This window comes from Chlorocebus sabaeus, chromosome 13 (assembly GCF_047675955.1).
Source record: "Chlorocebus sabaeus isolate Y175 chromosome 13, mChlSab1.0.hap1, whole genome shotgun sequence".
In the NCBI taxonomy this organism is placed as follows: Eukaryota; Metazoa; Chordata; class Mammalia; order Primates; family Cercopithecidae; genus Chlorocebus; species Chlorocebus sabaeus.
Window position 1 is genome coordinate 96669979 of NC_132916.1, and position 288358 is coordinate 96958336.

The window sequence follows — 288358 nt, forward strand, 5'->3', positions numbered from 1 at the left end:
AGAAAACTTTTATAGAGACACGGAAAAAACTGAAAATGCAGGAATATCAGGGAAAGATGGAATTCTTACACATGTACTTACCAAAAAGCCCAAAACACTGCATGACAAAAACAAGTGTAAAGTGTAACATGTACAAACTATAATAAGACAAAAAGACAATATATTTCTTCCTTCTTACATGATGCCACTTACTCAACATTTTTAAGAAAGATTTTCCCTAATGATGTCTTAGAGGCATTACTTCTGATACCTGTTAAGGGGAAATACCACATATATTCTTACGAAAATATTCTATTTAAAGGCTATCATAGTTTGTCTATAAATCATTATCAGTTGGTAAATTTTGATGAGCATTTAAAAATCCACTCCAGCCATTTCATCTGCACCTGTATTTTTAGGCACTCAAGTGTAAACATGAAAATTGTTAGTTGTTAGTGCAACAAGAATTGTAGGTGTAATCTCAAAATCAAATTATAAGCTTTTCTTAAATTTTAGCACACACATCTTGGTTGAAAGATCTACTTGGTATCAATATTATTTTAAATGTTTAACTATGATAGAACTAATTTTTTTTGTAATAGTCAGCTAGTCATTGTTTCAATAAACATGTACAAGAATATCTGTGAAAGAGAATAAAGCAACAGAGGCATAAGTCAGGGAGAGCTTTGCCAAGTACACACACATCCTCATATATGAAGAAAAACAAAAATAAAATACAAATTAGATTGTATAATTAGGTTTCTTATAGGAATTCAGAAAATAGAGTATTTTGGTTACAGTCAGTTAAATCGAAGTTGGCTTTATTCTTAATTTTGAATTAGAACTTATATATGAGTCTCAAGTCAGACTTGTGGGTGCTCTGACGTTCTTCTTCATCATCAGTAGTGTCTACTTTGGTGTCCTTGATATCCATTATTTTTATTCGGTAGAGATTCCTCACTATTTGTCAGATAAAACTTTCCCTTCCTTTTCTGTAACTAAAATCCCTTTTCTTTGGGATTCCTGAAGTTTATGGTTTTAGGCACATATAAACGCAAGTGACCATGTAACTGTTTTTCTCAAATGCCATCTTAACATCACATAGATAATCGTGTACTACCAGAGCCTCTGCACCCATTCTCTCCTCCCCTCCCCCCACTTTACCTTCTCTTCTTTCACTGTTCTCTGTTCAACCCAGCCCACTCCCAGTCCATCAGACATCTTCCTATGATAGAACATGCCTACAGACTTCTCCTTTATGTTTCCTGCCATCTGGAACAGCTTTTTCTGCTTCATCCACTGTGTTGCTCCAAATCTTAGGGGAATATGTTCTAAAATTGTTTTTCTCCTTTAATCTTTGTAATTGTACTGTTAAACTCATGAAGTGATCATTTAAAAAAAAACTATATAAATAAACCCATGAAGATGTGTGTTTCTTGTGCAAATTAAGACTTATAAAAATATAAACTACTAGAATTATTTAACTTGGAGAAAAAAGATTGAGTGAATTACTAACATTTAAATACATAAGGGATAACATGATTGTCGAGGACTAGCTAATACTTGTTACACATTAAAAGGAAACGTGCTCTAATTTAAGTAAAAAGATTCCTCAGTGAGATGTAAGGGAGAATTGTTAATGTTAAATAACAAAAACATTGTTAAATAATGAAATGACTCACTTAAGTTGGTTATCTCTATTCTTTTTGTAGCAGCCAAATAGTATATCTGTTCATGTGCTTTAAATCTGATAAATATTCATGCTTTATGAAGGAAGAAGGGTGTGTGTGTGTGTGTGTGTGTGTGTGTGTGTGTGTCTGTGTAAGGGAGAGAGAAAGTTAGACAAGCATGGACAGAAACATACAATATTGGGGAGCAAGTCACAAGGAGGAGTGTGGCTTGTTAAATGAGATCCTTGACAGTTGTATTCTGTTCTTGGGGCTGATGAGTATTTTTTTAAAGTATTTTTGAGAGAACAGTGTTTTCTACTTTTACATTTCTATATTTCACAGGATAAAGCTTCTGCTATAGAAAAAACATAACATCGAAACAAAAACAAGATTTAACATGAAATTTAAAAGTTGTATTCGTAGAGATTTTTTGAGTTATGTATTATTCACCATACTACTGGAGAGTAAATTTCATAAATGTATAATTTTTGTACTTATAAATACCATCCCATCTTGTTCCCGAAAGAACTGAAATGATAGCATTTGATTATTTTATTGGAATAATAGCTTACAAGATCAAGACAAAATTTTTGTTAAATGTTTATTTTGTTTCACGTGTTGCCAAGTGAAAAGTGATGAATTTCACATAAACTTTTATATTTCAAGAAAAGTTTCTATTTCTCCTAGAGAGACTATATTATGTAAAAATGTTGGCTCTTGGCTTTCCAAACTTTTACTATTATTTGTTAACCTTGTTATTTAAACTGCATGGAGATCTTTTTAAAGGGATATTTTATTTTTGAACTCATAAAAATGTTAAAATAAACAAACAGGAAAGGATATAGATGGAATCTGAACTATTCTTATATGCAAAAGAGTTGGCTGAACAAAAAATAGCAAGGGTCATTGCTTCGGGAACTAAAATCTAGAACTTCCAAATAAGACTTTTCTTTCTATTTGCTATGTACAGACTTTGTGCATAAATAAATAAAATAAACAACTTAATAAATCTTATAGTTAACTGTCAATGCTAGAATTCAGAATTTTTTTTTATGTTTAAGGAAATTAAAAGGGCTATTTGGAGTATTTGTTACATTTAAAGGACTTGGTAAAATTCAATTTAATATCCACTGTTAAATACAAATACAAATTTGGCTGAAGAGAAGTTTTAATTTTTAGCAGGTAATGTATATTTTCTTATAACAGACAATAGTTCAAAGGGAAGGTTACTACTATCCATATTGGACATTTGAAAAAGAAATATAAACACTGTCAAAAGTCAATCAAAATGACAGGAACATCATGTTTGGAAAACTTGGAGGGGGATTTTCTCAAAATTTTTTAAGGAGTTAAGTACTAGTAGCATACTTAGGTGAAAGCTTTGTGGCTTCTAAATGAAAAGAATATATGAGATAATCATGCAGGTAGTTTTCTGTGTTTACATAACACACACAAGATATATATGGCAAACTTTACCCAGAGTATTATTATATTCCATGTTATAATTTGGTTTATTTTCAATCACAAGGATAAAACATCTATTAGTAAGAATCACACATTTCAAGCCTTCAAAACCAGAAAATCCCACTATAATTTGTAGTTTCTAAAATCTGTTTATTTGAAGAACTTCATGATCATGTAAAATATTACAATTATTTGAAGAACACTTTTTTAAAAGTTAAGCTAAAACAGCATCGGTCTTAAAAGTAAATACAATTGCAAAAAGGCATACAAAATGTCCTATCTTTTCAGTCTATCTTTTCAAGCTTAACCACCTAGAAACAGGCTACTTTACCTATAATAGAAGAGAATTAAGTGTCTTTAAATATGCAAATATTTTCAGTATTTGAGAATAGCCATATTAAAAAAAAATAAGTTATTTTGATAACCAGGTTGCAATAGGGCAAGTCATGGTAACCTTCCATTTTTAAGATTCAGTTCCAAAAGGCAATTTTATATCCTATTATTCCAAAGGGTTTGATGCTTTATTTCTTCTTCCTCACATGTATGATGATTTCTGGATGTTTTAGTGTGGGGCATCACACCGGTGCAGCACACTTGGGCTTGCAGTGCAGCCCAAGGCATTTGCAGCAACTATTTCCCACTAGGAATGTAAGGAGCTAGGAGGTTACAAGGCTTGAGGAAACAATCTAGAAAACCACAACACAGCTTGTTGGTCTTTTCCCCGCAAATAACCTTTTTAAACCAGATCCATAAAATGCAGTTTATTATCTAACATTTTTAAGGATAATCTTTTGTTAAATGTTAACAAAAGAACGACTATCCAAATTCCCTTTAAAATGCAATCCTCAAAAAATATTGAACTCTCAAGTCTTTTTGGAAAGTGCTTAAATCATCTGGAGATAAATATCATTTGGTGTCCTTGTTTTCTAACAAATGGCTTTTTCCATTGTTTCCATTAATTTCACCCATATTCGTTTTTTAAAAAACAAGGCCCTTATCCTCATCAGCAAAACACAGATGTATGATTTAGCATATAAAACCGGTAATTACATAGTAATTTATGAAAGATTATTTTTTTTTCTCTTTTCGTCAGTTTTCAAGAAGTCTTCCCGTGATTAACTGTAAACAGGAATGGTTTACATCTCAAATTAGAAGCCATTAATTAGCATGACGAAGTCAACTGCAAGATACAGATTATTTAAATTATTTAATCACTATTCACCTTGGCTAAACTGTAGTATACTCTTTCAACATCCTTCGGTAGGTTATCGATCTGTCACTAAATTACCTCCAGATTAGTTAGAGATAAATATTAGCTTCCTCTCCTTTCCCTCAGGTTTACATTCTCCCTTCTCGTAAACACTTAAAAAAGCTTTAAGGTTCTTTAATTCCAAATACCTAATTAGCCATCACTAGCGTTTTTGTAAAAAGGAAAAAGAGTATCTGAAGTACAAATCAAGAGTTCGCTTTGCCCGTTTAACAATAAAAAACATTTTAAAAACGTACGCCAAAGGCAATGGCAGTAATAAAAGAAATATGCAGAGGTGGCTTCAGCAAATAACGGGTCTGCAAAACGCAAGTGCTTAACAAAAAGCAGCCCAAACCTCTATTGCAATATACAGCACTCCAATAAATTACACAACACTTGCACAGGCTGCAGAAATAACGCAGGACAAGACTTACACAGATGCCAATCCGCAGCATTTATACACATGCACATGGCAAGAGACAGAAACCAAACACTATCATTCAACTCGGGCAGGGTAGCGCGATCCCGAGCTTGCCCAGCGTGAGTGCTCTCTGCGTGTGTGTCTGTGTACGCGCGTGAGTGAGACCCATCCTTGGGGCATTTCCCCTCTTTGGGCAGTTTTGCTTCATTTGTTTCCTATTTCTGCTACATAGAAACTAACTTCCATCTCAGCTCCAGCCAGCGCCGCTGAATAGAGCCTGTGCTGCGGCTCCGTGTGCGTCAGATCCCTCCGCGGAGCCGTCCCCGGCCCCCTCCCTGCCACTATCGGCCTCCACAGAGAAAGCGCCTTCCAGCCAACCGGCGGCTTCGGCTCCGACATCTTCTCCGGCTGGAAATAAATAAATAAATCGCACGCCCTGCGGGGAGGAGCGGGTGGGGGTCGCGCCGTGCCGGGTGCGGAGCACTGGGGACGAAGGGTCGGAGGCACTCCTTTTTTAGCGCCGGGGGGCGGGTGCGCGGCCCGGTGCCGGGGCCGAGCCCGGGGCCGCGAAGGCGGCGGACTCCTTTCTGCGGCGGAGGGATCCGCGGCGGAGGCGGCCACGGCCGTAGCCGCTGCCTGAGAGTTGTTGTTTCCTCCTCCTCCTCCTCCGCCTCCGCCGCCGTTGCTTGAATGGTGGAGCCGAGGCTCGGCTCGTGAACACACACTGACAGCTATAGGGCAGGCGGCGGCACCGTCCCCGCTTCCCCTCGGCGGCGGGGTGTCCCGTCGGTGGCCCTGAAGTGACCCATAAACATGTCTTGTGAGAGGAAAGGCCTCTCGGAGCTGCGATCGGGTAAGTCGGGGGGCTGCCGGGGCCGCTGGCACCGGGCGATTCCGCCCGCGGTCCCCCGCCCCCCGCCGCCCGGCCGCTCAGCCTGTGTGTCTCCCCGTCCCTCTCTCCCGCGCAGAGCTCTACTTCCTCATCGCCCGGTTCCTGGAAGATGGACCCTGTCAGCAGGCGGCTCAGGTACGGCGGCGCGCGGCGCGGGCCGGGCCGGCGCTCGCTGCTCGCGGGCGTGGGGGAGGGAGGCGGCGGCTGCGGGGCCGCGGCCCGGGGCGCGGGGCTCAGCTCTCCCCGCTTTGTTGTTGCAGGTGCTGATCCGGGAGGTGGCCGAGAAGGAGGTAAGGGCGGCGGCGGCCCGGCGCGTCCCGCCGCCGCGCGGCCGCCCCTGGGCCGCTGCGCCGTCGCTGCCGCCGCCGCCAGGGCGCGGGGCGCGGGGCTCGGGGGTCCCCGCCGGGGCGCGGGGCGGGCGGGGGAGGGGAGCGGGCGGGCAGGGGCCGGGGGCCGAGCTCACGGGGTGTCCTCTCCCCGCAGCTGCTGCCCCGGCGTACAGACTGGACCGGGAAGGAGCATCCCAGGACCTACCAGAATCTGGTGAGACATTCACGTCGCAGAGCAAAGAAACTTTTCCCTGAGTCGAATAAAAATTGAATTTCCCGCAATTTTTTACAGAGACAAAAACTTGGCCCTAGAACGTGAAAGCTCCAAAGGCCACGGGGAGGGTTGGGAGGCCGGCGAGGGGACTGCGGGGGCCAGTGGCCGGGGGTGCTCGTACTCCGGGGCCGCAGGGGCTGCGGACAATTTATTTGTGATATTTTGTTAATGTGCTAGAAATAAAGATACGTCATGAGTGTTGTGCAGTGCAAGGCCGGAGGAGGAGGGGCCGGCGCGCGCGTCCGTGCGGGCGCGGGGGCGCGCGCGAGTCGGCGGCGGCGGGAGCGGCGCGAAGGGAGGGAGCGCGCTCGCTCGTTCGCTTGCTTGCTCTGCACGCGCGGCCGGCTCGGCTTTCTCCTGCCCTACACAATAGCTGGTGACTAACTGCTCCGAAGTGGCATTAGCATTTCACAAGCAGGCTATCCAGCGGCTGCGGTACCGTGGCAAGACATGATTTTTTTTCCTCCTCTGTCGTTTATTTTGTTTTCACTAAATTCAGTCCTAGGTTTTTTGTTGGAAGGGTTCTGATGTGTGATGATAGTCGGTCGGTGATTCGTCTTGCATTTACTAAAACACATCTTTGCAGGATTGTAAAGCCTCTAATTCCCTAAAACCAGAAGTTTAGTAGGCTTTTTCTAATTCTTATGGTATGCCGCTCGTTTAACTAAAAACGATTATTGGAGTACACTGAAGAGTTTTGATTTTTGTCCACATATTTACATTTACTGTGGGATGGAACTCGGCCAGTAAAAGTTGTTGTGCTTACATTGGGACGTATTTTGTTTAATAGCTTAAAAAAGACCTTTTTCTTAATTTTGTGGGTTGTCAAAATGAGTATGTTAGGAATCTTTAAAAATTGCTTTTCAGAAGTGGACCTATCACTTCAGTAATGTGATTGGAAGTTACCTTAAAGGAGCTATGTTATCTATAACATTTTCTCCTATGCTGATAGAGGTTCGTTGTGTGAGTTTGTGTGTGGGGGGCAGTTAAAGCAGTCGCACCGGGCACACCAAGCCTTTGAAATTTATGTAGTGCGTTGATTTTTATGAGGCTTTTGTAACTGTTTCGAGATAGTCATAATTACTAATGTTACTTCATCAGAACTTCTCTAATGACTAGGAAGTTTCAGCGAGCTTAGAATGAATGTCTTTTGTGAGGTGAGGGCAGGACATGATTATAATGGCCTTTTTTTAAATGTAGTGTATTTCCTAACTTTTGTGTATAAATCTCTTGTGATTTAATCTAAGTTGTTGATAACCACTCATGGCTGTTGAAATAAGCAAGGGTACTGAGGTTTAATACATCTAATGGAGATTTAACAGTGTAATTTTCACACTGAACGTATGTTAGTTTTCAAGGAGTGATTTGGGATACTTTCATTCAATTCTTGGCCAAAGTGAATGGAACTGGAAGTAAACTCCAAGATTTACTAATTTGAAATTAATTTTTAGGTTTATAAATATTTGATAGAAGTCTTCAGTGAATTTACATATCTTCCTTGCTATTTGAAAAAATTATCACAAAAGTTATAATACTCCATTTTTAAGATGGGGCAGGTTTTACAAAACGTCTTTGCATCTGCTTTTACATCTGTGCATCTCTTAAAAACCCACAAACCTTCAGTCACGGAGGATTGCTGCGTTTTCTTGAAATCTTTTGGTAATGTTATATTTTTTAAATGAAGCAGCTTAATGGTATCTGGCTAAATTATGGTAATGGCTAATCCTCGTAGGAATATCTTTTTTTTTTTTTTTTCCAGTAAAAATGAGCTATCAATTTTGATTTTGAGTTAATTTAATTTTGGGGGAGAGTGTGGGGGGGGGAGGAAATATTGGTAAAGTGAATTTCTATCCCTAGTCTGCATCTCAGAGTTAAGATACAATAAGCATTCTTTTTATCTGTGTATTATTCTCAAAATCCACCTATTTTGAATGGAAGTGGTTTTTCTTGCTTGGAGTTTTCTCTTTACTAGAACAGTCATGTTGGCGTACTCATCAATCAGTTTAGAAATCTTATTAGAACTTGGAGTTCTTTGACCCTTTTCATTCATTCAGCATATTGCTTACTCTCTACTGGATGCAAGGTACCATTTGAGGTGCTTTCTCATCCATCAAACTGTGTATCTAGGTGTGTGAATTAACTTTATTTCACCTTTTTAGTTGAGATTTAGGTCTAAAAACATTAGGAACACTGGATTTTTTTGTTCAATAGTAGATCTTGCTGTTTTATATCTAAGTCAGGACACGTAAAGTATCTTGTACAGTATTTTCTATTCTTGTGACTTAAAAAAGTTTTATATTGTTGTGTATCGAATTGAATTTATTTAACATTGGTTTGAAAATTACTTGGTGAGTGAAACTGTAGTTTCTTTAGTTTCTACTCTTCCTGGAAATGATTTGTTATATTAAATAATAAACTGAGCAATATTTTAAATGAGAAAACTCATATATCACATCACATTGAAATTTCTAGAAAACCTCAAATTATAGCTGTTTAAAATGGGGTGTAATATTTGTACATGTGAATTTAAAAATAGGCACTGATCATCTGTAGTCAGTCTAGTTATAATCGCAATGGTTGAATTTTACTCAAGAGGAAAGTAGAATTTTAAGAGCAGTTTTAAAAGTTTACAGGTTAAAATTGATGGATTCATTTCAAGTGTGATTGAGAAAGGAAATGCTCATATCTTATGGTTGTTTCTGTCTCTGGTTTAAAACATGACTGTAATTATCACCATCTACCTTAAGATTTAAAACGTTTTTAACAAAGTAAATGGATAGGAAGCTAAAAATTGTTTTTGGTGCTATGGTATACGTTTAATTAGATTTTACATTTTTAAAAATATGAGATATGTTTTAAAGAACAGGAGCACTTTTTCCAAATATTAGAATTCTTAAACTGTAGAATAAAAAAACTTTTTTTGGACAGAAGGAAAGCTTTGTCATTTGTTTGTTTATTTCTTAGTTTGAATAGTGAATCTAGTTAGTTTATTAAGTCTGCTTTCTAGTTGTCACTTAATGATGATTGCGTATATATGAGATACAGAGGCAGAGTTTTCAAGCATTTTACCAGATTTGGGACTCTCTTGATTACATTTTTTCTTAGAAGACTTCTCTTTTTTCCCACCAAGAGCTAGTTCATGTTTAGCCAGGCTGTTAAAATGATTTATTTTTTGCCTTGTAAAATAGTGATATTTGCCTTTCTTAAAATTATGCCACTTTATTAGAAATCTTTTTTCTTTTTTTTCATTTTTTAGTGAAAGGATTGGGAGTCAGGAGATATGGATTGTGGTTTTAAGCTCTGCTGACAGTTAACCTGTAGGTAATCTTGGGCAAGTCATGGAATTTCTCTTTGTCCCAGTTATCTCATTTGAAAAATAAGTGGATTGAAATTTTTTCAATCTGAAAATCTGTGATTTTGAACTAGAAATAGCAGTACATTGTATTTAAGAACTAAGCTTTATTTCATTTGTAGAGCTTAATTTTCTAAAACACAGAAAAGTAGAAATCACGTAGGTTACAAAATTATATAAATGCTTTTCATAGTGCCATTCTTTGGTGGTAAATTCATTTCTTGTTGCAAAGATGATTTGAGACACTCACTATGTTGTAAAATGCCCCAAAATTACCATGATTTCCATCATAATTTAAGCACTGGTTTTCATTATTGGTGGTCTCAAATTCAGAGATGAATAGGAACCGTGGATAGGATTTAATTATGTATGTATCTTAGGTATACATTTATTTAGTGTGTGTTGATTAATGTGAAAGTTAAGGTATAAAACCTAGAGACAACTTTCAGGGGAAAAAAGATACCATATTAAATGCTTTAGAATTAGGGATTCCCATTCTATATTGAAGATAGCATAGTTCTTTCAACACTTATTATAATTTTTTGGGGTTGGGGGAACATGTAATAAAGTAAATGTGTGTAGTAGAGTTACTATTTCCTTTTTTAGTAGAGTATCAATGAAATGGAAGCTTTGCATGGTAGTCTCTAAAACAGCGTTAATCTCTCAAGGTTGTTATAGTGATGAATAAAATATGTTAGTTGTGAAGGGTTGTATGATGAATAAAATGTTCGGTGTGAATATGTTGCTGAGAGGCTGAAGGAGCATTCTTCATTCTTTCTTACAAATAGAATTATTCTGTTGATACTTATACCATTTTTTAAAATTTGAGGCATTTATAAACATTTTTAATTGCAGTGCTTACTGTATTGTTAATATTCTTCACTGTAAAGCGGTGTGAACATAAAGCGGGAGCTGGAGTGTGCCTTTCACAAATTATAATGGTTTTTATTTGTTGTGAGGCAGAATCGTATTGAGGGAGTCTGTTTTCCATTTGGTAAAATGGGCTAATAATAGCTTCTACTTTGTGATCTGTGAGTAATAACTGGCATGAATCAAGTACTATTAAGGCTTTGGGTTTGCTATTATCAGAACTTTAGTAGTGCTATTATCAGAACTTTAGTAGTGTTCCACTTAGATCTTTATAATATTTTAAAAGAAGAACATTTACATTTTTATTTCAAAAACAAGTATGTATGTACTTTCTAAACATAGAATCTGCAGTATAAAAAGACTGCATTAAAACTTCAGAAGAGTCCGGGTGTGGTGGCTCACACCTGTAATCCCAGTACTTTGGGAGGCCATGAGTTGGAGAACAGCCTGTATAAAATGGAAAACCCCATCTCTACAAAAACAAAAAAAAAATTAGCTAGTAGTAGTGGCACATGCCTGTAATCCCAATTACCCGAAAGGCTGAGGTGAGAGGATCGCCTGAGCCCGGGGAGGTTGAAGCTGCAGTAAGCTCTGTCCCATGCCGCTGCCCTCCAGCCTGGGCGACACAGTGATACCCTGTCTCAAGAAAAGAAAAAAAACAAAAAACAACTTCAGAAGATACTATTAATATAATTACTTTATAGACTTAAGGATGAAACAGGCCTAAAAAATAAAGGAAAAATGTTTAGTAAATACCAAAAATAAATCATGGTTAAGGCATTGTGGATAGACCTCTGGAAAAATATTGCTACTGATTTCTACTGTGACTTGTTTTTATGGAACACTGAACATTAAGAAATAATTTGGGTGGTTGACGTAATCCTGAATTGATTAGAGAATATGCAAAGCTTTTTCTCTTTGGGTAATCATCAAATGACATTTAGGAATATATGAAGAGAACTTGGCTATTGCATCTGCCTCCTATACAGTTATTTGTGAGATTTACAACCATCACAACAGTTCATATTCTTTTTGGAAACTGTCGGAGAAGAGATGTCTTGACTTCTATTTTGTCAATCTGTTTATATATATTTTAAACAGAATTTAAGAAAGACTTTAGCTTTAGGTTAAATAAATCCTAATCAATTTCAGTTTTTTAGTTGATTTAGAATTTCTTTGTTAGTTTTTGGTTTTCTTTTTTTTTTCATAATCTGGAAACGTGGATGAATAATAAGAAAATAATAATAACAGTCTAATGCAGCTTCTACTAAAGTTAAAACCAATTGACATTCTTCCCTTTCGCAAATTTTGTGGGTATTTACCATGTCACTACAGAATTGTACCAAAATTGTATCTTGTACAACTACTCTGAACAAGTAATACTAAACAGATTAGTTTCATTCTTACTAGTAGTTTCCTTGTATAAATTTCAGAATTCGTAGAAAAATATCTGTAATACTAAGCTTTAGTTGGCATAGAATACCAAACATACTTATTTAAAATAACTTTCTATTTTAATGCACTTTTACTTAGAAAAAAATTTTTAACAGCTAATTTTAGGATATTTAAGTTGCTTTTGTGGTTATATCTAAAAGTGGCAAAGGCTATTATAGGAATCAAATTTAAAGTTTGCGAAAGGCATTTTAAATGTGAACATTCTCAGTTTCTATTTTGTTTTTGAGAAGCTATGTCGATGAAATTATGAGGAAATTGTGAGTGTTAATAAATTACTTTGCAATGAATAATGTTATTGGACCTATGGAATATAGAGGAGTGTAAGTATTTTATAACAAATTGGTGAAAATGATAACATGTTTTTTCTTGATGGAATTTGATAAAGCAGGGTACTGAAAAATCACAAACTTGTTATTGTATTGAATAGTGATGAATGTAAGTTGAGAAGTTACCACAGAGAAGGCAATCATCAGCTGTGAGACAAGTCCTCCTTTAGTTATTTACCTTACACACTCAAAAACAGCCATATTTGAGCTTAGGCATCACAGGTAAGAAAAGGATGGTTGAATGAGAAGTTTTTGATAAGAAAATTTAGGTGGCAACATAGTCAAATGCAACTTCTGCTTATGTTAAAACTAAATTGTAAGGAGAATGAGATGTGTGGTATAGGTAACTCCTAGGTTATCCATGGCACTACAGATGGGTATGGCAGGTTTTTTTGCAGCAGAGACACAGGAAGAATTCATGTACAGCAGGCCTGCCTTATCTGCAGGTGTCACATCTGTGAATTCAACTGTAGATCAAAATAGTTTAGAAAACAGAATACAAAAAATTTTAAAAATACAGTTTAACAATTATTTATGTAACATTTCATTGTATTAGGTATTGTAAGTAATCTAGAGATGATTTAAAGTGTGCAGGAGGAGTGTATAGGTTATATGAAAACACTGTGCCCTTTTATATGAGGAATTTGAGCATCCTGGATTTTGATTTTGGTGTGGGGTTCTGGAACCATTCCCCCATGAATGTTGGAGGATGACTGTGTTCTGGACTGCAGCTGACCTGTGGTCATATGTCATGGTCTATTTGGTCTCTGTCATGAATAGAAAAAGGCATGTAACTTGTCTTGGCAAAGGTTATAGTGTAATGCAAGAAATATGTATCTCGTGTTTGACTCTGGTTTAGTTTTTGGGTGTAGAGACACTACATTCTAGGCAACTTAGTGAAACATCGTTGTCTGAAACAACTTTGCTGTCGTTGCATAAGAATTATGTTATTTTGAGTACTGTGCTTGAAACTGATACATTAAAAATGAAACTGATCTTTGAAGATTATTTACGTTGGCGTTAGTATAAGCAGTTAAAGGATTTTTCATCTTTAAATTAATACACAGTAGCTTTTCAGCAGATTCCTAGATTTGAATTTAATGTTTTGCTAGTAATGTTTTAAAGGAATTTTAAAAGTACGCAAATTAGCACATATGACGACTTAAAAATCAAAACTTGAAAATTTGTTATTTTAAGCAATTAAATGTTGTCATTTTGTTGTGTTTTAAATTATTTTTTATGAAGCATCCCTGCTTTGGTTTATGGAAACCTCAATTCTGAATAGAGTCTCTTTTTTGGGGGGGGGGAAGATTTTATTGGTTTATGATGAATAAAATTTGGAAGAGTAGTATTGCATTTTCTTTGTTTGTTTTTCTTTTAGTATTGCATTTTCTTTAAATGACAAATTTGTATTGGTAATTGTATTGATAATGTAAACTGAACTATTATCTAAATGAATTCTTAACAGTTGACTAAATTCTGAATATGACACATTCTTTGAAGTTTGTTTATTCACAATTACTTGAGCAAATAGACCACCAAGATTAATTTTGACACTTAATAAGGTTCTATATTTTATTATAATTACAAAGAAATAATAGGCATCTAAGGGGCCTTCTAAGAATAGTTACCCAGCTTAGAGGACTTAACTTGAACTGACTTATATGGGTTCTTTTAAGTTTTTAGTCAAATCTGTGTGTCAGTGGGGAGAAAACTAAAGTTCTAATAAGGAAGCTGTAACATGATAAAAATAACAGTAAACTTGGAATCAAGAGACCTGGGTTTGATTACTATTTCTCCTGTTCTCCAAATGTGTGCCCTCAGACAAACTGCTGCCTTCGAACTTCAGTTTTCTTTATGTATGAAATAGGGAGAATACTTAAGTTTATGTGCTTATGAAGATAAATAAATTTTTAGAACACTCAGCACAAAGTAAGTACTCTGTTTTTCTGTGGAGAAGCTATTACAGTTAACAAATCAGAAAATGCATTCTTGCTTTAAAGATTATAATTTAACTCACACTGTTAGTAACAGATTTGTAATTATAAGATTGGATGTTTTTAGAATTTTAGAGGCTGGAATTTTAATAACAGGCCTTACACAGTAATTAATTATCACATAGTGTTTCTATAAATTTATATTTATATATTGTATATTATATATGTTTTATATAAATAATATATTTATACAATATATTGTATTTCTATAATTTTGTTTATATGCTACAATAGTATACAAATAACTGTATTCCAATAAACTCGCCTTTTAGAACTCAAAAACGTAATAGCAGAAGTGTAACTAGCCTCTTATATCTGACAAAACTGTGAGAGAATAGATGTGAGAAGATCTGAAAAAGTGACTTTTTAGAACCAATTAGATGTTCAGAACCTAAAGATGAAGTGAAAGCCTAGTTAGACAGATGATACTGGTGCCAAACAGCAGGGTCTTATTTTCATAATAATTATATGCTACAGGAGAGAAAGGCACTTCTAGGTCTTCACAGCTAAATCAAATAATTGGAATGAATGTATTGATCTAACATCACTTTGAAAAGGTTGTTAAAAAGATGCTCAAATTTTTTTCCTATTTAGGTTTACAAAGATTTTGTTTAAGATGAAAAGTCATTATGTAGATGTAATATGTAATATAGAATGTAATTAAAGTAACAGCCAACTTTTAGGTACAGTATTAACTGCTTTATATGGTTTAATTTAGTAATTTTTGACTACTTTCCAGGGTGGTGACTGTTGTGATACCAGTCATACAGATGAGGACACTGAGGCTTAGAAAGAGTAAATGTTTTTCTCATCCTCAGCCTTAGCAACTTTAAACCCAGGCTGTGTGACTTGAGATTTCTTGGGGATTTTTTGTTGTTGTTGTTGTTGTTGTTTTGAGACAGAGTCTTGCTCTGTCACTCAGACTGGAGTGCAGTGGCGTGATCTCGGCTCACTGCAACCTCTGTCTCCAGGATTCAAACAATTCTCATGCTTCAGCCTCCCAAGTATCTGGGACTACAGGTGTGTGCCACCACGTCTGGCTAATTTTTGTATTTTTGGTAGAGGGTTTCACCATGCTGGCAGGGCTGCTCTTGAACTCCTGACCTCAAGTGATCCACCTACCTCAGCCTCCCAAAGTGCTGGGATTACAGGCATGAGCTACCATGACCGGTAAGATTTCGCATTTTAAATTACTGACTGTTTCTTTACAAACTGAGTAGAGTTCTTAGTGACAGTATGTCTGGTAGAATGCAGCGGCTTCTAGATCTGTTATATTTTCTTCCCACTAATGACACTTGCCTTTTAACAATACCTTTCACTGAGATAATGGCAAATTTTTTTTGGCTGAGAAGGATGTCTGTTTATATGAAGTAGCATACTGTCAGAAAATGTTGGTTTAGCCAAAAATGCAGGATAATAAACGTCTCAAATAGCTCAGTTTCTTTTCTTGTTTCTTCCATACTATAATTCACATTCTCAGAAGATGACCCTTTTGTTCAAATTGCAATGGATAATTTTAGAAATATTTTATATATGTGATCTGAAAAATGGATGATACAGATTTATAACTTGGGCCAAGATGGATAAGTAATGAACAGAGTTGCTGCTGTTTCACAGAATTCTTTTGTTCTTGCTGATGGAAACATTGCTAGAACCATGAATCATTCTTTCAATCAGGGAGTGGTAAACTAATGGCTGCTGTGGGTAAATTGTGCAGGAGATCTGTTTTTGGAAGGCCATCAAGCTAAGCATGGTTATTGCATTTTTAAAGAATTGTTTTAAAAAAAATAAGAACATGCAATGGAGGTATTATGTTATTCTTAAAGCCTCAAATATTTACCATATGATGGTTACAAATGTTCGCTGACTTCTACTCTAAATAATATAACATATTTTACCAAAAGGATACCTTTGGCTAATTCAGATTTTAACCATGAAAAAGGATTAAAATGGACGGACGGTTAACCAAAGATTGTTGTTCCCATAGCAAGCAACTCCATTGAGAATGGAGGTGGAAGGGACATAAGTTTGAAAAAGCTCTGACTAGCCCCCTGGTTTAGACAGTAGAAGTGTGAATCTCAATGGAATGGCATCAGGATTTACATCCATAAGGCCCGTTCTTGCATCTTATTGGAGGAGAGAAAATGTTTTGTTCATCGAAAAGGGATGAGAGCTAGGCATGGTGGCTCATAACCTGTAATCCTAGCTACTTGAGAGGCTGAGGCAGGAGGATCACTTGAAGCCAGGAGTTCCAGACCAGTCTGGGCAACATAGAGAGATGCTGTCTCTAAAAAAAATAAAGTAAAAATTAGAAGTGATGTAATGCATCTGTAGTCTCAGCTGTTCTGGAGACTGAGGTGGGAGGATCGTTTGAACCCAGGTATTTGAGGCTGCAGTGAGCTGTGACTGTACCACTGTCCCCTAGTCTTGGTGACAGAGCGAGACCCCCCCCCCCGCCCCCTTAAAAAACAAATGAAAACAAAATGGGGGTGGATGAGTTTAAAAAGTTTTGAGCGCTAGTGATACATGGGCATTCTTGGGGGAATTTTTAAAATAGTAATAATAAATTTGTTATTAACTCTTTAATCTGTTTTTACTTTCTAATTTTAAATTAAGGGTATAGCAGCATAATCTTATAAATATTTTAGTTTTATCTTCTACTTTTACCCTTAGAATTTTTAAAAGTGTTCCCTTTTACCTATAGAAATTTATGCTTTTATGTTAGTTTCCTTAGTAGTGAAAGTGAACCGTGAAATGTTTCTCTTTTTCTGGTTCCCTTTAATGTCTGTGTTGAAAACTATTCAAAATGTCTGTTGTATGACTTGCTTATATCTTGCACATTGATATATACACATATTTGAGGTAATAGGTCATTTGTGTGATAGTATGAATTGTAGAGTCCAGTGTTAGATTGCAATGATTTGACTCTCTCATCTGCTCACTGTGTGTGAACTTGGGAAGGTTGCAATATCTTTTTAAATAAATTCTATAATTTTTTTATAGAATGGGAATAATGATAGTGTATACCTCTCAGAGTTGTGAGTAGTTCCATGTAAAACTTACACACTTACCATAGGGCCTGGCATTCAGTGTGCAGCCAATATGTGTTAGCTATATTAGTATTATTTATCACATTGACTTTATAATCTGGTCATACTTTTTATGTGTTGAATGTTAAGAATTTGAAAGCACCTAGGGTCACAGAAAGTAACTCGTATATCAGAATTTGGGATTCTTGAGGGGTTGTTTTTCGTATGATAATAATATCGTATGATATCGTATGATAATAATATCGTATGATAGATTGCTGAGAAACTACATACAATATAGATAAGAGATTTTATTATATTATTTTAAATGTTTCTTTTAATTATTTACTAGTGAAATAAAAGCTAATTTAAATTAAAAGCTTAAGTTTATATTAAAGATATGGGATTCTTACTAGAAAATTGAAAATCACATCTGTATATCTGTAAATAATGTATTCATATTTATGAATAGGAATGTGATTAATATGTTTATGAAGAATGTTTAGAAAAAGGTAATAGAAAAGATTGTTTTATTTTAAAAAATATTTTTGTTTATTCTGTGTGTTTGTGTGTGTGTGACAGAGAGAGAGAGAGACAGATAGTTGAGAGCAAAAAAGATTCACGGCCCCTGCTCTTTTGTATTTAATGGTGCAATAGAAAAACATTAAATTGTACTTTTAAATGTATAATCGCAAGCTGATATATGAGTTAATAAAGGAAAGTCACAGGAAGTGTGCAATCAAGAAAACAGATTGTGTAGAGTATAGAAAAACAAAGGAAGTTACATTAGAGGGAACATCTGAGACACATAGAAGAGTTGTCTGGGCAAGGAAGTGTGGGGAAATGCAGAGTGTATGCTATATGATAAAGTCTGACAGGAGAGAGAGATTGTGCGTGAATAACCTGGAAGAAGGCCACGTGGTTGAAATGTGAAAACTGAGAGTTGGGGAAAGGGACTGGGAATGTGCCAGGTGAAGCTAGAAAATTAAGAAGTGACCATACATGCATTTCTGGACTGGTAGACCACGTTAAGGATTTGGATCTTTACCCAAAGAGGGAGGAAAGCCTCAGAAGTGTTTTAAATAGGGGTGACTTGATCCGATATGTATTTTGGAAAGAACATTCTAATTGCAGTATAGAGAATAGATGGGGTGTGAATGCATTTGGGAAAGGTAGGCGTTTATTGCAAAGATGATTTCAACTTGGATTATTATGGAGATACAGGTAGATGGATTTAAAAATAGGAAGGAAAAATTAAGTTGAACTTGGTGACTGTTTGGATATTGGGAATATGATGGGAAGGAGGAAGGAATGGGCTGTGTAAAAAATGCAGCTCCTTGGTTTCCGTCTTCTAAGATTGGATAAATGGGGTTGACATCCACCAAGGTAGGGAACACTTTAGTGGGGAATGTTTTCATGAGGATCCATCAATTCACTTTTGCATGTGTTGAGTGTCAGATGCTTTGGGGCTCTAGAGAGCTGTTTTAAGAAACTTTGATATGCAAGTCTATGCTATAAATAGAAGTTTGGAAGTCATTGTTACAACAGTTGTCCAAGGAGAGAGTATATAGTGAGAAGAAAAGAGGATCGGAACTGGACTCTGGTACCCAGGATCTTAAGGAACTTCACTATTTAATGGCTGTATAGAGGGGGATAAACCTAAAAGAAAAATGAGAAGGAATGGTTGGAGAGGAAGAAAGCAAGCCAAGGAGTGTCACAAAAGTTAAGAGAAGATAGTTTGCAAATGAGGAAGTGTTCAACACTTAGGTGAAATATTATGGGACATTAAATAAGATACAGATTTTAAAATGCTTATTGGAGTTATTGATCATTGAAGGTGAACTTTTGATAAGAGCTGTTTTTTGTAAGTTCATGAGTGTGGGAGCTAGTATGGAGTAGGTTGAGGAGAGGACAGGATATGAAATGAGATGGACTATGGACCATTATTTTAAAAACATGTTTCCGGAGAGGAAGAGAATGGGAAAGGGGTAGCCAGGATATTTGGGCACGGGGAGGTGTTGGATAAGAGCAGTTAGGTAGGGTTTTTGTTTTTTCCTAAAGTGAATGCAAAATGAGCATGTTTACACGTAGGTGTAGATGGGAAGGAGTTGGTTGAGAGGAAGTTAGTGTACATACTAGAATGTGGAGGTCTAATTTATAGTGTAGGATTTCCGTGCAGTCAGAGAAGTTAGGATTCAAAGCATAGGTAGAAGGACTGGATCTTAAATATTAAGAGGGACAGTTGTGTTACTAAGAGACAGAATTGGTACAGGTGTAGCTAGGTTTACAGGTTTGATAGGGAAGAAACAGAAAGTTTCAGCTTTAAAGGTTCTCCTGTAAAGTAGGTTAGGTCATCTGCTGAGAAAATGAGGGGTGGGGAAGAGGACTCTTGGGAAAGAGAGGATAACAGCATTGTTTGTTAGTCTGTTTCCACTGTTCTTTCCAGAGACCCTTTCATGGTGGTACCTCAGGGACTGCTAAGAGGAAGCAAGTAGAGAGTCAAGCATTGACATATGTGTTCCCTGATGCCACTTAAGTAAGAATACTTTCTGAGCACCTTTCATCTGTTTCGTCTAAAATTTTGTTTGAAGACATGTTCTATGGCTTTCCTTAAAAAGTGTTTTAAAACTATTAGAACTGCTGTGAGATAATTGCAATTAGATAAGAGCTATTGTCTAATAGCTGTGGCCCATGCCTGGAATCCCAGCACTTGGGAGGCCTGGAGGGGGGCGCGAATTACTTGAGGTCAGGAGTTTGAGACCAGCCTGGTCAACGTGGCGAAACCCCGTCTTTACTAAAAATACAAAAATTAGCCAGGTTAGGTAGTGGGCGCCTGTAATTCCAGCTACTTGGGAGGCTGAGGCGGGAAAATCACTTGAACCTGGGAGGCGGAGGTTGCAGTGAGCTGAGATCCCACCAAGGGCGACTCTGTCTCAAACAAACAAACAAAAAACAACCACCCCAAAACTATTAGAATAAAGAATTATACCATGTAAAGAAATTTTACTGCATCTATTTTTATGTGCTGGGATAGGCGCTAACAAAATGTTTTGAGGTTTTTGAGAATGGGGAAGTCAGTAGCTTCTGCATATTCTTAAATCTTCGTTTATCCAACTAGAACTTTATTAAGCACTTAACTGTAAGTACTGCCTTAGGTATTGGGTAGACAGAGGTCAACATGGCCTAATCTCTCCTTATGCAGGACACAGACAAGTAAACTGGCAATTTTAGTATAGTGCATGAGTCTTATGAACCCCCAAAACAGGGCAGATAATGGTAGGGCTTATGTATTTTTGGGGTGAAGAAGATCATAACTCTCATTAGATTCTTAAAAGTCTAAGTATCAAAATATATTAAAAACAATTAATGTGGTAAGTACCACACAGTGCTAGAGGGATGAATGGACATTTGAGGAGTATAATGTGCTGTGGACACGAAGTGTCCAAAAAGGGGCACAGGTGGTGTAAATAGGTCATGGAAGGCAGTGAGCGAGACATAGACTGAGACATGAAGGAGTATGAGGTGTAGAGATGAGCGGGTAAGACAAGATTGCCAGCAGAGGGATCAGCTTGTATAAAGTCTCAAAAGCCAGAGAAAGCACAAGGAATTTAAGAACTGAAAGTATCTCTTCTAACTTTAAAATGAAAGTTGATTTTGAAAAATTCAAACATTCTAAATCACTGAAGAAAGCTTGAGTCAGAGTGGATTCATAATTTATTGAAAGATAGAATATTACAGTAAGGATGTTCAGTTTCGTGACCTGAAAATATATTTTGCCAGAGGATACTAAAACAGCATCATCACACATCTGAAGTTAATAAGTAATGAACTTCTATCTTCTTTAAAGTTTTTAAAAGGAATTTTGATCAATTAAGTCACATTAAAATAATCATTTGCAATCTTAGAACTGTAAGCAACCTTACAAGTATTCTAGACTTCTAAATTTTATTTTTAAATAAATTATTTTGGGGACGATTAAAGAAAAGTATATGATTTTAAAAACTCATTTTGGTAAGTTTTCTTCTAAATGCTTTTTTATTTAGCTGATCATACTAGTGTTTCCTAAACTATGTTCTGGATGAATATGATAGATATTATTAGGGAGAAAAGGGATTCTGTAGCTAAATGAGTTTGGGAAATTATCTCAGGATTTCTCAGAGACTTCAATGTCAGTGTGCTTTTTGACTGTAAAACAAGGAGGTAGTATGTATAATTCATAGGATACATACTCTATTAGAACTCCTTTTTACAAAAATACTCATTTTACTGACTTATCACCTACTGTATGCCAAACTCTGGTGTTTTAAATAATCTTTCCAAAGTGTGGCAGTATGGCTCCACGTTATCTTTGTGAAAGAAGGAGTGTATTTTGATAAAGAGCAAGGTAGGTTTCTCCTATTGGCTTCAGTTTAGATGGATGAGTATTAGCTACCTTTAAAAACATATCGTTCATGGATTTCTGCAGTTAGAGTATAGCAGATATTGCAAGATGGAATGAAATGATTTAAATCTCACCTCCCCCCACATCAGTCTTATCTAAAGGAATTCATGTTAAAGTTGCCATTACTTGGTAAACTTGAGGAACAGTTTTCAAATTTCTTGGTCTTAGGACCCCTTTATGCTTACTAAAATGTATTGAAGTTCCTTTATTTGTGTAGGTTATAATCTATTGGTATTTACCACATTAGAAACTTAGCATATAACATGTTAGAGACCTATTAAATAATACTAATAAACTAATTTCATGTTAATATAAGTAACATTTTTATAATAATTATTCCCAAACAAAACAAATCTGTGAGGAGCATGGCATTGTTTTACATTTGTGTGAATCTTTAATATCTGGCTTGATAGAAGGGACATTTTCCTATCTGCCTCTGCATTCAGTCTGTTAAGACATCACATGTTATGTGTCCTGTGGAAACCTCCACCATGCATTCATGAGAAAAAGTGAAAAACAACTAATGTGGTATTATTCATAAGTTTTATCTGAGGGACCTCCAGGGGTGCCCAAAACCTACTTTGAGAACAGCTGAACTAGATACTACTGTGGACCTTTTTTTCTAACTTGATAGCTAATTATAAAGTAATACAATAATATTTTTTCCAATATAATTTTATTTAGATTGTGAATATTGTTTATTTACTGAAAGACTAATAAAAATATTAGCACTTCATATCATGGTTTCAAATGCCGGTATAAATTAAGTAGTATTTTGAAGTTGTTCCAAAAGTGCTCACACTTTTTATAGTGGGTAGCTTTATTTTATGGTTGAAAGGTATTTAAAGCAGCAGTTGGAATTTTGTCTTTCTCTCTGTGAGGTTTTTAGTAAATTATGAAATTCAGTATAGATGTTAAGTGTTCTTAAATTTTTTAATAACCAACTATCAGTTGTTTTTAATTCTTAATTATTCTGGAGTTTTGATTTACATCAGATATGCAAAACATTTTATACTTGGATGAATTTTTTTATTGTGCTCAAAGATTTTGAAAATTAAAATGATAAACTGAAACATACTATATTTGTCTTTTACATAATAGGTGAAGTATTACAGACACTTAGCACCTGATCACTTGCTGCAAATATGTCATCGACTAGGACCTCTTCTTGAACAAGAAATTCCTCAAAGTGTTCCTGGAGTACAAACTTTATTAGGAGCTGGAAGACAGTCTTTACTACGCACAAATAAAAGTATGAAAATTTTCTCATAGGATTCAGACATTCTTTATCTCACTTTTGTTTTTGTGTTCTTTGTATGCATAAAAATACATGTGTTTAATAGGCTGCAAGCATGTTGTATGGAAAGGATCTGCTCTGGCTGCGTTGCACTGTGGAAGACCACCTGAGTCACCAGTTAATTATGGTAGCCCACCCAGCATTGGTGAGTTGTTTGAGTTCACTGCTAGTAAATAGCATCTTGGTAAAGAGCTTTTGAAAATAAAAAAGTTTTTTGGTTACTGTGGTGTTAGAGAACTTCGTATTATGTACATCTGCATTCAAAAAGGAAAAAAATAGATTTTTTTTCTTATTAGTAGTTTTAATAGTGAAAAAGTCATATATAATTAGGGATTGTGCACATTGCACGTTATGTAGGCCAGTTAGCTCATTGGTATTTTATTTTTACAAAAGTTCCATATTAAGGTATATATTATTAGGTCGAGTTAGTAGAATCAATATATAATTCAGATTAGTTATAATGGTAGGAGACAAAAATAGTTATCTTTTTAAAAGCACAGTACTTTTTTTTTTGGCTAAAGTTTCAAAGAGGGAGTACTGATGTAAATATGTCTTCTTGAGATGCCTCCTAGCTTCATCCCTTTCCCATCTGCTACTACCAGGCCCTTGCCTTACCTGGATTAATACAGCATCATCCAAACTAATCTTGCCTGGGGTGTCATCTCTCTCTCTCTCCCTTCCAGTATGGTGTGTAACACTGTAATAGTAACCTTATTCAGGTCTACCTTTGTTGTGTCACTCTTCTGCTCAAGATAGTATAAAGAGGTCAAGATATTTTAATAGTGTTATACTTTCTCTAAGTGTACTCCTAATTTTCAGAGACCTTCAAAGTTCAATCATAGCTTCTTTTCCACTCTCATGTTCCTACCTAGCCAGGAATGTTATTCTTTTTTCTTCCGCCTGCTGAAATCTTACTTCATTCTTTCTTTTCTGGATACTTCTTATACAGATAGTAAGTTTTATATGACTTTGGTTTTTCATTTATATATATATGTGCATCTCTTTTTCTATCATTTTACTTGCAACTTTCTGTTTCCTTTTATTTCTTTTAAAAATATAAAAGGGGCTTTTAAAAATACAATATGACAATCTTTGTGTTTTATCTAGAACATTTAGTTATTTATATATAATCATTGATGTACTTGGGTTTAAATCTACTATCTAACTTGCTGCTTTGAAGGCAATTCCTTTTTCTCTAATTGCTTTTAAGATTTTTTCTCTTTCTGATTTTCTGCAGTTTGAGTATGATATGTCTTGACGTTAACTTTTTGAAAATTTGTCTTGTTTAAGTTCTGGAAATGTCTTTTATTGACATTGAAAAATTATCAATCATTATCTTTTAACCTCTCTGTTCCATTCTCTCTCCTTTCCTATGAGACTTAAACACTTTATCTGCTTTGTTATCCTTTCTTCTATGTTTTACATGTTTTTGACTCTCTGATGTATTCTGGATTGCTTCCTCTAACTTACTTTTCGGAGATAACCTATGTGATATCTGCATGGTGGGTAATCATGTATTTTTTTAAAAAAACAAAAGATTGTCTTGTTTAAATAATTTTAATATGTTATCTTGCTGTAATGAACAAACATTAACAAAAGATTTTGAGAGACGAGGGTATATTTGTACTTAGAAAATTATTCTAAGGTGGTATAATAGGTTTCCTGAAAGAAGGGAAAAATAAAATATTATAGGAGTTTTCCCGTTTAGGAAAAGTTTATTCTGTCTTTTAAAAACTATAGATCCATATAATAAGGAGAACATGTTATGCTTGGTCTTTCAATACATTGTCAGATCTGTGGTAGGTAATGAAAGTGTAAGAATGATTGATGGTAAATAACATTTGCTCTGTGTGTAATTCCTATATGCCAGACACTGTTCTAAGAATTTTCTATTTATTTACTCTTTTAAAACCTTAAATGTTCTTTAGGTAGGAGCTATTATGCTTATTTTACAGAGGAGACTGAAGCATGGAAAGATTTTGGTAACTTGACCGAGTTCACACATGCAGTGAGAAGTGAAGCCAGGATTCAACCCAGACTGTTTGACTCCATTATGCTATGCTTTATTCCCAGTGAACTAAATTTATTAATAATAATGCTTAACTACTCAAGAAAATTGGTGTTCGTCATTTTTTGGAAAAGGGTACCAAATATTTATAAAAGTCAAATAAAATATTTTAGGTCACATTATTGATGGTCATATTAGTAAATACTGCTGACAGGGAGAGAGGGACATTTGTCTTCCCTTATTCACAGGAGATACATTCTGAGATGCGTAGTGGATGCCGGAAACAACAGATGGTACAGAACACTATATATCCGTATGGCAAAAATACCTTGGGTTTTGCATCCAAGCATAGAAATGTAATTGATTCATTTAGGTAACAGAATTAATTGCCAAGCAGGTAATTGATGTACCTTTCTGAAAGACTATTTTATTTTTAGGGTTTAAGATAAATTTTTTTCTTTCCTGTTGTGATTTTCAGGAAAATCTTTGCTTTATGTTAAGAAACACCTGTAATGAATTGCCCATTTTGCCTACTTTAAAAAAGTGTATTTACATATATGTTTTGAAAGCACTACAGAGAAGCTAGACTGATCAAAATGGTTCAACTTGCTTAGTCATAGTTTAGTGTCTGTGTTTTGCTAGAGTTCACCATGGTATATATTTTGTTTTATTGTCGCTATAAAGTTATGAACAGGATGGTGATGGGAAGAAATAATTCATCAGTCTTCTTGCCAGAATAGTTGCCTGCGTAGTGGTACAATATATTATTTCAAGCTGTTACAGTATGGTTCAGAAGATTTAAAAAAATACATACGAATGTTTGTAGTACTGACTTATTTCTTCTTTTGTTGAGTCTTTGCCATTTTCTGTCTGGCTGCCTTTAAAAGTTTTCTTTGCTCTTTCCTTGGTCAGTGTGGTATTACCAAGTATCAGTGGAGGTAAGAAGAAATTCTTGACATTTTAGCTTTTCTTAAGATACATATGTAGATTTAAACGTTTACTATAGATCCCAAATATTGAAATTTTGACACATTTGGGGTAGTAGTTGTTTTTCTTTAAATAAACTTTTAATATTGGAGTAAGAAATTATTTACTGAGAAGTTACACAGATGGTTTAAAGAGCTCCTGTATACCCGTCATGCAGTTTCCCCAAATGTTATACTTTTGCATTACCTGGTCTGTTCCTCAGAACTACTAAACCAACGGTGCCCTCCTGTTAACTATACAGCAGACCTAATTCATATCTCACTAAGTTTTCATACTAATTACATTTTCTTATTCCAGGATCTAGTCCAGGATACCATACTGGACATAGGGTTTGTTAATTTTTTATTGGACTTCTTACTGTAGTTCAGAGGATAATTTTAGGTTAAGCTGGTGGCAAAATTGGATTTTCTTAGATATTTCAAACCGTGTGGAAACTATTGGACCTCTTGAATATCTCACATTCATCTCAAACTTAAAAATACCTAAGTAATTTTTGACGCTCTCTGAACCTTGTTATTCCAAACCAGAAGCTTGGAGATAATTTTATTTTAGATTTACTGTTCATTTCTTATGTCTATTTAATAAATAATACCTGTTTATTCTACTTTCTTGAACCTGTTCTCCATTATCATTGCCACAGCCACATTTCAGGCCTTGGTACTTCTTGCCTGGAGTCCTACATTATTCATTCACTCGCTAAGTAAATATTGTATATCCCTAATTATAGCTGGCACTGGGCTAGGGTCTGGAGTTGCAGATAAGCAAGAACAAGGCCTCTGCTATCTCAGAACTTAAGCGCTGCTTAAGCCCCTGCCCCTAGTCTATTCAGGAGTCAGGTTCTAACGAGGGTTTCTTAACCTTGGCACTGTTGAGACATTTTGGGCCGGATAATTCCTGGGTGTAGGCAGCTTCCCTATGCATTGTTGGATGTTTATTAGCATCCCTGGCCTCTGCTTGCTAATTGCCAGTAGCATCCCTGCTGCCCTCTTGTCACAATTTAACAAGTCTCCGGACATTGCCAGATATCTCCTGGGCAAAATTATCACTGCTCTAAACTTTTTGAAATGCACATATCATCATGTCATGCCTTCTCCTTTCCCCCATTGAGAGTGACTGAATGATAATGTCAACCATTTTAATGTGACACTATCACACAAGACTGACCTTTTCACACTTTTCCTACCGTGTCCTCACCTGCACTTTGTGCTCTAGCTTAGTACAACTCTTTGGCAGTTCTTAGAATCAGCTATGTTGGTTTTCATTCTTTTGTCTCCTCACATGTTTTATTTCTCTCTGGAATGCCGCTCTGTTTTCTGTACATTCTGCAAGTATCTGTTTATTCTTTAAAACTCAGATGTTAAACTGGGAAGAATTAAGTGATTTTACGTATTTCTACTATTATTTTATCACAGATTATGGCTATTTACCTTTGTTTCCTTAATATACTTTAGGTCCTGGAGGACAGGCATTATGTTTTATCGCTCTTTAGAGACCCAACTCTTCAGCATTAGTAAATATTAAATGAAAAGTAGTAGGTAGTTGATGAAATTGATAAACTGGGATGTGACAAGTAAAGTTCAAAGGTGGGTAAGGCATTACAAAAATGGAATGAAGGTTGGTAGAAAGAAGAAGAGAAACTTGATCCAAGAATGGTAAGAGAAGATAAAATCACCAAACCAGAAACTGATTTTTAAGAATTAAGGTTTATGAGTAGACTAGGTTATCAGTTCATTACACTTGGAATGTAAAATACATACCTGTACAATTTGAGAACCCACTTGAACTTGCCTCAGTGTTTTCTTATCCTGTTTTATTTTATTATGTGCTTATAATTCCCAACTACTTTGAACCCTTTAGTCTTTGATGTAAGTTGTGAAAATTGAACTAGAACTCAGTCTCAGCAAGAGACCCAAAGTGGTCCGCTGCCTTCCAGTGCTCTAGAACCTCCTTTAATACTGTTTTCAAAAGCAAAGACCAAAGATCCCACTGATCTGTTATTATTACTAGCTTGTGATTCTCTTATTGTGGGAGAGAGATGTGAGTGTGTACTTGGCATAGCAGCATTTACTTCCGAAGGTATTAGTGAATCTTTGGTATTGTCCTTTCTCTTACCTCCATACCCACATTATGCCTGTTTTCAGATATAGTTTATTCTATATTTGCTTATACTTCAGTAATAAATGTGCATGGGTAAGGGGAGATAGGAAAGAAGAGACCTAAATACATTAAAGGGATTTTTAAGGTTAAATTTAGAAATTGTTTTAATACATGTTTATCTTGTGAAAAAGATTGTAATACATTAAATTAAAGCAGTTTTTGCTGATTGCTTTGTTTGCATTTTTCTTACATTTGACATGTTAGCAAAGTAAACTTCTTACCTCTAGGTCTTTCATTTGTCATCTTTTTTTGGTGTTTTGCCTAGGTATTTCCATTATTTTATTTTACTTGTTTGTGGAGGGTTGCTATTAAGTTCCGCAGTTTTGGGTGAGGATAAGGAGTTTTGAGAATCCTGATTCTTAGACATATTTGAGTGTAAGGAAAAAACTTTGCCTTGAAAAATAGCTTTACTACCCAGATATCCAATTAATGCTAAGAAGCCTTTGCATTTAAAAAAAAGAAAAAAAAAAAGTCTTAAATCTTGTCTACATTTACAATTTGTGATTCTCTGAGAAAACTAGTTTGAATAAAGATAGCAAACAGTCACTTAAAGCTAGATGCAAATCTTTGTAGAGAAGACTCTTCTTTCTCACCTTGTGCTGTATTTTGCCATATTTCCAATATTGTGTTTGAATTACTCTGTAGCTGGTAATTTCTTAAATTTATTCAATCACAGTTTTTTTTTTTTTTCTTAGACTCTTAGGTTTATATTTTTCCTCCTATTTCTTACATAATTATTGCAATGATTTTTATATTACAAATATGTGAGATTACATAATTTTAATATGTAAGTTAACAGTTACATATAATTCAGCAAATTATAGGATATAATATGTGGTGTTTTTTCCTGTTCATTTATCTTTTTCTAATATGTTGTATTCAGTGTTTTTTCTTTCCATTTTCTTACTCAATCCATACTTTATTCCTAGTTAGGTATCTACTCATCACTTACTTAAATATGTTTATTTTAACCTCGTTTCTCAGTAACCATTTTTACTTTTAGAGCTCATGTTCTTATGTTTTTCTAGTCATAATTTTAGTCTTATAAAGGTTTTATACTTTTTTTTTGTTTAATGATCGTTGACTCAGTTATATTCTTTTTTGTCTTGGTCTTTGTTTTTTAGTGTTTTCCCTGAATGATCTTCATATTTCTATTTGACACAGTTTTTGTTGTTTTATTAACTATTTTCTCCCTAGCCCCCTCCCTTGCTTTTCTATTTCCTCCCTTTTTTTGCCTCTTAAAAACAGGTTAGCTGTGAGAGACTGTCAAGGTGTATTGGCTTTTTTTTTTAGGGAAATAATGTTCATTATGCCAAAATATCAAATGTATAAAATATATATATATATTTTTCTTCTGCTTAAATTTCTTTTCAAATTAATGGTTGACAAAAAAAGGGGGCGGAACTTTGAAGAAATGAAACTCCCTTAGGTGAGTTTAAATTGTTGCTTTTGTAGCTAGCTGTGTTTTAATTTCTTCTGTAACTAATAGGATAACATTTGGTTTTAGGTTATAGATGTGATGAGGGATATCCCCTCCACTTTGTATAAAACATCTGGCAAGCAATTCCAGTAGTAATTAGGAATCACTAGCCATTTTCTCTTTTAGTTTGTATCACCTATTTTTCCAGAGTGATTATTGGGTTTGATTTTGTTAAATATTCATATCTGTGTACGTGAAGCAAATTATGATATTATTTTCTCATAAGGTCATGACTATTTTGAATTTCTTCAGGGATCCTTTGAAGTTACATATTTCAGTGTTTTCCCAGACATCTTTTGGACCTGGGAAGTCCATGATCAGATTGGGCTGAATAGATATTTTTATAAACAAAGGAATAATTTGTTCAGCTCCATAAAGAAGCCTCAGGGGGAAAATTGGTCTCCAACAAAAGTCTTTTAAAAAGTAAACAAAAACTGTTGAGTTAAATTAACTTTTATGACACATGAAGATTTGATTATTTAGGGACAGTCCATATCGATGTTAGTATAAAACACCTTTGAGTTTGCAAAACATTTTGTCTCATCTGCTTTGTATAGCAACTCTTTAAGATAACCCTACATTTTTAATTAAATTAAATTTAATTTTTTTGGAGATTGAGTCTTGCTCTGTCGCCTAAGCTGAAGTGCAGTGGCGCAATCTCGGCTCACTCCATCCTCCTCCTCCCAGGTTCAAGCCATTCTCCTGCCTCAACCTCTCAAGTAGCTGGGACTGCAGGCATGCGCCAGCACATCCGGCTAATTTTTGTATTGTTTAATAGAGACTGTGTTTCACCATGTTGGCTAGGCTGGTCTCGAACTCCTGACCTCAAGTGATCCACCTACCTCGGTCTCTCAAAGTACTGGGATTACAGGTGTGAGCCACCATACTCAGCTGATCCTACTTTATTAATGAGGAAACTGAAGCTTAGGAAAGCAGTAACCAATGACATTATATCTCTGTTTTTGTGTGTGTATGTATGCATGTACCTCAGATCTTATGCTTTTAACTTTATGTCACATTTATATAGCACCTTTTTAGTTGAAATTATGTGTTAATATGTCAGCTCTGTCCATTTGTTGATTTGGGAATAGCAGTTGTTTGAATTTTGCCTCTGTATTTGAACTCTAGACCCAATGAAACGTGGTGTGTTCTTTCAATTTTTATGTAGTGTCAGATAGATACTTATGAGATCAGGTATTTAATTCTTTGAGAAAGTGTTGATAATTTTGGTGTCAAGCTGGTTAATTTTTTTCTAAAATGAAATTTTGTTTTCAGAGCCCTTTGATTTCTTTTGCAAAGTTAGCTTTTGCTTTTAGTTATATCCTTTCCAATTCATTCTCATTGCGGTTAAGAGAAAACTGCAATGAATTATCCCAAAATAAATCTTACTATGTATGTTACAGCACTCTTTTCTCCCTCAAAACTTCAACTCATAATTGCTGGAATTTAGTCCAAAATACCTAACATAGCTTAGAAAGCGTTCTATATAGTCCGCCCCCCTACCTTCTCGTCTCTTCTCTTGACACTTGCCCTTTCTGTGCTCTGTGTGCAAGTCAATCCTGACTTCTTTATGTTGCTCTAATGCTATGCTTTTTCCAGCCTCAAACTATTGCACATGCTGTTTCCTCAACCTGGAATATGCTCTGCTCCCATCAGCATTCTGTGGCTGTTCATTTTTCAGGTCTTAATTTAAATGTCAGTTTTTCAGAGAAGTTTTCCCAGACTCCCAGATATCCACCCCCCACCACCAATGTGATTAGAACCCTTTGCTATAGATTTCAAGATTCCCCTATACCTTCTATTTGATAACACTTAACATTGTTGTAAGTCCTTGTTTCATGTCTTTCTTCCTTGCTAGACTGCAATCTCCATGAGGGTAAGTACCATGTCTTCTCTTTTTCCCTCTTATATCCTCTAGCCCATATTTGGCTCATATAGGTGCTCTATAAATGTTTGTTGACTCAAAATTGAGTGATTAAAATGTTTGACATTAAAAAGACCCACCTAACTTAAAAAATGTTTATTTAAAGGAAAAATTGTTATTAAAATAACTATAAACATTTAAAAATATTTAAAACTGAAAACATTAGGTCATTGTGTGTTTTCTACTTGAAGTAGCATCAGACTGGTTTCCAGGAAATAAAATAGGAGGAAGATTAAATACTATTCCTAATAATTATCATATCTACCCTTTTTATTAGTGCTCTTTATGTCCTTGGTTCATGAAATTTTTTGTTTAACTCTTGGAATCATCTTTTCATTTTCTGTGTTTTATTTTAGTTTAGTATTTGGGTTTTCCTTTTCAGACATTATTCATCTTTATGGTATCTGCTAAATTTTAAAAACATAATATGTTTCAAACAGGAGGTGCAGCTAAACACCAAAATTGAATATCTAGAGATCTGGAAAGTAGCTGCTGTGCATACTGATTATTTTAGTTATAGTATTAAAGCAAAGAGAGAAGCTCTCGTGGGTGCTATGTTGCTCAGGTGACTATTTCCCCTTACTCTTCTATTCCCAGTTACCTGCCCTCCTTTTTTTGTAGACAAAAAGGTGACTACAGAATTACCTTTTTATGTTGCAGCCTGGTTCTTTGTACTTTAACTGAAATTGGGACTGTCATTCATTATAGTTACTATTATGATGATTTATTTGTCCTGTTTTGATGTTGGTTGGTTGCTACTTGCTGGTACAGTGTGATGTAGAGACCAGATGGTACTGTAGAAGTAAACCAACGTGTATTGAATAATTCCACAGAATTATCTCTGGCCCTCGATTTATGAGTGTTTGGTTGTCATTACTTCCTTGATACCTGTGTTAGTAACGGGTCTTTCCGTTGTGGCTCTATAGTGAATTAAACATTCCTCCTTATACGAGTCCCTCCTAAATAAAATGGAACCTAAACTATCTTTGACATGTTTCTCTTTTAGTTTAAAAATTCAATGGAAAAGATTACACAAACAAAACTTACAAACAAAATTGATGGCCTGCTTTGTAATACTATCTTACAACTTGCAAATCAAAACTGATGTGAATTCTTCCTTTATAGCATACCGTTTTTTCAGTCCATTTTCAAATACGCAATTGTCATTCTCTGTAGCATAATGTGCATTCATATACTGTAATATGCTTAGGCATTAGTGTTTCTTTTTTATGATTAAATAAATTTAAATTCCTTGCATCTTTATCTCTAGGTTTATTTTTGTCAGTCTTTGAATTTAAGCTAATCTCTTTAGATATTTTAGAGTTTTCATATTGCTTTTTTGAATTCCTTGAGGTAGATTGAGTTATAAAAAATTAGAATGAACGTATGCTCAATGGAGAAAGTTTAGAAAACAGAACAGCTCAAAAATTAATCAGTCTCACTCCTTATCTGCTATACATACTTTGGCATGTTTTCTTTCAGTCTTTCTTTTCTAATATTGCTCTACATAGGCAGCATGTAATAGTTAAGGGTATAGTCTTTGGCACCAGACTGCCTGAGTGTAAACCTGGGCTCCACCTCTAGTAAATTACATTTTATCCTTTGGTTTCCTTATTGGTAAGGAATATCTGCTTATTGGGGATAATGGAAGTACCCACTTCAAAGGATTGGTGAGGATTAAATGAGAATATATGTAAAATACTTTGAATAGTGCCTGGTATGTAGTAAAACACTCAGTAAATACTAGCTGTTATTCTCTAAACTTGCTACATAAGAGTGTTCTGTAGCGTTTTTCCTCTCCTTGTTGTGTACTGTATTGTGACATTTATACCCACATTATTAATTGCAGCAGATAAGACTTTTTTTTATCATCAGATTCTTGAAGTCCTAGTAAAAACCTCTCATAACTCTAACCCTTCGTTGCTGTCCTCTTCCTTTGTAGCCATTTTCTCGAGTGTTTGATGCCTGGCTTTAGCATAACTTCTGTTAGAAAGTTATGATTAGCAATTTTTTTTGTGACCCTCACTCATATTTCCTTTTCATTAGAACATTTTCATGGATCTCTAAAATGAATAACATTTCAAGTAATTTTATGCCTTATTACTTTATGCCACAGAATACATTTATCTGATAGAAATTCTGAAATCACCAACACCATATATAAACAACTATTTGGACTTTTAATGGACTGATGAACTTGGAAGGTCACTTTTATAGACATTGCTCTCTCATGTCTAGTCATGAATATAGCATTATTTTCTTGGAAAATCTAATTATCATCTAAAATTGGAGATGGCATGTATGAGGGGTAAATCAGTTTGGAATTTGTTTTCATGTACTTTTAAGTTTTTATCAACATTTTTATAGTTCACTCAAGTTTAGTGTCAGAATTCCAAACTCTTGTTTTACAGTGATAGTTCTTAATTGTATATGTAGAAAGCCAAAGCCTTTATTAATACAGGTTGTGGAGATTAAAATGAAACCTGGTACTGATTATTTAGAATTTACTCCCTTTTATTAATTTAGGAATCATTTCTGTAGATGTTAATTAGAAATTTTAATTACTTTTGCATTTTATTTACAGAAAACCTGGGAGCTTTCCTTCCAAGTGTTTTCTTTAATTAGAATCACAGTATAAAACTAGTCAAGACCAGCCATGGTGGCTTATGCCTGTAATGCCAACACTTTGGGAAGTTAAGGCGGGCAGATCACTTGAGGCTGGGAGGTCGAGACCAGCCTGACCAACGTGGCAAAACCCTGTCTCTACTAAAAATAGAAAAAATACTAGGCATAGTGGTGCACACCTGTGCACCCAGCTACTCAGGAGGCTGAGGCATGAGAATTGCTTGAACCCAGGAGGTGGAGGCTGCAGAGATTGTGCTGGTGTACTCCAGCCTATGTGACAGAGTCAGACTCTGTCTCAAAAAAAAAAAAAAAAGTAAAACTAGTCAACAGAGGATAAAAAAATGAATTAAGTAAAATTAATGAAAACCTTCTCTTAAAATACTCATGCTTCTTGTCTGAGTACCCCCCGATTCTGCTTCAGAAAAGGCCCAAATTTTACTAAGATACCTTCCAAGTTACATATTCTTGTGCCTCCTCACTTAATTCTTCTACTGTACAAAAATTGGTTCTCCAGGTTTTAGAATCTACAGCTACATGCTTTTCCTTGCATTTCATTAGGCTGCCAGCAGGGCTCTGCTTTCATGAGTTGGCAGAAGTTGTAAGCACTGTTTTTGTGGTCCTCCATTTCTGATTAGGAGGGAACAGCTTTCCTATACTGGAGTAGGTATTATATAGCATGTTATATTGTTATTAACAGTTAGAAAACAATAATAACAAAAAACACCTTTGTATTTTGTTAATTCATAGTCATTTTCATTTTTTTCCAAGTCATCTTTTTTAACCATGGTTTATTTTGATCTTGGGTAATTTATTGCAGCTTTATCATGTGTACGTGTTCATTTTACAAAGATCTTTGCAAAAGGAGAAAAAAGCCTAAACATTTTGTAGGGAGCTAATGGTATTTCTGCTATAGTACTTATTTGCAGGGATTTTTTTTTTTTATCGTGTATTTTTCTAGTGCCCTCAAAAATGTAGTTATTAAGGTTATTGCAGATACTCGTTTATGGCAGCTACCTTTTTCTTTCTTTATGAACTTAGTTCAAATGATACAGTGAGAGAAAATGAGGTAACTTCATTATGTTTATCTTGTTAAAAAATCATCTGCATTGAAAACTTGGGCCCAACAACAGGAAGAAAGCACCATGTTTTAGATAGAAAGGTATCGGTGTGGTAGTAAAGTTAAATTTACATTTCCAACAAAAATTTTTTAACTTTCTGTTTAATTTCAGAATTAACAAATAATCAATATACAACATTTTTAAGTGGACTTATGAGAGGAATACACAAATAAATATTAAAACATAATTGAATGTAATATTAAAATTTTGGTATTGGCATATAGACTGTCAGTTATGTCAGTGGCCCAGCACAGAAAAAAAGATATATATATATAACCGTATATATGATAATGTAATCAGAATTTAATAGAAAATAATTATTTAGTAAATGGAAAGACTGGAACAAATGGTCAGTTACTTGAGGAAGAAAAACATAATCTTTAGAGACCTCATAATGAGTATTATAATTGTAGATGGATTAAAGAGTTAAGTGAGAAATCTAAACCACAAAAAACTAGAAGAAAAGTAAGTAGATGTTTATTGTTCTGTTGGGCTGAGTAGGAGGACTTCATATTAAAGCAGTAGAAGATATTAATAGAATTGACTATGTAAAATTTGTGAAATTGTGGGATGTCAAAGAACAGCGTAATATGAAAGCCAAGTATATTGTGGTATAGGGAAATGTTTGTCTAATAATGTAACTGGAGAAATTAAAATTTAGAAAGAGTAACTTGCTCTTAAAGTCTCCATAGTGACAAATTTGAACACAGGTCTGTCAGACTTAAAACCTCTTATTTCGTTAAGGAATACAACATAGCTGTTAAAATGCTGTTTATGAGATAAACCTTTGCAAAATTTTAAAATTGATTGCTATAGGCAATAGAATTATGGTTTTTCTTCTCTCATTTATGTTCTTAAATTGAATATGCATTTGTATTATGATTGGATAAGTAAATCAATTCTTGAAAAATAGGTGCGAAGTAAGAAATGACTTGTGGGGGAATTTGACTTGTTATCCTAGCACCTAAAGAAGTAATGGATGAGAACCCAAGGGCTGAATATGCACGTAGTTACAGCTGATGTTCAAGAAGTAGTGGGCCTTTTGTTGATCTCTACTAATTAGTTTTGTAGACTTGAGCACCTATACTTTATTTCAAAGACTGTTCTGAATGATTTGCTGTAAATGACACTTTTCAGTATTTGCTCCTTTTTAACTTCAGACTTCATTCAAATGGATAACAGTGATTTCTGGAATTTTTATTTCATCTATGCTCTATATTCAGAAAATTAAGTGAATACATTCCCCCCTTATTTCCCAATTAAATTCATTTAGCAGGCAGTTAAAATGAAGCACTATTTAGAGATATTTCAAATCCTTTAAATCTGTGAGCTAAATCTTCCTTTTTTTTTTTTTTTTAAATTCTTAAACCTAATTTGTTGTTGTTATTTTTGTTGTTTTGAGACAGAGTCTTGCTCTGTTGCCCAGGCTGGAGTGCAGTAGCATGATCTCACCTCACAGTAACCTCTGTCTCCCGGGTTCAAGCTGTTCTGCTGCCTCAGCCTCCCATGTAGCTAGGATTACAGGCGCCTACCACCTTGGCAGCTAATTTTTGTATTTTTAGTAGAGATGAGGTTTCACCATGTTAGCCAGGCTGATCTGGAACTCCTGACCTCCAGTAATCTGCCCACCTCAGCCTCCCAAAGTGCTGGGATTACAGGTGTGGGTCACTGTACCCACCAAACTAATTATTTTTATTAATATGTAATTTATTTGTTAATTCACCAACCTGTGTCAGTCATCTACTAATTGCTAGCCATCATTGTCAGCTCTTAGACTAATCAGATAACAAAATAAAATCCTGCCCATGCGAAGTTTATTATGTTGTAGTAGGAGGAAGCAGGAAATAAGCAATGAATATAGTAAATAATTAAATATGTCTGGTAATAAGTGATAGATGAAGAGTAAATATAAAGCTGAATAAAAGGGGATCAGGAGTTATGGGTGATGGCAGGGGCTCTATTGCTATTTTCAGTGGTCTGGTTAGGTTAGGCTTTATTCAGAAGGTAGCAGACATCTGAGAAAAGACTTGAAAAGGGATAAGGGAATTAGCCATATGTGGAGAAAGACTGCATGAAGAGGGAACAGCCAGTGCAAACCTAAGTTTGGAGCATGTCTGGTGTGTTGGAAGAACAGGAGATTGGGGTGGCTGAAGCAGGTCAAGGCGAGAAGTAGTAGGTAAGGTCAGAGATAATAGGAGACAAGTTTCTGCAGGGCTGTCTTAGGCTGATGTATCAGGAAGTTGGTGTTTATTCTGAATGAAATGAAGAGCATTGCAGTTTTGAACAGAGGAGCAGTGTTGTAGGGTAACCAGTTAGGATGCTTTTGAAATCTTCCTAGAAGAGGTTGCATTTGAACTGATCCTAGAGGATAAAAAAGAATTTGCCAAGTGAAAAAAGAGTAGAGATTTGCTTCGGTAAGCTTTATTTAAGAGTAATTTCTATCACTATATGTACAAAAATAAATGTACTTTAAAATGAAAGTCATATATGCTTCTTGATTTTAGGTTGAATTATAATGTCCTATAAAGAATTTATCCCTTTGTGTCCCCTTATCTGTTTAACCATGCTCATTTTAAAAATTGATGTTCTAGTTTAATAAAATTTAAGGACTTCCAATAATCGAAGAGTCATTTCCTTTTTACTCAAAAATTTAGTTGGTCTCTTACTAATTTCTTTAGAAAGTGAATAATTACCATTTGCCATTCTGCCATAAAACTATAAATTAAATTGAACCATCTTGTATATCTTATTATTAAGGAAGATTTATTTATATACTTTTTAAATTTAAAAGGCGCTATACTCAGGTTTGAGAAACATAAGAGAGTTTTTGTCTTTAAGGTACTTAAGATCTGATAGGAGAGAGAGACATTTTCCAAATGATATTATAAAAGAAAATGTGAGTTCATCGAATGTGAGTCCTAGCTCATCCTCCTATCTTTATAAAAATTATCTACCTATTTGATATGGTCACGCCTTCCCCAAATTCATTCAGTTGTGCAACTACTGAACTATACTTACATTTTCTCCTCTAAATCCTATGGTTAGAAAGTTTGAACCACCACCTTATTACCTGGGAATCTACATATGTTCTTTCTGTATGTCACATCTTTTAGTGCTGTTACACAAGTTTGTAAATGTTTGAGAGCCAGGACTCTGCTAAGTACCTTTTCTTTCAGAATATAGTCATAGTATAGATAGCCAATAGTTAATTGGTAGCTAAGCATTACAAATGATACTGTGGAATATAGTGTTAGCTATAAATATATTTCACCTAATTCTGGAAAATGTTGCTTAAAAATTTGACTGTAAAGTAACTTTGAAAAGGTTATTCTTATTTTTTTCTTTTTCAGTTGGCTTCCAAAATGAAAATGGATTTAATCCCAGTCTAGGTCAAGGATTCAGTAAAACCTGTGTTTAAGAAGCAGTAACATTTTCTTTTAAGAGAAGTAGTTTTTGCTTATAAAATACTTCATCATCTCTGATTTTTAGATGGTCTTTATAACAAATTTATCTTAAAAATTCTGACCTATATACTAATGCTCAATCATCATTAAGAAACGTGTCTTGATGTATTATTTCCAACAGTCATATTTTCACACCTGAACACTGTTAGTATCCTAAAATTCGACATTTTGATTTGGTGAGAGTTAAAGTACATCTTGGTAATACTGTCAATGTTTATGTGGCATGTCATCACTTATTTTCTTACAACGGACAGGTGAATCTGAGATGTGAGTGATCCTTGGTGTTTGGATAAGATGATTTTAGTTCTTATTTGGCAGGAAAATTGATGTCTGTCGTTTTTGTGTGATTCTTGCATTAAATACATTTGGAGACAAAGCATTGGAGGATGTCTTTTACCAGGCCATTCATGGGCATGAATAAAATTGTATCAGGGGGCAAGGCTGTGATTGAAACTTACTGAGTGTCTGCTAAATTGTTATATAACCAACTTAAGCCTAAATATGCTAATTCACGACTGTCCTACCTTGTCTTAGAAATTCCCAAGTGTTGTGGTAGATTGTTGCATAGAACTTACATGCTAACAGCAAGAGAAATACTGTATCAGAATATAAAATTATTGCTGTGATAAAAGAACATACAAGCATAGTGTAATTATTCTTTGAAATATTATTGCTTAGGAACCTGTAAAGGCTGTATATCTCCTACCAGGCCCAAAGATTCTTTAGGGGTTTGGGGTGGGGGCAGTGGGGTGCACAGTGGCTGGAAATATAGTATGAGCCAAACATTTATTGGACGTGAATAATATAAGCAATACTGAGATTCTTTATAATACAACCAACATATTTATGTTTTACCAACTTTAGGGCATAATTACTGGGCTCTATACCTTGGTTAAGTAGTAGTTTGTATATATATTTAGTTTTCTTTAAGGCTAAATTCAAGTGAGAAACCTAGTGCTAATTACCCAATGTAGATGGCAGTCACTGTTAGAAAAAAAAAAAAGCCTGTATTAGAAGATCATCTGTAGGTTAATAATGTGCCTGCAGATCAGTCAACATATATTTATTGAGCACCTTCTTTGTCCATAAGTTACCAGTATAGAAAATAAGTATAGTAGTAATTTAGATGGAAGAGGACATTTTCGGCTGGAGTCAATGTATCAAGCTTTGGGACAGAAGATAAACTTCAGTGAAATCTTGAATGATGATTAGAATGAATGAGTTGAAAGGGAAAGCTAATGGATGCTAAATAAGGAATCATTATACAGGTGTTTGGCAAGATTCCAGGTTTAATTATTATTTTTTAATGCAAATGATGTATTCCTTTGTCTTCACTTGTTACAAAGATATTTTTAAATATCATTCTGCCTGTCAGATTTAGAGTGTTCAAGTGTTACTGGTTAACGAAAAGTACACCGGGTTCCAGTTTTAAGTGCCTTTGAAGAGCACTAGCCAGAGAGTAAAGAAATCTGAGCTTTAATCCTAGCTTCATGCCTTACTTTGTGATTTTTGGACGGGTCATTTAACTCCATTTGCCTACTTACAAAGTGAGAATGATAGTGCCTGACTTATTTTAGGTGAAACAATGTTTTTATTCAGTACTTTAAAGACTTTTAACTAGAAGCCATGTATATCAGAAAGCATCTTTATTTTTACCAGCACATGACAAATTGGAATATATGAATTCTTAAAAGGTGATAATTTAAGAAAATTAATTTCCAGATTACATTTATTTTCCTTCTTTTTCTTGGTAGCGGATACTCTGTTTTCAAGGAAGCTGAATGGGAAATACAGACTTGAGCGACTTGTTCCAACTGCAGTATATCAGCACATGAAAATGCATAAACGAATTCTTGGACACTTGTCATCTGTGTACTGTGTAACTTTTGATCGAACTGGCAGACGGATATTTACTGTAAGTAATTTTTAAAGTATTATTTATATTCATATATGTAATTGAGGAAATTTTGCTTATAGGTGAACTTGAAGTAAAATCTTGGTTTTTTCTTTTAATAGAAAACCGGAAATTCAGGTGGTTTCACTTACTCTAACAGAAGAGTTTAGTTAAATTTGGACTTTATCCATATTCAGAAAGTTTCTAAATGACATGTTGCAGCACAAAGTTATAATATGCTTGTGCATCGTGAATAAGTATAGTTCTCAACATATATCAAATACACAGTTTGACATTTTGCAAAATGTCATAAAATAATTTTAATTTTAAACCAAGGACATTTCCTAAGTATGTTGAGAGATTATTAAATGTGCCTTTTTATAATTGTATGAGATTATTAAATATACCTTTTTATATTATCTGTAAAAAACCACTTGCTTGTCTATGAGAAATTTCCCTTAAAATAGTGATTTAAAAAAAGCTAAAAAATTCTGAGCATATCTAATACTCTTATTACCTGTTATTCTTAACACTTCATTCTTCAAAATATCTGATGTTGTGTTTAAAGAACCTCTTTAGGTTTATTTATTTGTTATCGTTTCTTGTAACCTGTAGAATGGAGAAAAGCAAAGCTTTTGAGCTTTATTGTAAGTGAGAAAATTACTTTTGGAAATATTTTATTTTCAGGTGCCTTAACATCTACATTCATTAAGCATAATACTACACTATTGTGATGATATTTATTATTAAACACTACCCTGTGGGCTGAAGGTATGCATTTGTTCAGAAGGTTTTTAATTTCTTTTGAAATAAGAAAATTTGAAATGGAAGTTAAATGGAAATTTTCCTATCTGTCTTTGAAGAGAACAGCTGTGAATTTTACGTAGTTATGACAATTATAGATTCCTCTTTTTAGTGAATTTGCTTGTAAACTGAGACCTATTTATACCTACTACTTCTCCTCTATCCATACACCCAGTCATCTGTAAAACAGCTAAATAGCAGGATGTAGCAATGCATTTTTATACTTTTCTTTTCCCTTGACTCTAATCTACCTCAGGCATTTGCAGATCACTTCTTACATCAGTATTTTCCCCCTTTACCTTCTCTTGTATCAAGTATTATTTTCAGAGTGGAAAATAGGCATCTCTATATTTGCTGAAGTGCCTACCAACAGTAGTAATTTGCTCTCAAATAGTAATTGAAAATTAATTTAGCCATTCAAGTTTAATATGGTTATATTCAAATTCACCTCTAAAAACCTAAAGTAAATTTGGTTTTTCTTATGTTTGAAAGAATTCTTTCAAAAACAATAATAAATTTAAATAATGAAAAAGGAGCATTACATTGTGTTTTTGTATTACATTTTGGTCAATATAAAGTTATGCCATTGTAAAGAACCTTGCGGGAAGTCTTTCTTTAAAAGTGATAGGGATTGTAAGCATTTGTTTGTCATATTTTATGAAGCATTTTACATGTTTTGATATTAATTAGACATATAATTTCCTGAAATTTCTTTAGGGAGAATACAGTGAAATAGTGTGCTTTTTGCTCTCTGATGAGTCTGGTAGGTACGGACTGGAAGAGCTTTTTGAACCAGGGTTCAGCATGCTACTGCCTGTGTGTCAAACCTAGTTTATTTGTTCTTATAAATGCAATTTTATTGAAACACAGGCATATTCAGTTGTTTATATATTGTCTATGGTTGCCTGTGCACTACAACGGCAGAGTTGAGTAGTTTTGACTGAGAACATATGGCCTGCAAAGCCTAAAATATTTATTCGGCTCTGTACAGAAAAAAAATGCTATCCTTTTCTAGACATTTGATTATTTCTTTTAAGGGCATGTGATTTAGAGAACAGGAATAATATGTGAAGAGGAAGCTGTTTTTTGGTTATTTCTTTAGTTGAAAGCACATCAATTAAGGGAAGAAAAGTAGTGCTGTGCTATTTTATATGGTCTTACCAAAAGTCTAAAGATGTTTATTTTTTAAGAATGTGATAGAATTTGTTAATTGTGCCAAATTCAGTCTCATCTGTAATTTTTTACTGGTGATTTGTAGTTGCAGATTTCAGAATGTTACCTTATAATAAGAGATACAAAGATATGAGGGCACTGTGTTTTAAAAAAATTCTTGTATTTTTATTATTTTCACTTCAAGTGGTGGTAGGTTACACATATGTCCACTATTCATATTATTCTTTAATAAAGTGGGCACTGAGTGTGTTTTTCATTTCACTAGGCACACACTAGACACTAGTCCTTTGGAAATCAGTCTTGAAAATACATAGAATCAGCCTTTAAGATAGTAGATCATGATTGACCAGTGAAACACTCCTGTGAGAGAACATACTGTTATTATTTTTGGAAATAACAATTTGGTAATGGACCAATCAATATTTCCTTTTTATATAATTGGTATTTTAAGACCTTGCAGATTTATTTCTAAGATATTTGTATATATATATTTGAAAACTTTTTCCAAGGGATTAATTCTCTTGAGTCCTTTCTGAACAGGACAGCTGAAGGCATAGAGTACTGTGGTTAAAAGCATCAACTTTGACATCAGAGCTTTTAGTCACAGCTTTACGACTTCTGCTAGTGAAACTGACAGATTACGTCACCTCTTTAATCTCCAGTTTTCTCATCTCCTAAAGAGAGAGGGGAGTAGATAATAATAGCACCAACCACATAGGATTTTTGTGGGATTACGTGAATTAATGCATATAATTAGTACTGAACAAAATACACAGTAAGCAGTCATTAGATTTTCCCTGCTGCTACTTACAGATTTTAGTAAATTTTATCTTTGATTTTTTATCCAAATAAAATCTTATTTATAAATAGTATACAAGAATTAAAAAGGAAATCATTGTAATTGATAATTGATATTCTGTATTAGGAAAATGTATCATTATTTTGTACTATAGTATTTTAAGAATGGGTGCTTTCCCAATTATATTAATGAGAAAAACCCAAGGAGGGAAATAGCATAATTGCCAAGTCAAATTTTGTTCCCTAATTCTCTCTTAGCCTTTTAATGTTTTTTTACTTGGTTTTAAAATCATTTCCTTAAGTAACATTTACCAGAGAAAAGTAGAGTTAATGAATTTTCACAACTAAGGCACTCAAAAGTACATGGAACACCATATAAAAAGCAGAGTTTTCCCCCCTTTTCAGAAACATAAAATGTCTCTCTGATTCTAATTAATATTGTATAATAAAGAAAATGAGTTTATGCATTCCTTTAATGAACTTCAGAGTTTTATGAACCAGCTACTGTTCTAAGCCGTTGGGATATAGAATTGAAAGTAGTATTTGTTCTTCGAGAGTTCAAGGATGGTAAACAAACAATATTGATATAATGTGATAAAACCTTGACAGGAGGTATACGAGGTGCTGAGATAGCATAGGAGATAGGTATCTAATCCAACCTTGTGGTAGGAGATGGTAAGGGAAATTTACTAGAGTAGTAACAGCTTGGTAAATTTAGGAGTTGAATTGGATATTGCACACTTAGGGAAAGGCATTTACAGACTTGGGGAGAATGTAACATGCAATTGTGTATTAATGGATATGGCATAGAATAAATATGGCTCATCATAAGGAGCTAGAGATATTGGTGTGGTACAAAATCAAGATACTTTTGTGACCTGCTAAATAGTGGATTTCTTTTCTGAAGGCAATGGAGAGCTAATGATTGATTTGGTTAGAAGAGTGAGTAGAATTTCTCTTTTCATTGAACCCTTTGGCATTGTTGTAGAAGATGGATTCAAACTAACTCTATATACAGAGAAATTGGCAAAAAGATTCTGGCAGTGATCTATAAAAGAAGTCAGGGATTAAACAGTCACAGTGGGATGGAATTGACAGATTAAAAATAGGATTTGTAAGACTCGAGAGACTGATTTGTATGTTGGGAGAGAGATGGAAGAGTATAGGATGACATATTTTTAACTTCTGTGATTTAGAAAGTCCTGTAATTTACTGTGGTAGGAGTTTAAGGGGAGAAATTTGTGAAGGTGAAACATGTTGACTTGGAGATACCTATGTGGAAAGCCACATAGAAATGCCCAGTAGGCAGTGGGAACTCAGATTTAGGTTAGAAGATTTAGCTTAGGAATCATTCACCTTGGAACATGGAATACATTATCTCGTATGTATCTAACATGAGAAGGCTGAAACTTCAGCTTTTAAAGCAGATAAAAGAAGAGTCAATAATTGAGACCGCGAAGCTGCCTGAGAGGCTAGGGAAAAAAAAAAAAAAAAAAGTGTGATATCTTAGAAGCCAGGAGACGATAATTTCATGAAAGGCAGAAACCTAAAGTGAGATTAGTACTCTAAAACATTCTTAGGATTTGTCAAGGTAATTGATGACTGCTATGGTCTGAATGTTTCTGTCGCCTCAAAATTATTGTGTTGAAACCTAATCCTCATTAAGAGGTGAGGGCTTTAGGAGATAAGGTCTCAAAAATGGTGCCCTAGGGTGGGTGGTGCGGTGGCTCAAGCCTGTAATCCCAGCACTTTGGGAGGCTGAGACGGGTGGATCACGAGATAAGGAGATCGAGACCATCCTGGCTAACCCGGTGAAACCCTGTCCCCACTAAAAAATACAAAAAACTAGCCGGGTGAGGTGGCAGACACCTGTAGTCCCAGCTACTCGGGATGCTGAGGTGGGAGAATGGTGTGAACCCGGGGAGGCGGAGCTTGCGGTAAGCTGAGATCCGGCCACTGCACTCCAGCCTGGGCGACAGAGCGAGACTCCTTCTCAAAAAAAAAAAAAAAAAAAAAAAAAAAAAATGGAGCCCTTGTGAATGGGATTAGTGCCCTTACAAAAGAGGCTCAAGGGAACCATGTGAAGACACAGCTAGAAGGCACTATCTTTGAAGCACAAAGAGATCCTTTACCAAACATCACATCTACTGGCACTTTGGCCTTGGCCGTCCCAGCCTCCAGAACTGCGAGTAATAAATTTCTGTTTACAAATTAACAAGTGTCTAAGGTATTTTGTTATAGCAGCTCCAACAGACTAAGACCAAAAACTGTTCAGGTTTAGCATTAGAGATAGGAATGAGATTGCAGTACACTGAAGAGGGAATGGGAATTGAAAAATTGAATACACTTAATAGAAACTAAACTGTTGAAACTTGACAGTTAAAAGATATGATAGTCTGTCTTCTGAATGTGGAGTACTGCCACTTAACTTTGTGCTTCTATTACACTGTATTTTCCTATTACATTCCAATGACAGATTTCTGTTTTCCTGTTAAGTTGTGAGCTTTGTCTTTGTCCTTGTTATTGTTATTTTTTAGATCTGTAGTGCCTTGCAGAGTATCTGATGTATACAGGATGCATATACGACAAATGATGAATGAATCAAGCAATTTGAGATATAAAAATGACTAATGTCCCTTCTTGCAAAACATTTACCATCTGATAGGGGAAATACATACACATATCTGTAAGATAAGTTCCTCTCTGCTACTGTACTTCAGTACACTGATCCCTTGTACTTCAGACTTGTGAAGCCCATTTGTGACTTAAACTCTTACATTAGGACGTTGCCTGGGATTCCCTTCTCCAAAGTATTCATTCATGTGGGTGATTTTTTTTTTTTTTTTAAATTAACGGGTAGAGACTAGTAGAAGATCTTAGTTTGAAGATCTTGCAATATGTCCCCAAAAAATGCTAATCAATTAAAGAGCAAACTTTGCAAATTTACAGGAGAAAAACCTTGGGAATACTAATGTAACCATGTTAACTTCACTAGCTCTGGGATGCGTTGACATTGTGTGTTCTCTGAAGTGGTGCACTGAGAAAAACACAGCTTCTTGTTTGTGGAATTACTGCAAAAGATAATATGACCTGGATCTGGTCATGAAGAAACATTGACAGACCTAGGTTTTGGGTCATCCTGCAGATTGTAAGGCCTGTATTCTTTATAACCTGCTGAGGACATGAAAGAGAAAGCCTGAGAAAGTATTCCAAATTGAAGGAGCCTGATGAGACATGCCAATTAAATATAATGTATATGGGTTTGTGGACCAAAAAGGAAAAGAGAACATTGTTGACAAAATTTGAATGGGGCCTGTAGATTTGGTTGTTACCAGTATTGTTATTGGTAGTGTTATTAGTATTGATTTCCCAACTTATGTAGGGAAATATGTTTTAGAAAAATACACACTGTGATATTTAGAGGTAATAGGGTATCAAGTCAGCAGCCTTGCTTTTCAGTGGTTCAGAATAAAGATGAATGGTCATGGAGTTATGTGTGTATGTTATATGGAGAGAGGGAGGGAAGAAAAGTGACGATGGAGATACGGGAAACATTTGTACTGTTCTTGAAACTTTTGTACGTTTGAAATTCACAGTTATTTTAAGTGCATAGGAGGTGGTATAGAAGTAATAGTGAGCATTTAGCGTGTTTAATAATGGAAAAGAAGCAGAGTATGGTAATTTAGAGGACAATAAAGTATAGGAAAACTGGGTTGAGAGGAAGAAATTCCTAAGATAGCAAATTTGAAGATACGAGAGGAGATTATTGATATGTAATGATTTTTAAGGAGGTGGGATGTATAAAATTGCAGTGTGGACTTTTTAGAAAGGTAGTTATTAGGTCCGCAATTAACAGGTTCTACTTTTCAATATGAAATATTCTATCTGATGAGAGTCTTGATTATGAAATGGAACTGGATTCTAGAAATTAGTGATAAAGCTTGGCAATAGAAGAGTATTGAAAAGAGACAGAAAAAATGATTGCTGATTATGCTTAGCCTACCAAGTAAATAGGAGATTCATGAATTTGTAGTGTTGTGGAATTAGTATGCTTACATTCCTTACCGTAATGCTTCTTGGCATCCTGATAGCAGTATCAGAGCAAGTGATGGTTAGATTGGTGCCGGATTGGTCATTGGTGGTATAGATGAATAAGGGTCAAGAATGAAATAAGGCATGTGTTGAAGTTTGACCCTGAGGTTTAGGCTGATTTGTAAGGGAAATGAAACACAGGTCTGATACATTGGTAAGAAAGAAAATAAATCACCTAGAAAAGAATTGAACTAAATTTAAATTGTACACAATTTTTAGTTTTACTAGAAAAGCAGGTTACTTTTTAGCTTGAATAGGTAAATGAAATTGTAGTAAATATGACAATATAGACATTTTTGGCATTCATTTCTGCTGCTTGTTCTAATGGCAATAAGAGATGAGATCTCTGACTCATAAAGCTGTAAAGTAGCCTCAAGAGAAATTAAAATTCTCCTTGTTGCTCTGCCAGATAACAGTAGATTTTCAAGGAATGCCAAATTCTCTAAGATATTTTTAGTTTAAAAATCACATAATTTCTTTTATTTTCATGTCAACGTAGTAATCTTTGTATGATTGATGCCTCTCTTTTAGGTACACAGGTGAATATTTTAATTTTAAGATTTCTCAGGTTATCTGAACCAGAAGTAAACTGTTTCCCAATGTATACGGTTTTCTGCTTGTGTTACTGAGCAAAGGGGGCTTGCTGCCCAGTGTGCTAGAAGCCAATACTATGATGCTGGGTTTTTGAGAAAAGAAAAGCTTTATATTGAAAGTCAACTCCCAAGAAGACTCAGGGGTCATGCTCAAATCTGTCTCCTCATGCTGGTTTCAAGGCAATATTTTTATTAGAGGTTCAGTAGGGGTGAATTCTGAGATTAGTAGGTGTTTGTGGAAGGAAAGGGGAGGTCTGGAATGTCCTTGGATATGCACAGTTATCTCATTATGCTACCTCACGGGTCACATGAGCAAATTCTAGGGTAGTTAGTGTGAAAAGTGGTAGATAGTCAGGCTCTGATGTCAGCAAGCTGGTTCTGTGTAGATTCCATTGGCCATCTTGGTTCCAGCTGATTTCAGCCAGTTCTTCTATCTCTTAAGTGGAGGGAGTTTCAGTGTTTGGACAAGTTGTTTCTTAGTTGCCATCCTGCACACTCAAGAATGTTAGTCATTCAGTTAATCAATGTTAGTCATTGATTTCTTTAACTCTTTGGGGCATGATTTCACTTAGAGAAAATTCAACCATTCCTTGTCATTTATGCTGCTTCCTGCAAATGACTTTATTACTGAACAGAATTGTCCTCTCTAATTGTCTGCCTCATAGTTTTGCAACATCTGGGCCTAAATTGACTTCTTGGCCTTGCATAGAAAGGCCTGTAGTTCATTTGTATAGTCAGAGTATCTGTAAATAAGCCATATCAAAAAGAGCTCTATCAAGTTGTTCTGAAACTTAGCTTTTCTTTAAATAAATAAGTAGTTCAGTTAGGCCTTTTGAAGCTTAACCTCTGGAAACTCATTAAATTATTAAAATTTGGGGGCATGGACTTTAGGTGCTGTTTGGTTTCTGCATCGAATTGAAATGATTCATGGCCCTGTGTCTGAAGTTGTTTGAAGTTTTCATGGCAGTACATAGGCCATTTTTTTCTGGATTTTGAGGAGAATTTTGATACCAAAGTGCATAACAGTAGACAACCACGTCACAAAGACCTGTGGAACTTTTCTTCATGAGAACATTAAAGTCAAATGTGTTACTAGACATTGCCTAGGCTTTATGAAAAATGCCAATACAGACATACCCTGTTTCACTGTCCCTTTCTTTATTGCATTTTGCAAATACTTTATTTTTTACAAATTGTATGTTTGTGATAACCCTGAGTAAAGCAAGTCTGTCAGCACCGTTTTTCTAACAACATATGCTCAAGTCTTGTCTCTTTCACATTTCTGTACTTCTCACAATATTTCAGACTTTTTCATTATTATTATAACTGTTATGGTGATCTGTGATCTCTGATGTTCCTATTGTAAGTCTTTTAGGGTGCCATGAACTGTGCCCTTATAAGATGGTGAACTTAAAATCAATGAATGTTGCATGTGTTCTGATTGCTCCAGCACCTGGCCCTTCCCCATTTTTCTCTCCTTGGGCCTACCTATTGAAATTAATCCAATTAATAACCCTACAATGGCCTCTTAGAGTTCAAGCGAGAGGAATAGTCTCAGGTCTCTCACTTTAATTCAAAAGCTAGAAAAGCTAGAAAAGATTAAGGCAAGTGAGGAATGCATGTTCAAAGAGTTAGCCCAAGTTGTGAATGTAAAAGAAAAGTTCTTGAAGGAAATTAAATGTGCTACTCCAGTGAGCACACAAATCATGAGGAAGTTAAAGAGCTCATTGTTGATAGAGAGAAAGTTTAAGTGGTCTGTATAGGAGATCAAAACTAGCCACAATACTCTTTTAAGCCAAAGGCTAATACAGAGCAAGACCCTAACTAATTCTGTGAAGGCTGAGAGATGAGGAAGCTACAGAAGAAAAGTTGGAGCTAGTAGAGGTTGGCTCATGAGGTTTAAGGAAAGAAGCTATCTCCGTAACATAAAAGTGCAAGGTGAAGCAGCAAGTGCTGATGAAGTAGTTGCCACAAATTATCCAAAAGATCTAGCTAAGATCATTGAAGAAAGTTGCTCCACTAAACAATAGATTCTCCATTACAGGTGAAACAGCCGTATATTGGAAAAATATGTCATCTGGACTTTCATAATTAGAGAGAAGTCAATGTCTGGCTTCAAAGCTTCAAAAAGCAGGCTGACTCTTTTGTTCCAGGCTAATGCAGCTAGTGACTTGAAGTTAAAACCAGTGTCCATTTACTATTTTGTAAATTCTGGGGCCATAAGAATTATTCTAAATCTGCTTTGCTTGTGCTCTGTAAAGGGAACAACAAAGCCTGGATGACAGCATATCTTTTTATATGGTTTACTAAATATTTTAAGCCCACTGTTGATACCTACTGCTCAGAAAAAAAAAAAAAAAAAAGATTCCTTTCTAGATGTTACTGATCATTAACAAGATGCCTGATCACCCAAGAACTCTGATGGAAATGTACAAGGTGATTAGAGTTGTTTTTATGCTTGCTGACAATACCTTTATTCTGCAGCCTGTGGATCAAGGAGTAATTCTGATTTTCAAGTCTTATTTAAGAAATACATTTCATGTGGCTATAGCTGTCATGGATAGTAATTCATTTGATGGATCTGGGCAAAGTACATCAAAAACCTCCTGTTTCACCTGTAATTGAGAATCAATTATTATCGCCATTCTAGATGCCACTAAGAACATTCGTGATTCTTGGGAGGAGGTCAAAATGTCAGCATTAACAGGAGTTTGGAAGAAGTTGATTGCATCCCCCGTGGATGACTTTGAGAGGTTCAAGACTTGAGTGGAGGAAGTAACTGCAATAGCTAGAGAACTAAAATTAGTAGTGGAGCCTGAAGGTCTGACTGAATTGCTGCAATCTCATGATTAAACTTAAATGGGGGAGGAGTTACTGCTTATGGATGAGCAAAGAAAGTAGTTTCTTAGGATGGAATTTACTCCTGGTCAAGATGCTGTGAACACTGTTGAAATGAAAACAAAGGATGTGGAATATTACATGAACTCAGTTGATAAACCAGTGGCTTGATTTGAGAGGGCTGAGTCCAATTTTGAAATAAGTTCTACTGTGGGTAAAATGCTGTCAGATAGCATTCCATGCTGCAGAGAAATCTCTTATGAAAGGAAGAGTCCAATGGATGCAGCAGACTTCATTGTTGTCTTATTTTAAGAAGTTGTCACAGCTTCCCCAACCTTCCGCAACTCCACCTTGATCAGCCAACAGCTGTCAACATCAAGGCAAAGCCCTCCACCAGCAAAAATATTACTACTCGCTGAAGTTTCAGTTCATTAGCATTTTTTAGCAATAAAGTATTTTTAAATTAATGTGTGCCCTTTTTTTAGACATAATGACATTGCACACTTAATACACTACAGCATAATGTAAATGTAACTCTTACAACTCTTGGAAACCAAAAAATGTGTGTGATTTGCTTTGTTGGAATACTTGCTTAATTGCGGTGGTCTGGAACTGAGCCTGCAGTATCTAGGAGGTACGACTATTTGTTTTTATTTGAGTCTTGCCTCTCAAACTTTTTATTTTGAAGAATGTTGAAGTTTTTAAAGGTATTTACAAAATCAGAACTGTTTTTGGATATACAGAAAAAAATACTAATTGCTTATAGTAAGAAATGCAGCTGCATGCTGAAGGGAAAAGTAATAGGTACCATTACCTCCATACTGTAAAAGTACTGGAAGAAATAACAGTGGTTACAGAGTAAATGTCTGATGCTGTTTTCCTCCTTCGTCCTAAAGTGCAGAAGCGTGTTGACTGTTTTTTAGGCACATTTCTTTATCATAATATGTGTGGTTTTTTCAGGTGTGGCAGTAGGCTAAGCTAATTTTTAGAGTACTTGAAGCCAAATTCTTAGGATTGGAAAAATGTAAATTTTGTTTAATTCCCACCCTTTCTCAACACACGTTCTCATAAATAATATCTATGCTGTTGTGTTTTCAAGTATAGAGATGTACTCTTTTGGCTTCCTTGGCTTCATCCTTTGATGACAAGATTGTCTTGACTTAAAAAAAACCTATAAATTTGGTGTCTCATTGTTTTGGGATTTAAATAAGCTAAAGGCTATACAGATTTTCTTGAGATTTTTCCAGCTTATGCTAAGTTTGATATAAATAAATGATAATATTAATGAGCACTCTTTCACAGTAATTATACCATTTTACATTATTGAAAAATGAGGCTGGGTGTGGTGGCTCATGCCTATAATCCCAGCAATTTGGGAGGCTGAGACAGACAGATCACTTGAGGTCAGGAGTTTGAGACCAGCCTGACCAACATGGCAAAATCCTGTCTCTACTAAAAATATAAAAATTAGCTGGTTGTGGTGGCGGGCACCTGTAATTCCAGCTATTCGGGAGGCTGAGGCAGGAGAATCTCTTGAACCTGGGATACAGAGGTTGCAGTGAGGCGAGATTGCACTATAGTATTCCAGCCTGGGCGACAGAGCAAGACTTAGTCTCAAAAAAAAAAAAAAAACAAGAAAAATGAAACAAGTGATTTACCACTCTCTTATCTTTGTGATTAAACACTAGCTTAATAATTTGATTTTAAAATGAATTATAAAAAAGAATTTTAAATTTTGTGCCCACCCCATGGATTTCTTAAAACCTGTTCATAGTTTTCCAGATAAAAATCTACACTAAGTGGTCTCTCTTGACAATCTCGTCTGCTATCATTGTTTTGACTACTGTGGTATAAACTGATAACACCCAGATCTCTTATCTCTAATCTAAACCTCTTCTTGTAGCTTCAGATCTATTACTCACATAGACACTAGCAGGATCTGGCTAAAATACTATAGTGACCATGTCTTGCCTGCTAACAAATTGCCTAGTGACTACCTGAGCAGGTTAAATACAAACTCTTAAACAGGCATTTAAAACTCAATTGTCATTCTTAGGTAAAACATTTCCAGCTTAATCACTTATTTTCACTTATACTTTGGACTTTTAAGTTTTCTTAATTTGCCAATTCCCAGCCCGAGCAGCAATCCCCAGCAGCATTGAGATGTTACTGAAAAGAGATGACTACTTTGTTTTCCCCTGGGTATTGGAGCTTTGCTGAAAAAAAACTATGTCAGTTGAGGTATTTCTAACATCATACTGTTTCAATTTAGCAGATCTTTAATTGTTGCTTGCAGAATTTTTCCACCTTTCTTACTGCTTTTATTTCACTGCATTTCCAAACTTTCTTCACTTTTTTAGTTCATTCTGTTGTTCTCTCCCTCTCCCTTTTAATCGTCTGATTTTTTTTGTTTTGTTTTTGCTGAGGTTACATGATCTCTCGCTACTTCTTTTTCCTTCGTACACCTTAGAAGAGGTGTATCTTATGTCATGGCCCCTTTTCACCATTTACATACTGTTGTTTTTAATATCCGTAACTTGGCTTTAACATTTTATTTTTCTTTGGCTGAAAGACTATAATATCTTACTTTTTGGCTTGTTGACCTTAGTGACATTTGTGGAACTAGAGGTAGGCTTACGGAAAAGAGAGTGTATCTGTTCAAATTATGTTAGACGTTTTGGTCTTTTTAAAAATAATGATATTTATCAATTTTTAATTCATTCTTCCTCATTTACTTAAAACACATTTATAGCCTGTAATCCCAGCCCTTTGGGAGGCCAAGGTGGGTGGATTACTTGAGGCCAGGAGTTCGAGACCAGACTGGTCACCAGGGCGAAACCTCATCTCTAGTAAAGATACAGAAATTAACTGGGTGTAGTGGTGCACATCTGTAATCCCAGCTACTCAGAAGGCTGAGGCATGAGAACCACTTGAACCTGGGAGGTGGAGGTTACAGTGAGCCATGATCATGCCACTGTACTCCAGCCAGGGTAAGAGTAAGACTGTCTCAAACTAAACAAAGAAGTGTATAAATAATAAAATAAAACACATTTATAGTACTTTAAACATTTTTTCCCAATACATTTAATTTTTCCTCTACAGTTCTTTTAGTCAATTATTTTTGAGTACTTGTATATTGTATAGTCATCTTAAAAGAGCTTTATTGAATTTGTGCTCAGATTATCTTTTGTTTCAAATTTCCATAAAGGTGAATTAATTATCACAAGTGATGATATATAAGATAGAAATTGCTTAAGAATGCTGAGAATTCTGTTTGAAAATCTTCCAGCAGTCCTGGGGGGTGGAATTAGGGGTAGGGGCAGCAAACTTCTGTGGGTCATGGAAGAGGATAATGGAGAGAGATTTTTGTGAAAGGATGATCAAAAATTTCTTTCTGGCAATTTGATGGAAGAAAAGAAAGGTTAATTGAGATAATACACACTCAGAGGGAAGAATATGCATTTTTGTTTGTTTCAGCACTTGTCTAAAAAGAGCAAATTTAATCAAGCAATACTAAATTGGTAAGATAACTAAATGATAAACCCAGTAGGAATATAGTGGGACTTCTTGTTACATTTTAATTGATGAAAGTCACTGGAGGTTAATTTTAGGTCACAGATTGCCATTGTTCCTTTCATTAAAACTGACATTTTGGTCAAAAGACTGGTGTTTTTATTTGTTAACACGAAAAATACGTGAAGCACCTTTATAGTGGAATGTAAAACACATTCAAAGATTCATAAGAATGATATGAATTGTATCGGTATTTGAAGATAACATGATGTCATGATTTTACTTTTGTTATATAGTCCACCTTCTGTAGTGTACTTAAAATTCTTTCTGTACCGAATGCAGTTGAGAACCAAATATTGCTTCAGTTTTGGGAAGATAATCAAATGTAGTGAACACATTGATTCAGTTTGTGAAATTTAGAGAATTTAATTTGAATGAGTGCCCTAAAGCATTTTTTTACTCAGCAAATCCCTAATGTGTTTCCCATGTGCCAGGTGGTGGTATAGACCAGCTTTCTGGGAGTCATAGTCTGCTGCAGCTCTTCCTTCACTTTCAACAGATAATCAGTGATATGCTCCTTATCCCTTTTATTCCCCGAACAGCTGTTATAATCACGTCTTTGATTATTCTTTTTTGCTATAATAATTTGTGTTACCACTCATTCTCTCCTGACCATGCTCTTTTAACAACTTTCAACTGGTCTCCTGCTTTCTAGCCTAATTCACACTGATGCCAGGATGATTTTTAGAAAACACAAATATGACGGATACTCACCTGTTTGATATCTTCAGTGACCCTCATTACACACGACTTTTCTTAGTAAGCCGTAAAAGGCCTTTCACAAATTTTTCTTACTTTTTCATCCGTATGCCTTCACCTCACACTGTAAATAACCTTGCAGGCTGCTTGCAATTCTATGAACTACTCACATTGTTTCACATTTTCATGCTTTTGACCATAGTTTATAGTCGCATTATGGAATGCTCTTTTTAAAGTAATAAGAATATGAATACTGTCAGCAGCAAGAGTAGTGTTAGAAGATAAAGCCGTAACCATGTGTCAGACACTGTCTTATCTCTTCACTCTCATTTAGTTTTGTGACAATCCTATGAGGTAGGCATAGATGAGAAATCTGAGGCACAAGAAGTATATGTAACATGTCCAAAGTCATACATTTGACCCTGGAGGCTGTCCTCTAAGCTGCTACATTACATTGCCTCTTCTTGCATGAGACTCTATTCAAGCATCACCGCTTCTGGGTTCCTTTCCACACCGTACCTCTCCATCTTCTCAGGAAAAGTAGACTGTTTCCTTGTTTGAATCTTTGCTGATTAACAGTGGTTAAACACTTAGGACATATAAGTGTTTATGTGTCCGATATAATATATAGTACATTATTACATTTACATTCTTCTGTCTTGCTTCACAAGGACAAGAATACTGTGTCTTTATATCTCATTCTTATGTCTTTAGTGGTTGTCACATAATCACAAGGCAAAGGGATAAATGAATGCATGAATCACTTAATTTTAGAGGTATAGGGAACTTTAAAGACAATTCAATTTAGCCTCCTTATTTTGTAGATGAAGAACTCAGTCAGAAGAACTCGTTTTATAGTTAATTGGGGGGTGTTTTAGGTAGCATTGGCTGATTTAAGTCTGATTTAAGATACAGCATTTAACATATTCTGTTGATACAGTGTTTGGAAACATTTGTATGTTATATTTATTGTCAGTATGATGCAGAAAGTTGTCTGAATTATATGCCTCTGTAGGTCCTTTTGAGTTCTTTCTAATGTCAGATATGAAGGTGTTTCTTTAAGAATTAGATTGGAAGGTCGTTACGCATTCTAACATGAATCCTTAGTAAAACTGTATCCTGTAAAATATTCAGTAATTTTGCAAGAGTGTGTGTTTTCTCTTTTAACCTTGTGTTAAAGACTAGAAAATGTGGCATAAAATTAAGTTTTGAATCTGGGAAGTAGATAAATGGTGATTAATGACGCTATTCTTTCTACTTTCTTATATATTTAAAATTTTTATAATAAAAAATAAAGTCTGAATGTTCTATCTCTATTTTGGCTATATAAAATCGGAATGTTCATTTGTCAATATAGGTATTCATAGGAAACTCCATATCCTTTACAATTTCTTTCTGGACTTACACTACTATGGCAGAATAAATAAGTAATTTATGTATTTTTATTGACTTCATACAGATAAGGTTAATTTTTTTTCTGATAGATGATGTCATGTTTTCAGCTGAAGATCGGTGATAGGAAACTCATAGCTTCCTGAGAGAAAAAGCTCCAAACAAGCTTACTTTTAGTTTTGTATTACAAAACAAAATAGAGAATATTAGTCACCATTGTATCTTGCATTTGTTTTGCAACTATAATTTTTTTTTTTTTTTTTAACTTCAGAATTTCAAATTCTTTTACAGAAATCCACATTGAGGGTACTTTGATAGTAGATAGGGAACCAAAGGTAAATATTAATTATCGTCAGTATTCCACTTCTCTTATTTGCTGGTGAGTACACAAGTGCTCTTTTTCAGTGATTTAATTTAATAAAGAGCTTTGTGTAGAGGAAAATTCCTAACACAAATATTTAACACTTTTTGGTATTTAAAAATATACTTGTTCAGAAGTGGATATAACAGATATGATTTATTAGTGTTAAGATTTTGAATTAAAATGTATAGGGTTAATTCTATTAATATCTGTTCTTACTTTAAGGGTTCTGATGACTGTCTTGTGAAAATATGGGCAACAGATGATGGGAGGTTATTAGCTACCTTAAGAGGACATGCTGCTGAAATATCAGACATGGCTGTAAACTATGAGAATACCATGATAGCAGCTGGAAGTTGTGATAAAATGATCCGAGTCTGGTGTCTTCGAACCTGTGCACCTTTGGCTGTTCTTCAGGGCCATAGTGCATCTATTACATCACTACAGGTAATTGTCTTAATCCCTATACATTTTTGTTGTTGTTGTTATAATGTAAAGTAAATTTAATGAAGTCGCTTTTGGTTATTAAATTTTAAGAAGTTACTTTTATAATCACTTTTATAATCCAGTATATAAGGCCAACTAAAATGAAGACTGCTTTCTTTATAAATGTATGTACTTTAAATAACATAACCTTGGTAAATTCTTGCCATTTTCTAACTGTTACTGTTAGTTGCTATTTGTATGGCAAAAAGTAGATTTTATTTGGACTATGTCACTCTTGTAAAGATATTTTTTCTGTGATTGTCTTTTCAGTTCTCACCATTGTGCAGTGGCTCAAAGAGATATCTATCTTCTACTGGGGCAGATGGCACTATTTGTTTTTGGCTCTGGGATGCTGGAACCCTTAAAATAAAGTCAGTTTCTATTTTATTTCATAGAATAAATGTGTTTAATTTAATGAGTGGAATTGCGAAAGTATGAAGTAGTCGACAATGGGAATACATTTACTTTTTCTCCTTGACTAAATAATAGAAATCCTCTTTTGGCTGTTTACTAACCTGTTTTGTTTTTATACCTCCCTCTTTTTCTATGTTTCAAATAAAGTTTTCTCATGTTCACATTTTTTTTTTCTCTTTATCCTAATCATAGCTCTTTCCTTCAGAATTTACCTATTTTATTACCACTCCTTTCTATGTGCTGTATATTTTAATAGCTGCTTTTGATGCTGAGAACATAATCTTAAGAATTGGTAATGCTGTTCTTTAAAATAATTTTAATAATTGATGCTACTGAACCTATAAACTTGAGATTTTATTTTAGATCTAGGAAAACAAAGGGAGACAGAATCATTGAGGTTTCACTAAACTGCATCAAGGTAGATAGATGTATTCCCCTCCCTCCCCATAATAGCATTTTGTGTTTGTGCAGTCTCCCATGTTAATACTTTGGTTTATCAAAACAAGTTGGTTGGATAGTATCTTTTGATTAAGGGCACTGAAAAGGTTGAAAGACTTTCCCATAGTTAAAACAATGCTTAAAAATTGGCAAGGCCAGGACTAGAGCACTTTTCTGCCCTTTGATACTTTCTATACCATATCTTTTGTTTGTGTGTTTATTTATTTATTTTTGAGGTGGAGTCTCACTCTGTCTCAGCTCACTGCAAGCTCCGCCTCCCGGGTTCACTCCATTCTCCTGCCTTAGCCTCCCAAGTAGATGGGACTACAGGCGCCCGCCACCACGCCCGGCTAAGTTTTTTGTATTATTAGTAGAGATGGAGTTTCGTGAGCCACCGTGCCTGGCCTCTATACCATATCTTTTAAGTAGATGTAGTGGGGAGAGGAAATAGTGTATTTGCTCCATGGGTAGTCTTTGAACAAGGAAGTAGTGTATTCAGTTGATTTCACAGTGTTGAAATGGCCATTTCTGCCACTCGAGGTAGAAAGTCATTCAGATTAGAAAGTATATCTCAATAATTATCTCTGACTTCTATGTATAAATTGCCAACCCAAGTTATTTAATAAAATATGCATGCCTTTATTATTTTAAAAACAGTAGCGTTTAGATGATTGTAATGCAATGCCTGCTGCTTTAATTTCATGTGTATGGACATTCTTGTAGAGTGGTTTTTATGGCAGCTTGGGGGCCATGGTAGCTCGAGTAACATAATAAAACTACTTCGTTTGAAAAAAGATTGTGATTTAAAACATGGTTCTTTGGACAAAGCAAGTTGACTTCACTTCAGTTGCATCCCTCGTATTTAAAGTCTTTATCAATAGATAAAAGTTGAAATATTTTACTGATGTATATGGACAATAGCAATAGTTAATTGTTAATTGTTGTTTTCTTGTATATATTTTTAACCTCCTTGTGGACCTGATTGGGATACCTTTCTCTCTTCCTATCTTATTGTTTTAGAGAAGAAAAAGTGATTAGCAATGTTCAAATTGGGATAGGAACAGAAAATGTTTTACAGAATTAAGCTCACACCTTATTTATGCTTCTTGAGGATTATATTGCTAAGTACAATAACATATCATGTTTCTGGATGCTTGAGAAGTGCGCTTTTCCATATAAGTGATTTTTTTCAGAACCTTTATGTAGAATCACATATAAACCCTTAATACAGTATTTTTTCTCCGTGAATGTTTTTATATAGATACAATTAGGAAAATATATATAATTTTGTTTTTTTCTTAATATTTTACCATAGATATTTATATTTATTTTAATAGCTTGCATTGTGTTCCATAGAGCTGTTGTATACAGCTTAGCAATTTTTTTTATTTTTGGACTTTAAAGTTTTTTCTGGTTATTTATAAGTAATATTCTTTCCTATTTGGTATTAAAATTGTCCCTTAAAATTTTTAAATTCAGAGTTCAGGCGTAAGAATGAGTAATGTGGCTGGGCACGGTGGCTCATACCTGTAATTCCAGGACTTTGGGAGGTCAAGGAAGGAGGATCACTTGAGTTCAGAACTTTGAAACCAGCCTAAGTAACAGAGCAAGATCTTGTCTCTACAAAAATTCAAACAAACAAACAAACAACAGCAACAACAAACACCAGACATGGTGGTGCACACTTACAGTCCCAGCTACTCAGGGGACTGAGGTGAGAGGCTTGCTTGAGCCCAGGAGTTGGAGGCTGAAATGAGCTGTGATCACACCACTATACTGTAGCCTCGGCGACAGGGCCAAGATCCTGTCTCATTAAAAATATAAAAATAAGAACAATCCATTGCTCTTTAGATATAAGCCTTGAAACATCTATTCTCTTTATGTATTTACACATAGTTGAAAACTGCCAAAAATTTGACAGGATATAGATTTCTACTGTGTTTATGTCACATAGGATTTAATTAATAAAGGCAAAAACTGTATTTAGCTATAATGCTTTTGTATAATCTGGGGGAAATGACTTTAGAAACCCAGCATCTGCATTAGTTGAATGAATCAGTTCAACTTTGGGAACTCAAATATCTTTATATATTCACTTGTATGTGTATATTACCAACTCTCCAGTAAAGATGCTGTTTCTTAAATGGGTAGTCGAAGTGGCTAATTGAACCATAAGCCAGCCCCAGAGGTCTCTGGGTAGGGGGAAGCTGTCCAAGTATATTTAGACTTATGTGTAAAGAGACTAGGAATCCTAAAATAGGCGTATAATATGATAATTACGAATTTTTATTGGTGATTATTAGGCACTTAGTCTGCCACGCTAGTACTAAGCATTTCATATTTGTTATCTCAATCCCTATAAATAACCCTTTGAGAAAGGTACAGTTATTATCTCTGGGGCAGACAAGGGAAAAAACTGGGGCACAGCAGGTTACATTGTTAGCAGGTGGTACTGGAGCCAGGATTTAAATACTACTAGAGGTATAATATGAGAAACCCCTTTTAACCACTGTGCCAAACTAAATGGCAGTTAGTCATTGAAGGATTGGCTAGAACTTGTTGAACCTCATAAAAATACTAATATTTATTGAGCATATTGGACACTGTACTAAGCACTTTACATGAATCACACTTACTTAATTCTCCCAGCAACTCTGAGATAGGTTCTGTTAATTACCCCTGTTTTACACATGAGGAGACTGAGGTACAGAAATGGTAACTTGGCCTAAGGTCACACACTTGATAAGTGATAGACCTAGAAACTGAACTCGGCCCAAGGCCCTTTTAAAAAATGTTTCCTCAAATAATGCATCTAAAAACAAATTATGGGTACCCACTTGTTTTTTCTCTTTAAAAATATAAAATCTTTATTTTTCAGTTTTAGTTTTTGTGGGTACATAGATGTATATATTTATGGGGTACATGAGATCTTTTGATACAGACATGCAATGCATAATAATCACATGGTGTTAAAGAGGGTATCCATCCCTTCAAGCATTTATCCTTTGTTTTACAGACTATCCAATTATACTCCTTTAGTCATTTAAAAATGTATAACTATTGTTGATTATAGTCACCTGCTGTGCTATCAAATACTAGGCCTTATTCATTCATTCTATTAGTTTTGTACTCATTAACCATCCCCACCTCCCTCCTCTTTCTCCCACTACCTTTCCCAGCCTATAATAGCCATCCTCTACTATCTCATGAATTCAACTGTTTTGATTTGTAGATCCCAAAAATAAGTGAGAACATGTGATGTTTGTCTTTCTGTGCCTGCCTTATTTCACTTAGCATAATAACCTTCAGTTCCATCTGTGTTGTTACAGATGACAGGATTTCATTCTTTTTTATGGCTGAATAGTGTACCCCATTGTGTATAAGTACCACATTTTCTTTATTCATTCATCTGTTGTTGGACCCTGTGGTTGCTTCCAAATCTTCGCTCTTGTGGCTGGGAGTGTTGGCTCATGCCTGTAATCCCAGCACTTTGGGAGGCCAAGGCGGGCAGATGATCTGAGGTCAGGAGTTTGAGACCAGCCTGGCCAACATGGTAAAACTCCTGTCTCTACTAAAAATATAAGAATTAGCCGGGCATGGTGGTGCATACCTGTAATCCCAGCTACTTGGGAGGCTGAGGCATGAGAATCACTTGAACCTGGGAGGCAGAGGTTGTAGTGAGTTGAGATAGTGTCACCGCACTTCGTCCTGGGTGACAGAATGAGACTCTGTCTCCAATAACAAACAAAGTAACTTGTAGTGCTTTATTAAATTTATTGGTTAATCAAAATAATTCACCAGTGTGTAAAGAGAAGTGTCTAAAAAAAGTATCTAAAAATAAGTAACATTAACAATGACAAAGACTCAGATGGTGGTCCATCAAGTTCCAAATCGTCTATGTGTGCATATTTTCCATTAAACTAACCTTACTGATTTGCTGTAAACCTAAACAAGTAAACAAATTAAACACATAATTACTTACATTGTCACACTAATTTAATATTTTAAAATATAATTTCATTGCTGTTGTCATTTGGCTGTAATTTAACTTAAAAAATTTTAAGTTGAGGCAGGAGAATCATTTGAACCTGGGAGGCAGAGGTTGCAATGAGCTGAGATTGTGCCACTGCACTCCAGCCTGGGCCACAGAGTGAGACTCTATCTAACAAAACAAAAAAAACACAAATCTTCTCTATTGTGAACAGTGTTACAGCAAACATGGGAGTGCAGATATCTCTTCGATATACTGATTTCCTTTCTAAAATAAAAATCTTTTAAAAAATGGTAATCTCTAAGACTATTTGCATATTTTTGTAATGAGTTTCAGGTAAATGGTTGCTTGGAGCTTATGTGAGCAGATGTACCAAAAATTAGCAAAAATCTAGAGCTACAATCCTTAAGATAGTAATGAAAGCAATGTATTTAGTTGCCTTCATAATTCAGATTAATTTACTTAAATTACAATTAATTTTGCTCTGAATAAACGTTTAGGTTTTAAGAATGTTCTAATATCTGTCTCTCTAAATGATATTTGTTTTGCTCAGCTGTTAGAGCCTGTGAATATTAATAGAAGTTGTTGTAAATACTAATGTAAAACTATTTACAAACTTATTTTTTAAATTCTTAACATTTTGTTGCATTCTGTGTCAGTAAAAAAAGGTAATTCTCATTGCTCAGAATATATATTAGATTGGTACAAAAATAACTGCAGTTTTTGCCATTATTTTCATGGTAAAAAACTTTTTTAAACATGGCAAAAATTGCAGTTATTTTTGCACCAACCTATAGCTCAGAAATGTTTCATGTATATACTTTTTTCCAGTAAATGATCACAAAACTAAAACTGCTAAATTTGTTATAGATTCTGAAAGTTATATAGGCTTAAGGCTCTAATTATTTTTGCATTTCCCCAAATAGTGTAGAAGAACTATGCCAAAATGTACAGTAAGTAGGGCTTCAAATATAATCAGTATATTGGAACATTACATACACATTGTTAAATGTATTAGAGCAATCTTCATTTTCTCTAACTGGTTGGCTGTAACATTAAACATTTAATATCAGTAGTACTGATATAAAATGTAATCTAATACAGTTATGTAATTTATATAAATACAGTTGATGTAACTTATTTTCTGTAGACTGCTATTTTGAATGAGTGTTCATTATAGTTGATGTAAGAGTCACATTATCTTCAGATTTTCACTAGGATAAATGTAATATTCCTACTTTTTGGGGTCCTAAAGGACATGTTTTATCACATTAGTAGGTCAAAGAAGGGAGAAGTTTAATTAAAAATGTAAAATACTGAAAAAGTTTAGTTATTGATGATATACATAAGGCACAGACAGCACCTATTTTGCTACTGTATTCATGTTTGCGAATAGCTTTGTTCCTTACATGTTTGTACGTTGCTATTCTGTATGAAAAACTGAGAACATGTTAAATTTGATTAGAAGTAAGTGTAACTAGTAACTGCATGTCTGGTATGACAGTGACTTTGGGATTGTTCCATGTACGTATTGTTGTATAATCAGGAGGTCCTACAAAATCTGTATCTCGAATTTCTACAAGATCTGCTGATTTATGACACATAATGATTTCTAAGTTGTTTTTAGGAAGGGAGCCATCTGTTGCTTCTTACTTAATTTTGCCCTTCTGGGATTATTTTTTGAAACAGATTATTTCTGGTGCTACTGGTTCCTTTAGGATTTTTTTAATTGTTTATTTTTTGTATTACAGCCCAAGACCTGCAAAATTTACAGAGCGCCCTCGGCCTGGAGTTCAAATGATCTGTTCTTCTTTTAGTGCTGGTAAGTTTCCCCCATTCTAATTTTCCACTTAAAGTTGTTCATTTAGAAACCTTCTAGTGGAGCGCATAATATTTAGGAAAATATTTACTGTTGTATTATAAATCATGTTCTTATACATATGCCAGAGCTAGTGAATAACCAAGAATCATATAAACTAGCTTAGAAGTATTTCAGTTATGCAAGAGTTTAGTTTATAGAATCACATGACTAATGTTTTTCTTTAAGAAGACTATAATGTTCTAGTAGGAGAGAATAAATAGTTTCAAAATCGACCCTGTTAAAGAATGAATGTTTAAATACTTGTTTCATTGGAAGAACAGTATTTTAAATCAGGTTTATGTTTTCATGGATTTTGAAGGTATTCTATAGTTAAGTAAAATACATTTGATTCATATTTGTACATCTTTATCAGTTCATTCGCTGCATATTATTGTTATTTGCACTTTAAAAAATGATTGTATAGCAGTGCTAAGTTTCCAATTCAGATTTGTGTTTATGCAGCAGCATTTTGAATGGATGTTAGGTTGTTTTTAAACAAGTTATTAAAAAAAACCTGGTTATTTGTAGTAAATTGACAAGAAAATTAAATGAAACATGAGTAGATCCAAATTGTGTCTAATACCTGTTCCTCCTACCTTTATTTTCAGTTTTACTTTTTCTGCTTATTTTGTAATTGTGGATAGGAGTATTACCTGAGATAAGGGATAGCAAACTGGTGAAGTGAGTCTGTTTTTGCCATACTAATATCCCAAACATGTTCATTTTCTAATTTCTAGATGTCCAGTGCCACTGCCATGGATTCAGTGTTCCGTGTAGTAATCACACAAATATAGGCATCATACATGCATCCAGAATACTCTGAATTTTTACTCCTTTTTCAAAGACAATTTGATGTTTTTAAGAAGTTAGTGGGTAGATCATTTAGCAAAAGTACTTAAATATTTTATTATATACAAGTATTATTTTCAATACTGTGGAAGAGTGTTACTCTTAGAGTACACTGCACATACAAGTAACTGTAATGCAAGATAGAATGAATATGCTACAAAACAAAGTCCTAGGGGAGTTCTAAAGAGACCAGCCTCCTTTGATTGCAAACTTTGTAAAGAAAAGTTACTGAGGGAGTTGACCTTAAAAGTTTGGTAAGATTTTGACACATGGGAAATAAGACAAGAGAAAAATTTCAACAGAATTGCAAGAGAAATATTTTCTAGTGAAGATGACAGATAATTTTAACATGGTATGGTTATATAATCACTTAGTGAAATTATTTTTTGAGCAAAGCTTTACTTCTGGAAATATTGAAAAATTCATTCTAGTTAAAGATATATTCATAAACTTCTTTCTTAAATTCCAGTTAGATGTGTTATATATTTAGGATAAATGTGAATGGTTTTGGAGTAAAATATTAATTCGGTATATATTGTAATTTTGCTTACATTTTATTTTCTAATTTTCAGAGATTTTGAAGTTATGTTTTACTTCTAAATAATTGCTGCTATTCTTCATAGGTGGAATGTTTCTGGCGACGGGAAGCACAGATCATATTATTCGGGTTTATTTTTTTGGATCAGGTCAGCCAGAGAAAATATCAGAATTGGAGTTTCATACTGTAAGTATTGGTGAAAAGAATTAGATGAGTATAATTTATGTGAGTCTAAGAGTTTATATTCAGCACCCACTTTTTTATTTGTTTATATATAGGACAAAGTTGACAGTATCCAGTTTTCCAACACTAGTAACAGGTAAAATATTTGTCTAATTTAATTCTAATTTTAAAATTATGAAATAAAGACAATTTTAGTCATCAGATTTTCTTTGAAGTTGTATAGGAAATGATCACCTACCTAAAATAAAGATCTTGACCAGTTATACTTAAAAGTGAATAAAGCCTTCACGTGCATAGGCACATGTCTATATCTTATTTGTAATAATGTTAGTATCCTTGGACCCTTTAAGTAATAACTGCTTTTTAAATTACCCTGTATATTCCATATATGTTTCAAAATGTAGAGAAGCTTTTGGTATAGATTGAAAATATGTCACAGTATAATATTTGAGGCAGACCTGTTTATTGATGATGTATAAATTTTCCCATGTTCTTGTTATAAAAGGAAATAAAGCTACTTCTAATACCTTGAGTAGAATAAGTCAGATTCTTTAATATTGAGAAGAAAATCGTCGTTTTTTTTCCTTGGAAAATGTCGATTTTATTTCTAGGGTAGTACATAGTGACCTTGAATCACTTTTGCAAATGTTATTTTTGTGACCTAGCCATGAAAATTGGAACGTTTGCATATAAAATTCTAAAAAGCCCATAAAGTTTCAGAAGTTACTAGAATGCTGCATAAGTAAAGATGAATGCTGTCTTTTTAAATGAGATCTCAGGAAAAAGTGCATTTTGGTAAAACATGTATGATTTCTCTTTGGGGGATTGATTCCTTTTAATATAGGTTTGTAAGTGGGAGCCGTGATGGGACAGCACGTATTTGGCAATTTAAACGAAGAGAATGGAAGAGCATTTTGTTGGATATGGCTACTCGTCCAGCAGGGTAAGAGGTCAAATTTGAAATATTCTGTAGATATTGATTATTTAAAGTACATTATAGTGCAGGTTGGTGACTCTCAGCCTATAAAATTATATATCATGTTAAAATTACTACTTTTCTGCAATAACTAGAGGTACAATTGGAGATGAGCAGTGTAGATTTTTATGAAATGATTCATTGGCATATTTGAGGACATTTACTGAATTAATTTTTTTAAGGGGATGATAAAAGTACTGTAATAATAGTTTTAACTCTAAATATTTTTTTCAGAAACCAGAACATATTATGTTTCATTTGTCACAGAGGGACAATATTTTATGTCCAATGGTTTCTTCAGCCAAGATAAATTATACTGCGTGTTGTAACTGTTATTTTGCTTTTAATGTTTTTCTCCACTTGTGTTTGTGTGTAGTCATCTCAGATGGATGGGAAAGCAGAACAGTCAGCAGGGGATGACAGCAACAGTAAAAGGTGGAGAGTGAGCAGCATGGCACAGAATTCCTGGATCTAGATAGTGTTATAGCAGTGATATTTATGCAAGATCATCTGTTACTAATGGCTTCGAAGTGCTAGAATTCTGGAAATCATGGATTTCCTGACTTGGTGCAGGGATTTTTACCCTCATTCCATGTTGATTCAGACTTCTCAGTTACTGTTAAGTGACAATTATTATGTTAGTGAATATAAATACAAATTATAGATTATATGTTTTGGTTTTTGTTGTGTCAGTATTTTAATAGTCAGTGTAAAATACTTCCTCGCTTTCAGCCAAAACCTTCAAGGAATAGAAGATAAAATCACAAAAATGAAGGTTACTATGGTAGCTTGGGATCGACATGACAATACAGTTATAACTGCAGTTAATAACATGACTCTGAAAGTTTGGAATTCTTACACTGGTCAACTAATTCATGTCCTGATGGTGAGAAAAAATTCTAATCTTTATTTGATATAACTGAAGCTGACTACAGAATGAAACATTCTCATTGAGGAATAAAGTCTTTTATGTTAACTAAAATCTCTTGCTTGCTGGGGTAACTGCTTTGTGAGTGACTGTGAATAATTTTAATAATGCAGTTAAACAGGTTTGGCTTGGAAATATATAGTAGATATTTGCTGTTTTTTTTTTAATATGAAAAGATCCATCCACCAAGCCCTGGACAATGATATTAGCTCAGTTTCATTATTATTTATATATGACAAATTTGAATATTTTTGCCAATTTAATACTTCTTAAAACTCCATTTCTGGAAATAGTGCCATATTGGTATTTCATTATGTTTGTTTTTCTTTCTTTTTTAATATCTATGATTCCTTGACACTTCAAAAATATTCCAGGGTCATGAAGATGAGGTATTTGTTCTTGAACCACACCCGTTCGATCCTAGAGTTCTCTTTTCTGCTGGTCATGATGGGAATGTGATAGTGTGGGATCTGGCAAGAGGAGTCAAAATACGATCTTATTTCAATATGGTAATTATCATTCTCTTCATTTTATACCTGCTAAAGATTTGGGAACTTTTTGACAAAGGTACTCTGCATATCACAAAGGAAATCCATTTAAAAATTGGTTCATTATTTTGACTTTAAGTTCCCATCAATAAAGAATGATTTATTTCACACCTTTATTGACATGCTGAATTTAAAAGAAAATTAATTGTGCATATTACAGTGCCTGTATATTGTGATAACTGATACAGTTTTAGCAGTGAAACTTTGGAAATTCACAAGTATGAAGATACAATGTAGAGAAGAAAAAATATTTGGAAAACCATATGAAGAAATTATAAATATATTGTATTATTGTACTTCTTTAATAGTGTTCTAGCACAATAGAATTTGACTCAAGTACACTGATTTTAAAATTAAAGCCAAAGAATCAGGCATTTCTTGCTTTTAATCAAGTGGTAGTATATTAAATATTTGAGTTTATACCCCTTTCTCTCCACATTTTGTTTCTTAGATTTTAACATAATTTGCTGAGTATTTGAATTACAGTGTTTTAATATGTCGCATACAACTTACTGAGCAGTGTTTCCACTTACTGTATGAAGTATAAAGGTCTCCTCAACTACTGTAGTTTGTGTAGTCATATTTTTTTTATGTCTACTTTCTGTATATTAGAGATACCTTTCAACAAAGAACAGAGGAAAAAAAACTCTTTCCACTATTTCAGCATGTTTAAATTTTTTTAAAAAACCAATTATAGAAACCTTTAGTAATGAACCATAAAACAATACAATTAGTACATGTGGTCAGAATTATTTTGCCAAATAAATTATTTTACAAAACAGTTATTTGTGAAATATGGTTTGTGAAGAAACTGGATGTGATGCTATGCTTGATTGAGAATCAGAGTAAAGTTATTTCTCTGTCGTGAGTAAGCAGATATAATAGCAGATTTTTTAGTGAGGGAAATAACTTTAGCTATTTTTAAGGCTGTGCCTTAGTGTACGTTAGGTAAGAAATAAGGTTTGTGAAACCCTCTATTTCTGGGAAACAGTGTTAATTATTTGGTGTGCACTTGTTAGCGATTGATGGATTTCCTTTGTGATTATATTGAGATTTTTTTTTAAAAACCACCGGTAAATATGCTACTAAAAAATATTTTCTTCTTTTCTATCCTTGTGTTTCTAATTTGCTCCTTTTTGGAGTATCTGTTGAATAAGGAAATTAGTCATTTCTCAATTTGTCTTTATAGCTTAAAAAAAATAATATGTGGGCTATGCATATACTAGTGGCTTCATTTTAGTAGTTTTGCATTTCCAAAGGGCATTATTGTATTGGTAGACTGTTTGGAGGGAAACTTTTCTCTCATAATTGAATACTGCTTTAACTTTTCAGTTATAAAGGTGAATTTTCTCTTATCGGGTAAGTTGGTCACACTAATATTCTACCTTTTCAGTAGATATAAAAACTGCAGTACCTTGAGAGTTAAGTGATTTGCCCTTAGACCATTAAAAATTAGTAATGTAACCAGGAGTAGAAGTCAACCGTAATATATTGATATTTTTGAAAATTAGCTGAGGGATTGGTTACATTACTGCCTTAGAAATTGTTTATTGTTAAATAAGAGTATTAGATGAGGATAATTTTCTGGTTCTTTTTATGGATAAGAGATAGGAAAACCTCTAAAGAGGGCAGAAGAAACAAATATATGTAATAAATTGAATTGGATAGTATTCATAGAATTGCAGAGAGTGAGCAGAACATAAACCAGAAGTCTAAAAAATATATCCTGCATTTGAAAAAACAGAAAGTGAGCCACCGTTAATCTCATTAAAATAAAGATACTACCTTTAATTTTTTGTATGATGTTTAATGGTTTCCAAAATGCTCCCACATATTTTACCTCCTTTGGGTCCCATGAAAACCTTGTAAGATGGTCAAGATAGATTTTATTACTCTTGGTCTTAGGAATGGAGAAACTGTACATTATAGAGATGAAGTGCTTTGCCCAAATTTACTGAGTTCACACAGCTATTATGCGGACCGTTGGAGCATAAACCCATGATTCTGGCTGTACTCAAATCTAGTCATGTTTGGCTTTTTGAGCTTTTGTCAATGTTATTGCATAGCTAACTTTTAACTATACTCAGCTAGTTATATGTCCATGAAGAAATGTTTTCATAATGGTAATAAATCTGAGTGGATCTTTTGACATCTTACTCTTTAACTTGATTTTTTTCCTGTCTGTCTTTTATGAGTTATCTAATTGCCCTAATTCTTTTTGCTCTTCACTCTTTTGTTATTTTCATTGCTTGTTTTATTTATGGACAAATGGAAGATAAAGCATCCAGCATTGCTATTAAGAAAATAAAAAACAATTCGAGGGAGGGCCTGTGTTCTCACTGCTTGCTATCATGAATGTTGAGTTTTGGCTATAATTATAGCTGTTTGGCTCTATGTAGCTAATCAATAAGTTTTTCAGTTACTAAAATACCACGATACTTGATTGCATACAAATTTAATCCCTGATGTTAAGTTGTAGTAGTAATCACAAGTTCAGTTTAGTAAATGTTTTTTGAGTACCATGTGAAGGGTCTAGTCATATATAGTGCTTTGGTCTATTAGAGGATGAATAATTCTGGTGGAATACTCCTTTTTTGACTAGAAATGGTGAAAGTTATGTGAAGTATTGTTAAGATCAATTAATATTTCATGTGACCGTTAAAACTGAAGTTTATAAAACAGATAAGTAAACTCACCATTCCACCTATAGCTGGAAAATAAGGAATGTAGACTATACCTTTAGAATAACAGTTTTATGTATACATTTCTTAAATACTGGTTTTTATCAAGTACATTTTAAGAATACTTTAATATTTCTCCTGCTTTTTGAATAATAATTGAATTTTCCATTGGAAATTTATAGTATCTTTGCAAAAGATAATAGAAATCATGTAACATATAATTTAGTATTTTGTATTCATCAGCATTTTACTGCATTTTCTTGTGCAATTATGGAAATGTAAATTCTTTTTTTGAAATTTTAGAAATAGCCAAAAATCCTGTAATGTTAAAAAACCTTTCAAGTGAAAAGGTGAACTTTCAAATGCCTGATGCATAGTAATTAAATTTAATAATTTTTAAATATGATAAGATTATAAAACATTAACATTTAATATTGCACTGATCATCATCATTCTAATAAATATTCTGTTTTTTTCTGTTTCAAGCCATGCCTTATACTTTTAAAAATTTCTTGTGCTTTCTTTTGGGACCATCTAAATTTTTCAGCAAATTAAAGAGTTTGAGATTGGGAATTTAGATAAAGATATTTAGTTCTTTTATGTTTAAATGATTTACTTCATTCTGAAATCTTGAAATGGATTCTCAACTTTCAAAGTGGTATTCTCCAGAAAAACTGATGAGTTTATTTTTCTTATTTTTACTGCTAACTTTCCTCCTAATAGAGGATCTCAGTGATAAAAGCAGTTGGGGAGTGGGTGCTGGGTTTGTTTTTGCTGCTTATAAGTAGTATATGACACGTGAGATCATGTTTTAAAAGAGGCTAACATAGGGCATGAAATGGAATACACACGGTACATGTAGCTTGTACTCCCCCTACCGTTTCTGTTGTCTCATCTTTAACTAAAAACTTATAAAAACCCTTATTGGAAAAGCCTTTGTAGTTCTTTTTGTTGCTGTTGGTTTTCTTTTTTAAATGAATAGGAGAAGAAGCCAAAGAGAATTTTGTAGAGAAAATTATGAGACAACTTTATTCTTTAAAAACAAACAAACTAAATTCTAGGCCCTCAGTAAGTACTTTTATCAGTTATTTCTTTACGAATCAACTGAACAGTCCTTACATAACTTGAGTATTCAGAGGAAATGTAGTATATATTTGGATATTTTCCTGAAGCAAGTAGTGTATATTAAGAATATTCCAAACTATAATACTTGGGTATAACTTAGCCCACATTTGTTTGGCATTGGCAGGAGGTAAACATCAGAATAGTTTTGTTTTGATGAGAGTTGTTCTAGACTCTAAAGTCTCTACTCCCATTAAATGCTAAAAGGCAGATAAATAATTCCCAGAAATAGCTTGAAAATGTGTGCAACTCTCAGGACTGAAGCTGAGGACCTTGTATGAAAGAGGTCGCCAGGTTTAGAAGTTAATTATAACCTTAAATGTTCCTAAATATAAATTGTTTTATGGTCTTTTTTTCCCCATTAAATTATCACAGGACAGCTAAGTTTTAACTATGAGTTTAAATGAATATTAAATTAATTTGAAAAGATAAAGAGACTTTTCACATTTCTTACTACGAGGCCATTTGAATATTAAATAGTAAATAAAAGATGCTTGGAGTTGAATTTGTAGACCCCATGTTTTTAGTAGCTTTTCTTATGTTTCTCGCGGTTTTGCTTTATTTCTCTTACTCTTTCTTTTCTCTGTAACCCTAGCTGTGTCTCTCTCTTTCCATATCTTTCTATTTCTGTCATGTTACTCAAAGCTGTAGTTTGTTGCCTCCTGTCTGGTTTTGATTTTAATCAAAGAGTACAGTATGTCTCTTGATAGAAAGCAGTTTTACTGAATTTGATTTTTGCTTTACTTTTGTTGTTTCATGGGTAAATTCCAAAAACGTTTTTATTTGATTAAAGTTTTCCTTATTTTTATAATTGTTCTCTTAACCTTTCTTTTACTTAAGAGATTTTTTTAAAAAAAAGTTCCAGTGTCCACTAATCCAGAACAATATATTTCTCCTTGCAACGTTCCAAACGAGCAGAGGCTGCCAATCTACCACCCAGAATTTTTGTACATGCATACTTCTTCTGATGTTAACATGTTCTCAGTGTGACCTGTACTTTATAGTTTTAGGTAATTGTAGCTGTATATCTCTAGGAAAGGGAGAAAGAGAAGCTCAAAATAGATACATCTCATATTGTGTTATCTCTTATGAATCAGGAGAAGAGTCTCTCTCTTTCTCTTTCTTTCTTTTCTTTTCTCCCTCTCCCATCCCTCCCTCCCTCCCTTCCTCCCTCCCTTCTTTCCTTCCTTCTTTCTTCCTATCATCATCTAACAAGATATAATGTCTTATATTTATACTCTCTGTGTTAAAGGGACTCTCTGATGCTTCCAGTCTATGTTTCAGCTTCTTTGGGTAAGGAAGTACCTTCGGTCTTCTTATACACTAGTTATTATCACTTTCTTTCAGGTTTTAGGATTCTTTTGATTATATCTCTTAGATATATATATATATATATATATATATCTTGGTACCAAAGGCATGTTAATCTGTTACCATGAATGTGACTTTGTCTCTCCAGCTTCTTGTACTGCATTATATTTGGTGAATTACTTTTATGTAGTAATTCTTTGACATAGTCGATGACTTACTATCACAAGGGTATTTGAGATTTGATAGTTATAAGAGAAAGTATATGAAATTATATAGAATATAAACATGCAGATGAAAATATTTTAACAAATATTTGAGTATTTTATTATTGGAGTGTTTTATTTTGTGTTAAGCACAAAATATGAGGACCACAAGGGAGAAATAAGACATGGTCTTTATTTTTAGTCAGACTACAGTTAAGTTGGGGAGATAAAATATACAAAATATACCTTGAGATAAATACTGATAAATAATTTCAAATGGTAGCATGACAAATGAGAAAAGACAATTTTCTTTTGTCTTTTCTCGTCAGGGTGGACGATCATGTCAGGGTGGACGATCGGAGACATTTTGTTGAGGAGGAGGAATTGAAACTATTCCTTGAAAGATAAATAGGAATCGAGTCAGTAAGAAAGAGAATGAATTTTATGAACAGGAGGAATATTATAAAAAGCTGAATGTGAAGACATGTTCATAGTTATTTAGAAAGCTTTATTGCAATAGATTTTGAAAATAATGACGAAAAACAAATTGAGAAGAACTGTCAGTGACTTCAAATGATCTCATAGGCATAAATACCTATGAACCTTGTGGGGACTTTGGTAAATTATTTTATAGGATGGTCAAGAAGCTAAGAGAAAAATAATTTGGTTGCCAGTAGTACTATTTCAGGTATGAAATTGAATAAATGTGAGGAAAACTACTTTAATTAGTCATGAAAAATTATAGGGTAGGTGGTAGGAAATTTGTAAAGAAAATGCATAAATGACTTGGTGTTTTGTGACTATATGGGGATTTGGGCTATAGGGTGACAAGGAGGAAAGATTTAATAAATGGGTTTATAGAGTGTTAAGTCCGGGTGACCTTGAGAACAATGGTTTTATTAATGGAAATATGAAAGACATAAGGGAGACCTGACTTCTTCTTTAAGTTCATTTGTAATAATGTTTATTATGTTGAACTACCTATGTGGAAATGGCCAGCTGGCACTTGGAGATAGACTACTTAGAGGGACTAGGAGTAAAAAGAAGAAAATATTGAAGTGTTTCCTATAGAATATAGTTTACTTCCTCATGGAGACAGGACAAGGAAGTGCAGAAGGCTTAGAAGTAAACTTTGGGAAATACTCATATATTTAGCAGAATGGAAAAGGGGTCACAATCCCTAGAGAGTGTGTCAAGGAAGACACACCATGCTAATATGCCAAAAAGACCAAAAGAAAATAAACCACAAGGAAGGCTTGATCAATAGTACTGATCTCCCCAGACAAATCAGAATATTGGTACAAAATGCAGTTAAATTTGAAGATACTTATTTTGGTAATATTTTTCTTTTGATGAAAATCTAGAGCTGATTTTTAGAATCACTTTTATATAATATATATATTTTTCATTTTATATAATAATCTGATCTGATTTTATCAAGTCAGGTCCAGCAGTTTTCTTTTTTATTTTGGCGTAAGTTAAAGAGCTTTCAGTATTAAAATAGCCATGCAGTAACAATATTTTAAAGTAATTTGATAACACCTGAACTGTTGGAATTTGGATAGTTTCTTTTAAGGTCGTCTTTGTTTATATAATGACTGTAGTAATGATGAGAAGATAGCCAATGCTTTATTTATTTATTTATTTTTTTGAGACGGAGTCTCGCCCTGTCACCAGGCTGGAGTGCAGTGGCACAATCTCGACTCGCTGCTACCTCCGCCTCCCGGGTTCAGGCAATTCCCCTGCCTGCCTCAGCCTCCCAAGTAGCTGGATCTACAGGCGAGCACCACCACACCCAGCTAGTTTTTGTATTTGTAGTAGAGACAGGGTTTCACTATGTTGGCCAGGATCCAACACTTACTTCAGATATACATCTGAGTCTCTTCTGTATCTAGTGTACATATTTTTCCCTATGTTAGCAAGCTCTAATCTAAAAGTTTTTTTAATAGATAAGGAAGGACTTCTTAAGGGTTATTCTTAGCATAAATTCCATTTATCAGCTCTTTTCATTCTTGGTATATGAGTCCATTTCATAAAATTAGGATATTTTAAAAGATGCATAATTTTAAATTTTGGAGTGTTTCCTAGGTAAGATGCTTTTAATCAGTGATATGTTAAAAAAAAAAAAAAAAAAAAAAAAGAACAAGATAAACTGACCCTGCTAATAGAATTGAAATAACTCTAGAAGAGGATGGTTCTGCCTAAGATAGCCCATAGTTTTTAACCTTCCTACTTTGTGTTAAGGTTTTTTGTCTAGAAGCGTATACTTCTCATATTCACTCTCTATATATTCTTCATGATTGATATAATTTAGACCCTGAATTTTAGTATGCATTCTGCTTTTAATATACTTCATCTCTGGATTTGTCCAGTTTTTTCCAACATACCTTTCCGAACCTCAGATGGTAGGATTTTAGAACTGGACTCTAGTGATCATTTATCTCCATCATTCCACAGAGAGTAGGTGATTTACCTATTACTGATGGAGAGATGTCTTGGGTCTTCAATCTCATTCCTCTGTCTAATCATTCATCTCTCTGCTTCACGAAAATTACGTTACTTGTATATAGTACCCTCCCTCAGAAAAGGCATTAGTATTCTTTCCTTAATGAGTCTGTCCTCATCAGAGCTCTTAGCTCATAAATTTTTGTATCATTTAATTTCTTTAAAGTTCAGTATAAATCTCTAAATGCCTAACAAGTTTATACTACTCATGTATTGGTAGTATTTACAGAATTCTTTAGTCAGTATGAGAATTTTCTAATAAGAGAGTCACTATTTTAACACATCCGATTCTCCCATCTCCTTTTAAAAATAAAACAAAATACAATAATTGCTGAATATGCCTTTATTTCTTTTCTTTTTAGTCCTCTTATTCTTTTTGAAGCTTTCACAGTTATTGGTAAATACTGTCTCATAGATTATCTCGACTAAACCTTATTGATATTTAGTGTGTATGAGCTTTATGTGGTCTTTATATATGTCCAAAATAATGCATAACAAGCATACTTGATTTTATTAGAGGAATACTTCATCCAAAATGCACTTATTTTGGTAATTTGTCATTACTTATTAATTTCACTCTGTTTTGTAATTATTTTACTACAACTGCAGTAAGTGCTAGCTAGCATAAGCTATATGTAGTATTAAATTTCATGTTGACACATTTTCTTGCTATGCAGGGCATTTAATTTTATGATAGTCTCATATACCTTTCATTTGGTTAGAGAGGGTATTTTCTTTTCATTTTTGAAGATAAGCCTCATTGCTTTCTAGTAGATGTGAATATTCAAATAGTGCTTTCATTTAAAATTTTGTCTTTGAGAGTTCTTACTCATAAATACTTTGGCCCTTGTTTAAAAAGATAAAATTCTTTTCTTTTGACTGGCTTAGTTAATCATACCATACATTTTAAAACCAGCTAGGATATTTTTAGTTAATGTAGAGAAAGTAAAATATTTTCCTGTTTTATATCATCAACTGTTTGGAAGCCTGGTCTTGGAAAACCTAGTCTGCAGTTTATAGGTATGGGTGTTTATTGTCTGAGCATCCATTAATAGAGAATTGCCTTTTAATTGATGAGGTTAGAGGCACCTTTTCTAACCGGTTCATGAGTAAAGCGGATTCTTTTAATGCCTCCTTTCGTAAACAAATGGTTAATACAAATAATATCGTTTTCTTTTTTTTGATATGATTGAAATGTACTTTCATTTTCTCCATATAAAAGTCACTTTGGAGTTAAACAGATGCCTTATACCAAGAAAATTAATATTGTCTTGCCATATTCACAATGGAATGTGTTATATAGGACACACAGGCATCCTAAATATGATTGCTATTTTTTCTTTGGTATTTCAGAGCTTTATAAGCTTCAGCTGTCCCCAAAGATTATTTTAGAGATCTACTAACTGTAAATGTGGCAACATTGATAAATAATAGGGTCAAGGGTTGATCAGTCCTATTTGCCCCCAGCCCCACCCCCGGAAAGAAAAAAATGTCTGTTTAAACAGCACATGAAGGATACCAGGCTTAGGAGCCTTTGTTATATTTCCTGTGAAATTGCTACATCGGACTCTACTACTTTCGAGTCTCCGCTCCACTGTCTACTTAAAATTGTGATCTTAGGCTTGTAATTGCACTTCTGGAAATATTTGTTAGAGTAGATTTACAAAGTAGTTGCTTTTTGTTCTCTCTCTTGCCTTCTGTGAAATTTTCAGTGAACGGAGTTAAAAAAAAAATCATTTAACAACATATGGCTAAGGCAGTTTCAATCCCCTGATTTTTACTTTTTGATATAAAAGTCTATTTAGAGGTATACTTTGTTCATGTGGTTGCTTATTTATAACAGTTCATGTAACTTTTTTTTTATTTGCCTAGGAAAACACTGAAAAATAAAGACTTGAATCCTGAATTTCTACTTATAGTCTTTCATTTTTGGCAAATGCCTAGCTGTATGGCTACTGGTACCCTTGTGGTAATCTGGAGAAATAGTTATATTCTTTCTTGTTTTTGAATTGTTTTAAAGTAGACTTGGAATCAGTTACCTTCCTCTCCTATCTTACCATCCTCCAACTTTCTTCACACTCGAGATATAATCCTGTTTCACTTATGATTCATTTTCTTTCTTTTACAAGTTTTTGTATGTATTAAACATTAGATAATTTTACTAGGTTTATCTAATATGGTTACATTTTTAAAAAAGTTATTCTTTCTTTTCTATTATTGTAACCATCCAAAAGAGCATTAATAAGCACTGTTGCACACATTTCTTCTTTTTAGCAAGCCAAAGGAAAAAGCTAGTTTTCTTTTTCAGGCAATCCCATTTGTGGTATTGTATTAACTTCTTAGGTAAAGTCCTTTCTTTTATAGAAATGAGTTTTCTCTTTTTACCAAAATGCAAACCTTCCTTGAGAAATCCGTTGTTCTTCTTCTGAATTTTAACTTCTGCATTTGGTGAACTGTACATCCATCCTTATGCCGCATTTTTAATACTAAAGAAAGAAACCACTTTTCTCTTTTCCAAACATTTCCTGGGATATTACTAATAAAACTCCATTAGTTCTAGATCAGTGGATACCGGAACAGAAAGGAGGTATTTCTTACCTGATAATGTGTGTGTGTTCCGATTCTGCTAATCCAGAAATCCAACAGCATTTGTTGAAAATCATCCTTAGTTGTTATTTGTTAGGGAGTCAACTCCCTATTTTAGTTGTTTCTGAAATTCAGTCCCTAGATGTGCTTTAGATAGGGTAGAATTTTTACCTCTTTCAGAACACTGCTAAAGAAGTTTTCAACTGGAACATAGTCTGAAGAAGCACTGAGAGCAAAAAATTCAGAGTGGTGATTGGCCACCTCTGTTTGATTGACAGGTTGCAGGGAGGAAACCCATTCGTTCTGGATTAATGGAACTGGAAAACAGAAAACAATTATCAGGTAAAAAAAACCTTTTCTTTAACCTTTGAAATTCACCATTTAAAAGACGAGTCAGACTACCAGGGAATTTATTACCAAAAATAATAAAATCTAGTGTCATTTGAGCAGTGATCTCTGGCTACTACTTCCAAGAGTTACCAAAAAATCGGTACAGTTGCTACATGTCAGCTTTTGCAGAAAGGGCATGATTGAACAGAGATAGATGGAGTTTAAGACGTAATTATGTGTTAAATCTGAGTTTAAAACATGAAGCAGAATTCTATGGGTGGGGGAGATTGGTATTCTTTTATTTCCTGAATTGTGTTTGGTCTGTGGATAAATACTTTATTTTTGAAGGCTATTAATCTGGCACTTTACATGAATATTCATAAATTTTATTACCATACCATGCTTGTTTTGCTTAATCTTCACTTCATTAGGATGTATACTTCTTTTATCATAAAATTATTTTAATAATAGTGACCAATTATTTACATTTTAATGGTAGTTTTCTTACTGTTGGTTAAATATATTTCAGATTGAAGGCCAAGGACATGGCGCAGTATTTGACTGCAAATGCTCTCCTGATGGTCAGCATTTTGCTTGCACCGACTCTCATGGACATCTTTTAATTTTTGGCTTTGGGTCCAGTAGCAAATATGATAAGGTAGAGTATGATGACTATTTATCATGTCCTTATATTTTTTTAATGCATGTTTAGGGGTTGCATGTTTTTGGAGTGGGTGAGAATCAGCGTCTTTACATTCAGGATAAAATTGGAAGAATCTTATGTTAAGTAGTCTGGAGACTTAGTTTTGGAAAGGAAGGTGAAGACAGCAGTTAAATCTCACTTTATTAGGGCTTATTATTTAAAAATCTACATATTTCAGGAAAAAAATTACTCTTAGCCTGCTGGAGCAATCTAGATTGGAATTCTTAACATGGGGTATATAAACTGGAGATGGAAGATGTTATCCATAGTGGGACTCTGAAATTATGTAAAATGTTTTATTTATATAGATAATATGTACTTATCTAGGGTACAAATCTGTGGCTTTCATAAGGTTCTTAAAAGTGTATTGTATTACCTGATTGTAATGTTTTTTATTAAAGATCTTGTCCAGTTTTGGGGAGCTTTTTTTTACAGGGTGGGTGTGAAATGTCTCATTATGTTGCCTAGACTGGCTTTGAATTCTTGGGCTCAAACAGTCCTCTTATTTCAGCCTACTAAATAATTAGCTGGCACTGCAGGCATATGCCCTGCCACTGTGCTCAGCATTTAAAGACCTCAACTTTAAGATCAGTGACTAAAAGAAGTAAATTGATTACTTGTGGTGGAATGGTATAAAAGATTATGATAGTAAATATTGAGTAGTTTATAATTTAGTTTAAAAAACTGCAAATTAACCAGTGAAATTTTATATAATAAAATTTATGTCCTGGTTGAATTTATATTAATAATTTGATATCATCTCAAAACATTTAGAGAAAATGCTTATTAACCCTTAGAAAATCTTATGTTGATTTTATAGTAATATTACACAAATCATACTTACTGTATACCTAAGGATTTAAAATAAAACACGGTAGCTGTGTGGAAGTAAAAAGACTGTTGAATGATTTATGACTAGATTTGATGTTACCTTTTTAATTTAAAATTGAATATTGAATAGCTTATTTTTAGTAGTAGCTTTTCTACACAGTAACCTCCCCTTATCCACAGGGAATATGTTCTAAGACTGCAAATGGATGCCTAAAACCTTGGAGAGTACCAAACCCTATGCACACTGTGTTTTTCCTATACAGTAATGGGTGGGTAGCATATCTAGGCAATGTGGATATGCTGGACAAAGGGATGATTTGTGTCCCAAGTGAGATGGCATGTGATTTCATTATGCTTTTTGGAAAAGTGCACAGTTTAAAACTTACAAGTTGGTTATTTCTGGAGTTTTCTGTTTAGCATTTTTGGAGTCAGGTTGACCACAGGTAACTGAAACCGTAGAAAGCAAAATTGCAAATAAGAGGGGACTCCTGTGTGTAATCTCTTCCTTGTTTCAGAGAAAATTTAAAGCAGCTACTTTTCTGATCATAATACTTAAAGTAGAAAATTAAAAGACCTATTTACAATTAATTCAGGAAAATAATATTTTGAAAATTGTTGCTTAATACCATTATTTGTATTCAGATGTTTGCTTTCTATTAGAAATGTCGTAGACTTTTTTCTATAATTATACATTTTTATTTTTCCAGTCTTTTATGAACTTTTCTTTTTACAGATAGCAGATCAGATGTTCTTTCATAGTGATTATCGGCCACTTATTCGTGATGCCAACAATTTTGTGTTAGATGAACAGACTCAGCAAGCACCTCACCTTATGCCTCCCCCTTTTTTGGTTGATGTTGATGGTAACCCTCATCCATCAAGATATCAAAGATTAGTTCCTGGCCGTGAAAATTGCAGGGAGGAGCAACTCATCCCTCAGATGGGAGTAACTTCCTCAGGTAGGTGCTCTTTTTCTTAGACAGTCAAATTTTCTTCTTCCCACTGAACTGTTAAAATTGCTAATTGAGTAAAACTTTGTTTTCATTTGTTAAGTGGATAAGAAGTAAAAGTATTGTTTTATACTTTTATATAGGTCTTTGATCATGCTTAAGGATTACAAGTTAATTATGGAACGCTGTCGATTTACAGCAATAATTTTGATTTACTATCCGTTTGTAACACCTAGGGATCAATAAGGTAGTTGCTGTATTTGGTGTGAAACAAGTCAATTCATGTACTTACTCAGCAACATTTATTGATAATCTCTTCTGTCTCTGACACCTGCTAAGCCATGGCTATTCAGTAGTGAATTAAACAAACATGATCCTGGCTTTCACGGAATGGGTTAGTAGATTAATAAACACAGTTTATTAGAATAAACAAATACATAGTTCAAATTGTGATGAATATTACTAAAGGGAATAATAGCATGATGTGAGAGAGATTGGAGATGGCCTGTTCACATTGAAGATGTTTTAAGAAGTTGTCAACTTTTAAAGGTTTATAAGAGGATTGACATGGAAAGTGTTGAGAACTGTTTTAGTGAAGTAATGGAGTGTTGAAGAATTAAGTGAGAGTTAAAATGGAGTCAAAGTCTACAAACTGCTTTCCCTCTTTTGACAAGAAATGTAGCACTAGTGTATTAAGTAAAAATAATGGAAATGTTCTGTAAAGAAGGTTAAACCAGTTTTGTCATTATGAATACTTCTATATTTTTAGACTAGAAGATATTTATGAAAATATTTTAAGTTCTAGACTTTAATTGACAAAAGCTTCTAAGTAGCTTTTGCGTGGAGTGACTTTTAAATAATGAAAAAAATCAACTTCAAACCTGCATCTTATTTTTCTCAAAAGATTTAGCATGAAGTTGCAGTAAAGATGGACATACTGGATAGAAAGGGCTGCTCTTGGAATTAGACATGTCCACTTAGAATGGAGGGTGAGAAGAAGCATTAGAGGAATCATTCCTGCTGCTACTGATAGAGTAGTGCAGTCCAGCGGACTTGAATATCTGGAGTTTGTGAGATTCATGTGTCTCATTACATGGACACAGCATGAACTCAGAGAATAAATAGTATTTGAGAAGTATGGGCAGATATTCAGGTTAGGTAAGCTTCAGTATTAGAGAAGTTTTGGTCATAGAACTGAAATTAAGAGAAATGTCTTTAGTCTCTTGGAGAGGAATTGGCAAAATCAGATTGTGCCCAAGCCTCAAAATTGATAGCTACTTTAGGGTTTCAGACATAAGGAAATAAGGAAAAGACTCATTTATTAAAGTATCAGTGCTACCTAATTACTTTTTAAGTCCATTTACCAATTTATTAAGGGCTCTCATAAACAATATTTAATCCTGTAACTATGATATTCCAGTCCTGAAAGTTGAGAGAATTCAAAATTTAGTGGTATTGTATCATAGAATCACAGGGACTATAACCGCAGCTCTGATTCTCATTTGTTCTTTCTTCCATGTAAAGTAGGCATAATCTTAAAAATGAAATACTTACCAGTTATTGGTATCCATAAGAATCCATAGCAATAATATTGGCTTTGTAATGAGTCACAAAATTTTTCAGTGTTCTAATTCTCAGAATTCAGGGTAAAAATCTTTTTTTGTCATGTTTTAGAGTTACTGAGTCTAAAAATGGTTAATACAAAAATAGAACAAAAGCAAAATGCTTTTCAAAAAAACCTTAGTGTTTTATGTGCAAATCCAGATAATAAAATTTATTGTGGGAAATCTCTGAGAGTTAGGGAAAAACAGATTTGAGTTATTGTAACAATAAATTATCTTGTTATATTGACACCATACAATATACTTTAAATGTGTTCTTTTTCAGTTGTAAACTTGAGCTATATCAGATTATTCGTCAGAATTCCAACATGTTTTTCCAACAGCAAACTGGGAAAGAAGTATAAGACATTTGAACTTTTACTTCTGTCTACTTTGCCACTTCTACCTTGGTGACCTTAAACAAGTTATTTTATCCTATTGAATTTTAGTTTAATGTTATGCATTTAATACATGTAATTTCTTTTTCCGTTTACCCTTCTTACTACTACTTCATTTCAGAATATCCTCTCTATCTTTTCTTACCATTTAAGCCCACCCTAAAATTCTGAGCTGATCAGATCTTCTCATATACTTGTATGGCTGATACTAATTGCTCCCTTCTTTATACTCACGGCAATATTTTTCATATATTTTATAATATACCTTTTAAAAATTTATTCAGCAAGAGAATATTTTTTAATGCCTAGCATTGTACTAGATTTAGATAATATTAAGATAAATGAGACAGTTCATGCTTTTAAGTTACGAACTGGTTTGGGCTTCATTTATGTTTTATATTGGTTTGAATACTTAGATATGTATGGATTGTTTAAGGAAGTGAAAGAGGGTAGCAGCTAATTCTTTCAGAAGTAGTTGGAAAGATTTCACAGAGGAAATATCATGGAGGTGCCATTTTAGTTGGTGCTGGAATGGTAAGTTAGAGATTATCATGTTTATCTTTATAGTGGGAATATTGTGTTCAGAAGTTTCAATGCATGAAGGTGTTTTCTTGTTAGAAGGGCAGAAGTCAAGTGGTCCTGTATGAGTGGTACAAGTAAGAATTAATGCTGGAAAAGTTGGATGGGTTAAAATACAAGTTTCTCCCTGCTTCACAGCCTTTGTACCTCTTGCCTTCTACCTGAAGTGTTCCTTACCTAGCTCTTTATGTGGCTAAGTAATTTAAATCTCAGCTCAAATGCTACCTTGTCCGAGAGGGCTTCTCTGAGTTTTCTGACCCACCATCACCTTCTTTATTTCAACACCTTTCTTTCATACTGTGCATTAACTCCTAGGTTATTGTTTACTTTCCCCATCAGTATGTTAGCTCCTTAAAGGACAAGGATCTTCATGTCCCTTATTTACCACTAGATCTCAGTACCTGGCGTAGTTCCTAATGTATAGTAGAAAGTCAATAATTTATTGAATAAACAAGGCAGTAAACTTTTTTTTTAAGAAAGTGAGTAATCAGATGTGTCATTTTAAAAGAAACTATGATCTAAGTGGAAAACCTTACTATTGCCACTTATTAGATGTGTGACTTCGAACAGTATTTTGGTTTTCTCATCTATAAAGTGGAGTTGTTTATATATACCTAATGGAGTTACCATAAGGATTATGAATATCTAAATCATGATAAACACTTAGTAAAAGTTAGCAACCATCCTCGTCATTATTTTTGATAAACTAAGATGGACAGATGCTTTCTTTTTTTTTTTTTCAACTGCCATCATTTACAGTTGATCATTTAAGTCTTTTACCCAAACAACATTTATGTTAGATTCTGAACTCATAAGTGAGGTTGGTGAGTAAAGTGGTTTAAATAGTAACTAAAGTATTCATAATATTTTGTGTGGTATTGCATAGGACTGAATCAAGTTTTAAGTCAGCAAGCAAACCAGGAGATCAGCCCACTAGACAGCATGATTCAAAGACTACAACAGGAGCAAGACCTGAGACGTTCTGGTGAAGCAGCTATCAGTAATACCAACCGTTTAAGTAGAGGTAAGCAGGTATTCCATTTTAAGTGCAATATTTAAAAATTTGAAACAGCCTAAACCTCCCACAGTGTTAAGTGATTTAAAAAATTATGGTACATCCATAAAATGAAATACTAGGCTGCCAAAATGATCAGGGTTTTGAAGAATATTTAATGACCTAAGAAAATGGTTCATAACGAGATTTCAAGTTAGAGATAATGAGTTTTTAAATGTGTATATTCTTCTACATTTTCTATAGGAAACATGTAGAGTAGTCCAAGCCACATTCTTGAACATCTCATCACCCTTGTTGTTGTATATTATTAAACTTGAAGAGTCAAAACAAATTTATGAACCATAAATACTCTTGGGTTTGTCTATTTTGCTTCTTACGAAGTTTTCCCAAAAATATTCAGCATTTTTTTAAGGTAATGATTTTATATCCTTGGGGCTTAATAGTCTATAGTTAATGATTCATTGATTTATCTAATCAACTGAATAACGATGTTTTGTTTTCATTAAACCACTTTTGCCTGTGGTTTAGTTCCTGATAGGTTAATTTAATTATTTTGCCACAGTAAGTAGTTTCATGTGGAAGGTAGTGTTTTGTCTCTTTTTTCTGTTATAAACTAATGGAGAAATATTTCTAAGTAGAACTTAATATACTAACTTTTTCACTTAGGCTCTGTAACTTCTACCTCAGAGGTTCATTCACCACCAAACGTAGGACTGAGACGTAGTGGACAAATTGAAGGTGTACGGCAAATGCACAGCAATGCACCAAGAAGTGAAATAGCCACAGAGCGGGATCTTGTGGCTTGGAGTCGGAGGGTGGTAGTACCCGAGCTATCAGCTGGTATAGCCAGGTAAGGGAAGTTGTGAATTTTTATGTACCATAGTTCCTTGTGTTCATTTTGAATTAACAGCATTCACAGCATAATACCTTTTCAGCTCTGTAATTCCTCTGAAATTTATCTGATAGTATAAACTATTTCATGACTGTAGAAAAATTAAGTTTCTAAAATATGTTTATTTCTAGAATGATTTATGTAAATGATAAGAATGATATGTGTTAAGGTCAACAGGAAAATCATAAATTTGGATTGACCAAATGGAAGGTTTTATTGAGTAGCATATTTCAGTCTTGGTTTGTCCTGTTTAACTATATCTTAAAATACATTTTATAAAGTTTGTTATAATTATTTAATTTTTTTAATGGCTATATCCAGTCATTCACATGATATTCAGATGCAAAAAAAAAATTAATTGGAAAATACAAAAGATTTTATATTTATTAAAATATGTATATTTAAAAGTATACATTTATGACTTTAAAAGTGTTGATTTAATAAAATTCTATTCTATTAGACCATGCCGTGAGGGAACTTTATATCCAGTTCCTTTTGATCTTCACTGATGAAATACTCTTGAATGAGGCCTATATGAACCTAATTAATGCTGATTGCTGTGTATGAAATATGTTCTAAGTATGAAGGTCAAAATGTGAATTTGAATTTAAGATTGTCTAGTTTTTCAACTTAGAAGATAGTAGTAATTATATAATTAAAATTTTGGTCTTAATGTTCATATAGATTATGCTTTTTGATTGGACATACTTTGAATTTACTTTAGGATTTAGAATTAAATACACACCAAAGGTATACATTTATACTTTCTTATGACATATGTGCCCAGTTATCCATCATAAATTAATTAACTCACATGGTATATTTTTAGTTAGATCCTTGTTTACTTTTTAATTCTAATGTTAAGGTTTGAAAGAGGTCAAGTAAATAATGCCCATTTTTTCAACACCAATTCTGAAATAATTGAAAAATAACGTGGAAAATAAGACATATAGTAAATCAGACTATCACTGTTTGTTACTATCACTTTTTATTTCATGAAATAAAAACCATATCAGTAACAAAAAGTAATATTCCACAAAAACCATAACAGTAACAAAGTGATATTCCCCAGACACAGATAGCAGTGGGCCACAGTTATTCTCCCCTTCTGGGACATGTGGTTTGCTTCTTTAAGATGCAGGACAAAATGTATAATTGCACACAATGGCATAAGGCTGGGCTGTGCTAAGCTGGGTTTTTCTTCCAGAGCATGTCAGTTGACTAATTTACTCCTCCTCTGGAGAGGAATGAGTCAGGAGATGTGGTCGCTAGTTGTTGCTTGAGGCTCCTGCACATGGAAGGGAACCTGAGGAGTGAGGAAGATTAGTGTCTCTTCAAATATTCTTCATCCTTTTATTCCTTTATCATTGGGCTTAACTATTCATTGGCCTATGGTAAAGCAAGACTGTGGCCATAACTTTAACAGATATTCTTTCTTTGGGCTTCCTAGAGCTTTGTCTCTAAAACTTTGTACTCATCCTATGGGAATCTTCCTGAGAATCTCTACAATGGGTAGTCTAAAGTTTCCTTTTAAAAGGCTCTCTGAAATGGGTCAGCCTCGTCCATTAATTAAAATGGAATCCAATGACATACCCAACACAGGGCTAAGTGACTTAGAAATAATTCTCATAACTCAATAGTAAACATAATCCATCCAGAGAATGGGCAAAAGACATGAACAGACATTTACCAAAAAGGATCTATAGATGACAAATAAGCACATGAAAAGATAATCAATGTCATTAACCATTAGGGAAATACAAGTTGAAACCACAATGAAGTATCACTGCATTCTTCTCAGAATGGTTAAAATGAAAAATAAGTGACAGCACCAAATGCTAGAGAGGATGGAGAGAAAACTGAATTACTCATGCATTGCTAGTGGGAATGTAAAACGATAGAACCATTTTGGGAAACAGTTTTGCACTTCCCTAAAATCCTAACAGTTTTGCACTTCCCTAAAATCTTAAACATGCAACTGCCTGTCATATGACCCAGCAGTTGCACTGTTGGGAATTTAACCTAAAGAAATGAAAACTCATGTTGACACAAAAACCTGAACATAAATGTATAGCAGCTTTATTTGTAATACCCAAAGGCCAGAAAGATACCCAGATGTTATTTCAGTGGGTAGATGGTTAAACAATGGTATATTCACACCATGGACTACTGCTGTGCAGTAAAAAGGAACAACATATTGATACAATGGGTATGAATCTTGAGGGAATTATGCTGAGTGGAGAAAAATAATTTCAACGTATATTCTATATGATTTTATTTATGAAATATTCTTGAAATGACAAGGGTATAGGAATGGAGAACAGATTTAGGTTGCTAAGATACAGGCATACTTTGGGGATATTGCAGGTTTGGTTCCAGACCAGTGCAATAAAGTAGCTCACATGATTTTTTTTTTTTTTTTTTTTTGTTACCCAGTGCATATAAAAGTTATAGTTATACTATTCTATAATCTGTTAATTGTACAATATGATTATGTCTGAAAAAAACTACATACCTAATTTGAAAATTCTTTACCACTGAAAACTGCTAACAACCATCTGAACGTTCAATGATTATACTCTTCTTGCTGGTGAAGGGTCTTGCCTCGATGTTGATGGCTGCTGGCTGATCAGAGTGGAGGTTGCTGAAGGTTGAAATGGCTGTGACAGTTTCTTAAAATAAGACAATAATAAAGTTTGCCACATTGATTTGACTACACATGAAGTATTTCTGTGTAGAACTTATTTCAAAACTGGGGTCAGTCCCCTCAAACCCTACCATTGTTTTATTAAGTTCATGTAATTTTCTTTTCCTTTTTTTTTTTTTGAGACGGAGTCTCACTCTATTGCCCACACTGGAGTGCAGTGGCATGATCTTGGCTCACCGCAACCTCCACTTCCCAGGTTCAAGCAATTCCCCTGCCTCAGCCTCACCAGTAGCTGGGACTACAAGCGCATGCCACCACGTCTGGATAATTTTTTGTAGTTTTAGTAGAGACAGGGTTTCACCATGTTAGCCAGAATGGTCTTGATCTCCTGACCTTGTGATCTACCCGCTTCGGCCTCCCAAAGTGCCAGGATTACAGGCATGAGCCACTGCGCATAGCCAAGTTTGTATAATTTTCTACATCCTTTGTTAACATTTCAGCAGTGTTCAAAGCATATTCACTAGAGTAGCCTCCCTCAAGAAACCTCTTTGTTCATCCATGAGCCGCTCCTCATTCGTTTAAAGTTTTATTATGCAACTTCAGCAATTCAGTCACATCTTTAGTTGCCACATCTAATTCTAGTTCTCCTGTTTCCATTACATCTACAGTAACTTCTTCCACTGATGTCTTCAGCCTTCAGAATCATCTGTGAGGGTGGGAATCAACTTCTTTCAAACTCCTATTAATGGTGATAGCTTTCCTCTTCCCATGAATCATAAATGTTCTTAACGGCATCTAGAATGGTGAATCCTTTCCAAAAGGTTTTCAATGTACTTTGCCCAGATCTGTTAGCAGAGTAACTATCTAGTGCAGCTATAGCCTTATGAAATGTAATTTCTTAAATAAAAAGACTTGAAAATCAAAATTACTCCTTGACCCATAGGCTGCAGAATGGATGTTCGGTTAACAGGCATGAAAATAACACTAATCACCTTGTATATCTTCATCATAGCTCTTGGGTGAGTAGGTGCATTGTCAGTGAACAGTAATGTTATGAAAGCAATCATGCTTTCCAAGTAGTAGGTCTTAACAGTGGGCTGAAAATATTCAGTAAACCATGCTATAAACAGATGTGCTGCCATCTAGACTTTGTTGTTTCATTTATGGAGCACAAGATGAGTGTATTTATCATAATTATTAAGTGCCCTAGGATTTTTGGAATGATAAATGAGCATTAGCTTCAAGTTGAAGTCACTAGCTTCATTAGCCCCTAACAAGAGATTTAGACTCTCCTTTGAAGTTTTGAAGCCAAGCCTTTACTTCTCTCTAGCTGTGAAAGTCCAGATGATATCTTCTTCCATTTAGATGGCTGTTTGATCTGTTACTACATTGAAAATCTGTTGTTTAGTGTAGCTAAACAGTAGCAGTGATCTTAGCTAGATATTCTGGATAAATTGCTGCAGCTACTTCATCAGCACTTGCTGCTTCACCCTGCACTTTTATGTTACACAGGTAGTTCTTCCTTAAGCCTCATAAACCAACCTCTGCTAGCTTCCAGCTTTTCTTCTGCAGCTTTTTCCCCCTTCCAACCTTCATAGAAGAGAAGAGAGTTAGGGTCTTGCTCTGGATTAGGCTTTGGCTTAAGAGGATGTTGTAACTGGTTTGATCTTCTCTCCAGACCACAAAAAACGATTTCTGTATCAGCAACAAGTCTGCTTCACTTTCATATCATTCCTATGTTCGCTGGAGTAGCATATTTAACTTCCTTCAAGAACTTTTCCTTTTCGTTCAAAACATGGTTGTTTGGCACAAGAGCCATAGCTTTCAGCCTGTCTCAGCTTTTGACACGCTTTCGTCACAGAGTTTAATCATTTCTACCTTTGATTTAACGTGAGAGATGATTTCACTGAATCAGTTAGGGTTTTTAATTGGCCTAACTTTAATATTGTTCTGTCTCAGGGAATAGTGAGGCCTGAGGAGAGGGAGGAGACGGGGCAATGGCTAGTTGGCGGAGCAGCCGGAACACACGGAACACTTGTCAGCTAAGTTCATTGTCCTATATAGGTGAGGTTCATGGCGCTTCAGAACAACTACAATAGAAGCATAAAAAATTACTGACAACACATCTCTGTAATAGATACGGTAGTGAAAATGCTTGAAATATTTTAAGAATTACCAAAATGTGACACAGAGACACGAAGTTAGCACATGTGGTTGAAAAATGGAGCTTGCTCACTGCAGGGTTGTCACAGACTTTCAACTTGTAAAAAAAAAAAATACACTATCTGCAAAGCACAGTAAAACAATGTATGCCTGTGTACACACACACAAGCTAATAGAAACTAATAGAAGTAAAACTGGGGAAGTCTGAGTAAGATCAATGGGTTGTGTAAATGTCAGCATCCTCCTTGTGGTGTTGTACCATGTTTTGCAAAATGTTACCATTTGGGGGAACTGACAAAGGGTACAAAGTTTTGTAAAATGTTGCTGTTTGGGGAAACTGGATAAAGGATACAAATAATCGCTCTGTTATTTCTTGCAACTATATGTTAGTATATAATTATTGCAGTAAAAACTTTAATTTTTTTTTATAAAAAACTAAGAACAAAAAATTAAATCCAAACCTCTTCTTTTCACAAGATTTAAATTTGCTCATTTTATTTTCCGTTCAGAATTATGGCCAGCCACAATGGAGATTGTGCAGTTCAGTAACATGATAACATTAATATCCTCTAGTAAAGAAATATCAACAGTATATAGTTGCACTGTGTTTTAGTATTAACTCCCTTCTTATTATGAAATGTTAAGGGAGAATTAAAGTTCAGATACCCTTGCATTTCAAAAACTTTAAAGTTGTAAGATATTGAAGTAAAAAATAAAATTATCTTCTCATGAGTTCATTTTTTTTTTTTATTAAAGTTTAAAATTAGTGTTCCTCAACTTGTGTTGTTCAGTTTCACCTTGATGTTTGAGTTTTTTCAGTAGATGAAACCTGACCTCCCTGTCTCTGGAAAGAGTGTAGTTCTTTCAGGACTTTCAGTGTAACCTCAGGCTCTGTTGTATTGAATTTTTAAAGAGATTCCAGCTATCTATATGGAACAGATGATGATCAAAGCATAGGCCCTATCCTAAAAAAAAAAAAAAAAATCCAATTTCTCACTCTTGGAAAAGTTACCATAGGAATCACCATGTTCCCAGAATCTAATACTTGGTTTGCCAAAGACCATAGCAGGAACCAGTAGTATCAACTTGAAGTAGACAGAGTTTGTCTTTCCATTATTTCAGTCATTTAATGCTGCATATCCTGAGCCCACAACCTATGAAATTTAACTCAGAAATCTTTATCATGTGCTTCCATCTTAAAATAAAACATCAGGAGTAGCATTCCTTTCCTGATACCTAACATTCCTTTTGGAGGAAAGTTATGTGTAAAATTCTAGATGAATGCATATGGCTTTTGTCTTTCAGTAGGCAAGAAGAATGGAGAACTGCAAAGGGAGAAGAAGAAATAAAGACTTACAGGTCAGAAGAGAAAAGAAAACACTTAACTGTTCCAAAAGAGAATAAAACACCCACTGTCTCAAAGGTACATATTAATTATTTTGATGTTTAATATTTGCTTCTTAAGTATTGTGACCATTTTAAGGCTCCATTTTGTAATTTAAAATGTTAATATTATAAACAGGTTAATTAATGATTAAAAATTAACATAGTAATTCTTGGTTATCTCTGGATTATCTATTGTTTCCTATTTAAAATTTTTAATTCCATTTCTGCTTTCTAGCATACCCTTTCCCAAAGTGCCAATTCTTATATACTCATGAAATTCTAATGAATTACAGTAAAGCCTCATCAAGAGCTTTCTTTAGCTCTTCATAATCTTGTGTGCCATCTTTGTACAGTCTAAAAATAGCGTTTTGCTATGTTTTTCTGTGTTCTTGTGGTGTCTTGGCATCTCTTCATTATTCTAGATAATGAAGTCAGCTAATGCTGCTATAGATAATATTTCTCATTTTCTCCATTAAGAGAGGTAGATTGTCCCTAATAGTTTTGCCTTATTGGCTTTTGTGTCATCCTACTCTGGAAAAATTTTTGCACCCAGTAGATTTCGGTTGGTCATGGCCTAATTGGAGAGAGATACGTACTTCGCTGAGTGTGAAGGAATCACAAGTATCCCTTTTTCCTTTCTTTCTTTCTTTTTTTTTTTTTTTTTATTTTGGAGAAAAACATCTTAGCTTGAAAGCTTCAGAGCCTTAGAGTCTGAAATTGAGGAAGTCTATGTGAAACTTCTTTTTAGGTCCAAGTCACTATCTAAAGCAATAATTGAAACAAAGGAAAAATAAATAACCGGCCTTCTTCACCAGCTTCGTGCTCCTTCCTTTTTTCATTTGAGTTTTTTAAACCTCCTAAAGCAGTCTTCTTTTCTAGAATTCACTTTTCTGTTTTATTACTCATCTTTTCAAAATACTCAAGTAGTCCTTTTTTCTTTACTAAGTGTATCGTACCCTGGGATCAGTAGGACCTCAGAGTGCTAGAATTCCTATTGGTGTAATAAAGGAAAATTTCTTTCTGAAATAATCTTGTTTTTTGGTTGGTTGAGTGGTTGGCTTTTTCATGGTAAGTAGAAAGCATACCTTTTTTTTGCATCCTTTGCTGAGATAAACTTATATAATGATGATGAGCGTTTGTATTGCTTGCTACTGCTTTTATGGATGGAATATGTTAATATCGATTAAAATCAAAAGATGTGCTTATCTCTTAATTCAATCGTACTTCAAAGACTTTTTAAGAAATCAGAGGAATGATATGTATGTGTATACGTAGATGTATGTGTGTGCATGCACACTCGCATATTTTTAGTGTCTCTCGTCACAAAAACTGGAATAACTTCAGTTATTATTTATGTGGTCAGCTGGCTATCATTTATTTTTCCCAAATTTAAATGGTTATATCCAATTTCAAGGATGTCTCATTGATTCTTTGGTTTTTTTCTAAGACAAGACCCTGCATTTATTTCATGGATGTGATTCTCTTTTTTGTTTGGTTGGTGGGGAGATAGAGTCTCATTGTGTTACCCAGGCCGGAGTGCAATGGGACAGTCCTAACTGACTGAAGCCTTGGACTGCCTCAAGTGATCCTCTTGCCTCATCATCCCAAATAGCTGGGACTATAGGTTTGTACCACTGTGCCTGGCTAACTTTAAATTTTATTTTTTAACTTTGTAGAGACAGGGTCTTGCCATTGCACTGGCTAGTCTTGAACTCCTGACCCCAAAGCACGATTCTCCCACATTGGCCTCCCAAAGTGCTGGGATTACAGGCATGAGCTACCATGGCTGGCCTTTGTATTCACTTTTGAGATAGCTTTATTAAGTTTTTTTGGTGTGTTTTAGGTATAAATTTTAATGTTTATTGAGTTTGTCTTCATCACTGTGTTGGACTTTGTCAGTTTTTTAGTGCTTATTGGTTGTATTCTTATCTGCAGAAGACTTCTCACATTTATTCCAGTAGAAGAAAAACAGCCTAGCCACATGGCGTCTTGTCTTCATTGTGGCACAGTAGCTTTATGATCCCCAGTTTGGTTTCCAATTTGCCTCTGCCTATTACATATGCCTCACAGCCCATTATCCTTTTTCTTACGTCATTTCTGTAGGTTTGCTGTAGATACAGAAGAGTTCAGTGTTTGGTTTAGTCTTTTATCATTAATCATTGTCTGTCATTAATTAGAAAAAAAACCAGCGTTTTTATAACTAATCAATCAGCAAGTAAATTTCAACATAACCTTGATAAGCCTTTGATTTAACTTGATGAATGTTAAAATATTTGAGTTGGTACTATAACCTCGTCCAATTAAGTGATATCTTAAATATGAACAAATGTTTTCATTGTTGTATGTTAGGATAAATTGTCTCACTTTGTCACCCAGGCTGTAGTGCAGTGGTGCAATCATCCCTCACTACAGCCTTGAACTCCTAGACTCAAGCAATCTTCCTGAGTAGCTTCGACTACAGGCATGTGCCACCATGCCCAGCTTGAATTTTTTTGATTACAAAAATTTAACTTTTAAACTAAAAATCCTGCTCTTTAAACATACTGTAAATAAATTTAATTTACTTTTTTCTAGAATCATGCTCATGAGCATTTCCTGGATCTTGGAGAATCCAAAAAGCAACAGACAAATCAACACAATTATCGTACGAGATCTGCATTGGAGGAGACTCCTAGACCCTCAGAAGAGATAGAAAATGGCACTAGTTCTTCAGATGTAAGATATCAGCACATTCATAAATTAGATGTCATTTTTACTTATTTTTTTAAATATGAGTTTCATTCTTTGCATTTATTGATACGTTTGTGGATGTAGTTTAAATATGGCATTTTGGGGTATTATGATACAGCTTTTATTTTCTAAAAATCTATTTCTAGGCATGGCACACATACACATAATTTCAAATCCACAAAATAAACTCATGTGAATTAATTATTCTTATTTTATAGATAAGGATGCTGAGGCTCCAAGATATTTAGATTATACAATCACCTATTAAGAGGTAGAACAGGGATTAAATGCAAGTTTGTTTTACCTTAAAGCCAAGCTTTTTAAGTGGTACCATGAAGCTGTAGTATAGTGTAAGTATAACAGCAAATCAGTAAGTATTTGGCAGTCTTTGTTAGTTTTTAATCTCTGTGCCAGTTTATAGCTTTCTCAGTGTAATTTTTAAATACTCTTCATGCGTCATTATTTCAGTAAATATTACTGTCCTTACTAAATTATGTATTGTTTCAGTGAAGGCAATCAGTTTGCAGTCATAAACCAATCTTATTAAGCAGTTAAACCATGTCCGTTCCTCTTTTCTTCTTAGCCCTCCCCATCACCTTCCTTCTTTACAGGTTAGAGATGTAATCATTTTAGATATTGACTACTATACACTTTTGAAGCCATGTTGTGCTTTGAAATGCTAGGCGTTTATGAGAATTATCTAAATAAATTCTCTTTGGCCAGGGCAACATTAACTCAAACTGAGAGTATTCTAACCACAATTTAAGTTAGTCTCCAGTGGCTTTGGGTCCTCATATGGCCAGGTCAAAATGATATATTCATTCTGGCAAAAAAAGAGAAATATACTGATTATATAAACTTCACTCATGGTAATTTGAATAGACATACAAAACATAAAATACATGTGGGCTAATTATCTTACAAAATGTCTCTTTATTTTTGAAAGAGTTTCCTCTAAATATTGTTTCTATATAATATTTGAAGTACTCTGTTTATTAGAAACTTAAGAACTGTATTTCCAGAAACACATCTGTTATAAGAAGTCCTTCAAGTGTCTTCAAAACTAATTTATTTATGCTTTAACATCCTTTTAGAAATTTAGAATATATTTCTAGAGGAGCCCATTGAGAACAAAGTATCACTTTGGGCACAGTATACTAATTAATTGGAAGGAACTCTGGTTTTTTCGTTGAAATGTTTTGTACTGTAGTATTTCATACTTGTAATGTAGGAATAATTCTGTTTATTTTTTCCCCCCTTTAAGGAAGTAACACATGAAATGTGGAAAAAGTCGTATCACTTGCTTAGATTTATTTGTTATATCGAGCAGTGATTAAATTTGTTAATAAAATATGCTTTTTGTTAATAAAATATGCAAATGTGATTTTTTTCATTTTTGCTTAGTTTTCATAACTGTGGAATAGACATATAATTCACATTCTTCATTAAAACATCAAAATAGGAAAACTTTTGTCCCAAATATATTATTTTATTTAAATATTAAAATAATCCACCCCATTGTCGTCTTTAAAAGTTACCTGAATATGCCCAGCAAGTAAGTAACACCATTCTTGTGGAATGTTGTCCAGGGTTTGGACTTAAGTGAGCTGGGCTTAAATCAATTTTGTTGCTTATTAGTTGTGCTGCCTTGGGCAAAGTTCTCAACTTTTTAAAGCTTTAGTTTGTTTTATTTAAATAACTCTCTCTATCACCAATAGTGCGTTGTCAAGCCCAAATGGGGTGATACATACAAAGTGCTTAGAATAGTTTGTAACATACAGTAAAAGCTTAATAAATATGAGGTGTTATTGTTATTGGAGCATGAAGTTTATTTAAGCGAGGAAGACATGCAGTATTTTTGCCATCAAAAAACCCAACTTTATGAAGAAAATGCTCTCACAGATAATATTCTTTGTTGACTCATGAATATTTACTAAAGAGAAACAGAGTGTTTGAGTATTTTTTAGTCCTTTACCATTTGGATAAAATAAGACCAGAAGTGGAACATCCTTTTGTATATGGGAAAGCTGTTTTAATAAGTAAAACATAGATGTGCCTATAATAAATAAACAGAAATGTGCCTTCTCAAAGCACCTATAGAAAAGAAAGCTTTGTATTTTGAAAAGGCTCAAGAAGTAATAATTTCAAATGTAAATATGGAATTTGATATAATTTTATCTAGAAGATACGTTGTGGGGCTTTTAAAATGGTAATCTGTAGGATTGCTCTGAATCCAATATTAGTAAGTATTATGTCTTTATATACATTTAAGTATTCTCATTTATTTGTTAAAAAAAAAAAAAGGTAAGAGCTGTATTTTGCAACTAATTTTTTAAAGAGAAGCAGCTAACTCTTTTATTATTTTATTATTATTGGTTATTTTTGAGACAGTGTCTTTCTGGAGTGTAGCAGTGCAATCTCAGCTCACGGCAACCTCTGCCTCCTGGGTTCAAGCGATTCCGTGCCTCAGTCTCCCAAGTAGCTGGGATTACAGGCATCCGCCACCATTCCCAGCTAATTTTTTTTTGTATTTTAGTAGAGACAGGGTGTCGCCACGTTGGCCAGGCTGGTCTCGAACCCCTGACCTTAAGTGATCCGCCCACCTCAACCTCTCAAAGTGTTGGAATTACAGGCATGAGCCACGACACCCTTTGCAACTAATTTAAATCAAATTTTAAATATCCCAATATGACTGATACTATAAGATATCACTGATATTTTCTGTAATCATAAAATGTTATTTTATAAAATTATGCAATAAGACATGTATTCAACATATCTTAGGAAGGTGAAGTAGTTGCTGTCAGTGGTGGAACATCTGAAGAAGAAGAGAGAGCATGGCACAGTGATGGCAGTTCTAGGTAAATGAATGATTTTTATTTCTCCAAATGTTATATAAAATCTTTAGAAAGGTGATTTTTTTTTTTAAACCAGCAATACATTTCAGGTTCTTCAGAGAGTTTTTGAAGTTATATGAAATGTAGATTTTCTGATATATGTTCTCTATAGAAAATAATTTTTTGGTGATTACAACTGGATCTGCAAAATGATGCTTTTAACTTTATCTTCTTATTTAGTATTTTTTCTTATGAATACTGTTATAATGTTGAATTGCAAGCCAGTTTCATTACTGGTTTTGAAAAGTGTGAAGTTAAGGAAGTAATGCAAGCCTCCTGAGTTAACTATCTTAAATGTAGTGGAATTTATGGAATACTAATGATAAGAGGAATAAGCTCTCCTTTTTCTTGTTATCCCTACCTTATTTGACCAGGCCAGTGAGGATTCCAACTCCTTATACTGGCGATTCACATTGTTGCAGGGCTTATGACCTTGGCTAACTTTTCAAGGTCTTAGTAGCAAGAAGAGAGTATAGCCTTTGGGGATGGCAGTTATGATTAGCTGCTAAACTTATCCCCCACCTTAGTGGCTCTTAAAATAGAAGAGACAAAGTATGAAGTAGAGGCTGTAAGAGTTCCTCAGTTCTACAACCAAGGGCTCTCCTATTCTCACAGTAGTGATTTCTGGTAATGATGTGCAAATGTGTGTGGTTATATCTAGTAGTTTTCTGTATTCAGAACAGGTCAGTGAAGGAAACATTGAAGTTCTTTTGGCTCAACAATGGAATCAGAGTATTTCAAACCCTGAGATGACATAGGGGTTCCTGTATTAAAAGAGTAGTGGTGGTTTTAGCAGTTGAGGACAGTTGTAAAGAATGCTGGGCTCTGGAGTTTGTAATTATGTTTATGCTGACAGCAGAAGATCTTCTGTAAGAGCCAAGTACTCTAGAGAGTGATAACTGTGTGATTTGGCAGGTACCATTTACAGTGGCCTTGGCTGGAGCTAGTATAAATAAAATGCTCATAAGTTGAAGACAACCTGTTTTAGAATAGCATATCTGAAAATAGTTTAAGTTGTTAAAAATCATTTTAAATTTCATAGTGAAATGACTAAATCGTGTTAGAAAACATCTGAATTATTTTATTCTTATCTGGGATGATTAGAATAATCAGAGATTTAGGTACGTGCTTATAAAGAACATTAGGACAGTGGAGAGGGGTAGTGGGGAGGGTTAGTGACAATGGAATAAAGCTCCAGTAAAATCTGCTTTTTCCGCGTTAATGTTAACAGCAGTATTTTTAGAGGCATGAGGTTATACATCATTAAATCTAGGCAAGCTAATTATTGCTTTTAACATAGTACAACTTAGATTCCTTTAAGACATGTATGTTCATAAAATTGTCAAAATAAGTAAATATGCTCACATACTAAAATTACTATAGAAGATAATACAACTAGATTCTTTATTTTACAACATGATTGGTTCAGTAAATCGTTTGTCAATGAAGGTAAACTAAAAAGAAATGACAAACATGATTGGAAGCAGTATACAAAATACAGTAAGGCCTGTATTTTTCTGAATCATGGCATGCTTTGAAGCATAAGATACACCTAAGGTGTAGGTAGGTAGAATAATTTTATCTAAATGAAATTTCATTACTTTACATGCAGAGTAACGTTTGCAAACACAGTCTTTCCCCTGGGCAGGAACACTTCTGACTCTGCCAGTTCAATATCCAGCTACCTTGAGAGCACTAGTGCTGGACCGTAAGAGTTCCCTCTGTCTGGAACTCCCACTTCCTCTTAAAAAAGGAATCCCCATATCTCCTCAATGTTGACACCTTCTGTGCTCTCCAGGGTTATCTTTACGCTGTTACTAGAACTGAGAAGAGTGACCCCCTCTTCCTTATTTTTATATACCCACAGAATTTGTAACATATGCAACACTCAGAAGTCAATATTTTTCTTAAAATCTTGAAAGGTACTTAAATTTGTTTTTTCACTTAAAGTTGTGTCTTTATGTATCTTCAGGTTTTGGGGGAGGTTTTTTTTCTTTTGCAATATTTAAGTAAAGCCTGTAGAATTTTAAGAAACTTTTGAAGATAAGTTGAAAATTAGGGAAGTATTTTTTTTGTTAGTTTAAGTATTTGTTTTGTTATTTCTCTTTATTATAATCTTTCTTTTCATTTTTATAAAACAAGTCTTAAAATTTTATCTTGTGTGTTACCTAAAAATCCCTTCTGTCCTTCTAGTGACTACTCCAGTGATTACTCTGACTGGACAGCAGATGCAGGAATTAATCTGCAGCCACCAAAGAAAGTTCCTAAGAATAAAACCAAGAAAGCAGAAAGCAGTTCAGATGAAGAAGAAGAATCTGAAAAACAGAAGCAAAAACAGATTAAAAAGGAAAAGAAAAAAGTAAATGAAGAAAAAGATGGACCAATATCACCAAAGAAAAAGAAACCCAAAGAAAGAAAACAAAAGGTTTGGTTTTTAAAATTACAAATTTGGTGTTTTCTAGGGAAACAGTTTAAAGCACACATCACATGTTGAAGTACAATTGATCACAAACATTGTTGAAGTGTATCAGCAAATAATAATAGAAAAAACTCAGAAGTACACAGTAGTAAAAAAGTATACCTAAATATATTTAGTTTATTCGAGTTTTTAGATATTTAGCATGTAAAAGTATTTACTTACAAAATTGCCATATTCTAAATATTGAAATTTAATCTTAAAAAGATCAGATTTTTCTTGACAGTCTGGTGGAATTTATTTATGTGAAATACGTAATGATACAAAACATATAGTATATTAGTCTATGAATTGCCTTTATGTTTAACTATCCTTATTAATTGTTATTGCTGAAAATAAACAAAGTCTTTGAGGGAGGCACATCACACAGAGTAGAAATGACACAGCTTGTCACAATTGATCCCAAGGCAGATATGAAGCTAAAGTGGGGTAAGATTAATCTAAAGTGTGTGAGCCATAAGTTTTCAGTCCTTTGGTCAGTAGCAGTATTGATTTGATTACCACAGTTAAGTCTGGACAATTTGAGAAAAAACAGAGAATGTAAGAAATATTATAGGAAGAATATCTGTCAGCTCGTATGGAGTTGAAATTCTTCAACATAGGAATGAAAGTGAGAGCTGTTTAATTTTTGTTCTAAAGTAAATACAACACGAGGGGCATGTTTTCTGCTTCCCTAAAGACTGTAAATGGGAAGCAGTATTTGATTAAAAGGAAGATTTGTTTGTAACCTCTGCCATTTAAGTATAAGTTGTCATTTGTAGAATTAAATAGTGGGAGACCATAGGGTCTTTATTCCCACAGAGCTTTCAAAATGTATAAGAATATAATATATCTGTTTTGTTTTAAGTGTTTATTTTATCTACATTTGTTGAGTTATTGTTTCAGCTTTATAATTATGAGTTACTTTAATTTAGATTCCACAGCTGCTATTTTTCTTGTTGCCTCTTTTGCTTTTGTTTGGGGAAGCTTTACCAAAGAGAATGCCACATAGTTACCACAGTTTTTCTTTTCTACCTTGTCAGTGATGATAAATGTAGTCTGATTTGTTATTTTATATATGTAGTAGACAGATTGGTTAAAGAAAACTGATTTAGCCATGTGTCTGGCTAATAAGGTAAATATTCTTTTTCATCTCAGGACAGTTTTGGTGAACTTTTGAGGTTTGCAGTGATAAGTCACTGTGAGAACAGTTCTTTCATCCCAAGAGTACAGTTTGCTTCATCTGGTCCCCTTAATTTGATAATTTTCCTCACACTAATACCATGGGCTTCTTCGTGCACTGGCACATGTAGATCTGTTGTTAACATTTGGCATGTTTTAATTTCACTGTGTTGTTGTGACAAAGTATTGTGATGGGATGACTCTGCCAATAGAATTATGTGGGTCACTTTAAATATGGTAAGGTTAGGATACTGGAGGGTATTCCCTTTAGTTTAAATTTTGTTCACATGCCTAGCAGTGATGTAACAGTAGATGGACTTGTTCTTATTCCCTAGTCCTCTAGTTATCTTGAATAAACATACAAGTATTTCCCTTCTTAAACAGGGTCTTCTTATGTTGGAATTTCAGATGAGATTTCCTAGAGGAAATAAGATTTGAGCTGTGCCTAGAAGCATTCCCATGGTTGGAAAGGAAAGAAATTATTTATGCTTTCCATATTTAAAAAAAAACCCAAATCATGGAGCTGGAAATCTTAAAGAATACTCAATGCATTCTTAACCCCTTAATGGTTGTAATTAATAAGTCACAGAAATCTTCCTCAACCAAACATTCTAAGTTCCTCAGGAATTATTGGGCTGTAAGATTTGTCCTCATAATGATTTTTGGTGATGCCAAAGTCTTTCAGTCATACATACGATTATTCTTATTTAATATACAACTTACCTGTCTTGGTGTAAAAGTTGTTAGCTTCCCCATTGAACATAGATAATTCCTTATAGGGAGAAATACTTGCTTAGCAATTAATAGTCCGTATTGAGGCTAGAATTATGATTTTCAAGCTTTTCTGTCTTTTCCTTTTTATTAGTCAAAGGAAACCCTTTTCAAACAAACTTAGCTCCTCAGTATACAAAACTGATAAAATCAGAACTGCTCTGAATAAAACACAGTGGAAGTTCCTGGGTTGTGGGATCTCTCTGATATACTCAGTGCATAACATAATTGCTACTTTATTTGATAACTGTGCATATATCAAATTACTGTTTGGATATCAATTTACTCCTCACATCTAACACCGACAAAACTTACTTACCAAGCTTTTTTCTCAAACCCGCTGTACCCCACCCCTCTTTATCTCAGTAATGTGATGACTCTCTTAGTAGTTTATACCAGAAACCCTGGAGATATCTTTGATTCCTCTTTTTCTCTCATAGTCCACATCTAGTCCATCAGGGAATTAATTATCTAATGAATTGTAAATATATTCAGCACTTTACTGTTTTTCACCACTCCACTGCTATCACATTGGTGTGAATCACCCTGAACTCTCATTTATATTACGGTGGTAGCATCCTATGTATCTTCCTGTTTCTCCCTTTTTCTCCCTAGGGTCTATTCTTTAAAGCATAGGTTGACAGATTTTTTTCTACAGAAGGCCAGCTACTCTGCCATAATAGCATTTATAGATAATACACAAATGGGTATGGCTGTGTTCCAGTAAAAATTTATGAAAATTGTGGCAGGCTGGACTTGCCCTTGAGGGTCATGATTTGCCAATCCTTGTTCTGATGCATCCAGAGTGATCCTTTTAAAATGTAAGTGAGATCGTACTATGCTTCTACCTAAAATTCTGTAATGAACCCATCTCATGTATAGTAAATATCAAAGACCTTTACCCTAACTCTTCAGGGTAGTGCTCTTGATGTGTTTGACTGAGAAACAGTATGGTGTGGCTAATAGGAAAAAGAGGAAAATGATAACTACTACAGTTGGGAAGCAGTAGTAGTACCTATTGCAAGTAATGTTCTCTGATACCATGTTATGGCATTACTTCTTTTAGTAAACAAGTATTATTTTATAGTGATAATTACAGTACCTTGTTTTTTTAAAAAACATGAGTAAAATGTAGCAGTCTTAGTGTACAGTCATCTTTAATGTTTTACATGTGATTCACAAAAGACTTTAATCAGTTGCATAACATTTTTTTACTTATAAAAATACTAGGTTTCAAATAGTCTTAGAAAGTTCATTTTTTTCTGCGTCTAAGGTAACAACATCAAGACCATTGTGGCCACTTGCGGGTGACCAGCAAAGTTAAGGAACTTTCTCAGAGGCATAGTTTCTCATGCTGTGTAGAAGTATAATGTCCAGCTTATGGAAATAATTAGCCTTCTATATCTTGCACTACTCAGCTCCTATGAGAATATCTTATTTAGTTCTAACTTACTAGAACTAGGATAAAAAAAAAAAAAGACTCTAGGGTATCTTGGTTTGTTATCTGGAATGTTTATAAAATTGATAGCATTTTGAAAGGAAAGGAGAATACACAGAGCTTGTACTTTGGGGTTTCTGGGGATATCTTGTTACCTTGTTGTGAGTGTTGGCTGTGGATTTTTGGGTTTTGCTTCCAGTTAGTTCTCTTTGTAGACAGTGATTTGGAGAGATTGAATAACTCTGTTGCCACTGCTGCCATTTTTTTCCAGGGTAAGTGTTTTGTTGCTTAAAGGATCATCATCTCTCAGTAGTCATGGAAGATTGGTCCCAGGACCCCGTAGATAACAAAATCCAGGGATGTTCAAGTCTCTTATAAAAAATGGCATAGTATTTGCATGTGACCTACACACAGTCTCCTATATATACTTTAAATCATCTCTAGATTATTTATAATACCTAATACAGTGCCTACACATCATTTTATTTGTGTGGGTTCAGCATAGTATTTAGAATGTAGCAAATTCAAGTTTTGCCTATTGGAACTTTGTGGACTGTTTTTCCCAAATATTTTCAGTCAAGTTTGGTTGAATGCATGGATGCGGAACCCATGGATACACAGGGCCAACTGTATATAATATTGTACAGTGGTGCCCTTCCCGTTTTAGCCAATTATCTTTATAGTTATTTTAAAGAGTAGATTGGTGGATTAATGCTTTTCTGATGATTACTTAACAATGTTCTAAATTTTGTCAGAGATTGGCTGTGGGAGAACTAACTGAAAACGGTTTGACATTAGAAGAATGGTTGCCGTCAACATGGATTACCGATACTATTCCCCGGAGATGTCCATTTGTGCCACAGATGGGCGATGAGGTACTCTAAAAGTTTTAAATTATCCTTTTTTTCCTCACATAGTTTTAAACATTTTTAATAGCTCTTGAAATAGACTTCTAGAAAATTGAATCAGTTTCATAAAGTATCTCATTCTAGATGTTTGTATCTATGTATGGAGAAAGTACAATTAGGAGGGAAAATCTGATGATAATCCTCTTTGAAGCTGCTGTAAATCTAAATATCATAAGAATGAAAATTTTGTTAGTGTTTTAAAAAAGGAATGTATGTTTTAATAAGAGGAGTTTTATTGTCAGCTTTCTTTATCTTTTTAAATTAAAATATATTCATTTGTCTTAAGGCTTAATGTATAACATATTAAAGGAAAAATGAAATTTAGCACCTTATTTTCATTTAATTTTATTTCAAAAAGTGTTGTGTTTTGTTTACCCACAATGTTCATAGTTTATTAGATCTTTAAAAAATCTTTAATCTTAGAATAAGAAATACTATTTAATTTTTAAGAAACTGAGGATGAGACCATTGTTTTAGAATATGTACTTGTGAATTTAGAATGAAAATGTAAGAACTGGTCTCAACATTTCTTACTCAAGGTTAATGTCTCCTTATTTTGTACACAAATTTTAATAGGAGTGTTATCTGGTGTCCAACAGATTGACCATAAATAAATTGGGACTTAAAATAGAAGCTTCTTTAGCAAAGCATACGAATTAACAGTATAAGTGGTAATTGACACTTTAAGAAAACAAAGAAAACAAAAACTTTTTAATGCTAGAGTGATTCTAAAGAACAGTCCAAATGAATTTATTTAGAAATCCTACTTGCCTCATAAGACTTGAAGAGCACAGAGCATTACCACGTTGTTGTAGTATAGTACAGTGATAGATCTTAACATCCTGTAGCATTAAGATGTAAAATTATATTTTAATACATTATTTCAATGTGGCCAGAAAAGTTTGTAATTCCTTGTTGAATGATTTCCTTTCAAAGTGGTTAGGTTGTCTTTTTAACTGCTGGCGCTTGAAGGTGCTTGAAGGTCTTCATTATTCAGCACTATTCCGTCATTTAAAGTTCCAGCCAACTGGAACAATAATGGTATTAATGAATAGAATGAAAGTATGGGATAGTGGCTATCCCAAAATGTTACTGAAAACTTAGCGTTTTTAAGCACGCTCTTCTACTAGTGGGTGTCACACTGCTGTCTCAAGTACTAGTTCTCCAAGACAGTAGTCAGGAGTCACTTAAATATGATCTTTATGAAATGGGGGTAAATGTATGCCCTGCTGTCTTACCAGGATTTGTGTAAGGATAAAAATACATGTGAAAGTACATTTTTCATTTTAATGTTTTCTGCATATGTACAAACCACTTGCTAAAAATGTTAAGGACAGGGTTTCACCGTGTAAACATACAAAAATTAGCCAGGGGTGGTGGTGGGCACCTGTAGTCCCAGCTATTCGGGAGGCCAAGGTAGGAGAATGGCGTGAACCTGGGAGGCAGAGCTTGCAGTGAGCCGAGATCGTGCCACTGCACTCCAGCCTGGGGGACAGAGTGAGACTCCGTCTCAAAAAAAAAAAAAAAAAAAAGGAAAAAAGTGGACAATAAACTTATTAGTTACTCAACGTTATTATGCAATATAGATTAACTTATTTTGAATTTAAGAATAAAATGGTGAAACCAGAAAATAACTTTTCATCTTGACTTGTGTGTATTCAAAGTAATGTTATTTGGAACACTTTGGTTATGATTTAGTGATGTTAAGACAACTTGAGATAAAGCAGGAGGGAGAAAATGTTATAATTTCTGTTAGCTCAAAAGACATTAGATTTTCTCTTTGCAATTTCAGCTGATACCCTGTATATTGGATTAAAGGAAACACATCCAGGTTTTAATATGACTTTATTTTTTAGGTTTATTATTTCCGACAAGGACATGAAGCCTATGTTGAAATGGCCCGAAAAAATAAAATATATAGTATCAATCCCAAAAAACAACCATGGCATAAAATGGAACTACGGGTATGACTTTGATTTATTATTTAATAGCCCCAAAAATACAATTATGGATTTTGGAGAAAATTGTATCAAAGGTTACTATTAATACTATGAGAAACTGCATCATGAAGATACCTTGTTTAATTGAAGCAGTCCTAGAGAGTAGCAGGTGTTTGATTTTCATCCAGAGAAACACATGATTTGAGTGAATTTATATACTCCAATGCAGTTTATGGGTTGGGTACAAAATTTAGTTATAGTGAAAATTAGGGAATAAGTCTTAGGTAAGCTTTGTATTCATAAATTTGATGTGTATTTCTAGATTTGTCAGCAGTAGTTCAAAGTTACCAATAGGTCTTTGGAATGGTAATAGAAAACTTACTTTAGTAAAGTTCTCCATATTTTTCTTCCCTTTCTTACTTATTAAAAATTTCATTGTAACTTGCATACTATAAAGTGCACAGATCTTAAGTATAGAGCTAAGTAAATTTTTACATGTACTCAGTCATCACCATCCAAATCAAGATTTAAACCAAGAAATTTTTTCTCAACCATGTTTAGCAGTCTGTTTTGTGGTTTGTTTTGTAAAGATAGTTTCTCATATTCTCTGTCTCTCTCAGGAACAAGAACTTATGAAAATAGTTGGCATAAAGTATGAAGTGGGATTACCTACCCTTTGCTGCCTTAAACTTGCTTTTCTAGATCCTGATACCGGTAAACTGACTGGCGGATCATTTACCATGAAGTAAGGACTGTTGAAAGAGGCAATGGTTTTCTTAGTATTGTAGATTTTTTTTCAAGATTCAGATACATTTGAACATCTTTTAGGTATTTTTAGGTATGTGACCTAATCAGTTTGTTTCTGTTTGTAATTAGATACCATGATATGCCTGACGTTATAGATTTCCTAGTCTTGAGACAACAATTTGATGATGCAAAATATAGGCGATGGAATATAGGTGGGTAATTTATTTAGAAGCTATAGATGTTTGATGTGTTTTTTTTCTTAGTGATTTACTATTTTTCATAATTGAGAAAAAGATTATCAGAGAAATCTTTTTGCTATTTGTAGGAATGTTAATAACAAAGTAAGGTACTGTGTCAGAGGTATTGTTCAGTTTTGTTTAGAAGTGAAAATACTTTAGTTGATGCTTAAATTTCAAACATGTTTTTCTGTTACATTTGATTTTTTCTTTGCATGTTGTACATGTTAAATTTTTATATAAAAATATTAATAATAGAATTTATATTTGAAGCCAAAAGAAGCTTAACAAGATGTGTAAGTTTGTACTAAAGCTAAACTGACATTTTTCTTTTATTGGTTAATCCTGTTATAATCTTTAAAATTAGTATCATAAGTCTCAAAGAAGCTAAAATCCTTAAAAGTTTTCAGGCACTTAAGGTGCATTAATTTACATATAGATGATGTGCCACTTAGGAGTGCAGTTCTCTTAAAAATTTCATATAGGACCAATGTGTGTCATGGTGTGATGTGTATATGGTATGTATGGTTTGAAAAAGGACATCAATTGACATACTAGTCTATCCTTCAGTGCCATTGGAATGCATTGGCATGGTGGTTTGTCCTTTTTTGAAAACTTGTATGTGCTCTATAAAGAGAAATTAAGAAAATGCAAGTTATCGAAATCATGGACATAGAAGTTAGAAAGAAAATTTACATCTCATGTACCATTTCCCTAGAAGTTTTGAAAGATGTGTTTCATCAAATAAGGGAGTAAACCAAGAAAAGGAAAAGTATGGAATCCCCTCAAGAAACAGGAAGTCCAGAGCAGGAAAAGTTAAAAGGAATCCCAAGTAATATTCAGTAGAAGCCTCAGGATAGCAGCTACCTAGCAAGTCCAAATCTCCCTCAAGAGGAAAATCTTCAGGGGGAAAAAATTGGAACACATAACTTATCTAGGAAGTTTGTCTTCGTGCAAAATAACATTGAAGAATGTCTTTTACAGCTTGAGCTGTTAGAGATTGTGGAAAGATTTAATTGTAAATTCACTGAAAACCAAGCGTTAAAAAAATAATTATTAATTTTAGGGAAAACAAAATTATATAAGAAAGGCATTATATGCGCTTTTGCTTAGGAGCAAGCAGTATTTACATAGTCATTATTAAAAATTGAATATGGATTAAATATAATACACATGCTTTTTATGTACAGTTGTATTAAGGTTATAGTTGTCCCTTAGTATCCACAGGGAATTACTTCCAGGACCCCCATGGATACCAAAATCTTTGCATACATAGGTCCCAGAGTTGATCCTATGGAACCCCCCATTGTGAAAAGTTGACCCTTCCGTATTCATGGATTTCACATCCCACTAATACTGTATTTTCAATCTGCATTTGGTTGCTGATGTAGAATCTGCCAATACAGAGGGACAAATCTGTTTATTGGAAAAATCTGTGTGTAAGTAGACCTGGTCAGTTAAAACCCATGTCTTCAAGAATCAACTCTGATATTTACTGTCAAAAATTGATGAGTGAAGAAATCTGTAAGTCAAGAAGTAGTAGTTAAAATAGATGTAAACATTTTTCTTGGTTTTGGCTATCAGCCTTTGGTACATCTGATTTTTAAAATTTTTCACATACATTACTTGATATGATAAATTTTATTTTTTAAGGACTTGAATTTGCCAACAAATTGCAGAACAAATAATAGAGATCAAAGTTCAGGAATATTCCAGAAGTGAGCTCATAACTTCGGCAAAGTTATATGGCTGACATTGGACAAATCAGAGAGAGTTAAAATGGATGAATGTCATAATTTTCTCATTTGAATATTATGATTTTATTCTAATTTATGGGTTAATATTTTTATATCTGAGGATATATGCATTCACCTATCGACTGCCATTTAAAATTACATTAGTAATTTTTACTTCAGCCCCTCCTTAGAAATGTTTTAAGGCTTACTCTCGATGGTGGACTTCACTAGTAGTCCAGGTTCTTTGCTTAACTTTCTTGTTACTCTGCAGATACTGTTCATTATGATTAGGCACACATTATTCAGTTCTTCCTCTTTAGCATGATGATCAGTCTGTATAGGGTCATAAGATACAGCTTTTTGAAGCTCTTCATGTTTAGTGTGAAGTTGTGGTGGTGTCAAGAATGCTTCTTATTAAACTATATAGTAGCTTCTTAAGTGTCACTAGTATGCATCTGAGGAACAACTGTCAACAACTTGCAGTTGTGTCCTGTGAACTTTCTCCTGGCTCCAATTTTCTTTTTTATCATATTCTTTTACCTTGTTTTTCAAATTTTTAACTAATTTCATGCTGTATGTTTTTATAAACTTTTAAATCCTTTTTGGTAAGAAAAGGAGAACATAGATACTTTTCTCTTTATGAGTTTAAAAATAAAACTGATTCAGATTAATTGCTAACTTAATTCATTTTAACTTAACTGTGTGTCAAAAATGTAGAGTACTTTAATAGAATGCATTATTCAAAACTTACCGGGAGGTAGACCTCACCATTTCTATTTTATAGACAAGGAAAACGAAGGTCAAAAATAATTAATATATTCAAAGTTACACAGATACATTATTTGAACCCAAGTCTTTCAGACTCTAGCCTATGCTAGCCACGAGAAAACTCAAGTACTCTGATAGCTGAGGAACAGGAAAGCATTGCATAAAGGAAGTAAGTGACTTACAGTTTTCTTATGACACGGAAGGAACATGAGAAGATTTAGATAAGAAAAAGCCATAGCATTTATAGCTTGTTCAGGTCTTTGGGAAAAAGCAGGTTAAGTAATACGATGACAGCAGTCGGATAAGGAAATAGACACAAGGAGTGTCCTCTGCTTTAAAAAGACTAGTTGTTTTATTTTTGTTTCTTTTTTTGTTTCCTTTTACAGGAAAGGGAGAGTGAGTGAGTATTAAGAGTGATTGAGATGAAGGAAGACAGGTTGGATTTTATGTTGTTTTTTTTAGGACGGAGTCTTGATTGATTGTTGGTTGGGAAAACTTGCTTACAGAAAGTAAGAAATTAAAAATAGACTAAGTAATTGTTGAGTAGAATTTACCTAAATTATAATCTTCTTTGAGTGAAAAGTTTGGGTATAGTGTTAATGATGAATTTAAAATGCTAGATGGTAAAAATGCCTAAAGCAAGCGAATTTCTATATACCTTAATGAAATATAAAAAGTAGAATTGAAAACTGTTAAGTCACACTTCAAGTATGCTTACTAAATACCTTTTTTCTCTTGGTATTGCTGATTGTACTTACTTATTTTTGGAGTGTGTGTTTCACTTTTTGTCTTCTGAAGTCATACAGGCAGTTTAGGTACTTAAAGGTTTACGTTAGGAAAAAGCAGTGACAGCAGCCATGCATTTCAGAATAATGAGATAGTTTTTGTTCTTGGCCAGGTGACCGCTTCAGGTCTGTCATAGATGATGCCTGGTGGTTTGGAACAATTGAAAGCCAGGAACCTCTTCAACTTGAGTATCCTGATAGTCTGTTTCAATGCTACAATGTTTGGTAAGGAAACATTTGTTGTATTTTAGTTCACCTAGGCTTGCTGTGAATTTTTTTTCCCATCTATTAAGAGATAAAGAGACTTCTTTTAAACACAGAAGCAATTATTTTGATAATTGATTTTATTAAAATTGTGATACAATAATTTAGATTTTTTAATATAATGATTTTTCTTTCTTTAAGCTGGGACAATGGAGATACAGAAAAGATGAGTCCTTGGGATATGGAGCTTATACCTAATAATGGTAAGTGTGTGTTGGGCTTTTTGTGTCTGCATTATGGAGTTAATTTCTTAAGAAATTATTTAAGATTTGCTAACATGCTATCACTTACAGTTGCTGTGAGTATCAAATAGAAAACATTCATTCAGCAAATATTTGTTGTACACCTTGAAGTAGGGGAGATTCAGCAGCAAAGAATATAGATATAACTCTTGCCTACTTGGAATTTATGGTCTCACAGGGAAGATTGAAATTAATTTATTACAACAAAATATGAAATTTTTTTATTAATTATTATTCAAGAAAGTATGCATTTGGGAGGCAGAGACATTTTTGTAACTTTAGCAGAGTGCTTAAAGTGTAACATGACAGTTAAGAGGTTATGCTTTTGAGAGAGACGGACATCAGTTCATATCCTGACTTGTCATTTTTTATGTGATCTTGGCAAGTTCCATAAAGCCTCACTCCCCAACTTTTTAGGACTCGGCCTTTGAAACCATCTAAGCTAATACCTTCCTTATAGGGCTGCTTTAAGGATTAAATAGCATCATGTGTGTAAAGTGCTTATTGTAGAGTCTGACACACACAAGAGCTCAACGAAGATATAATTAATAATGACAATATAACTGTCATTGTGCATATGGCCTGACACATTCAGGATTTAATAATTAGCCTTAGGCAGTGAGTACGACGTCTTCCTTGTACTGAGAAAAGGTCATTGGGACCAAAGCCTGGAGTTTATATATTCTTTCCACTTCATTGCCCATTTTTGTTTGTTTGTAAAAAATACAACACACATACACAATTGCATAAGCCAAAAAGGGATTAAAAGGATATAGTCCAGATTTTAATAATGATTATTTATAGAGTAGGATTATAAAGACTTCATAAATTATTTTCTGTTATTCTATATTGTTTGATTTTTTTAACAATAATATATTACAGGGCGGGCATGGTGGCTCACACCTGTAATCCCAGCACTTTGGGAGGCTGAGGCAGGTGGATCACGAGGTCAGGTGTTCGAGAGCAGCCTGACCAACATGGTGAAACCCCATCTCAACTAAAAATACAAAAATCAGCCTGGTGTGGTGGCATGTGCCTGTAATCCCAGCTACTCAGGAGGCTGAGGCAGGAAAATCACTTGAACCTGGGAGGCAGAGGTTGCACTGAGCCGAGATTGCACCACTGCACTCCAGCCTGGGCAACAGAGTGAGACTCCATCTCAAAAACAACAACAATAATAATAATAACATCTGTTAGCAGATAAAAATAAGATCTTTAAAATACAAAGAGGTAAACATCTAATTTCTAACGTAGTAGAAATCATGTTTTATTAATTGAGTTACTCAGTAGTTATTGTATTCCAAAGTCAGAGAAAAAATAACTGTTGGAGAAAATAACCCAATTTCATAGACCTCAGAAATGAGAAGATGGTCATGCTGGTAAGCTAAGATTAGTTCTTTGCAGGAATTATCACTTTGAAAATTTAATGCCAATATTATGTGTTTTTATCTCACTGCTAAATTAGAGCTGTTAAAATTATAAAATATCTTAATTTGTAACCATGTTACATGGCTTATCTTTTTGTTTCTCTCGTTTATTAAAAAAAAAAGTTTAAATTTGAACTCACATTGAACTGTTGTGAATACGATAGCAGTGAAGCCAGTTGGTGTTAGAATGCCTTGGATATTTTTTAATGAATAAGTGATACTGATTCACTATTTCGTTTCCTACCTAAGTATATTGAAGGGTGGTTACTGTTGTTGTTCTATTTGGATATACATTCATACGAACCTATAGAGTTTAATTGTAGTTTGTGATGAGAATTTTGATTGTACACAAACAGTGGCATATTTTTAGTGTGTATCTGCCAAAACCTAGTCTAAAGGAAAAATTACCTAACACGTTTCTAGATTTTGAGTTACCGTAACCCTCTAGTGATTCTGTCAGCTAAAACTGTTAAAGATTCAAGCATGCAGAAAGCATACCTTCATAATTTATGAGTAATAAGCATAAGCATCATTTATGCATTTTCATAATTCTCTGTTCCTACATTCAAAAATTGAAGCTTCGATTGAAGTATTTCTAGAAAATGTCACTTTAGTTCAGTTTTACCTTGTGTATAGTTTATCAAAAGTAAACATGGCAATTATGAAGTGATTCAGAAAACTTTGAGATTTGCATATTTTATAGAAATGATTTCTGCACATGTAGCTTGATTACAGAGCAGATTTTCAGGTATAATTTTGGAGAAGTAATTATTTAGAGAATCATTTACAGTATCATTTAAAAATTAACTTAAATTTTCGTGACCCTTGAAACGTACTTTCCTGTGTTAAAATAAAGAGTATATTTACCAAATCTATACAAAATATACTTTAATTTTGTGACTATATTATCTTTACATTCTAAAGCTAACCTAAATACTAATAAGTTACCACATATTTGCAATGATCTGCTTTTCTATTTCAGCTGTATTTCCTGAAGAACTAGGTACTAGTGTTCCTTTAACTGATGGTGAGTGCAGATCACTAATCTATAAACCTCTTGATGGAGAATGGGGTACCAATCCCAGGGATGAAGAATGTGAAAGAATTGTGGCAGGAATAAACCAGTTGATGACATTAGGTAAGTAAAGGAACACATGAGTATAGAAAAAACTGGCAGAATGCAAAGTAATGGAAAAATACTGTTATTCTCCAACTAAAAATTTTTTTCACAATATCCTAAGTCAATGGTTTCAAACATTTTAAGTGGAATCTGTTTTTGAATGTGATCTTAACACGGGACTTAACTATTTAAAACAGTTATAAATTAGGTTATGTTAGCTGAATTTTAGAATAAGGGCCTCCTAGAAGTGCCAGAGGCATCTCTGAAAAATCTTTGTCCTCCACAACCCAATTTAAAACACTTGACATATTCAGACTGACATGATAGGAATTGGTGGAGGAGGGTTGAAAGCTCAATTATAATTATATGGATAGCTTGTACTGGTCTCCCCCAACTTTATATACACACACAAAATAGCTTCTTTTTAAGGGGAAAGGAGAGGGTATATTAATTGCTTTGCCTTGTTAAAAGGAAAGAAAACAATGACCACAAAACTTGATTATCTGAATTCTGGGCTTCTGAAGTAACTCTAGACTATGTGGTGGTTGGTTTGTAGCAACCGTCTCTCTCAGTAAGGAATCAGCTGCAAAGAGTCCAGAGAGAAATTAACATGAGTAAGAAGAGCTGGATGGATACACACAGTGAGGAATATTCAAATCTGAAGTATTTTATAAAATGCCATCACTTTATAGGAATAGCCATATAAATACTACCTTAAATAATTTTAGCAATATTTTAGGATATTAAGTATTATATGTGAATTAGCAAAAAAGTGGGAGTAATCCTAACTAGTTACAGTTTTTGCTGTACAACTTTACAGTGTGTATTGGATCAGTAGTATCACTGAATCAAAACTTCTGGGTCTGTTTCCTTTTCTCTACTTGTCTGATATTTCTCAGAATAATGTAAAGTTGAGATAAGGGAATAAGTTTTGAGAAAGTCAAAGGTTAGATTTGAAGGCAGTATGTTACAGTGTTAATAATAGAATGGTTTTGTCAAATATAGATTCAGGAATGGCCAACTGTCAATTATGGCAATGTGTGTGTACTTAGAAGGTCTGATATATGTATATATAATTTGTTTCTTTCTCCCAGTGAACCTATGAATACCCCTAGAATTTGGCAATATATATGTAGACATAAGAAAAAGTGAGATTCTTCATGTCAGCTAAACTATATTGTTTGTGAAAAGACAGTGGCAGACTAATGATTATGTAGATAAGGACTTTTTAAGTCTTAATTCAAGTAGAATTCTTCTTGAATTATTTTAAGCATACAAAAATAAATTTACAAACTTATCTCTTTATTTTAGATATTGCCTCAGCATTTGTGGCCCCCGTGGATCTGCAAGCCTATCCCATGTATTGCACAGTAGTGGCATATCCAACGGATCTAAGTACAATTAAACAAAGACTGGAAAACAGGTTTTACAGGTTAGAACCATTTGATGTAGCTACTATCAAAGGAAAGCTGGTGATCTTTCCACCCATTTACTGATCTTTAGCAGTGTTTCTCAACTTTTTGTATATATGAATGCACATAAGAATCACCTGGGGATTATGTTAAAATGTAGAATCTTATTCAGTAGATTTGGAGTGGGACTGGAGATTCTGCGTTTCTAACAAGTACCAGTAATGCCAATGCTGCTGGTCTTTAGACACTTAAAATACAATTCCTAGGTACAGTTATTCCTAGAGGCTGGAATGATTTTATGCTCACTGTCTTTATATTGTATTCTATAAAGCAAGGCAAGTTATTTCATGTTCTCCTAGATAACATTAAAATATTTATTTGTTCGTTGATTTTTAATAGAATATATAATAAAAATTATGTATTTGTATTATGTATTTTGTTCTTATTTTGCCTATATTCAGCTTATCATTACTTATAACACTGAAATTTGAAAATACTCAGTTTTTCATAGTTGTAGTTTAGCATGAAAAAGAATTAGAATTAAATGGCCCAGGCATAATTTCAATTAATTTTCATTATCTAGGTAATTTTGTTAAATGTCTTTAATCTTCAATAGGCTTTATAGGTTTATTACCTAAAATGTTTTGTCAAAAATATGTTTATAGCTTTTAAATAATAGAATCCTATTTTTAGTTTTAATGTTTCTCATATAACCTTTGCTTAGCAGTCCAACAATTTAATTTGTGTAACATTGCATTAAAACTTTTTGTGACCAGTTATTTATTACTGAAGTCCTTTCCATTATTCTTCTTTTTTAACTTACAGAAGTTTTATTCATATTTTGTACTAATATTTTTCTGTATAAAATGTGCCTTTGGTTCTTTTTATGACTTAAATTTTATTTCCGTATCTCATTGTGAGGGGCTATCCTGTGCCTGTACCCACTAGATGCCAGTAGCAGCCCCCTAGTTGTGAAAACCAAAAATGTAATCAGACATTGTCACATGTCTTCTGGGGAGCATAATTACCCTTGATTGAGAACCACTGGAATAAAGAAAACAAATATATTAAACTTGAGTTTCTAAAGATTTTTCTGATCTTCTTAGGTGTTTTTGCTGTTGCTTCCTTGATATTTGTCAAAAAGCGTAGAGATAGGGAGAAAATCCTCTATGCTATGTGGTTCCCAACCATCCCACCCTCAAAGCATTCTTCAAGTCTTTTTCAGTATCAGTTGTTGGAAGTTTAAGAGAAAAAAAAAATGACGGAATTCCTAACTATATTCCTACCTTGACCCCTAAATTGCTAAAGATTGGAAGTTAAACCTAGTGCTTCAGAGATGAAACAAGACATGGGTGGGTGAGAAGGAAAGAACTGTTTGTATACATACACTAATTGTACTATAACTAGAAAGATAAGCTGCTGATATCTTCCATTATTGTTGTAAATATCTCACACATTACTCAACATGATAATTGCTAACAGATACTATACATAAGGTTTGACTTACAGTGGTTTGACTTAGATTTTTCAGCTTTACAGTGATATGAAAGGGATATGCATTCAGTAGAAACCATACTTCAAATTTTGAATTCTGATCTTTTTCTGGGCTTGTGATGTACTCTTTCATGATGCTGAGCAATGGCAGTGAGCTACAGCTCCCAGTAGCTCCCAGTCACCCATATGATCATGAAGTTAAGCCGATACTGTACAGTGTATTGTGTTGCCGTATGATTTTGCCCAACCATAGGCTAATGTAAGTGTTCTGAGCACATTTGAGGTAGGCTTGGCTGAGGTAAAATGTTTGCTAGGTTAACTATATCACATGCATTTTTGACTTAATGGTATTTTGAATTTACAGTGGGTTTATCAGGGTGTAACCCCATCATTAGTTGAGGAACATCTGTATTTCAAGATACCTTATATTTTAAATAGGCTTTTGGCATTACCCTAGTTTTGTAGCCAATTTAGGAAAAAAAAACTTTTGGAACACAATACTTACATGAATTAGAAATTGCCTGTTTTCCAACCTGATAATAAACTCAGTTATAAACCTGAGTTATGTTCTTATTCAATACAATGATGACTTCCAGTACTATTTCACTGTTTAAAAGTTTTTGCTTCTTCCTTCACTTATTGGTGTTAGACTTCTTATAGTTTGTTTCTCTTTCGTGATACTTCTAGTTCAGTCTCTTGTTAAACTATTACTGTCAGTTTGCCCTGCTGGTATTAATCTCACACTTATTTTACACACAGTTTTCTATATGATACACTGAAGATATCTGTGATTCTGTTATTAGATAGAGTGTTGTGAATCTTTTTGAAATGCACAGTTTTTCTTTGTTTCTATGTCCACAATTACATACAGTGTTTTTTTATTCCATGTAATTGTATTTCTGTTCACAATCAGTAAGATTTTCTAAGTGTTTTCTTCTTTATTATTTTAAGTCAGGCCACATATTAGATAATATTCTCAAAAGTTGTCCTTGGATTTTTATTTACTTTCAGAAATAAAATTATAAAACTCCAGATTTTATTTTAGCATTATCAGTTAAGTGTTCAGAAAATAATTCTCATTTAGTTAGGTTTCTTGGTAAACGAACATGCAATATTTTTATAGTTTTGTATCTCATAAGGTGGCTGTCAGTTAACTTTTCATTTGTATATGTCATTTGATTACCAATAATATAATTAGATTAAAATTACTTGTTTCCTTTTTTGTTCAGAAGTCAGGGGTCTTTATTACCAAAAAATGATAGCATACATGACAAAAATATATAAAGCCAAAACTTAAAAACTCTCCCCTTTCTACTCTCCTGCCACTCCCCATATAGATGTTCTCCCTCCCAAAAAGAGGGCATTGTTAATAGTCTGGTGTGTTCCATTCCAAGCATCTTGTATGCAAATACATAGTTATGGTTGCCCCTCTTTTTTTCCCCTAACACAAATGCAGTTATGCTTCTTTGAAAATGACTTTATAAGACCAATGGTTTTTACGATTGGTTTAGACTGAAATTGAAAAGTTGGAATGTCTTGGTTTTAAATGATGTACACATATTTCTAAATATAAGGAAGTTAAAACTTCTATATTTTGTTTTTTTAAGGCGGGTTTCTTCCCTAATGTGGGAAGTTCGATATATAGAGCATAATACACGAACATTTAATGAGCCTGGAAGCCCTATTGTGAAATCTGCTAAATTCGTGACTGATCTTCTTCTACATTTTATAAAGTAAGTTATATTTTCATATGTAATTATGATAGTTTTAATAATTAATGGCACTATAGTTCCTCTTAAAATAGAAAACATACTGTTTGTAAAGAGGAAACGTTTACGAGTAGCCAAAATAGCTCAGTTGGGAGAGCGTTAGACTGAAGATCTAAAGGTCCCTGGTTTGATCCTGGGTTTTGGAAGAAACAGGTCATTGGGTAGTAATAAGAATGAAATCATAAAAGCTGCATTACCATTGTGTTTTAAGGTTAAAATTTTTTTTAAAAGATTCTTTTCTCAATCTAACTGTTAGACAATAATAACAGTAAAGATTTATTTAACATGTAATGTTTTACCTACTTTAACTTTTCTAACCCAAGTAACAATCTTACAGGTGGAAGAGATTTATTATCTGGAATTTTGAATTGAGGAAAGTATGGCCTATAGTGGTTAACATGTATAAGGTTTCACAGTAAATGAGTGTCTGCCATCTGATTTGAGAATTTTTCATCCTAGCAGTATATTGGCCCTGTCAAGTATATTAACAAGTATTTAAGTAGTCCAGCAGGAGACTAAATTTAACTTTCATGATTCTAGTTCAAAGTCAAGATTAGTTCCTCATTGATCCCATAACAAGAGTGATAACCACTATTTACTAAGGCAGAAGTACTTTCCCTTCCTTATCTTAAGGATTTTATGCAGTCATACAATGAACTGAGCCTCCTAAGTTGAAGGCAGAGAAATGAATTCTATACTTTGTACAAAGACTGCTGTGATTCCATGTTGTTATTTTGAATTTTTTTTTTTCCTGGTTGAGAAGTAGTAACAGCATTTTAAAAGCTTACTTAGCTGTTATCAGCTTTCATTTTTACATAATGAAAACTTCAGGATTATTCAGGTTTTTTTTTTTTTTAAATAAACGTCCCTGCTTCATTCTTGTTAATGGACATAATCTTTGAGTTCCTTTTTGATTAATGTTTTTTAACTGAGAAATGCAGGTCATTTCAGTATAAGAAAACACCAAACATAATTAGTAAGGTCAATTTTGTGCCCTTTCTCTACCTTATTCTCTAAGATATCTATTGCTTTCCAATGGTTTGGAGGCCATTATTGCTATGCTTTTGTTTTCCTTATTGAAATTAGTAAGTAAGCATTATCCTCTGAAGACTCTTATGTCTGTAATTTTTTGTGTTATAACTATGTGTAGGTATATCTGTTTTTTCAAAGAGAATCAGTAGAACTACATGAGATACCATATTCATATTTCAGTGAAATAATTTAGATGAAAATTGTTAATACATTTGAAATAGTCTATGAAATGTATCTTTCAAACAGCTACTTTGAAATGTCTTTGAAATCAGATTCATGAAACACTTAAAGCATTTGTATTGTATATTCCTAAAAATAAATCCGTGGCATTTTTTTGGATGTGTATAGTTTGTTTAGAAATACTTTTTTTAGCAGATAGTTTTCAAGATATTAAGTATTCCTTGAAATTTTAATTATACTTTTTAATTGAGTTATTTGGCAAAATTTCAAGCAATTGATACATACAAAGTAATATAATGGATGCTTGGAGGTAGTATTTTTATCCTCTTAATACAGTTTCATAGGATAGATAAATCTGTAAGAAACTATAATATAAGGAAAACTGTGACAAGTAATAAGAGAATTGTATAGAAGTTTAGATGAGTGTAGGATCACTTTTAGTTGTGATGATGGGGATTCAGATACAGGGGAGGAGAAGTATGTTAAGAAGACGTTGTATTCAAGGTAGATATTGATAGATTAAGGAAACGTTAGATGAAAAGAAAGCCATTCCAGGGATAAGGAGCAGCATGAGGTAGGGAGGTTTAATTAAGGGTAATATAAAATGGGTGAGGTAGACAGTAATGAGTAGAAGTCATAGTAGAGATACAGTGCTATAAATTTGAGTTGGGGCCACATCATGGGTGGCCTTGAATGCCAATCTAAGGTTTTAGACTTTTAAAATATGAGCTCTGAGAGCAAGGGGATGTTGAAAGTATTTTGACATGAGAATAACATGTTTTACACTATGCCTTAAAAATGTTAATTTGACTGCAGTGTCTAATTTAATTGATAGAGAAGAGACAAGAAGCATAAATAGCAGATTGACTGCTATATTTGACCAACTAAGAGTTGATGAGGGCTTAATTTATGGAAGTGAGAAAGGGACAGATGCCCAGACATACTTGGGGATAGAGTTCACAGCACTGACCACTAATTGGATTTATAAGGAGGAGGAAAGGGAAAGAATAATGAAAAACCAAGATTCCCATTACTGTAAGAATGGTATGTTGTTTAAGAAAAAATAGAGAAAGGAACAAGGATATCTGGGGAGCCACTATTAAGTTTAAACATACGTGGAATTTTAGGTTATGGTAGAATGCTCAGGAGAAGGGTTAGGACAGATTGCAGGAATTTTGGAATTCATTTACACAGATAAACCACCAGTATGTAAAGTTATCAAAGCAAAAGGTACAGTGTCAAGAGAAGATGCGTAAGAACAAAGTTTTAGGAAATACATTTAAGAATAAAAGAAAGAAAGTTGGAAGACAAGAAATATATTAGCTGTTTGAAGACTGAGGAATGGAAGAAGCACAGCAGATACCTAAACAAAGACTGGGAGATGAGACTTGGGTTTGGTGTAATGATATAGTCAGGCCACACTGAAAACTCTACATAGAGTGGAGGGGTCAGGGTTAAATGTGTGTGCATATATTATTGGAGTAAGCCAATGGAGAAGAAAGCAAGCCTTCAGCTTCTACTTTTATCTTAAAATATGGTTTTAGGAACAAATTTTTAAGGAAAAAAATTATCATGGCTGTAGTCTTACATTTTAACATTTCCTTGTTATATAGGGATCAGACTTGTTATAACATAATTCCACTTTATAATTCAATGAAGAAGAAAGTGTTGTCTGATTCTGAGGTATGTAATATTTCATTATGATTACTATATTGATATTCTCTGTATAAAAATAAATTTACATATTGTAGGTAAAAGCTGTTGTGAAGATTATTTCTTGTCTAGTGTAGTTTAAAACAAAAACTGGCAGTAGAATATTATTCTTAGAGTTACAAAAAAATTTTTAATGGGAAACTTTTTAATGAGTCAGTAAAGTGCCCCAGCGTATACATTACAGTGTTCCAGTGTGTAAAGGAAATAATTGCTAATTAATCAACTATAAAGTATAATGACATTTAAAATGTTTTATGAATCTGATAAATTCTTGCCTCAAAGGAAGAAGAGAAAGATGCAGATGTGCCAGGAACTTCTACTCGAAAAAGGAAGGTAATATAGTTTTAGTTTTAGCAAGAGTACTTTATATGAATTAAAATGTATTAAGAGCTTTCTTTCTTTTTTTACTCTTAGCATTTTAGAAGACATTAAGTATGTTCAAATTAGTTTCAGTTACAAAATGTATGTTTTTTAGAACTTCGTATTTTCTTTTGTTTGAATTCTTGTGTATTACCCAATTATCTAAGACTGCATTAAAAGTACAAATTTTATTGTATAAGTGCTCTTTTATTAATATATTTGAACACTTATCGCAGGACCATCAGCCTAGACGAAGATTACGTAATAGAGCCCAGTCTTACGATATTCAAGCATGGAAGAAACAGTGTGAAGAATTGTTAAATCTCATATTTCAATGTGAAGATTCAGAGCCTTTCCGTCAGCCAGTAGATCTCCTTGAATATCCAGTAAGTGTTTTTGAAAATATTTTCTTTACCTGTCAGTTTGCTACATATCTTTTATATGACAGTTGGCTATTTTAGTTACTTTTTATGATTATTGTTCATTTCTTTATTATTTTATACATGTTCTCATTATCCATTTTACTACATAGAGAATCTAAATTTTGAATAGTGTGGTAAAATGGAAGGAGCCCTGAACCAAGACACTGTAAGAAATGGGTTATTCTGTTCCTACCAGTTGTGCAGCTTTGAGCTAGTCCCTTAGTTTTCTCATCTGAATTTTTTTTTCTTTTTGTCTTCCCTACACTGATTCTATGAATTTATTGCGGCAGTTATCTAGGGAAAAAAGAAAAATAATGCCTACGTCCTTACAGGATTATGGAGATGTAAAGAGAATATATAAAAATAATTTTTAGACCGGGCGCGGTGGCTCACGCCTGTAATCCTAGCACTTTGGGAGGCTGAGGCAGGCAGATCACAAAGTCAGGAGATCGAGACCATGCTGGCTAACATGGTGAAACCCCATCTCTACTAAAAATACAAAAAAAAAAAAATTAGCCAAGTGTGGTGGCGGGCGCCTGTAGTCCCAGCTACTCGGGAGGCTGAGGCAAGAGAATGGCGTGAACCTGGGAGGTGGAGCTTGCAGTGAGCTGAGATCCCGCTGCCTGGGCGACAGAGCGAGAGACTCGGTCTCAAAAACAAAAACAAACAAAAAAATAGTTTTTAAATGTGAAGCACTGTGTACAAATGTAAGGTGATATTGTATATATTTAGGTATGCCAATGTATAATCTTTATGGAATACATGGTAAAAAGAGCTAAGTAAACATGATCCAAGTATTTATTTTGGCATGCAATCATAGCAATCTAAATTTAGTGTAGAGTGATTTCTCATCCCTTTAAAAAGTAATTAAATGCTATATAGTTCAGGGGCCAGGTGCAGTATCTCACACCTGTAATCCCTGCACTTTGGGTGACCAAGGCGGGTGGATAACTTGAGGCCAGGAGTTTGAGACCAGCCTGACCAACATGGTGAAATCCCGTCTCTACTAAAAATGCAAAAATTACCCGGGCGTGGTGGTGGGCACCTGTAATCCGAACTATTCAGTAGGCTGAGGCAGGACAATCGCTTGAACGTGGGAGGGGGCGGTTGCAGTGAGCCGAGATGGCGCCATTGCACTCCAGCTTGGGTGACAGAGCGAGACTCTTGTCTCAAAAAAGAAAAAAGTTATGCTGTTCAGATAGCATTCATGATTTGAAATGAAAATAAAAAATGTTTTATAAGACATCATGACCTAGATGTGGTATCATTGGACATCATTATCTTATCCCTTTAAAAAGTAATTAAATGTTATATAGTTCAAGGGCTGGGCGCAGTGGCTTACACCTGTAATCCCAGCACTTTGGGAGGGTGACGCGGGCAGATCACCCGAGGTCAGGAGTTCAAGACCAGCCTGACCAACATGGTAAAATCCTGTCTCTACTAAAAATACAAAAATTAGCCAGGCTTATTTTTGTTCTAACTTACAATGATGAAAATAGAGAAACTTCATCAACAGATAAATATCAGAAAATGACTTTTTTCGTGTCATTTAAAATACCAGAAACAGAGAATGTTAAACGTGGAAGAGAAATCTTTAATTCCAGTGACGTGATAAATTGAGCTAATTAGAACCTCACCTTTGGGAAAACCTAGGACTGAGCTGATGCATGAATGTTCTGGCTTTCATTTCTCTCTGTTTTCACAACTTACGAATTTCACTTTGGTTCTTGCAAGCTTAGCTATGTATTCTTTTGAAAAATAAATTGCTGTTTATTCATTGTTTTAGGCATTTGTATTCTGGGCTTTATACAGAAAAGAAGGGATAGAAATAAGACAATGTTTTTATTCTAGAGGCACAGGTATTAACACTATAGAGAGATAATTGAGTCCTTGGGCAGTGGTGAAAAAGGAATTTGGAGCTGAAACCCAACCCTAAACCAGAAGTATTGAAGAACTGCACCCTGAATGAAAATAAGAATTGAATAATTCCTTTCACAACAAAGAATGTTTTCCCCAGTGGTTCTAATGTCAGAGAGGAGAAATTTTCCTAAACGTACACTATACATGGACTTAGAATTCAAATTTGCACTACCCTTGTGTAGAAATCCATTATGGAAAAAAAGTTAATCCTTAACTGAATGAACTAATGATTTAAAAAAAAAAAAAAAAACACACACACCTATATAAGGGACTGATCTACCATAATAAGATGACAGAAACAACCAATGGAAATATTAGTAACCTCTCCCTGAAAATTTGAGTAATAGATTATTCTGAATTACTATACTTCATTAAAAAAAAGAGAGATGACATTCATTGTAAGATTATTGTTGTTATATGTACCACCAAGAAAAAAGAAATGCTGTGAATTAAACTTTGATAGATAATTTTGGTTAAAGGAATAAATGAAAGAATAAGAAACATGGGGGGAAAGCATGTTATTTGAGAGGAAAAGAGGGAAGACATATTAAAACTAATTAAATAGAATCCTGGAAAGGAAATGTATAATTACTGAAATTAAACTTACCGGACAGTTTTAAAAACAGATTAAAGAGATAGTAAATGTAAAGATCTAAGCAAATTCTATAGAATCCCACACAGAATGGTAAAGAGATTGAGTGTGAAGGAGAGGGTAAGAGGTAATGGTAGATAGAAAGAGAAGGTCCAAAGTATGTCTAACAAAAATTTCAGTGGAAGAGAATAGACAGAATGGGAGAGGAGAAATATTTGAGGAGCTAATGGCCAAGAACTTTTTTTTTTTTTTTTTTTTGAGACAGAGTCTCACTCTGTGACGAGGCTGCAGTGCAGTGGCTCAATCTCGGATCACTACAAACTCTGCCTCGTGGGTTCAAGCAATTCTCCTGGCTCAGCCTCCCGAGTAGCTGGGATTACAGGCGCATGCTACCACGCCCAGCTAATTTTTGTTTTTTTAGTAGAGATGGGGTTTCACCATGTTGGCCAGGATGGTCTCGATCTCTTGACCTCGTGATCTGCCTGCCTTAGCCTCCCAAAGGGCTGGGATTACAGGCGTGAGCCACCATGCCCCATGGCCAGGAATTTTCTGGAATTGGTAAACATTTGACAAACTATGATTCCTGATCGGGATATACAAGAAAAAAATCTTTACCTAGAATAAGAGTGAAAAAAACTCAACAATTGAAAGTCAAAAAGAAAATATTAAAACAGACAGAAAAAATGGAGGAGACCTGAGATTCCTCCAAGCCACTCACTTTACTGATGTTGAACTGAGACTCACCTTGCTAAGATTTATAGACAAAGCTGTTTCTTGCTATTTATTTGTGGCTATTTATAGACAAAGCCACAATGGGAACCCATGTCCTTTATATCCAGCGCACCAGTTATATGTGATATTCTGACAGTAGGCAAATGAATTTTTGTATAAAGAAAGTTCACTTTTTAAACTTAAGAGGGAAATATATAAGAATGCAGTCATCTTTTACATATTCAAAATAATGAGAACAATATTTAGCAAATATTTAGAACCTGTCCCACCAGCTAAACGTTGTTAGCCGACAAAAAGTAGTAGAAATAAGAAAAATGTAATCTCTTGCCTCTTGCGGTACTCCATGATGGAGGTCTGTTTTGTTAATTACTGTCACAGAAGAGAAAAAGAAAACTTTGGATACCAATCTACTTTTTATAATTCAGAATTAATTGTATCATCCTTACTTTAGTGGAATATTTAAGGCAGATCACGCACTTCATATTTCACCTTTTATATGAAAATATTAGTTCACATTTTGAGTGTAATCAAATATTCAAAGCAAGATGTTAAAAATTAAATTTTTGATGGAAATAAATGGGCTTAATCTACAGCTTTCATGTATTCAATAGAATTGTATTGAGCAGTTATCATGTACTATACTGCATGGTGGAAGGCCAAGATGTGAGCCAAGAAAAATTAAGTATTCTACATAAATTTTACATTACCCAAAATATTGCAAAACATTTTAAAAAATAATTTTTATATTTTGCCCAAATCTACAAAGTTTGTAACGCCAATAATGTAAAATCTCTAAGAACTTGTTAACTAAAGAGCCCACCTCTAAATAATCTATGGATTAAACAAATCTCATGGGGATTAAAAAAATGTATTGAACTCAAAATAAATTCAGTGTATCAAAATTTGTAGGACGCAGTTAAAGCAATGCAGGAAAATTTCTAATACTAAAGTGTACTAAAGAGTACAGCAGAAAAGAAGTTTCAAATCAGTAATCGAAGATCACTCCTCAAGAACCTAGAGAAAGAAGAGTAAAATCAACCAAAAGTAAGCCAACAAAAGGAAATAATAAAGAGCTGAAATCAGTGAAACTCAAAAAAGAAAAACAATAGAGAAAATCTATAAAATTGGAAGCTGGTTATTTGAGAACATCAACAAGATTGACAAGCCTCTGTTAAGATTTACAAAGCTATAAAGAGAGAAGACAGATTGTTAATATCAGGGATGATATAGAGCATATCACTATAGACCCTGCCAATACCGGAAGGATGATAAAGTAAAAATAAATAATACTACAAAGAATTATACATACATAAATTTGGTAACTTATATGAAATAGACCGATACTCAAAGTATAAACTACCACAACTCACCCAATATGAAGCAGGTAACTCAGTAACCCTATTAGGGAAATTTAATTTGTGATTATAAGTTTTCAAAAAAGAAATGTCTAGTCCCGGATGGCTTCACTGGAGAATTCAACCAAATATTTAAAGCATTAACACAAATTCTACACAGTCTCTTCCAGAAGATAGAAAAACTCAAATTCCCAACTCATTCTATGAAGGCCAGTGTTCCCCTGATCTCAAAACCAGACAATAACAGTAGAAAAGAAGAAAAAAAACTAACCAAATAACAGCAAATAGAATTCAGGAATATATTAAAAAGCGATTTTATACCTTGACCAAGTGCTGTTTATTCCAGTGATACAAGGATGGTTGATTATTCAAAAACCAGTCAATGTAATCCATCATATTAATAGGCTAGTGAAGAAAAATCTCATGATTATATCAAGTAATATAGAAAGAGCATTTGACAAAATTTCACACCCATTTGTTCTATGAATGTGCATTTTGGTTATGGTAAAGTCAGTGTGGTCACAGGAGGAAATGAAAACAAGGCTTGGAAGGAAAAAGTTTATTATACTGAAGATTCCCAGGCCGGGCATGGTGGCTTACACCTGTAATCCCAGCACTTTGGGAGGCCAAGGTAGGTGGATCACTTGAGCTCAAGAGTTTGAGACTAGCCTGAGCAATATGGCAAAACCCTGTCTTTACAGAAAATACAAAAATTAGCCAGCTTCTATGGTGTGTACCTGTACTCCGAGCTACTCATGAGGATTGCTTGAGCCTGGGAGATGGACATTGCAGTGAGCCAAGGTCACACCACTGTACTCTAGCCTGGCAATAGAGTGAGACCCTATCTCATTTAAAAAAAAAAAAAAGTGAAAAAGAGTCCCAGAAAAGTAGGGGGTTACCACATGCCACACAGGGCCACAGGGGAAGTGGTAGGTTTTGGTTGGGTAGGAGAGACCAAAACTAGGGAAAAGCTTAGAAATCATTTATTGGGGTTTCTGCAGGAAATGCAAGGCAGGTCACAGTTAACAGCTTATTATTGGCTAGTTTGAATAATTCCAGTGGGCTCTGAGGCACACGTATCTAGTTGTCTGGTCCCAGCCCTGGGATGATTTAAAATGGAAATACTGGCTTAGTGTGTGAGAGTGAGAAAAGGAGCTGATTGTGGCTTTATACTTGGGATTCATTGGTATGTATATGAAAGACACGTTCTCAGTGGAGCCCGTCACTAAGAATTGACTGCCCCAGGAAGGGGCAGTCTTTCCTCAGGTCTGTAAGGCCCCACAGGTACCAGATCATCCTTGGCCCTGTGAATAGGTGGCAAATAGACAAATGCAGAATCTGAAGAAACAAGATGTTAATTCATTATAAAACCCCTAAGAAAACTGGGAATAAAGGAAAACTTCCACAACTTGATAAAGTACATCTATAAAAAACCTACAGCTAACATCATGTTTACTGGTGACAGACTGAGTGCTTTCCCCCTAAGAATTAGGAATGATTGAAAAATGTTCACTCTCACCACTGCTATTCAACATAGTACTGGAAATTCTAGCCAATGCAATAAGGCAAGAAAAGGAAATAAAAGGCATACCTATTGGAAAGGAAGAAATAAAAATTTGTAAAGGCAGTAATCCTGCCTTATATGGCACCTTCTTTAGGGTCAGACATATTTGATCATAATTTAAACTTGATGGTGCAAAGTCAAGTTGTTACACTTCAAAAAATATAATCGCATACTGAGGGACTATTGAAAAACTGCAGGCCAGATGTGGTGGCTAATGCCTGTAATCCCAGCACTTTGGGAGGCCAAGGCAGGCAGATTATTTAAGCCAGGGAGTTTGAGACCAGTCTCAGCAACATGGCGAGACCCCGTCTCTACAAAAATTATACAAATTAGCTGGGCGTGGTAGCGCCTGCCTGTAGTCCCTGCCACTTGAGAGGCTGAGGTGGGAAGATTGCTTGAGTCTGGGAGTCCTAGGATGCAGTGAGCTGTGATGGCATCAACTGCACTCTAACCTGGGCAACAGCAAGACTGTCTCTCCCAAAAAAGGGGGCGTACAATACTCTTTGTCCCTGCTTAAAAAAAATATATATATATATATATTCTGATAATTTTAGAATTATATACCATATTATGATGATTTTCTGTTGCTCTTTCACTTGTGTGTTTTTATTGGTTCCAATCTGTTACCTAATTTTATACTCAATTGACTAGGTAGACACCTCAGGGACATGCATAGACTTTGTGACAACTATTCACATTCGTTAATTCTTTATTACTGCAAAGCAAAACTCCCAATTGTAGTACTGAAGTTGAGATTACTAGAACTTAGGTGTCTGCATAAATGGGATGCTGGCATACTTCCATCGTTTTTATTTCCTTAAAGTTACAGTTGTATTTCAATGCGTCAGACCTTTAGAATTTATAAGTAGTATAAAGTTTTGAGAGTTTCTTTCAAACTTTTGGTTGTAGAGCTGGGCTTATTCCTTACTTTTTTACTTTCCCCTTTCCAGTACCACTCCATCTCCCAAGTCTCCAGTGAAAAATTAATAACTTCTGTGTTCTTGAATAAGAAAATTTTTGTTGATTGCAATATAAGGGGGAGAGTATGAAATAAATTAGAATTATTAGAAAAAAGGAACTCTTGATAAGGGGAACAGGAGTGATTATTAAGAGTTCTAGGACTTATAGTCGTCATAAAAATCCTGTGCAAATCCCTGTGCTGAGAAGTGATGCTTTGTGTAATAATAATGGTAACACCACTTATTTTCCCTCTCCTAGGACTACAGAGACATCATTGACACTCCAATGGATTTTGCTACCGTTAGAGAAACTTTAGAGGCTGGGAATTATGAGTCACCAATGGAGTTATGTAAAGATGTCAGACTTATTTTCAGTAATTCCAAAGCATATACACCAAGCAAAAGATCAAGGGTATAATTAAATTTTGTTTATGACTAGATTGAGTTAGAGGAGTATGTTAAATGGCTAAATGTTGCTTTACTTAAAATTTAGGTCCAAGTTAACTTTGTTATATTCTGAATATTGTCCCATTGGAAAAAGAATTTATACCTTTCTACTCAGCTCCTTGTATGAAATAACATTTATGTTATCTTTGATGTCTGGTAATGGTGACTTTTCTTGAAGTACTGTGATTGAATAGATAGGTGCAAATTGTCCTGGTATGCACCAGAGCCATCCGGCCTTGACTTTTCTAGCTATTATCTGCCTTATGGAGCATTTTTGTGAATGATTTTTACAAATAAGTAAAAATATAAATATAATTTAAAACTCTTTGACCAGACATAACATCACAAAGGAGTGCTATGTAGCAGTGAAATGAGAAAGAAGAGATGCTAGTCCTAGGTAGAAAACAGGTTCAAACCTTTGGGATAGTTTCAGTGTAATAGAGTTGACAATAAGGAGTTTTGTCTGTATGAGCCATTTGAATTTAGAGTCAGACTTTTCTTTAAGAATCTCAAAACTTGAAAGATTTCTGTTCTAAACACAAAAATAATTGTTAAAATGCTTCAGTTTACCTTTTCATCAAAAGATTAGGAAAAAGGATGTCAAAAACAGTATTTAAATTCTAAATAGTTTTTACTGGAAAAATATTTACATTACAATATTTACTGAACAACGGTATTTTCCTCCGAGGAATGTTTGAACACTTTTTTTTTTCCCTCACAGATTTACAGCATGAGTTTGCGCCTGTCTGCTTTCTTTGAAGAACACATTAGTTCAGTTTTATCAGATTATAAATCTGCTCTTCGTTTTCATAAAAGAAATACCATAACCAAAAGGAGGAAGAAAAGAAACAGAAGCAGCTCTGTTTCCAGTAGTGCTGCGTCAAGGTATTTAATTTCTTTTAAATACCACTAACTGATCTATAACTTTCATCTAAATGATAGAACTTGGTGTTTTTTAATACTTCCTTTACTATTCCCTATATTACAGAATGATATATTTGACATGCAAGTTCCTATGATGTGGAGGATTTTTAATCTTTTAACTAAAGCTATACTAGTGTAAGTGCTTAAATTCAAACTGCTAAATCTATACAGTTAAACAGCATTTTTAGGATAGTGATGGCATCATGCTTTCCGTCATATAACTTTAGCATTTACAGCGATCCTTCACTAAATATTCACTTTCAGAGGCTCACAATCATATGAAATCCACTACAAATCTCATATTTTAACATATTTCATAATAGTACAAATATTGAATCCAACAATATTATAAACTGTTTTATTCATTCATATAGAACTATAAGAGTGACTGACAATACTATTTTATTTACAGCCCTGAAAGGAAAAAAAGGATCTTAAAACCCCAGCTAAAGTCAGAAATCTCTACCTCTGCATTCTCTGCACCTACACGATCAATACCACCAAGACACAATGCTGCTCAGATAAACGGTAAAACAGAATCTAGTTCTGTGGTTCGAACCAGAAGCAACCGAGTGGTTGTAGATCCACTTATCACTGAGCAACCATCTACTTCTTCAGCTGCAAAGACTTTTATTACAAAAGCAAATGCATCTGCAATACCAGGGAAAACAAGTAAGACTGACTTTCTAAATTGTAATGTGTCTGATGATTTTCTTAATTTAAGTTTTTACTTTGCCAAATGCAGTATATTGAGTTTTAGTAATTTCTAGCAGACACTGTTGTTTTTGCCTTCTTTGTTAATTTCCTATTAAAAAAAGTTTTTAATAAGAATTAAATTGAGATTTACGTCATTATAGACTAATGCTTAGAAATGACAACTCTGATCTAAACTACTGAATTTAAATCATAGCACCCACACTAGCTAGCAATTTGCCAAGACTTGCCTTCGTAATTTTGAAATGATGGGACAGCTTCTAAAAGGGCTGAAACTATATTAAGAGTTTCTAGCTGGATATGCCTTTTTCCTATTAGAAAGTAGATTTCCTAAGAAAGCTTTAAGCATCCTTCAGGTTTTGTTGTCTTAGCTAATTCAAATAATTCAGGTTAACCTTTTTTCTTATCTTTAGGTTCAGTAACTCTTAATTTGTAACTTTTTGTTTATTTGTTTTAGTACTAGAGAATTCCGTGAAACATTCCAAAGCTTTGAATACTCTTTCCAGTCCTGGTCAATCCAATTTTAGTCATGGCACTAGGAATAATTCTGCAAAAGAAACCATGGAAAAGGAAAAGCCAGTCAAACGTAAAATGAAGTCGTCTATACTCCCAAAGGCGTCCACTCTTTCAAAGTCATCAGCTGTCATTGAGCAAGGTAAGGTATTATTTCTATCTTTCAAGATACAGTAGATCCTTATTATAAATGATGCTTTTGTTGGAATCAGCATTTATATCCACTTTCAGGTTGCCCACTTAAAAGTCACACATCTGTATTAGTTGATAAATTTACTGCAATGAGCTATTATTGTGCCACTACACTCCATCCTGGTAAACAGAATGAGACCCTGTCTCAAAAGAAAAAAAGAAATTTATCTTCAAAGTTTAAATTAAATAGGATATAGTTAATCCAATGTAGCATTCTTCACTTTGGTAGAAAAATGTTTTAAGTAAATATTGGATCACAAAACTACTTATTTTTCTAGACAGACTTTTATTAAATAATAATTCATTGGGGTTGTCTACAACTGTAGAGTGACACGTTACACTTCAAGTTCTTTCAGCTTCGGGTTTTTATTGTAAAGTCTTCGTGTTTGAAAGATGAAGAAAGTAAATACTAAAATATGCCATGTGACATGTTAAAATAATAAGGCTTCTTGGCAGCAGACAGCCTAATAATAAGCATTTTGCATCATGACTTTCAAAGTGTTTCTTAAGACATTTCTTCTTCATTGTTGTCTTTAAAAACCTCTGTCAAAATTTAATTTCTCTACTGAAATCTTATTTTGGTTAATGGCATTGGGATCTACCCATGTAAACTTAAAATCAGGGAGTCATCCTAGCCTTCTCTTCAGCAACTGAATCTCTTCAACAGCTTTTTGTTTTTGTTGTTTCTCCTTCCATAACATCTCTTAAATCTATTCTCTCCTCTCCATTCTCACCGCCGTGACATTATTTCAAGGCTTACATAATTTCTTGCCTGGACTATTTTCCTAGTTTCCTAACTAGTCTTCCTGCCTCAGTTCTCAAACTCTTTCTTAACCAGTCCATCTCCCATATTGCAGCCAAAGTGATCTTTTCATTTCTCTCTAGCACATGTGGATGTGTGTACATACATGCAGAGAAAACCCTTCCTTGCCCTCAAATCATGTATGGAAACATTTTTAATTTTTTGCCTGTTACACAAGACTCTCTGTTACTTGGCTCTTGCCTAACATTCCAGGTTCTTTTGCCTTCTTTCTCTCTTTTGTATCCCAGTCATCCTAAACACTTAGAAGTTCCTGAGTCTTTGTTCTTTTCTTCTTTGGGGGGGATGTCTTTTTTCCCTCCTAGTTTAATGGTCTGTTGCCTTTCACGTCTCACTTAAAATATCGTCTTTAGGAAGCCTTCTCCTGGCTTCTTTAGATAGAATCAAGCACTTCCATCTTTTTCTTTTTTTTGTCCAAAGACAGGATCTTGTTCTGTCACTCAGACTGGAATGCAATGGCCAGATTTCCATTCACTGCAACCTCCGCCTTTCAGGTTCAATCAGTTCTTCTGCCTCAGCCTCCCATGTAGCTGGAATTATAGGTGTATGCCATAACACCCGGCTAATTTTGTATTTTTGATAAAGACAGGATTTCTCCATGTTGACCAGGCTGGTCTGAAACTTCTGGCCTCTAGTGATCCACCCCACTCAGCCTCCCAAAGTATTGTGATTTCAGATGTGAGCCGCCACACCCAGCCAAGCACTTCCATCTTTATGTCCCAGAAAACCCTGTTCATTACCTTTGGTGGTACTTATAATACTGATCAGGTTATTCATGTTCACATGTCTGTATCTCCAGAAGAATCTGAGGTTAATGTGTTTACTCATTTTTAATGCCCATTATATAGAAGATAATTGTTTGAATAAATAACCAAAATACTTTGCACATGAATGTTTCACATTTTTAATATCTGCCCCCTTTCTGAACTGAATTTAGAGTTTGAATAGTATATTGGCCTTCCTTGCTGCTTTTTATTCTTGAATCTTAGAGAAATCAAATATATATGATGAATCGGTTCTAGCATTATGATAGCGGAGGTCTGGTCTCATAGTCCATTTGATTTATAATGTTTGAGTATTAGAAATACTCGAGTACTGGTACTGTATAGAAATATCATTATCATTAGTTAACATTAACAGTGATTTATTATAAATAATGACACCTAAATTAACTGTCTAGAATCAAGCAGTGTTGTCTAGTGGAATATAATATAAGCCATATATGTAATTTTAAATTTTGCAGTCACTATGTTTAGTAAAAATAGGTAAAGTTAATTTTAATAATATTTTATTCCATTGCATCCAAAATGTTATTTCAGTATTTAATCAGTATTTTAAAATATATACTGCTTTAGTATTTAAATTGAAATTTAATTAAAAATTTAGTTCCTAAACTGCGTAACTTTTCATGTGCCCAGGACAACACAGTTCAAGATCAGTGGTTTTTAAACTTTTTAAAAAAACTTCTGAATTCCTTTTTAAGAAAGCTGCATTCATTTTTCATCTTTTTACATTATATATTGCTTTATAAAGTTGATAAGTCCTATAGTCCCTGTCTAAGAAAAATGTACATAAACATATTCATACAAAATTTTGGACCATTTCAAGGGATTCATGTAGTTCTTAAAGCCTATCTTCTGTAGTAGGTGCATGTGCTGGATATTTAGAACCCATGTAGTCATAATGTAAAACAAGAGGGATTGACAGAATCCCTAGGCAGTTTACATGTCAGTTGCTCCCTAGGAAATACTTAACTACTTTATGTCCACACCCACATTTTTTCCCAACCACTAATCTAAAGAGAGTCATTTCACTATGGGGATCAGGAATTAAAAGCTTTGCATTTTCTGTCTGTACTTGACTCTGACCTTTGGTGAGTCTCTTAACCATGTTGTTTTGTTTTGTTTTGTTTGAGACGGAGTCTCGCTCTTGTCGCCCAGGCTGTCTTGTCGCCCAGGCTGGAGTGCAGTAGCGCGATCTCAGCTCACTGCAGCCTCCGCCTCCCAGGTTCAAATGATTCTCCTGCCTCAACCCCCTGAGTAGCTGGGATTACAGGTACCCACCACCACACCCAGCTAATTTTTGTACTTTTAGTAGAGACGAGGTTTCGCCATGTTGGCCAGGCTGGTCTCGAACTCCTGACCTCAGGTGATCCGCCTGCTGTGGCCTCCCAGAGTGCTGGCATTGTAATTGTGAGCCGCTGCACCCAACCAACCATGATTTTCTTATTTACAAAGTACAGTTCCAACCTGTGACCAAAAATGCTTTTATGAAGATGTATTCTCTTTAAAAGCAGTTTCCATCTATGAATTTCCTCAAAAATAGAGCATTGCAAATCACCTACTTTATCAAATAAAAACATGTCAGAAATTTGGAGGGAAAGAGAGTTCGTTACTGATAGTTCCTGTGGCATATTTTTCCTTTATCTAAGTTGTAGCATTTTTTTCTGCAACAGAAAGGTGATTCATCATCTCCAGATCCTTCAGGTTTAGAATTTGATTGCCAGCATTTTCTCTCCTGTTTTATGAAGCATAATGGCCTTTTGTCATGGAGTTTGTTACAGTGGGATCTTAATCATGATTATGGTGGCACACATAGTGATTTTGATTGATATAATCAGTATTTCCTAGGATTATAGTCATTTGCCATTTATTACACAAGGCGAGGACTTTTCAAAGCCTGTGAAGAAAAACTGCCATTTAGTTGTTTTTAAATCCTCTTTAAACAGTTCTGAGAGCAAAGTTTTTGAGCAAGAGTAACTTATTTCTAAGTTAGGAATAAGAAAACTTTGGTCATCCTAGCTTTATAATCAATCACAATGTTAACTTAGATGAGTTACTTATTTTCTATGAACTTTATCTCCCTCATGAGATCATTAAGAATCTGTCTCTTTTAATTAGAAAATAAATAAGATCATTGAACTATTAACGTTCTCTAGGTTCTTTTTTCTCATTATAATAAAATAATTTAGATTATGTCATTACATATAAGTATACCAATGGGGACTTATTGACAAGTTTGAGGGTCAAACCAAAAAAGAAACTCCATGTATTAAGGTGTCCTGTTGTTCCCTTTTAGGAGATTGTAAGAACAACGCTCTTGTACCAGGAACCATTCAAGTAAATGGCCATGGAGGACAGCCATCAAAACTTGTGAAGAGGGGACCTGGAAGGAAACCTAAAGTAGAAGTTAACACCAATAGTGGTGAAATTACACACAAGAAAAGGGGTAGAAAGCCCAAAAAGCTACAGTATGCAAAGCCAGAAAATTTAGAGCAAAATAATGTGCATCCCATCAGAGATGAAGTACTTCCTTCTTCAACATGCAATTTTCTTTCTGAAACTAATAATGTAAAGGAAGATTTGTTACAGAAAAAGAGTCGTGGAGGTAGAAAACCCAAAAGGAAGATGAAGACACAAAAACTAGATTCAGATCTCCTAGTCCCTGCAAGTGTCAAAGTGTTAAGGAGAAGTAACCGAAAAAAGATAGATGATCCTATAGATGAGGAAGAAGAGTTTGAAGAACTCAAAGGCTCTGAACCCCACATGAGAACTAGAAATCAAGGTCGAAGGACAGCTTTCTATAATGAGGATGACTCTGAAGAGGAGCAAAGGCAGCTGTTGTTTGAAGACACCTCTTTAACTTTTGGAACTTCTAGTAGAGGACGAGTCCGAAAGTTGACTGAAAAAGCAAAAGCTAATTTAATTGGTTGGTAACTTGTACCAAAATATTTTACTTCAAAATCTATAAAGCAGGTACAGTTAAGGAATAAGTAGAACTAAGGCTTCTGCTTCCTTGCTGCTATGGTGGAGTAGGGAATATGATTTGATTTGCAAAAAAAAAAAAAAACAAAAAACAAAAAAAAAAACCAAACTTACAAGACACTTCACATCTTTAAATGAATATATATATATAAATATATACATATATATTTTAAATGTTTGCTATTTATTGCCCTTAGATAGGTTATGCATTTTCACATTCATTTCATTCACTGAAACAAAAGAAATTGATCTATAATGAATTCCTGATTTATTTATAGAAAAGACAGTTCTGCTACACTCTTTAGGAGCATAATATTCCTAGTGATAGAGCATTTCATGTTAAAATGAATTATTTTTGACCAAGCAAGGTACATTTCTATTGATACAAGTCATGCCCCTAAAAGACAGATGTTATACAGAGTAGCAGTGAATTAAGAAATGTTTCCTCTAAAAGATAAATACAAAATTTCCACCATTTGATACCCTAAAAAGTTTAATTTTAATTATAGAATGTTCATCTACAAAGTATCTAGAGGAGGCTTTTGCTTTATTCCATTTCTGCCAAACTTAAGAGAAAATATACTGATGAAGGGAAACATATCCACATTGGAAAACATTTGACTGTCTAATTTTTCAGACCTTGATTCTTATATCACTCAATCTCTGTTTATTGTGCCAAAGACTGAGAATCAGTGCAGTGGAAAGTCTGTTTTTGACTGTCAGGACAGCATACACTTTTCAATATTGGAAAGGCTATATATTCTAAAGAGCAAGTTATTAAAGAGTTATGCTGAGATATATCTTTTTTTTGGTACTAATAGAAAATAATGCACTGGTGGGTCCTTTGACAGAGATATTCTAGAGGAAATGTTTAAGTGGTTAAAGGATTCAAGGAAAATACAGGAAAAAAGGTATGGGATTTGATGTTTACTTGTTGATCTGGATTAATGTCATTTCTAAACTTTAGACATATCTAATAGCCTAAAATGACTTACAAAGAAACGTGTCTGTGTGTGTATGTGTATATATTGATAAATGGGTATAATTAAATATATATACAAACACATACTTATATACTATTACCCAGGTATAAATTCTTTTTTCAGGATTTTTTAGATAGCAGTAGAATAAAAATAATTTTAAAATGTCATACTTTATAGTTTAATTTTAAGGGGGAAATTGGTTATTTTCAATTATTAAAGGTTAAAATAGGCCAAATCACTTTTTATGCAATCATGTTTTATACAGTGGTCTCATTGCACATTGTGTTTTTTCTGCACTTTTTACGGTATCCTTATCATGCTGGTATGTCAATATACACCCTAAAGAAAAACTCCATTTAATGATTGTGCCTTGTATTCTATTATTTTTTGCATCATTAGTAAAATTAAGTTGTCTATTGTAAATGATAACTATATGACTTAGGAGAATGTATTGCTATATGTACTGCTATGGAAAAGGAGAGCAGTTATTTATTTGTTTATGGTACAGTTAGTTATTTTATACCTTAAAAACCAACATACTTACCATTTCTATTGTTTAAAAATTACTGTCCATTTTTTTAAAAATTTAAAGAATGTAGTATTTTCTGAGGACTGGTATGGTACAAAAATGTAACCAAAATTTTCAGATACTACATTTTTAAAAAGTGAAGATGGGGAAAATATGTATCAGCATGACCCTGATGTAGAAAAATAAAGTCTGCAATTGAACCTTGGCAAAACACATGACATAATTATATCTGATAAGGATGAATATTAGCTGTCATTTAACTGTCTTGAAGAATGAAAAAGTGATACATTTGGGCTTTTAAGATCATTTGTAACTAAATTTGTACAGAAATTTTCCTGTGAAATTAAGTAAACCATTTTCCAGATTTTGACTGCATTGCTGAGATTTTGCAGTTGAAAAATAATTTCAAATTTTTCAGGTTTTTTGTATATTTATTTTTTTCTAACAAATATATTTAACTATAAAATTAAAATTCAGTAGTTAAACTCTTCATAATGCAGAAATGGATGGCTTGATTGTCTAGAAAAATGAGTCTTTCACTTACGCCATTCTGGAAAATAATAGTGTATGTTTGAAATTCAAGTCATTAGTTGCTTTTGAAGGCAATCTATTTGAGATATGTAATTTCCTGATGTTATCTGCATTGTGTTAAGAAAAAAAGAATAGGCTATAAAATCAATTTTTGTAAAAAAATAATGTACAGTTTTAAGTTGTGTACAGAAGAAGGAAGAGCGTACACAGTCTTAGAGTGGAATATACCTCTAGTACAGTGTATGTGTTAATTCCAACTCTTGAGCAAAGAAATGAGTATTTACCATCTTTCCTATAACACATAAATGTATTATTCCTGTTCTAAAGACACTGTATATTTATGACCTTATTTGGACATTATTAGACACTGGTTTCTTAGTAAAGCACAGTAACTTGGATCAGATTCTTTGTAACCGAAACACTTAAACATGTATTAGTAATACCAATATATTTAGATTTTATATTTTTATAATTTAGCTTCTATACATTGCAGAAGTTGAATTAAGAAATTTAAGTCATCACCATATTTTTGTTTTCTTTACCACTTGGGAAAATAATCCTCTTTGAGGCGGTAACACTATGTATGTACTGTTGATAGGCCAGAAAGAAATGTTGGCAGTTGTCTTAGGTAAGCAATAAAAACATCTCAAATTTACTGAAAATTCAGAAATATAACTTAACATGCATGGAAAGTATAAACCAATTTAGGTATTTCTAAGTACCAAACCCTAATATTGCCTCCCTCAACTCCAACATTCTCAAGTCCCAGATGAAAAGTTTAAGTGGAGCATTAGTTTAAATATTCAGTCTAATCAGAGACTCACAGCCCTGGGCTATAGGCAATACATACATAACTTTCTAAAATTTTATCCTTTGTGACCTGCTATAGTGGCATTGGACTATTTTCTGCATGTATTATAAACTGAAGATTTTTTTTGGCCTTATTTCAATTGTTTTTATTGCACAGCTTCACTACAAATTTAAAGACTGCTGGCATTATTATAAAACTATCTTCCTCCTTCAGTGTAAGTAAATGTGGAATATTTGTGAGCTGGATTAGGTAACATCTGAGACTTGGGATTGACTAAATTTAGTTATCACCTGGAAATGAATTACATAAGATACAGTAATCAGAGAAAATACCTTTGTGCAGCATGTATGTTAACATCTAGAACTGTCCCTCATCTGCAGTGCAGTAGATGAATCAGACATTTTAAGAAATGTATTCAAATATCATTTTTATCTTATATGTTAGCAGCATTTACATGTTTTCAAATATGATTTGTAATATAATTTCTCCAGTTAACAATGTTTACTTCAATTCTGACATTCCATTTTATACATATATACCTACTGTATATCTCTATCAAATGTCAGCTGGAAGTGGCTTTTTCAGTTTTCTACTTAATGAAAACAGATTTATTCTGAATGTTTTTGTGACCTGAAATTTATTTTTGAATAGGTTGAAAGGACCAAGATACTTGAGTGATTAAAGGGCTGTAAGTGTTCTGCTTATATGCAGGAGTTACATGATTTTAAAAGTCATAGGGGAAGTAGTTTTAAATCTGATTACTCCTATAAACCTAAAAAGTATTTCTAACATAACAGGTTGAGCAGTGGTTTTGTTACACTTAGGCAAGAATTTATTTTCCCATTAAAATTTGAAAAATACACTTTTCTTTGCTTCTACCCTTGCAGTTTCCCTTAGTTCCCTGATTTCCAAGTGATCTGAACTAAAATTAATACTACATTTACTAAGAAACTATTTTTGTTAATTATACTGAGCAAAGCGCTCCAAATAAAAAGTCATCAGGAACTATGTATAGTACCCAAGAAGAGGTCAAATTGAGTCAGAAGACTGTAAGTACCACTTTTGGCGCTCCAGAGATAAACCTTGTACACACTGCAGTAAAACAGTGAGTAGAAAATATGAGCTATAAATAGATACTATTTTTAGTTTTGATAGCTCTGTGTTGAAACACTTTTTTAATGCAGATAAAAATTATCAGGAAATTAACCTTATGGCACAGACCAAATACTTAGTGCACAGCTGAGTTTCTACAATTCAAGGAGCCAAGAAAAGTAGGTTCAAGATGGAATATACTACATGCATATAAGGCAGATGCACACACGCTGGTTACTTTAAGATTGTGTGTGTTGATCAGTCACAATGATAGACTATAAAATGAGACAATACAACGTTACATTTTTGGACCATATTAAAACTGCAAGAAGACAGGGGTCTTATTGAAGATCTTTTAGAAAACTTAAATCCTGTCACAGGACATTTAGACGTGTAGAATGTAGCTCAATTTTTAAAAAGTAACTGACCTAGAGGGTGAAAGTTGAAACTGACACATTTTCAAATTAAGATTATGCTTATTTTGTACAGAAAACAATGTTTAAACACAAGCAGATCTGTTGTATGTAATAAGTAACACAGAGTTTTAAAACAAATTAATTATTTAGCTTTATTGAAGTTTGTTTTTTTCTTTCCGAACCTGGAGTATCATATTATAAACAGCAGTCTCACACCAGAATAGCAGTGCCCTTTCTTTTTGTACATATTGATTGGACCTTTCTTTACTGTTACGTGGACACTTTCTATGTTAGTTTTGATGCATAATTCTTTGAATCCTTTTATACAAACTAGAATGTACGTGTAAGAATTCCTGTCCCTGCAATGTAGTAACTACAAACTTATTTTTAAATAAATAGAAAACTTGTTTTTCTAAGCTATTTTGTAGAGCCTCATGATTTATTATTTGATTTTTTAAGTTTTTTTTGGCAACACATAAAGCACTTAGTACGTAATTTCAACAAGCTGCTTACCAAAGTGGTCATATGGCAGTTACCATTATGTAAATGCTGGTTCATTAGAGTTTCCAGTGCCCTGTGTGTTTTGCAAAGTATGAAAACTGTCAGTTAAAAGATTTTTGGGTGCCGAAATGTAATTTAATTCCAAAACAACTGAAGGTCAAAAACTTATATGCTTTTTTATGTGTACATTTAATAAAACAATTTCATTGGTTTCTTACCGTAAGTTAACTGCGATGAGTGATAAATACTTCAATACTCAGATACTTTCGTAAGAGATACATTTCAGTGGAACACTTTGCATAAATATTTTCTCAAAAATATGCAATTTCTGGGAAAAAAGGAATGAAGGAATTTCACTTACTTGTATTTAAGTTCATAGAGTTATTGCAGTTTTCCTAGAAATTGTGTCAGATTGTCATGCATTTTTGTTGACTTACTAAGAATCCCAATTTTAGCATGAAGACTATTAGATATGATGAATACATAAGACTATAACAATTCAAATTAAGCACATGGAGTGATTTGTAATTTTGTGTTAATTTCTCCCTAAGATGTTTTGTTAAAATGATTTAGTATAAAATAAATTTCTAAGTTGAGGAAGGCAGGTAAAAAAAATTCCAGATAACCTTTTCTTTCTGAAGTCTGCTAATAACAATACCTAGTATATACTTAGAAGAACCAGCCAAGAAAAATTAACTTTCAGCAACCACTCTTTACTCGTTTCTCTTTTGTAATAATACCAATTTTATGACCCAAGATTCCCCAGTATTTAATGGAAGTAAGAATAAAGACCAAAGCGCAAAACCTCTGTTATTTGCAATATAGTACTTTGTGTTTGTAATCAATGAGTGGTAAATTTAACACATTTACCACTTACTGATTAGTCTTTGGGAAAAGAATGGTGGAAATCATTCAATGAAATACCTTTCTACCATATTGGTTAGACATACTGGCAGCACAGTGTAATGAAAAGAACTGGCTTGGAGTTGGGAAATGGGAATTTGACTTTCATTCCTGACAGGAAGTAGAGGAACCCCAGCAAACTCATATCTCAGAGCTTCATTTTCCTCATCTGTAAAGTTTTAAAAGTTGATTAAATTATCTGTGAGATCTAATTCTGTTCAAATAGCGAGTGGTGATAATCTCATTTGTATATTGTCCTCTGTATTCATGGCTCAACCTTGGCTTTTATATTTAGTCCCTGAATAGAATACATCATTTAATGTGTAGTTTCCAGACAAGCTGTGTCTTGCGGCCATGACCTTATTGTTGTAAGTGTGAGGTTTTCTGAACCCTTAGAAGAAGGACTTTTAATGTTTTCACAACACACTATTGTATTGCTATAAATTGTGAATTGCTTTAAAAATACATGTTTACTAATAAAAAGAAGTACAGGCACACTTTATTTTATTGTGCTTTGCATTATTGCACTTTGCAGATAACTGGTAACCGTTCATCCAGCAAGACTGTCAGTACCATTTTTTCCAACAGCAGGTGATAACTTCATGTGTCACATTTTGGTAATTGCAATATTTCCAACTTTTAAAATATCATTCCATCTGTTCATGGTGATCTGTGATCAGTAATCATTTATGTTACCACTGTAATTGTTTTGAAATGCCAAAAACCACACCCATGTAAGATAGTTAATACATGTTCTGTGTGTTTTGACTGTTCCAATAAATGGCCATTCCCCCATCTCTCTCCCTCTTTTTGGGCCTTCTATTCCCTGAGATACACCGATATTGAAATTAAACCAGTCAGTCACCCTACCGTGGCTTCTAAGTGTTCAAGTGAATAGAAGAGTCTGAAGTCTCTCACTTTCATCAAAAACTAGCTATGATTAAGCTTAGTTAAAAAGGCATGTCAAAAGCCAAGAGAGGCTGAAAGCTGGAACTATTGTGCCAAACAGCGAAGTTGTGTAAGCAAAGGAAAAGTTATTGAAGGAAGTTAAATATGCTACTTCAGTGAACATACGAATGATAAGAAAGCAAAGCAACCTTATGACTGATAAGGAGAAAGGTGCAGTGGTCTGGATAGAAGATCAAATCAGCCACAATATCCCCTGAAGCCAAAACCTAATCCAGAGAAGGCCATTAAAGCTCTTCAATTCTGTAAAGGTGAGAGGTAAGAAAGCTGCCAAAAAAAAAAAAAAATTGGAAGCTAGCAGAGGTTAGTTCATGATGGGTTTTTTGTTGTTGTTTTTTGTTTGTTTTGCTTTTTGTTTTGTTTTTTGAGACAGAGTTTTGCTCATGTTGCCCCGGCTGGAGTGCAATGCTGCGATCTCAGCTGACTGAAACCTCCGCCTCCCAGGTTCAAGCGATTCTCCTGCCTCAGCCTCCTGCGTAGCTGGGATTACAGGCCCCTGCCACTATGCCCAGCTAATTTTTGTATTTTAACAAGAGATGGGGTTCACCATGGTGGCCAGGCTGGTCTCAAACTCCTGACCTTGTGATCTGCCTGCCTCAGCCTCCCAAAGTGTTAGGATTACAGGTGTAAGCCATCGCGTCCAGCCTGGTTCATGATGTTTAAGGAAAGAAGCCATCTCTGTAATAAAAGTGCAAGGGGGTGCTGATGAAAAAGCAAGTTATCCAGATGTTTTAACTAATGTTATTGATGAAAATCTACACAAACTTTCAATGCAGATGAAACAACCTTATATTGGTGGAAGGACCAATGCAGGACTTTCATAGCTAGAGAGAAGTCAATGCCTAGCTTCAAAGGACAGGCTCTCATTGGGGGCTAATGCAGCTGGTGTTAAGATGAAGCCAGTGCTTCTTTACCATTCCAAAAATTCTAGGGCCCTTAAGAATTATATTAAATCTACCCTACTGTGCTCTATCAATGGAACAACAAAGCCTGCGTGACAGCCCATCTGTTTACAGCATGGTTTACTGAATATTTTAAGTCCATTGTTAAGACCTCCTTTCCAGGAAAATAAAAAAAAGATACCTTTGAAAGTACTACTGCTTGTTGACAACCTGGTCACCCAAGAACTCTGATGGCAGTGTGCAAGGTGATTAGTGTTGCTTTCATGCCTGCTAACACAACATCTGTTCTGCACCTCACAGATCAAGGAGTAATTTTGATTTTCAAGTCTTGTTATTTAAGAAATACATGTTGTAGGCCGGGCACAGTGGCTCATACCTGTAATCCCAGCACTTTGGGAGTCCAAGGTGGGTGGATCACCTGAGGTCAGGCGTTTGAGACCAGCCTGGCCAACGTGGTGAAACCCCATCTCTACTAAAAATACAAAAATTAGCCAGGTTTAGTGGCGCATGCCTGTAATCCCAGCTACTCAGGAGGCTGAGGCAGGAGAATTGCTTGAACCCTGGAGGCGGAGGTTGCAGTGAGCCGAGAGTGCGCCATTGCACTCCAGCCTGGGCAACAATAGTGAAACTCCGTCTCAAAAAAAAGAAAAGAAATACATGTTGTGAGGCTATAGCTTCCAGACATTCCTCTGAGGAATCTGGTCAAAGTACATTGAAAACCTGGAAAGAATTCACCATTCTAGATGCCATTAAGAACGTTCATGATTCATTGGCAATCAAAATATCAACTTTAACAGGAATTTGGAAGAAGTTAATTCCAACCCTCATGGATGATTCCGAGGTTTCAAGAATCCAGTGGCAGAAGTCACTGCAGACGTCGTGGAAATAGCTCGAGAACTAGAATTGGAAAGTGGAGCCTAAAGATGTGACTGAATTGCTGCAATCTCATGATAAAACTTGAATGGCTGTGGTGGTGCTTCTTATGGGTGAGCAAAGTTTCTTAAGATTAAATCTACTCTTAGTGAAGATGCTGTGAACATTGTTGAAATGACAACAAAGAATGTAAATAGTACATAAACTTAGTTAATAAAGCAGCAGCTGTTTGAGAGGATTGAGTCCAATTTTAAAAGTTCTGTGAGTAAAGTGCAATCAAACAGCATCACATGCTACAAAGAAATCTTTTGTGAAAGTAAGAGTCCAATGGATGCAGCATACTTCAGTGTTATCTTAAGAAATTGACACAGCCACCCCAACCTTCAGCAACCACCACCCTGATCAGACAGCAGGCATCAATATTGGGGCGAGACCCTCCACCAGAAAAAGATTCTGACTTTCTGAAAGCTCAGATGATCATTAGCATTTTCTAGCAATAAAGTATTTTTAAACTAAAGTATGTACATTGTTTTTAAGACATAATTCTGTTGCACATGTAACAGAATAACTATGGTATAAACATACTTTTACATGCACCAGGAAACAAAAAGTTTGTGTGATTTGCTTTATTGCAATATTTGTTTTATTTTGGTGGTCTGGAATCAAACCCACAATATCTCCAAGGTATACCTGTACTAAAGTTCATGATTTTCCAGGGACCTATGGGAAATCTCCAAGATAGTTTTAGTGTAAAATACCCTAATTCTTTTTCTTGTTTTTTGAGACAGGGTTTCTCTCTCTTACCCAGACTGGAGTGCAGTGGCACAAATCATAGCTCACTGCAACCTTGAACTCCTGGGCTCAAGCAATCCTCCTGCCTCAGCCTCATGAGTAGCTGGGACTACAGGTAGACACTACCTCACCAGGCATTTATTGATTGATGAATTGATTGAATGTAGAGACAGGAATTTCACTGTGTTGCCCAGGCTGGTCTCAAACTCCTGGACTAAAGCAATCCTCTTACTTTGACCTTCCACAGTGCTAGGATTACTTGCATGAACCACTAAGTCCAGCCTCATCCTGAAATTTTTATCTCATTTTTTCTAAATTTAAGATCCACTTAAGTGGTAAAACAGAATCAGTGGCTTTCAGAGAAAAATTAATCATTTGATTAAGATAGGATATTGCGTACCTGAGAATAATAGTTGGTTTTCCATTTAATTATTTTTTATTGTTATTTTTATTTTTATTTTTGAGACAGAGTCTCCCTCTGTTGCCCAGGCTGGAGTGCAGTGGTGCGATCTCAGCTCACTGCCATCTCCATCTCCCCAGTTCAAGTGATTCTCCTGCCTCAGCCTCCCAAAAACTGGGACTACAAACATTCAACACCTCAACCAGTTAATTTTTGTATTTTTAGTAGAGACAGGGTTTCACCGTGTTGGCCAGGTCTCAAACTCCTGACCTCAGGGGATCCGCCCGCCTCGGCCTCCCAAAGTGCTGGGGTTATAGGTGTGAGCCACCGTGCCCAGCCACACAGTTGTATTTCTCTGTCACTATTGTTCTTAGTTTAGTGTCAGCTACCTACATGAATCACAAATTTTAATGAAAATAACAAGTTTCACAGAGAAAACTAAAAGGATGGTAATTTAAAACTATCATATGCAAGTATTTTTGTAGAACAGCAAATCTCAATATACATAGCACAATTTTTTTAAACCTCGAATTTGCAAAAATGAACATTTTTACTAAAAATACGACTTGAAGACAGCAACTCCATAGTGTACAAATATAAGAAACAAGTGTGTATACACTTAAAATTATTCACAGTGAGCAGTATTTCAGTGTTGCTTATAACTGAAATGTACTCAATTTTAAGTTACCTGAGGATCTTTGAAATTATGTTCAAACTGACATGCTATAGAACAATTACATTTATAAAACCCTTTGGCAAGGCTGGGCATGATGATGCCCACCTGTAATCCCGGCACTCTGGGAGGCCAAGAACTCTGAGCCCAAGAGTTCAAGACCAACCTGGGCATTATGGTGAAACCCTGTCTCTACAAAAAATTAGCCGGGCATGGTGGCACATGCCTCTAATCCCAACTACTCAGAAAGTTCACGTAGGAGGGATGCTTGAGCCCGGGAGGTTGAGGCTGCTGTGAGCTGAGATAGTTCCACTGCACTCCAGCCTGAGTGACAGAGGGAGAGGCTGTCTCAAAAAACAAAAACAAAAAAACTGTGTCAGAATTATGACGCAATTTATTTGAACACGTGTTTTATGTTTTTAGCTACTCCAAATATTATGTAAAAGTAATGTTGGCTTATATGTTCAGTGGACCAATAGAAGAAGTTTAGGTACCCCAGACTAACTTGTCTCTTCTTAAGAAAGCAAACCCAATCTTAATTTAACAAATTAAATGTATGCTTATATTATATTCCACACTTATACAGGAAAAAAAGCCATTTTAAAAATATAATTTCAATTTTTATTTTAGATTCAGAGGGTACATGAGCAAGTTTGTTAACCAGGTATACTGCTGAGGTTTGGGGTACAATTGATCCTATAATCCAGGTACCAAGCATAGTACCCATAGTTTTTCCATGCTTGTCACCCTCCTTCCTTCCCCCATCTACTAGTCCTTAGTGTCTACTGTTTCCATCGTTATATCCATGAGTAACCAGTTTAGCTCCTACTTATAAGTGAGAACCTGTGGTATTTGGCTTTCCTGTTTCTGCATTAATTCACTTAGGACAGTGGCCTTGAGGTGCATCTATGTTGCTGCAAATGACATGACTTCATTTCTCATGGCTGCTTAGTATCCCATGTTATGTATGTACCACATTTTATTTATCCAACCCACCTTTGATGGGCACCTAGGTTTATTCTATGTCTTTGCTATGGTTAATAGTGCTGTGATGTAAAACCTGCCAAGATCGATCATTAAGAAATCCAAAACTTCAACAGACCAATAACAAGTAATGAGATTAAAGCCATAATAAAAAGTCTGCCGGTAAAAAAAAAAAAAAAAAAAAAAAAAAAAAAAAAAAAGCCTGGGACCTGATGGCTTCACTGATGAATTCTACCAAACATTTAAAGAAGAACTAACACCAATCATACTGAAACTATTCCAAAAAATACAGGGGGAGGGAATACTTCTAAACTCATACTATGAGGCCAGTATTCCCCTAATACCAAAACAAGACAAAAACACGTCAAAAAAAAGAAAACTGCAGGCCAATATCTCTGATGAATATTGGTGCAAAAATCCTCAACAAATACTTGCAAACTGAATTCAACAATAAGTGAAAAAGACCATTGATTACAACCAAGCGGAATTTGTTCCTGGGATGGAAGGATAGGTCAACATGTACAAATCAATCAGCATAATACAGGACAGAATGACAAAAACCACATGATCGTTTCAATTGATGCCAAAAAAGCATTTGATAAAATTTAACATCCCTTCATGATAAAAATACTCAAGAAACTGGATATAGAAGGAACATATCTCAACATAATAAAAGCCATATATGACAGACCCACAGCTAGTATCATACTGAGTGGGGAAAAACTGAAAGCCTTTCCTTAAAGATCTGGAACAGAACAAGGACACTGTCACCATTGCTATTCAACATAGTACTGAAAGTCCTAGCTAGAGCAATCAGACAAGGAAAGGAAATAAAGGGCATCCAAATTGGAAAGAAATAAGTCAAATTATTCTTGTTTGCAGATGACATCATCTTATATTTGCAAAACCTGAAGACTACACACACACACAAAAAACTATTAGAACTGAAAAGCAAATTCAGTAAAGTTGCAGGATACAAAATCAACCTACAAAAATCAGTAGCATGTCTGTATGCCACCAGTGAACAATCTGAAAAAGAAATAAAACAAATAATCCCATTTATAATAACCACAAATAAAATTTAATACCCAGGATTAACCAAAGAAGTGGAAGATCTCTATAATGAACACTATAAAACACTAGTGAAAGATATTGAACAGAACACAAAAATGGAAAGATTCCATGTTCATAGATTAGAAGAATCAATATTGTTAAAATGTCCATACTACCCAAAGAATCTACAGATTCAAAACAAGCGCTATCAAAATACCAATGACATTCTTCACAGAAATAGCAAAAGCCATCCTAACATTTATATAACATCACAAAAGACCCAGAATAGCCAAAACTATTATAAATAAAAGGAACAAAACTGGAGGAATCACATTATCTGACTCCAAATTATACTACAGAGCTATAGTAAGCAAAGTAGCATGGTACTGTCATAAAAACAGACACACAGACCAATGGCACAGAATATAGAACCCAGAAAAAAATCCACACATGTACAGTGAACTCATTTTTAATAAAAGTGCAAGGAACATACAGTTGGGAAAAGACAGTCTTTTCAATAAATTGTGCCTGGAAAACTGGATATTCATATGCAGAAGAATGAAACTAGACCCTTATCTCTCACTGTATACAAAAATCAAATCAAAATGCATTAAAGGCTTAAATCTAAGACCTCAAACTATGAAACGACTACAAGAAAACATTAAGGAAACTTTCCAGGACATTGTTCTGGACAAAAATTTCTTGAGTAACACATAACCACAGATAACCAAAGCAAAAATGGACAAATGGGATCACATCAAGCTACAAAGCTACTGCACAGCAAAGGAAACAATCAGCAAAGTGAAGAGACAACCCACAGAATGGGAGAACATATTTGTAAACTACCCATCTGACAAGGGATTAATAACCAGGAGTTCAAACACCGTTAAGTGAAAAGGTGCTCAATATCTCTGATCAACAGAGAAATGCAAATCAAAACTACAATGGGATATCATCTCACCCCAGTTAAAATGGCTTTTATCCGAAAGACAGGCAATAACAAATGTTGGCGAGGATATGGAGAAAAGGGAATTGCATACACTGTTGGTGGGAATGTGAATAGTACAACCACCATGGAGAACAGATTGGAGGTTCCTCAAAAAACTAAGAACGGAGCGACCATATGATCCAGCAATCCCACTGCTGGGTATACACCCCAAAAGAAAGGAAATCAGTATATCCAAGAGATACCGGCACGCCCATGTTTGCTGTAGCACTGTTCACAGTAGCCAAGATTTGGAAGGAACCTAAGTGTCCATCAACAGATGAATGGATAACAAAATGTGGTACATATACACAATGGAGTACTATTTGGTCATACAAAAGAATAAGATCCTGTCATTTGCAACAACATAGATGGAACCGAGGTCATTATGTTAAGAGAAATGAACCAGGCACAGAAAGACATCACATGTTCTTACTCATTTGTCAGATGTAAAAATAAAAACAGTTGAATTCATGGAGACAGGGAGTAGAGAATGGTTGTCAGAGGCTGAGAAATGTAGTGGGAGGGTGTTGGGGAGGTGGGGATGGTTAAGGGGTACAAAAAATTGAAACAATGAATAAGACCTAGTATTTGATAGCACAACAGGGTGACTATAGTCAATAATAATTTAATTGTACATTTTAAAATTTCTTAAATTTTATATACATACTTGGATAATTTGTGACACAAAGGATAAATACTTAAGGAGACAGATACCCCATTTTACATGATGTGATTATTACACATTTCATGTCTGTCTCAAAACATCTCATGTATCCCATAAATATATACATCTACCATGTACCCAGAAAAATTAAAATAAAAAATCTAAAACAAATAGTGCCGTGACGAACATACGAGTGCATGTGTCTTTTAGTAGAATGATTTTCTTCCAGATATGTACCCAGTAATGGGATTGCTGGATCAAATGGTAGTTCTGTTTTAACTTCTTTGGAAAATCTCCAAACTGCTTTCCACAGTGGCTGAACTAATTTACATTCCTGCAAACAGTGTATAAGCATTCCCTTTTCTTTGCAGCCTCACCAGAATCTGTTGTTTTTTGACTTTTTAGTAATAGCCATTCTGACTGGTGTGAGATGTTATCTCATTGTGGTTGTGATTTGCATTTCACTGATGGTTACTAACATTAAGCAGTTTTTGATTTTCACCCTCTTCCCACCCTCCACCCTTAAGTAGGTCCAAGTGTCTATTAATCCTTCTTTGTGCCCATGTTTAATGAATGTTTATTTTCCACTTATAAGTAAGAATATACAGTATTTGGTTTTCTGTTCCTGTGTTAATTTGCTTAGGATAATGGTCTTGAGGTACATCCATGTTGCTACAAAGGACATAATTTTGTTCTTTATTATGGCTGCATAGTATTCCATGGTGTATATGTATCACATTTTCTTTTTCCAGTCCACCAGTGATCGGCATCTAGGTGGAATCCATCTTTTTGATATTATGAATACTGCTGTGATGAACATATATGTGCATATGTCTTTATGACAAAATGATTTATATTCCATTGGGAATATACCTAGTGATGGGATTGGTAAATTGAATAGTAGTTCTGTTTTTAAATTCTTTGTGAAATCTCCAAATTGCTTTCCATAGGGGTTGAACTAATTTACATTCCTACCAGCAGCAGTGTGTAAGCGTTTCCTTTTCTCTGCAGCCTTGCCAGAATCTGTTGTGTTTTGACTTTTTAATAGTAACTATTCTACTGGTGTGAGATGGTATCTCATTGTGATTTTGATTTGCATTCCTCTAATGATTGGTAATGTTGAGCATTTTTTCACATGCTTGTTGGCCACGTGTATGTCTTTGAGAAGTGTACATTCATGTCTTCTGTCATTTTTTGAATGAGATTGTTGGTTTTTTGCCTGTGGATTTGTTTAGGTTCCTTACAGATTCTAGATATTAGAATTTTGTCAGATGCATAGTTTGCAAATATTTTCTCCCATTTTGTAGGTTTACTCTGTTGAGATATATATATAATCTGAATATATATATATCTGAATATATATATATACACACACACACACACACACTTTTTTTTTTTTTTTTTTTTTTTTTTTTGCTATGCACAAGCTCTTTAAGTCCCACTTGTCAATTTTTATTTTCGTTTCAATTGCTTTTGGAGTCTTTGTCATGAAATCTTTAACATCTCAAGAATGGTACTTGAGATGTTGGCCCACCTCAAGAATGGTATTTCCTAGGTTTCCTTCTAGCGTTTTTATATTTTAGGTTTTACATTTATGTCTTCAATCCATCTTGAGTTGATTTTTGTATGTGGTGAAAAGAATGAGCCTGGTTTCAGACTTCTGCATATGGATAGCCTGTTATCATAGCACCATTTATTAAATAAGGAATCCTTTCACCGTTGCTTGTTATTTTCATCTTTGTCAAAGACCAGCTACAGATGGCTGTAGGTGTGTGGCATTATTTCTGGGTTCTCTATTCTGTTGCATTGGTCCATGTGTCTGTTTTTGTACCAGTACCATCCTATTTTGGTTACTGTAGCCTTGTTTGAAGTCAGGTAATATGATTCCTTTGGATTTGTTCTTTTTGCTTAGGATTGCTTTGGTTATTTGGCTCTTTTTTGGTTCCATATGAGTTTAGAATAGTTTTTTTCAAATTTTTGAAATTTTAAAATTTGAGATGGAGTCTTGCTCTGTTGCCAGGCTGGAGTGCAGTGGCACGATCTCGGCTGACTGCAATCTTTGCCTCCCAGGTTCAAGTCATTCTCCTGCCTCAGCCTCCTGAGTAACTAGGATTACAGGCATGCACCACCACACCCAGCTAATTTTTGTATTTTTAGTAGAGACAGGATTTCACCATGTTGGCCAGGATGGTCACAATCTCCTGACCTCGTGATCCACCCACCTTGGCCGCTGAAAGTGTTGGGATTTCAGCCATAAGCCACCACGCTCCACCCAAATTAACTTTTTGATGTGCTGCTGGGTGCAGTTGGATAGTATTATGTTGAAGACTTTTGTGTCTAAGTTCATCAGGGATGTTGGCCCATAGTTTTCTTTTTTCATTATGTGATTTCCAGCTTTTGTCATCCTGTCTACATAGAATGAGTCAGGGAGGAGTCCCTCCTACTTGATTTTTTTGGAATAGTTTCAGTAGAATTGGTACTTTGCACATCAGGTAGAATTTGCTGTGAATTCATCTGGTCTGGGGAGTTCGTTGGTTGGTAAGTTTCTTACTGCTGTTTCAATTTTGGAACTTGATATTGACCCATTCAGGGTTTCAGTTTCTTCTTGATTCACTCTTGGGAGGTTGTGTTTCCAGGAATTTATCCATTTTCTCTAGAGTTTCTAGTTTGTGTGTACACAGATGTTCATAATAGTCTCTGATAATCTTTTGTATTTCTGTAGGGTCAGTTGTAATGCTAACTTTGTAATTTCTAATTGTGCTTTTTTGGATTTTCTCTCTTTTTTTTTCTTTGTTAAACTAGCTACTGGTCTATCTATCTTGTTTATCCTTTCAAAAAGCCAGCTTTTGGTCTTGTTGATTCTTTATGGATTTTTGGGTCTCAATTTCATTCAGTTCTGCTTTGATTTTAGTTATTTCTTTTCTTTTGATCACTTTTGGGCTAGTTTGTTCTTGTTTTTCTAGTTCCTCTTGGTGTGAGTCAGATCATTTATTTGGGATCTTTCTAACTCATTGAGGTCTTTAGTGCTATAACCTTTATCTTAACCCTGCCTTTGCTGCATCTCAGAGATTTTGGTATGTTGTATCTCTGTTTTCCTTTATTTTAAAGAACTTTAAATTTCTGCTTTAATTTTGTTATTTACTTGAAAGTCATTTAAGAACAAGTTGTTTAATTTCCCTGTAATTGTGTGGCTTTGAGAGATCTTCTTGGTATTAATTTCTATTTTTATTCCACTGTGGTCATAGAGTACGGTTGGTATGATTTGATTTTTTGGAACTTATTGATACTTGCTTTATGGCCAAGTATGTTGTCAATCTTGGAGTATGTTTCATTTGCAGATGAGAAGAACTATATTCTGTGGTTGATGACTGGAGTATTCTGTAGTGCTTATTACATCCAATTGTCAAGTATCTAATTTAAGTCCATAATTTCTTTTAGTTTTCTGCCTTAATGATCTGTTTAGTGTTGTCAGGAGGGTGTTGAAGTCCCCCACTATTATTGTGTGGCTGTCTAAGTCTTGTTATAGGTCTAGAAGTATTTTTTTTATGAATCTGGGTTCTCCAATGTTGGGTGTATATATATTTAAGATAGTTGTCTTCTTGTTGAATTGATCTCCCTATCATTATGTAACACCTTTCTTTGTCCCCCCACCCCCGTTTTTTTGTTGTTGTTGTTGTTTGTTTGTTTTTTACTGTTTTTGGTTTAAAATCTGTTTTATCTGATATAATAATCATGACCTCTGCTTTTTTTTTCTGTTTGAGTAATAAATCTTTCTCCAGCTCTTTACTTTGAGCCTATGAGAGTCATTACATGTATGAAGGGTCTCTTGAAGACAGCAGATAGGTCTTGTTTTTTTACTCAACTTGTCTCTGTCTTTTAAGTGGGGCATTTAGACTATTTGCATTCAGGGTTAATATTGATATGTATATACTGGGTTAATATCGATATATTAAAAATGTATTTTTTTTTGAGCAGGGTCTTACTCTGTCACTCAGGATGGAATGCAGAGGCATGATCATGGCTCACTGCAGCCTCAAACTTCCAGGCTCATGCAATCCTTCCACCTCGGCCTCCCCAGTGGCTGGGACCACTGGTGTGTGCCACCATACCCAGCTAATTTTGTATTTTGTTTAGACATGGGGTCCCTCTATGTTGCCTAGACTGGTAACAAATACCTGGGCTCAAGCAAGATATGTGAGGTTTTGATCCTATCATGAAGTTATTAGGTAGTTGCTTTGTAGTTTCTACTGTGTGGCCTATGTACTTAGGTGTGATTGTGGGCTATGTACTTAAGTGTGTTTTGTGGTAGCAGTTATCATTCTTTCATTTCCATGTTTAGAACTCCTGTGAGGATCTCTTGTAAGGCTGACCTAGTGATAATGAATTCCCCTAGCACCTGCTTGTCTAGAAAAGATTTTATTTCTCCTTCCCTTATGAAGCTTAGTTTGGCAGGATATGAAATTCTTGGTTAGAATTTCTTTTCTTTAAGAATGCTGAAAATAGGCACCCAATGTCTCCTGCTGTGTTTGCTTTCTGCTGAGACGTCTACTCTCAGTCTGATGGAATTCTCTTTGCATATATCGGCCTTTTTCACTAGCTGCCTTTAAGATTTTTTTTTTTTTTTTAGTGTTCAGTTTGACAGTCTGGTGACTATATGCCTTAGCAATGTTCATTTTGTGTAGTATCTCACAGGTGTTCTCTGAATTTCTTGTATCTGGATGTCTACCTCTATCAAGATTAGAGACATTTTCTTGAATTATTCCTTGAAATATGTTTTCCACATTGTTTACATTTTCTCTTTCTCTCTCAGGAATCCCAACAATTTGTAGGTTTGGTTGCTTTATACTCTTCCACACTTCTCAAAGACTTTGTTCAGTTTAAAAAAATCATTTTTTCTTTACTTTTGTCTGGCTAATTTGAAAGACCTGTCTTCAAAATCTGATTTTTTCTTTTCTGCTTGGTCTAGTCTATTGATAAAGCTTTCCATTGTATTTTAAAACTTTTTAAGTGAGGTTTTCAATTCCAGAAGCTCTAGTTGACTTATTTTTAAAATGTTTATCTCCTCCTTCATTTCCTGAATTGCTTTAGAAGATTTTTTGTGTTTATTTTCAACCTTGTCTTGGATCTCATTGAGCTTCCTTTCAATTCCATGTTTTGAATTCTTGATCTGTTATTTCTGAGTTTCCATTTTGTTTAGGAACCACTGCTGGAGAGCTGGTGTCATCCTTTGGCGGTATCACTGCATTCATATTTTTCACAGTGCCAGAATTCTTGCACTGGTTTCTTCTCATCTGAAGACACTGGAACTTCTAATTTTTTTTTTTTTTTTTTTTTTTTTTTTAATGAGATGGAGTCTCACTCTATTGCCCAGGCTGGAGTGCAGTGACACATTCCTGGCTCACTGCAACCTTCACTTCCTGAGTTCAAGCAATTCTCCTGCCTCAGTCTCCCAAGCAGCTGGGACTACAGGTGTGTGCCACCATGCCCAGCTATTTTTTTTTTTTTTTTGTATTTTTGTAGAGTGCTCTGATGTCTGGAGATCTGCCTGGGCTTTTCTCTAACCACTCTGTTTCTTTTCTAGCTCTTTGTTCACCTAGATATAGATTTTTCTATACTAGCTGTCTTGGCAAACTACATATGTTCAAGTGCCAAACTCATTGATAGTAACAATAATGACTAACACAACTAATTAAACACTAGGTGTTAGGCACTGTTCTGCATTCTTTACATGGAGTAGTTCATTTAGTCTTCACAAGTTTATGAGTCAGATACTATTATTCTCATATTATATTAGAGAAAGTAAGACACAGATAGATTAAGTAACTTCCCTCCCCCCATCACACTGCCAAATTAGTTGACAGGATTGACGAGTGACTTCTACGTGTGGATTATAATACTCCAAATGCAACTCTAAGGTTGGGTCTTATTATAAAAGGCCAGTGTACAGACCACCAAGAGGATGTTCTTGCACTACACATAATCATTTTCTGATATCTAGGATTTAACAAAACTGAGGCAAGAAATAGGGTGTAGGAGCAGACAACCTAAAGACTTTCTAGAACCAAATTAAACAAACAAACAAACAAACAAAAAACCCAACCTTCTAAGCCCAAGTAAATGACTTTATAACTTCACTTTAGCCTCTTCATCTACATAGGAGGTACATCAAGTAACCAATGGAAACCTCTAGAGGGTATTTAAACCCCAGAAAATTCTGTAACTGGGCCCTTGAGCCACTTGCTCTGGCCACTCACACCCAGTGGAGTGTGTTTTTGCTTTCAATAAATCTCTGCTTTTGTTGCTTCATTCTTCCCTTGCTTTGTTTGTGAGGTTTGTCCAATTCTTTGTTCATGGACACCCTCCACTGGTAACAAAACATCATCAATCTGCCATGGATCATATTACTTTCAATTGAATTACTAACACTATTATCTGGCCATATGGCTTTGTCCATGTCCTTCGAAAAGCAGATGCCAAGATGGAATAAAATGCACAAGGATTAAAATAAAGGAAATGCCTACAAAATAAAATGGGAAGGGAGCTAGGAAAGGCTGGGAGGTCTTCCAGCCTGTCATGCCACTGTGAGCCCCAAGTGAAGGAGAAAAGGAAGTAAGGTTGGATGAAGTGTCCTTGACTTCTATGTAGTCTAAGGAAGGTTTGGCAAGGCTGTTGGGGAGTCCTTGGGCCAAATTTGATCATCACAGTAGTCCCCTGTCTCCCAGGTAAGGACCAACTTAGGTATACCTGTGTACTCATTATTGGCTAGGATAGTCTGAGGGAAGTGTGAATCCACAGCACACACAGAGCAGCGAAATTCTGAGTGCAGCTGCTCAGGCCTTGGTCTAATAAACTTCCTGCAGGTGGAACTCTGTGAGGCACATTTTCTTGGCCACTATAACATGCTTTAGCATCCTAAAAGTTTTGAGCTTTATTTTAGTCATGAGGTCTATGCAACATTTTTGCTTACATTATTGCCATATTTTCCAACTTCTTGATGAATTATATTGTTAGAAATTCTGACTCACAGTCTTTGAATCACTGTATCAATTTGCTCATAATTTAATGCATCATATGCATTGTAGCATACAGTGATCCATATCATGTGGCCAGAAGTTCACATTTGAGGCATGATGACATTTCTGCCTATAATACCTAGGTTATAAAAACCTGTAACTTAGGCCAGGTGCAGTGGCTCACACCTGTAATCCCAGCACTTTGGGAAGCCGAGGTGGGTGGATCACCTGAGGTCAGGCGTTTGAGACCAGCCTGACCAACGTGGCAAAACCCCGTCTCTACTAAAAATATAAAATTAGCCAGGCATGGTGGTACATACCTGTAATCCCAACTACTTGGGAGGTTGAGGCAGAAGAATCACTTGAACCTGGGAGATGGAGGTTGCAGTGAGCCAAGATCACACAACTGCACTCCAGCCTGGGCGACAGAGCAAGACTCTGTCTCAAAAAACAAAAACAAGAACAAAAACAAAAACAAAAAAGAAAACAAAACCAAAAACCTGTAACTTGTTAGTATTAATTGGTACTGATAAAATTTATTCATCATATTAAGCCAAATGTCATAATTACTTCATAAGTGAGTTGTTCCATCATTACCTGTAGGCAGTGACGATTCATTAGAACTCTTTCTAGCAATTATAAATATGCCATATTTCACAGAAGCAGTGAAATTGTTTAGGAGCATTGCCTTAAATTAGTTTTTTATAAGAAAGAGATAATCAACCAAGAAAACAGAAGACATGGAATTTAGACAAAACAGCTCCATTGAACATAACGCAGAAATGTCATATTACAACTGTGTAAATAATGCTTTGCATCTTGGGAAACACTCAATTTTTTTTTCCCTCATATAGTTTGAATGCCTGTCTACCAATAACCCTGGTATGCAAAAGTAAGACATTTTATTTTAGAAACATGAAGGTACTATACAAATCATTTTAATGTGCTGAATATTGTGATACCAAAACTCAGATAATGGCATATCTTCAAAATTAAGATTCATTTTCAGGCAAGAGGTTTTAGAAAGTTAATCTTTGGGGTAACCTTTTCATAATTCTTGTCAGTTGAAAGGCAAATTAAGAAACACTCTTTTCTCCAGTTTTAAGATTTTTTTTCAATGTACCTTTGCAAGTTTAAGATTACCTAGGAGTGAGTTAATTAATTAATGTGCTAATCATCAATTAAAGCAAGCTTCTTTTAATTTAGTGGAATGGTTAAAATGATCGATATTACAAGTGAAGTTTGTAACATTTTGGAACATTTCATATGACTTCATATTTTGGAACACTTCAAATGACTCACGCATTTTAGCTTAGTATAATGTTGTGATGATTACAAACATAGATTCTATATTCTGTCATATGTGGTTACTAAGAAGCAGCTAGCAAATGTCAAAAGCATAAGAATATATCATCTGTTCACTTCCTATTTGCTGCTCACTATTTTATTTTACTCAATATCAGTATTTTTCCAAGAATTCTAACAAATGCCCATTTTCTACTTTGATATAAATAGTTGAAATATTCCTGGAGTGAAAAAAGTAGAGGTTTCACTTTAAATAGCCATTAATTAGTTCACACTCATCACTTTTCAGTCTAAACTGTATTTTAAAGATGCAGTCATCTCAGCAATGACTTTGGTTTTTTTTTTTTTTTTTTTTTGAGACAGAGTCTTGCTCTATCACCTAGGCTGGAGTACAGTGGTGTAATCTTGGCTCACTGCAACCTCTGCCTCCTGGGTTCAGGCGATTCTTGTGCCTCCGCCACCCAAGTAGCTGGGATTACAGGTGTGCACCACTACGCCCAGGTAGTTTTTGTATTTTTAGTACAGATGGGGTTTCACCGCATTGGCCAGTCTGGTTTTGAACTCCTGACCTCAAGTAATCCACCTGTTTCGGCCTCCCAAAGCGCTGGGATTACAGACGTGAGCCACTGCACCTGGCCTCAGTAATGACTTGTACTTTTTTTTTTTTTTTTTTTTTTTTTTTTAGAGAGAGTCTTGCTCTGTCACCCAGCTCGAGTGCAGTGGTGCAATCTCGTCTCACCGCAACTTTGGCCTCCAGGGTTCAAGCAATTCTCCTGCCTCAGCCTCCCAAGTAGCTGAGACTACAGGTGCATGCCACCACGCCTGGCTAATTTTTTTTTTTATTTTTAGTAGAGATAGGGTTTCACCATGTTAGCCAGGATAGTCTCCATCTCCTGACCTCATGATCTGCCTGCCTTGGCCTCCCAAAGTACTGGGATTACAGGCATGAGCCACCATGCCCGGCCTTGACTTGTACTTTTTTGGAATCAATCATGATTTTGCAGTCCATTTTAGACCATGACACAGACACACATACACACCCACATATATATGCTTATAGATTCCTTATGAATTATAAACATTCAAATATTTATGTAATAAATTTAATAAATTGCAGATATTGTATATAAGTGTAAATATGGATAGTACATTTCTCCTCAACAAATCAAGAGCCTGGGTGCTAATATATTTTCTTCCACATTTCTGGTGGCATATTCTTTGTCTTTTCATACGACAATAATTCTGTAATATTTCCAAGATTCATTCATGTTTTTACATAAGGTAAAATTCATTCATTTTTATTGCTATGTAATATTTATTATGTGAAAACATCACAATCTAACCATTCTGTTGCCAGAAGACATGGTTGTTGTTTCCACCTTTTGCTATTAGGAACAAACCTGTTATCGACAACATTTCCTGTAGTTCCTTTGTATCACTGCAACTCACTCCCTGCACTGTTGCTGGTGGTGGTGGTGGTGTGTATGTGTGTATACACATTTATGTGTTTATACAGCAAATCCAATTCTGATCATGTTACTTAAAACTCTCCAGCTGGTGGCTTGGTACCATGGGTAATAATATTCCAGATGGCCTGGAATGACTTCAGGATACATTATTGCACTTATATAGTAATTGCTACAGAAACTCAAGCAATTTTTTTGATGCTATACATCAAAATAATGATGTTGTGAAGTGGGTTTGCTACCCCTTCCACTTTCTTTTGTCAGCAGAACCTACTCTTGCGCCTCTTTGCTCTCTATTCTGGCACTATAGAGGGTCTAAATCTGATCAGATGTAAAAATGAATCTCTTATCACCAAACTTTTCCAGGAAAAAATAAAAAGGAAATCCTCTTCTGGGAAGTTGTCCCAGAAAAAAACTACAACAGTGAAAAAAGCATGACCAGTCACATGTCCCTGGTCTTCAATCATGGCATTGCCATTTATGAATTGCCAAGGCAATTTTCTGGATCTCTTTGCATATCTAAAAAAGGCAAGTATGATTCCTGTATGGCCTGCCCTCTAGAGTGGTGGAGAGCGCGGTGGCTCAAGCCTGTAATCCCAGCACTTTGGGAGGCTTAGACGGGCGGATCACGAGGTCAGGAGATCGCGACCATCCAGGCTCACACGGTGAAACCCCGTCTCTACTAAAAAAAATACAAAAAACTAGCCAGGCGAGGTGGCGGGCGCCTGTAGCCCCAGCTACTCGGGAGGCTGAGGCAGGAGAATGGTGTAAACCCGGGAGGCGGAGCTTGCAGTGAGCTGAGATCCGGCCACTGCACTCCAGCCTGGGCGACAGAGTGAGACTCCGTCTCAAAAAAAAAAAACAAAAAACAAAAAACAAAAAACAAACAAAACAAAACAAAACAAAACTCCCATATATTTCACACTTAGTGAACACCTGCTATGTCCCAGTCACTGTACTAGATACAGAGACAAAATACATGGCCCTTTGTCATGAAGGAGCTCATAGGCTGGAGCAGTGGTTCTCAATCCTGGATGCACAGAATCACCTGGAGGTTTATTAAAAACCAACAACGACAAGGATGCTTGTCTGAGTTCTCTGCATCCTGGCATGTAGATTGACAGATTAAACTCTCTTAACCTCTATATGCCCACTTGTAAATGATGAGGGTAACAGAAGCTACTTCACATGGTAGTTGTAAGTACAGTATTCATAACTTCTACTTAACCCAGTGCCTGGTACAGAGTACTCAGATAATAAATTACTGGGAATGAAGTGAGATAAATAGGTAACTAAGTAGCTAGAGTAGTGATCTTGACTACATTGGAGAGAAACATGCAACTGCTGTAAGATACAAAAGGGTCATCTAATGGAACTGAGGTGGCAGTCCTGCAGGATATGCTGTTAGGAGTTTTCAACTTACAGGCAAGTAAATTATCCAGAGAAACTGGATAATTTTATTTTACTGTGTGAAAACATCAGACAGAGAAACTGCTGAGGCAATGGGGATGAGTAATATCCCAGAGGTGGGAGTGTGTTTCGTTCCCCTGGAGCAGGAGAGAAGGGTCAAGACTGGGGAAAATAAAGGGATCGGGTCTTGAGGTGCCTTGAAAGGGGCAGAGGAGGTTGACCTCGGTCCCTTTGACCATCAGGAGACACCAAAAGTTCTAAACTAGGAAGAACGCAATCAGAGTCGCATTTAAGTTAGGTCACTGCGTTCTGCCATGGATTCGCCTTGACCTGATTTTGACACTGGTGCAGGTAATTTACGGGGGAGGTGGCCCGGTCTCAAGCAGTCGCGATAGGAATTGGAGTAGGAGCCTGAGAGGAAGTTAGGGGAAAGAGGTAAAATCTACAGCTGTTGGCAGCAGAAGGAAGGCGAAGGCTGCAGACGACACGAAGGCCATCCCGACCCTTGGCAATAACGGGCATAGGAGTGAAGTGTCAAGACCTAGGCATGGGTGTCACGGCACAAGATGAAGCTCAGGTGGACCGCGGCAGACTTCGTCCAGGACCCGGTGCTAGCAGGCCAAGGACCGGTTCAGACTCCTGCAGCAGCGTCTTGGGGTGCTAACGCCCCCCGCTGGAGGTGCGCGGCTGTCCCAGGGCGGAGCGCGCACCCAGCAACCACGACAGCGCAGGACGCCCCGGAACTGCGACAGGGCGGAGGTCGGGTGGGTGTGCTTGTCCGGGGCCGTCCCCGCCGGCGGGAGAGGCTATTCAAGCATCCACGGTCCCTGCGGCCGCCGCCTGCGTCCCACGTCGAGATGAGGAGCGGGAGCCCGGGTCATCCGCCGCCACTCGAGAAAAGGCTCCGCCCTCCGCGCCGAGAATGCTCCCTTCTCCCGGGGCTTGATAGCGCTTTTTCTTGTTACGACCTAGTCCATTTCCTTCGGCATTTTGTAGCTATCGCACGACCTAGGTCTACACTGTATAATTCGTCAAACAGTAACTATTGATTCTATAGGAAATCAGTTTTTCAAATGTTATCATCAGTCTACTGCTTTCCATGAATAGTTTCTCTTGGGGGATTATGTTCTGATGCTGATTCATGAGATAATTCTTGGATTTGTATTTCCCTTGAATATTCCACAATACCCTGGACTGTGGTGGACACACAGACTTTCAATAAATTCGTGAGACTCCATCGCGTTTTTTAGGCAGGGAGAAACCACTATCCTCTTTCTCCTTCTTCCTGTAACTGATAGGCTCTCCCAGCCACCCTGCCCGGCCCCACGTCCACTTCCCTTTTCGCCTCCGCAAGCAGGCATTCCCTCATCCCCTCTCATGGACCTTGCACCGTCATCCTAACTAGCAACTAAGTCCAGTTTCTCTCCATTGCAGTCTGGCAACCCTCCTCTCCCGTGAAACTCCCAAGGGTCATCGTTAGTATTACTCAGACAAATGTCAAGGCCTGCCTTTCAGACTCCTTGTGTCCATCTTTGTGACCCACCTGAACTTTTTCATTGTTTCCCTTCCACCCTTTTCCTATATTTTTGTGGAAAACAGAATATTGTAATGAAAAGATGCCATTAAAAAATTATGAAAAATATCCAACATATAGAAATAACATCATTGATTCTCCTGAGAGTGAGCAAAAAAAAAAAAAAAAAAAAAAAAAAAAAAAAAAAAAAAAAGAAAAGAAATAACATCAAACATCTGGTCAGTATTCAAATTTCCAAATGTCTCCTGCTATAAATATTTGTTGATTTAGCATGTCTGAATCAAGATCCAAATAAACTCCACACATTGGAAGTGGTTCCCATATGTCTTAAAGTCATCCATAGGTTCCCCCTGCATCTGGACTTCATCTTAGCCTATGTACCACTTTTTATTGTTGCTGGAGCAAATTACGATTTTTTAAAGGCCCTTCTCCTGGTGAAATGTGGGGACCTGGCAGTGCTGTTCAGATTTAGAGTTGTGCAATTCTGCATTTGTCATGCCCTTAAATAGTCCAGCTTTTCGGCTTGGAATCAGGAAGTGGAAAGAGCATACAAATACATGTCTCTTTAATTATGTTTTCATTCAGGGCAATGTTGAAGTACTTTATGAAAGTTGCTGAGAGAAGCTAGGTTAAAATCTTTACATTTCAGGTAAAGAGAAGGAGGCTGTGCTAAGCTTCAGGCCAATCTGTTACAACTGCTCCTTGATTTACCATGAGATTATGTCTGGATAAACTCAATGTAAATTGAAAATATTGCTAAGTCAGAAGTGTGTTTTTGACTTAGGATATTTTTAACTTATAATGGGCTTGTCTGGACATATTCTTGCCATAAGTGGAGGTATATACTGAATGTGTATGGCTTTTGCACCACCATAAAGTTGAAAAATCATAAATTGAACTATCGTAAGTCAGAATCATCTGTATTTGCTTGCTTTGCCATCTTAAATCAGTAGTTTTCCTTCTCAATATACACTTTTCCCTCTTACCACTTCATATTTTCTCTGTAGTCCCAAGACTGGTCTTTCATGCTATTACTCCTCACAGTTTCTGATCAACGTTCTAATGCCAAAGGCTGGCTGACAAATCATCAAGGATGCTGTAGAAGAGGTTTGGGATTAGACAGAAGGTGGCCCCAGAGTTGATCCTATCTAATAGTCTCCTTCAGCTCTAGGACTGCACATACATCAAGAAATAAACCTGCTGTTGTGAAAGAACTTGAAAGGCAGATGATGACTCACCATCTTCTACCAATTAGACTACTGTTGGTGAAGAGTCAGCTGAGGGTGGCTTAAAAAAATATTGCACATTGATTTTCCACCCCATTATGTGTCTAAACCCAGAAGTTCTTCTGGTAGATATGCACATGCTAGCAATATGTAGGCACGTACTGAACAATGACCAATGAGTGCCATTTTGGCTGGGTCTGGTGGCTTACACCTGTAATCCTAGCACTTTGGGAGGCCACGGTGGGAGGATAAGCTGAGGCCAGGAGTTCGAGACCAGCCTGGGCAACATAGTGAGACCTCGTCTCTACTAAAAACAGGAAAATTAGCCAGGTGTGTTGGTGCACACCTGTAGTCTTAGCTACTCAGGAGGCTGAGATAGGAAGATCACTTGAGTCTGGTGTTCAAGGTTACAGTGAGCTATGATGGCACCACTGCATTTCAGCCTGGGCAACAGAGTGTGACCCTGCTCTAAAAAGATAAAAAATAATGGCCGGGTGTGGTGGCTCACACCTGTAATCCCAGCACTTTGGGATGCTGAGGAGGGCAGATCACGAGGTTAGGAGTTCAAGACCATCCTGACCATGGTGAAACCCCTTCTCTACTAAAAATACAAAAAAAATTATCCAGGCATGGTGGCAGGTGCCTATAGTCCCAGCTACTCGGGAGGCTGAAGCAGGAGAATCGCTTGAACCCAGGAGGCAGAGGTTGCGGTGAGCCAAGATTGCACCAAAGCACTCCAGCCTGAGTGACAGAGTGAGACTCTGTCTTAAAAAAATAAATAAAAAATAAAAGGCTGGGTGCGGTGCCTCATGCCTATAATTCCAGCACTTTGGGAGGCCGAGGCAGGCGGATCAAGAGGTCAGGAGTTTGAGACCAGCCTGGCCAGTATGGTGAAACCCTGTCTATACCAAAAACACAAAAATTAGCTGGGCCTAGTGGCATGCACCTGTAGTCCCAGCTACTGGGGAGGCTGAGGCAGAAAAATCACTTGAACCCAGGAGGCGGAGGTTGCAGTGAGCAGAGATCACACCACTGCACTCCAGCCTAGGTGACAGAGTGAGACTCTGTCTCAAATAAATAAATAAATAAATAAATAAAATAAAAAAATAAAAATAAAACAAGTGTTACCTCATTACCAACTAAGCAAAACATCCAATATAATTAGGCTACCTCAAGTTTTCATTTTGTGTGTGTATTCAACACACAGACAAAATAAATATTCTCAGTAACAGCTTCTAAAGTTTTAGTTTTAACACAGAAACTATGGATTAATGGGTCTCTGGAATTTCACTTCCCCTCCTCGGGAAAAGATCTTCTGTTCCTAGTGAAGAAAGCTTTTCTTGCAGTCGAAGCTTCCTCTTTATTTTCATCACAAATATCAGGTGAGCTTTTATCTGGACACACAAATATAAGACATCTGTTATATGACCCCAAGTTTTATGGAAAATATGTTGCTTGAATCAGGGGAAATAAATTATGGCTATTTATAATTTATTTTAATAGAAATAGTTATAACTGGGAAGAAAGCTAATGATATGGTAATGTTTCTAATTAGTTTTCAATCCAGTACCAAAAAATAAAAATCAGTGACAGATTCACACAGTAATTAGAAAAACACCTAGCATTTTAAGTGTAAATATTTCTAAAATAATTTGCACAGCAAAGTTAGTAAACTTGTTTTTCATCTTTTTTCCTCATATACTGCTTAGAGATGCATCTTGGAAGACATCACTGTGGAGTTGTGTACAAATAGTGTAGTGACAGTTTGCAACTTTGTGTTCTCCTAGCAACTGTATCAATATAGCATTTCATCTCTCAGGGGTATGACAATGATTCTGCTCAGAGTCTTCAAAGAATAAAAAGGTTGCACTATACTCTAATTGTCTTACTTTATTTCTTTCATCCTGGAAAAAATAGCTACCATCTTTCAGAGGAGATCTTTTTACCCATCATTTAAGACAGTATTTTGGGATTTCAGGGCAGAAAATAATGTGATTAATTAATATTTTTTTGGCAAATAAAATATATAAAATGACATGTGCACATTTTACCATTTATGTTGAAAGGTGAAGTCCTGGAATAAAAATCCCCTAAAACACTAGTATAATAATCCTTTTGTAAATATTTGGGGGGAAAAAAAAAACCTAATCCAAGATCAGTATGCATTTTCCTTTTGCAGTGGAAATTTGTAACTGAATCATCCTCCCTAATCATTTTCTTGGGGTGGGGAGTAGAGGAATGTGAGTCAATAAATTGTAACACTCCATGTACTTATTTGAGATTAGTACAGTACTTTTCAAAAATATTTTGGTGATTTGAATACTTACACATTATACTTAGCTTTAAGACAAACACAAACTCTTATTAAAATATTTTCAAAAACTAGCTCTGATCACTGATGGGCAAAAGGGGGCAAACAATTTTGAAGAAAAATGAGGTCACTTAGTAACCTTAGGTGACAGCATGTAATTTCTGAAAAATATATACTTTTTAGCTTTATCTCATGAAAAGTGAAGCAAGAAGATGAGGACAATGAAAAAGTGACCTCAATCTGTTCTTTGTCCACTTTGTTTCATCTGCTATTTCCCGATAAATCTGCGAAATAAACTAGGTTACTCAGAAAAAAAAAAGAGTATTCAATCTCCTATATACTTGAGGATAATTTATTCCAGCATATATAAAATCTTACTTCTAGCTAGACTTACTTCTAGAAGACTTAACAAATTTCTCATGTATTTTATTAATTTCAACCATTTTAGTCAATTTTAAATTTCATCCCTTCTTCATAAGTGATGTTTCTTGGAAGTGTAGCATCACAACTATACTACATCCCATACTGCCAATCATTTTAAAATATTCTTTAGATTTTTACTTTTCTTTCCAGTCTTGACATCACTTAGGTACAGATGCATTGCATTTATCTGTGGGTGTACAAAAAGTATGGATAATATTTCTAGGTTGGGCGCGTGGTTCACGCCTGTAATCCCAGCACTTTGGGAGGTCGAGGTGTGTGGATCACGAGGTCAGGAGATCGAGACCAGCCTGGCAAACACAGTGAAACCCTGCTTCTACTAAAAATACAAAACATTAGCCAGGCGTGGTAGCATGTTCCTGCAGTCCCAGCTACTTAGGAGGCTGAGGCAGGAGAATCACTTGAACACTGGAGGCGGAGGTTGCAGTGAGCCAAGATCATACCACTGCACTCCAGCCTGGGCAACAGTGTGAGATTCAACCTCAATTAAAAAAAAAAATTCTAACAAGTAGCAGACTGAAAAGTTAGCATTCAAAGTATTACCTCCATATATTCTGGAAGTAATATAGGCCCTATCATGCCACACTATTTTTCAAGGAATTTGTTGTTTCTTCAACTGCATGTCTCTGTCCCTTTCTGAATATTCTAGTTCACATACAGAGAAGCAGCAGTTGCATGGCTCTTTGGACATTGCTGATGTTTCAACTTTTCCTGTCATCAGGGTTACTGTGATCGACTGAGGGCTGAAATCTGTCCAAAACTCGGAGCTTCACGTATTCTCATAGTTATTTAGGTGGCTGTTGCAGTGTTATGTTTCCAGAGTTATCACCAAACAATATGAAATATCATTAATTAACATTGGTCAATGAAGTGTCTAATCTTTTAGAGAAAACAATTCTAAAGCGTTGGATTTCATATTAGAGAGATCAATTCTCTATTCCTTCTTTTTCAAGTATTTAATAATTGAATATTTTGAAAACGAATGTAATGCTTCAGAGGAGTAATATTTTGCGATACTGTAAATTCTCAACATTCCTACAAAATGAAAGCCATATAGTCATTCTTCAAATGTATGCTGACTTTTGTGGTTTGCGAGTAAATTCTCTTTAAAAGTTTTAGCTGCATATTCCTATTGATTTCTTTGTGGATGACATGAATCTGTATCACTAAATCTTTATCTTTTTAGGAATAGGTATATTGAAAATGAAGATGAAATCTATGCTTACTTTGTACGTATTGAGCTAGTGAAATATTTGATATATTAAAAATAATTCTGTATTTTATTTGGTTGACATTAAACTTTGAATTAATTATACTTCACCTCCTATTCCCTATAGAATGTAATACCTTTCATGATTAATTTAGTGCAAACTAAAAACAATTTCTTTTGATGCTATTTAGTTACTTGGGCTGGAGTTGATTTATCTGAATTGTTATACTAATTCTTTTAAAGTGAAATTATAATATATATGACTGATTCAATGGAAGAACAAAGCATTACCTTTTTGTATGTGCTATACATTTACTATTGCTATCAAGTACAAATATGATTTTCTAAAATATGCTTTGGAAGTAAATGCCCATGGGAACGAATTCAATTTAAGCATCTGTTTATTAAAAGTTGTAAGTTTACTGAATTTATTAGATGTAATTTTATAGTGGCTGCTGTCAGAATTTCAAAAGCAACTTTCTCTGGACAGTAAGTTATGGCCTTCTGGTAAGGAATGTGTGGCTTAAGTGGTAATCACCCTCAGTGGCAATAGGAGGTAAAGGGCAAAGATACACACTTATAGCTGATCCAATTAGCTTGAAATGAACATAGGTTCTGAAATGATTTAAGAGGCTTGTTTACACAACAGAATGTATGTTGTCGCATAGCCACAAACTACTTTTTGAGAAAGCTAAGCTCTGGAGAAATAAAAGCATGCTTATTGGACTGCAAAACGTGCAAACACAGTTTGAATATATATCCTGCATTTCCCATCCCTGCTTCCATGTGTACCAATGTTCAGGTACTTTGCCATAAACAGTATCTGTCTTATTTGAGAATGAAGCAGGATACCTTACAGCCAGCTTTTCCCTCCTTATTACCCAAACGCGGGGAAAATAACTGTTTCAGGCATAGCCCTACTCTTGAGGAGTTCATAGTGTTGTGAAGGGGAAGATAAAAAATCATTAGGGCATAATTAATGTGATCAGTGCAAAACTGATGTCCATCTGAAGCACTGAAACTATGTGTCTGTTTTTTACTCTTTGCCCAAAATTGTTCCTTGAAAAAAAGGAGGATAGGTGACAGAATCTTTATTTTTGAAAGACACTGAAAAAGTATCTTATTCTGAAAAATGGACATACACTCCCACACATACTGTCACTGCCTGACCCCTGCCTATCACGTGGTAAGCAACATGGCATTTGGGAGGTTTTTTTTTTATTAAATTCAGGGATCAGTAACTTATTTCAGGATCATTTTAGATTAGAACTTTCACCTGCCACCTGGGCTTTTCGTTTCTTAGTGTGTAAATTATTCTTAGTTTTTGGTTCACTAATATTGTCTTGTTAATTATACTGAGCATACACAACCCTAATAAATCTTTTTCTTTTTTCTTTTTTTTTGCCACAGTCTTGTACTGTCGCCCAAGCTGGAGTGCAGTGGCATGATCTTGGCTCACTGTAACCTCTGTCTCCCGGGTTCAAGTGATTCTCATGTCTCAACCTCCCAAGTAGCTGGGATTACAGGCATGTGCCACCACACCCAGCTAATTTTTTTTTTTTTTTCAGTAGAGATGGGGTTTTGCCACATTGTCCAGGCTGGTCTCAAACTCTTGGCCTCAAGTGATCCACTTGCCTCGGCCTCCCAAAGTGTTGGCATTACACGTGTAAGCCACCATGCCTGGCCTTCTAATAAAGCTTAAACCCTATGTAGCAAATAACACAGTATGGTTTTTCTTAGTCTTTTTTTTTTCACTCTTATAATTAACCAACTTACATTCAGAGTCCAGAGCCAGTATTTGTTCATTTGACATGGGATTCATGATAATTCACAGGTGATATGGCTATCTGGGAGTAATTGTTGGTTGGGATGTTGAAGAAGGGTTCCAGGTATTGCTGAAACAGAAATATCCTCCTGATAAACAGGTTTATAAGAGTTTTATTCGTTTAATAGTACAAACAACCTTTCCTGAAAGATTTCTATTAATATTACCTCTCTTGAAGAGCAGTGTCTGATTTGAATTACCCACTGTGCCAACTAGTCTTGTAAGATACCGGGCATTTAATGTATGTATGTATGTATGTATGTAGATGGAGTCTTGCTCTCTCACCTAGGCTGAAGTGCAGTGGCATGATCTTGGCTCACTGTAAGCCCCACCTCCCAGGCTGAAGCGTTTCTCCTGCTTCAGCCTCCCGAGTAGCTGAGATTACAGGCACACGCCACCACGCCCAACTAATTTTTGTATTTTTAGTAGAGACGGGGTTTTACTATGTTGGCCAGGTTGGTCTTGAACTCCTGACCTCAAGTGATCTGCCTATCTCGGCCTCCCAAAGTGCTGGGATTACAGGCATGAGTCAACGTGCCTGGCCTACCCGGGCATTTTAAATAAATTTAGGCCACACTAGGCTATGAATAGAAGCTATTTGGGGCTGGGTGCAGTGGCTCATGCCTGTAGTCCAGCACTTTGGGAAGCTGAGGCAGGATTGTTTGAAGCCAGGAGTTTGAGACCAGCCTGCGCAACATAGCAAGACCTTATCGCTAATAAAAAATTAGCCAGGCCTGGTGGTGTGCAACTGATGTTTCAGCTACTTAAAAAGCTGAGGTGAGAGGATTTCTTGAGCCCAGGAGATTTGAGGCTGCAGTAAGCTATGATTGAGCTACTTGCACTCCATCCTGGGTGACAGAGCAACAGTCGCAAACAACAACGACGACAACAACAAACTCAGTGATTTGGTTGCAAATACCATACATGTTAATAGTAAATGTCTAAATGTTAGCTCAAACTAATTTATATAGGTCTTTTTTGGTTGGAATAAATAAAGAATTTGCTTTCATTTCGGAATGCAGATAATCATATATTAACTCCCACATTTGATCTCATAATTCATGCATTTATTTTAGTAGGCTATAAGAACTCCTCACTATTACATTCTTATCAACAAATCTGACAGAATTGAGATATCCCTAGCCCACATTCCTGAGAAGGAAAATTACAAAACAATAATTATAGGATATGAGGTACAGCATCTTGAGTTACAAATTATTTTTCTAAGTCCTATTTGTTTACATTGAACTCAAACTGACTGTCAAATAAGAATACTGCTAAAAGTACATTGCTACTATAAAAAAAGTAATTTTTAGTATGTAACTGAATGGAATCCTAAAATTCATTATGAATTATCAGTAATATATGAAATCTTATTTTAATAGCATTTCCTTTTAAAAAGGAGTTTAGAATATAGTGGGTCTGTTTCAAATACCCTATTTAGAATTTTATTTTGTCTTTTGGAAAATAGAAATTATAACTTTCCACTTTCTGGAAAGATTTTTTTTTTTAAGGGAGTTCAAAAGAAGGAAATTCTAACAGGATTAAGTTTAGGATAGGTTTATTCTAGTAGGCTTTGTGGCACAGGTCCCCCTAAGTAATTCATCATAAGAATCCAGTGTATGCCACATATCAAGAAATTAAATTGCTATCAACTGACAACTAAATTTGATACCCTTTAGTATACAGAATACTACACATAAGTCTTTCCAATCTTTGAAGGATTTCTTCCCTAAGATCTTCTATAGAAAGATGTAGGATTGTATACGTTACATGATTTTTTTTTTTTTTTCAGAAGCAACATCTTTAAAAGTTCCTGGAAATTCTAAAAAGTGCCTGCTAACTTAAAAAAAATTGTCTTTAGGTATTTCATGCTAAGTCGAAAGCTTCTTTATCAAATATGATGAAACCAAATATAGCACGAACCCATAGCTAAAAAAAAAAACTACCCATGTGATTAAATTTTTATTGAGAATGAACAATTTTTTTCTTGACGCACAGTCTCATTCTACTTTTCTGTACAACTGGATAGTAACTTTTGGTAATAAAAATTCAACATATGTTACACTGGTTTTATGATAACTTTATTTTTAATATGGCTATTTAAAAATTCTTCCAAATGGAGGATTTGGAAAAGCCAACTTTTAATTGAGCCGACAATAATCAAACAATGCGGTTGATATACTGGCTACTACTTTCAGAGTGACTGCTATGTGCTAGCCATTGTTCTCATGATCATGTATTTATCAACTTTAATTCTTATAATGACGTTGCAAGGTAAGTATTATTTGTCTCTTTCATTTGTAAGGAAAAAGGAAGATTAAAGAGATTAAAGTAACTTGTCTTTTATCCAGCTAGTAAATTTTCCCAGCAAATATTTGAGAGCATACTTGGTATTGGCTTTGAGACTACCTCTGGGGCTGGGAACACAACTGTGAACAAGACAGACAAGATCCCCATTTTTAAGGAGCTTACAACTCCAGTTTGAATATAATGGTGTTGGACTCAAACTCTTCTTAGTTTCTACTCTTCCCCTACAGCAACACTCCAATAAGATGAATAAAATTGTTTCAGGACCACTTTAAAAAGTAGGTGAAGATGGACACTGTATACTGGAATATGTTGTAAGAAAGTAATGTTGGTATATAAACATCCAGATTTATCAACAGAAAAACGCTATGACCTAGATGTATAGAGAATGGAAAGCCTATGCTGCCCAACAGATATGGCTTATGATTGCCTGTAGATAACATGTAATTCAACAGCAGTAACACATACTTGCTGTCAACTTTCAAATGGCCTTAAGAATCATTATTATCTCAGTGTTTGACCTTGCTCTGTCCAGCAAGGTAGTCACAAGCCATTTGTGGCTTTCAAGTACTTGAAATATGGCTAGTGTGACTGAGGAACTAAATTTTAAATTTTATTTAATTTTAACTAATTTAAAAACTGATACTTGATCCAGTTACAAGATTTTTTAGGCATGCTAGAACAACCTGGGTATGTGAATCTCTTTTTCTCAACTGTACATTTTAGGAAATTTAAATATGGATCAAATATTTCTGATGAAAATTTAGCATCTGAATTGAGATGTGCTATAATGTAAAAAAATACACTGCATTTTGAAGCCAAGATAAAACATAAATATCTCACTAATTAAAAAAATACTGATTACATGCTGAAATAATATTTTTGCTATATTTGGTTAAATAAAATCTTATTAAAATTAGTTTCAACCCTTTCTTTTTTAAAATTTTATTTTTAAAAATGTGTGTACAGGGCCAGGTGCGGTGGCTCATGCCTGTAATCCCAGTACTTTGGGAGGCTGAGGCGGGTGGATCACAAGGTGAAGAGTTCAAGACCAGCCTGGTCAACATGGTGAAACCCCATCTCTACTAAGAATACAAAAATTAGCCAGGCATGGTGGCATATGCCTGTAATCCCAGCTACTCAGGAGGTTGAGGCAGGAGAATCCCTTGAACTAGGATGGCGGCGGTTGCAGTGAGCCGAGATCATACCACTGCACTCTAGCTTGGGCGACAGAGCAAGACTCCATCTCAAAAAAGAAAAATAAAAAATGTGTGTATTAGGAAATTTTAAATTACACGTATCATTTGCTTTGTATTTTTATCGTTCTAAGGAGTCCTGTTGGAGTCTGATTCAAATATTAACTCTTTTATTTTTGGCATCAAAACATTTTCCCATTATACTTCATTATTCTTTTGTAAAAAGCTATGAATTATCTATCACTATTTCTATTTATGTTGTGAAGTTGTTAAGGTTGGGGTTATTGTCTGCATCAAATGGTCTCTGGTCCTAGTAAAGAAACTGTTAGATGTGAGATAGTCCTCAATAGACTTCACCTTCCTACACATATTCCTGGGTGTGGCTACCATGCAAGACCTTGACTGTTCTATACCTGGGCCATTTCTCAGTATTGAGTTTTGAGTGAGCATCTGTAAGGGATAAGGCAAAGAGCAGGTTTCCATCTGTTCATGGATAAAAAGCAGTGAACCCTCCAAGCTCAGTATTCTTTACCTACAACTAAAGCCCACTGTATATGTAGCCATATTGCGTATGGCCATATCATTTTGCCCCCACGGGACCTGGGACAAGGGAAGCAATGAGAATGTGCTGATGCTTATACTCCTTGTTGTGCAGTCCTCAGTAACAGTCCTTTGTTTCTGTCCAGGAATCTCATGTCTTCTGTTAGCATCCATGAAAAAGTAACAGAGTAACTACTTAGCTTCTAAGTAAAGTAAAATCAAATATCAGACCTGACAGGATACACTTAAAATTATGTATTTATACTCATTTTTAGTTGTGGAAAATTATTAGGTTTGATGGGATATAAGAATTCTTTTACATAAAAATTTTGTCTTACAATTTAAAAAGCTTAACTTATTGAAGCCTAGTTTTTACATAAAATTTGGTTTTATATAAAAATGTGGCTGAGAAAATGTTAGCTTAAATATCTTTAAAAATTATCAAATGCAAGGGTCAATATTTGTCCTCATAATAGAAATATTACACATGTGCTTGTATGAACTGTCAGTATATAAGTATGTACATAATACATTTATTTCCCAAGAGTGTTTTTCAGAGTAGTCTTTTAAAAATAGAAAGTGAACGTAACTATTCTGTGGGACTATATTCAAAGATTTATAGATTTTGGAAAGAAATAGCTTATCTCCTATACAATATATATATATATTCAGGACAAAAGCAAACATTATAAAAAGTATAAAAATAGGTAAAAAGATACAAGTACAATAATAATTTGGTTGGAATTTCAAAGGTGCTTTTTTCTCTTCTCTTTCCCCTTTATCTCAAAAGTTATAAATACTTTTGAAGCAGCATGTATTGTTGCACTTTTGATTTTTTGTTGTACAGTTAACGAACTTGAGAGTCTGGATGACTGGTGATCATCTATTTGGCCTTCCCATTCTTTTGTTTCTTCTTCTTTGATTAGTAAAGGTTTTCCTAAGGTTTGGCCAACAAGGTTACAGACTTCTTGAGCTTTGCGCCATGCATTCTCAACAGCAACAAGACAGGCTTGCCGTCTTAGGAATTAAATGGAGAGATTATTAATATGACACTCAATGAAATGTAGCACTGGATAGTTTTGTTTAAAGAATATCTTAGTTAAAGATGTGCTTAAACTTACCGAAGATTCTCAACAGAACCTGGAGTATGATAGAACTGGGGTGGGCTGATGACAACAGAGCTATCTAGCTTTTCAACAAGAAAGTTACAAATATTTTGCATTTTTCCAAATTCAGTAAATGTAATGCAGACCTGTAAATGAAATGACACGATATTATTTTCATGTCTGATGTACTGTTTCAAGATTTTCTCTACATCTAAGTAAAAAAGTATAGCCAGATGATGAGGTCATTATATAGTATGTAACAGATTTTTAAAAGCCTATTTGATACTTGTAACTAAATTATTTTGTTCTTTAAGATTTTTGCTTTTGAATTTTCAAATTTAATTAATATTGTCTTGAACATTAAAAAATTTATATTTTAAACCAGGGATTTTTAAATGAAATTGGAGGAGTTTCCTTTAAATCTTACTACTTGGCTAAATTTTAATCCTGATAACTAGACATGATTCCTTTGTCTGGTCAATGCCCTTAGCTTCCTGATTAGTAGTAATTATGTCATACTTCACTGCTGTCATTGAGAAATGTTTCTTCTTCCAATAGTTCTGTTCATATCCATACGTGGAAGCTAATGTATTTCACTCTGTCTTCTGCCTTTAAATATGTGAAGCAGTCCTTATATTTGGCAATACTTTAAAACTGGTCTGTAAACTCTTCAATGAAGAGAACTAAACCTTGCCTTTTTTTTTTTTTTTTTTTTTAAAGAGAGACAAGATCTTGCTACGTTGCCCAGGCTGGAGTGCACTGGCACAATCATAGCTCACTGCAGCCTCAAACTCCTGGGTTCAAGCGATCCTCCTACCTCAGACTTCCAAGTAGGAAGGGCTACAGGCATGCACCACCATGCCCAGCTAATTAAAAACCTTTTTTTTGTAGAGGTGGAGTCTCACTATGTTCCCCAAGCTGGTCTCAAACTCCTGGCCTCAAGCAATCCTCCCACCTCAGTGGTTGTAGGCATAAGCCACCACACCCAGCCTAAACCTTTTGTTCTAAAGAACTCTTACACAATCTCAATATGCAAAACAAAAAGTACAGATATTAGAGAATAAGCTGGAGTAGCAAAGACAGATATAAGATAACCTCACCTTATACAATGCAGAACATCTGTCTTTAATCATATATATATATATATATATATATATTTTTTTTTTTTTTTTTAAAGACAGGGTCTCTTTCTGTTTTCCTGGCTGGAGTGCAGTGGTGTGATCATGCGCTCACTGCAACCTCAACCCCCGGGTTCGGATGATCCTCCTGCCTCAGCCCCCTGAGTAGCTGGACTACAGGAACATGCCACCATACCTAGTGAATTCTATTACTTTTGAAAAAGGGATAGCACTTTGTAACCACCATAACAAAAATTTAGACCTGTTCCAACACCCCTAAAAATTATCTCGAGTAAATCCTTTATCAGTTCCTTCCCCAGTTCCTAAACCCTGGCAACTACTGATACATTCTCCACTGTCCAAGATTTGCCTTTTTCAGAATGTCATATACATGGAAGCATACAGTATGTAATCTTTGAGACTACTTCTTTCATTTAGCATATTTGCAATTCATCCACATGGTTGCATAATAGTTTTTGTTCCTTTTATGCTGAATAGTATTCGTTATATGATCTAATCACAGGTTTTTTTTTTTTTTTTTTTTTTTTTTCCATTTAGGTTGCTTCCAGTTTGGGGCTATTATAAATAAAGATGCTGCTTTTTCAAAGTAGTTCTAGATCCTTTGTATTTCCAAATATATTTTGTAATCAGTTTTTGTCAATTTCTATTTTTTGAAAGGCTGGCTGAGATTTTCATTAGGATTGTATAGATTAATTTAGGGAGAACTGATATCTGGAATAGTGAATCTTCCAAACCCCGAACAAGAAATGTTTCTCCACTAATTTAGGTCCTCTTTAATTTCTCTCAGCAATGCTTTGCAGTGTTTAGCATACAGGTCTTTCACATCTTTATAACAGATTTATCCCTATGTATTTTAAGTTTTTTGATGTTTACTAGTTCTAATAGCTTTTTTGTAGATTCTGTCAGATTTTCTACAAAAATGGTCATGTTGTCCATGAATTAAGATAGTTTTACTTCTTCCTTTCCACTCTGGATGTCTTTCATTCTTTTTCAAGCACAATGGTGAAAGAAGACATGAACGAAGACATCTTTGTCTTGTACCTGATTGCAGGCACAAAGCATTCTGTGTTTCACCATTAAGTATGACAGCTGTAGGTTTTCATGGATTCCTCTTATCAGTTTGAGGAAAATCTCTACTGTTCTTATTTTACTGATAATTTTTACTAGGAATAAATAATAGATTTTGTTAAGTGCTTCTTCTGTATCTATTGAGAAGATCAGGTGATTTTTTTCAGTTTGTTAATATAGTGAATTAGATTGACCAATTTCTCAATGTTAACCAACTTGATACACAACACTTGGTCATTATGTATTAATATTATTCTTTATACCTGCATGTAAAGGATACGTGTGTGTGTGCAGTGTGTATGCATGTATGTGTATAAATCATTAAATTTGGCTAAAATTTAGTTTATGATTTTTGCATATGTTTATGATGGATAGTGGTCTGTAATTTTCTTTGCTTGTAGTGGTATTTTTCTGGTTATCTTCTGACCTCAAAGAATGAGCTAGGAAATATTTCTTCCTTTTCAGTTTTTCTGGAAGAATTTGTAAAGAATTGGCATGATTTCTTCCTTACACACTTTCTAGTTTCCTTTTCAACTTCTTTTTTGACACATGGGTTACTGAAAAGTATGTTTTTAAAATTCAGCATATTTGGGGGATTTTCCTGAGACCCTTCTATTAGTGGTTTTTAATTTAATTACACTGTGGTCAGTGAACTTTGTACGATTCAAATCCTTTTTTTTTTTTTTGAGACGCAGTCTCGCTCAGTTGCCCAGGCTGGAGTGCAATGCCATGGCATGATCTCGGCTCACTGCAACCTCTACCTCCCGGGTTCAAGTGATTCTCCTGTCTTAGCTTCCCGAGTAGCTGGGATTACAGGTGTGCATCACCATGCCCAGCTAATTTTTGTATTTCTGTAGAGATGGGTTTTCACCATGTTGGCCAGGCTGGTCTTGACCTCAGGTGATCTGCCCACCTCGGCCTCCCAAACTGCTGGGATTACAGGTGTGAGCCACTGTGCCTGGCCAAATACTTGTATATGACACAGAATATGGTCTATGTCGGCAAATGTTCAATGTGCACTTGAAAGAAATGTGTAGGCTGCTGTTTTTGTAGTGTTCTATATATGTCAAGCAGGTCAAACTGGTTGACAGTGTGATTCAAATCTGATATATTCTTACTGATTTTCTGTCTATGGTTTTATCAACTTGAAAAGGGGGGGTATTGAAATCTACAAAAACTGTAGACTTATTTCTTTGTAGTTCTATCATTTTTGCCTTAAGTATTTTGAAGCTTTATTATATGTATAAATATTTAGTGCTGTATGTCCTCTTGATTGACTTTTACCGTTATGAAATGACCGTCTTTATCTTTGAAAGTCTTTGCTCTGAAATCTACTTTGATTACTATAGCCACCCCAGCTTTCTTTTCATTTATGTTAGCATGACATATCTTTCTCCATCCCATTACTTTTAACCGATACATGTCTTCATATTTAAAGTACACTTCTCTCAGGCAGCATGTAAGTGGAGTTAACTTTTTAAATACAACTTAAAATATCTGTATTTTAATGAAGGTATGTGGACCATTTACATTTAATGTGATTATTGATATGGTTAAATATAAACCTGTGGTCTTGTTATTTCACTTTTACTCATTTTCTGTTTTCTTTTTGATATTTTTATTATATTATTTCATAGCTTTCATTGACTTATTAGCTGTAACTCCATTATTTTAGTGTTTGCTTTGGATTTACAGAATACATTTTTAAGTTATTACAATCTACCGTCAAGAGATAGAATACCATTTCACATACACCTTTATAACATTGTACTTCTGTTCTTCCCTTCCTGACCTTTGTGCTATTGTTATATATTTTATTTTTACATATGTTATAATCCCCATAGTTTATCATTATCATTTATTTAGTCATTTTTTTTTTTTTTTTTTTTGAGACAGAGTCTTGCTCTGTTGCCCAGGCTGGAGTGCAGTGATGTGATCTTGGCTCACTGCAACCTCCGCCTCCTGGGTTCGAGCGATTCTCCTGCCTCAGCCTCCCGAGTACCTGGGACTACAGGTGTGAGCCACCATGCCTGGCTAATTTTTGCACTTTTAGTAGAGACGGGGTTACACCATGTTGGCCAGGCTGGTTGTGAACTCCTGACGTCAGGTGATCCACTTGCCTCGGCCTCCCAAAGTGCTGGGATTACAGAGGTGAGCCACTGCACCCAGTCTAGTCAGTTATCTTTTATATAAATACAAAGATTTCTAAAGAGATTTATATTAAGTAAAACCCACAAAGTGTAAATTCCTATTTCTTTCTGGTATCATTCTTTCCTGCTTAAATGATGTCATTTAAATTTCTCAAAGAGTAGGTCTACAGGTAATGAATTCTTTCAGCTTACTGGAAAAGTCTTTGATTGGTCTTTGTTTTTGAGCACTACTTTTGCTGGATACATTAATAGAAACTCTTGGTTGAGATATATATATATATATATACACACACACACACACACACACACACAACCTTTTAGTCGTTTAAAGATGTGGCACAACTGTCTCCTTGCTTGCACTGTTTTCAACAAGAAATCTGTTGTCTTATCTTTGTTCCTTTGTAGATAATACGTCTTTTTTCCCCTCCTCTGACTGTTTTAAGATTTATCACTGGTTTTGAGCAATGTGATTATAATGTGTACTGGTGCATTTTTTTTTTTTTTAATTTATTGTGCTTACGGTTAGTTGAACTTTTTGACTCTGTAGGTTTATAATTCTCATCGTTTGGAGATTTTTGGGTCATAATTTTTCCAAGTATTTTTCTTGTCCCCCAATTTCCTCTGCATTGGGACTTCAATTATATGTATAATAGGCTATCTGACGTTGTCCTATATTTTATTAACTCATTTTTATGTCTTTCTTTTCTGTGTTTCATTATGGATAGTTTTTATTGCTACATTTTCAGGTTCACTAAGCATGTCTTGTATAAGGTCTAATTTGCTGTTAATCCTATTGAGTGTATTTATTATCTCATACACTGTAGTTTTCATCTCTGGAAATTCAGTTTTTTTTTTTTAAATATATTGCACATCCCTCCTTAATTTTTGAGCACGCAAGTTACAGTCAAAATAACTTTTAATGACTATGTCTTTTAATTTTAACATCTGTGTCACTCCTGAGTTGTTCTGATTTTTCTCCTTATTATGAGCTTTACTTCTCTGCTATTTTACAGACTGGAAATATAGGTAAACCAAATTAAGATAAAATTTCATAGAAATAAATGTAAAATCCCGTAGTTCACACTGAAATAGCAGTAACAAAGTATAAGATGAAAGAAATACGATTTAAAGGTAGCACATGATAAAGACACTTTTATTGGTTATAATTATTATGACTATAAGCTGAATTGAGGGAACAATGTGAAGCAAATGCCAAAAAGTTAATTCAGTCTTACATGTGTTATTAGAAATAAATATTCTAGAATAAGGGAGATAATCAACTTTCTCTAGTTTGGACTGGCCAAATCATAAGCAGAACAATGTAGTTGTAGATGGTTTAGAATGAAACTGGCTAACTAAAGAAAGAGTTTGTTACGTAAGAAATGGCCAAACAGGATTCTTACCCTGGAAAAGAAAAAAGTAGCATCAATATTAAAATGAACTTCAAGTATATATTTTAAGGAAGAAGTATTTACCTTGTTTTGTTTCTTCTTACAGAAGTACACTAACATATGGCTACTAGTGAGACAATTTTGGCTTAATGTTCAAAGATTCTGTATTGATCAGATGTCTGAAATGGAATGAGTCTTATATATTCCTGCCTATATATGTATAAAATATTTCACAATAAAAATAAATATTTAAAAAAGATTGGATGGAATAATATATGGAAAATGCTTAACACATAGCAGGCACGCAAGGAAAAGGAGGGGGAAAGAAGAGGGAGAAAACTATATGAGAAGTTACACTACTACTTTTTCTACCTGATATACAGTATTGAATACCTATTATTTCCCAGGATTAAAAAATTCCTCTAGGCTGGGCACGGTGGCTCACGCCTGTAATCCCAACACTTTGGGAGGCAGAGGCAGGTGGATTGCCTGAGGCCAGGAGTTCGAGACAAGCCTGGCCAACATGGTGAAACCCTGTGTCTACTAAAAATACAAAAATTAGTCAGGTGTGGTGGCAGGAGCCTGTAATCTGAGTTACTCGGGAGGCTGAGGCAGGATAATCACTTGAACCTGGGAGACGGAGGCTGCAGTGAGACAAGATCGCGCCATTGCACTCCAGCATGGGTGAGAAGAGTGAGACTTCATCTCAAAAAAAAAAAAAAAAAAAAAAAAAAAAAAAATTCCTCTAAACACTAAGGTTATAATATGAAAATAATGTAAAAACTGGAAAGAGTACTGGTATAGGAATCACAGAGTTAGGATTTTAATCCAACCTTCCTTCCCACCTCCAGTCATTCACCTACCATTAAAGTCATCACTTAGAAACTTACTTTTAAAATTAAATCAACAGTCAGTCTTTGTATTATTATAATTGTTTACAGCTGAACAATATAGTGTACTATGATCGCATTTCTTTTCTTCTAGTCTTCATTGAACTCCTGGGAGTTAATAATCACTTCATTTTTATTTGTTTGCTTTCTTAGCTGTACATGTCCTTCAAACCCTCTGACAAGAGCTATAAAATTCAAATAAATAGGTCAAATTAATTGGGTAATCTATGAGTTCCTTTATTTTTTTCTTGGAGGCATTTTACTGAAGCCTTAGTCCTCCTGTCCCCTGAATCTGGGGATATTCCTTTGCCATTACCTGGGAACTCCTGTTTTTCTATTTCTTGGTTTACTTCCTCACGTATGGTAGGGAAATGTTTTGAGACCTTGTACGCAGGAGTGATGTTTCACATTTTTAACATCTTTAAGAGGGCATTAATCCATCAGATCCTGGTCAAATAAAGAACAGTGTGACAGTTCTGGTCAGCCCTGTCTGCCTGTCCTTGTATTACCTTCTACTTTACTGTTGTTTGGATGGGTAAGGATTTCTACATTAGACATTGTTTTCTCTCAGAATTGGAAGATGTTGCTGTCTTGCCTTTTAGTTACTAGCTCCCAGTGTTGACACTGAGAGGTCCAACTGCTGTTCAGATTTCTGACCCTTGGTTTGGAACTATTTTTCTTTCTCTAGAACTTTTGGGGTCCTTTTATTCCTGGGGTTCTAACATTTCCAGTACGCTTTGATGAGTTTGTTGTTGTTGTTGTTCATTGTGTTGGGCACCCACTGGGTCCACTGAATATGGAAATTCAAATCTTGCAGTTTAGTACATTTTGGAGAAATTTTTTGGATTATTTTATTCTCTTTCACTCTGTGCTCTCTTTTTGGACTTTTTTTTTTTTTTTTTAAATTATACTTTAAGTTCTGGGATACATGTGCAGAACATGCACGTTTGTTACATACACATACCATGGTGGTTTGCTGCAACCATCAACCTGTCATCTACATTAGGTATTTCTCCTAATCCTATCCCTTCTCTAGCTCCCCACCCCCCTGACAGGCCCTGGTGTGTGATGTTCCCCTCCCTGTGTCCATGTGTTCTCATTGTTCAACTCCTACTTATGAGTGAGAACATGCAGTGTTTGATTTCCTGTTCCTGTGTTAGTTTGCTGAGAATGATGGTTTCCAGCTTCAACCATGTCCCTGCAAAGAACGTGAATGCATGCCTTTTTATGGCTGCATAGTATTCCATGGTGTGTATGTGCCACATTTTCTTTAACCAGTTTATCATTGATGGGCATTTGGGTTGGTTTCCAGTCTTTGCTATTGTAAATAGTGCCACAACAAACATACATGTGCATGTGTCTTTATAGCAGAATGATTTATAATCCTTCTGGTATATATCCAGTAATGAGATTGCTGGGTCAAATGGTATTTCAGGTTTTAGATCCTTGAGGAATTGCCAGACTGTCTGCCAAAATGGTTGAACTAATTTACCCACCTACCAACAGTGTAAAAGCGTTCCTATTTCTCCATAATCGCCATTCTAACTGGCGTGAGATGGTATCTCATTGTGGTTTTGATTTGCATTTCTCTAATGACCAGTGATGATGAGCCTTTTTTCATGTTTGCTGGCCACATAAATGTCTTCTTTTTTTTTTTTTTTTTTTTTGAGGCGGAGTTTCGCTCTGTGGCCCAGGCTGGAGTGCAGTGGCCGGATCTCAGCTCACTGCAAGCTCCGCCTCCCGGGTACACGTCATTCTCCTGCCTCAGCCTCCCGAGTAGCTGGGACTACAGGCGCCCACCACCTCGCCCGGCTAGATTTTTGTATTTTTTAGTAGAGACGGGGTTTCACCGGGTTAGCCAGGATGGTCTTGATCTCCTGACCTCGTGATCCGCCCGTCTCGGCCTCCCAAAGTGCTGGGATTACAGGCTTGAGCCACCGCGCCCAGCCCATAAATGTCTTCTTTTGAGAAGTATCTGTTCATATCCTCCACCCACTTTTTGACGGTTTTTTTTTTTTTTTTGTAAATTTGTTTAAGTTCCTTGTAGATTCTGTATATTATCCCTTTGTCAGATGGATAGAATGCAAAATTTTTCTTCCATTCTGTAGGTTGCCTGTTCACTCTGATGATGGTTTCTTTTGCTGTACAGAAGCTCTTCAGTTTAATTAGATCCCATATGTCAATTGTGGCTTTTGTTACAATTGCTTTTGTTGTTTTAGTCATAAAGTCTGCCCCTGCCTATGTCCTGAATGGTATTGCCTAGGTTTTCTTCTAGGGTTTATATGGTTTTAGGTTTTACACCTAAGTGTTTAATCCATCTTGAGTTTAACATTTTTATCTTTGAAACAAAGATAAGCGGCATGGTAGGTGGAAGGTAGATAAAGAATTTCATGCCTTCTGGAATGAAATTTTCGGATATTATGTCAAAAGTAATGTTCTACTTCTAATATTTCTTTGTTTTTTTATTTTTTATTTTTATTTTTTTGAGACAGAGTCTCACTCTGTTGCCCAGGCTGCAGTGCAGTGGCATGATCTTGACTCATTGGAACCTCTGCCTCCTGGGCTCAAACTATCCTCCCACCCCAGCTTCCAGAGTAGATAGGTCTATAGGTGTCTGCCGTCACATCTACCTAATTATTGTATTTTTTTGTAGAGCCAGGGTTTTACCATGTCGCCCAGGTTGGTCTGGAGCTCCTGGGCTCAAGCAATCCGCCTACCTCAGCCTCTCAAAGTGCTGGGATTACAGCCTTGAGCCACTGTGTCTGGCCTCATCTATTCTTTAAAAAAAATTTATTTAGGGTAGGCTGGGTGGCTCACGTCTGTACTCCCAGCACTTTGGGAGGTCGAGGCAGGTAGGTCACTTGAAGTCAGGAATTTGAGACCAGCCTGGCCAACATGATGAAACCCCGTCTCTACGATAAATACAAAAATTAGCCAGGTACCTGTAATCCCAGCAACTCCAGAGGCTGAGGCAGGAGAATCACTTGAACCTGGGAGGCAGAGGTTGCAGTGAGCTGAGATCATGCCACAGCACTCCAGCCTGGGTGACAGAGTGAGACTCAGTCTCAAAAAAAAAAAAAAAAAAAAAAAAAAAAAAAAAAAAAAAAAATTGGAGCTGTACTGAGGTGTAATTTATACATAAAAACTGCACATATTTAGAATATACACTTTGATGAGTTTGGACATACACATATACCTGTGATATCACTATAATCAAGACAATAAATGTATCTATCACCTCCAAAATTTTCCTTGTGTTCTTTGCTTTGTGCACGTGTATGAGAAAAGCATAACATGAGATCTACCCTCTTAACAAATTTTTAAGTGCACAACACTATGTTAACTGTAGGCACTATGCTGTATAGCCCATATCTAGAATTTATTCATCTGCATAACTGTAACTTTATACCCATTGAGTAAGAAATCCCATTTCCCCTTCCCTCCATTCTTTGGCAACCAGCTTCTATTTTTTGCTTCTATGATTTGATTATTTTAGACTCCTCATGTAAGTGGAATAATCCAGTATTTATCATTCCGTTACTGACATTTCTCTTAACATACTGTCTTGCAGGCACAGCAAAGTTGCAAATGGTAGGAGTTCCCTTTTTTTTTTTTTGAGGCCAAATAATATTTCATTGTATGTATATAACACATTTTCTTTATCCATTTATCTGTCTATGGACATTTGAGTTGCTTCCATATCTTGGCTGTTGTGAATAATGCTACAAAGAACATGCAAGCACAGTTATTTCTTCCAGATCCTGATGTCACTTCTTTTGGATAGACATCCAGGAGTGGGATTGCTGAATCATATGGTAGTTCTATTTTTAATTTTTTGAGGAACCTGTATACTGCTTTCCATAATGGTTACACCATCATACATTCCCACCTGCAGTGCACAAGCGTTCTAATTTTTCCACTTTCTCATCAACACTGTCTTCTGTTTTTTTGTTTTTTTTTTTTAGACGGAGTCTTGCTCTGTCGCCCAGTCTGGAGTGCAGTGGCGCTATCTTGGCTCATTGCAACCTCCACCTCCCGGGTTCTAGTGATTTTTCTGCCTCAGCCTCCCGAGTAGCTGGGATTACAGGTGCCCACCACCACACCCGGCTAATTTTTTTGTATCTTTAGTAGAGATGGGGTTTCCTGACCTCGTGATCCGCCCACTTCGATCTCCCAAAGTGCTGGGATTATAGGCATGAACCACCGTGACCAGCCAATCTTCTGCTTTTTTGATAATAGCCATTCTAATAGGTGTGAGGTTATAGCTCAATATAGTTTTGATTTGTATGTCTCAAGTAATTAGTGATGCTGAACACCTTTTTTTATACCTTTTGTCCATCTGTATGTCTTTTTTTGATAAATGTCTATTCAAGTCCTTGGTTCATTTTTAAAATCAAGTTATTTGTTTTTCTTCACTTGAGTTGTAGGAGTCTACCAACCATCTAATCTGCTTCCATATATCTAACAGTACTTAAGAATACTGGTATGTGTTACACATTAGGTTTTAGTGTTTGCTAAATCCATAGCCATAAAGCCACACATTGTTATTAATGCTTAGGTTAGTACATTTTGTATTTTGTGATCTCAGTACTCTGGTTTCCACTGACTGCTGGTACTGACCTAAGGGCAATCATGTATTGGACTGTGTGATATGATATAAATTCTGGCTACCTGGAATCCCTATACAAAATATAATCAGATTATCTCTTAAGAAATCTGAATATAAAACATTAAAAAGGTAAGTAAAGTAGAAGGAAGAGGAGCAGAGTTTAGCCAAACTCTCATTTAGTCATGTTTTAAAACAAGCAGCTCTAATGCTCTCTTTCTGCATCTGAAAGGTCAGTTCCTAGAACAACTCAGTGGTTTCAAACACGTTCCAGTTTTCCATGAAGCCTGGCTGTGTAGTTTCTGGGACTGTTTCCTTTTCCCCATTATTCCCTTGGTTCCTTCTTAATAAACCTACTTAACTAAGATAACTTGCTCCTATTTATATTCATTACAATCTGAAGTGCTAACAGGTGATAATTACTGGAGGAGTACTATAACACACTACCAGCTTTTAACCTCTGTAATTTGGATCAGACTGCTCTTCATACTGTTTTGAAAGGCATTTTTCAGTTCCTACTACTACAAAATAAGTTTTGCCAAGTGGATCCCTAAAATCATAACGAGTCATTTAAAAATTCCTTGACACAGTAAAATTTTAAGTGGAGAAATCACAAAATGATTACAGGAAGCACTGGGGCAACAAACAGAATACTGTGGAAGTTGCTTCTCAAGAGATAAGAACCCAGGGTTCTAATTTCTAATCTAGTTCTTGTTATATGACCTTTGAGAAATCTGGGCCTAAGTGATTTGAACCTAAGGTCACCTCCTTAAAGTCAGAAAACCAATGTATTGTCTGCCTGAAGACAGAAACAGGTGATGGGGATATTTTCTATTTCAAAAGACAAAGATTCTCTCATTTGATATACAAGATTTCAATATAACCCCACCCTTTGTTTCCTGTTACAAGGAAGTGACATGGACTAGGCACATACTCCAAAATGTTTGGAATCAGAAACAGCAGTCCTGTAACCTAACCACCACTAGAACACACTCTGATTTCACAAAATCCTGGCCATCAAATCTTTAAATATAAGTAAAAAGTATAGGCAGCTGTAGGAACTAAATGTTGTCATTAATTGAGTGTATTGAAAATAGTTTTATTTTTTTTAATTTGTATAAAGGTTAAAGGGTTTTCATTTTTAAACAATATTTATCACAATACAGTAAAATTGCACTGCAAAACAAAAGACCGCTGAAAAGTATTTCAAATCCTTTAGGTTATGACTTTGTTTATTTGCTTTTTATCTAAAAAGAGATTTCTGTAGTGTTACCTGCACATTAGATGATAGTACTAAAATTTTATTTAGCGGCAATTAACTACTATTTCCCACTTGCTGTTTTTATTCCATTTTAAACTATTTCTCTTAAATCTCACTAAATTTATTTAAAAGCTGAAATAGATACATAACACCAACATGATTTTGAGAAAAATAATCTTCTATCAATATCATGAGAAGCATTTTTCACCATTCCAGTTCAAGAATAAAAATAAATGTCTCCACAAAATCATGCTGCTTCCAATTATTTGTTAAGATAAGTACATACCTCTGCTTCCATGTGATAAGCATTTTCCACTCTCCTAAAATCCTTTGTCACAGTGATATTTTCTGCCTGAAACAGAAAAAGTCCAAGAGTATGATTACTAAACATTTGACGCAATTACACTAAAACATAAATTAGAAACCTACACTAATTAAAATCAGAAAAACGTAAAGTATGCAAAAAGAACTCTGTCTGATGTTTTAAAACTTTCCTAAAAGTGACATAAAATGAATTCAGAAATCTATAAATGTTTGCTTAAAATTTCATGTCACTCCTTTTATAATTTATATTAGCTTGTAATGAAAGTATAAAGTTAGGGTGATATATATATGAGCAATTTTTTGCACATAAAGCATACTTAATGTTGAGTGTCAGCATTTTAAAAAATATTTAATTTACCAATATTTTAATACAAAATTACCAAATATGTATCATGTGCAACTCTGGGCAAGTTACTCAATATTCAATTTTTTAAGCCTTAGTTTCCACATTTATAAAATCAGGTTAATACCATGTACATCACATAGCATCGTTTTGCAGACTTAATGAGAAGTTATATATCAAGTAGTTGGCATAGAGAAAGCACTCACCAAAAGTTGAGACTATACCACTATGATATAAATATTTATTGAAACATCTAACCTGAGCCAGTTTGGTTTTAAAAAAGTAGTATTAATACTTACATATTCTCAGGGTAAATACAAGGCATATAATTCTGACAAAAAAGTTGAATTTCTTATTTGCTTTCCAAAAGGGTTTTTAAATTCAGTGACTAAAATCTTCAGCTACTTTCATTCTTTGGGGACAAGCAAGACTTGTATTTTATGTAATTTTTTTGTACCTTTCAAAATATATGTTAAATCAATATATGATTATGCCAAGTAATTTAATTATGTTATTTGAAGAAGACATGGTTGCATCTAAATTTTAAGATATAAACTAATTACAAGCAGTTTATGTTATCTAGAAAAATTCTTAAAAGTTTTAACCTAAGTTAAAAGCTTTTGACTCAAGTTCCAAATATCACTCTGATGTTGGTCAGTCCCATGAAAATGTTAGTGCAACACTTTTATTATGAAAGTAATACCTACTCATTGTGGAAAATTTAGAATACAGGTTAAGTACAAAACAGTACAGTAGTTCTCCCTTGTCTACAGGGGATAACTTCCAAGAGATACGTGGAACTTGATACCATTTTCCAGTAATTTAGCCCCCATCACCTTAAGCAGTTATGTCACTCATTTGTAAGAACTGGGTTCATTTGTCAAGAGAATACATTTTATCCTGGGATTGATCCTGTGATAGGTTCTTTGATGACTTTTTCCCCCAGTTTACATACATCAAGGTTCACTATTTGTGATTTACAGCTCTGTGAGGTTTGACAAATGCATAAAGTCATGTACGTACCACTCCAGTACCATAAAGAATAGTTCTTTCACCTTAAAAATCCAGCAGATACCTGAAACCACAGATAGTCAACCTTATGTATAATATTTCTTTTCTGCTCTGATAACCTAGACAGCTACAAGTGACTAATGGGTAGGTAGCATATAGAGCATGGATACACCGAACAAGGTATGATTCACATCCCCAGGTGGGAGAGAGCAGGACACAGAGATTTCATCACTCTACTCAGAATGGTGTACAGTTTTAAACTTATGGATTATTTCTGGAATTTTACATTTAATATTTTCGGACCAAGACTGACTGCGAGAATTAGGGGTCTATACTATACATATTGCTTGTAATCATTTTTTCACTTAACATGAAACTTTTTGTCATTTAATATTTTATGACATGTAAACATACATCATAAAACATGTCTCATTTTTCACTTTTCTCCAACTTCACTTGATGAACTTCTGACTGAAAAATTATGAGAAATAATTTTATGAAAAGTAACCGGAAAGCAAAGTATCTTTTATTGCTATCTTTGTTTTTAATAGTGTTTTTAAAATAAAAATACATGCTAATCAAAGAAAATCTAATACTAGCGAAAATAACCAAAAAGTAGCATTCTCAAATCCCATTACTGTTAATATTTTAGTAAACATTTTAATAAACCATCAATGCATATAAATGTATCTAGATCTATATACAGACTTTTTCATAAATAAAATTATATTGTACATTTTGTTCTTAACTATTGATTGACAGGGTCTTGCTTTGCTGCCCAGGCTGCAGAGTAGTGGTACAAGCATGCCTCACTGTAATCTTGAATCCCTGAGCTCAAGTGATCTTCCTGCCTCAGCCTCCTGAGTAGCTAGGAGGACGCCCAAATTTTCTAAAAATTTTTTCTGTAGAGCTAGGATCTTGCTATGTTGATAGGGTGGTCTCAAATTCCTGGCCTCAAATGATCCTCCCACCTTAGCCTCTCAAAGTGCCGGGATTACAGGCATGAGCCACCACACTTGGCCTGAACTTTTTAAAATAAACTTTTAATTTTGGAATAATTTAAAATTTATGGAGAAGTTACCAAGATAGTACAGAGTTCCCACCTACCTCAGTTTCAGACTTCTCTGATGTTAATACTATAGTATATCTGTCTAAACTAAAAGCCAACATTAGCAGATTACCATTAACTAAACTCCAAACTTTATTTGGATTTCACCAGTTTTTCTATTAAATGTGCTTTTTACTACTATAGGATCGAATCCATGATACTGTATTGCATTAACTCATCAAGTCTCCTTAGTCTCCTCTGGTCTCTTAACAGTTTCTCAGTCTTCCCTTGCTTTTCATGACTTTGAAAGTTTTGGTCATGTATTTTGCAGAATGTCCCTCATTTTGACATTCATGTTTTCTCATGATTAGACTAGCGTTATAAATTTTAGGAAAGAATACTGTAGAGGTGAAATGCCTTTTTAATCACAACACATGAGGCAGTACATGGTATTCACATGACACTACTCAAGATACCAATACTGGTCACTTGGGTAAAGTAGTGTTTGCCAGTTTCTTCCACTGTAAAGTTACTATTTTCCCCTTTCCATACTTTATTAATTGGAAGCATGTCACTAAGTGTAGCCGACACTCACTCAATAAATACTACTTTGTTTATTTTGTTGTTCAATTGTTCTAGCTTTGGCCATTGACATTTCTTTCAGCGTGGCTCCTTTATCTGTTTGAAATACCCCTTTCCTTTACTTGTTGAGCACTTTCTTACTTTCTGTTACAATATACTACAGGCTTATGTAGTTTCCCTATCCCAGTCCTAGAATAAGCCATTTCTCCAAGAAGCATAGTACCTTTTCTTTGAGATTCGTATGTAGAACCAAGATCTGAATGCTGAGACTGCTCACTGCTATTGGGGTGTCATTCCTTCCAGGCTCTCTCAGTGGACAGAGCTAGGGTATATATATACACACACAGACACACACACACACATACATACATATATATATGTACACACATAAAATTTTGTTTTTCCATCTGTACAATATATAAAGCTAAACATGCGTTCACACTGATGTTTTCAATTCTAATCCTGAATCACAGAATTCATTTTAACCTTCCATTTTTATCTGTAACTTCCCTCTCTTAGAGTGAGAAACCTGGCTCCCACCATCCACTATCCACTTACTTGTTTAATCCCAGTATACATGTAAAGCAGTTTCAGACTTGTTAACAAATACCCCTTTGGAAAACATATTTACCAACTAGAGCATACAGTTTTTGTATCTTTATTCTTCATCCTTATAATTTCCAGTCAAAACACCATTTTCCAGTAATTTAGGACACTCCCTGCCCCATCACCTTAAGCAGTTACGTCACTCATTTGTTAAGAACTGGGTTCATTTGTCAAGAGAATACATTTTATCGTGGGATTGATCCTGTGATAGGCTCTTTGATGCCTTTTCCCCCCAGTTTACATACATCAAGCTTCACTATTTGTGATTTACAGCTCTGTGAGGTTTGACAAATGCATAAAGTCATGTATGTACCACTCCAGTACCATAAAGAATAGTTCTTTCACCTTAAAAATTTCTCCGTGCATCTCTTTTAGTCAATCACTTCACCCTCCTTTTAGTCAATCACTTCACCCTCCAACAGATTGTTAACCACGAATCTGTTTTCGGTCCCCATAGTATTGCTCTTCTCCAAGAGATCATGTGAATAGAATCATAAAATTCAAAGCTTTTGGGTCTGGCTTCTTTCACTGACTAATATGCAGCTAAGATTCACTCACACAGTTTTGTGAATCAATTCTCATTCCTTTTTATTGCTGAATAATATTCTTTTGCTTGGATGTACCAGAGTTTTTAAAATCCATTCCACTGCTGAAAGACATCTTGGCTGCTTCCAGTTTTAGAAGTTATGAATAAAGCTGCTATAAACATTTGTGTACAGATTCTTCTATGTACTTAAGTTTTCAATTCACTTTGGCAAATTATCCTAGAATGCTGACTTCTATGGTAAGTCTAATTTAACTTTATAAGAAACTGTAAGACTACCTTCCAAAGTGGCCATATAATTTTGCAATCTCACCAGCAATGAATGAGAATTCCTGTTGCTCTGCATCCTTCCCAGCATTTGGCATCAGTGTTACCATTCTAATAGGTACACAGTAGTATTTCATTGTGGTTTATTTTCCATTTCCCTAATGACAAGTAATGTTGAGTATCTTTTCATGTGGCTACTTGCCATCTGCATAAGTTCCTTGGTGAAGTGTCTGTTAAGATCTTTTGTGCATTTTTATTGAGCTGTTTGTTACTGCTGAATTGAGTTCTACATATGTTCTTGATAGAAGTCTTTTATCAGCTATGTAATTTACAAATGCCTTCTCCCAGTCTATAGATTGATTTTTCATTTTCTTAACAGATACAAGTCCTTTATCAGCTATGTAATTTACAAATATTTTCTCCCAGTCTGTAGATTGACTTTTCATTTTCTTAACAATGTTTTTCACAAGGTGAGTTTTTAATTGTGATAAAATACAATTTATCTTTTTTCTTTGATTCATGGACTGCGCTTTTTGGTAATACAGGATAAGCATCCTAAATGTGAAAATCCAAAATTCAAAAATCTCCAAAATTCAAAACTTTTTTTTAGCACCAACATGATGCTCAAAGAAAATGCTCCTTGGAGTATTTTGAATTTTAGACTTTTGGATTTGGGATATTCAGCCATTAAGTATATAATGCAAATATTCCAAAATAAAAATCTGAAATCTGAAACATTTCTGGTCCCAACATTTCAGATAAGGGATACTCAACCTCTGTATCTAAAAACTCATCTTCAATCCCAAGGTCACATAGATTTTCTCCTTTTCTTTTTTCTAGAAGTTTTGTGTTTTACTGTTGGGAAAGGCAATCTCATGCTATAATCTTTTGATCTACACTCAACTGCCCAGGAATGGACTGTGGCCCTGGAACACTTGGTTACTAAGAAATAAAGTATCTTTCAGAGCTTGTGCTGGGCGTGTTTCCTGGTATGGGAATATCTTCCCCATTTCAGACTCAATATGTACTTTTTTGTTCTACTTTTTAAAGGTTGTATGTTGTATGACACCTGGCCAACCTCACACTACTGTATCTGTACCCTGTAGGAAGGGGACTGAGTCCTTCTGTTGCAGCACAAGAGATGTGCATCCTGGTCAACTGCTCCTGCATTAGCTTCTGGGAAAGAGTTGCTGGTCATGGGGGACTGACACCTACTACTGACTCTGATCTCACTCTTGTCTTTTCTCTACATAAGTAAGGTTTGTTCCATCCAGTGCTTGACTGCATTGTTTTCTTGGTGACTCTCATACTAAGATGCAGTGGGCAGAAGTGCTTGGACTTCTATCCTGATAACAGGCAACAGATGCTACATGCGCAATATTGACCAATTTTGAACAAAGTTTTGTATAAGGTGTGAGGTGACTGTGGAGGTCCATTTTTTTTTTTTTTTGCATATAGACATTTGACTGTTACAGCAACATTTGTTAAAAAGACTCCTTACTTTACTGAATTGCTTCTACACTGCTTAGAACCAGTAAAATACTTACTCATTTTAGTCCAGTGACTTTTATTTTCTATTTTTAAAAAAAAATTTTATTATTATACTTTAAGTTCTAGGGTACCTGTGCACAACGTGCAGGTTACATATGTATACATGTGACATGTTGGTGTGCTGCACTCATTTACTCGTCATTTACATTAGGTATATCTCCTAATACTATCCCTCCCCACTCCCCTCATCCAATGACAGGCCCTGGTGTGTGATGTTCCCCATCCTGTGTACAAGTGTTCTCATTGTTCAACTCCCACCTATGAGAGGGAACATGTGGTGGCTGGTTTTCTGTCCTTGTGATAGTTTGCTCAGAATGATGGTTCCCAGTTTCATCCATGTCCCTACAAAGGACATGAACTCATCCTTTTCTATGGCTGCATAGTATTCCAGGGTGTATATGTGCCACATTTTCTTAATCCAGTCTATCTTTGCTATTATGAACAGTGCTGCAATAAACATATGTGTGCAAGTGTCTTTATAGCAGCATGATTTATAAACCTTAGGGTATATACCCAGTAATGGGATGGCTGGGTCAAATGGTATTTCTAGTTCTAGATCCTTGAGGAATCGCCACACTGTTTTCCACAATGGTTGAACTAGTTTACAGTCCCAGGAACAGTGTAAAAGTGTCCCTGTTTCTCCATATCCTCTCCAGCACCTCTTGTTTCCTGACTTTTTAATGATTGCCATTCTAACTGGTGTGAGATAGTATCTCATTGTGGTTTTGATTTGCATTTCTCTAATGACCGGCGATGATGAGCATTCTTTCATGTGTCTGTTGGCTGCATAAATGTCTTCTTTTGAAAAGTGTCTGTTCATATCCTTTGCCCACTTTTTGATGGGGTTGTTTGATATTTTCTTGTAAATTTGTTTAACTTCTTTGTAGATTCTGGATATTAGCCCTTTGTCAGATGGATAGATTGCTAAAATTTTCTCCCATTCTGTAGGTTGTCTATTCACTCTGATGGTAGTTTCTTTTGCTGTGCAGAAGATCTTTAGTTTAACTAGATCCCATTTGTCAATTTTGGCTTTTGTTGCCATTGCTTTTGGTGTTTTAGTCATGAAACTATTGCCTAGGTTTTCTTCTAGGGTTTTTATGGTTTTAGGTCTAAGATTCAAGTCTTTAATCCATCTTGAATTAATTTTGAATTAATTAGTAGTATAGTTTGAAGTCAGGTAGTGTGATGCCTCCAGCTTTGTTCTTTTTGCTTAGGATTGTCTTGGCAATGCGGGCTCTTTTTTGGTTCCATATGAATGTTAAAGTAGTTTTTTTCCAATTCTGTGAAGAAAGTCATTGGTAGCTTGATGGAGATTGGTAGCATTGAATCTATAAATTTCTTTGGGCAGTATGGCCATTTTCACAATATTGATTCTTCCTATCCATGAGCATGGAATGTTCTTCCATTTGTTTGTGTCCTCTTTTATTTCATTGAGCAGTGGTGTGTAGTTCTGCTTGAAGAGGTCCTTCATATCCCTTCTAAGCTAGATTCCTAGGTATTTTATTCTCTTTGAAGCAATTGTGAATGGGAGTTCACTCATGATTTGGCTGTTTGTCTGTTATTGGTGTATAAGAATGCTTTCAATTTTTGCACATTGATTTTGCACCCTGAGACTTTGTTGAAGATGCTTATTGGCTTAAGGAGATTTTGAGCTGAGATGATGGGGTTTTCTAAATATACAATCATGTCATCTGCAAACAGGGACAATTTGACTTCCTCTTTTCCTAATTGAATACCCTTTATTTCTTTCTCCTGCCTGATTGCCCTGGCCAGAACTTCCAACACTATGTTGAATAGGAGTGGTGAGAGAGGGCATCCTTGTCTTGTGCCAGTTTTCAAAGGGAATGCTTCCAGTTTTTGCCCATTCAGTATGATATTGGCTGTGAGTTTGTCATAAATAGCTCTTGTTATTTTGAGATATATCCCATCAATACCGAAGGGCTGTTGAATTTTGTCAAAGGCCTTTTCTGCATCTATTGAGATAATCATGTGGTTTTTGTTTTGGGTTCTGTTTATATGATGGATTATGTTTATTGATTTGCATATGCTGAACCAGCCTTGCATCCCAGGGATGAAGCCAACTTGATCGTGGTGGATCAGCTTTTTGATGTGCTGCTGGATTTGGTTTGCCAGTACTTTATTGAGGGTTTTTGCATCAATGTTCATCAGGGATATTGGTCTAAAATTCTCTTATTTTGTTGTGTCTCTGCCAGCCTTTGGTGTCAGGATGATGTTGGCCTCATAAGATGAATTAGGGAGGATTCCCTTTTTCTACTGATTGGGAGAGTTTCAGAAGGAAAGGTACCAGCTCCTCTTTGTACCTCTGGTAGAATTAGCCTGTGAATCAGTCTGGTCCTATACTTTTTTTTGGTTGGTAGGCTATTAATTATTGTCTCAATTTCAGAGCCTGTTATTGGTCTATTCAGGGATTCAATTTCTTCTTGGGAGGGTGTACGTGTCCAGGAATTTATCCATTTCTTCTAGATTTTCCAGTTTATTTGCGTAGAGTTGTTTATCGTATTCTCTGATGGTAGTTTGTATCTCTGTGGGATCAGTTGGTGATATCCCTTTTATCATATTTTATTGTGTCTATTTGATTCTTCTTTCTTCTTTATTAGTCTTGCTAGAGGTCTACCAATTTTGTTGATCTTTTCAAAAAACCAGCTCCTGGATTCATTGATTTTTTGAAGGTTTTTTTATGTCTATAGCTCCTTCAGTTCTACTCTGATCTTACTTATTTCTTGCCTTTCGGTAGCTTTTGAATGTGTTTGCTCTTGCTTCTCTAGTTCTTTTAATTGTGATGTTAGCGGTCAATTTTAGATCTTTCTTGCTTTCTCTTGTGGGCATTTAGTGCTATAAATTTCTCTCTACACATTGCTTTAAATGTGTCCCAGAGATTTTGGTATGTTGTGTCTTTGTTCTTGCTGGTTTCAAAGAACATTTTTATTTCTGCTTTCATTTCGTTATGTACCCAGTAGTTATTCAGGAGCAGGTGTTCAGTTTTCATGTAGTTGAGCAGTTTTTACTGCGTTTCTTAATCCTGAGTTCTAGTTTGATTGCACTGTGGTCTGAGAGACAGTTTGTTATGATTTCTGTTCTTTTACATTTGCTGAGTGCTTTACTTCCTACTATGTGGTCAATTTTGGAATAAGTGTGATGTGGTGCTGAGAAGAATGTATACTCTGTTGATTTGGGGTGGAGAGTTCTGTAGATGTCTATTAGGTCTGCTTGGTGCAGAGCTGAGTTCAATTCCTGGATATCCTCATTAGCTTTCTATCTCGTTGATCTGCCTAATGTTGACAGTGGAGTGTTAAAGTCTCCCACTATTATTGTATGGGAGTCAAAGTCTCTTTGTAGGTCTCTAAGGACTTACGTTATGAATCTGGGTGCTCCTGTAATGGGTGCACCTTTGGTATGAAAATATATATTCAGGATAGTTAGCTCTTCTTGTTGAACTGGTCCCTTTACCATTATGTAATGGCCTTGTCTCTTTTGATCTTTGTTGGTTTAAATCTGTTTATCACAGACTAGGATTGCAACCCCTGCCTTTTTTTGTTTTCCATTTGCTTGCTCCATCCCTTTATTATGAGCCTATGTGTGTCTTTGCGTGTGAGATGGGTCTCCTGAATACAGCACAGTGATAGGTATTCACTGTTTATCCAATTTGCCAGTCTGTGTCTTTTAATTGGAGCATCTAGCCCATTTACATTTATGGTTAATATTGTTATGTGTGAATTTGATCCTGTCATTATGATGTTAGCTGGTTATTTTGCTCATTAATTGATGCAGTTTTTTCCTAGCATCGATGGTCTTTACCATTTGGCATGTTTTTGCAGTGGCTGGTACTGGTTGTTCCTTTCCATGTTTAGTGCTTCCTTCAGGAGCTCTTGTAAGGCAGGTCTGGTGGTGACAAGTCTCTCAGCATTTGCTTGTCTCTGAAGGATTTTATTTCTCCTTCACTTAGGAAGCTTAGTTTGACTGGATATGAAATTCTGGGTTGAAAATTCTTTTCTTTTATAATGTCAAATATTGGCCCCTGCTCTCTTCTGGCTTGCGGAGTTTCTCCTGAGAGATCCGCTGTTAGTCTGATGGGATTCCCTTTGTGGGCAACCCGACCTTTCTCTTTGGTTGCCCTTAACATTTTTTCCTTCATTTCAACTTTGGTGAATCTGACAATTATGTGTCTGGAGTTGCTCTTCTCCAGGTGTATCTTTGTGGCATTCTCTGTATTTCCTGAATTTGAATGTTAGCCTGCCTTGCTAGGTTGGGGAAGTTCTCCTGGATAATATCCTGCAGAGTGTTTTCCAACTTGGTTCCATTCTCCCCATCACCTTCAGGTACACCAATCAGACATAGATTTGGTCTTTTCACACAGTCCCATGTTTCTTGGAGGCTCTGTTCATTTCTTTTTACTTTTTTCTCTAAACTTCTCTTCTCATTTCATTCCATTCATTTGATCTTCAATCACTGATACCCTTTCTTCCAGTTGATCGAATCAGCTACTGAAGCTTGTGCATGCGTCACGTAGTTTTCGTGCCATGGTTTTCAGCTCTGTCAGGTCATTTAAGGATTTCTCTACACTGTTTATTCTAGTTAGCCATTCGTCTAATCTCTTTTCAAGGACTTTAGCTTCTATGCGATGGGTTCGAACATCCTCCTTTAGCTCAGAGAAGTTTGGTATTACCGATTGTCTGAAGACTTCTTGTCTCAACTTGTTAAAGTCATTCTCTGTCTAGCTTTGTTCCGTTGCTGGCGAGGAGCTGCATTCCTTTGGAGGAGAAGAGGTGCTCTGATTTTTAGAATTTTCAGTTTTTGTGCTCTGGTTTCTCCCCATCTTTGTGGTTTTATCTACCTTTGGTCTTTGATGATGGTGATGTACAGATGGGGTTTTGGTGTGGATGTCCTTTCTGTTTGTTAATTTTCCTTCTAACAGTCAGGACCCTCAGCTGCAGGTCTGTTGGAGTTTGCTGGAGGTCTACTCTAGACCCTGTTTGCCTGGGTATTACCAGCGGAGGCTGCAGAACAGCAAATATTGCAGAACAGCAAATGGTACTGTCTGATATTTCCTCTTGAAGCTTCATCTCAGAGGGGCACCTGGCCATATAAGGTGTCAGTCAGCCCCTACTGGGAGATGCCTCCCAGTTATGCTAATCAGGGGTCAGGGACCCACTTCAGGAGGCAGTCTGTCAGTTCTCAGATCTCAAACTCTTTGCCGAGAGAAGTTTCTTCCCTTAGCACTCTCTTCAAAACTGTCAGACAGGGATGTTTAAGTCTGCAGAAGTTTCTGCTGCCTTTTGTTCAGCTATGCCCTGCCCCTAGAGGTGAAGTCTATAGATGCAGGCAGGCCCCCATGAGGTGCAGTGGGCTCCACTCAGTTTGAGCTTCCCAGCCGCTTTGTTTACCTACTCAAATCTCAGCAATGGTGGACGCTCCTCACCCAGCCTTACTGCTGCCTTGCAGTTCGATCTCAGACTGCTGTGCTAGCAGTGAGCAAGGCTCCATGGGCATGGGACCATCTGAGCCAGGTGCAGGATATAATCTCCTGGTGTGCCGTTTGCTAAAACCATTGGAAAAGCACAGTATTAGGGTGGGAGTGACCCGATTTTCCAGATGCTGTCTGTCCTGGCTTCCCTTCACTAGGAAAGGGAATTCCTTGACCCATTGCGCTTCCCGGGTGAGGTGATGCCTCACCCTGCTTCAGGTCATGCTCCCTGGTCTGCACCCACTGTCTGACAAGCTCCAGTGAGATGAACCTGGTACCTCAGTTGGAATGCAGACATCACCAGTCTTCTGCGTCGCTCATGCTGGGAGCTGTAGACTCGAGCTGTTCCTATTTGGCCATCTTGGAACCTATCCCAGCCCAGTGATTTTTAAAGGGAAGTATGTGCAGTCTGAAAGCAACCCATATAAGAAGATAGTTATCTTGCTTCTCAATATAGTAAAATATTTGATAAATTTTGAAATTCTAAATAAAATTACAGGGAATGGAGAAATAAAAATTGCCTGTTAACAATCAGACTGAGGTGGTCTAAGCAGAACATAAACAATGTTTCCAAGAGGACAAAGAATCTAAGGAAAGTTTTTAACAGAGCCAAAGTTTCTAACAGAAACTAACAGACCTGTAACCACAAAAAATAATTAAAATTATTTTTCTGCTTGATTGCTGTGCCTTTGGTAAAGGCACACCTAGCCTAACTTTAATCCTCTGGGTTTCCTATGAAAAAAATCAATAAAATGGTCGGTTACCAATCTGTCCCTGCCTGCTTCACTGATCCTTCCCTTGCACTGCTTGGCATACGGCCAAAACCTGTAAGAGGCTCCTCCTGAATACCTGTTTCTGAAACACTCCTAAGGTCCTAACTTTGTTTCACTATAGAAATATTTCTGATAGTCTGGTTGGTGGTTCCCACACAGAGCATGAGATTGTTTATCGATAGGGCAGTGGTTCTCCACCAGATGATTTTGCCCTAGGGGACATTGCCAATGCCTGGAGACATTTTTTGTTGTCACAGTTGGGGAAGAAGAGTACACTACTAAGTGGACACACAAGATGATCAAGTGTCCCTGTGAAACTCAAACTGAGGAGGTTCCTGAGACATGGGCCTGCCAGTCTAAAAAGTTGAACAGTTTCAGGTAAAGGAGGACATGGTAGTCACTCCATGGGTGGGGGCCAGGAATGCTCCTAAATATCCTATAATGCACAGGACAGCCCCCAACAAGAAAGAATTATCAAATCCATAATGTTAATACTGCCAAGATTGAGAAAGCCTGCTATAAGGGGCACAAAACTGAAAATTATTGAACTATATCAGCCTAGTCTGCTAAGTTATCTTGATTAAGCTACTGTTTATTTCTAAATACAAGAGGCAGAGTTTTAAGACAAAATGGTCAAGACAGGAATAACTACTTAAGTAATATGGGTGTATTAGTCCATTTTCACACTGTTATAAAGATACTACCTAAGATTGGGTAATTTATAAACAAATGAGGTTTGACTCACAGTTCCACATGGCTGGGGAGGCCTCAGGAAACTTACAATCATGGCAGAAGGCAAAGGGGGAAGCAAGGCACGTCTTACATGTTGGCAGGAGAGAGAGAGTGATAAAGTGTCACACTTTAAATCATCAGCTCTCATGAGAAGTCCCTCACTCTTACAAGGACAGCATGGAGGAAACTGCCCCCATAGTTAAATTACCTCCCATCAGATTCCTCCCTCAACACATAGGGATTACAATTCTAGATGAAATTTGGGTGGGGACACAGAGCCAAACTATATCAATAGGGAAGCACAAATCACGATGATAACAATCTCAAGAGCCATAAAAATTATTTTCATAGGAATCAAAAAGAGTAAACAAGAAGAAAACCATAAAACTTCAAAAAGTATTTTAAAATCTTTTGGTAAAACATCCCATCTATTCAATATATATATTTTTAATTTTATTTATTTATTTTAGATTCAGGAGGTACATGTGCATGTTTGTTACACGTGTACATTGAGTGATGCTGAGGTGTGGGGTACAACTGATCCCGTTGCCCAAGTAGGAAACATAGTACCTGGTTACTTTTTCAACCACTTCTGTGCTCCTTCCCCACTTTTGGAGTTCCCAGTGTTTATTGTTCTTATCTTTGTGTCCATGTGTACCCAACGTTTACTTCTCACCTACAAGTGAGAACATGTAGTTTTCTATTTCTGCACTAGGGTAGGATAATGGCTTCAAGCCTTATCCATATTGCTGCAAAGTACATGAGTTTTTTCCTTTTTATAGCTACATAGTATTCCACTGTGTATAAGTATCACATTTTCTTTAATCCATTGTTGATGGGCACCTGGGTTGATTCCATGTATTTGCTATTGTGAATAGTGCTGCAATAAACATACAAGTGAATGTGTCTTTTTTGGTAGAACAATTTATTTACCTTTGGGTATATGTCCAGCAAAGAGACTGCCAGGTTGAATGGTAATTTTATTTCTAGTTCTTTGAGAAATCTCCAAACTGCCTTTCACAGTGGCAGAACTAATTTACATTTCCACAAGAGTGTAACTCCTCTTTCTCTACAATCTTGCCAGTATCTGTTATTTTTTGACTTTTTAATAAAAGCCATTCTTACTAGTGTGAGATGGTATTTCACTGTGGTTTGGATTTGCATCTCTCCAATGATTAGTGATATTGAGCCTTTTTTCATATGTTTGTTGGCTGCTTGTATGTCTTCTTTTGAGAAGTGTCTACTCATTTCCTTTGCCTACATTTTCATGAGATTGTTTTTTGTTCCTGCTGATTTATTCCTTATAGGCTTCTGGACATTAGACCTTTGTCAAATGCATAGTTTGCAAATATTTTCTCCCATTCGATAGTGTTTCTGTTTACTCTGTTGATAGATTCATTTCCAGTGCAGAAGCTCTTTAGTTTAATTAAGTCCCATTTGTCTATTTTTTATTTTGTTGCATTTGCTTTCGGGGTCTTCAGCATAAATTCTTTGCCTAGGTCAATGTCTAGAAGAATATTTCCTAGAAAACCAAAAAACTTTACAGAAAAACACAGCATTTAAATAAATGGACTGGGACACAACACTGTAAAATCAGCCATTATCCTGAAATTAATTCGTAAACTTAATGCAAAATATAAATAGAAATTTTATTTGTTGTATAGAAATTTTCTACCCTCTGGAATTTCTGACTATAATTCCATGCTGTCACTTAAAATGTCCCTCTGTTCCTTGCAGACAGGGAATTTTTTCAGAAGAGTAATGAGGGGAGAACTTGCCCTACAAATGTTTTATGAAGATAATAATTTAAACAGAGTCATACTGACACAGGACCATAATAAGGATCAAATGAACTAATTAATTCTGTAACTAATTCAAGAACATTTGAAGATTACAAATAGCAATAACCAGTAACATTTCAAAGCAGTAGGTAAAACAAGGAATACGGAATCCTCATATCATACATCCTTCCCCTACTCCCTCTGAGCAGTAACTATGTGACTCAGGTAAGCCATAACAGGTCTAAACTATTTAGGATGATCACATCTGATTTACTACAGGATTAGGTTAAAAAATGGACAGAAATCCGAATCTAAACTAATTGGTCTGGCATTTCTCTGGCCACAAAAATAAGCTTAGGTTGTCTATTTAGAGTAAACTGTAGTATTTTTAAAAATAAATGTGGTTACAGGAAACAAAGACTATTATTTTTCTTTTTAAGCTACGGTATAAGATGCAAGGCTTGGGAATGTTGCAGCCATTTTAATATCACGCAGGAAGATGAAGGTAAAGCCAAGAGAACTACATCAAAGTATGCAGAGCCTTGACAATGAAAGCCCGTATTACAACTTGACTTTTCAATTATGTAAAGCCAGGTTCTTGCATGTGTAGTAAGGGAAAGACAGACTTCAGTAAATGGTGTCAGTACAGTTACTTACCTATGTCAAGAGAAAATAACACCCTCATCCTTATACCAAAGTAAATTTCAAGCACAGCACACATATCTAATGTACTACAAAGGTTCCTTAAGAGACCAGGAAATATTAGTTAATAGTTCTATAAGGCTAGGTGTGGTGGCTCATGCCTGGCATTCCAGTGCTTCAGGAGGGCAAGGTGGGAGGATTGATTGAGGCCAGGAGTTTGAGACCAGCCTGGACAACACAGTAAGACCCTGTCTCTACAAAAAATTTAAAAAATAGCTGGGCATGGAGGTGTGTGCCTGTAGTCCGAGCTATTTGGGAGGCTGAGGTGGGAGGACAGCTTGAGTCCTGGAGTTTTAGGCTGCAGTGAACAATGATACTATCACCCTACTCCATACTGGGCAACAGAGTGAGACTGTGTTTTTTTTTTAAAAAAAGTTATATAGCTTTATGCTTGAGAAGAACCCAACACACCCAATAAACATTATATACAAAGGTAGAAAAAATACAGAAAAAAATTAATGACTTTGGCTAAACAAAACTTTAAGATTTTGAATGTTCAATACTATAAACTAAGTTATACAGCAAATAAAAAACTGAGAAAAATTTTTGCAATATATGACAGGTTATTTACAATCTTTTTTTTTTTTTTTTTTTTTTTTTTTTAAGACAGAGTTTCACTCTGTTGCCCAGGCTGGAGTGCAGTGGCGTGATCTCAGCTCACTGCCACCTCTGCCTCCTGGACTCAAGTGATTCTCCTGCCTCAGCCTCCTGAGTAGCTGAGATACAGGTGCCCACCATCATGCCTGGCTAATTTTTATATTTTTAGTAGAAACAGGGATTCTTCATGTTAGCCAGGCTGGCCTTGAACTCCTGACCTCACGTAATCTGCCTGCCTCAGTCTCCCAAAGTGCTGGGATTACAGGCCTGAGCCATCGTGCCCGGCCAGGTTATTTATAATCTTAATTTTAAGGTTCTTATAAATGTAGTAAGGTAAGGACAATATAAAAATGGGCAAAATATTGTGAACTAGAAATTTGTATTTTAAAAGTTTAAGTTCAAATGATAAAGAAAAAAGAAATGACAGTATCAATTTTTGGACTACTAAGTTGGCAAAATTACAGAAGAAAATAATGCCTACTGTGCCAAGTGAAGGTGTAAACGTATATTTTTAGAGTACAATTTTTCATAAGCCTTCAAATATACATAATCCAGGAATTAATGTCCAAAGAATATTACTAGTTGAGGATCCCTAATCCGAAAAACCAAAATGCTCCAAAATCTTAAACTTTTTGAGTGCCAACATGACACTCAAAGGAAACTGGAGCACTTTGAATTTTGGATTTCCAGATTACAAATATTCCACTGGTACATATAAAATACAAATATTCCCAGATCCACAACTTCCGAAATCCAAAACATTTCTGGTAAAGCATTTTGGATGGGATGTTCAACCTGTAATTACGGACATGTGTGAATATGTAGCTTACAAGGACATTCATGTTGTGATCATTTTTAAAAATGAAAAACTTTATCCAACGTCTATGTTCAATTTGTTGCCACTACTTCTTAATTTGGGTGCCCCTAGAAACAGATCCTAAGACAAAAATTTGCATACAGTTAATTTTGAAGGTGATCCCAAAAAAACACCATTAACAGAGTGGGATGCAAGACAGATAAGGAAAGAAAGGCACTAAAGGATGTGTTGTCAAGCAAATTACCACTGTGGTCAACTCAAATTTAATCCTGCAGAGAAACTCTAGGAACCAGGGTGGAACACATACCTCAGAATTATCCTACCCCAAGGGGTGAAGATGCTGGGGTCTCTTTCCATTCATTTCCCTCAGTCATTCTAGTTCCACATTAGCCTTCAGATGAAGGCTGGTGGGGCTCGGGGAGAGGACTTTAATTCCCTGGCATTACACTCTGGCCCCCTTTGCAGACAGAGTGGATTCTGGCAGCCAGGGAAAGCTTTCAGGCAAAGAATTTACAAATGTTGTCAGATGGAAGCTGGGCCTGCATGCACACAAATGTGAAATGCCAAAGGATGTAAGCAGTGGTATCAATAGCATCAGCTACATCTTCCCTACCTAACACCTCAATTACCCACTGTCAAGAGAATAAAGAAGCAACACCCTGTAGTGGTTAAGAACATGGACCCTAAGGTTAAAATTCTGCCACTTCTTGGCTATGACCGTGGGCAAGCAACCTGCCAATAATCACCCTGGTCCTCGGAGTTCTCATCTATAAACAGCCTTATCCTCATGTCCCAATCACCTCCTAAAAGCCTCCTCCAAATGCCGTCATACTTGGGATTAGGTTTCAACATATAAACATTTAGTCCATTGCAAGAACTATATGTCTTGATATGTCATGATACAAGGTAAGTTCTCTTCTGCTGCTCCTGTGGAATACCTCCTACTGGGTGTCAGGGTGGCTGAGGTGGTCTGTTGTGAAGCAAAAAGGAGAAAAGGGGTCTCTTTTTTGGCTGCACTCTGTTAGAGGAATCTTACAGTAGTTTTGCTCATACTGCAATGGGTTAAAGGGGTTAAACACTCCCTTCAGCATTTACTCCTAGTCCTCTCTAGTACTAGAACTTACATACGCATCCTGAATGACAGAATCACTTTTGTGAAGGGAGGACCAGACATTGTGAGGTCATTTTATGCCTATAGTAGGAGAAGGGAGAAAATAAAAGGGAAGCAGAGATATCAGGGTAATTCTTGGTAGCATTCACTATATACCAAATCTACTAGCTCCTTGATCTTGGATGCCCAGCTTCCAGGACTGTAAGATACAAATTTCTGTTGTTTACAAGCTACCCAGTCTATGGTTTTTCATTACAGCAGACCAAACAAAGACAATATTAAGTGTTGTTTAAAAATGAACAATGGGCCAGGTGCAGTGGCTCATGCCTGTAATACCAGCACTTTGGGAGGCCGAGGCAGGGGATCAGTTGAGGTCAGGAGTTCGAGACCAGCCTGGCCAACTTGGTGAAACCCCATCTCTACTAAAAATACAAAAATTAGCCAGGTGTGGTGGAAGGCGCCTGTAATCCTAGCTACTCGGGAGGCTGAGGCAGAAGAATCGCTTGAACCTAGGAGGTGAAGGTTGCAGTGAGCCTAGACCGCCTCCATTGTACTCCAGTATGGGCGACAAGAGTGAAAGTCCATCTCAAAAAAAAAAAAGAAAGACAAAAACAAAAATGAACAATGAAAAGAAAGGCTTAATGTTTGTTGGTTGACTGAGTAAATATTGCTTAAAACTTTAAAACACTTGGCCGGGCGCGGTGGCTCAAGCCTGTAATCCCAGCACTTTGGGAGGCCGAGATGGGCGGATCACGAGGTCAGGAGATCGAGACCATCCTGGTTAACATGGTGAAACCCCGTCTCTACTAAAAAATACAAAAAACTAGCCGAGCGAGGTGGCGGGCGCCTGTAGTCCCAGCTACTCAGGAGGCTGAGGCAGGAGAATGGCGTGAACCCGGGAGGCGGAGCTTGCAGTGAGCTGAGATCCGGCCACTGCACTCCAGCCTGGGTGACAGAGCGAGACTCCGTCTCAAAAAAAAAAAAAAAAAAAAAAAAAAAAAACTTTAAAACACTTTTCAATGAAAACCACATAGCTGAATAATTTGTTCATTTATTGTTTCATTGTTTCTTTTATTCATTCAGAAGGTATCTTCTGAGTAAACATTATGTGAAGTGTATGGACCGTAACTCATACAGGCAAAAAAAGAACAAATGGTCTCGGCTCTGGAGAAGTTTAGAATATGGAGGAGAGACAAGTAAATTAAGAATTATGATACGGGATAAGTTTTTATTACAAGTATAGGGAGTGAAGTGTTGTATGGCAGGGATTAGTGTTATATTAGGAAAGGAATGCCAAGAAGGTGAATTTGGGCTGATTTTTTTTTTTTTTTTTTAGACAGGGTCTCATTCCATAGCTCAGGCTGGAGCTAATTCTTAAAGAAAAATACAATAGAGGGGAGGAAGATATGATAGGAAATGAGGATAGACAGTCAGGCTCTTTTGGCTTTTTTTTTTTTTTTTTTTTTTTTTTGAGATAGAGTTTCACTCTTATTGCCCAGGCTGGAGTGCAATGGTGCGATCTCAGCTCACTGCAACCTCCGCCTCGCGGGTTCAAGCAATTCTCCTGCCTCAGTCTCACAAGTAACTGGGATTACAGGCATGCACCACATGCCCAGCTAATTCTGGTATTTTTAGTAGAGATGGGGTTTCGCCACGTTGGTCAGGCTGGTCTTGAACTCCTGACCTCAGGTGATGTGCCCTTCTTGGCCTCCCAAAGTGCTGGGATTACAGGCATGAGCCACCTTCAGCTCTATCTTTTAAGCAAAGGAGTTTGGATTATGAGGAGCCCTTTAAGCAGGGAAGTGATGTTTATAAACCTTACAGCTCAGAATTCTAAAGTTTAAAATGAATAAGGACTTTGTGAAGACCCATAATTCATCCTAATAATATAAATGATATTTTGTATTCTCTCCTGAACAAATTATCTACATGACTTCTTTCATCAATTAGCAGAGATAATTGCGAGGTTACTGTCCTTCTCATGTATTGAACACTGAATCTTAATATAATTACTCTAAGTTGGACTTAGTAATTTATTTACTTACTTATTTATTTGAGAGAGTCTCTTTCTGTCGCCCAAGCTGGAGTGCAGTGGTGCTATCTCAGCTCACTGAAACCTTCACCTCCCGGGTTCAAGAGATTCTCCTGCCTCAGTCACCCTAGTAGCTGGGATTACAGGAGTGTGCCACCATGCCCAGCTGATTTTTGTATTTTTACTAGAGATGCGGTTTTGCCATGTTGACCAGGCTGGTCTTGAACTCCTGGCCTCAAGTGATCCACCTGACTTGGCCTCCCAAAGTGTTGGCATTACAGGCATGCGCCACCATGCCCAGCCTATGTTGTTTTATAGAGTCATGTGAGCTCCATTTTTATTTTATGTAAATAACTTAAAAACTTGTTATCTTATTCAACTATGGCACTAGTAGCAGTTTTTAAAATGATTTTTCTACATATTAAACCCACTTTACTCACATTATTTATAATTATTTGTATTTTTCTAAATTGTAAAATCATTTGAAGAAATCTTGCCCAAATGACTTTGTAATAACTCATATGTTTGTATTATAAAGGCAATGCAAATATATTTTCTTGTTAAAAATAAGGACTTGCTTTTTCAGGGTATGGCATTTCTTGCAATAGACTGGAAGTAACAATGTCTGCCCTTTTACCAACTCAATGTTATCCTGGATAAGTCACATCTGTGGCCTTTGGGGTCCTACTCTGTAAAATGAGAAAACTGAAATAGTTCATCTCTATGATTTCTAATTTTCTTTCACTCTAATTATCAGCAGAATTGGAAGCAACTTACATTCTGGTTTCAGGAATACATGAGTTCAAATATTGCTCTACCTAAAGTTCGCAGCATTGTTTAACCTCTTTAAATTTGGAAAACGGGGATATTAAAACACGCCTAACAGTGCTATTGTGTGGATTAAATGATGGTTTCAATTTTTTTTTCTTTCCTTAGGGGTAGGCTTAAGGTAAGATCTGCTTGGTGATTTGTCTCATGGACATCTCCGTTAAAAGTATTTCATGTATGTGGTATCCACAATACTGGCTTGACTTTTTCTTTTAAGTTAAACCTAAGAAGGCCGGAGAAATTTTGGGGGAATCATTACAAAATGAAAACCATTATAAAATGAAAATGGACGCAACTTCTTCCCCACTCCCCAACGTTACTGTTTGTGGAACATACTCAAGAACCATTCCATGCAAAGTTTTACATGATCGGAAGGAAGCAGGTCGTGCTCTTCACTTGCCAATTCCATGGTGCGGAATAAAAACAAAACAAAACAAAATATTTAGTGTCCAGCACTCCACTTGGGCAAATATTTACAACTAACATTTCAAGTTTTACCATTCCATCACTTCAAATTTAAAACAAAATCACTGAAGCAAATATCGTCTGATAAAAACCTACCCAATTTGCATTCTTTCATTTTTAATTTGCCTGAGGCCAATAATTACCTTCGTCTAGGAGAAGAATGGTTCAAATATTCACTCTGCCAGGTCCAGGCGTCCCGGAGTACCTTTGCGACAAAGACGTCCTAAACGCTCCAGACCCTCCACATTTCCCTTCCCTCTAGAGCGGGCCGTGGGGCCCGACCATCTGCCAACCCTTTTGTGTCGTCCGGCTCGCATTTCCTCCCTCGCGGAGATCTCACCTGCACGCCCTGCTGCTGGAGGCTCTGCGTGATGTAATCTAGACGGCGACAAACGCTCTTTTTGGCCTCGGCTGCCTTCTCCTTGGTGCTGCTCACTCGCATCACCACCTGCGCCCGGTCCGGGCCCCCAGACACTTCTGAGGTTCCGCTTACGTGCACCTCGCGGGTAGCAGTTTGGGCTTGTGTTGAGGAGAGCGGGTGGCGGAGGCCGGGTAGCGTCTCTCCGCCTGAGACCAGGTTGTTCGCCGGGCCCCTGTCAGCCCAGGGAACCAGTTCCACGAACACCCGGGTCGGAGGGGTCTTTTGCAGAGACATAGCGATGGCAGCTGGGTTTCCATAGTAACTACCGGCTGACGGCGGCCGAAGGGGCCAATGCACGCCAGGGCTTGCCTGTGCACGGCGCAAAGTATGCCGGGATGGCTGTGGAGGGCGCGGAGTTTGTGGCGGGCGCAAGCTACGCCTTGTTGATCTTGCCACATCTTTTTTACTAGGTGTCGGCTGAGTGAGTAGCTACGGTTTTTAACATATTTACCTTACGGCCTTCAGAAAATGTTAGCGGGCTTTCTCTGTGGCCTCCTCAGTGAGCCCTGGCCTTTCTCGCAACTCCTTGGCGTCCCACCCGCGTCTCTGCACCTCAGAGGAAGAAGAGTAGCGAGGCCGAGCGGGTGGTTTCAGATTTCTCTGTGATTGCACCCCGCCGTGTCTTTTCTGACTTTACCGTCCCCGCTTGGGGTACAGCTTTTGAGGCTCCCTCGGCCACATTTTTGTGGTTCGTGAGAGGTTTCAGTTGAGGTGAACTTTTTGCCCCTGTGATCTTGGACAGTTTATGATTCTTCGTATCTCAGTTTCATCTTCTCTAAAGCAGCGTTAATAATATTTTTGTATTAATAATATATATTGTATTCGAATATATAATATATTCGAATATATATTAGATTTAATACATTTAATATTAAATACGTTTAATATTAAATCTAATATGTATTCGAATATATAATATATTAATAATAATATTATCAAAGCAATGTTGACAATATTTTTCACATTTGCTATGTGCTTATAAAGTGCCCATTGTATGTAGAGTGCGTTGCATATGGAAAGCAGAGTGAACATAATGGATGTCTGTAATAATAGCTATGGCTTTGGCATCGTTTTCATGTCTCCCCATTTTTTTCTAAAATCCCTGGGATGGTTCGGTCCTTGAACTCGGACAGGAGAGATTTAGGTGGTATCACAGCACATCCAACATGGACATTGCTGGGCGTGTACAACTTGGAGTTTCTCTGTACCCTTTTCTTGAGAGAACCTTTAGAACACAACCCTCAACTTCCTGTCTTCTGGATTCTCTTCCTAGCTCTAAGCAATGATCTTTGTAAAGATAGCCCCACTGGCTTATACCTCTTTACTGTCTGAATTTTATCAAGAGAATTGAGGGGGGAAGAAAGAATATTGAATAACTGGTTTTAGAAGGATAAGAACTATTGTTTTAAAAGGAGCCTGAAAAAGCTGACAGTCCTCTTGTAGTTTCTTCACCATTGTTTTTTCTGTTCTTTTCGATTAGTATAATGCAACTAAATCAAATGGTACCCCCCTCCTTTAATTAGGCTCATCACTGGATTAACATAAATTTGTGTATGTTCATCTTGTTTGCTGAAAACAATTTTAATTTAAAAACTAATATTAAGAGCTTTCCTCATAGTCTTTTATGATTTAAGACACCCAAAATAATGTTTCTGAAACTTGCTGGAAAATTCTTTTTCCATTACGATAAATGTGGAAGAATATAGCCTCCAAAATAAATTATTGAATGAATGAATGTCGTAAACAAAAAGCAACAGGAGTTAAAGTGTAAGTATTTAGTATACGATAAAAGATTTCATATCAGTGGAAAATGATTACATGGTACAGGGATAATTGTAAGCGCTCTCTCTCTCTCTCTCTCTCTATATATATATATATATATATATATTTTTTTTTTTTTTTTTTTGAGGCGGAGTCTCGTTCTGTCACCCAGGCTGGAGTGCAGTGGTGCGATCTCGGCTCACTGCAAGCTCCGCCTTCCGGGTTCACGCCATGCTCCTGCCTCAGCATCCGCAGTAGCTGGGACTACAGGCACCAGTCACCACGCCCAGCTAATTTTTTTGTATTTTTAGTAGAGACGGGGTTTCACCGTGTTAACCAGGATGGTCTCAATCTCCTGACCCCGTGATCCGCCCACCTCGGCCTCCCAAAATGCTGGGATTACAGGCATGGGCGACCACGCCTGACCCATTGTAAGCTATATTTAAAAAAAATTTATACCTTACATCATACATTGAAAATAATAAATGAGACCAAAAAGAAAAATAATTGGAAGAACCTATATATAAATATAAATATTCTGGGGGATGAGAAGGCTGGCCTTAATCATAATTTCATGTGCAGCAACCATAAAGGAAAAGTTTGAAAAATTGGACTTTCCAAAAAAAATCAGTTATATAAAGCAAAATGAAAACAAAGGTGGGGGGGCAAATCAATTGGGAAAAATGTTTGTTAATGTTTATTGTGTATAAAGGGCTAAGAGTCTTAATGCCTAGAGAGTTGTTATTAGAAGAAACAAACGTGTCAAAAGAAAAATAATGAACACTGAGGCAAACTGCATTAGATTGCCATTGCCATAACGAAAGTCTTTAAGCTTCAAATACTTTGGAGATTAAACAGCACAAATTTGTTTTCTTATAGTTCTGGGGCCTAGAAGTCCAAGATTACGGTGTCAGCAGGTTTGGTATCTCCCAAGGCCTTTCTCGTTGGCTTGCAGATGGCTACTTTCTTGCTGTGTCCTCACATAGCCTTGCGTCTGTGCACATTACCCTGATGTCTCTTTCTAGAGCCTCACCTTTATGACTTCCATTAAACCTTAATTACCTCCTTAAAAACCCTATTCCAAATACAGTCACATTGAAGTTAGCACTCCAACATATGAGTTTCGGGGGATACAATTAAGTCCACAATACAGACCAAGAAAGCAGAAATGTTAATAGTCTATAGGGTGAAAAAAAAAAAAAGTTTATCTTCACCAGTAGTTTAAGAAATGCAAATTTAACTACAGTGTAATGTCTGTTTTTGAACTATCATTTTGGCAAGTAATAAAGTCCATGAGAATGGAGAAGGAATAGATAATACTGGATTTTGAAAGAAGAATGCATTAATTTTTTGTGACAGAACTATAAATTAATAGTATATGAAAGAGAAGGATAAGCCTAAACTGACTTAGGTTTTCAGCTGGAATGATTGGGAGAATGAATGAAGAGGATAGAGCTATTTGTTCAGATCATAGTAGCTCAGTTCTCTCTCAGAGTCAAGGCTGAGCCCCTAGCAAGTGTTTTGAATAAGGTGACTCTACAAAGTTGATTGGACTAAGAATAGGTACCTAATTCCGGTTGAATCTGTTGGAATTTTTCACACAAGAATCTGCATTTATTTATTTTTCTTTTTTTTTAATGATACTTTATGTTCTAGGGTACATGGGTGCGACGTGCAGGTTTGTTACATATGTATGCATGTGCCATGTTGGTGTTCTGCACCCATTAACTCGTCATTTACATTAGGTATATCTCCTAATGCTATCTCTCCCCCTCCACGCTGACAATAGGACCCAGTGTGTGATGATCCCCTTCCTGTGTCCGAGTGATCTCATTGTTCAATTCCCACCTATGAGTGAGAACATGCGGTGTTTGGTTGTCTGTTCTTGTGATAGTTGACTGAGAATGATAGTTTCCAGCTGCATCCATGTCCCTACAAAGGACACAAACTCATCCTTTTTGGTAGCTGCATAGTATTCCATGGTGTATATGTGCAACATTTTCTTAATCCAGCCTGTCACTGATGGACATTTGAGTTGATTCCAAGTCTTTGCTATTGTGAATAGTGCCACAATAAACATACGTGTGCATATGTCTTTATAGCAGCATGACTTATAATCCTTTGGGTATATCCCCAGTAATGAGATGGCTGGGTCAAATGGTATTTCTAGTTCTAGATCCTTGAGGAATCGCCACACTGTTTTCCGTAATGGTTGAACTAGTTTACAATCCCACCAACAGTGTAAAAGTGTTCCTATTTCTCCACATCCTCTCCAGCACCTGTTGTTTCCTGACTTTTTAATGATTGCCATTCTAACTGGTGTGAGATGGTATCTCATTGTGCTTTTGATTTGCGTTTCTCTAATGGCGAGTGATGATGAGCATTTTTTCATGTGTCTGCGGGCTGTATGAATGTCTTCTTTTGAGAAATGTCTGTTCATATCCTTTGCCCACGTTTTGATGGGGTTGTTTGTTTTTTTCTTGTAAATTTGATTGAGTTTTTTATAGGTTCTGGATATTAGCTCTTTGTCAGATGAGTAGATTGCAAAAATTTTCTCCCATTCTGTAGGTTGCCTGTTCACTCTGGTGGTAGTTTCTTTTGCTGTGCAGAAGCTCTTTAGTTTAATTAGATCCCATTTGTCAATTTTGGCTTTTGTTGCCGTTGGTTTTGGTGTTTTAGACATGAAGTCTTTGCCCATGCCTATGTCCTGAATGGTATTACCTATGTTTTCTTCTAAGTTTTTATGGTTTTAGGTCTAACATTTAAGTCTCTAATCCATCTTGAATTAATTTTCGTATAAGGAGTAAGGAAAAGATCCAGTTTCAGCTTTCTACTTATGGCTAGCCAATTTTCCCAGCACGATTTATTAAATAGGGAATCCTTTCACCATTTCTTGTTTTTGTCAAGTTTGTCAAAGATCAGATGGCTGTAGATGTGTGGTATTATTTCTGAGGGCTCTATTCTGTTCCATTGGTCTAGATCTCTGTTTTGGTACCAGTACCAGCTATTTTGGTTACTGTAGCCTTGTAGTATAGTTTAAAGTCAGGTATCGTGATGCCTCCTGCTTTGTTCTTTTGGCTTAGGATTGTCTTGACAATGCGGGCTCTTTTTTGGTTCCATATGAACTTTAAAGCAGTTTTTTCCAATTCCGTGAAGAAAGTCATTGGTAGCTTAATGGGCATTGAATCTATAAATTACCTTGTGCAATATGACCATTTTCATGATATTCATTCTTCCTATGCATGAGCATGGTATGTTCTTCCATTTGTTTGTGTCCTCTTTGATTTCACTGAGCAGTGGTTTGTAGTTCTCCTTGAAGAGGTCTTTTACGTCCCTTGTAAGTTGGATTCCTAGGTATTTTATTTTCTTTGAAGCTATTGTGAATGGGAGTTCATTCATGATTTGGCTCTCTGTTTGTCTGTTACTGGTGTATAAGAATGCTTGTGATTTTTGCACATTGCTTTTGTATCCTGAGACTTTGCTGAAGTTGCTTATTAGCTTAAGGAGATTTTGGGCTGAGACAATGGGGTTTTCTAAATATACAATCATGTCATCTGCAAACAGGGACAATTTGTTCTTCTTTTCCTAGCTGAATACCCTTGATTTCTTTCTCTTGCCTGATTGCCCTAGCCAGAACTTCCAACACTATGTTGAATAGGAGTGGTGAGAGAGGGCATCCCTGTCTTGTGCCAGTTTTCAAAGGGAATGCTTCCAGTTTTTGCCCATTCAGTATGATATTGGCTGTGGGTTTGTCATAAATAGCTCTTATTATTTTGAGATACGTTCCATCAGTATCGAATTTATTGAGCGTTTTTAGCATGAAGGGCTGTTGAATTTTGTCAAAGGCCTTTTCTGCATCTATTGAGATAATCATGTGGTTTTTGTCTTTGGTTCTGTTTATATGCTGGATTATGTTTATTGATTTGCATATGTTGAACCAGCCTTGCATCTCAGGGATAAAGCCCACTTGATCATGGTGGATAAGCTTTTTGATGTGCTGCTGGATTCGGTTTGCCAGTATTTTATTGAAGATTTTTGTATCGATGTTCATCAGGGATATTGGTCTAAAATCCCTTTTTTGTTGTTGTTGTGTCTCTGTCAGGCTTTGCTATCAGGATGATGTTGGCCTCGTAAAATGAATTAGGGAGGATTCCCTTTTTTTCTATTAATTGGAATAGTTTCAGAAGGAATGGTACCAACTCTTCCTTGTACCTCTGGTAGAATTGGGCTGTGAATCTATCTGGTCCTGGACTTTTTTTGGTTGGTAGGCTATTAATTATTGCCTCAATTTCAGAGCCTGCTATTGGTCTATTCAGGGATTCAACTTCTTCCTGGTTTAGTCTTGGGAGAGTGTCAGTGTCCAGGAGATTATCCATTTCTTCTAGATTTTCTAGTTTATTTGCATAGAGGTGTTTATATTATTCTCTGATGGTAGTTTGTATTTATGTACGGTCAGTGGTGATATCCCCTTTATCATTTTTTATTGCATCTATTTGATTCTTCTCTCTTTTCTCCTTTATTAGCCTTGCTAGCAGTCTATCAATTTTGTTGATCTTTTCAAAAAACCAGTTCCTGGATTCATTGATTTCTTGGAGGGTTTTTGTGTCTCTATCTCCTTCAGTTCTGCTCTGATCTTAGTTATTTCTTGCCTTCTGCTAGCTTTTGAATGTGTTTGCTCTTGCTTCTCTAGTTCTTTTAATTGTGATGTTAGAGTGTCAATTTTAGATCTTTCCAGCTTTCTCTTGTGGGCATTTAGTGCTATAAATTTCCCTCTACACACTGCTTTCAATGTGTCCCAGAGATTCTGGTATGTTGTATCTTTGTTCTCATTGGTTCCAAAGAACATCTTTATTTCTGTCTTCATTTCATTATGTACCCAATAGTCATTCAGGAGCAGGTTGTTCAGTTTCCATGTAGTTGAGTGGTTTTGATTGAGTTTCTTAGTCCTGAGTTCTAGTTTGATTGCACTGTGGACTGAGAGATAGTTTGTTATAATTTCTGTTCTTGTACATTTGCTGAGGAGTGCTTTACTTCCAACTATGTGGTCAATTTTGGAATAAGTGTGATGTGGTGCTGAGAAGAATGAATATTCTGTTGATTTGGGGTGGAGAGTTCTGTAGATGTCTATTAGGTCCACTTGGTGCAGAGTTGAGTTCAATTCCTGGATATCCTTGTTAACTTTCTGTCTCGTTGATCTGCCTAATGTTGACAGTGGAGTGTTGAAGTCTCCCATTATTATTGTATGGGAGTCTAAGTCTCTTCATAGGTCTCTAAGGACTTGCTTTATGAATCTGGGTGCTCCTGTATTGGGTGCATATATATTTAGGATAGTTAGCTCTTTTTGATGAATTGATCCTTTTACCATTATGTAATGGCTTTCTTTGTCTCTTTTGATCTTTGATGGTTTAAAGTCTGTTTTATCAGAGACTAGGATTGCAACCCCTGCTTTTTTGTGTGTTCCATTTGCTTGGTAGATCTTCCTCCATCCCTTTATTTTGAGCCTATGTTTGTCTCTGCACATGAGATGGATCTTCTGAATACATCAAACTGATGGGTCTTGACTCTTTATCCAATTTGCCAGTCTGTGTCTTTTAATTGGGCCATATAGTCCATTTACATTTAAGGTTAATATTGTTATGTGTGAACTTGATCCTGTCATTATGATATTAGCTGGTTATTTTGCTCGCTAGTTGATGCAGTGTCTTTCTAGCATCCATGGACTTTACATTTTGACATGTTTTTGCAATGGCTGGTACCGGTTGTTCCTTTCCATGTTTAGTGCTTCCTTCAGGATCTCTTGTAGGGCAGGCCTGGTGGTGACAAAATCTCTAAACATTTGCTTGTCTGTAAAGGATTTTATTTCTCCTTCACTTATGAAACTTAGTTTGGCTGGATACAAAATTCTGGATTGACAATTCTTTTCTTTTAGAATGTCAAATGTTGGCCCCCACTGTCTTCTGGCTTGGAGAGTTTCTGCCGAGAGATCTGCTGTTAGTCTGATGGGCTTCTCTTTGTGTGTAAGCCGACCTTTCTCTCTGGCTGCCCTTAACATTTTTTCCTTCATTTCAACTTTGGTGAATCTGACAATTTTGTGTCTTGGAGTTGCTGTTCTCCAGTAGTATCTTTGTGGCGTTCTCTGTATTCTTGAATTTTAATGTTGGCCTGCCTTACAAGTTTGGGGAAGTTCTCCTGGATGATATCCTGAAGAGTATTTTCCAACTTGGTTCCATTTTCCCCATCACTTTCAGGCACACCAATCAGACATAGATTTGCTCTTTTCACTTAATCCCATATTTCTTGGAGGCTTTGTTCATTTCTTTTCACTCTTTTTTCTCTACACTTCTCTTCTCGCTTCATTTCTTTCATTTGATCTTCAGTCGCTGATACTCTTTCTTCCAGTTGATTAAGTTGGTTACTGAAGCTTGTGCATTTGTCACGTAGTTCTCGTGTTATGGTTTTCATCTCCATCAGTTCTTTAAGGTCTTCTCTGCATTGATTATTCTAGTTATCCATTCGTCCATCCTTTTTTCAAGATTTTTAGTTTCTTTGCACTCGTTATGTAGTTCCTTCTTTAGCTCTGAGAAGTTTGATCAACTGCAGGCTGCTTCTCTCAACTCGTCAAAGTCATTTTCTGTCCAGCTTTGTTCTGTTGCTGGCGATGAGCTGCGTTCCTTTGGAGGGGGAGACGTGCTCTGATTTTTTGAATTTCCAGCTTTTCTGCACTGCTTTTTCCCCATCTTTGTGGTTTTATCTGCCTTTGATCTTTGATGATGGTGACGTACTAATGGGGTTTTGGTGTAGGTGTCCTTTCTGTTCGTTAGTTTTCCTTCTAAAAGTCAGGGCCCTCTGCTGTAGGTCTGTTGGAGTTTGTTTGAGGTCCACTCCAGACCCTGTTTGCCTGGGTATCAGCAGTGGAGCCTGCAGAAGATAGAATATTGCTGAACAGCGAGTGTTGCTGTCTGATTCTTGCTCTGGAAGCTTCGTCTCAGGGGTGTACCCTGTCATGTGAGGTGTGAGGTGTCTGTCTGCACCTAGTGGGGGATGTCTCCCAGTTAGGATACTCAGGGGTCAGGGACCCACCTGAGCAGGCAGTCTGTCCATTCTCAGATCTCAACGTCCGTGCTGGGAGATCAGTGGGAGATCAGAGCTCCCAGTGGAGCTCTCTTCAAAGCTGTCAGACAGGGGCATTTACCTCTGCTGAGGTTTCTGCTGCTTTTTGTTTAGCTCTGCCCTGTCCCCAGAGGAGGAGTCTACAGAGGCAGCAGCCTCCTTGAGCTGTGGTGGGTTCCACCCAATTTGAGCTTCCTGGCGGCTTTGTTTACCTACTTAAGCCTCAGCAATGGCAGGCGCTCCTCCCCCAGCCTCGCTGCCGCCTTGCAGTTAGATCTCAGACTGCTGCGCTAGTAATGAGGGAGGCTCCGTGGGCGTGGGACCCTCTGGGCCAGGTGTGGGATATAATCTCCTGGTGTGCCGTTTGCTAAGACCCTTGGTAAAGCACAGTATTTGGGTGGGAGTTACCCGATTTTCCAGGTGTTGTGTGTCTCAATTTCCTTTGGCTAGGAAAAGGAATTCCCTTCCCCCTGGCGCTTCCCAGGTGAGGCGATTCCTCGCCCTGCTTCAGCTCTTGCTGGTTGGGCTGCACCCGCAGACCAGTGCCAACTGTCCAACATGCCCCAGTGAGATGAACCTGGTACCTCAGTTGAAAATGCAGAAATCACCCATCTTCTGTGTCGCTCACACTGTGAGCTGGAGGCTGGAGCTGTTCCTATTTGGCCTTCTTCAAGAATCTATATTTACACCAAATTTTAAAAATTTAGTGTCTTAAGTGGCAGGGCTGTAACATACACTCATATATATTTATATAAAACCTTGGGAAATATAGATTGGCCATTTTTCCGCTAGAGAAATAGAAAAAGTGTAGAGATGAGGTGGGGAGAAAGAGAGGATGATACTTTCCAAAAGGATGAGATGGAAAAATAGTGCAGATACAATTCTAGTCTCTTTTTAAAGAATTTTTTCTTTGGCCTGGTTTCATTCCTCCCCTGGAGTTCTGTAAAATATTCCTGTATCCTTATAAAATTCCCCCCTCTTTTTTTCTTGCATAAGTAACTTGACTAAGTTTTATGTTATCTTAAAACCAAGACTGATAAGAATAAATGAGAAGGAGAATTTAAAGCTGACTTTTATACCTTTCAGCCTTAAGGAATTTATAGAACTTCACACAAAGTGGATCTCTAAGTGCATTGCTCAAAGCTTCACCTTTTGTGGAAATTTTTCTTCTACACTGTTATTCAAAGATTTTATGAGTGATGTTATCACACAGCTGCTTCTCATTTTTTACTGGCACCTGCATACCAAGCCAGCCTATCCATAATCTCGCCATAAAAGTTTTTTCCTCCTCCTTCAACTGGCCATAGAGTAATCCCTATGTAACCATTGGTGTGAGGTGAGGGAGGTGTTTTGGTGCAAACTTGGTGGGTTGCATGGGCATCTGAGCTGCTTGCTCATGCAGCTTGCTCATACCCTCTGGTGCTTGTGTCTCAGATGTACCATTATCTTTTTATCTATTTCTGGTGGGGTATCTGACTTTGAGTTGAAGTCTCTGACAGTACCCAGCTTATGGTGGGCGATTTCAAACATCTCAAAAATTAAAATCCCAACTGTCAGAAGAGAATGGAATAATACATTCTAAATGCTGAGGGGGGAAAAAACTAACCTAGAAGTGTGTATTAAGGTCCTTGGCTTGTTCAAAAAGATGTCAGAGGTACTAAAATCACTTTAGAATTTACTATACTTTATAATTAAATACTTATGGAAAATATATTGGTAAATGAAGAAGGCAAAAGAAACAGAAAAAAGGCTCAAAGCGGTAAGGGAAAGATTAAGATAGTACAATGTTGTAGAACCAAAGTTTATATAATTGTCAAAAAGAGGTGATCTATATGTCATGATGCAGGTCAAAAACTTGAAGATGAAGACATGCCTATTGAATGTAATATTTAGCAGATTTTTAGTGACCTTTCAAAGAAATGTTTTATGGTTAACCAGATGGCAAAGGGTTAAGGAAGAGTGATTGGGAAAAGGAGAAAGAGATAAATATTTGGTAATATTGTCTATAGTGAGTTTTGTTTAAGTCATTGGATTCAGACCTTCCAGAAATGAAGTGAGATATTATCCTATTTTATCTCACAAATACCCCCAGACACTGGGTATAGCTTTCCTTCTAGCCTTTTATTTTATTTCCAGATTGGTTTCTTGCTTTCTTAGTAGGTTGCAGATGTTTATCTTCTGGTACCTTAAATGATACAGGTAGAATAGGATGCTGTGTGGACTATAGGGATTTTTGCCAGTCAGCTTTATATACTTGTCTCCGCTGCCCTCCTTACACAGGGTTCTAGTCTAGTGATTACATCTTCACCTTGAAGGTTACAACTTAGTCCAGATAAAGTACTCTCAAGTACATCTCTGATCTCTGAGTAAAAATAAACTTCAATCAGCCAATCCACTGTATCATTTTGTTGTTAGACTGGGCTACCCTGTATTTTGCTGTTAGATTTCATACCACCTCATTCTGTGTACATCCTTCACTGACCTCTTGGACACCTCAAATTTCCAAAAAGGTTATGGTTTAAACTTTGTTATGTGTTTTCACTTTGCTCATTTTTGCCATAATTCGTTTCACATCACTGTTTTTCTTTTGTATTATCTGGCTTATTATTCTTGGTTTTCACACATTTAGCTGCATAATGTAACTACTTAACATTTTAATTGGTTATGTGAAGCACCGAATGCTTCGTTTAATTAGGGAAGAAGTAATATTTTGTAAATGAAGCTGTGGTAGTAATAGTAACAACTATTAGTTGTAATTATATCTTAACTAATTTACACTGTATCCAAGAGAGTAAGAAATGTTTGACAGTTCTTTTCAGATGTAAGCTGTGAAACTCTCACTTTGGTAAAGACTGCTTCTTCTTGATGTCTCTCCTTGAAAGCGGTGGATTAGAGGTAGCTTTGCCCACAGATATTTTAATCTCCAAAAAGTATTTCATTCCAAATTTTAATAGTGTCAAAGCTAACAGGATATTGCAGATACATAAATTACTTAGGTAGGAAATCTTGATTTCTTGATATTTTATGTAGAATAAATAGTCAAGTTTATACTATAACATCCTGGCAAAATTGTAACAAATAAGAGAAGACTGCTTACATAAATTCTGTGTTCATGAATACTATATTAGATGTTTGTAAAGAGTTATCGTAACTGTAATGCTCTAAGCATGCAGAGGGAAATGAAATCTTGGTTAGATGGTTAGTCATTGAAGATCTAACAGGGCACAGGGATATAGATGATAAATAAATTAGCAAAATTTTCAAAGAAAAAAGTTGTACAAAAAATTGACAAAGGGAAGATCCTGTAATAAAGAAAACATTGAATTTAGAAACTAGAGAAGCATAGTCTCATTTTACAGATGAACACACTAGAACCCAGAAAAAATTTTCAAATCATGTGCCCCAGGTTACCAGCAGAGGCAGTGTAATACTCTTTCCACTCTGTCCTGATGCCTCCCAGTGATCACTGATTATTTGCACTACATACAGAGCCTATTGCTGCTGGCAAAGCTCTTTCTCAAAACAAATAAAAAAATCTACTTCACCTCTAGCCTTTTTTGATTCTTACAACACTGCTCTTCTTGTTCTACTTCCTTCTCTCTGGTCACATCTTTCCTCTATGTTTCACTGGCATCTCTTCTTCTCCCTCTAATTTTTTTTTTTTTTTTTGAGATGGAATCTCACTCTGTTGCCTAGGCTGGAGTGCAGTGGCACAATCTGGGCTCACTGCAACCTCTGCCTCACAGGTTCAAGCGATTCTCTTGCTTCAGCCTCCCAAGTAGCTGGGACTACAGGAGTGTGCCATCATGCCTGACTAATTTTTGTATTTTTAGTAGAGACCGGGTTTCATTATGTTGGCCAGGCTGGTTTCGAACTCCTGACCTCATAATCTGCCTGCCTCGCCCTCCCAAAGTGCTGGGATTACAGGTGTGAGCTACCATGCCTGGCCTCTCCCTCTGAATTTATAGCTTCTTTCATGGATTCAGTTTTCACCTCTACTGGCTCAATTTTCTTATTTGTAATATGAGAGAATTTAAGTTGCTTCTTTTTAATTCTAAAAGCTGAGTAAAGTTTAATACAAAATGATGAATGTTATAAAAGTCCTATTTTGAAAACCAGTTGTCTGACTAGACACCTTACCAAAGAAGTTATACATATGGCAAGTAAACATATAAAAATATATTCAATATCCTATGTCATTAGAGAATTGTAAATTAAAATTACAAGATAACAATACACACCTGTTAAAATGATCAAAATCCAAAACGCTAACAACACCAAATACTGGTGAGTATGTGGAGCAACAAGACCACTCATCTATTGCTGGTAGGAATGCAACATAGTACAGCCACTTTGGAAGACAGTTTGGCAGTGTCTTACAAAACTAAACTTGTTTTTACATGAGATCCAGCAGTTGTACCCTTAGGTACAATGCAGAAACTGTGGGCCAGGCATGGTGGCTCAAGCCTGTAATCCCAGCACTTTGAGGCTGAGGTGGGCAGATCACCTGAGGTCAGGAGTTCGAGACCAGCCTGGCCAACATGGCAAAACCCTGTCTCTACTAAAAATACAAAAATAGCTGTGCATGGTGATGGGTGCCTATAATCCCAGCTACTCAGGAAGCTTAGGCAGGAGAATTGCTTGAACCCAGGAGGCGGAGGTTGCAGTGAGCCAAGATCACATCACTACACTCCAGCTGGGTGACAGAGACTCCGTCTCAAACAAACAAATTAACAAAAAAAAAACCCCACAAAAAACACCTGTGGACTTCAGGTGATAATAATGTGTTAATATAGGTTCATTGATTGTAGCAAATATACCCTTGTGGTGCAGCATATTGATAACCGGGGTTGTATCTGTGTGTGGAGGTAGGGAAGGCAGATATGGAAACTCTCTGTACTTTGTGCTTGGTTTTGCTGTGAACCTAAAATTGATCTAAAAAGTAAAGTTTAGACTGGGTGTGGTGGCTGACGTCTGTAATCCCAGCACTTTGGGAGGCGTAGGCGGGTGGATCACGTGAGGTCAGGGGTTTGAGACCAGCCTGGGCAACATGGTGAAACTCCATCTCTACTAAAAATATAAAAATTAGCCAGGCATGGCGGTGCATCGTTTGGGTGATCAGACCCAACACCCGGTTGTGGGGGCGATGAAGTCTGGTGGAGTCAAAGGATTGAGAAAAAGACAGTTTGAGAAGTAAAGTGGGACCAGGGGGCCATCGCAATTGTGGAGGCTGCAAAGGCCCTGAGCTCTGGGAGCCCACACTATTTATTGGTAATCCAACCAAGAAATAGGTGATGAGAATGTAGGGGTCAAAAGGGCAGGCACATGATCTACAGCTGTGACAGTTTAGCATTTATATGGAACATTTTCTGCTACTTGAGATAATGGGAATACAGTTGATCTAGGAGCCTAAGAGGGCTAGAAGCAAGGAGCCAGCAAGTCTAGGCACATTCCAGAGGACATTATATCAGACATGCAAGCCCTGCCTCAGTTTTTTCCCCAACACTCAGCTTTTTCCCAACATGCCCCCCTTCCCTTTTTTGTAAAAGAGAAGTTATCATTATTACTGTCATTACTAACTATCATTATTACTAGCATAAAAGGTGACCTCTTTTAATTGAGCAAGGCAATTGCAGGCTGTGCAGCCCTTAATTGCGGGTTGGTGATCCAGCTTCGTTTTTCTTAGCCCTTATTCAAACTGGAGCTGCTCTGGTTTGAATGCTTCACACATCTCTCTCCTTTCCCTTTTACAAGAGGACTCTTAATCCTAGGGGTTGCAGAAGGATGAAGGTCCATATTCCGTAATTTCTTCATGCTAAATAGGGGTGAGGATATTTCTGCCTAACTACTAAGGTCTCTTGTATTCGGGGTAGAGAGGAGCTGAGTCAGAAAGCATTGGTCCATTAGACATCGTGACTCTGGTCGGTCTTCATTCCATCTTCGCATTCAGATTCACCTGGCTCATGGCTCATACTGGGGGAGCCCAGTCCGTGGTTGGGATCCATGGGTCCCTCCAGTCTCCCGTTCCATGGTCATACACATCTTGAGGGCATCCACATGGTTCATCCATCTCCTGCAAAAACACAAGCATACCCTTACCCCCACCTTAGTAAATCTACTGAAACAGAAGCAAAAACTTTTGTGGCTGTAGCCAGGAGGCCACTGATAATGAGAAACAGGCCCCTTTTAACACAAGGCACAGGGAAAGCAAATTGAGGCGTCTCAAACCTTCAATTCATACTGTACAGGTGGGTCCACTAGATGCTTTGGCTCATGGTGGGTCTTCAGATGTTTGGTGGGCACCCACACTGGCACCTGATTGTCACCTGGTGAGACACAAGGAAGTCCTCCTCCCCATATAATTATCTTTCCTTTTTCACAGCTCCCTGCATTTGCATCCCTCTGTCACATATCCTGTCCAGCCCCTTTGCTGTCCTTCTGTCTTGTCAGGCATTGTTCTGCTGCAGCCATAAGTTGAATTACAGCACTAACAGACCTTAAATCTGTTAACATTCTCCATTTCCCTGATTTTTTCATGTTGACAAATACAGGAGAATTCCAAGGGGAGAAAGTAGGTTCTATATGACCCTTTTGCAAATGTTCCTGCACCAGCTCATTTAAAGCCTCAGTTTTTCCTGTTTCAGCAGCCATTGGTCCACCCAAACTGGTTTGGCAGTTAGCCAAACAAGAGGACTGGGAGCTGGAGGCTCAACAATGGCCGCTCCTAAAAATGACACCCCAATCTGGTCCAATCTGTTTGTCCTTTCAATTCTAAAGGTTCTGATTGGCCATATTTATTTTTTTCCTAGTCCTTTTCCCAGGCGATATCCCATATTTCTCATCACTACTATATTGATCCATAGGAATAGATATTTCAGCATCACATTGTTACAAGAAGTCTCTGCCCCATAAATTGACAGGAATAGGTGTAGTGATAGGCTCAATTGTCCCTTCCTGACCATCTGGCCCTTGACATGGTAAAATCAAGGAACTTTGAAAAACTTCCGAGGCAACTCCTACCCCAATAATACGAATGGATGCTTTTTGCTTAGACCAATGTCAGTGCCATTGATTTATAGTAATAATAGAGACATCAGCTCCAGTATCTACTAGTCCTTCAGAATCTTTTCCCTGAATAGTTACTGTGCAAATAGCTCTTTTGTCAGACATTTGATTAAACCAATATACAGCCTTTCCTGTTGGATTAGTACTACCAAAGCCTCCTATTCTCTTCACTGTGCCGCTTCCTAGTTTTATGTAAGGTAACAGCAACAACTGAACAGTTCTTTCTCCTGGGGAAGCAGACCACGGAGTTGAGGAACTAATAACTAATTGAATTTCTCCAGTATAATCAGAATCAATTATTCCCATATGCACAGTGACACCTTTCAAATTTAGAGTAGACTTTCCAAGTAATAGACCAACTGTTCCTGTGGGTAAGGGTCCCCTAACTCCCATAGGAGTCCCCCATAGGGACCTTTTTTGGTGTGGCTCCCCAGGAAGTAAGGATACGGGAATTGTGCTGCAGAGGTCTATGACAGCACTTCCTGCTGTGGCGTGGACAATTGTACATTTGTAAGGGCACTCGCTGTACCAGTTATGCCTCGGTTTGTTGAGGGGCTCGAGGTGGGCCCCTCTTCCAGTTTTCTGAGAGAGGTTGTCCATCTTTGCTAATTTTAGAATGACACTGACTTGACCAGTGATGGCTTTTTTCACCACGGGGTCATACACTGGGACTTTTCTGTTGTTCGATGGTAGCTCTTGCCTTTTGATTTCCTTTTCTACATTCCCTTTTTTGTGTGTCCAAATTGCCCACAATTAAAGCAAGAGCCTGAGAAACGGGGCATATTCTTTCTGACTGTTAATCCAGCCATAGCCTGAGCTAAAAGAGTAGCCTTATGTAAGTTACCTCCAATGCCATCACAAGCCTTAATATACTCAGCTAAATGAGACTTCCCTCTCAGGGGTCTAATAGCAGTTTGACACTGCATTAGCATTATCGTATGCAACAAGGTGCATTACAAATCTTGAGCTGTTTTATCAATTACGGCTTTATACACAGCCTCTTGGAGCCCAGCAATAAAATCAATATGATTCTTTAGGTTCTTGTCGGACAGAACTGAAAGGATATTTTCCTCCTTTAACATTTATCCTTTCCCATGCCTGTAAGCACACAGAGTGTAGCTGAACAATGGCAACATCCTCCATTACTGCTTGATTTTCTAATTGACCCCAATCAGGTCTGACTCCCATTAACTGTTCAAAGGAAACAGGTACACGTGGTTGTGCTTGTGTATTTTCCCTTGCCTGAGTTTGAGCTTCATCAGCCCACCAGGTTTTAAACTGCAAGTACTGAGATGGAGTGAGAACAGATTTTATTGAAGTATCCCAATCATACGGTATTAATCTATTATCGAGAGAAATGTTTTTTAATAAAGTTTGCACAAAAGGGGAGTTTGGCTCATATTGACTAATGGCTTGCTTGAATTCCTTTAACAGCTTAAAAGGAAAGGTGGTCCAATTAGCTATATTCTGTCCTCCCTGCTGGATTATAGTTACAGGAAATTGTCATGTTTCAAGATCTCCCTCGGCTCTAGCCTTTTGAATAGAATTTTGTATAGCAGCACCAATTGCTCCAGATTTTAATGTTGCAACTACAGGAGCAGTTAGTTTTGTAGCTAATTCATCTTCTCACCCATTAAGGGGAGAGAGAGGAGGTGGCCTTTCACTTAATTCAGCAGGTGGACTAGTAAAACATACTTTTTTCAATTTCCCTTTCTTTTATTTAATTTCCTCTATTTCCTGTTCCTCACATTCAGAATCTGAAGTTAATGTTTTACACTTGTCCTCCTCTTCCTCATCTGAATCTGCCTCATCATCTGTTTGAAATGGCTGAAGAGCTGCTTTTATTAGCGCCCACAATGACCAAACCGAGACTGGAATTTTTGCTCCATCTTTATACGCTTTTTAAAAATCTCTGCCAATTCTCTCCCATTCATCCAACTCCATAGTCCCTTGTTCTGGGAACCATGGGTAAAACTGCTTTACTGCACTAAAGAGTGATAACAGATTCTGAGTACTGACTTCCACTCCACCTCTTCATAGTAAATGCCTTAAGAAATTTAAATAAGCAAAATATCTGCTTTCACTTTGTCCAGTTGTTACTCTGGTTCTTCCGAGTGCTCAGCCTTCCTACCGAGCTTCTTTTAGATGTCCTTGGGTGTCCTTTGACAATGCGTCCTCCGCTTTCACACGCTCTAGTGTTTCTTCACCAGGGTCTTTGTCGCCCCACATTGGGCAGCTAGGAATGTTGGGGTGATCAGACCCAACACCATGTCATGGGTCTGGCGGAGTCAAAGGATTGAGAAAAAGACAGTTTGAGAAGTACAGTGGGACAAGTGGGCCATCAGGATTATGGAAGCTGCAAAGGCCCTGAGCTCTGGGAGCCCACGCTATTTGTTGGTAATCCAACAAAGAAACAGGTGGTGAGAATGTGGGGGTCAAAAGGGCAGGCACATAATCTACAGCTGTAACAGTTTAGCATTTATATGGAACATTTCCTGCTACTTGATATAATGGGAATACAATGGATCTAGGAGCCTGAGGGCTAGAAGAAAGGAGCCAGCAAGTCTAGACACATTCCAGAGGACATTATGTCAGACATGCAAGCCCCAACTCAATTTTTTGTTTTCTCCAACACTTAGCTTTTTCCCAACAGCGCATGTCTATAATCCCAGCTACTTGAGTGGCTGAGGCAGGAGAATTGCTTGAACCTAGGAGGTGAAGGTTGCAGTGAGCCAAGATCATGCCACTGCACTGTAGCCTGGGTGACAGAGTGAGACCCGGTCTTTAAAAAATTAATAAAAATAAAAAACACAGTCCAATTTAAAAAAAAGTAAAGTTTATGAATTAAAACATGTTTTTAAACCAGCTTTGTGTTTTTAAAAGGCAAAGGCATTTAGAGTAAAATGGCCTGCATTTTTAAGATAGGTGAGCTATGTAATTCATCTCTTGTGAGGCCCAGTTGCTTAATTAATTAATTTTTTTGAGGCAGAGTCTCGCTGTGTCACCAGGCTAGAGTACAGTAGTGCAATCTCGGCTCACTGCAACCTCTGCATCCTGGGTTCAAGTGATTCTCCTGCCTCAGCTTCCCGAGTAGCTGGGACTACAGGCATTCACCACCACACCCAGCTATTTTTTTTGTGTGTGTGTTTTTAGTAGGGGGAGGGTTTCACCATGTTAACCAAGGTGGTCTTGATCTCTTGACCTCGTGTTCCACCTGCCTCAGCCTCCCAAAGTGCTGGGATTACAGGTGTGAGCCACTGTACCTGGCCTGCTTTATTGTTTAAATTGTGTGTATATAAATAAAAATAAATGTATAAAAATAAAAATATATATACATATGTATTTATATATATAGTGGGCCAAAAATATTATGAACCAGTGGTACTAGAGTTCCACTTAGGGAACTGGACACTGTCTTCATTTAGAAAAAATGCCTTGATAAGCTTTTCTGAGTGTGGAAGGTGAGGCCTTGAGCATAAGATCTAGAAGGTGACTGCAATACAAAGAGGTAACTAAACAGTTATGTACAAAGAAATGAATAGAGATGTGGGAGGAGAAATGCCAGAAAAGCAAGGGGGTGGAATTAGAGAAAAGGGCATGCAAGATAGATAGGAGGCTGAATCCTGTGGAGAAGGAGACAAATGCCTTGATAGCAATAGTGGCCAAGAACTTTAAATACCACAGAAGTCTAATTTACAATGTTTAGTTGTTGGCATCTTGGCAATGTAACAGTGTGACTGTATTGCATAGTGGTTGGGAGAAATCTAGGAAAGAAGCTATGTGTATAACGAAGATAAGGAGCATCTGCAAAGGGCAAGACATGTGAGATCAAGAGTTCAGCAAAAGTAGAAGACACAGTTAATTATGAGAAAGCAAGTCCATAGGATTAAGAGACAATGGAATTTCCCATAGGAGCCTGTCTCAGAGGATGAGATTCTGGTTGACAGATCAGATAACTGGATTGACAGAATGGTTGTGCAGATATTTAAAGGTTTGCAGCACAATGCTTGACATGTCGCAGTAAAAACTTAACAATGCAGTCAACTGCAATGGTCTTGTATAGTCTGGCATCATCACTTTTGGAGCTGAGACAGCCTTAGCTTTAAGGATTATTTCTTAGAAAATTAGTACAGAAGTTTTGATGGAACAAAACTCTTCCATGATTTCTAACAAAGCATGGAGGAAAACTGCTTATCTGCAAATGCCATTCACCCAGTTAAGAGACAGTACCTGTGAGACAAAAAGGTTTAACTGAAGTTGTGTGCCCATGAGGATGAAGTTATGACATGTCATCTTTTTCCCCCAGACTTTTATCCTTCTCATACAAAGCATAAATTATACTTCTCATACAAAGCTAGAGACTATAATATACTGTGAGAACCATAGAAGATTGCCCGAAGGAGACTTACATTAGATAAATAACTTTCAGGGAATGACAATAGAACGGCAAAAGAAACTATATTCTCTTGGAAGCATGTTCATAAAATTCAGTACATTCAAGAATACTGATTAATAAGATATAGAGATGGATGAAATGCTCCTGAGATGCAATGAATATAAAAATAGAGAAAACACATAGCAAATGACTAGTAGTATCCTTGGAATCTGCTCCTTTTCACAACCATAATCATTATTCTGTCATAGTCATAGTTTTCCTGTCTCTTTGCTTCCAGACTTTCCTTCCTGAACCAGTTGTCTAATTCAGTGGCCACTAAAAGAAATTTGATCATTAGTATCAGCAATTTTGAATCTAAAGTAATCTTTCATATCAAATTTAAATTTCAAATGTGTGAACTTCAGGGTTTCCTATGAGTGGTTCCAGCACTTTTTATCTTACTAATCTTTTGGTGTACCTTGATTTCCATCTCATTTATAGCCAGATTAGTTTAATGGTTTTCATATACACCTAACAATTTTGTCTGCACTTCATAGCCAACTCACTAGTCATCTGTCCAGAAGAAAATGTTCTAATTTCCTATTAGTCATTCCATGTTCTGTCCTTCCCCTTTTTACAATTAATTTTTGTTCACTCAGAAATGTCAGGGATTAAATTATTCTGAATTTTTGGGCAATGTGACTGGTTTAATGTAAGTAGTCTACACAAATTATCAACATTAAATGAATTATTTTATAATAGAATCCTTAATGATAATGTTAAAACATAATAAAATTTCTATTTTATAATAGAATCCTTAATGATGATGTTAAAACATAATAAAATAAAACATAATAATTCAAAAGAAACTTCAGAATGTTGTAGTGACTTAGACTCATCAATACAAGCAATAATTGTTATTCAATAGTATTGTAAAATAAACCTGATTGTTAAGATGTTCTAGGTGATTTTGGCTTCAGGATAAATAAGAGATAAATAAATATTTTGAGAGGTAACAGACACTAATCCTGCTAGACTGTAATTATTTATTAAACATCCTGGGGACTTATGTATTTGACTACTCAGCATTTTGGCAATGAATAACCCACCCCATTTGTTCTGTACTTTTTGCTTATTTGTTGAAAGTTGATCTCAAGTCTCATAGATATATTATTTAATGATGCAAAGGGAACTTTTGGTTGTCTAAACTGATTTTCCCAACACTGTTCTTTTGTAATGGTGGGAGAGGACAGAAAATTAAATTCCTGTCATCTCTTGCTCATTTGCCTAATCCTTCTTCTGAGGTAGGTGCACATACTGAGATAGTGACCATTTTTTGTGAGTTCTGCAACGTTGCCTGGAAAAAGCCTGGGCTTTGGTGTCCTACAGAACTGTGAATGCCATTTTCTAGGTCTGTGACATTGTAAAATTTAAGTGTTTCTGAGAGCCAGTTTTTCAACTATAAAATAGAGATAAAATTTACCAGTTGCAGAGACTGTTAATGCTCACCAATATCCATGTGTTTTCATTTTCTTCCTGGACACAGTTAAACTATATTTTCAGCTTCCCTTGTAGGTTGGTGTCTTCATTGCTGACTTCTGGCACTGGAATGTGGGTGGAAATAAAGTGCACCACTTCCTGACTTAGCTCATGAAAATCTTCCATGTGCCCTCTTCTTTAGCTGGCTGACTGGAGAGGACTTCAGAGACCTATGAGAATGAATAGCTAAGACAGAAGAGGCCTGAGTCAAAGTTTGCTGCCAGTCCCTTGCCACCCCCATCAGTTGCAAACAAGAATTAGTATTTATTTTGTTAAGGCACTGAAACTTGGGGGATGTTTGTTTCAGCAGTTAGCCAACCCTAATTAATACACTTCATTGGATTATTATGAAGATTACATGAGGAAGTTTTGTAAAGTGCCTGATATAAATTAGGTGTTTGGTAAATGATAGTTATCATCACCATCATCCTTTACACATATAAACAGGTAAGCATTCAGGCATTGCAAGTGCTAAGAATTACCCACATGACCAGATTCTACAGGATATGAACTGGCAGAACTGAAATTTTGCTGCCACTATTATAATTAGACCCATTGTTACAATTTCCCCTATTTTTTAGTTGTATAGGTGGATAATTCATTTAGTGATAGATTTTGAGGTTATATGTTTCATTCCTTTATTGGCTTATTAATTTTATCTAGTATAATCTTAACATATAAGACCCCTAACTTAATTTGTATATCTTATACCTGTAATTGTGTTTATTCAAGAGCTAGGAGAGAGAGACGAGATCAATGATGTTCAACAGAAATCTAATCCAAGCCACATATTTGATTTAAAATTTTCTAGTAGTCACATTAAAAAAGGTAAAGAAAAAACCAGGTAAAATGAATTTTAATAGTATATTATTTAACCTAAGATTTCTAAAATATTTCAACATGTAATAAATATTATTTGTATTCTTTTTTGGTGCTGATTCTGAAATCAGTATGTATTTTAAACTGACAGCACATCTCAATTGGACTAGCCTAATTTCAAGTGCTCAATAGTAACATTTATATAGTATCTACCATATTGGACAGTTCAACAATAGATAATTCAGAAAAGATCTATTACTACAGCTGAAATAAATGGGAAACATCAAAGTCACGTGCCACTGATACTGGGTTTGCCACATTTTCTTTGTACATGAAGGATAGCTTATTTTTATTCTGGGAAAACAGATGAGGATCACATCACCAGGATGCTCATCCAGGAGATGAGCATTTTACATATGAGATGTTATTTATTGGGAGACACAAGTCCTGAACCTTCATTGTAGCTCCACTTTTTATGGTACTTTGCATATAGAAGTCTCTTGCTGAGAGTCATTCATGGAGGTGATCAATGTTCACGTAATTATGTGCTCAATATTAATATATTTATAATAAAATATGTATATCTCTTACAAGAAGCCTAACATTCTGAGCTCATATCCTATAGGAAGCCATGAACCTGAAATACAATAACCCTAAAATTTAAAAGCAATAAAAGTTTTATTTTTCTTAGGAATAACTGTTGGTTATTACTGTTGGTCTCAATTTTTAAAGGAAATTTATTTTTATAAATAAAATATGGACTTTAGAAATCTGTGTTTTGAAATGCACATCTATCCTTGTTTCAATTATAGTGCAGAAACTAGTCATTTTCCAGTATACAAAAGGTAAAACAGAGTTTAGTTCAAAGACATTGGATTTACCATTGTAAACAATGTTTGAATACAGTAGTACGGTTAAAGATGACAGGCAGTCACTTCTGGGAGGGAATAATATGTTGCAAGTTTGAAAGAGAATGGTTATTCAAGATGTCATATCATGAGAAGGAAATAATGTCTGATATTGAAAGCACTGAAAGAGAATTGAACATATTGTGCTAGAGAAACAAGAGATACATCTAATGCTTAGGAAAGATAGGGTTTTAGGACCCCTTCCTTATACCTTATACAAAAAATCAACTGAAGATGGATTAAAGACTTAAATATAAAACCCCAATTACAAAAATCCTGGAATGCAGCCTAGGTAATACCATCCTGGACATAGGAATGGGCAAAGATTTCATGACAAAGACACCAAAATAAAGTGCAGCAAGAGAAAAAATTGACAAGTGGGACCTAATTAAACTTAAGAGCATCTGCACAGCAAAAGAAACAATCAATAGAATAAACAGACAGCCTACATTCTGGGAGAAAGTATTTGCAAACTATGCATCTGACAAAGGTCTAATAGCCAGCATCTATAAGGAACTGAAACCAATTTACAAGAGAAAAACAACCCCATTGAAAAGTGGGCAAAGGATGTGAACAGACACTTTTCAAAAGAAGACATACATACGGCCAACAGACATATGAGAAAAAGCTCAATATAACTGATCAAGACCTGGCCAACATGGTGAACCCTGTCTCTACTAAAAATACAAAAAATTAGCTGGACGTGGTGGTGCATGCCTGTAATCCCAGCTACTCGGGAGGCTGAGGCAGGAGAATTGCTAGAACCAGGCAGTCGGAGGTTGCAGTGAGCCAAGATTGCACCACTGCACCCCAGCCTGGCAACAGAGTGTGAGACTCCATCTTAAAAAAAAAATACGCATTCACTTTTGCAGTTTTTCAGATACTACTTGATGTGACACCTCCCCTGGGCTTGCTGTGGGCCTCTTGGAAGATAGAGCTAGATTAACTCCTTGACTTAAAGGGCAACAGACTATATAAAGTCTCTTTACAGACGGAGTAGGGAAGAGTAATGAACAACTTTTTGATTTCTAGTGAGAAGACAGAAGACACAGCAATGGAACTGCTCTTAGCTTTGTTTGCCACAACTCTTCAAAGTTTAATTTTAGAGTCAGTGCATTTATTCATAGAGCATGAAACATATAATCATGCCTTTTACTAATTGCAGATACTTAAAATTATATGTTTTTTACCTACTGTGTTATGGTCAATTTGAAAAAGAATGATTTCATTATATATTATTGTCTGTAGATTCCCTGTACTATTCTAGGATCATATGACATATTATCATTACTAAATATAGCACTAATTATTGATGCTCCCTATGGTATTTAAGACTAATTTAATTATAATGTTCCCCTAAATTCATATTTTAATAAAGCAGAAAAAACTGATTACATTTAAATGTACAAGCTTATGGTACTAGAAACAATTGTTTTCTAAATTCCTTAATTTATTAAAAAAATAACGATGGCTCTCTTAAGGAGCCATTTGTGCACTGAGTATAGAAAGGTGTATAACTGTATTAAAATTTAAGGTAATGCATATTTTTATAGCTTCCTTATCCCCTAAACACTTCTGTATTGACTGGTTCACATACAGAAAATGACACCTTTTCCTGCTGACCAGAAACTTCTTCAGATTGTCTAGTGACTTAGGAGACCTTAAACAGACATTCTTAAGCAGTAGTTCCCAACATAGTTACTTTGTAAGTTATGTTCTTTAAATGTCATGGTTCTTCACATGATTGTAGATGTGTATTAAAGAACTTGCTTCCCCAGGGTCCATGTGCCAGCTTGTTACTATTTTCCCCAGTTATTCAGAGTTCCCCATAGGAGGTTTGTACTTCCCAGCCCCAGGGTTGGCCACGTGCTTTTCTTTAACTAACAGGAACATGAATGACTTATATGTTGTCTGACCATAAACTTTACTTGCCATCAGTCATTTCCCCATTGCTCTTTTCCCTCTGGCACAAGAATGGTGTGTCATAGAGAATGTTCCTTCAGCCTGCATCCTGGAATGAAGAAAATGTGGAACAGAGTCACAGCCCACCTGCAGTCAATATGGAACATAGGCTGGAAATAAACGTTCTTTTTTGTAAAACAACAGGATTTGGGGGTTGATTTTTACCACAGCAGAAACTTGCAAAATCTTACTTCTCAGACTATAATTGCAGCTCTTGTTGAAAGAAGAAAAGGAAACTTAGGTGGTCATCTAACTCACTTCTATTCTACCAACCTGTACTTCAGCCTGCAGTTGCTTGGGTCCAATCCACTCCTATTTTGTGCTCTCGAGGATTTGAACTGAGAGGCACAGAATGTTGTGTTCAATTATGGTGACCTCAAGCTGAAAGGTTTTGTAGGGCAAGGGTTACAGTTGGCTCCACAAGCTGAAGTCATGAGTAAGCAGAAGGTATAAGTGAGCAGAGGAAGCTGATGTGCAGATCATAATAACAGTCAACATTTATTGAGAAGTTACTTTAGGCCAAACATTTCTCCAAGCACACCCCATGTATAATCTCCTTTAATCTTCATATCCATGCTATGGACAGGGCCAAATTGAGACTTACAGCTGCAATAAGCACTGAAAAGATTATGGTGTTTTGTTGCCACTCCTGCAATGTAAGCACAAACCCAAGGTAATTTCATATAATACCCATTATATTGCAAAATCACCAGTTTAATGACCATATTGATACTTTTTCATATCAATTTTTTTCAAAATATTTTCTCACTTCATCTTGATTCCCCTGCTTTGCTGGTGCATGGAGCACATTCTTATTCTGCCTATTGGGTAATATATGACTGCTTATGAGGTAGGTACTGATTATTATTCCACTTTACAAGTAAAGAAATGGAATCTTCAAGAGGTTGCATAGATGTCTATGGTCATATACATACTAGGGGGCTGGAAGTGAAATTCAAACTTGGATCTATTATCATAGATACAAAAATCAGTGCACTTAGCCACAGTGGAAAAAAAGATGAAGCTTAGGAAGCCCCTGGGAGACATCAAGAAGAACCTCTGCTCCTCATTTTCCAGTTTCTAACTCTTACGTGGCCTGGCTATGGTTAACATACTGCTCTTATATGTGCATTGGAGGTGAGGAGAGAAGAGAGAAGTCAAAGAAAATGTCCTCATTTGTCTACCTTTAGGGTTACTCTTCGTTTGAGGTATCCTAAAACAATACTGCTTGTTTCTTAATAAGTATTTAGTGGAAACGCATTTAGGGTTTGTCCAAGCCCTCTTTCTTGTTACGCCACAGATGGAAGTCCAGGCAGCTAGGCCAAGGTGGGCTGAATGACAGCTATGCAGATTGTACAAATACTTGGCAACTAAGACTTTGTCACCTAGTCAAGCTTATTGTGCCTGACTGGCTCTTCTCTCCCTTAAAATAAGAAGTCCTGTCTTGCGTAGTTTCTCAGTTCTTCAAGCAAAATTTCTCTATGGTGTAGTGACTCAGTTTCCCAGATATCTGCATATTTCTGAGCCCAAGTGGTAGTGTTAAGAATATTTATTTTTGAATTAGACTGCTGTCAACATCATTTGCTAGCCAGAGGACCTTGAGTAAATTACTCTTTTAAGGAACTACCACATAGGGTTATTGGGAAGCTTGGGTGAGGCTTTCTGGTATAGGCTGAGCATAGGCTGAACATGGGCTGCTTTGTTATTTATTATCGACATGTACTTTATGTGTCTACAAACTGATAATCTCTTGAAATAACTGAGGTCCACGCTTTCCAACCCAATAGTTTAGAAAACCTAGAGTCTCAGTTTATCTAAATGGATTAAACCTTTAAGGTAATTTTGATTTATCTCTTAAAAGGGAGTTGGAATATTGTTAAGGACCTTCTAAGTCAAGTCTCCCTTGAAGGCCCCTTTGTTACCACTGATATTAGTGAACAGCGTCCAGCTTCATGGTGGTGGCATCGTGGGAAGGAACATGAGGTCCTTACTCTAATTGCAGCTGTGTTCATTCTGGCTAGGAATTTCTCATAGGGAATAAAATTCAGGGCCTTCAGCTGTCTAGTATCTTGAGGCTATACAACATGAAGTTTTGCCAAATCGCTCCCCTTCACCCTTCATGGGTTTTTGGCAGTTGGTTATAGAGCAAGGAATTTCACCTGTAATCACATGGCAGGGACCAAGAATTCTAGGTTCTTTATCATCTGCAGGTGCAGCCCCTCAGGTATTATGCAGCTGCAGTGAGGGGTGTTTAAAGCAGGACACCATATCGACTAGAGTTTAGACAAGTGATTATCAGACTTTTGTGTGCGTCAGAATCAACTGGAGGGTTTGTAAACATAGATTGCTGATCTCTGACCCCTGAGTTTCTGATCCATTAGCTGTGGGTGGGGCCTGAAATTTTGCATTTCCAGCAAGTTCCCAGGATATAATGTTGCTGATCCAGACACCTAGAAATATTTCTCTATTAATATTTGTATTATGTCCTCTCCTCATAGGATTTTACCACTCAAATATCTTTTTATAAACCAATGTGATACCAGATATGGATATAGTTGACTGGCAGACATGGTTGCATAAAATCTATTGATGGGGACTTGTTTTACTGAATTTTCTATCAAATCACGTAACAATGACATTTATCTATATGCTCACTATTTTACATTTATTTATAAACATTAAATGGAAGTATGTTTGGGTGAAGTACAAAGATAGATAAAATTAGATTAACAATATGAAACATATTTTCAAGAAGTGTAATTCAGTTTTACTCTTGGGGAACGTATTTTTATAGAAATAAAAGTAAATCATGTCCTAATCTGAGAGGCCTGAAATAACACTGCGGAAATTTATATACTTTGTTGTACATAAATGAGACTTTTAGAAATGTTTACTCCCAAGAAGTCTAGGTTCAAGATATATATATATATATAGAGAGAGAGAGAGAGAGAGCAGCAGAAACCTCTGCAGACGCAAACGACTCTGTCTGACAGCTTTGAAGAGTGGGATCTCCCAACATGGAGGTTGAGATCTGAGAATGGACAGACTGCCTGCTTAAGTGGGTCCCTGACCCCTGAGTAGCCTAACTGGGAGACATCTCCCACTAGGGGCAGACCAACACCCCACACCTCACATGGTGGAGTAAACCCCTGAGCAGAAGCTTCCAAAGCAAGAATCAGACAGGTACACTCGCTGTTCAGCAATATTCTATCTTCTGCAGCCTCTGCTGCTGATACCCAGGCAAACAGGGTCTGGAGGGGACCTCAAACAATCTCCAACAGACCTACAGCTGAGGGTCCTGTTAGAAGGAAAACTAACAAGCACGAAAGATACCCACACCAAAACCCCATCAGTACGTCACCATCATCAAAGACCAGAGGCAGATAAAACCACAAAGATGGGGAAAAAGCAGGGCAGAAAAGCTGGAAATTCAAAAAATAAGAGTGCATCTCCCCCTGCAAAGGAACGCAGCTCACCACCAGCAACGGATCAAAGCTGGATGGAGAATGATTATGACGAGATGAGAGAAGAAGGCTACAGTTCATCAAACTTCTCAGAGCTAAAGGAGAAATTACATACCTAGCACAAAGAAACTAAAAATCTTGAAAAAAGAGTGGAAGAATTGATAACTAGAATAATTAATGCAGAGAAGGCCATAAACGAATGGACAGAGATGAAAACCATGACATGAGAAATACACGACAAATGCACAAGCTTCAGTAACCGACTCGATCAACTGGAAGAAAGAGTATCAGCAATTGAGGATCAAATGAATGAAATGAAGCAAGAAGAGAAACCAAAAGAAAAAAGAAGAAAAAGAAATGAACAAAGCCTGCAAGAAGTATGGGATTATGTAAAAAGACCAAATCTACGTCTGATTGGGGTGCCTGAAAGTGAGGGGGAAAATGGAACCAAGTTGGAAAACACTCTTCAGGATATCATCCAGGAGAACTTCCCCAACCTAGTAGGGCAGGCCAACATTCAAATTCAGGAAATAGAGAGAATACCACAAAGATACTCCTCGAGAAGAGCAACTCCAAGACACATAATTGCCAGATTCACCAAAGTTGAAATGAAGGAAAAAATCTTAAGGGCAGCCAGAGAGAAAGGTCGGGTTACCCACAAAGGGAAGCCCATCAGACTAACAGCAGATCTCTCAGCAGAAACTCTCCAAGCCAGAAGAGAGTGGGGGCCAATATTCAACATTCTTAAAGAAAAGAATTTTAAACCCAGAATTTCATATCCAGCCAAACTAAGTTTCATAAGTGAAGGAGAAATAAAATCCTTTACAGATAAGCAAATGCTTAGAGATTTTGTCACCACCAGGCCTGCCTTACAAAAGACCCTGAAGGAAGCACTAAACATGAAAAGGAACAACCAGTACCAGCCATTGCAAAAACATGCCAAAATGTAAAGACCATCGAGGCTAGGAAGAAACTGCATCAACTAAAGAGCAAAATAACCAGTTAATGTCATAATGGCAGGATCAAGTTCACACATAACAATCTTAACCTTAAATGTAAATGGACTAAATGCTCCAATTAAAAGACACAGACTGGCAAACTGGATAAAGAGTCAAGACCCATCAGTTTGCTGTATTCAGGAGACCCATCTCACATGCAGAGACATACATAGGCTCAAAATAAAGGGATGGAGGAAGATCTACCAAGCAAATGGAGAACAAAAAAAAGCAGGGATTGCAATACTAGTCTCTGATAAAACAGACTTTAAACCATCAAAGATCAAAAGAGACAAAGAAGGCCATTACATAATGGTAAAGAGATCAATTCAACAGGAAGAGCTAATTATCCTGAATATATATGCACCCAATACAGGAGCACCCAGATTCATAAAGCAAGTCCTTAGAGACTTACAAAGAAACTTAGACTCCCATACAATAATAATGGGAGACTTCAACACCCCACTGTCAACATTAGACAGATCAACTAGACAGAAAGTTAACAAAGATATCCAGGAATTGAACTCATCTCTGCAGCAAGCAGACCTAATAGACATCTACAGAACTCTCCACCCCAAATCAACAGAATATTCATTCTTCTCAGCACCACATCACACTTATTCCAAAATTGACCACATAATTGGAAGTAAAGCACTCCCCAGCAAATGTAAAAGAACAGAAATTATAACAAACGGAGACCACAGTGCAATCAAACTAGAACTCAGGACTAAGAAACTCAATGAAAACTGCTCAACTACATGGAAACTGAATAACCTGCTCCTGAATGACTACTGGGTACATAACGAAATGAAAGCAGAAATAAAGATGTTCTTTGAAACCAATGAGAACAAAGTTACAACATACCAGAATCTCTGGGACACATTTAAAGCAGTGTGTAGAGGGAAATTTATAGCACTAAATGCCCACAAGAGAAAGCTGGAAAGATGTAAAATTGACACTCTAACATCGCAATTAAAAGAACTAGAGAAGCAAGAGCAAACACATTCAAAGCTAGCAGAAGGCAAGAAATAACTAAGATCAGAGCAGAACTGAAGGAGACAGAGACACAAAAAACCCTCCAAAAAATCAATGAATCCAGGAGTTGGTTTTTTGAAAAGATCAACAAAATTGATAGACCGCTACCAAGACTAATAAAGAAGAAAAGAGAGAAGAATCAAATAGATGCAATAAAAAATGATAAAGGGGATATCACCACCGACCCCACAGAAATACAAACTACCATCAGAGAATATCTAGAAGAAATGGATAATTTCCTGGACACTGACACTCTCCCAAGACTAAACCAGGAAGAAGCTGAATCCTTGAATAGACCAATAGCAGGCTCTGAAATTGAGGCAATAATTAATAGCGTACCAACCAAAAAAAGTCCAGGACCAGTTGGATTCACAGCCGAATTCTACCAGAGGTACAAGGAGGAGCTGGTACCATTCCTTCTGAAACTATTCCAATCAATAGAAAAAGAAGGAATCCTCCCTAATCAATATTGTGAAAATGGCCATACTGCCCAAGGTAATTTATAGATTCAATGCCATCCCCATCAAGCTACCAATGAGTTTCTTCACAGAATTGAAAAAAACTTCTTTAAAGTTCATATGGAACCACAAAAGAGCCCGCATCTCCAAGACAATCCTAAGCCAAAAGAACAAAGCTGGAGGCATCACGCTACCTGACTTCAAACTATACTACAAGGCTACAGTAACCAAAACAGCATGGTACTGGTACCAAAACAGAGATATAGACCAATGGAACAGAACAGAGGCCTGAGAAATAATACCACACATCTACAGCCATCTGATCTTTGACAAACCTGAGAAAAACAAGAAATGGGGAAAGGATTCCCCATTTAATAAATGGTGGTGGGAAAATTGGCTAGCCATAAGTAGAAAGCTGAAACTGGATCTTCTCCTTACTCCTTATACGAAAATTAATTCAAGATGGATTAGAGACTTAAATGTTAGACCTAATACCATAAAAACCCTAGAAGAAAGCCTAGGTAATACCATTCAGGATATAGGCATGGGCAAGGACTTCATGTCTAAAACACCAAAAGCAACAGCAACAAAAGCCAAAATTGACAAATGGGATCTCATTAAACTAAAGAGCTTCTGCACAGCAAAAGAAACTACCACCAGAGTGAACAGGCAACCTACAGAATGGGAGAAAATTTTTGCAATCTACTCATCTGACAAAGGGCTAATATCCAGAACCTACAAAGAACTCATACAAATTTACAAGAAAAAAACAACCCCATCAAAAAGTGGACAAAGGATATGAACAGACATTTCTCTAAAGAAGACATTCATACAGCCAACAGACACATGAAAAAATGCTCATCATCACTGGCCATCAGAGAAGTGCAAATCAAAACCACAATGAGGTACCATCTCACACCAGTTAGAATGGCAGTCATTAAAAAAATCAGGAAACAACAGGTGCTGGAGAGGATGTGGAGAAATAGGAACACTTTTACACTGTTGGTGGGATTGTAAATTGGTTCAACCATTATGGAAAACAGTGTGGCGATTCCTCAAGGATCTAGAACTAGAAGTACCATATGACCCAGCCATCCCGTTACTGGGTATATACCCAAAGGTTTATAAATCATGCTGCTATAAAGACACATGCACACGTATGTTTATTGCAGCACTATTCACCATAGCAAAGACTTGGAATCAACCCAAATGTCCATCAGTGTCAGACTGGATTAAGAAAATGTGGCACATATACACCATGGAATACTATGCAGCCATAAAAAAGGATGAGTTTGTGTCCTTTGTAAGGACATGGATGCAGTTGCAAACCATCATTCTCAGCAAACTATCGCAAGAACAGAAAACCAAACACTGCATGTTCTCACTCATGGGTGGAAACTGAACAATGAGATCACTTGGACTCAAGAAGGGGAACATCACACACTCGGGCCTATCATGGGGAGGGGGGAAGGGGGAGGAAATGCATTCGGAGTTATACCTGATGTAAATGACGAGTTGATGGGTGCTGACGAGTTGATGGGTGCAGCACACCAACATGGCGGAAGTATACATATGTAACAAACCTGCATGTCATGCACATGTACCCTAGAACTTAAAGTATAATAATAAAAATAAATAAATTTTAGGGGACCACAATTCAATTCATAACAATAAAAAATGATATATATAAAATGATATTGATAATTCACGTGTATTAATTGTTTATTATTTGCCAAACATTTTGCTAGATGCTTTCCTCATATGACCACATGAGATAGGCACAATATTTGCATCCTTGTTTTAAAGATGAGAAAACTGAAGCTTAGGGATATTAAATGACATGCCATACTCATACCTCGGCAGGATTTGAGTGAAAATCTGACTCTCAAATTTAAGATTTTAAGTAGTATCCTATACAGATTTTATTGTAGGACTAATTGGTTAAGTCAGAGATACAAGCCTTCTGTGTTGTCACCTTTTAACAATCTTTCTTCCTTCAGAGAATTCTCTTACCCTTCAAGTACACAGCTCTTCCTGATTTCTAGGAGTCCTTCTTTATTGAGAAATGTCATGCTTTATTTGCATGTTAATCTTTTCATCTCTTTTCAATTAAAGGCTCTGTTTCCTGTTGAAGAAGTTTTAGGTAATATCAAGTAGGATTTTTTTTGAACAAAGAAAAATTCTTGTCTCTGAAATCATACTATTTCTGAGGTTAAGTTTAAAAGCTGACCTGCTTGTGTCATATTAGGAATCTTTCGATCTTAGGAGAGAGAGAACAATAGAATTCTTGAACTTTTCCCATTCTTTCTTCTGGCTCTGCTCTTGATGAGCTCTATGGACTTGACAAAGTCACCTACCCAATTTACATCTCTGTTCTCATCCACGTTTTGTTTTATGCATGCTTAGTTTTCATATTTTGACATATCTGTGGCATGATCTCTTTAAGCGCAATATTTAAAAATCAAAGAGGCCAATGCTTTCAATCATTAGACTTGTTTTAAAAGACAAAGAAACTATTGAAAACTAGAGTTGCATTTCATGCATTTTATGCATGCCTCTAACTTACATTAGAGGCTAACTTATTATGTTTATTTCTTGTTCTATGAAGGTAGATTTTATAAGAACTCTTCTGTTCTGGTTTTTACTTTTTATTCTTACTAAGAGTCTATGAGCACTACTCTTGAAATCCTTGATCTGACCCAAGTTGACAAAGTGCTTATTTTCCTTCCTGAAGTAAAAGCCTATTAACACTTCAAAAGGTTTCAAACCATAAGATTACCATTACTCCAAATATTCTCTCCAATTCAAATTGACAAGTTCCCACTCCATCAAACTCTTGGTAAAAGAGCATGTTTATCTTTAACTTCAGAAGAGTATAACACAGAAAGTATAAAGTGTTATATAAAAATTTTATTCCCAGAGTATCAAAAGAGAAAAAAAGCAAGGAAAATTACATTATATGTTCTTTCAGCAATCAATTTTTTCACGAATTTAACATTTATTGAGGGCCCACTATGTGTTGTTGAGGCCCCACTATGTGTGAGACAGTGATGCTGCTAGACTCAGACCATCTTTAATAACATTTGAATGTGTAAGATTTTTACCTTGGCTTTCTTCATAGATATTTCCATCAGTATAAAAATAAAATATTCTTTAAAATAGTTTGATAGAATGAATATATTCTATGTGTACAAAATCAGGAAGAACCTCTTATTTTCCGTAGAGCAGATCTTGGGGATGTTGCATACCAGTTCACATTTCTTGAGCGCTTTTAGGTGCTACACCAAGTGTTGAATGGATACTATCTCATTTAATCCTCTCAAGCATCCTCAGACACAACCATTATTATCACATTTCTATAGTTGTGGAAACAGGTATGGAGCGTGAACTCACTTGTGCAAAGTCACACGGCATCAGTCAGGATTCAGATTGTTTTCTGTTGACTCTGAAGTTCATGCCATTAACTGCTATACTCCAAAAGGTGCTTGCCTAAAGATGGTCCTATACTTTTGACTTTATAGTCTCTGAAGCTTAAGTACCTCTGGATTTTGCAGCAGCTATGGACATAGAAGCATGTATGGTAATAATAATGATAAAGCTATGAATTGTAATAATTATAATGGCTAATATAAATGATAGCAATTATAACAATATAATTAGATAATATAGTAATATTTTTACAGTGTGTTATATGTTAATAATATTATAAAATAGCTCCCTTCAATAACCTTTACAATATGCTAGACAATGTTCTCTGCATTAAACTATGCATTCACTCATATGGCTTAAAAGCAAAATGTAAGAGCAGCCAGATAGAGGGATCTTGAGAGGCATACTGAGAAGTTGGAAGGCATGTCTTATACCTGTTAAAGTGCTGATGATGCCAAACGTCCAGATACTTGTAAATTTTGGGAAAAAGATAAAATTTTGAATTTTTATTTTCATATTTAAGTTCTTTAGGTTTAGCTTTGGTATCAACTAAATGCTACCCCAAATGACAGTGAAGAGTTGTCACATTTAACTCCTTTTTGTTTGTAAAATATAAGAAAAAATAGTGAGGGAAGATGTATGGTACATTCCAGTAAATTGTATTCACCTTTCATATTATATTTGTTCTCATGGCTTTTGAAGAGTAAGAGCACCAGGGAGAGTACTTGCTTTAGTTTCTTTCACTATCTCAGCAATCAGCTCCTCAGATAATGTCTTGGTGCCTTGGCTACTATAAATTGTCATCTTTGTATTCTGGGACTACCAACATTGCCATATTTGTGTTCTAATGCTCTTTGGAGCTCTCTGTTGGTCGGGAACACAATTCTGTGTTTTGGATGTTTTCAACCTGAATAATATTGTTTGCTTGATATCATCTATTGCTATGCTTTTTAATTCGTCCTCTGTATTAGAGCATCATCTGGTAAATTAAAAAAATAAAAAGCATGAGCTCAATTTCTAAAGGTTCTGATTTAATTAATCTTGTATTTTTAAAAAAGACTCCCCTGGAGATTCCAATTTGCAGCCTCTGATTTCCCAGATGCCCAGCATTTTATTAGCTTCCATTTCTGAATTACAGTGTCTTTTCTTAGCACTATGAAGAGGATGGCATCAAAGTAGAATTTCTTCAGCCTAGTCTTCTGAAATAAGTTTAAGAAGCGCAGGCCAAATATGCAAAACATAGAATTAGAGGAATGACTCAGGTTCTTTATGTTAGTGCTAGGAAATCAGGGGATCCTTGTGTGGCTTTAGACCTAATTTGGTTTAAATTGACTTGTTAATAGGTTGATTTAACAGCGATTTGTATAGGTACTTTTAGGAAACCAGGCTGATAAATGATCTGTTACATATATGTGTTCCTGTTTGTGTCTTTGTCTTAGTAAGAAGTATTCTATATTGCTATGATTGGATTTAGTCCAGTTTTTATGTGACCTTATGCTTTTAGTGGAAGAATTATTTTAGTGTGTTCTTTTGTAACTTTGTTGATCAGTTTTTGTAGTTCTATCGTATAATGAAGCAGAACATGGTTATTGTTCATTATGATACATACATACTTTATATAAAGAAAATTATTTAAAGACCTGGGTGGTGAATAGGTTGGACAATTATTTTCCATTTTATCTTTTTATCTTAAATGATCAGTATGATATAACTTATTAATTAGGTTTTTTTTTGTTTACTTTTATTTCGAAGGGGGAAACTACTGCTACCACCCTTCCTCTAGCATCCATAATTATTGCTAAAGAAGTTAAATAACCATCAAGTAATTGAACAGTTGAGAGAACTACATTAGTTATTACTTAGATGTTGAAGAACTTATTGAGTATATCTATATTCTTAAATTTTGTATTAATAATATTTCATTAGAAATTTTTGAACTGGAAAATAATTTGTGGAAGAGCTTTTTCCTTATAGAATAAAAGGCCTAGGAGACTTCTGCATCTTCCCCATTCTCGTCTTTCAGGCATCTGATGTTCTCAACCATGTTAGCTTTTCAATTTTTATTTTTTCCATTTTGTTTTAACATTAAAAACAACACACATTTAGACATTCTAGCAAGGTACAAAGGAAAAAGTGAAAATCTCTCATAATCCCATAATGATTGGTTGATTGTTTATTTTATTATTATTTTACTTTTAAGTTCTGGGATATATGTGCTGAACGTGCAGGTTTGTTATGTAGGTATACATGTGCCATGGTGGTTTGCTGCACCTATCAACCCATCATCTAGGTTTTAAGCCCTACATGCATTAGGTATTTGTCCTAATGCTCCCCCTCCCCTTGTCCCCAACCCCCCTGACAAGCCCCAGTGTGTGATGTTCCCCTCCCTGTGTCCATGTATTCTCATTGTTCAACTCCTACTTATGAGTGAGATCATGCTGTATTTAATTTTCTGTTTCTGTGTTAGTTTGCTGAGGATGATGGTTTCCAGCTTCATCCATGTCCCTGCAAAGGACATGAACTCATTCTTTTTTATGGCTGCATAGTATTCCATGATGTGTATGGCCAAATTTTCTTTATCAAGTCTATCATTGATGGGCATTTGGGTTGGTTCCAAGTCTTTGCTATTGTAAATAGTGTTGTGATAAACATAGGTGTTGCATGGGTTTTTATGTTAGAATGATTTATAATCCTTTGGGTATATACCCAGTAATGGAATTGCTAGGTCAAATGGTATTTCTGGCTCTAGATCCTAGAGGAATTGCCACACTGTCTTCCACAATGGTTGAACTAATTTACATTCCCACCAGCAGTGTAAAAGCATTCCTATTTCTCCATGTCCTTGCCAGCATTTGTTGTTTCCTGACTTTTTAATGATTGTCATTCTAACTGGCCTGAGATGGTATCTCATTGTGGTTTTGATTTGCATTTCTCTAATGACCAGTGATCATGACCTTTTTTTCATGTTTGCTGACCACATAAATGTCTTCTTTTGAGAGGTGTCTGTTCATATCCTTTGCCTACTTTTTGATAGAGTTGTTTTTTTTTCTTATAAATTTGTTTAAGTTCCTTGGATATTAGCCCTTTGTCAGATGGATAGATTGCAAAAATTTTCTCCCATTCTGTAGGTTGCCTGTTCACTCTGATGATAGTTTCTTTTGCTGAGCAGAAGCTCCTTAATTTAATTAGATTCCACTTGTCAATTTGGCTTTTGTTGTAGTTGTTTTTGGTGTTTCAGTCATGAAGTCTTTGTCCGTGCTTATGCCCTGAATGGTATTGCCTAAGTTTTCTTCTATGGTTTTTATGGTTTTAGGTTTTACGTTTAAGTCTTTAGTCCATCTTGAGTTAATTTTTGTATAAGGTGTAAAGAAAGGGTCTAGTTTCTGTTTTCTGCATATGGCTAGCCAGTTTTCCCAGCACCATTTATTAAATAGGGAATCCTTTCTCCATTGCTTGTTTGTGTCAGGTTTATCAAAGATAAGATGGTTGTAGATGTGTGGTGTTATTTCTGAGGCCACTGTTCTGTTTCATTGTGCCTAGAAATGGAAGTTAGTTCCTGATCTGATAGCCTATTTCAGCGTTTATGATCTTGAAAGTCATAGAGTCTGCTTTTTGTGTATCAATTCTGTTCCAATTTGAATCTTTTTTCCTCACTGGGAGCAGTAACTTAATTTCCTTCTGAAATATTTTAAGTACTTTCAAAGAAGAGCTTGAACATAGCACACATGCGTTTTTTATGTGAAATGAAGCAAATCCATTTAATTTTTGTTCATAATGCTGACATTCCATCTACTGGACAAATTTTAACATCCCTTAGATCTTTCCAGTTTCTCTAAAACTCATTTAAATTTGTGTGATTAGGACTAGACACAAGCCTAGGAATGTAGAAAGGTGAGTCAGCAGTACTCTGATAGTTACTTGTGTGTCTCCCACAGTCCTACAGATCTTTCAAAATTCAGCTGAAAATTCATCTCTTTAGGAGGCTTTTCTTGGATGGAGGCCCTCATCTGGTCTACTGCATTTATCCTTGTGGCCATGTTTTGGAGACCTTCAGGGTCAGGGAGTATATCTTGCAATTTTTGATTATATAACCTCTGTCCTATATCCCTTAGCTCCTTAAAATACAGTTGGTTTTATATTGATTTTTTCTTGTAAATGACTCTGTGTCCTTTAGCCCTTTCATTTGTTTTCTATGAATGACATGTAAGCTCATTTTAGGGTCATGGGAGAAAAGGGATAAATCAAGTCTTGTTTTTCTTTAATACTTTTTTTGGTTCTCCTTCTGTAACTCCCCAGAACTTTGTATGGATTATATTTATGGCTTTTATTTTTTAAAGGTGAAAGAGTCTGACAAAGAGTAGATTTGAAAAGACCAATAACTAATTCTTTTTAAAATATATGTGCATCAAATATTAATATATATATTATATTAATTTAATTTAATTTAATTAATTTAATATATATAATATATTAATTTAAAATATATATGCATCAAATATTAATCTTTGGAAAATTCTCCAAATGATATCCTAAAAACCTGCTAACCACTCTACAATGATAAAGTTCAGATTCTTAAAGAATTATTTATATTCTGAGATATTTCTCATTCGTAAAACATATTTGGTTCACTTTAAAATCTGCCTGTTCTTTTCATAATGACCCAGTCTTACTTTAATAGTTACAATTTCTTTAAATATTTTAAACACCTTATTATAGAGTTACTTTGAGATTGCTCTATTATCTGTGGATCCCTGGGGATGACTTCTTCCATTTGATGTGCCACTCATGGCATTTGCTTTTCCAGCAACTTAATCTTTTATAGCAATTATCTTCTATGTGCCCAAGGTTATGAAGGTGTCCCTTTGAGGAAGTTTTATGCTTGTCAGTTACAGTGTCTTACATAACCTGTTGTAGACCATTTCCATTGGTTTTACTTTTTGAGGTTTCCATTCTGTGTGCGTTGTGTAAGGATTCAGACTCCACATCCACATACGATGCAGGCCAGGAACTTATTTCTTACAAAAGATTGTAGTTTGACCCAGGCCTGAGGTATACTGTTCATATCTGTGCCATGTCTTTGCATTGGTAGGAGATGTCCTCCCAGTTAGACCTTCTATTCCCAGCTTCCAGGTCAGTGCCAGCTCTTGCCTGTGCATGGCATCAGGCATCTTCCTTTCTGCCTCTTGGGTGCATTCATTCCAGTTACCTCTGTAAAGTTTGGACTTCAGCTTCTAAGCATTATTATTGGTTCTCTTTGTCTATGGAACTTGAAGATTTCCTTGCTTGCTTTAAGCTTGGCTATGTATTTTTCCTAATATTTTATCTGTCATTATTATATGTTTGGAAAGGGAGGGAGGCTTCCTGCTACTGCTTAGCCCACTCTCTGGACCCAAAATCTTAATTATAGACCAATATTAATCTCATTCTTTTGGCAGACATTGTTTCTTTCCATTGTCCATTCTTCTCTGTATCTTGTTAATTTTGTCACAGTGACTATGCTGAACTAAATACTCATTTTCTCAGCTTCCTTTGTAGCTAGAAATGGCCGGATGAAATAGTTCTGGCCGGTGAAACTAATAAGGATAATAAAGGGATGGGTGCATCTGGTACTCTCCTTTTCCCCTTTGTTCCAATTTTGATACTGGACTTAATGTTTAGAACTATAGTAACTCTTTTGTGACTATGAGATGACAAGCATGAGGACAAAGGTCATTGGACAAAGGTCATTGTACAAAGGAGAGTAGAATGGGAAGCTGGAAAGAACCTTGAGAATTGATGACATTGTTGAGAAATAGAATCAAAGGCAACATACTGCTGCTTGTGGAGACAAACTCTTATTTGTAGAAGCCATGGTCAGTTGCTGTTTTTGTTACTTGTGGATGAGCACATTCCTAGTTGATATATATCTCTAATAGTTGCAATGTTGGTATTATGTAGCAAAATAAGAGTGGCGACACTCTCCTAGTGACAGCCTTCTAAATTATACTGGGCTATATGAACTTTTGAATAGTGATCAGTTTGTGACATGCATTAAACAAGAATTTTTAGAATTTATAGACAAATCAATATATATTCAGCCTACTTGCTCTGTGATTTTTGAATTAAAATACTGGCATATATTTACAGTTGACATTGTCGGCATCAGGACAAACGTCTTGAAGAAAGTCTGTTGACTTCTGTTGCTTTAAAAAAGGGAATAGTACTTTGAATCTGCTTTATTATAAATTTTAAACTCTAGCTTTTGAATTACTCATGCATCTGAATAATATATAGTGCTATATAGCATTTTAAATTATAATAAACTATATAAAAGATAAACATGACAAATAGAAAGTTTACAAAATTAATAGGGAAGAAATTAGAAATAATTTCTTATAAATAAATAGTATAATTCGAGTGAGAAATGGAACAATATATATTTAATTTTTTATGTGATGGGTTTGAAATACAACCTCCAGAAAGTGCTTTTGGTTTTCCTTCATGCATATTCCGTATTGTGTAGTGACAAGACATTACATAAGATGGCAGTAGGAGATTACAAATGTTCCCTCTCGGAGTGACATGTTCCATAAACACAATTATATAATAGCTGTTTTGGATTGCTAGATTTATATATATATATGTAATCTTCATTGACTACCCATCCCTTTCATAATGGAATGAAGAAAGCTTCTTTTTATTTCACATACTTTTTTAAAAAAGGACTCATATACAATGTTATATTTCAGTTCAGTTTTTTCTGTCCAACTCTCTAAAAACTAAAATTTTGCTTTTTTTTTCTAGACTATAACTTAATAGAATAAGGCAAGATTTCTTATAATATTTTAGCATTTTATTAAATAAAAAGATATTATTGCTGCTGTAAACTCATAAAAGGATATGTTTGCAGAGATTAACTATTTCATTATTGTTTTTTCTTACATATTATTGGATTTGATATTTTAAAGATTGTTATTATTTTTAAGCTTAGAAAATTAATCTGAGATGAACTAAGTTTTCCGGGATGTAGATATAAGAGATTGATAGTAAGCTTTATGCCCTTTGCTGCTTCCAAAAAGATGAATATATTGCTTTGTGCCTCTAACCATTAGAAACCCAGAAATTAAGATAAGCTATAAATGATGACTGTATATTGATAACAAAAGCAAAAATTGGGTGCAAAATTTCTAATATTTGTACTGTTTATTATTTTTCCGAAAGAACTTATACATTCTTTAATGTCAGTCCATAAACACCAGAGGACCATCTGAATGTAGACAACTCTGCAAATCTGCTAAATCAGAGAGGAAAACATCGAATCTATCTATATAGAATCTATGTAGAATCTTGATATAGATTTGTTGTTGAACCTAGAGAATTGAAGTCCATAAACCAATGAATAAATTATCACAGGAGAAACACTTCATTGATAACAAATATGATCTTGTTTAATTATTACTCTTCTTATGTAAAGGAAACTGCATCTTAATTCTTCCATTATTGACTTCCTAGAATATGAAAAGTTGTGACATTCTTATATATACCTAAACACTGAGGATTTGATATTTTTTTCCTGCTCTGTTGGGATAAATTCTGTATACTTGGGATAAAATAAGGTGCATAGCTTTTGTTTTACACCAACATGCATATTAAACCTAATGTAATTTGTTTATCCAAAATGCAATTAAATAAATATGAAATTATAAACATAATATAAACCTATTACATAATTGAATTTGATACCTGAAAACTGGTAGATTTAAAAATATGTCAATCAGCAAGTGTTACAAGTCATAATTTAAGAGGAAATTGCAGGATATTATTACTATTATTATTTTAGATATGAAATATGAAATTTTATGTTTATTGCTTTCTGATAATTTAAATCATATAAGTAAAAATCTTAATTATTTTACTGTCATCCAGTACATGTTGTTTATTTCATGTGTATATTTTAAATATTTTATTATCTTTTATCATCCTAGTCACTTAATTTTTCTTTAAACATTTCATAATGTTATAACAAAAATTAATAATTTAATAGTGTTATATTAACTCATCAGATTTTGCTAGAGAGTGTAGAATATTCTTGGAGGCAAGGTTTTTAAAGTTTTACTTTTTAAAGAAGTTATGTTGTCTCTATTTGTAGCCCTAATGTCACAGTTTTTATATTCAGATTTCTGTTTTTCCTTTTCATCTAAATTCAGCATACCCAACTATACCTGAATACCAATTCTTACCCATGCAGTCTGAGTGAGCAATACTCATAGTGCCCCGACAAGCTTCCACAATTAGTATTCTTCAATATCTACAGCTCTTAGCTGGACATCTTTTCATAGTGGTGGAATCTATTCTCTGCTGCCCTTTATTTTTGGGTCTTAACTGTTTCCACAAATGCTGAACTAATTCTCTGTCATATAGACAGCTGTCTGTAGGACTCAGCATCTCAATTACACTAGATCCTAAATATTGTGCAAGCTCTAGAGTTTCTATTTAGCTCTGACCAGCAACTAGTGGCCTTTTAGCAAGGAGCACAGCTAATGCAATAAAGTGCCATACTGAGGCAGCAGTGGGATGGGGTTCTCTGTGTGTGCCTTCCCATGAAATTGTCCCATGTGCTTATTGTTCAATTGATAAAATTCTCAGAGTGACACAAAAACTCTACTTTGAAATGCCTTCTGCCCAGGGCTGCAGAGCAAAAAATATGCAAATATTCCTATAGCCTCCCATTTTTTAAAAGATTTTTATTTTAGAAAGGAAATCAGTATACCGAAGAGATATCTGCACTCCCATGTTTGCTGCAGCACTGTTCACAATAGCGAAGTTTCTTTTGTTTTGAGATGGAGTCTCACTCTGTGGCCCAGGCTAGAGTACAGTGGCAGTCTTGGCTCACTGCAGCCTCTGCCTCCCAGGTTCAAGTGATTCTCCTGCCTCAGCCTCCCAAGTGCTGGGATTACAGGTGCAAGGCACCATGCCCAGCAAACTTGTATTTTTAGTAAAGACAGGGTTTTGCCATGTTGGCCAGACTGGTCTTGAACTCCTGACCTTGGGTGATCCACCTGCCTCAGCCTCCCAAAGTTCTGGGATTACAGGCATGAGCCTTCGCACCTGACCAAAAGCTATGCTTCTTAAACAGATTTTTTACAGGGAGGAATTTGCTGCCTGAGAAGACATGGTTCCATCCAGTGGTAACTAATCCAACTCTAATCATATGCTCCAGAATGATCCTATAGTTAAGACATCCAAACTCAAAGTTAATAATAGCTCTTTCCAACTAATTCCAGATAAAAACAATCACTTTTAGTATGAATTAGCTTCAATGCTCTCTATTAAAAAAACCAAAAACTAGTGGTTCTGACACTCACCAGCTCCATGATATTGGGCAAATGACTTAACCGTTCTAAACCTCAGCTCTCTGGTCTAATAATGGCATAAAGATGGATGAGTTAATGAAAGTAAAAACACTTAGTGCATTGCTTACCACTAAGTAAGAAATGTTAGCTCCAATTATTATATTATTCAAAGATGTAGCCCAAAAGAAGTAGTTTCAGAGAATAGACGGGAGGCATATTCCACAGGAGCAAACTTAAAAAGTAGCTCTTAGGGAAGATCTTGAACTTCCAACAATGACAGGAACACCAAAATGAGAATGAAAATTTCTAGTTTGAAATGTATGAGCATAGATCCAGGAGCTGATGTGAAAGTACTTGGTCCTTTTTGCTCTCTTCAATAGATAAGTACACTTAAAAATGGCAGCACTTTGATGGAGAGACCAATGTCACACCAGATCAAATGACCATGTGGTGAACATGGTAAGTATAAGTATTAGCAGCAAGCTGGCCCATGGCCAGTCAGCATTTCCATTCCACAGGTGCTCTTCAACAGCAAAGCCTGGTTACATTCCCATTAGTTGTTTGTACAGAATGCTCAGACTCATGTGGTTTCTGCCTTGTCGGTCATAAAATGCTCAAGGAATGGCAGGAATTCAGTGCTGAACTCAGTGTAACAAGTCACAGGTATTAGACAGTTTCAGCAAACGAATTATACTTTCATATTTCTAGTCTATTAAAAAAGGATAATTTCTATACAACTGAGAAACATCTAAAAGCCAGTTTGTTGAGGTCTGAAACTCAAACTCAGCAATGCTATCAACCTTGAAAGTAAGTGAAATGATTAATGTGGTGTTTCCACAGTAACTTACTTCCTAATTACTCACTAGGAAGTAAGTAACACTAGAATGCCCCATCGGAAAAGGGTAATGATAAATTGGTGGTTTGAGGGAAATGGCACAGTGGGTGCCAAATGTCAAATCCCTGATGTGTATCCTGAGGTATGGAAAATTCCTCAGACTTTTGCTACTGTGAGGATTTGGGAATATTTCTGCTTCCTGAATCTCCTGAGGAAATTTCAGTTTCCCTATAAGAGGGACTCAGCATTCATTTAGGGACCATTTGTACTGAGATCACAAGAGTCCTTTCTGGGGACATCAGTCCTTAGAAGAGGGTTTTCTATTTAACTCTTAATCACTTTGCTACACTATAATCCCTATTTCAGTAGGATCACATAAATTTTGCCAAAGGAAAAAACCAATGTAATCAATAGGTTATAATTAAATTTAAATGCCGTATTTGGGAACTTTGCCTTGAAGGAGGATGAGGGGCTGTTTTCAGGCACAGAAAGCAAGAACAGTTTGGCGATTTGAAAGAACATTCTGTGATTGAACAATGTCAGATAGTCTGGTTTATTGCTAACACTGGGGCTGGAACCTTGGAGGGAGGCCAGTAAAAGAAGAAAGATAAGTTCTAGATCCCTGGAACAAAAGTGTCAAGCAAAAACTACCTCCCACTCAAAGCTCTTCTCAACTGTGTGTGCTTTTGCTGTGATTTGCCTTCACAATGCATTCTTCTTGTCAGTTCTGTGCAGCTGTTAACTGAATTATTGTGGTAACTCTGGCCATAAGTGATGGTCTTGGCTAACAGTTGCTCATAATAAGAAGAGATTGGTCAGGTGCATTGGCTCACGCCTGTAATCCCAGCACATTAGAAGGCTGAGGTAGGTGGATCAACTGAGGTTAGGAGTTTGAGATCAGCCTGGCCAACATGTTGAAACCCCATCTCTACTAAAAATACAAAAAATAACTGGGTGTGGTGGTGCACGCCTGTAGTCCCAGCTACTCCGGAGGCTGAGATAGGAGAATCACTTGAACCCAGGAGGCGGAGGTTGCAGTGAGCCGAGATTATGCCACTGCACTTCAGTCTGGGCAACAGAGCAAGACTGCATGCCACACACACAAAAATAAGAGATAACAAAAACATAAATGGTTATTATTTCATAATAATATTATTTTTACCTAATGGACTGTGCTCTCACTTACCCTGTACTGGAGGTGGGCTTTTACCCTTCTCTGCCTGGCATCTCCCTTACTCACCTATCAGGCAAGGCTGTAGCCCTGTAAACCACACCCATGTGTGCCTTCTGTTTCTATATCTTTCTTTTTCTCTTTTGCTCGAGACACTCCACTCATTCCCACCTTTGCTCCTTGGACACTTTTATTTCTTCTGGCTTGGCTCCTAATACTGTTCTCTTTGTTCACTAATTTCTGCTCGTTTATATTTTATGGAGTCTCTCTCCTTTGCTTTTTGCCCTATGTGAACCAGATTCTGTCCTCTCCCACCCCACCGGTACCTCCCCTAGAATTTTAGCCATATTCTCTCAGGCAGAATTAATTCCTCCTGTAACTTGCGATTGACACTTCCTGCATCCTGCCTTGCCATATAATTCATTCATTTTCTCTCCCTTTCTCTCTCTCTCTCTCTCCTCCGCTCCCCCCTCCCTCTCCTTCTCCCTCTCTCTCCTTTTCCTCCCTTCTTTCCCAGCTAAAATATAAGTTTCTCAGGGCCTAATTTATCTTCAAACCATAAAACACTTAGTAAATCTTTAAGTTGAGTTCTATTGAATAGTCGACTTTTTTATTTCTTGTTCTGTCTAGTAACTCAAATTATTGCATTTCTTTTTCTTTTTTTACTCTCCATTAAAATATTTTAATTTGAAAGTTAATAAATGACATTGTTTCATTACTTTTTTTATTATTATTATACTTTAAGTTCTAGGGTACATGTGCATAACGTGCAGGTTTGTTACTTTTATACTTCATGCCTGAGTGGCAAATCCATGGAAATTATTTTCTGTAATCACTTTTACAGGCCTCTGAGGGTGTTGTGGGGATTAAATGGGAATAATGCATAGAAGTGCAGCATCTGGCATAGAATTGAGCTCACTAGCATTCGTGTTTTTAATAATTAGAAGGATTGCAAATGTTGAAGTTCTGTACTTAAACGCGTGAACTTAAGGTAAAAATAACATCAGAAAGGAATAGTCAGTTCTCCCAAGTACTTATGTAATACTGTTCAACTTTTTTTCTTGACAGAGATCAGCAGCATTATGACAAAAGTAAAACTTGAGATCTATAATAGTCTGTGGCATAATCATATTTAGTTGGTTACAGATGAAAAGACTATAAATCTCCAACTTGAATGAGATACAAAGAGGTCTTTCATAGTACCATAAATAAATGATTCTAGCTAAACAACTGTCTATCATCTTTTCCCAGAAATCTTGTGCTATTTCTTATATTTTAGTGTGTGCTAATGTGCATGGCTTGGCCCAACATACCAGAGTGATGCCTCTAAATCATGCTGATAGCCATGTAAACTGGCACCAAGACTTTCTCTCTCTCTCTGTCACACACACACACACACAATTATAACAGCCCACCACCAGGAGGGTAGAGAATCCATGAGTGAGTTTTCTGATTGTGGGGATGAAATTGCTCTGGCTCATTTATTCTCTGTCTCAGGCTTCCGAGTGACAGTGACATATTTTTCTTTTCTGATTTAAAGATGTATTATTGACTTTGTAAAAGAGTGTCCACCTGGCGCCCGGAGGTTCTCATTTGTGGTTTCAGTTTCACTCTGTCCCTTAAACACCCCAAGAAGAATTCCGCTTCATGTGATAGCACTTTTATTTCCTCTGCCAGGACAACTCTTGTTCTGGATAGCCACATGGCTTACCTCTTTGCTTCACCAGGACCTCTGTCACCTTGTTAGAGAGTCATCTTTGCTCATCTTAGGTAAAATAGAACACCCCTAGCACTCTCTATTCTTTATAACTCCATTACTACCTGGCATTGCTATTTCATTATTGTTTGTCTGTCCCTTGTAGAATGTAAGCACTGTGGCATAGGGGGTTTTTTCTGCATTGTTCATTAGTCTGTCTCCAGCATTTTAAACTTTATTTAGTAAAGAATAAGCACAAAAAAAATTTGTTGAAATAATATATAAAACTAGCTGAGATAGAGACAACTGTCATCTATCGAAAGTTACAAGTCCTGATTTATAAAGTATGCCATTGGGTACAAATATTACACGATAGCTTAGGCGTGGACTTGTGTCTGATGACTGAGGTAGCTTCTGGACTGATTTCCCTGCCTCTAGTCTCTTCATCTTTGTCTTTATTGTTGTGAGTTTTCCTCCCACAAAAATCTGATCATGCCACTTTCCAGACCAACTTCACTTCATAGTTCTGTAGGTCTTTTAGTACCAAATCGAGGCTTCTCAGGGTGACTACAAGATCCCTTAAAGATCTACCCTAGTTTTCCTTTCTAGTCTCATCTTTTCCCACTCACTTTCCTACTTACACAGAGTGGCTACGTATACATCCCTGCACAGTCCACATTGTTTCATGTCTTTTTGACTTTGCCCACATTCCCTGCTTAGTGTTTTTATTTATCACTACCAACCCGATAAGAGTTCCCTGTAAACTCTTCACTCAGGTTCTGTTTAAACATCATAGCCTCTGAAAAGCCTCTACTCTTCCTCCTAGTCCCAGCCAATCATGGTCAAATGTCATTTGTAGGCTCCCTTATGCATATGTGTCTTACTAAGGTGCAGCAATTTGCATTCACAACCATTATTATTGGCTCTTGAGGTATGAGTCACGCGCATCCTGTCCATCTTTGGCCATCAGTAACCATCAGTTGTCTGAACTGTCACAGGTGCTGATTTTTGATTATCTGGGAGGGTTGATGGCTCCTTTGTGTCCCCCAGTATTAATTTCTGGTGCTCAGTTAATATGAGCCATTTTAAATATTAACATAAAGAACACTTGATAAGGTGACTCAATTAGGAATCCTAGGCACAGTATTTTCTTACCCATATGTAAATGATATCTTGTTATTTATTTTAAGCATCTTATTTTAGCTGTTCTCTTATAATTTTGAAAAGCAAGTGATTAATTGATGTGTAAAATTATGAAGATATATTTTTTCACCTTAATTAGATGGAGTAGGAATTTTCTATTGATAAACTATGACTATGTTTAAGTTTTCAACTAACATAAATGTGACACAGGATTTTCTAGAACAGCAGCCTCCAGACTTGTTATTTCTTACTCATGTCAGTAAAAACATGCGAGCATATATTCCATTTGTGTCTGTTATTTTTTTAAATAGTAATGTTTTAATTTAGTTTAATGATACTTGTATGGAGCTGGCTATATTTAAGGCACTGTTTAAAGAACTTTACAATTTATGTTATTCTTGTTTACATGAAAAGAAACTGAGTCATAGATTAAATAAGTTGCCTATGTTAGTTGTAAGTCACAGAGCTGAGCAGTCTGTCTGCATGCTCTTGCTGTCAATCCACTAAGCTGCCTTTATAATAAATAAAAATTTACTATAAACAACAAGTTCTAATATATTCTGTATGTTACAAAAGATACATAAAATAAAAATTAAAAAAACAAGGCAAAAGGGAACAAAATGGTGGTGTTTTAAAATATCAGGCTAATTGTAATTACATAAGGGCTTCACATAATCAATGACTAACCATCACAGGGAAGAATGTATGCATTAGGATGGTTTATAATGAATGATTATAGATGTAAATCTGTCCTTCAAACTGCAGTCTTGATAACTTTGAATCTTTTGGCCAACAACTTTTTGTCAAACCTAATTTGATCATCTTCATTTTTAATCTTATAATATGGCTGCTGAATAGCTTATACCAGGAGTATAATTTTCCATGTTACCATTTTCTTGTTCACTTACACACCTCCATCACTGATATTATCCTCAGCATGTGATGCCTTTGAAGGAATATTTTAGACCTATTTGTCCTTGTGAAGTTTAGTATAGATAAAACTTGACAATATACTCTACAAATTCTCCTAACTGGTCTCTTATAAACTGCCATAGGGTGTAACCTACTGAAATCAGAGAATGACTACAGGAGGGCACCACTGTCTACCCCTCTGTGCCTGGAACATGCATGCTTCTTTCAGGATATTTTGCTCACTGTATGAGACATAGATCCTCTGATATAATTACTGAACAAGGATGCCTGTGAAAATCTATATATCAAATATAGACTCATATTATATTTAGATAAAATGGAAATACAAATTGTAGTATTTTTCTTTACTCACCCCAAAGGATTGTCGTGTGCTGCTCCCATCGTTTTTTTGGGTTAGAGAACCCTTGAAATGCAATGAAAGGAGTCACCTGGATGTAAAGCCTCAAATATGAAGATAAAACTGTGGCTCAAAGAGGCAAAAGAGGCTTGTAAAGATGAAACTCAGCAGAGTTGCAACAGACACTTGGCTTACAAATATAGATATTGTTAACACATTTAAAATGTGAGAACAATTTAAGTTGCAGTAGTTCTTTCTGTTAAAAGTCTTTTCCCCCTTTTTTTGTTGTCAGGTCAGCCAATTACTTCGTGGTTATGTTCAATCCTTAATTCAAACCTTTTGGCTGAGGCCTATGGGCATATTGTGATATTAACAAAATGGGAACCAACTATTGCTTCTCCCTTTCCACTACTGGATCATCAGGATCTGTTGCTTGGTTGCATGCACTAATGACCCGTGAAATATTATTGTTCTGCTAATTTAACTCAGGGAGACCATTGGGGATTTGTCTGAAAAGTTGAGAGATGGTTGGAGTACTTGGCTTACAGATAAACTCACTAAAATACATGAGATTTTTCACTGCACACACCCAGTAAAACAACAACCCAGTCAACTAATCAAATGAAAAAAAACAAAAACAAAAAACAGTCAAGAAAGTTGTATGCCACAACTATTGCACAGATTAAACATATAGTTTTCAAGTAAGTGTTAAATTATTTAGTCACAATTTAGACACTTAAGGGAGAGATCATGTTTTATAAAGTTATAAAGTGCTAATTTCTGTGATACTTGCATGGTCTTTATAGCGCTTCCCTTTCTGTAGTGTTTCCTCTTCTTGTTTTTCATTTGCCTGACATAAGACTGTATTTTACCTTTTTGTAGTTCAGGATATTTAGCTCAGAGTAATTAATAGGTTTATTATTATCCATGTATAAACATATTTGTATATATGTTTGGATAAATCAACAATGAAAATATCACAGGAGAGATTATACCTCCCTTTTGTTTGCTTACATTTAACTGTAAGTAGATAAAAAATTTTAAGAAACACTACTTTAAATTTGAAGTGTTATCAATCCTTTGTAATCCAAAGATATGTTTTGATAGATGTTGATCAATACAGAATGAGTAGCATAATTGAATAGATTAAATTCACAAATTATACTGCATTTGTAGAATGTATTCATCCTCAATTTTTACTAAATCAAAATTTTCATTTTTTCAAGCAGAGTAAATGGCACAAATACTTCTTGAACATACAGAGTTTGACTGTTTCATTTATTCTCACTTGTATCTCAAAGTATTTCATAAATGTGAAAAATAAAATCGCATAATAATGAAAAACTGCTGTCCTTTGTCTTGCCCCTCCAAATCTCCAGTCCTCCCAGAGGCAATTGTTTGTATTTATTTCAGCCATTTCTTGTAGTATTTCCACCCACATTATCCACTGATTTCCCATTAAATAAGATATGATAAGATAAGGCTTGTTTGCTTGCTTTTTCTTTCTTTCTTCCTTTCTTCCTTTCTTTCTTTCAAGACAGAGTCTTGCTCTGTCACCCAGGCTGGGGTATAGTAGCCTGATCTCGGCTCACTGCAACCTTCGCTTCCCAAATTCAAGTGATTCTCCTGCCTCTTCCTCCTGAGTAGCTGGGATTACAGGCACACACCACCATACCTGGCTAATTTTTGTATTTTTAGTAGAGACAGGGTTTCACAACATTGGCCGGACTGATCTTGAACTCCTGATCTCAAGTGATCCACCTGTCTCAGCCTCCCAAAGTACTGGGATTACAGGTGTTAGCCACCATGCCCAGCCAAGATAAGGCTTTCTGAAATGAAATCTTACATTCTTTTCCCACGCTTTACTTTCCTGCCCAACTACCCTTTTGATGTAATCATATAATAATTTTTAGAATAAATCAGTATTCAGTTTTTATGTTGTTATTGTGAAAATATTTTTTACTACAAAACCAAGTGGTAGTCTATGACTGTTTTTTAATAAAATGTTTTTCTTTGTAGTTAATAATTCCCCCCTTTACCACATACATTAGTTTTCAGTGTATCTATCATTAATAATTTTTTATCCATTCAGCCACTCTGTATCTTTTAATAGAATAATTAAATCTATTTATTTTTTAATTGTTTTCTAGTTGTTTTGTAGATTTTTTTTCTTCCTCTCTTAGTGTCTTCCTTTTTGTTTAAGTGATGTTTTTCTATTAGCACGTTTTTATTTCTTGCTTTTTAATGTATCTGTAATAGATTTTTTGCTTTGTGGTTACCATGAGGGTTTCAAGAAACATAGTTATAAAAGTTATTTTAAACTGATAACGACTTAACTTCAATTACAACAAAGGAAGGAAAAAGACAACTTCTATCCCTTAACTATGTTCTCTACCCACACTTTGCATTTTTGATGTCACAATTTATGTCTTTTTATATTGCATAGTCATTAACAAATTATTATAGTTATTATTTTTTATTCATTTTTTCCTTTTATATTAAAGATATGTGATTTACACACTTCCATTACATTATTAGAGTATTCCAAATTTGACTGTGTACTTTTATTACTGAATTACGTACTTTCAGATGTTTACCTGTTACTCATTAGCACCTTTCATTTTCTTCTTGAAGAACTCTCTTTAGCATTTCTTGTAAGACAGGTCTGGTGGTGATAAATTCCCTCAGCTTTGTTTGTCTGGAAAAGTCTTTACCTCTCCTTTATTTCTAAAGGCAGCTTTGATGGGTAGAGTATTCTTGATTGGCAGTTTCATTTTTTCCTTCAGCACTTTGGATATATTATTCTACTTTCTCCTGAGTTTTAATGTTGCTGCTGAGAGTCTGCTGTTAGAGACACTGGGATTCCCTTGTATGTTATTTTCTTTTCTCTTGCTGCTTTCAGGATCCTCTCTTTGTTTTGGATTGTAGAAATTTTGATTAAAATATGTTGTGGGGTAGTCTTACCTGGATTGAATCTCATTGGAGACCATTGACCTTCCTGTACCTGGGAATTTATATCTTTTTCCAGATTTGGAAGATAGTCTGATATTATTTCTTTAAATAAGCTTTCTATTTCTTTCTCTACTCCCTGTTGAACACTAATGACCTGTAATTTGCTGTTCTGATGTTATCCCATACATTTCATAAGCTTTCTTCATTCTTTTTTATTCTTCTTTCTACTCTGACTGTATTTATAAGTAACCTGTCTTCAAGTTTATAGATTCTTTCCTCTACTTCATTAGTTCTGCTGTTGATGTTCTACATTGCATTTCTCATTTGTTTTCATTGTATTTTTCAGCTCCAGGATTTCTGTTTGTGATATGGTTTGGCTCTGCGTCCCCACCCAAATCTCATCTTGAATTGTAGCTCCAATAATTTCCATGTGTTATGGGAGGGGCGTGGTGGGTGATAATTGAATCATAGGGGTGGTTTCCTCCACCGCATACTGTTCTTATGGTAGTGAAAAAGTCTCACGAAATCTGATGGTTTTATGAGGGGTTTCCCTTTTCACTTGGCTCTCATTCTCTCTTCTGCTGCCATGTAAGATGTTCCTTTCACCTTCTGCCATTATTGTGAGACCTCCCCAGCCATGTGGAACTGTGAGTCCATTAAACCTCTTTTTCTTTATAAATTACCCCATCTCAGGTATGTCTTTATCAGTAGTGTGAAAATGAACCAATACAGTTTGATATTTGAAAAAATTATTTCAATTTTTAAAATTTCTCTCATCAACTTCTGACTTGTTTTTCTGTATTTTATTGATGTTTACTGAACTTCCTTAAAGATAGCCATTTTGAATTCTTTGTCAGGCAATTCCTCCATCTTCATCTCTTTAGGGTCATCACTGACACCTATTTTGTCCATTTGGTGACATCATATTTCCCTAATTTATCTTAATCCTTTGGCCATGCATTAATGTTTGTACATTGACATAGGTACCTAATTCAGCCTTTGCAGTCTGGCTTTGTTTATGAGCTTCCTTTGGCATTTTTAAGGCTTTCTTTGCAAGCTTTTTCAGAGATTCAGAAAAGGTTACCTGATAGGTCCCTGAGTCTGTTACCACTCTACCTATTGCAGGGCTAGGGAGTACTCTAAGACCAGGACTGCCGTGGCTGAAATCCTTTGGTTGTCGAGGCTGAGAGTGCTGGTTGCACCTGAAGTTCATGGCTACCAAGACCAGCACAGCACTGAGGCATGCCCAAGTCTTGCAACTTGTATGACCTGTGCACAACTGAGGCTTTTCAGGGCTCAAGGTCGATGCAGTTGGTCATCTGCCATTATTTATTAAGGGTTCTATCTTATGCTTATCAATATTAATTTCCAAGTGTGCAAACATTTCAGATAATCTATCAATTTCATGAATTCTTAGACTCCTCTTCCAGGTCCCTGTATCCTACTTTTCCCATCTGGACTGGTTTCTCCCTTGGCCTGATGAATTCCTGTAATCCTAAGACCTTCTTTTGTAGCTCTAGCTTATGTTGGCTCTACTCTTTCCTAGATTCTGTGTCTTCATCTTAAAAAAAGTATATATCCTCTTTTTCTGAGGCATATCCTACTGTGGCTAACTGGGAAAAGGTGCAGTGGCAAACAACTTAAAAAATTCATTGCACATCCAAAATTTCATTTACTTTTCACTCACACTTTATTGATATCCCCTCACACTTTATTGATTTCACGATATTGATTCTTCCTATCCATGAGCATGGAATGTTCTTTAATTTGTTTGTGTCCTCTTTTATTTCTTTGAGCAGTGGTTTGTAGTTCTGCATGAAGAGGTCCTTCACATCCCTTGTAAGTTGGATTCCTAGGTATTTTATTCTCTTTGAAGCTATTGTGAATGGGAGTTCACTCATGATTTGGTTCTCTGTTTGTCTGTTATTGGTGTATAAGAATGCTTGTGATTTTTGCACATTGATTTTGTATCCTGAGACTTTGCTGAAGTTGCTTATCAGCTTAAGGAGATTTTTGGGCTGAGACAATGGGGTTTTCTAAATATACAATCATGTCATCTGCAAACAGGGACACTTTGACTTCCTCTTTTTCTAATTGAATACCCTTCATTTCTTTCTCCTGCCTGATTGCTCTGGCCAGAACTTCCAATACTATGTTAAATAGGAGTGGTGAGAGAGGGCATCCCTGTCTTGTGCCAGTTTTCAAAGGGAATTCTTCCAGTTTTTGATCATTCAGTATGATATTGGCTGTGGGTTTGTCGTAAAGAGCTCTTATTATTTTGAGATACGTCCCATCAATACCTAGTTTATTGAGAGTTTAGCATGAAGGGCTGTTGAATTTTGTCAAAGGCCTTTTCTGCATCTATTGAGATAATCATGTGTTTTTGGTCTTTGGTTCTGTTTATATGCTGGATTACATTTATTGATTTGCATATGTTGAAGGGATGAAGCCAACTTGATCATGGTGGATAAGCTTTTGATGTGCTGCTGGATTTGTTTTGCCAGTATTTTATTGAGGATTTTTGCATCAATGTTCATCAGGGATATTGGTCTAAAATTCTCTTTTTTTGTTGTGTCTCTGCCAGGCTTTGATATCAGGATGATGTTGGCCTCATAAGATGAATTAGGGAGGATTCCCTCTTTTCCTATTGATTGGGATAGTTTCAGAAGGAATGGTACCAGCACCTCTTTGTACCTCTGGCAGAATTGGGCTGTGATCCATCTGGTCCGGGACTTTTTTTGGTTGGTAGGCTATTAATTATTGCCTCAATTTCAGAGCCTGTTATTGATCTATTCAGGGATTCAGCTTCTTCCTGGTTTAGTCTTGGGAGGGTGTATGTGTCCAGGAATTTATGCATTTCTTCTAGATTTTCTAGTTTATTTGTGTAGAGGTGTTTATAGTATTCTCTGATGGTAGTTTGTGTCTCTGTGGGAATGGTGGTGATATCCCCTTTATCATATTTTGTTGTGTCTATCTGATTTTTCTCTCTTTTCTTCTTTATTAGTCTTGGTAGCGGTCTATCAATTTTGTTGATCTTTTCAAAAAACCAGTTCCTGGATTCAGTGATTTTTTTGAAGGGTTTTTTACGTCTCTGTCTCCTTCAATTCTGCTCTGATCTTACTTATTGCTTGCCTTCTGCTAGCTTTTGAATGTGTTTGCTCTTGCTTCTCTAGTTCTTTTAACTGTGATGTTAGTGGTCAATTTTAGATCTTTCTTGCTTTCTCTTGTGAGCATTTAGTGCTGTAAATTTCCCTCTACACACTGCTTTAAATGTGTCCCAGAGATTCTGGTATGTTGTGTCTTTGTTCTGATTGGTTTCAAAGAACATCTTTATTTCTGCCTTCATTTCTTTATGTACCCAGTAGTCATTCAGGAGCAGATGTTCAGTTTCCATGTAGTTGAGCGGTTTTGAGTGAGTTTCTTAATCCTGAGTTCTAGTTTGATTGCACTGTGGTCTGAGAGACAGTTTGTTATAATTTCTGTTCTTTTACATTTGCTGAGGAGTCCTTTACTTACAATTATGTGGTCAATTTTGGAATAAGTGTGATGTGGTGCTGAGAAGAATGTATATTCTGTTGATTTGGGGTGGAAAGTTCTGTAGATGTCTATTAGGTCTGCTTGGTGCACAGCTGAGTTCAATTCCTGGATATCTTTGTTAACTTTCTGTCTCGTTGATCTGTCTAATGTTGACAGTGGGGTGTTAAAGTCTCCCATTATTATTGTGTGGGAGTCTAAGTCTCTTTGTAGTTTTCTAAGGACTTGCTTTATGAATCTGGGTGCTCCTGTATTGGGTGCATATATATTCAGGATAGTTAACTCTTCTTGTTGAATTGATCCCTTTAATATTATGTAATGGCCTTCTTTGTCTCTTTTGATCTTTGATGGTTTAAAGTCTGTTAGAGACTAGGATTGCAACCCCTGCTTTTTTTTGTTGTTGTTGTTTTCCATTTGCTTGTTAGATCTTCCTCCATCCCTTTATTTTGACCCTATGTGTGTCTCTGCACATGAGATGGGTCTCCTGAATACAGCACACTGATAGTTCTTGACTGTTTATCCAATTTGCCAGTCTGTGTCTTTTAATTGGAGCATCTAGCCGATTTACATTTATGATTAATATTGTTTTGTGTGAATTTGATCCTGTCATTATGATGTTAGCTGGTTATTTTGCTCGTTAGTTGCAAAATAACTAGTCTTCCTAGCATTGATGGTCTTTACCATTTGGCATGCTTTTGCAGTGGCTGATATTGGTTGTTCCTTTCTATGTTTAATGCTTCCTTCAGGAGCTCTTGTAAGGCAGGCCTGGTGGTGACAAAATCTCTCAGCATTTGCTTGTCTGTGAAGGATTTTATTTCTCCTTCTCTTACGAAGCTTACTTTGGCTGAATATGAAATTCTGAGTTGAAAATTATTTTCTTTAAGAGTGTTGATTATTGGTCCCTACTCTCTTCTGGCTTCTAGAGATTCTGCCAAGATCTGCTGTTAGTCTGATGGGCTTCCCTTTGTGGGTAACCTGACCTTTCTCTCTGGCTGTCCTTAACATTTTTTCCTTCATTTCAACTTTGGTGAATCTGACAATTATGTGTCTTGGAGTTGCTCTTCTGGAGGATTATCTTTGTGGTGTTCTCTGTATTTCCTGAATTTGAATATTGGCCTGCCTTGCTAGGTTGGGGAAGTTCTCCTGGATAATATCCTGCAGAGTGTTTTCCAACTTGGTTCCATTCTCCTCATAATTTTCATGTACACCAATCAGTTGTAGATTTGGTCCTTTCACATAGTCCCATATTTCTTGGAGGCTTTGTTCGTTTTTTCTTTTAACTCTTTTTTCTCTGAACTTCTCTTCTCGCTTCATTTCAATCATTTGATCTTCAGTCACTGATACCTTTTATTCCAGTTGATCAAATTGGCTACTGAAGCTTCTGCATGTGTCACGTAGTTCTCGTGCCATGGTTTACAGCTCCATCAGGTCATTCAAGGATTTCTCTACACTGTTTATTCTAGTTAGCCATTTGTGTAGTCTTTTTTCAAGGTTTTTAGCTTCTTTGCGATGGGTTCGAACATTCTTCTTCAGCTTGGAGATGTTTGTTATTACCAATTGTCTGAAGCCTTCTTGTCTCAACTCATCAAAGTCATTCTCTGTCCTCTTTGTTCTGTTGCTGGCGAGGAGCTGTGCTCCTTTGGAGGAGAAGAGGTGCTCTGATTTTTAGAATTTTCAGTTTTTCTGCTCTGGTTTCTCCCCATCTTTGTGTTTTATCTACCTTTGGTCTTTGATGATGGTGATGTAAATATGAGATTTTGGTGTGGATGTCCTGTTTGTTAGTTTTCCTTCTGACAGTCAGGACCCTCAGCTGCAGGTCTGTTGGGGTTTGCTGGAGGTCCACTCCAGACCCTGGTTGCCTGGGTATCACCAGTGGAGGCTACAGCACAGCAAATATTGCAGAATGGCAAATGTTGCTGCCTGATCCTTCCTCTGGAAGCTTTGTGTCAGAGGGGCACCCAGCTGTCTGAGGTGTCAGTCTGCCCCTACTGGGAGGTATCTGCCAGTTAGGCTACTCGGTGGTCAGGGACCCACTTGAGAAGGCAGTCTGTCCGTTCTCAGATCTCAAACTCTGTCCTGGGAGAACCACTACTTTACAAAGTTGTCAGACAGGGACATTTAAGTCTGCAGAAGTTTCTGCTGCCTTTTGTTCGGCTATGTGCTACCCCCAGAGGTGGAGTGTACATAGGCAGGCTGGCCTCCTTGAGCTGCGGTGGGCTCCACTCAGTTCAAACTTCCTGGCCGCTTTGTTCACCTACTTAAGCCTCAGCAATGGCAGACGCTCCTCCCCCAGACTTGCTGCTGTCTTACAGTTCAATATCAGACTGCTGTGCTTAGCAGTGAGTGAGGCTCCATGGGTGTGGGATCCTCTGAGCCAGGCACGAGATATAATCTCCTGGTGTCCCATTTGCTAAGACCGTTGGAAAAGTGCAGTATTGGGGTGGGGGTGTCCCGAATTTCCAGGTACCATCTGTCACGGCTTCCTTTTGCTAGGAAAGGGAATTCCCTGACCCCTTGTGCTTCCCAGGTGAGGCAATGCCCTGCCCTACTTTGGCTCATTCTTCTTGGGCTACACCCACTGTCGGATAAGCCCCAGTGAGATGAACCTGGTACCTCAGTTGGAAATGCAGAAATCACCCATATTCTGTGTCACTCATGCTGGGAGCTGTAGACTAGAGCTGTTCCTATTCGGCTATCTTGGAACCTCTCCCTCTGTAACACATTTTCTTTATCCTGTCTACTATTGATGGACATTTAGGTTGATTCTGTGTCTGCTGCAATAAAAATACTTGTGAATGTCTTTATAATAGAATGAGTTACCATCCTTTGGGTATATACCCAGTTATGAGATTGCTGGGTTGAATGGTAATTCTGCTTTGAATTCTTTGAGAAACCTCCAAACTGCTCTCCACAGTGGCTGGACTAATATACACTTCCATCAGCAGTGTATAAGCATTCCCTTTTCTTTGCAACTTCATCAACATCTATTATATTTTGACTTTTTATTAATAGCCATTCTGACTAGTGTGAGACAGTATCTCATTGTGGCTTTGATTTGCATTTCTCTAATGATTAGTGATGTTGAGCATTTTTTCATATGCTTGTTGGCCACTTCTTTTAAGAGTGTCTGCTTATGTCCTTTGCCAATTTTGTTGTTGTTGTTGTTAGGTGGAGTCTTGCTCTGTTGCCCGAGCTGGAGTGCAGTGGTGCAGTCTTGACTCACTGCAGCCACCGCTCCCCAGGCTCAAGTGATTCTCCTGCCTCAGCCTCCTGAGTAACTGAGACTACAGGCACACATGACCACACCCTCCTAATTTTTTTTTTTTTTTTTTTTTTTGTATTTTTAGTAGAGATGAGGTTTCACCATGTTGGTCAGGCTGGTCTCGAACTCCTGATCTTAGGCAATCCGCTCGCCTAGGTCTCCCAAGGTGGGATCATAGTAATCAGCCACTGTGCCCAGCCTTTGCCAACTTTTTAAGGAAGTTATTTGTTTTTTGCTTGTAAATTTGTTTTAGGTTCTTATAAATGTTGGGTATTAGATTTTGTCAGATACATAGTTTGCTAAATTTTTCTCCTGTTCTGTAGGGTGTCTGTTTACTCTGTCGATAGTTTCTTTTGCTATGTCAGAGCTCTTTAGTGTAATTAAGTCCCATTTATCAATTTTTGGTTTTGTTGTAATTCCTTTTGGAGTTTTCGTCATGAACTCTTCGCCAGTTTGTATGTCCAGAATGGTATTGCCTAGGTTATTTTTTTTAATTTTTTAAATTTTTTTTTTAGATTTTTGTATATGGTGTAAGAAAGGGGTCCAGTTTCAATCTTCTGCATATGGCTAGCCAATTATTCTGCCGCCATTTAGTGAATAGAGAGTTTTTTCCCCATTGCTTGATTTTGTCAACTTTGCCTAATAGCTGATAGTTGTTGGTGTGTTACATAATTTCTGGGCTCTCTATTCTGTTCCATTGTTCTATGTGTCTCTTTTTGAAACAGGACCATACTGTTTTGGTTACTGTAGCCTTGTAGCATAGTTAGAAGTCAGATAATGTGATGCCTCCAGCTTTGTTCATTTTGCTTAGGATTGCCTTTGCTTTCTGGGATCATTTTTTGGTTGCCTATGAATTTTAGAATAGTTTTTTTTTTTTTTTGGAAAAAAAATCTGTGAAGAATGTCAATGGTAGTTTAATAGGAATATCACTGAATCTGTAAATTGCTTTGGGCATTATGACCATTTAAAAAATATTGATTCTCCTACCCATGATTGTAGAATGTTTTTCCATTTATTTGTCCCATCTCTGATTCCTTTGAGCAGTGTTTTGTAGTTCTTATTGTAAAGATCTTTCACCTCCTTAGTTAACTGTGTTCCTTGGTATTTTATGCTTTTTGTGGCATTTGTGAATGAAATTGTGTTCTTCATTTGGTTCTTGACTTGGATGTTGGTGTATAGGATTGCAACTGATTTTTATACATTGATTTCATATCCTGAGACTGTGTGAAATTGTTTGTCAGATCAAGGAGATTTTGGGAAGAGACTATGGGGTTTTCTATATATATAATCATATCATCTGCAAATAAGAATAGTTTGACTTCTTCTCTTCCTATTTGGATGCCTTTGATTTCTTTCTCTTGCCTGATAGCTCTGGCTAGGACTTCCAGTACTAAGTTGAATAGGAGTGATGAGAGAATACATCCTTGTCTTATGCCGGTTTTCAAAGGGAATGCTTCCGACTTTTGTTCATTCAGTGTGATCTTGGCTGTGGGTTTTTTATAGATGGCCCTTATTATTTTGAAGTAGGTATGTTCTTTCAATGTCTTGTTTGTTGAGGGTGTTTTCACATGAAGCAGTGTTGAATTTTATTGAATACCTTTTCTGCATCTATTGAGATGATCATATGATTTTTGATTTTGGTTCTGTTTATGTGATGAATCACATTTATTGATTTGTGTATGTTGAACCAACCTTGCATCCCAGGGATAAAGCCTGCTTGATCATGGTAGATTAGCCCTTTGATGTGCTGCTGGATCAGTTTGCTAGTATTTTGCTAGAATCTTCAGATTCTGTCCTTGATGGACCCTGACTGGTACATTTACTAAAATACAGCTTGGTGTTGACCATCCTGTTATCTTTCCAGAAACATAGTGTGCTTGTACAGTTTATAGATTCAAATCTTATGTTGTTTCTATGACTTTTTCATGATTGACATTTTAAATATTTATCATTCCCTTAATTTCCATTCTCTCAGTATCTCCAATTTTGTGTATGTTGAATTTCCTTTCCCTTCCATACCTATCATTTTCTCTTTGATTGTTAACCATTTCACTTCAATTAAAAAATACTTTAAATCATGTTTTCTGTGTATCTGCATTTTTTCATGACTTCTTGTGGGCTTAATTGCCAGAATGTCTTTATTTTTCTTTCTCTTTTTTCGTGTGCTTACAAACTGATTTTTAACTAATTTTGTTGTGTCACCATGTCTTTCTTGATCTTGAATAATTATCTTTTGAAGTTTTACTTTATCCAGGAATTTGTTTTACAAAGTGTTTTATATTTATAATTTATATTTGGTTACACTTTTATTGGTTCCGTGGCAATATTAATATAAACATTCATCTTATTCTGGCTCTTTTTTAATTGTTAAACATGCTCAGGTGAGTTAAATTTCCCCTCAAACCAAGATGCTCTACTTAATTTCGTTGTAAAACAGTATTGAGTGTATGTGTCTTCTATTAACTTTTATTTCATTTTACTCAACAGGACAAAGCAAATTCATGTATACTTATGAGACAGGGTATATTTCAGTAGTCCCGATAGAATGAATAGTTGCACTTTCTAGGTATGCCAATAACTTTTTGAACTACTGATATTTTCCAGTTTTGTCTGGGCTTGCAGGCACAAAATTTTCTTAAAAGCTTACCACACTCCAAATTTGCCTTTTGCTGAACTTGTCATTTGTTTCTCATATTGTGATTAGGGATGCAGTTTATATTTTTGTTTTCTATTCTCTTTTGGAATGACTTCCCATGATAAAAAGGTCTGTATTTATACTGTGTTTAATACTAAAGATTTGTTGGAATTTATAAACTGAGAGCTTTATGAAGACCAAGGTTTGTGTAGTGACTACACTCAGACTCTGGAATGAGTGCTAAACATTATTTTAAGCTCAATTTGATATACATTATTATTATTATTATTTTAGATGGAATTTCGCTGTTGTTGCCCAGGCTAGAGTGCAATGGCATGATCTCGGGTCACCGCAACCTCTGCCTCCCGGGTTCAAGTGATTCTCCTGCCTCAGCCTTTGGAGTAGCTGAGATTACAGGCATGCGCCACCACGCCTGGCTTATTTTGTAATTTTAGTAGAGATGGGGTTTCTCCATGTTGGTCAGGCTGGTCTGGAACTCCTGACCTCAGCTAATCCACCCGCCTCAGCCTCCCAAACTGCTAGGTGAGCAACCGCGCCTGGCCAATGTAAAAAAAAAAACAAATAAAAACTTTATAAAAGTTTATCCCAGATAGGCGTGATCCAAGGAACAATCTCTGTTCTGATCTATTATTTATATATCCTTGTGTTGTCTCAGTTATTCTTTTATTATCATAATATTTTGCTCTGTGATACTTGCACTAATTGTTGTTTTCTCATTATAGAGTCCTTTATTTGCATTCAGCTCTCAGACTGTGATCCTGTTAATGATCAAAGGTCATGCTAAAAAAAGACTTTACTCCTTTTTTATATAGTCTGAGGAGTTCGGGCAGCTAAATTCCCTGTAAAAGAAATAGGTTTTATGGATTCCTTGGTCATTGTGTTTTCTCAGTAGCCCAAGTTCTGTTTGGCTTGATTCTTCTTTCTCTCACTACTGGTTGCATTTTCTGTTCTTTACCGTGATTTTCTTTGTTTGCTACAGTTAGGACCTGCATAGGCTACATCAGTAGGAAGATTGGTTAAATTCTTCCTGGTGGAAAGGATTCCTTCCTGCTTGGTGTATAAATTGAGTATGTGATCCCTCAATTTGTAGGGAGAAGATAACATCTCTAACATCATTGACTTCTTCTGCATATCTAACAGAAGCTCTAAGAAGAATGGAAGAGATATGAGTATTTATTTTCTGCTCAGTATTATATAGATTATATTGCCTCTTCCAAGTATCCATTACACTTTAAAATAATCATTTCAGTAATAATTATTAATACAAAGGATGACTATAGAGATTGGATTTTTAAACTCTTATAGCAGCAGATTTAGAGATGAATGAGAGTTTCTGTGTCACTGTATTAAACAGGCAGGCAGTCAGCCTCATTCATTTGTTAGTAGGGGGAAACAAAATCCAAGGGCTGGGGTTTCCTCCCTTGTATTGATGGGATGTGGATGGACTAGGGGGGATGTTCCACAAGGGAAGGATGTAAAATATAGTGCAACAAGGAAAGCCTAAGGAAAAATTCAGTAAACAGATTCATTGTGGCCTGGAAGCAATAATGACACTTCTAGGAAACTCCAGTCCTTGCGCTTTAAAACATCTGGAAGAGTTACAAAGGTATTATGCTGAGAGGTAATTGAAAAGGCTATTTTAGAAAGAAGTCATTTTAATGGATTTTTAAAGATACCTGACACACAATGTAGGTTTAATAAATAGTACATAAAATGTTTCCTCGAGGGAAAAATTGCATTTTAGATGTCCATTTTCCCTGCCACAGATCAGAATGTGGAACGAAGTCAAGAGAGATAAGGGTTTATATGGCAGTCCCAGCAGTATGTTTAACATGATCCAGGGTTATTAATAGTAAATTTGTTCTATTTTGGGGGAAATCAAAACAGTCCTCTCACAGATCATTTTCAGACTTTTACCAATATCTGTTTCAATTCTTTTTAAAGGGTGTATGCACTGGCATATAAACGACTATGGGAAAGAAGAAAAAATGGAGGTTTAAAATAGTAGATGATAGGATTAGACTTCAGTGGCTTATTAGATTATTGACACCTAGAAGACTTTGTAGATAAAATTATTTCCATATATAAAATCCTACTCTTTTGTAGAACAGAACACATCTGGAAGAACAATCTGTTACCTCTGGACAAGCCCAGCTACAGGATCCGTGGGGCCGAACACAAATAAAAATGCAGAATCCCTTGTTCAAAAATTATTGAAAGTTTCAAGATGGCAGCAGCAGAGCATTAAACCAAGTGGGGGATTCTTATAGATGCAAGGCACTGTTTGACTATACATGTCTCCCACCCATGAAGCTGGCCCTGCCTCCGGCTGTGCTCCCCACCTTCCTTCCTATTCTACTACTGATATCTTCCATTCTGTCTTTTACACTTAAACCCTTTCCCTGGTAAGCTTCAGTTGCCCCTCAGTTATCAGTCACTGTAATCTCAGTGAATGTGAGTCTCATGGAAGCTCGCATCTGAGAGCAGGTTTGATGTATGGTAGGATAGAGATAAATCAGGGTTGGGAGAGAGATGAAGGATAGCAGGCTACAGGAGGCTGCCAGGGTATGGCACGGGGATCTTGAGTACCTTATCAGGAAGATGCCTTTATTCAGAGTAGGATTCCTGGAATGGCCTACTAGAAGTGCGCTGAAGAAGAAAAGCTTTTATGTTTTGCTCTTATGCAGATTTTGTGTTGTGGTGGACCTTTTTAGATAGAGTAGATGGTGGTGGGCTAAGCTGCTGATGTAGGTAAGTTTGGACGTCTCTATGAATGTGCTGAGGACTTCTAAGCTGGAGGTATTAAGGATGAAAGAAACCACTCCTCTAGCCTGCAAATGCTAGGGTCCTCTTTTATGCCTTAACAGATTCGGTAGCAATTTACTCATGCTCATGTCTAGCAACTCCAAAGATGGTCCTGGGAAAAGCTTTCACCCTGACTTACAGTATACCTAACCATTACCTAGAAGCTGAGGTTGGATATTTTTAATGTGGGAAAACAAGAAGGAATCTGAGCTTTCATAGTAAAACATCTGCTACCCATAAACCTGTGTGGTATACAAATCATGTTGCTTTCATCTATTAATATATAGAAGGAAAGTGTATTAGTTACACGAATTAGTGTTGTTATTGTAATGCTGTGTAATAAACAAAACATCTGTGTAGTATACAACAGTAAGCATTTATTCAGCTTATACTCTGGAGTTCCCCTCATCTAGTCTGGTCATGGCAGGGCTTGCTCATGTATCTGTCAGCTAGGCAGCTCTGCTGTTCTTGGCTGGGCTTGCTTCCATGACTGTGTGCCAGCAGGCTGTTGGTTGATCTAGTCATTCTTGCAAAATTGGATGACTTGGTTTCACTCCACGTGTCTTATGTCCTCCAGTAGGTCAAACTGGACATGTTTTCATGACAATGGCAGTGGGCAATAGGTAGGCAGAGACATATAAATAAAATTTCAGGCTTCTGCTTGCATCACGTCTGATAACATTGGCTTGAGCAAGTTGCAAAGCCATCCAAGAACAGGAGAGCTTTCCAAATTCAAAAGGTAAGGAAGTGGACCCTGCCTTTTTAGGGGTCAGAACTGCAAAGGCATGTGGCAAAAGATATGGGTAAAGGGAGGAAGGAAGGATTGGAGTCATTTATATCATCCATTTGCTATAGTCTGTCAAAAGCTCTGCTAAGACTTGATGTTTAGATTACAAGGATATGCTAAGTTTTTGTTCCTTTATATCATTAAATGAAGCTAAATCACCAGAAAAATCTTACACCTATATATCAGTTTTCAATGTATCATCTTTCAGCTCCAACTACCATTCTGCGCACTGCTTTGTGATACTGGAGCTGAACCTGGTAAAGATTTCTCTTTCTCCAGCTGGCTTGATGCTAAGCTTTATCAACAGAGGGTGCTAGAGGGACATTGTTGAGGGGATGATGGCAGGAGGGTGCTTCCCTTCCAGGTTCCAGTCCTCATTCCTTGTTATTCTTTGTGAAAGTCAGTAGATCAGTGTGTAGATGGCCTAGTGGAGCTGACCATGAAGGCCAACTCCTCCCTCTCACCTGGGGCCTGTTTTACTGGCAGCTCTGGGCATACCCTTAGGGAGCTGTCTTCCTACCTGGCTGGACCACTTTTATAGTTCAGATCAGATCTGTTGCCTCTGATGTTTCTTCCCCTCTGATGGGAAGTGGTAGCCCTACCCTCTTAAAAATCCTTGGTTCTTCATTGCCTGTACCCCTTCAGCCTAATAATTCTTTTTCTGTAAGTGCTATTTCTGAATCCCTTAGAGCAGGGGTTGGTAAACTATAACTAGTGGACAAAATAAGGGGATATCGTTCTATACTTATCAAACTAGCTAAATATTCAGACACGACAACACTTAATTATGGGAAGGTTGTGGGGAAGCAAATATCCTAATAAAATGTTAGAAGGAGTATACTATCTTTTGGTAGGTCAATATAAAATATGTAACATGTAATTATATATACAATATGCAATAAAACATTTAAAATGTGCATATTCTTCTTAGCTCAGCAATTAAAAAAATAATTAAAAGGATATGTAAAGACTGACGTAGATTGGGGGCAAGATGGCTAACTAGATGCATCTAGAAGGAACATCTGTCTCTGAGGGACTGTAACATTAAGACTGGCACACTCCTAACAGATCTTCAGAGGAAAGGCATTGAGAGTGGATGGAGGGAAGACACAGATGCTAGGCTGAAAAAGGAAGAATCTGCGAGCCCTGCATGGGGCTACTGGGACTAATTCCTGGCATTCAATGACTACCGGGAAAGGAGTGAGTTGAGCAACCTATTTGCCTGCTCAGGACAATTGAGTTGGCAGGGAGAGCTTTATAGAGAAATGGTAGAGTCAGAACTTCAGCTGGCGTGAAGACCAGAGGGTTTACTGCAGGAGCATCTGTAGTGGAGCATAGCCAGGGGCACCCACTTCCCTAGGCTTGACTTGCTTCTCTAGGAGACATTAGTGCTGGGGGAACTGTAAGACCTGAACTCTGCAGGATGATCTTGCCCATGAGATTGGGCCAGTACAATCTGAGTACCCCTTGGTATACTGGCCTCCCCTGGGGCCCCAGCCTGGCTGTGTCTGCTTGCAGTGTAGCCTTGGGTACCCAAAGGGTACCTCTTGGGCACCTTCATCATAGCTTCTGTGCTGGCAGACAATGCCTGACCACAGAAAGCTCCAGCAGAGTAGCCACCATGGACATGCACCCGTCCACTCACACCTCCCACGGCAGCCTCTTCATGCTGCTTTGCCTGCATGCACTTACCCACATCCACCCTTACATTGCTTTGTTGGCATGTGTATGTGTGGGCAAACCTTACATCCCCTTCCTTACCAGTGTGTGTGTGTGGGCACACACCCTGCCATGCCACTGGTGCTGGTGTGAGTGCACCCCTCCCCATGACCCCATTGAACTGCCATTGCTATGGGAGTTTTGATGGGTACAGAGCCTGCCAACCCCACTACCACTAGCATCACACCCCTGCCCTACACTGCACCTGGGTGAAACTAGGCACAGAGAACAGCAGACCTGCCCCGACTCTGAGCTGCCACTGCTGCCCATGTGAATGTGCACAGAGGGTGTACACAATCCTGTGCCCATTAGTGCCCCATCCTCGTGCTAACACCACCAGTGTGAATGCATGTGTAGACATCAGTTGGGGCCTCCCATACCCCTGCATTGTGCTGCCTCTGCGGCTACGGTGAACACTCATACAGAAGCTGGCAATCCAGCACCTGCTAGCACCCCACTGTAGCTAATGGGCATGAACTCAGCTGTGCTGCTGCTGCTGCTGCTTCTGGCATGCGCAAATGAGGATATATCTCACTGCTACCATCCTATGAAGTGCTTTAGCTGCAACACTCATCAGAGTGTTGTGGCCAGTGGTCTGTGAGCACCTTGGCCTCTCCAGTACAGCAAGTTCCTAACCTTGAAGAGCCCGGGAACAAAGCTGGGCCAGATACCAGTTCCCCAGTCGAAGAGTTCCAAGCTGAACCTTGGCCCCCTAAAGTCTTCCAAAAACAAAGCCAGTCAACTAAACCCACCTTATACCACAGTCAAACCCCCAAGGTTATAAAATAGGATAAAATAAAAACAAAAAACCCATCAAGGAATCTGCTGGCAAGATAGCTAAATGGGAACAGCTCCGGTCTGCAGCTCCCAGCAAGATTGATGCAGAAGGCAGGTGATTTCTGTATTTCCAACTGAGGTAGCCAGTTCATTTCACTGGGACTGGTTGGACAGTGGGTGCAGCCCACGGATGGCGAGCTGAAGCAGGGTGGGACATTGCCTCACCCAGGAAGCACAAGGGGTCGGGGAATTCTCTGCCCTACCCAAGGGAAGCCGTGAGGGACTGTGCTCGAAGGAACAGCACACTGTGGCTCAGATACTGCGCTTTTCCCATGTCTTCACAACCCGTAGACCAGGAGATTCCCTCCAGTGCCTACGCCACTAGGGTCCTAGGTTGCAAACACAGAACTTGGTGGCCATTTGGGCAAACACTGAACTAGCTGCAGAATTTTTTTCCCCATACCCCAGGGGTGCCTGGAACACCAGGGAGACAGAACTGTTCACTCCCCTGTAAAGGGGGCTGAAATCAGGGAGCCAAGTGGTCTGGCTCGGTGGGCCCCACCCCAAGGGAGCCCAGCAAGCTGAGATCCAATGGCTTAACATTCTTGCTGACAGCATAGAAGTCTGAGGTCGGACTGGGTCACTCGAGCTTGGTGTGGGGGAGGGGCATCCACCGTTGCTGAGGCTTGAGTAGGCAGTTTTACCCTCACAGTGTAAACAAAACCTCCAGGAAGTTCAGACTGGGAGAAGCCCACTGCAGATCAGCAAGGCTGCTGTGGCCAGACTACCTCTCTAGATTCCTCCTCTGGGCAGAGCATCTCTGAAAAAAAGGCAGCAACCCCAGTCAGGGGCTTATAGATAAAACCCCCATCTCCCTGGGACACAGCACCTGGAGGAAGGGGTTAATGTGGGCACAGCTTCAGTATACTTAAACATCCCTGCTTGATGGCTCTGAAGACAGCAATAGATCTCCCAGCACAGTGTTCAAGCTCTGCTAAGGGTCAGACTGCCTCCTCCAGTGGGTCCCTGACCCCTGTTTATCCTGACTGGGAGACATCTCCCAGTAGGCGCTGACAGACATCTCATACAGGAGAGCTCTGGCTGGGATCTGGCCAGTGCTCCTCTGGGATTAAGCTTCCAGAGGAAGAAACAGACAGCAATGTTTGCTGTTCTGCAGCCTCCACTGGTGATACCCAGGCAAACAGGGTCTGGAGTGGACCTCCAGCAAACACCAGCAGATCTGCAGCAGAGGGGCCTGACTCTTAGAAGGAAAACTAACAAACAGAAAGGGATAGCATCAACATCAGCAAAAAGGATGTCCACTCAGAGACCCCATCCAAAAGTCGCCAACATCAAAGACCAAAGGTAGATAAATCCATAAAGATGGGGAGAAACCAGCACAAAAAGGCTGAAAATTCCAAAAACCAGAAGGCCTCTTCTCCTCCAAAGGATCACAACTCCTTGCCAGCGAGGGAACAAAACTGGATGGAGAATGAGTTTGACAAATTGACAGAAGTAGGCTTCAGAAGGTAGGGAATAACAAACTCCTCCAAGCTAAAGGGGCATGTTCTAACCCAATGCAAGGAAGCTAAGAACCTTGAAAAAAGGTTAGAGGAATTGCTAACTAGAATAACTAGTTTAGAGAAGAGCATAAATGACATGATGGAGCTGAAAAACACAGCATGTGTACTTCGTGAAGCATACACAAGTATCAATAGCTGAATTGAGCAACCAGAAGAAAGGATATCAGATATTGAAGGTCAACTTAATGAAATAAAGCAAGAAGACAAGATTAGAGAAAAAAGAATGAAAAGGAAGGAACAAAGCCTCCAAGAAATATGGTACTATGTGAAAAGACCAAATCTACATTTGATTGGTGTACCTAAGAGTGACAGGGAGAATGGAACCAAGTTAGAAAACACTTTTCAGGATATTATCCAGGAGAACTTCCCCAACCTAGCAAGGCAGGCCAACATTCAAATTCAGGAAATACAGAAAATACCACAAAGATACTGCTTGAGAAGAGCAACCCCAAGACACATAATTGTCAGATTCACTAAGGTTGAAATGATAGAAAAATGTTAAGGGCAGCCAGAGAGAAAGGTCAGGTTATCTACAAAGGGAAGCAGATCAGACTAACAGCACAAACCCTAAAAGCCAGAAGAGAGTGGGGGCCAATATTCAACATTCTTAAAGAAAAGAATTTTCAACTCAGAATTTCATATCCAGCCAAACTAAGTTTCATAAGCAAAGGAGAAATCAAATCATTCACAGACAAGCAAATGCTGAGAGATTTTGTCACCACCAGGCCTGCCTTACAAGAGCTCCTGAAGGAAGTGCTAAGTACGGAAAGGAACAACCAGTACCAGCCACGGCAAAAAACATACCAAATTGTAAAGACCATCAACACTATGAAGAAACTGCATTAACTAATGGACAAAATAACCAGCTATCATCATAATGACAGGATCAAACTCATACATAACAATATTAACCTTAAATGTAAATGGCTTAATGCTCTAATTAAAAGACATAGACTGGCTAATTGGATAAAGAGTCAAGACCTATCTCATGTGCAAAGACACATACAGGCTCAAATTAAAGGGATGGAGGAATATTTACCCAGAAAAAAAAAAAAAAAAAAAAAAAAAGCAAGGGATGCAATCCTAGTCTGATAAAACAGACTTTAAACCAACAAAGATGAAAAGAGACAAAGAAGGGCATTACATAATGGTAAAGGGATCAATGCAACAAAAAGAACTAACTATCCTAAATATGGTACAGGAGCATAAAGATTCATAAAGCAAGTTCTTAGAGACCTACAAAGATACTTAAGACTCCCACACAATAATAGTGGGAGTCTTTAACATGCCATTGTCAATATTAGACAGATTAACAAGACAGAACATTAACAAGGATATTCAGGATTTGAATTCAGCTCTGGACCAAGCGGACCTAATAGACATCTACAGAACTCTCTACCCCAAATCAACAGAATATACATTCTTCTCAGCACCTCATTGCACTTATTCTAAAACTGACCACATAATTGGAAGTAAAACACTCCTCAGCAAATTGCAAAACAACAGAAATCATAACAGTCTCTCAAACCACAGTTCAATCAAATTAGAGCTTAGGATTAAGAAACTCACTCAAAACTGCACAACTACATGGAGACTGAACACCTGCTCCTGAATGACTACTGGATAAATAATGAAATGAAGACAGAAATAAAGATGTTCTTTGAAACCAATGAGAATAAAGACACAATGTACCAGAATCTTTGGGACACATTTAAAGCAGTGTGTAGAGGGAAATTTATAGCACTAAATGGTCACAAGAGAAAGCAAGAAAGATGTAAAATCGACACTGTAAAATAAAAAATTAAAAGAACTAGAGAAGCAAGGGCAAACACATTCAAAAGCTACTAGAAGACAAGAAATAAGTAAGATCAGAGGAGAACTGAAAGAGATAGGAAGACTAAAAACCCTTCAAAAAAATCAATGAATCCAGGAGCTGGTTTTTTGAAAAGATCAACAAAATAGATAAACTACTAGCCAGACTAATAAACAAGGAAAGAGGGAAGAATCAAATAGACACAATAAAAAAAGATAAAGGGAATACCACCACGGATCTCACAGAAATACAAACTACCATCAGAGAATACTATATACACCTCTATGCAAATAAACTAGAAAACCTAGAAGAAATGGATAAATTCCTGGACACATACATTCTGCCAAGATTAAACCAGGAAGAAGTTGAATCCCTGAATAAACCAATAACAAGTTCTGAAATTGAGACAGTAATTAATAGCCTACCAACCAAGAAAAGTCCAGGACCAGATCAATTCACAGCTGAATTCTTCCAGAGGTACAAAGAGGAGCTGATAAAATTCCTTCTGAAACGATTCCAAACAATAGAAAAAGAGGGAATCCTCCCTAACTCATTTTATGAAGCCAGTATCATCCTGATACCAAAACCTGATAGAGACACAACAAAAAAAGAAAATTTAAGGCCAATGTATCTGATGAACATCGATGCAAAAATCCTCAATAAAATACTGGCAAACCGAATCCAGTAGCATATCAAAAAGCTTATCCACCATGATCAAGTTGACTTCATCCCTGGGAGGCAAGGCTGGTTCAGCATCCTGAAATCAATAAACGTAATCCATCACATAAACAGAACCAATGACAAAAACCACATGATTATCTCAATAGATGCAGGAAAGGCCTTCAACAAAATTCAACAGCCCTTCATGATAAAATCTACCAATAAACTACATATTGATGGACCCCTTCAAGCAGAACTACAAACCACTGCTCAAGAAAATAAGAGAGGGCACAAATAAATGGAAAAACATTCCATGCTCATGGTTAGGACGAATCAATATTGTGAAAATGGTCATACTGCCCAAAGTAATTGATAGGTTTCAATGCCATCCCCATCAAGGTACCACTGACTTTTTTCACAGAATTGGAAAAAAGTACTTTAAAGTTCATATGGAACCAAAAAAAGAGCCCACATAACCAGGACAGTCCTAAGCAAAAGGAACAAAGCTGGAAGCATCACGCTACCTGACTTCAAACCATACTACAAGGCTACAGTAACCAAAACAGCATGGTACTGGTACCAAAACAGATATATAGACCAATGGAAGAGAACCAAGGCCTCAGGAATAACACCATACATCTATAACCATCTGATCTTCAACAAACCTGACAAAAACAAGCAGTGGGGAAAGGATTCCCTATTTAATAAATGGTGCTGGGAAAACTGGGTAGCCATATGAAGAAAACAAACTGGACCCCTTTCTTACACCTTATACAAAAATTAACTCAAGATGGATTAAAGACTTAAATGTAAGACTTAAAACCACAAAAGCCCTAGAAGAAAACCTAGGCCAATACCATTCAGGACATAGGCATGGGCAAAGACTTCATGACTAAAACACCAAAAGCAATGGCAACAAAAGCCAGAACTGACAGATGGGATCCAATTAAACTAAAGAGCTTCTGCACAGCAAAAGAAACTATCATCAGAGAGAACAGGCAACCTACTGAATGGAAGAAAATTTTTGCAATTTATCCATCTGACAAAGGGCTAATATCCAGAATCTACAAAGAACTTAAACATATTTACAATTTAAAAAACCCCATCAAAAAGTGGGCAAAGGATATGAAGAAGCACTTCTCAAAAGAAGACATTTAGGCAGCCAAAAACATGAAAAAATGCTCATTATCACTGGTCATTAGAGAAATGCAAATCAAAACCACAATGAGGTACCACCTTATGCCAGTTAGAATGGTGATCATTAAAAAGTCAGGAAACAGCAGATGCCAGGGAGGACTTGGAGAAATAGGAATGCTTTTACACTGTTGGTGGGAGTATAAATTAGTTCAACCATTTTAGAAGACAGTGTGGCAATTCCTCAAGGATACAGAAGCAGAAATACCATTTTACCCAGCAATCCCTTTACTGGGTATATACCCAAAGGATTATAAATCATTCTACTATAAAGACACATGCACATGTATGTTTGTTGTTGCACTATTTACAATAGCAAAGACTGGGAACCAACCCAAATGCCCATCAATGATAAACTGGATAAAGAAAATGTGGCACATATACACGATGGAATACTATGCAACCATAAAAATCGATGAGTTCATGTCCTTTGTAGGGACATGGATGAAGCTGGAAACCATCATTCTCAGCAAACTAACACAGGAACAGAAAACCAAATACTGCATGTTTTCACTTATAAGTGAGTGTTGAACAGTGAGAACACATGGACATAGATAAGGGAACATCACACACTGGGGCCTGTTAGGAGGTGGGGGACTAGGGGAGGGATAGCATTAGGAGAAATACCTAATGTAAATGACAGGTTGATGGGTACAGAAAACCACCATGGCATGTGTATACCTATTTAACAAAACTGCATGTTCTGCACATGTACCCCAGAACTTAACATATAATAAAAAATTAAATAAAATTAAAAATAAAATAAAGTAACCCATCGAAAGGACAAAAACTTAAATGATTGAAAGACTGGCAGTCCACGAAGATGAGAAAGAACCAGGGCAGGAACTCTGACACTCAAAAAGTGTCTTCTCTCCTCTAAATGACAACACTAGTTCTCTAGCAAGAGTTCTTTTCCGGGCTCAGATGTCTGAAATGGCAGAAATAGACTTCAGAATATGGATAGAAATGACATCATTGGGATTCAGGTAAAAATTCAAGAAAGCTAAGAATCACGATAAATGATAGAGGAGCTGACAGACAAAATATCCACTATAGAAAAGAACATAACCAACCTGTTAGAGTTAAAAAACACAGTATAAGAAGTTCATAAGGCAATCACAAGTTTTAAAAGCAGAATAGACCAAGCTGAGGAAAGAATCTGAGAGCCTGAATACTGGCTTTCAGAAATAAGGTAGTCAGACAAGAATAAAGAAAAAGGAACGAAAAGGAATGAACATACCTCCAAAAAATATGGGATTATGTAAAGAGACCAAGTCTATGATTCATTGGTGTCCCTGAAAGAGATGAGAATGGAAGCAACCTGCAAAACATAGTTCAGGATATCATTCCTAAGAACTTTCCCATCTTGTTGAAGATGCCAACATTTAAATTCAGGGAATGTTGAAAACCCCTGAAGATACTTCAGAGGAAGGCTGTCTCAAAGACACATAATCATTAGATTCTCAAAGGTCGAAATGAAAGAAAAAATGTTAAAAACAGCTAGAGAGAAAGAACAGGTCACCTACAAAAAACTAGAGAGAAAAAACTAGAACAGGTCACCTACAAAAAACTACAACAGGTCACCTACAAAAAACTAGAGAGAAAAATGTTAAAAACAGCTAGAGAGAAAAAACAGGCCACCATCAGACTGACAATGGACCTCTCAACAGAAACCTTACAAGCCAGAAGAGATTGGGGGCCTATTTTAAACATTCTTTAAATAAATTCCAACCAAGAATTTCATGTCTGGCCAAACTAGACTTCATAAGTGAAGGAGAAATAAAATCTTTTTCAGACAAGCAAATTCTGAGGGAATTTGTTACCACCAGATGTGCCTTACAAAAGCTCCTGAAAGAACACTAAATATGGAAAGAAAAAGCCACTATCAGGCATGACAAAAGCATATTGAGGTGCACAGACCAGTGACACTATTAAACAACCAAATAAATAAGTCTGCAAAATAACCAGCTAGCATCATGATTACAAGATCAAATCTACACATGACAATATTAACCTTAAATGTAGATGGACTAAATGCCTCAATTACAGAAAAGACACAGAGTGGCAAGTTGGATAAAGAACCAAGACTCACTGGTGTGCTGTCTCCAAGAGACCCATCTCACATGCAGTGATGCCCATAAGGTCAAAATAAAGGGATGGAGAAAAATCTACCAAGCAAATGGAAAACTGAAAATAGCAGGGGGTTGCAATCTTAATGTCAGAAAAAACAGGCTTTAAACCAAATTCAGGACTCCCCTGACAGTATGAGATCATTGAGGCAGAAAATTAACAAAGATATTCAGAATCTTAACTCAGCACTGGATCAAGTGGAGCTGATTGACATCTAGAGAACTTCCCAACACAAAACAACAGAATATACATTCTTCTCATTGCCACATGGGACAGTCTCTAAAATTGACCACACTAGTGGACATAGAACAATCCTCAGCAAATGCAAAAGAACTGAAATCATAATGGTCTCTTGAGTCACCCCACAATAAAACAATAAAAATAGAAATCAAGACTAAGGAAATTGCTCAAAACTATACATTTACATAGAAATTAAACAACTTGCTTCTGAATAGCTTTTGGGTAAATAATGAAATTAAGTCAGAAATCAAGAAGTTATTTGAAACTAATGAGAACAAAGATACAACATACCAGAATCTCAGGGACATGGCTAAGGCAAAGTTAAGAGGGAAATTTATAGCATGAAATGCCCACATCAAAAAGTTAGAAAGATCTCAAATTAGCAACCTAACATCACAACAACAAAAAAAACTATCGAAGCAAGGGCAAACCACCTCCAAGCTAGCAGAAGATAAGATATAACCCAAATCAGAGCTAAACTGAAGAAAATTGAAATATTTAAAAACCATTCAAAAAGTCAGTGAATTCAGGAGTGGATTTTTTGAGAAAAACAAAAGAATGCTAGCTAGACTAATAGAAAAAAAAGAGAAGTTCCAAATAAACAATTAGAAATGACAAAAGGTCTGTTTACCACTGACCCCACAGAAATGTAAATAACCATCAGAGACTAGTATCAACACCTCTATGCACACAAACTAGAAAACCTAGAAGAGATGGATAAATTCCTGGACACATACACCCTCCCATAACTGAACCAGGGAGAAATTGAAAGCCTGAACATATCAATAATGAACTCCAAAATTCAATCAGTAATAATAGCCTACCAACCAACAAAAACCCAGGACCAGATCGATTCACAGCAGAATTCTACCATATTTGCAAAGAAGAACTGGCACCATCCCTACTGAAATGTTTCCAAGAAATTGAGGAGGGACTCCTCTCCAATTCATTCAATTAGGCTAGCATCATACTGATATCAAAATGTGGCAGAGACACAATGACAACAAAAAACCTTAGGACCAATATTCTTAATGAACATCAGTGCAGAAATCCTCAACAAAATACTAGCAAATTGAATCCAACATCACATCAGAAAGCTAATGCACAATAATCAAACAGGCTTTATCCCTGGGATGCAAGTCTGGTTCAACATATGCAAATCAATAAATGTGATTCATCCCATAAACAGAACTAAAGACAGAAACCACATCATTATCTCAATAGGTGCAGGAAAGGCTTTCAATAAAATTCAACATCCCTTCATGTTAAAAACTCTCAATAAACTAGGTATTGAAGGAACATACCTCGAAACAATAAGAACCATCTACAGCAAACCCACAGCCAACGCCATATTGAATGTGCAAAAGCTAGAAGCATTCTTTTTGAATACCAACACAAGACAGGATGTACTCTCTCACTTCCTGTTTAATATAGCATTGGAAGTCCTGGCCAGGGCAGTCAGGTGAGAGAAAGAAATAAATGACATCCATATATGAAGAGAGTCAAACTATCTCTGTTTGCAAATGACGTCATTCACAGCCCCATAGTCTCAGGCCAAAATCTTCTTGCTGATAAACAACTTCAGCAAAGTCCCAGGATACAAAATCAATATACAAAAATCAGTAGCATTCTTATGCATCAACAACAGCCAAGCCAAGAGCCAAATTAGGAACACAATCTCACTCATAATTTCCACAAAAGAATAAAATACCTAGGAATACAGCTAACCAGGGAGGTGA

The 288358-nt window shown here is 36.1% G+C and overlaps 2 protein-coding genes, 1 long non-coding RNA gene and 1 other non-coding gene across 5 annotated transcripts in view; 3 read left to right on the plus strand and 1 right to left on the minus strand.

Moving 5' to 3' along the window:
* Positions 1-5445: 5445 nt before the first annotated feature.
* On the plus strand, positions 5446-138287 carry PHIP (PHIP subunit of CUL4-Ring ligase complex). Of its 2 annotated transcripts, none has more exons than XM_008006417.3 (40): positions 5446-5636; positions 5752-5810; positions 5936-5965; positions 6159-6218; positions 22850-23000; positions 23092-23190; positions 40563-40723; positions 57251-57472; positions 57782-57882; positions 64106-64176; positions 65688-65788; positions 65881-65921; positions 66630-66728; positions 67494-67647; positions 68064-68198; positions 79505-79633; positions 81243-81468; positions 84924-85061; positions 85719-85902; positions 92060-92177; positions 94715-94855; positions 97655-97731; positions 99961-100192; positions 104369-104488; positions 106378-106485; positions 107082-107206; positions 107338-107420; positions 110847-110958; positions 111139-111200; positions 113649-113804; positions 115098-115218; positions 118300-118425; positions 121287-121356; positions 121669-121719; positions 121983-122132; positions 129550-129702; positions 130459-130622; positions 131074-131333; positions 131833-132030; positions 135979-138287. In XM_008006417.3, exons 1-40 carry the CDS (start codon positions 5597-5599, stop codon positions 136614-136616), a joined length of 5466 nt encoding a protein of 1821 aa, XP_008004608.1. In that variant the 5' UTR covers positions 5446-5596; the 3' UTR covers positions 136617-138287. The 2 variants fall into 2 exon arrangements, with proteins under 2 accessions (XP_008004608.1, XP_037858107.1); XM_038002179.2 differs by having other exon boundaries at positions 5465-5636; positions 92063-92177.
* TRNAF-GAA (transfer RNA phenylalanine (anticodon GAA)) lies at positions 118535-118607 on the plus strand. The gene has a single exon. It is a non-coding gene; the product is annotated as a tRNA-Phe (tRNA).
* Positions 138288-172223: 33936 nt separating the features above from the next.
* Positions 172224-210434, minus strand: IRAK1BP1 (interleukin 1 receptor associated kinase 1 binding protein 1). The gene is made up of 4 exons (XM_008006416.3): positions 210060-210434; positions 188410-188475; positions 175634-175764; positions 172224-175529 (listed from the first exon to the last, which is right to left on the minus strand). The coding sequence occupies exons 1-4, from the start codon at positions 210372-210374 to the stop codon at positions 175259-175261; spliced, it is 783 nt and encodes a 260-aa protein (XP_008004607.1). The 5' UTR covers positions 210375-210434; the 3' UTR covers positions 172224-175258.
* Positions 210435-210470: 36 nt separating this feature from the next.
* LOC140713195 (uncharacterized) overlaps positions 210471-288358 on the plus strand; it is a 979701-nt gene continuing 901813 nt past the window's right edge. The window contains exon 1 of the long non-coding RNA XR_012095087.1: positions 210471-210561. This is a non-coding gene — a long non-coding RNA (uncharacterized lncRNA). The remainder of the gene's footprint in view (positions 210562-288358) is intronic.

Bases quoted from the DNA above. Each gene is read 5' to 3' on its own strand.
- IRAK1BP1 (XM_008006416.3), bottom strand. From the start codon at position 210,374: ATGTCTCTGCAAAAGACCCCTCCGACCCGGGTGTTCGTGGAACTGGTT. The intron at 175,765-188,409 runs GTATGTACTTAT...TTTCATTTACAG, and splicing joins CTTATCACATGGAAGCAGAG to GTCTGCATTACATTTACTGA. The intron at 175,530-175,633 runs GTAAGTTTAAGC...TTAATTCCTAAG, and splicing joins GGTTCTGTTGAGAATCTTCG to ACGGCAAGCCTGTCTTGTTG.
- PHIP (XM_008006417.3), top strand. From the start codon at position 5,597: ATGTCTTGTGAGAGGAAAGGCCTCTCGGAGCTGCGATCGG. The intron at 65,922-66,629 runs GTAAAATATTTG...CTTTTAATATAG, and splicing joins TTTTCCAACACTAGTAACAG to GTTTGTAAGTGGGAGCCGTG. The intron at 121,720-121,982 runs GTAATATAGTTT...CACTTATCGCAG, and splicing joins CTTCTACTCGAAAAAGGAAG to GACCATCAGCCTAGACGAAG.